The 238,534-nt window shown below is 38.0% G+C and overlaps 1 protein-coding gene across 1 annotated transcript; it reads right to left on the reverse strand.

Moving 5' to 3' along the window:
* Positions 1–622: 622 nt before the first annotated feature.
* On the reverse strand, positions 623–211,838 carry eIF3j (eukaryotic translation initiation factor 3 subunit j). The gene is made up of 9 exons (XM_090368455.1): positions 211,772–211,838; positions 211,553–211,638; positions 178,492–178,552; positions 164,971–165,062; positions 138,402–138,519; positions 77,220–77,329; positions 55,677–55,734; positions 39,599–39,672; positions 623–794 (listed from the first exon to the last, which is right to left on the reverse strand). The coding sequence occupies exons 1-9, from the start codon at positions 211,788–211,790 to the stop codon at positions 687–689; spliced, it is 726 nt and encodes a 241-aa protein (XP_090224581.1). The 5' UTR covers positions 211,791–211,838; the 3' UTR covers positions 623–686.
* Between the last annotated feature and the right edge of the window lie 26,696 nt (positions 211,839–238,534).

Genomic DNA, 238,534 nt, shown 5'->3' on the forward strand with positions numbered 1-238,534 from the left:
GCCAAGTATAAAAATTAAACACATTCTACTTAACAGGTAATTAGGCCACATATTAAATCAGAAAATATTCATGTGAGTTATTTTTGGTATTGTCATTATAAATTTATGTATATTGTTTGGTGCATATAAAAATATATATTTTTTATTTTTTGAGAAATATACTAATGATAATAACATTGATTTTTATGTTCATATGCAATTACAGCTCCCCTAAATGACACCTTTTACTCTATTCAAAATATTTCATTAATTCAAATATTATCAATTATAAAAATTAAGGGAGGGGGGGGGGACATCCATGTATATGTTGAGAAATATGGTCTTTTTTTAAATGAGAATGTTAGAGCAAAATATATACTAAAAATGACGCACACGTCTAATAATTTCAATAATAGTTATATTTAGAGACAAAACGGTAATCTGTAATGTAATGGAAGACAGCATTTCAGAATGTTGGAGAAGTGGTGTGTGTGACAGACAGAGAGAGAGACTTACACTAAGGTAAAAAGGTATTGATATTTTCGATTTACTATGTTATATAAATCCATTTTGAATTATCTGCTGAAATCTGAGGAGTCATTTCTTATTAACCTATAAAGCTTTTATTAACCATTTTATATAACAAGTGAATGTACAAGCCCAAATTGTTTAGCAAGCTGCAGATACTGCAGCCTCTGACAGCTATGTTAAATGAAGTCTTCATATTCATCTCCATAATTTGATAATTCATAATCTCCTTCTCTTCCTACATTCAAAGTAACTCTTCCTTTGGTCTTCTTTTTATGTTTACTGGACTAAAAAAAAATTAAAACATTAATACATTATTAAATTGCTCAAAAAACAAATTTAAAACAGTTAAAAATATTATACTGCTTAAGTATTCTAATGATAATTTTACCGTAAAATATTAACCTGTTAGCAGTCACATGAAATCATATTCAGGATATTTCCAACCTTGTGGCACATTTTCACTCTATTTGATAAAGGATTCTTAAATATTTAATAGAAAATCAGTGGCAAAATTACTGCTGTAATTTTTGCCCACATTATGGAGTACCACTTCTATTAAACTGGGAGTGGTACTCATAAAGCTTTTATATTGGGGAGGGGGGGGTAATATAAAAACACCACTGGATAAAATAATTATACATCCTTAATAACATAAGAGAAATATTTCAAGTGGATAGAGATAAAGGAAATCACTATACAATTTTAAACTTCATATAAACATTTTACAAGAATGCCAAAACACATCTGCATTAAAAAAAATTTTAAATTCTAATTAAAATTTAAAACTGTTGCCAATAAACAGCACCCCCAAATAATGGAACATTCGAGCTAATGGCACACTGAGATTGGATGGTTACGTACAATGCAGATGTCTTGCAGTGGCAAAACAAGAAAATGGCAAGTCACGTGATTACTGTATTTGTTTACGCCTGCCATTCTGAAAGTAAATTCTGTACTGATATCACGGATTATACCGCTGTTTTACATTTATTTTAAATTAAAACCCCTCACTATGGCTCCTAAAGTTAAACCTCATACAGAGAAGAAAAGAAAAACATTAAAGCTCAGTGACAAACTTGATATAATCCAAACTATTACATTAGGGTCACTCAGAAAGTTAATTCGTATATCCACAAATTCATATATCCACGTGTATTTTGTCTGTAAATTGTGTGTTCCTTGGTAGATTTGCTTGTTTTGCTGGACGAAAAACCACAATTTCTGGGGAAATAACCTTGCTATCTATGCCTGAGACCAAATAACTCAGCCATGGAGTGAAAAGAGCCCATAAAAATTTGTTGCGTCATTGACGAGATTCGAACTCAGGACTTTTCCACCCGGTGTGGGGAAGATTCGCTTCTTTTCCACCAAGTGTATTTACCGACTTTTTTTCCTTCACCCCCCCCCCCCACAATGCAGCAAAAGCCTGTTATTCCTTGTACTGTATGGCTGGTGGCCTCTGTAGCCGAGTGGTCAAGAGCAGGAGTGCAGTAGCACACATAAACCGGGGTTCAAGCCCCTAAATATGGTCGATCTGCCAACCCACACTGGAGCAGCATGGCAGATTATGGTCCATTTCCCTCAAAGTGAATTGTTGAGGAGGCTTCCATCCTGCAGTGGGTTGATAATGGCTGCAATTTACCTTTTTTACTGTATGGCTAATACTGATACTCTTTAGGACTGAAAGTTTTCTATAATAAACAATCATCTGGAATTTTGTAATTGCTAATTTCATATATCTCAGACTCACTTGCACTGCTTCTCCTCACCATAAAGAGTCTTTCATTAGTAAGTACCTATTCAATTCATTAGCAACATTAGTTAGGTTGTTTATGACTCTTTCCCACACCAATTATGCAAGGAATCTGATCTGATTTGTTTTCTTCTTCTTTGTATTTACATACATGAAAAATTCCTTGTCCTCATTCTTTGCTCTCTTAGATGTTTAATCATACTCTGCATTTACTGTGGTACTATTACAGATTTTCTGTTGTAGGCATCTTTATTTTTCATTGCACTGTAACTTTCTCATGCCATCTTTTTTGGCTCTTTTAGACTGATCAGCTCTGTATTCATCCATATTGATATCCTCCTCATACCATATTTTCTTACTGGTATATATGCATTCATTGCATCTGTGACTATTGCTTTAAAGACATTCTAATGTAGATACCAAGTAGCATCATAAACTGTCATAGCCCCCGTTTCCTGAAATTAAAATCCATGCCTTTAACAACTACAGTATCTTTCCTCATCCTCCAACTAACAACTTGCATGACCACTTCTTACTAATGGTTTCTCTACTGTTAGCCCTATAATGTTATCTGTTTCATGAGTGATGATCAGAGCTAGAATATTCTAAGCCCTAGTATTTTCTCTAACATGATGGTACAAATAATAATCATTTCATTTACTTAATTTTTTCCTTATGGTGAGTTTCCCACAATTTTTAAATTTACTATTTAAAATATGTTAAAAAACATATTTAACAATATGAGGGTTATTTGATAAAGAATGATCATATTTTTTCATGAAAAACTATTTCTAGCTGAGATGTAGTATTTAAAACCAAACCAAGCTACATCAACAAGCAGCTGTGCAGTTGACTCATGCACGTTGTGACTTTGGCAGTCAGTCAATTTATAAACAATGTCAATTTGTAAACAATGGATTACATCCATTGTTTACAAAACAATGGATGTAATACACAAGGCACAATATGCTGCTTTCAAATTCTGTTTATGTCTCAAGAAAACATCAGCTGAAGTGTATGAAATGTTAAAAGACTCACTATATATGGAAGCATAGGTAAATCTACGCTTCCATATAGCACAGCTCACAGGTGGTTTAGAATGTTTAAAGATGGAAGTGATTTAATCACAAAAATTGGCAATCCTGGAACTCCAACCACTGCTGTCACCACAGAAGTCATAAGCACTGCTTCTGTAATTGTGAGAGAAGATGTTATTTAATAGTTAGGCAACTAGCAGAGATGTTGAGAATATCAGTAGGAAGCACACAGTGTATTCTCCATTCCATTTGCATATGACATGTGTTTGTGCAAGCCGGATTCCATGACTACTCACACCTGAGCAACAGCAACTTCACATGGAGATTTGTCAGGAACTGTAACGAATGGTCAATGAAAATGGTGAGGTTCTGCACAAGGTGATAATGACGGATAAGACATGGTTTCATCATTTCGACCCAGAGAGTAAGCAATAAAGCTATCTTTGGAAATCTACATAATCACCAACACAAAAAAAAAGCAAAAGTTGTGGCTACTGCAGGAAAGGTTATGCTCATCTCTTTTGTTGTCATTCAAGGAATGGATTACCAGCTGCCACCTCATATGACTGTTCAGGAGCTTACTACAGAACTGTACTGCACACTGGGATCACATTCGTTATAAACAACTAAAATTGCATGCAGGTGGGCAGATGCTGCATCACGACAATGCAAGATCTCATACTCTCGAGTACTTAGCCAGCATTAATGTCAAATGTATTCTTCATCTGCCCTACAGCCCTGACCTTGCACCTGCAATTTTTTTTTATTTCCAAAGTTAGAGAAGCAGTTGAAAAAACATTTCCATTCATCAGAAAAAGCTGTAAAGAAATCAGGTGATTTTCAAATGCATGTCAAAAAATGCCTTACACCATGGTTCAAATTTTTGAAGAATGGCAGAAATGTTGGAGTAAGTGCATTTCTCATTAAATGGACACTAATTTGAGAAGCCCCATCAAAATATGGATGATTAACAAATGTATGCTGTGAAAAAAAAAATTATGAACATTCTTATTTATTTTACTTTCAAAAGGTGATGGTTTACGAAGTTGGAGAAAAATTCGCAAGCTCAAGATATGATTTTATATATTGAATGATGTTGCTCACAACAGTAACCAAAATTTCCTCAATTTCAATCTTTTCCTCTTCTTCATTCAATCTTTTCCTCTTCTTCATTCAATTTAGCAAATCATCAAAGTATTTACTCACACTTCTAAAATATCTCTTTTCTGTTTTAACTTATCGCCCTCACTTTTAGTCATGGTTTTCCTCCTCTCCTAAGATTTTTAAACTAAATAGAAACACATTTTTCTACCTTCCTGATTCAAAGTTCTCTATATCTTTTCCAAAAATTTTCTTTAGCCTTTCTCATACATATATTACCCCCAATATTTTATAACCTTATAATACAGGCAGTCAGAAACCTTGCATAACATATCTAACTGCATCTTTAACCTCTTGGGTCCACCATGGCCTGAATTAACTGTCTTTACCCTGCTGTACCTCTTTTGTAGGTTCTATTAAAGTTTCAAATTTCTGCCACTCTTCCTCTAAAGCAGCATTTCCCAAACTGTGTTCCGTGAGATGTGAACAAGTGTTCCGTGAAAAATCATAATTAATAATAATAAAAAAATAAAATAAAGTAAAATAAATTTTGCATATTTGTAGTGTACACCACTTTTGTATCATTATAATATTTAACAATTTTTTTTCAGTTATTAATATACTGGCATAGACTAATAATCAAATAGACCACAGAAAACTTTATTTTGGCAGGCTTTGCATAGAGAAGTATGCGTAGAGATAATGACACCTACAAAAAAGTAGCAATGTGGTGATCTAGTATGCTGTTCATATGCGATTTGCCTGGGTTGAAGGAAAGGAGGAAGCAAACCAATATCATAACTAAACTCACTTCCTTCTATAAATTTTTTTGATAATTATTAGTATTTCGAAATATTATTATTAAAATATGTGACCATGGAGTTGTGGTTGAAAAAAGGAACTTTAAAATGAGAAGCAAAGTACTTGTAGTAGTGGAACTGTGGTCGATGAAAATGAACACAATTTGTCACATTTCAAAGTGAAGATGAACAATCGCAGACTTTTGTTCCCCAAAAATCCGAAGTAAAAAAACAGGACACCAAAACAAAAGTATAATGACAGTTATTTGAATTTTGGCTTTACATGTGTTGGAAATAAAGATGCTCCTAATGCACAGTGCGTCACATGTAATAAAATATTGGCAAACAGTTCTTTGGCTAAACTTGTGTTTTGTAACTGTTCCGTGAATATGTTGTGAGATGAAAAGAGTTCCGTGACTAAAAAAGATTGGGAAACGCTGCTCTAAAGTCATATGAGCATCACAAATATCATTTACCTTTGAAGCAAGAAAATTTTCTGTAATTAATGGTTGTTGGCATACAATAATTAAGTTGTTTATGAGCTACTTTTGTTAATTTTTTAAAAAAACGAACAAAAGTGTAAAAATGAAGTTTTGTTCACTTTTACACTCTCTTATATTTGGCACTAATTACATTTTTACTTAATGTTTAATTACCGTTTTCAATTTAATTTTTAATTTGCTCTAAACAAGATATATTCCATTTAACTATTATTTACCATCCTATTCTATGATATAGTCAATCTTGTTTTCCTTATTTATCTTTCTGCTGAAATACCTGTGTTTGTAATTATGAGTACAGGCTTGCAGAAGTTTCTGGTAGTCTTTCACCATTATTGCTATGTTTATCTTTTTCTTCAAAGTTTCCTAAAATATCTCTGTATATGTAATTGTCATTTCCTACCCTGGGGTTCCAGGTTACCTTTCTAGGTTAGCTATAACTAACCCAGAAAGGTAACCCTGAACACATCCTCTTTGTTTCTGTAATACCTGCTATTCCGATATCACATCAACCTAGATCTAATGCATGGTGGTGTTCCAGTGGCATATTTATTACTATGCATTGCAGTTCCCAAACAAGCACACTAAGACAGCCTTGTTGACCTATGCAACTTCTCAGCCAGTATGAAGGCTTGAGAAAACATAAGATGAAAATACTCTGGGACATTTTTGGATTAAGGGTACCATTTCTAAGATACAATGTCCAAAATTTTATGACATCATTTCCTATTCTTCAGCAGAGCTTTTTATTGGGTCTAAAATATCAACGATACCTATTTTTTTTTGCTCCACAATCTGCCATAACTATTGTGCATTTTCAAATTACTGTAAATGTTTTGTCTTACTACTTTTGTCTTACTAGATGCTACTTCAAACCTCATAATCCCTTTTGTTACAAAAAAGGTTTATGAGGGCAGTACATTGGATAAAAGGTAGGCAAGCAGAAGTGCATCTACAAATACTGACCCAGATGCATTCCAGCACATCTATCAAAGGTTAAATTCGCCACATGTAATCTTTACACAAAATTCTTCCAATTTAGTGGACAACAAAGCACACATTAGCTGCTTAAAATGTTCAGAAGATTAAATCAGGAGACCTTGGCCGTCATGGTACGATACAACCACATCCTACCCACCTTCTTGTTAATGCCTTATCCATAAATAAGTATACCTCTAAAATGAAGTTGCAAGTGCACCATCGTGTTTAGCCAGAGGCCTCAAAGAAACAACAGGAAGTCTTCCACCAGCAGTGGTAACACTTTATTCAGGAATAACGTCTAAGATTTAGAGGTCAGGTAGGAGATATAATACAGTAATGCATGCCGGCTCAAATATTAACCTTTCACAAATATACGAGGTGTGGCAATAAAATTCCTGGAGTAGTGCTGTTGCAATATGTTTAATGAGTTTGAAAATAAATGGAAATGGTATGTTGTAGTCCAAACTTACTCCAACAGAGTGTGGTACAGTGACTGTCCAGTAAGCTGACAAGTTGCAAGTAACAACCAGTTTTGTTAGAAACATTAATATTCTGTGTCACAATTTTGGAATGCAACAACGAACGAATATCAAATTTTACTTTAAACTGGGAAAATCTGCAACACAAACTTATGAAATGTTAAAAACATTAAGTTGTACCTCTGTGTTTGAATGGTATCAAAGATGGATATGTAGATTAGCATTAGTCATGGCCAATGATGCAATGTCCCAAGAAGAAGTTAGATTCCATCAAACTATGGAAATGAGGAGAGATTTGAAAAGAATCAGAAAATTGTGGCAAAAGATTGTTGTTTGACCTTCAGAATGATGGCTGATGGGCTGGATATGAATAAGGAGATTTGTCAAATTACGCATGAAGATTTAGGAAAAAGGAAGGTACGTGCAAAATTTATGCCATACAGCCTCATGGATGAGCAGAAGCAACGAAGAGTGTCATCGTGCAAAGACCTCATCCAGACTTATCAAAACAATCTTAATTTCCTCAACTGTGTTATCACTTGATACGAGTGTTGGGTGTTTCAGTATGACCCAGAGATGAAGCATCAGAGCAAGCAGGGGACTTCAGAAATCATCGCCAAAACCTATAAAGTTTCTTTTACAGAAGTCCAAGATCAAGATGATGATAATCATGTTTTTGACAAACAGGTTAGGATTCATAAGGAATTTGTACTGGAAGGGTGGGGGGGGGAAGATAGAAAGTCAATATTGTATTCTACCTACAGGTGCTTCAAAGACTACTGAAGTTCATTTTCAAGGTGAGGCTACAATTTTGAGAAAAATGCAGCTGGGTCTTGTTGCATGACATTCTGCATTTGTAAGGACATTTCTAATGAAACATGGCAGTGTATAGATCAACTATCCACCCTACTCTCCAAATCTAACACCAGCAGACTGGTAAAAACTGCCCTCAAAAGGAAAGAGATTTCGGGATGTTGAGGACATAATGAAAAACGTAATTACCAAAAATGAGCATCATCTACTTGGATGATGCTCATTTTGACTCTTTTCAAAACCTTTCAGAATGGTGTAATAAGAACCATTCAAACAGTTGATTACATTGAAGTAATAAAATCTTTTTTTTTTTTTTTTTTTTTTTTTGAGATCTTCACACTGCGTTCTTTTTATTGCACCAGTAAGGGAACTTTATTCCCACGCCTCGTATACGTAGTTGTTTTCAAGTATATTTCAAATAAAGTGTCCATTAATAAATGAAAGTCTTGAAATTTGTCCAGTATGTGCTGTCATCTCATACCTCTGTTTCCAACTAATGGTAGGCACAGTTTTAACAGATGTCTGCATGAAAACAACTTTGAATAGTGGAGGACACTACACCTGCTGACTATTGTTGTCCAATTTCAGCTTACAAAGCTAAAGCTGAAGCTGAATTACACAATAAATGAATAGATGTGTAAGGGATATTACTCTTCAAAAAAAAAAAAAAAGTTCTTTTTTCAAGCTATATTTTACTATGAATTTTAATATATATATATATATATATATATATATATATATATTTTTTTTTTTTTTTTTGCTTAAATTCTGGTTTGGAGATCAAGTCAGAATAAGAAGAAACTAATGAAACATTCAAAAAAAGATTTATTTTCACCAAACATCAAAGTATCATGAAGAAACTCACTGAATGCAGAGTGAACCCCATATAGAAAGACTATAAGAGGCCCATATAAAGTATAACGGTTTGCCTCAGTTACAACTCTGCAGTACAGTTCAGATAATATTTGAATACAGCCAATTCCCTACCAGCTTGCTGGTAGGGAATTCTCAGAATATAGCAATCAACTTCTTAAATTCAATAGGTGGAACAGGACCAGGGTATGTCTGCCAGGGTCAAAAGTTGATGACGTTGTAGGGCAGATATTATCTTTTAAGGGCACAAAAGGTGGTATTGTTGTACATGTCGGCACTAATGACCTAAGAGTAAGAGATCTGCAGATTTACTTAACGAGTACAGGTCAATGCTGAAAACAAGTTGCAAGTTAGGGTTAAATTTGAAAGTATCTGCAATTCTGCCCAGACACAACAGGAGGGAGTTTATGACAAGAGTCTTGTCAATCAATTTGGCCCTGGAGAGATTGTGCAAGGGCTCATGTGGTAGAATTTTTTTCAGCATGGTCTGTGCTTGCCAACAGGCAAGACTGCTTCTACAGGGATGGGATAAACTTAAATAGAAAGGGTGCAAGAATATTTGCTGATGCTATTGAGGCAGTGTTAGGTGGATCAGAAAACTGCTATATTGGGCGGGGATACACAGTCTAAAAGATTAACGGTAGCCACAGGCAGAGGCGAAAGTGATTCTTGCACTGCTTCTATTGTAATGAGCAGCAGCCTAGAGAGCAAGTTGATGGGGACTTCAAGAGATGCTGGGAGTCATCATGGAAAAGTAAATACATGGGCTGTGTTAGGGTAACTAAGAGTTGAAACAGGTATATGTATACTTGCATGTACACCAATGCTAGGAGTATAGTTAATAAATTTGATGAACTTGAAGTGCTAGTCAAGACATCAAAGGCAGATATTATTGGGATATCATAGACATGGTGTCACACAGATATAAGCAGTGCAGAATACTGTAATTTGGTGAGTACAATGTGTACAGAAAGGATAGACGAGACATGAAGGGAGGAGGGGTTATGCTGTTAGTTAAGAAACACATAAAATCTAAGGAAGGGCATCAATTGATGTTGGTGGACAATGCAATGATGAGTCTGTTTGGGGTGACATAAACACTGGGAAAGAGAAAATGAGAGTAGGAGTGTGTTATAGGCCTGACAACTCTGATGAGTACAACAAACAGTTATGCAGAGAAATAGAGTGGGCCAGAAAATCAGAATGTATTGTAATGGGGGGATTTTAACTTTCCAGATATTGACTGGAATTTGTGAGTTGGTCACTCGCACACTAGTAAAACTTTTGTGGATTTATTGGAGGATTGTTTTCTACAGCAACATATTCGAGAGGCAACCAGGGGGAGTAATACCCTTGATCTGATTATCAGCAGTGATTATTCATGCATTAAGAATTTGCAGATAAAGGAACCACTAGGTGAAAGTGATCAACAGTGTACTGATGTCGGATTTACTTAAAGATGTAACTACCATCAAGGGTATATGGAAGGGTTTTTGTTTTTGTAAAGGTGTCTACAGCGGTCTCAGACAATTTTTAAATTCTATACAGTGGGATCAACTGATGACGTTATCAATGGTGAATTGGATAAATGGGAAGCCTTCAGGGACTTAATCTTGTAGGCTACTAGGCTTTTCATACCAACTAAGAAATACTGTTCAAGGTTCAGACCTAAATGGATTTCGGATGAATTAATGAGGCTCGTGACAAAAAAGAAAAATGCATGGGATGCATATAAATTATCAAGCGACACAGAAGCCTACAGCAGATATAAGCTAGTCTGTAATCAAGTCACAAAGGAGGTTAGGCAGGCGAAGGCAGATTACGAGAAATCTTTGGCAAAGAAAGCAAAGAAAAACAGCAAAGTGTTCTTTACTTATGTAAACTCTAGAAGGAAGGGGATGAATCAGATTGGTCCACTTAACATAGATGGTTTGACTATTGATGATCCTGCTCAAGAAGCTGATAAACTGAATGAGTATTTTGCATCTACATTCACACATGGAGTTATTCAAGGAGGGGAATGCCAGAAGTTTATCAAACTCTAACAGTTTGATAAACTTCTGGTTTATCAAAATTATTACAAAATCACTTAAATAAGTGATTTTGTAATAATTGAGAGCAAAGTGGAGGAGAAATTGTTGAAGTTAAACATAAAAAAGGCACCTGGGGCAGATGGAATCTATCCAGTTATAATGAAGGAGGCAAGCAAGGGAAGTAAGCAAACCCTTAGCCATAATTATGAGAGGATTCTTAGAGTCAGGGGAGGTCCCCATAGACTGAAGATGTGCAAATGTATCCCCAATTCACAAAAGGGGTTTCAAAGGGTGACACAAATAATTATAGACCTGTTAGTTTAACTTCTGGGGAAAATAATGGAGTTGCTGGTTATGGAGGTGGTACAGGATCACCTAGACAAGACAGCAGTAATAGTTCAGACACAGCATGGGTTTGTAAAGGGAAGTCTTGTCTGACCAATCTGATTGGATACTAACGATGTGGTCACAAAGCAACTGGATGCAAAAAATAATTTTGATATCATATACAAATTGGAGTGGTACGGCATTAAGGGAAAGTTACTGCAATGGATAAAGGGATGGTTAAGTGGGAGATGGCAGAGAGTGGTAATAAATGGACACTGCTCTATGTGGAGTAATGTTGTGTTATTAGGAGTCCCCCAGGGTTCAGTGCTGGGCTCATCACTGTTTTGTGTATTTATCAATGATATCGATGAAGGTATATCAGGCTTAATGTCCAAGTTTGCAGGGTTGTTAATGACAGTAAAGACAGTATGCTACTGCAACAGGATCTAGAAAAGTTAGGCAGATGGGCTGAGAAGTGGCAACTGAAGTTTAACATTGACAAATGCAAAGTACTCCATATGGGTAGCAGTAACCCAAGAGAAATGTACCAACTGTGTGATACTACACTCAGGGAGGTAGAAAATGAAAAAGACTTGGAGGTAATGGTGCAGTCAGATATGAAGTTCTCTGAGCAGTGCAGATGGGCTGCCAGAGCAAGTCATGGAGTTTTGTCAATGATATATAGGAATTTTGCTAGCAGAGACAACGAGGTGATTATCCCTTTGTATAAGGCAATGGTCAGGCCACACCTTGAGTACTATATAGAGGTCTGGAGGCCTCAGTTTAGGAAGGATATAAAGTTGCTAGAACAAGTACAGAGAAGGGCAACAAGATTAGTGAGAGGAACAAAAAGGTTTGCTTACCAAGAGAGGCTTAAATTCTGAAAGTTGCAGCATCTGGAAACTAGGCACCTGTAAAGTGATCTGATTGAGGTGTATAAGGTCTTGAATGGTTTGAGAAGGCTCAATGGTGACAGGATACTTCCACTTGCTCAGATTAAGAACCTGAGAGGGGAACAGATTCAAATTGAGGAAAGACAGTTGTAGAATAGATGTGCGAAATTTTGCCTTTAGCCAGCGGGTAGTTGATTGTTGGAACAGACTTCCATCTGTTGTTGTGGAAGCTGACAGCTTAAATAAATTTAAGGCTGAACTAGTCAAACATTTGGAGTGACGGGATGGGTGAAATGGGAAGGGGTTTTTTTTTGTTTTTTTTTTTTGGCTGATGCTGTGTTAGTTTGCTTTTTTGCAACATATGCCTCAACTAATGCTAATGCTAAATGCATATATGCGTCTGAAATACAGTAAAGATGTCTTGTGTGAATTCAACTCAATGCTCTTAGAGTGAAACTGCTTTCACTTGCACTTAATGTCAAGTATATGTCAAGTGTCCTTCCAAACAGTAGGCTAGACATTGTTCGCATGTTGCATCACATATGCTCACTCTCCCCAAGTGTCCTCAGCTAACTGAAGAGATTTCACAATTGCTTAGCTCCTTAAATATGTCCTTAATCCAAAATGTTGAGTAGTTTTGATTTTTTTTTTTTCTCAAGTATATTACCCATTATGTTTTTTACGTAGCAAAAACAGGTGAAAATGCCAAAATGAATAATTAAAATAATTCCACATGCAAAACAAAGATTTCAATTAAAATAAAAATCTTCATAGTTAAAAATAAATAAATAAATAAATAAAAGGTTAATGCATTATACATTAAACTCTTGTTATAAGTGTGAGTGTTACAATGGAAAGTTACTGTTTTCATTATATAGTAAATGACATTAATAACACTCTTACTAATAGTGTTATGTGAAGTGCACTTCCTCCATAAAGCTTTCAGCTTAATGATCTCTGGATCACTAAGCTGAAAGGGAGTTTCCTGTATATAATTTTCTGTCTTGCTATTTTGGAGAAGTTATGCTCCTTTCAGAGAAAAGAAGCATCAGATTTTTCTCACTTCAGATATGGCTTCATTGTCCACTAAGTCAACTTATTTCCTACCTGTGTGTCCAACTAATGATGGGCACCATTTTAAAAGAGGGTAGAATAATAATAATAAAAAAAACAGGTTTGAATATCAAAGGAGACGTTGCACTTGCTGTCCACTGTTGTCCAATTTTGGTTTACAAAAGAAGATCAAAGAAATTCTCTATAATTTAAGTAAAACTAAAACTATTAATATTATTTTAATTAAATAACATCAGACAGAAGACAAGCACACATTCCTGTGATAAAACAGGATTTAGTTTTGTTGGGAGGCTACATTGTCAAGGAAACAGATAACATTTTTTGTAATAGGAACAGATGAACTAGAATGAGGGCATGTCTGCTGAGAGAGCAACAACTGATTATGTTATCAACAGATTGTCAAATTTTAAGGGGATAAAAGGAGTATTATATTTGTGGGGCTAATGACATTAAAAGCAAACAAAATGATTTATTAGATAAATATAGGATCATGCTAAAAAATGCCAAAAGTTAGGTCAGAAGTGTACATGCCTGCAAATTTGCCCAGGCATGATAGGAAAAACTATATGCCGAAAGCCCTAAGCCATCGGAAATCCACAAGATGCATGGCAGCAGAAGCCAGTATTTCTCAACACGGCATACATCATATTTGGAGAAGGAACAACATGTGAGTATATCATACAAAAATTTTGTATGAGCTAATTGAAGATGAACACCCTGAGGAGGATACAGGTTTGCAAATTAGCCCATAACTTGGCTAATGAGGATCCTACCTACCCAGAATGTATCCTTTTAGTGAAGAGGTAATGTTTCCTACTAATCTATTATGGATTAGTAGCAGAAAATGAGAACATGGCTCACCAAAAATCATGATATAGTGTGGGAACTGGGAAGGCAAGTAGGGCCTTACTTTTTTTTGAGTTGATTGTCAATGGTGAAATGTACTTCACCATGCTTTGGGACTTTTTGAAGCCTAAGAATCAATCTCCAACATAACTTATGGCATTGAATATTGATCTTAAGGCTATATGGTTCCAACAAGATGGTGTGCCACTGCACTATGGCCCTTGCATTTGCTGCTAACTCAATAAGTATTTCCCTCATTGCATTGATCATACAGTGGCCAGCAATGGACCCCGAATTTTTCTTTTCTTTTTTTTCACCCCTTTCCCAATCTCACAATTTCAAGAAGCTTGATGTCTCTTTTTAGATGTGGTCTCCACACTTGAATACAGTATTCCAAGTGTGGTCTTACAATTGTCATATATATACAGTGGGATTATGACCTCCCTATCTCTACAAGCAAATGTTCCAGAAATTGCCAATAGGACCACGAGGCTTCCTTGCCACCAGTCTACACTATTTGGAGTACTTCAGGTCCAACTGTATTGCAACTCTCAAATCCCTTACTTTCTCTACTGTTTTAGTACAACCCTGCCAAGTGTATAGGTTATTTTGAGTTTGCTATTCCACATTTTTCTAAATAAAAACATAGCTGTCACTTTTCTGACCATTCCCGAAGTCTATAAGTTATCCTGAAAGTAGCACTGCCTTGGTATTGGCCATTAATTACATTTTGACATGTCCTCTTTCCTTTTGTTGATGTCATTTAAGAATATCAAAAACAATGGTGGTGCCAACTGGTCCTTGGGGAACCCACTTCTTACATTAGTCCAATCACAACACACTGCTCCTACCTTGCAATCGCTCTGAAATCCAACTAGTTTTTCTCCAATTCGAATATGTTCTGGTTTATACATAATCTCTCATGTGGGACTGAGTTAAATGTTCTGCTGAAATCTAAGTAAAAATATTGAAATTATACCTAATTCCTTGACCCCAGAGATTCCATTCCACAATTCCACATATTATATTCTGTACATAATGATTCGTCATTCAAACAATTCTAAATAGAAGTTTCATACTGTGTGTGTGTGTGTGTGTGTGTGTGTGTGTGTGTGTGTGTGTGTGTGTGTGTCAAATGTAAAGAGTGTGAGAATATTAGGTGTCAACTCAATGTTCTGATGGACATTTATTAGTATTAGTAATGGCCGCATGGTGCAAGAAAGCCTATGGCTTATGCTGCACTAGCCAAAAAAAAAAAAAAAAAAAACTGAATAAAACAATGATAAAAAACAAAAAAATAAATAATAATAATTAATAAAAGAAAAGGAAATTAAACCTATCATCCTATGCGCTTCCCTGACCCGAAGGTACTATCCAGATGACCTTTGAATTTCCTCAAACTGTCAGCCTCTACTACCCATGTAGGCAACTTATTCCAGTAATTTATAACTCACTGGCTAAAATAAAACTTCCTGCAGTCCAATCTAAACACTTCCCCCTGTAACTTGAATTTATGTCCCCTAGTTCTAGCATCATTTATAATCTTGAAAATTTCGTCCTCATTCATTTTACTGATGCCTCTCAGAGCCTTAAACACCTCAATCAAATCTCCTCTAAGGTGTCTGTCTAGTTTCCAAACTCTGCAACCCACATATTCGAAGTCTTTCTTCATAAGGATGCCCTTTTGCCGATCTCACCAGGCGAGTGACCCGTCTTTGCACCCTTTCAAGAAGCTCGATATCTTTCTTTAGTTGCGGTCTCCATGCTTGAACACAGTATTCCAAGTGTGGTCTAACAAAAGCCTTATATAATGGGATTATCACGTCCCTATCTCTACTTGCAAAAGTTCAATAGATCATCGATAGGACACCATGGGCCTTCCTTGCAACCTGTTTACAATGCTCAGAGAATTTCAGGTCTGACAGTATCGTAACACCCAAGTCCCTTTTCTCCAGTACTGGGTTTAGTTGAACTCCACCAAGTGAATAAGTTATTTTGGGATTACTGTTTCCCAGGTGTAATACCTTACACTTTGTTGGATTAAAGCATTGCTGCCATTTTTCTGACCATTCCTGAAGTCTATCTAGGTCTCTCTGAAGAAGCTCAGCTTGACAGTGATCATTAACTACTCTACCAATTTTAACATCATCTGCAAATTTAGACATCATGCCCTCCATCCCTTCATCGATGTCGTTTATGAAAATTAAAAACAACAGTGGTCCTAATACTGATCCTTGGGGAACCCCAACTTCTTACATCAACCCAATCTGAGGAATAGCCATTTATCACAACCCTCTGCCTCCTGCCCTGAAGCCATCCTGCTATCCATCTAAGGATTTTTCCCGTGATTCCAACATGCTCCAGTTTATAAAGGAACCGCTCATGTGGGACTGAGTCAAAAGCTTTGCTGAAATCTAAATAAACAATGTCGAAATTATTCCCTAAATCCAGCTCGTAAGTGACCCTTTCAAAATAGCGAACCAGATTTGTTAAACATGATTTTCCCTTTACAAAACCATGCTGAGTATCCTTGAGAATTTCAATTCGATCCAAATGATCCTGAATTCCACCCTTGATCATTGCCTCCATGATTTTCCCTACCACTGAATTCAGACTGACAGGTCGATAATTTCCCATTCTTCAAACAGGCCTCTGAGGTTGGATATATTCATATTGTAGTTTTAAATGTTTTTCACCAACCTTATGTAGAAATAAAAAACAACGAAAACTGGAATCTTGATAACTTTGTATTTATAATAAATTATATTTGCCTGTATTTACAATAAATTATATTTAACTTTAAACCGTTCATCCCTTCTGAGGATAATAGCCTCAAAGAGGGGATGGATCTGCTTTCCTCTATCTCTATTGATGTTCACTGTAGAACAGATCCGCAAACTCTCGAGCCACTTGCGGTCCCAGAACTTATGCGCCCGATCGGTGATGATAGCATCATCCGGGGAGATCTGGTGCTGCTTCTCCCAAAAATGCTCGGCCACGGCAGACTTACCATACTCCGCATTTCTTATTGCCTTAGTGTGCTCCCCCAGGTAATCTTTGAGACGGCATTTTGTTTCCCCTACATAACACTCCCCACAATCCGGGCATCTAATACTATATACGACCCCACTTGCATTCTCTTTTTGAATGAGGTCCTTTACTTGTGACACGATTGTGTGCAGCCTCCGCCCTGGAAGCTGCACACAACGCGTCTGATAATTTCTTAGTATTCTAGTTATATGATCGGTTAGACCCGGATAGTAGGGAATATATGCAGTGGATACTGGCAGAGGATAGGAAGGTAGAGTATGAACGCGTCACGATGGATCTTACAAAATGTGGCTACCACCAGAGGATTATAGAAAAATATATTAAAGGAAATCAGAGGAGAGGCGAATCTTTTACGCCAGTATCCACTGCATATATTCTCTACTATCCGGGTCTAACCGATCATATAACTAGAATACTAAGAAATTATCAGACGCGTTGTGTGCAGCTTCCAGGGTGGAGGCTGCACACAATCGTGTCACAAGTAAAGGACCCCATTCAAAAAGAGAATGCAAATGGGGTCGTATATAGTATTAGATGCCCGGATTGTGGGGAGTGTTATGTAGGGGAAACAAAACGCCATCTCAAAGATTGTCTGGGGGAGCACACTAAGGCAATAAGAAATGCGGAGTATGGTAAGTCCGCCGTGGCCGAGCATTTTTGGGAGAAGCAGCACCAGATTTCCCCGGACGATGCTATCATCACCGATCGGGCGCATAAGTTCTGGGACTGCAAGTGGCTCGAGAGTTTGCGGATCTGTTCCACAGTGAACATTAATAGAGATAGAGGAACACGGATCCATCCCCTCTTTGGGGCTACTATCCTCAGAAGGGATGAATGGTTCCATATGACCCACTCCCGAGCCACTTCCGGTTCCATACCACAAGAGAACGGAACACGTGATGAGTACCATGAACCTGCTGGTATTTAAAGACGCACAGCAGAACAAAGAAAATACCGCTGATGAAGAAGGCAGGAAGCTTCGAAAGCTATGGTTTTACTGCTTTTAATTTAGTATATTTTAATGTGTTTTATTGTTCTTAACCTAGTATATTTTATATATATATTTCATATATTTTAGTTGTAAAGTTAAATATAATTTATTGTAAATACAGGCAAATATAATTTATTATAAATACATAGTTATCAAGATTCCAGTTTTCGTTTTCGTTGTGTTTTATTTCTACATAAGGTTGGTGAAAAACATTTAAAACTACAATATGATAATTTCCCACTTCACTCTTAGAGCCACCCTTATGTATGGGAGATACATAAGGTATGTTCATGTCAGACGGCACCTGGGATTTCTCCCATCTCCGCGTGTATTTCGCTGTATCGAGGACAGTACACTGTCAAGCCAGAGACTTGAAAGTGTGTGGGCCGTGTCTGTACAGTGTGATACGTTGTGCCCATTGTTTATCCGGCTTATTGGCCGCCAGGCCCCTAGTGGGGCCCAACGTTGCCCATACCCTGACACGTGGAGGCTAGCCGGGTGTATCCAGTATCACAACAAATTGCTCTGGCAGGTCCTGCCACCTAGTTTCCTGGGACTTCAGTGGCTAGGAGCTATTTAAAAAAAAAAAAAAAAAAAAAATTAATAATTGTAATCTAAGATCAGCTCAGGATCAAAGTTTAGTGTTTGCACAGGAAACTTTTGTCTGTGGATTTCATTCTATTACACAACAATAGAAGTCTTTGTCTAGTCTGGTCTTGGCCAAATGTAATAAAATTAATCTATGTATTATCTGTAATCACACTGTTTATGCACACACTTCACGTTTCATGCAGTGAGAGCTGCTGTTAGTGGCATGCTCTCCTTACAGGAGATACAAAGTATTCAAAGTATTTTTGTTTACTGCAGCCTCCAGGGTTTCCCCTATTGCCGCAATGATTCTTGTAGGTTTTTTAAGCCGGCGAGTGTGTGTATGGGGAGGTTTTTGTTTGAGTGTTTGTTTTGTTGAGTGTTGTATGCCGGCACCTGGAGACTTTGCAGCCAGGAGGCAAGAACAGATATATCTTGCGTCCCGACTCCCGTCCCTAGCCACGTGGAGGCGCTCCAGGGAGTCTGGTTATCACAAAAGGAGGTTCTTGAACCTCTATATGTTTATACAATAATATTAAAATAGAGATAAATATAGCAATAAAAGAGTAAATCATCAAGTGTGGATAGAGTTGGTTTAGTTGAGTGGGGATCAATTAATGGAGTGAATGTTTCTAGTGTGTTTTACATACAATATGGTAATAATTTAAAATAAGTTAAGTTTCGTCAGGAGATTAAAGCATAGCGTGTGGATGAATTTAGATTTAGTTAAGGGGAGCAGTAAAGTAGTGGGTGTTTCTAGTGAGTTTAGCATGTTCAATGTTTAGGTTGTCCAATGATCTATACCAAATATTGGCCCTTGTAGGGGCCCATCCTGCCAGAAGAGGGCACGGCGTAACAATCAATTCCATGCACCTGCGGCAGCCACGACGGAGCCGCGGCGACAGACACAAACCAGTGCACCACAACCGCGGCACCCCCGGAGCCACAGCAAACCTGAACAAAAGTGAACACTTCTAAGTTAGTAATTACTACAATTTTACAGTTGACAATATAAATACTTGGCAAAACAGCCACTGTCGCAACAACACTACGGCCGAAGATACAACCAGTGTCCTTAACCACAGCACTACCGCAACAGCAACTTAACAGTTCTAAGGTAGTTAAGAATATCTTATAATTATCATAGCTATACAGTTCACAGTTATCTTTGCTCGTCCTACAGGGTTTAATTTCATCTTGAGGGGAAGCACCGCATTCAAGAGACACATTCTTGCAGGGCTCAATCCTGTCCTAGAGTGTGTGGAGATGAGTTCATTGTGTGTTTTGCGAGTAGAAGGACGGACAAGCCAGTGTGGCAGGGTAGTTAACGGGAAACATGATTATTGCCAGTGGCTTCGACCCAGTCCTGTAGGGCTATAACCAAGTGAAATTCTCGATTGCTCAGCTTCTCGTAGATCTCGGTCCTGTCCTATGAAGGTAGGGTCCTCACTAATAAATAAAAAAAAAAAAAAAAAAAAAACGCACATACTGAAGACACTATGTGGCCTATGACATCGACCCAGTTCTTTAGGGCATGTTCAGTGTTAGTCACGGGAGATACAGTGGCACTTTTCCAATCCAAGGGAATCTCCCCAGTCTAGTGATGCTCGCATAATTAGCCTCAATGGTTCAATGCACTCACTTGCCGCCTCCCTTAAGATTATAGGGTATGTTCCATCAACTCCAGGAGCCTTACTGGCCTGTAGGCTCGAAAGTTTTTTCATTAAATAATCTTGCGAAATTTCAATATCATTAATTACGTATTTTTCAACTTCGCTCCCACAACCTCCCATTGCCACAAAAGGTTTTTCATTTGTAAATATTGATGCAAAATAACTGTTGAGTTCATCTGCAATGGCAGCTGGTGTATCTAATACTATCCCCTTTCCCGTACGTAAAGGTCCGATCTGGTTTGTCCTGCTCTTCTTGGCATGTATATATGTGAAGAATTCCTTATCCCCCCTCTTTGCTCTGTTTGCTAGTGATTTCTCATAAACTGCCTTTGCCTGTCAAACCTTTTCTGTGGCTCTATTACAGATCATCTTGTAGCTTTTATAGGCGTCAGTACTTTTTATTGCTCTGTAACCTTTCCATGCCACCTTTTTCTGCTCAAGTAATGTGGCAACTTCACTATTCATCCAACTTGGAACCGTCCTCGTGGAGTATTTTTTTAATGGTAAATACGCATTCAAGGCATCTGTGATTAATGTTTTAAAAGCATACCACAGTTCAATTGTATTCATTCTCTGTGCGATATCTACCCAGTTAATAGAGGCCATGTAGCACCTTAAGGCATCGTAATTTCCTTTTCTGAAATTAAAACCCATTCTTTTGCCTTTTACTACTATCTCTCTATCTCTCTCTCTCTCTCTCTCTCTCTCTCTCATCATCATCCACCGTAGAACTCTGTGATCACTTCCTGCTACTGGTTCCTCTACTGTCAGCCCTGTTATGTCATCTGATTCATGGGTGATGATGAGGTCTAGGATATTCTTTTCTCTAGTACTTTCCCTGACATGTTGATACAAATAACAGTCATCTAGTTGATTTAAAAATTTTGTTCCCCATGTCGAGTTTCCTTCCCATTTACTCCAATCAATTAGAGGCAAATTGAAATCACCCATAATAAGACATTGACGCTTGCCCATTCCATTTGCATGTAGAGGCTTTTGTCATAATCTTCACAATCACCTGGTCTGTAGATTATTCCTACTCGCATTATACCTTTGTTTCCAACTATTTCACACCATCCAGATTCTATATTAGCATGTGAACCATCCGAATCCGGGAAAGCTATCGTCGCACTCAGACTGCTTCTGATAAGAAGCATTACCCCACCACCACTTCTATCTACCCTATCCTTCCTAAATACATTATACAAGCCATACTGAAACTCATCATCCCCAATTTCTGGGTGGCACCACGTCTCCGTAAGCCCCATTATGTCCGTGTTACTTGTTTTAACCAGCAGTTCAAATTCGCTCATTTAATTGACGACACTTCTAACATTACTATATAAACAATTAAGACTTACTGTTCTTGTATATTTAACAATCCTAACACAACCCTTGAAGTTTTTTAGGCTCGCTTCCCTGGCATTAGCTACCCGCTCACTTGAAACGTTTCTGCCACCAGAACATCTAGATAATATGTCCAGTTGGGATAACAGATAAGAACTCTTGAGATATGTGCAAGAGTTACTTTGACCAATATTATCAGATAAACGCATGTCATATTACCCAAATCCCTCCTAACTAGCAGTTTCCCTGAATCTTTAAGGTATCCTCAATAATACTGGCAAAAACTTTTGCACCACCTTTGTTTAAGTGTATCCCGTCTCTACAAAACAAATTCCTTCTACCTACAAGTGTGGGCCATGCTGATAGAAATTTCCCCCCTAAAGCTTTGCAGAGTCCTTCAAGTCTTGAGTTAATCCACAAGGCTTTTAACATATAATCCCTCCTATCGTGTCTGGGCAGAATTGCAGACACATAGACATTGTGGCCTAGCTCGCGGCATTTCCTCAGCATGGTTTTGTATTTTTCCAACAAATCTTTAGATCGTGTACGTTTGATGTCATTTGTCCCCACATGAATAATAATATTCTCTTTACTCCCCTTAAAATCTGACAATCTGTTGGTGACATCATAAATAGTTGCTCCCAGCAGACATATCCTGGTTCTACTCCACCTATCCTTATTACAAAAAATATTTCTCGTTTCCCTGACAATGGAGTCTCCTAATAAAACAACCTTTTTAACCAGATTAGTTTGCACTTGGTTTTTCTGTTTTGAGGCCCGAATCGGGTGTGCATCACTTGGTAGATTGCTGGAGTCTTGAGTCCCTGACGAGCTCCCAGATGCATTATTCTCGAGGGCAAGTACCCGTTTTTTCAGGGACTCAAATTGTTCCATCAGTGTACCAAATTGTAATTTAAGATCGGTGCACTCCTTACATCGATCACAAAGAAAAGAATCCCCAGGTGAACTATGATTAGTCACCAGGTCGACCTTGGAAAACATTCCACAGGTTCCGCAACGGATTAAATCATGACTCGCCCGTAAATTGCCATCGGCTATTTCCGTGTGAGTCACAATACCCTGTGACGTGTTTAAGGCAGATCTCATAACTACCATTATAAAATTAGCCAAATATCAATGAAAATTAACTTTAAAAAATTATATCTATAATATTATTAAAATCAAACTGTTACAGGAAAACCTATAACAAAATAATCCAACAATATCTAAATCAATAAAATATTTAAAAGCACTAATCAACAGTAATCCAATCCACTTAACTGAGGAGCCCTGACGAAGCACGTCCACTCACCTCGACTGCCAACACTCGAATTTATGAGAGTTTGAGGAACAGGGTAGATGCCCACGAAGGAATTAAGTTGGAGGGGCCCACCTCCACACCAGAACTTATGCACTGGGCAACACAGCAGCAACTCTCAAGGCAAAATGTGCTGTTCCCATGGGAGGTAGCTTGTCAGTAACCATATTGTCGGGGAAATGGCAAATATATTGTGCAAAAAGGATAAGTGGAATAGGACCAGGATATTCTGCCAGGGGCAAAGGTTGATGTCGTTGTAGACCAGCTGTCATCTTTTCAGGGACACAAAAGGTGATATTGTTTTATATATTGGCACTAATGACATTTGAGAGTATGAGATCTGAGGACTAACTTAACAAGCACAGGATGACATTGAGAAAAAGTCACGAATTAGGATTAAATTTGAAATTTTGACCAGACACAAGAGAAGGGAGTACATGATGAGAGCCTTATCAATCAATTTGGCCCTGGAGAGATTGTGCAAGGCTCATGAGTAGAATTTTTCTAGGTTGCCCTGTACATGTTAACAAGGAGAAAATGTTTCTACAGAGATGGGATACACTTAAATAGAAAGGATACATGAATATTTGCTGATGCTATTGAGGCAGTGTAAGGAGGGTCAGAAAACTGCTAGCTTGGAGGGATACACACACTTATAGATGAAAAAGAGAGTAGGCAGAAGTGAAAATGATTCTTGCACTACTTCTATTGTAACATGCAGCAGCCTGGTAAGCAAGAAACCAGGGGTTTCGAGGCCTGCTGTGAGTCACCATGGAACAAGGAAATACATGGGCTGCGTTAAGGTAACTAAGAATAAGAACAGGTACAAGTATATTTACACAAACAAGTACATTAATGCTAGGAGCATAGTTAATGAATTTGAAGTGCTGGTCAAGTCGTCAAATGCAGACATTGTACATATCAGAGAGTTGGTGTCACTCAAATATAAGGTATGAAGAACTTGAATATGGAGAGTACAATGGATACATAAAGGACAGACAGCATGGATAGTGGGGGGGAGTTACGCTCTTAATTAAGAAGCATATAAAATCTAAGGCAGTACATCCAGTTGACATGGATGGCCAGTGCAATGTTGGATGTCAATTTTGTGTGACAAGCATTGGGAAACAAAAATGAGATTAGGAGTATTTCATAGGCCAAATGACTGTGATGAGTACCATAAACAACTATATAGAGAAACAAAGTGGACCAGTGAATCAGAATGTCTTATAATGGAGGATTTTAAATTACAGATATTTGCCGGAAATGTGGTTGGTCATTCACACAATAGCAAGATTTTGTGGATTTATTGAATGACTGTTTTCTACAGTAGCATGTTAGAGAAAAAGAGAGAGAGAGAGAGCGAGCAATACTCTTGATCTGATTATCAGCAGTGATTCTTTGTGCATTAAGAATCTGCATATAAAAGAACCATTAGGTGACTGTTCACAGTGTTTTGATATGGGATTTAGTTAAAAATGTAACTACCATAATGGGCAAAAGGGAAAGGTTTTGCTTTCGTAAAGGAGACTATGGGGGGGGGGGTCTCTGTGCAGTGGGACCAACTAATGATGTTCTGTACCTTCCTCACTGTTCCAACCTAGGGTTGGGTCAGGTGAATCTTTTTCTATTTTCTATCTTCCATCCATCCATCCAGCCTTCCATCTTTTTCTATCTTCCCAAATTTTATCTTCTGTCCCACTCAATTCCCTTTGTTTCCACATCTTCCATAATCTGATCTCTCCATTTTTTCCTGGGTCTTCCTCTCGGCCTCTTCTTGTCCATTTTCTTGGTATTCTATTCAAGTTCATTCTCTTCATGTGTCCAAACCATTGCAAACGTGATGCAGTCATCCTCTCCCTCAAACTTTCTATATCCAAGTTCATTCTAATATCAATATTTCCAATTGTAACAGTGGTGGTAACACTGCATTTATGTACTGGCTAACAGGGCTCAGGAGAAGCTGTGACCGGCCCAGCAAGCCGACAGTGGATAAAAAGTGCTACAAAAACAAAAAAAAAAAAAAAAAATATATGTTACCAACAACAATTATAAATGGGAAGCCACTAGGCTTTTCATACACTAAGAAATCTGTTGCAAGCTTAAATGTAAATAGATGTCAAATGAACTGATGAGAACAAAAATGCATGGAATGCATATAAATTATCATGTGTGAAACAGAACCCTATGGTATATATAAACTAGTCTGCAATCAAGTCACAAAGAAAGTTAGGGAAGCCAAGGCAGATTACAAAAAATCACTACCAGAAAAGGCAAAAAAAAAAAAAAAGGCAGCAAAGACTCTTCACTTATATTAACAGTAGAAGAAAGGGGGTTGTATCACATTGGTCCACTTGATGATGACGGTGTTTAACTCTTGATGTTTGTTTGTTTGTTATTTGGTTTTTAGGAGCAAAAGGCCAAAAGGCCCCATTAGCAACTAAGGCCATATTGCTCCGGGGATATGCGGTGGTCATTCCCTGACCTTTCCGCATCCTCCGTATTTGGTGTAACTGTTGACGAACCTGCTCAGGCTGCTGAGAGGCTGATTAGGTAATTTGCAGCTCCATTCACACATGAGGATTTCTTTAGGGTAAGGGGATGCCAGATGTTTATCAAACTTGAACTGGGAGCTGAAAGATTTTGTGATAACTGAAAGGAAGGTGGAAGAGAAATTGCTGCAGTTAAACATAAGAAAGGCAACTGGGGTGGATGGGTTCTCGGCAATCATATCGAGGGAGGCATCAAAATAGGTAAGCATTTGCTATTCCCTGTTGACTGGAGTGTTCCCTGTGGACTGGAGATCTGTGAATGTATCCTCAATTTGTAAAGGAGAATCAAAGGGTGATATGAATAATTACAGAACTGTTAGCTTAACTTCTGTTCCAGGGAAAATAATGGAGTCACTGATTAAAGAAGTAATGCAGGGCATCTAGACAGGAGTGCAGTTATACTTCAGTAACAGCATGGATTTGTTAAGGGGAGATCTTGTATGACTAATTGGATACTATGATGGAGTAACAAATGAACTGGATGCAAAAAAATAATCAAAATATACTTTGATTTCAGACAAGCTGTTGTGACTTACATATAAAATAATACTGTACAAATTGGAGCAGTATTGCATTAAGGAAAAGTTACTGCTATAGATAGAGGGATGGTTGAGTGGGAGAAGACACAGTGGTTATCAATGGGCACTGCTCTGCTTTATCTTTTAGAAAATTTTATTATAGTATATAATAAAAATTTTATTATATCCTATATGTAATTTCTTAGTGTTCTTTTATAGTATACAGGGTGTCTCAAAAATATTGGTACAAACGTTTAGGGGAGGTAGGTAACATCTAAAGGAATGTGAATCGCATAGGAACCCATAACCGGAAACGTCACCGTAAGTCAGTACAGGGCGCTGTTCATCAGTTTGCGAGAGGGAAAATTTCTGGTTTACTCATTCAAGCAGTAGTCGCCGTACGAAGAGCTGGTTGGTTTTTGGTTTTTTTTTTAGGAGCATTAGCAACTAAGGCCATACTGCTCCGGGGATATGCGGTGGTCATTCCCTGACCTTTCCGCATTCTCCATATTTGGTGGTCACGGGTTCGAACCCCAGTCTAATCAAGAAGCGTGTGCTACGCACTGCTGCTCCTGTCCACCTGGCTACGGAGGCGCCCCGTACGAAGAGCATGCATCGATATACGAACTGTGAGCCAGCAGACATGCACCTAGTGTATGGATTAGCAGAGGGCAATGGACGAGCTGCTCAACGAATTTAGGGAGAACGCTTCCCAGACAGACATGTACTGGACACCATTTGCTTGCGAGTGTGCATCAAAATTTGTGCGATTATGAGTCATTTAGAGGTAACAGGAGTGGTGCAGGCAAATCACGTTCGATGCGAACTCCCACCATGGGAAAAAGTGTGTTGAATGCCGTCCAGAATAATCCTACTACCAGCACACGTGCTGTTGCCTCTGCCTTAGGAGTGTCTCGTTTCATCTCCAAAGGGTTCAGTTACTGCTCCTCGAAGATGAGTGCATATGTGTGGCTTTTGCGCAGTGGTTTCTCCAAGAAAGTGTTCAATAGTTGAATTTTCCAGCCTATGTTTTGTTCACGGATGAGGCTTATTTCACTCAGGAAGGCTTATTCAATCAGCACAATGCTCATGTGTTGGCTCACGGCAACCCACACAGTGTGCACCCCCATGCGACACAACATCACTTCGCAATAAATGTGTGGGCAGGTATGGTCGGTGACTGCTTAGTCGGCTCTTACATGTTACTATCCCATATGAACTCCGCTAAATATCGGATCTTTCTTGAACAAGTTCTACCAGGGTTACTTGATGATGTTCCAGCAAATGTGAGATGCAACATTTGGTTTCAACATGACGGGGTGCCTGCCCGTTATGGAAGGTGTGTTCGTGACCATTTGAACAGACATTTTGGGCGTCGATGGATTGGCCGTGGTGAATCCGTTGCCCGGCCCCCCACGCTCACCTGATTTATCAAGCCTTGATTTCTTTCTGTGGGGGGTCCTCAAATCTATCGTATATGAATCGCCTGTGGAGATGGGAATGGATCTTGTGGCGAGACTTGTCTGTGCTGCTGCTACTGTCAAAGAAACTCCAGGTGTGTTCGACCATGTCCGCCAATCCATGCTGTGTTGTTGTCATGTATGCATCGCGTCTCATGGTGGAACTTTCGAACATCTGTTGTAACATCATGAAATGCATCCATCTCGTACTCTATTGTTAATATTATGTCAAATAAATGTTTGCCACTAATTACTGTCTTGTGTCATTTCTGCTTCTTGTGCCTCTGCTACTACTTTCCCGTAACGTTTCTGGTTATGGGTTCCTATTCGATTCACATTCCTTTAGATGTTACTTACTTCCCCTAAACGTTTGTACCAATATTTTTGAGATGCCCTGTATATATCACTAAGTAAAGTGACACAAATTTAACAGGTGCTGCCCTGGACTAGACAGAGTTATGGTAACGGCACTGTATAGCATTAGCATTAGTGGAGGCATACGATGCAAGAAAGCAAGCTTATGCAGCATCAGCCAAAAAAAAAAAAAAAAAAACTGCTCCCATTTCACCCCTCCGTTCGTTCCAACTACCTGTCCAGCTCAGCCTTAAATTTATTTAGGCTATCAACTTCCATATACAAGACATAATTTTAATTACTAAAATTTAAATTGCTAAGCACACTAATTAATGAATGAAGTACTGTTTCTTTATACTCTTTGTCTTATTTTGGATCTGAGGTTGTTTAAAGCTTTACCACCTTAAATTTATAATTCATCAATTAAAAATTTGACTGTTACTGCTTTATTGCATACTGTACTATTGAATAATTGCCCGCTCTCTGCTGAGACAACAACACTGTTAAAATAACTGCTGCACATATGAGATCAATGTCCTTTTAGGGGGGGGGAAAAAAATTCTACCATCAAACATTAAGAGTTCTGTTACCTATAAGAAAAAAAATATATCTAACATAAAAATAAACCTGGTACAAAATAATTTGCAATTACATGAAGTATATAATTTAAATCAAAATGAGAAAATAACATTATGAACATTTGGGGTGGGGAAAGCTAATTAAAATAAGAAGAAAAGGTGTAGTTTATACTAAGCTTGTCTGAGCTTTCTTTGATTCTTTTCGTTCTACCATATTTTAACCTTTCCATCCTCATATATGGAAGAGAAGAAAAAAGTTAGTTACGAGGAGCAGTATGAAAGTAATGCCTCCTATTTTTTTTCCTCAGAAAAAAAATTTAATTCCCACAATTATTTACATTAATTAATCCTCTTACATCAATTTACATCAATTAATCCTCGATCATTAATAAACGCATTGTTATTTTTCTCCAAAGTCACCATCATTTTCTATGCACTTCTGCCATCTCTGAGTCATATGCCATATTCCAATGCTGTAAAAGTCTTCACTCTTGCTCCAGAGGATTTCGCGAACACTGTGTTTGAACTGGTCATTGTCCGCAAAATGGGTTCCACGAAGTGTATCCTACAGTGAGAGGAGATAGTCGGAATGTGCAAGGTCTGGCTATGAGAGAGGTGAGGAAGAACAGTGCCCCCCCACCCCCACTTCTGCAATGGCCTCCATCGTGTGCAGAGACTAATGTGAATCCTTGAGGTTGTCTGAGACATTCTCTCAGATATGCCAGACAAGCTGTACTTGCTACCTGGGAGTCTAAAAGGTTGATGGAACTGATATTCAGGTGACACTCAAGTCAAATGGACCTAATTCTGGACCTAAGTTCAGATGGTCTGTGACAGCCAAATCCTCTGCCTGCACCTTCACGATGGTGAGACTGTTAGTCATCCAGTATAACCCCCATGCACATGAACACTGTGGGTGACCACCCGGGTGTGAAACAACGTAAACAGTGGTCGAGGTGAGGCACTCAAACCACATGGAGGAATGCCACCCTTCTGTGTTACCAAGCAATACTAGGTGGTAGAGGACTCTCATCAACCGGTGCAATATCACCACTTTGCTTATTGGAGGCTTGAAGTGGCGAAATCCATGTTTAGTCTCCAGAGCTAAGTTCTGATCAACCCTTCCTCCCCATCTCTTCCATCATGCAGTATGACTGATGACTTTTGAGGTTATGATAGACATCGTAGTGAGATCCAATCTTCCTTACATTTCGAGGGTACAGCTCTAAAACGGCCGCTAGTTATGTCACGGGACCGAACCTATCGGTAACTCTTTGGGAGGCTTCCGGATCAGCTGTATAATCCTGCTACCTCTACTCTGCCAGATAGTGACTGGAGGGAGTCCAAGTAGAGTGTATGCGGGGGGGGAGTTATGTAAAGGATCTGGTACCACGTGTACGCCATATCCAAAAATTTCTCTACTTCATACAGCATGTCCCCACCCCCACTTTTTCTTACTATTGAATACATCACGAATTGCCAAACTAATAGAGTAAGCTTATCTGTGAAAAGATCTAAACCTCCCAAACACTTCATAATTCATTTCACAAATATACGTGGCTTCAATTCTAATCTCAACAATGTCCATTTCCACTTGCAGTCTGCAAATTCCATGTACTTTTTCTGACAGAATCCCACATCAGTTGATTCAACTACTGCTCATATCAGTTGACCAAATTATTCACTGTACGAGTCCTTTTGCCTCAAAGGTGGTACTTGTGCATATGTCCGTTCCGATATTCCCTGTCAGAGACTTGGTAATTTGGAATCTCCTCTTTTCGATCTTCTATGGCTTAAAATCTCTCTACCTCATTGTGTCAAATTCATCTGTTGTCTCAACCGTTCTCCAAACAACACGAGGGTACAGGGTAATCACTTGGAGCTCTTGGCAACTTGACTTTCTCCAGTCCAACTTTCCTAACAGTGAGGTAATTTTCCTTGGTGATTTTAATGTTCACAACTCCAGCTGGCTTTTGTTTTCTAGTCACACTGACCCAGCTGGTCGAGATACTGAGGCTTTTACAATTACTAATGACCTTCCACAATTGTTCATTTACCTACAAGAATAACAGTCAATCCTAACCATAGAGTCAACATGCTTGATCTTTTTCTCACAAACAACCCTTCTAAGTACACGGTCAAAGTGAGTGGTCCTTCAGGCATCTCAGATCATAACTTGGAGATTATCTGTTCTCCAAAGGACCCTTTATCTCATGGCTATTCCCAACCTCGTGTTGTTTGGCATTACAAGAATGCAAAATGGGATGACCTGTTAGATTTCTTTTCTTCTTTTCCTTGGTAATGACACGTTTGCTCAGATCGTGTCAGTAAAATTATTCTTGTAGGAATGGAATCCTTCGTCCTACACTCCACTTTAAGATCTCGTCCTTTATCTAAACATTGGTTTTCCAATAAATGTGCTAAGGCTGTTCAAGAGAAGAATGTTGCATATCGTAATTGGCTTGTTTCCAATTCTTCAGTTTCATTTTCTGCCTATACCAAAGTTTGCAACAATTGTAAAGCAGTTATCAATCAGTCCAAACTAGAGTTTGAACAGGCTAAGAGTAGAAAACTTGCTTCTTGCCCTAATTTTAGTTGAGCATTCTGGTCTCTTGTCAAAGCTATTGGTCACAACTTTTGCCCTTCTCTACTCCTACCTCTGTCTAAACCAGATAGTTCTGTTGTCACTTCAGCCAAGGATTATGCTGACCTGCTGGCATCCCATTGTTCTTCCAACTCTTTTATTAATGATCTTGGTAAAACACCTCCCACCATTCCCAATACGTTCCATTCAATGCCTCCTGTGGTCTTCCTTCAAAAGGATATCAGAAGAATTTTGACGTATCTTGATGCTAAGAAAGTTCCAGGTCCTGATGGGATTTCTCCACTTGTTCTCAAAACCTGTGCTCCTAAACTTACTCCTGTTCTTGTCACCTTTTTTCACTTTCTTATTCCAAAAGTGTTTTTCCTTCTGCTTGGAAATTTGCTCGTATCCAGCTGGTTCCTAAAAAGGGTAATAAATCCCTCCCATCCAATTATCGTCCTATTGCAATCATTTCTACTCTTTCTAAAGTAATAGAGAAATCAATTAACCACCAACTCTTAAACTACCTAGAAACCTTCCGTCTGATCAATGATCGCCAGTATGGATTCAGTCAGTGTCGATCCACTGGTGATATTCTGGCTTATGTTACCCATTTATGGACAAATTCAATGGAAAAGTTCGGTGAAACATAAGCAGTTGCTCTTGACATCTCAAAGGCTTTCGATCGTGTTTGGCCTAAAGGTCTTCTAAACAAGCTTCCATCTTATGGTTGGCAACTGTTTTTTGTAATTGGTTATCCAGTTTTCTCTCTGATCGCTCACTGAGGGTGATGGTAGATGGCACTCTGTCTTCTAACTTCTCCTCTAATGATGGTGTCCCCCAAGATTCAGTTCTTTCCCCCACTCTTTTCCTCTTGTATATTAATGATCTTCTTCCATCGACTGGAAATCCTATCCATAGTTTTGCCGATGATAGCACATTGCATTCCACTTTTCAATTTGAGAAACCTTGCCCTGCTCAATCAGCTTCAACTTCTCGAATATCTGCTACCAATTCCTTAAATGCCGATCTCCAGGTAATTCTCCAGTGGGGCAAAGACAACTTAGTTGATTTCAACCCTTCTAAAACTCAGTCTTGTCTTATATCTCACAAAAAGGATTCTTCTGCTCCTATGCTTATCTTTAGTGACACTCCGATTTCTAGGCAAAATGATATATCTCTTTTGGGGATTACCCTGACTTCTAATCTCTCTTGGCACAAGCACATTACAAATATTGCTTCCTCTGCATCTAAAAAACTCTGTTTTCTCTTTTACTCTTGGCATTACTTTTCTTCTAAACAGCTGTTCACTCTGTACAAATCGCAAATCCGGCCTTCCAGGGAATACTGTTCCCACATCTGGGATGGTGTCCCCAAAACCTCTCTCTCAGGCTTCTAGATTCCATTCAGAAGAGGGCAGTTAGGTTAATTAATGATTCATCTCTAACAGAGTCTCTCCACTTGCTGCCTCATAGACATACTGTTTCTGCTGCATGCCTTTTCTACAGATACTTCCATGGGCACTGTTCTTCTGAATTGGCTTCTATAATTCCTGATCTCTCTTTCAAAACAGTCTGAACACGTGCCGCCGCCATCCGACATCCATTTACTGTCCAACCTCAAACTCACAGAACCAACTTTTCATCTTCCTCGTTTATTCATTCAACTGCTGTATTCTGGGAAAAATGTTCCTCTATATGTATTTCGTGAAAATTACAGTTCAAGTCTAATGTCAACAAATATCTTCTCTCGTTTTCTCAACCTCCAACCCAAGCACGATACTAAGTACTATAGGTTCTAATACCTCTCGTGTTTGGGGTTTTCATAAAAAAAAAAAATCATGGAGAAGAAGAACTTCATTAAGGTTTTTGTCTTTTCGAACTATACGGATGTGGACTTTCAACCTTTTCAACATTTTCCACATATTGATCTGAGTTGATTGTGGTGCCACACTCCAAGAAGTCCACAAGCAAGACCCCATCTTTGTACCATAACACTGTCGCCATGACTTTACAGACAAAAGGCAGTCTTTTGAACTACTTGCAAGGTGAATTTTGGTGGTGCCACTCCATCGACTGTATCTTCGTTTAAGAGTCAAGATAGTAGTCTCAGGTTTCGTCACCTGTGACTATACATGAAAGTAAAAACCCCTCTTTCACTTTTGTAGCACTGGAAAAGTTCCACACAGATGACTTTCTGTGCTTCTTTGTGCTCAAGCATCAGCATTTTTAGGACCTGCTGGGCACAAACCTTGTTGTAGCCTAGTCCCTTAATGATTTCCCTATACCTACTGCATCCCACAATTTTCAGATTGTGATGCAGCGGTCCTCTTTGATCAGTGCGTCGATCTGGGGATTATCAACAGCGTTAATCTAGTCAGATTGTCAATATGACCGCCATTGTTACTGCCACACTATTTGATCGTTCCATGATTTTAGATAAAATTGTGTTTTAAGTGTTTTCTGTTTCAGGAAAAGTGCATCCAGTGAATTTCTAACGTGAATAAAGTGAATTTCTCTTGGTGAGAAACTTTTTAATATTTCATTGGGTTTCAGCTTGTTAGGAGCGTTAGTATCCGTATTCTTTGTTGTCAAACCGCATGATGATAGGAATATAGAGAGGCGACCGATATAATGCAGCGACATTGATAACTCTAAAATTTCACTTTAAATCTAGGACAGGAGACCATAGAAATTGGGTAGTGGAACTCCCACCAGAGGCATGGAGAATGATTAGCCAAAAGACCAGAATTTTCATACACTGGGACAGCCACCGCTTTAAAAAGCATGTGTCTGTCCCCAAATGCTACTGGTGTTGTTGATTTGGACACACAACACACATCTGTGCCCAGCCAGAGGATACCTGCAGCCACTGCGCAGAGAACGGCCACAAGTTCGGCACCTGCCCCCAAAAAGATGAACCACCTTCCTGTACATTACAGAAGCTGCCAGCGGACAACTCACTCAGGGACAACAAGTGCCCTGTCTACATCAAAGCCAAGGGTGCATACCAAATGAAATCGACTATGGACGCATGCCTTAAATCCTTTCAACCTAAACAGGGTTAACTTTATGAAGCGATCAAAGGCCATAGCTGGTCAACTCACCAAAATAGTGACTGAAGGAAACCTAGACATTCTACTAATCCAAGAATCTTGTCCACAGCTGGGAGGTGAAAGGTTATCCTCTAGCTTATACAAAAGCTCAGGATGATAGGAAGACCCCTGGGCATGCATCCTGGTCAGGAAACCCAAATATCACAGTCACCAAAATTACCAGCTTGCACATCCTGGGCACCTGTGCCCATATCATAACCTTATTCGGTGAATTCTACGCCATTTTGCTGTATTGCTGCCTGGGGGGGGGGGAATTATCCTCCCAGTTATCAGGTATACCTGCAGAGCCTACTCAGAGAATTCCAAAATGCCAGGATCGTCATGGGTGCAGATACGAACTGTTGATCTCCAGTGTGGTTCAGCTAAACCTCAGAGCAGCGCCACAAACGGACAACGCCTTGAGGAGTTTCTGGCAAATAGTCTTTCGCCATTCTCAACCAGCCAAATAATCCAACCACCTATTCCAGCACAAATTGGGAATCTACAATTGACGTTTTACATTAGTCTCAAGATCTCTGGCCAGACACCTCTCTACGTGGATGGTCATGGAAAGATGGACCACATCAGATCACAGGGTCATAATCTTCAAGCTTCGACGCATCATAGACAACAACCAACCCGACGAACCCAACATAGATATGTCATACAGAAGGCAGACTGGCCACTCTTCCAGACAACACTAAGCAAATCAGCCCAGGCCCTCCAAATAGAAGGATTAAGCCTGGAGCAGCATCAGATTGCTGTTGTGGACCTCATCTCTGCTGCCGCAAACTGCACAATTAAAAGGGGGAACTAAACTCCAGGGACCATCCCCTGGTGGTCCCTGGAGTGGGGTCACGATGAATAAACTCGCCAGGGGAGAAGTCATCCCCACGACACTGCTGGGGACCTATACCAAGATGTGGCAGGAGAACATGAGCAAAATCTTGGACAGTATGTTCCTGGAACATTTGACTCCCTCTACACTAGAATAGCTACAACTATGTCATGATAACGATACCTACACCACCACCAATAAGGAATATCTGCTGACCTGAACAGAGCTTGACACAGCTGCATAATAAGAAATCACCGGGTGCTGACCTTCTGGAGTCCGAAATTGTCAAGAAGGCTGTCGAGACCATTCCGGAGGTGATACTCACCCTCTTTAACCATTGTCTCAATGAGGGATACTTTCCACAAGCCTAGAGAATTGCCAAACTGTGTTTTGGCTTAAAAAACCCGAAGCAACAGGACCTTCCAGAGTCATACCGACCAATAGCACTTCTTTCTGTATTAAGCAAACTCTTTGAACACCTCCTCAGAGATAGAATTGGAACCTGCTACACCACCGCAGGCCTGCAGTCACAAAATCAGTTCAGCTTCAAGAGGGGCTGCTACACCCAGGATGTCCTGTAAAACATCAGCAGAGCTGCCGAAACAACCAACGACAAATACCTACTGGTAATCACGACAGATTTTGCCGGGGCATTTTACACCCTATGGTGGGCAAGTGTCCTCGACTGACTCCGGAAGGGAACATCCCAGTCAACCTTTATAAATGCAAGACATACCTCACCAACAGATCGGTTGTCATCAAGTCCCCCCTACCACTCCATCTCCAGACAGATTTTCAGAAGTTGCCCACAGGGATCAGTCTTGGGTCTGCTTCTCTGGAATATGGTCCTCAACAGCTTTCTAAACTTAGACCTGGGCCGTATTGCATCTCAGGCATATGCGAACAACCTGATCCTAGTACCGCGGAGGACAGCAGAGCTGTGCTGGAAGCTTCAGTCACCTGAGCCATCAACACCCTACAGGAGTGGGCTGATGACAACAACCTCCACATATCCTCAACCAAGACCAGCTCAATATTGCTAAAAGGTACCCTGTACATTAGGAGACCAGCCCAAATTCGAATACAAGAAACCACCATAAAGCTCATGCAGGAATTAAAACACCTTGGAGTCATTCTAGACGACAACAACCTTTCATTCACACCCCACCTGACCTATATACAGAAGATCAGAGGACACTTCGCCCTGTTTGCAAGGATCTCGTGCAGGGACTGCGACGAACCTCAAACTATTTTACAAAACAGTATGCCACCAGTGTGTGGTACAGCAAGGCCAGACAGCTGTCAACAGAAGGAAATTAGAGACCACACAGTGGTATACACTGCTCACAATTTCAAGAGCCTGTAATACAGTAAGTACGCATGCCCTCCAGGCCCTAATGGGGGCTCTACCCCTTGACCTGGAGATTCTTTGCCGTGGCTTAACATATCAACTCTCCACAGAATGAGGAGTCAACCAACTGGACTTCAACATAGACCCCAGAAATGACTCCAAAAAAAAATTCACTTGGTCAAGAAAGCAGCCGAATTCATTACAGAAACAATCCTGGAGTTATTTAACAACTGCCTTAGTAAAGGATGCTTTCCAATAGACTGGAAGACTGCGAGTGCCAGACTCGTATTGAAAAATCCCACAAAAACCACAGGACTTTCCGTAGTCCTTTCAACCAACTGCTCTTTTATCTGTTCTTAGCAAGCTCTATGAACACCTCCTCTTCCAACGAATAGTAAAGCACTACAATAATGGGGACTCTACTCTGATAACCAGTTTGGCTTCAGAAAGGGCTGCTCAACTGTTGATGCCCTAAAGAATATACTCAATATGGCTAATAACACCAACCAGAAATACTTCCTCATCATTTCCATAGATTTTTCTGGGGCTTTTGACATGCTCTGGTAACCAAGCATCCTGGACTGACTCTGGACGACAAACCTGCCGAAGAATGTCTACAGCTGCATCAAGACATATCTCTTAGATAGGCATATTGTGGTGAGAGCCCCTTACTCTAGCCCACCACATCCACAGAGGGTGTCTCCAGGGATGTCTTGGGGACTCTGCTGTGGAATGTTGTCATGGATGAATTCCCCAACCTTGACCTTGGAACTGTACACAGCCAAGCATATGCAGATGACTTGATCCTGATGCTAGCTACTAATCTGAGGGCCAAACTAGAATCAGTTTGGCCCTCAGATTAGTAGAAACCATTCAGAAGTGGGCTTCACAAAACCATCTGTGCATTTCCCCAAAAAAAACCTAATCGGTCCTACTTAACAATACCCTGAATCTCACCAGACCTCTACAACTAAAGATTGAAGGAAAGACAGTAAAGCTCACAAACCAACTAAAACACCTCGGAGCACACCTTGCCAGGAACCTAACTTATCTGCCACATTTTAATTATCTGCACACCAAAATTAAAAATTATACTGCACAGGTAACTAGAGTGACCAGAAGGGACTGGGCCTGAAAAGGTGCACCCTCTCACTATTTTATAAAGCCATCTTCGTTCCTGCAATTACCTATGCTTCAGCAATTTGGTTTCACAAGGCAACAAGCTGTTGTTGTCAAACGTAAACTAGAAACAATCCAAAGGTCCTTCCTGCTAAGCATCACTCGAGCTTGCTGTACAGCTAGTATGCATGCCTTCAAGTCCTTGCTGGAATCCTCCCACTAGATCTGGAGATCAGACACTGCTGCATGTTATACTACTTATCCAAAGGACAATCTTCCACTTTTGTGGATTTTGCAACTGAGCCTAATACCAGTCACAAAATTGAAAAAAAAAAAGCCTGTCAACTTACCTGCAGCAAGCTTGGCAAACAAGATGATCCACCTCTAACCAAAGAGCAGATAATAAAAAAATTCTTCCCATATATCAGCAGGACTTACCCCAAAATTTTACCTCCTATGCCTAAGACTTATTTCAGCAGCACAGAACCTTCTTGGAACTGCAGTAGGCACCATCCAACTACCAAACAACGGAAAACATGGCATTCCAGGACAATTACCTCCAAAAAGCCTCCTTTTCCCAATGAAGGGGACCCCCACGATAAACAACAATCAACCATGCAAAACTGACTGGACCACATGTCCCACAGACCAACACAGGCTTCTTCAACAAACAGGAACAAAACTGGTCTCCAACCTAATGACTATCCTTGGCACTACTGCCAAATTGGACAATTATCTTGGACACTGATACTGACATAGACTACTCGGACTAGAAAACTTATGACCTTTCATGACTTATCCTCTCATTACCTTTGAGCCAACACAGACGGAGAGGCCACATACCCCTTTGTCTAAAAAGGCAACTTAGGTTAGATGATGTGGATATACCTGACTTGACTCTCGCCGGACATGACTAAACTGGATTTGATGCAATTACAGAATGACAAAGATCCAAATGGACTCAACTAGAATTGCCCTGAATGCTGGTTGAACCAAAATAGCCACATGGCAACCTGTCCATGCGCTCTTGCATGGACCCTTTTTCCACACATCCCCTTCCCTCCTTTCACATGATGGAGCCCTGTCTCCATTGCTTCTTGGGGATTCCTTCTCTTTCATCTCCACACTTCTACCTTTCCCTCCCACTCTTCAATCTTGAACCCCTCACTCTACCTACACATTTTTTTTTTTTTTTTTTTAAAGTTCCTCGCCACTGAAAGTGCAGGCAATTAGGCGGCAGAACCAATCAGAGATTTGGGATTACCTGGCTACCTCCCAGAAGTTAGTGGCGGACAATGTGGGGACCCACCAAGGGCCCTGTGGCAAAAAACCAGACATACAACACAACCCAACACTAAACTTCACAAACAATGCACAACTCATATCTCGGGCAACAGTGGGCCCCAACAGGGGTCCAATGGCTAAATGACCAGATGAACAACGGTACATGACACTACACTTAACAATATCCACACACTTTTAAATCTCTGGCACCAACAGTGTTCTGTTCCGCACAACAATGTATATTATGTGGAGATGGGGGAAACCACTGGTGCCGCTAGGCACAAAAACACTTTACACTTATAACTCATATCTCTGGCTTTTACAGAGTACTGTAGCACCACACAGAGTAAACGGTGCATATGCGGGAAACCACTGAAGGCACCCCCACCCAAACACCATGCCACTATGATGTCACTTCCCTACTCAAAGTGTCTTACTCAATGTCTAACTGTACTCACATATACAGTATTGTCACCATAAACATTTTTGAGATACGTATAATTTTGATAGGTGTCACTTCTTCCTTGGTAAGAAATTCAATCACCACTCTTTACTTGATACTGATATCTGTAACATCCAACATTTTGAACTATCCACGTGCTGCACTTACAAAACCAATCACAGCACCACTCAGTATGGTGAAACTAGACCTCTAGTGACAAGTCAGTGACACAGAATAATGTATGGTGCCACATTTCAAAGCAGAAAATTAGGAGGCATTACTTTTGTTCCAGTCCTCGTACTATGGAAACAGATTCTTGCCTGATATGATGAACATGCAAAGAAAGCCTAGAAAATAGCATATTTAAAATTACTTTTCAAATTAAACTCTGACTATATTTTTTGGCTGCTAATTAAATGCTTGCTCTACTACTTACTTTCTGGGCTTTCACTTTTTCATTTGCTAAGGCATTAAGGGTACTAGTAAGTTTTTTAATATCATCACTTTCCACTAAAAAAAAAAAAAAAATTATTTTCACATTCTATATCATAGAAATCCTGAAATTTCTTCATAACAAATTTCAAACACGAAATTGTAGCAAAATCTTTCTCCAATTTAGCATAAAAAATAAATACAATGAATGCCACTTATTATGATCACTTTGCGACACAGCTTAATTGATAGCAATAACCCATGAAACAAGAATGCAGTCAGCACTATTTATTGAGGCAGAGCAGAAATGTGTCCATAAAAACATGGAAAGAAAACACAAAAATCAAGCAATACAAAATTCAATAAAAACGAAATAAATAATGTTTCTGAAAAACCATACGAAACATTAAAAACAAATAAAGAAAAATGTTACAATTGGGATGTGGTAAATGCTCTACTGTAAAACGGTCAGATTGATAAGAATATAGATACAGTACTGACAACAACCATATGAACTGTACAAAGCAACTGCAGTAACTGGATATGCAAACTGTCAAAGTTCAATAAGAAATTAGGATGTTAAATAATCATTTCCACTGCACTTGTGCAAACCATTATAAGGCTAAAAAGTGATAACAAACTGAAGCACTGATTGCAATAGACAATGTTTTCTACTTATCAGTATATGTCTGACCGGGACTTCGTAAAACTGATAACGTTACATGAAGATGAATGATAATATTATCTGTGATCATGATAAGTGGCATACACTGTATGTAAAAAGAAAATCACACCATATATATAGTAAAACATCAATCCCAAGTACTAAACTTTAGCAGAGTACTTAGGAGTAAATTCATAAGTGTACTTTGTAAAGGAAAATTTCACAATTCTTGGAGAAAAAATGTCCCTGAAATGCATTATGTTATCAAAAGTATGAGACAACATAGGAGTATAAATTAAAGGGCAACAAACACCCCATTCAGTTTTAAGTGTAATGTAATAGGAAGTGCAGCTTACAGAGTTCAAACATGGACAAGTAATGGGTGCCACACTGGACAAGCAAATTCTGTGAAAAGTGAAGTTAACATCAAGCAGGGAATGTCTTACAAGGATGTGTATTCTACTGACTATACTGACAACCACAAAAATTGTACAAAGCAACTGCTGTGGTTTTTCTCTTAATTTATCTCTCTGGTAATTCATGTTACCAGAGAAAAATTTCTTGAATAATTTACGATGGATTTAATTTGATAAATTTTATGTAGGATATTTTGATGGATTCAATTTAAGATTAACTGTAATTTAAGATGGATCAACTTGTTCACCATCTCCAGATTCATATAAATAGTTGACGTGGGCATGAATTCTTGGAGACAAATATGTTCACAAGAAACCAGCAGATATTCTCAGCCATTCTTTCAACTTCGACCAATGTCACACTCAACTATACACATCTAGTCTTCACAAATATAAAAGCACACTTTTTTTAATATCAAAACAACACTACTGATGTCATTTGTATATCATTAAGCTTAGTAATTTGGCAAATTACTAAGCCACCGTGCAAGTGTTTTTATTTATTTGTAATTAATTTTTGATTTTTTTTTATATGGTTTCGCATACCATCTGGCAAATTTAAGTGTACCACCAGTACTACACTTACCAAAGTACAGATCACAGGTACTATTATCAAATACATAATAGGTAAATAATATGTGAAACCATATGGAGTGAAATATAGGGAAAGATTTCAGCTGACTTAAAAAAAATCTAAGGAATTGTGCCCTTAGTTCTGTTTCTATTTTCTGATAAAGTAGAAACAACAAACTTCATTTCTGTATACAGAATGTGAATTCATTTTTCCAAGGCAAAAATTCATATGTGTTAGTAAGAAGAGTGTTTTGGTAATATCATTTAGTAACTACATCAGAAGTTATTTTTATTCTGGAAATTAATATATTTTAAATAGATAAATCAAATTTTTTATTAAAAACTGCTAATAAATCAGCAAGTATACCTTGAGCATAGGTTTTTACAGAAGCTATCCATAGAGAGGATTTAAGGCCCACTGGAGATGCTCACAAGACAAGCACATACACTCTCGCTGATAAGTTTAAAATCATAGTGTATGACAAAGAGCTTTTGTTAATTTTTTTGCAATTACCTATGACAATATAGAAATGATTAATATTAACAACTATACTGATTTTTCATCAAAATATCCTCCACGAGATTTTATCACTGTCTTACACAGATGTGAAACTCTGATGACTCATTTTATAAAAATGTCTTGACTAACATTATTCCAAGCGATCTGCAAGGTCCACCACAAATTTTGTGAAGATTGGCAGACTTCACAGTCCAGATGATCCCATTGATTTAAATCAGTTGACTGGAGGTGTCCACCATAATTTTCAATACCCCCCCCCCCCATGTTGTTTAGTTGTTAGAAAGTCCCTACACAGCTTACAGCTGTGTGGCTATGCTTCCAGTCCTTGTCTTTTTATAAAATAAAATTTCTTCCATAAAGAGGCAAAGTCCAGAGGATAATGCATCTGTTCAAGAATGTTTTTATAGCATTCTTTTCTTAAAATTCCTTCAATCCTGACAATGTCACCCACTCCAGAGAAACAGATGCAATGCAGATCATGATTGGACCACTATCATGGTTTGCTTTAGGCACTAAACAATGTGACACCATTTTTAATTAGCATTAGTAGAGGCATATGATGCAAGAAAGCAAGCTTATATAGCATCAGCCAAAAAAAAACAAAAAAAAAAACCCATTCTCATTTCCCCCATCCATTCACTCCAAAAGTTTGTCTAGGTGAATTTATTTAAGCTGCAAACTTCCACAATAGATGAAAGTTTGTTCCGGCAATCAACCACCTGCTGACTAAATATAAATTTTTGCACATCTATTCTACAACTGTCTTTCCTCAATTTGAATTTATGCCCCCTCAAATGCAGAATGTGAGCAAGAGGAAGAATCCCATCAGCATTGAGCATTCTCAAACCATTCATGGCCTTATATACCTCAATCAGATCACCTCGCAGGTGCCTAGTCTCCAGACTGCAATTTGCAGAATTTAAACCTTTCTTGGTAACAGCAACTCTTTGTTCCACTTAACTCGTTCCAGCAGCTCTACATCTTTACTAAAATGAGGCCTCCAGACCTGTAGGCAGTACTCAAGATGTAGCATGACCATGCCTTACACAAGGGGATAATCACAACCTTATCCCTGCTAGCAAAATTCCTTTATAACACTGACAAGACCCCATGAGCTACTCTTCCAAACTGTTTGAACTGTTTTTAGAAAACTTCATATCCGACTCCACAATTATTCCCCAGCCTTTTTCATTCTCCACTACCCTGAGTGTACTACCACACAGCTGGTAATTTACTCTGGGGTTACTGCTTCCCACACATCGCTTTGCATTTCTCAATGTTAAACTTCAGTTGCCACCTTTTAGCCCATCTGCTCAACTTTTCCAGATCCTGTTGCAGTAGCATATTGTCCTTAACAACCCTACCAACCTTTGTATCTTCTGCAAACTTGGACATAAAGCGTCATATACCTTCATCAATATCTTTGATAAATACTGAAAATAACAATGGGCCTAACATAGACCCCTGAGGTTTGTTATTTGATTTTTAGGAGCATTAGCAACTAAGGCCATATTGCTCCGGGATATGCGGTGGTCATTCCCTGACCTTTCCGCATCCTCCGTATTTGGTGGTGATGGGCTCGAGGACCCCCGAGGGACATCACTAATAACATTAGTCCACAAGGAGCAGCGTACACTGATTACCACTCTGCCTTCTCCCACTCAACCATCCCTTTATCCATAGGTCAGTGCTTGTTATATAACAGACTGCTTCTACAGGGATGGTATACACTTAAATAGAAGGGGTGCAAGAATATTTGCTGATGGTATCAAGGCAGTGTTATGTGGGTTGGAAAACTGCTAGCAGGCATAGGTGAGAGTGATTCTTGCACTGCTTCCATTAGAATGGAGGGTGGGTGCTGGGGTTTTCAGGGAATGGTGGGTCATCACAGAACATATAAACACATGAGCTGTGTTAGGTTAACTAAGATTAAGAATAGGTGCATGTATACTTGCATGTACACCAATTCTAGGAGTATAGAAAATAAATTTGATGAACTTGAAGCGCTGGTCAAAGGTGGATGTTGGTGGGATAATAGAGACGTGGCGTCATACAGAAATAAGCAATGCAGAATTGGAATTTGGGGAGTAAAATGTGTACAGGAAGGACAGAGGGGTTCTGCTGTTAGTAAAGAAACACACAAAATCTAAGGAAGTGCATCCAGTTGACACAGATGGTCAGTGCAATGTTAAGTCAGTTTGGTGTGCGTGAACACTGGGAAAGCAAAAATGGGAGGAGGAGTGTGTTATAGGCCTAATGACTGTGATGAGTACAATGAAAAGTACAGAAAGCCAGTAAATCAGAATGTCTAAGAATGGGGGATTTTAACTTCCCAGATATTGGCAGCAAGAACTTCTTTAGTTATAAAAACTCTAAAACAGGGGGTGATGAACCTTTTTAGTACCAGGGGCAAATTGCAAGCACATAAGAACCTGTGGGGGATGCATCTTTCTTATGAAACATAATGAATCTTAAATTTTACAAATTCATAGGTAAGCATGCTATCACACTAAGCAATATTAATTAAAATGCTATAATGCAGTAATTAGCCACACAACTTAAAACAACTTATATTAAAAGACTTTTGCCCTTAAGGCTTAGGCAATTTTTTACACATAGCATTTAAGAGGACTTCGTCAGCAGGCTGTTTCAAATTTGACTGGGGCAAAATTTTGCCTGTGGGCAAGAGGTTCCCCACCCCTGCTCTAGAAGGGGATGAATCAGATTGATCAACTTGATATTGATGTTTCGAGTGTAGATGATCCTGCTAAGCCAGCTGACAATCTGAATAAGTATTTTGCATCTACATTCACACATGAGGAGTTATTCAGGAGTTGAATGTCAGAAGTTTATCAAACTGTAACAGGTTGCTTAATGATTTTTTAATCTTCCCAGACAACTGAAAGCAAAGTGGAGGTGGAATTGTTGAAGTTAAACATAAGAAAGGCACTAGGGGTGGATGAGATCTATCCAGTTATATTAAAGGAGGCGGCAAAGGTAGTAAGCAAACCCTTAACTATAATTATGAGAGCATCCTTGGACTCAGGGGAAGTCCCTACAGACTGGAGATGTGCAAATATATTGCCAATTCACAAAGGGAGATCTAAGGGTGACCGAAGGAATTACAGACTAGTTAAAGATGCATTGCAGGATCATCTCAACAAGACTGCAGTAATAATTCAGACACAGCATGGGTTTGTTGAGGGAAAGCCTTGTCTCACAAATTTAATTGGATACTATGATGTGGTTACAAAGGAACTGGATGCAAAAAATAATTTTGATATTATATGCTTGAATTTCAGGAAAGCTTTTGACACTGTTGTGCATGGAATACTACTGTACAAATTGCAGTAGTATGGTATTAAGGGCAAGTTGTTACAATGGATAAAAGGGTGGCTGAGTGGGAGAAGACAGAGTGGTAATCAATAGATGCTGCTCCTCATTGACTAATGATATTAGTAGAGTTCCCCCAGGTTTTGGTGTTGGGCCCACTGCTGTTAGCAGAGGCATATGATGCAAGGAAGCAAGCTTATACAGCATCAGCAAAAAAAAAAACACCACTTCCCATTTCACCAATCCATTCACTCCAAATGTTTGTATAGTTCTGCCTTGAAGTAATTTAAGCTTCAACTTCTACAACAACAGATGGAAGTTTGTTCTGCAATCAACCACTCGCTGTCTAAACACAAATTTTTGCACATCTATTCTACAACCGTCTTTCCTTAATTTGAAATTATGTCCACTCAGGTGATTAATCTAGGCAAGAGGAAGAATCCTATCATATGATTTTTTTTGTATATTTATCAATGATATCGATGAATATATATCAGGCTTAATGTCGAAGTTTGCAGATGATACAAAGATTTGCAGGGTTGTTAAAGACACTAATGGCAGTGTGCTACTGCAACAGGATCTAGAAAAGTTGGGCAGATGGGCTGAGAAGAGGCAATGTTAAACTGAAGTTTAACATAGAAAAATGAAAACTACTGCATATGGGTAGAAGTAACCTCAGAGTAACATACCAACTGTGTGGTACTACACTTAGAGTTGTAGAAAATGAAAAAGACCTGGGAGTAATTGTGCAGTCAACTATGAAGTTTTCTAAGCAGTGCAGACAGGCAGCAGAGCTGGTCATGGGGGTATTGTCAATGATATACAAGAACTTTGCTAGCAGGGAAAAGGTGGTGATTTTACCTTTGTGTAACGCAATGGTCAGGCCACACCTTGAGTACTGCATACAGGTCTGGAGGCTTCATTTTAGGATGGATGTAGGGTTGCTTGAGCAAGTGCAGTTGGTGAGGAGAATGAACGGGTGGTGTTATGAAGAAAGGCTTAAGGTCTGCAAACTGCAGTGTCTGGAAACTAGGCACCTATGAGGTGATCTGATTGAGGTGTATAGATGGTGTCAGGCATTGAATGGGTTGAGCAGGCTCAATTCTGATGGGATTCTTCCGCTTGATCAGATTACGAACCTGAGGGGGCATAAATTCAAATTGAGGAAAGACAGTTATAATATAGATGAGCAGAATTTTGCCTTTAGCCAGCAGGTTGTTGATTGAAGGAACAAACTTTCCATCTGTTGTTCTGGAAGTTGATAGTTTAAATAAATTCAAGGAGGAATTGGACAAGCGTTTAGAGGGAATGGATGTGTGAAATGGTTTTTTCTTTGACTGATGCCTATGTAGCAACTTGCCCTTAATGCCATACTGCTCCAACTTGTACAGATCTTCCATGGGCAGATCAAAAGCTATCCTAAAATCCAAGCATATGATATCAAAATTATTTTTTGCATACAGTTTCTTTGTGAGTGTGACCACATTGTAATATCCAATTAAATTGGTCAGACAAGACTTCCCCTTAACAAACCCATACTGTGTCTGAACTATAACTGTAGTCTTGTCTAGATGCTTCTTTCCCCAGTGACTCCATTATTTTCCATGGAACAGAAGTTAATCTAACAGGTCTATAATTATTCATATCACCTTTCGATTCCCCTCTATGAAGTGGGGAAAAAATTAGGACATCCCAAGTCCATGGGTGCCCTCATAATCATGGCTAAGGGTCTACTTACGTCCTTTGCTGCCATCCACCTCAGGTGCCTTTCTTATGCTCTTGTTTACACTCCGGCACAACCACCAAGTCAGTGGAGTTTACATTTTTTTAATTTAAAAAATTTAAAAATATAAACCTACTGAACAATAGAACAATGTTAAATACATCAAAATTTGAAGATGACAAAATAAAAGAAATTTATGGGAAAACACCACAAGAAAAATTAAAAGATATAAACTATTCATCATCTGTGGAAAATATATGGGAGAAAACTAAACAGATGACTAAAGATGCAGCTTTAGAAACCTTGGGAACTAAACCAAAACCAAATAATCCTTGGATTACAGCAGAAATTTTAGATGTATGAACAGAAAAAAGACAAATGAAAAACCTCCTAAACAAAGAAAATAGTCAAGAAAAAAGGGAAAAATATAAAACCATAAAAAACAAAATAGACAACCTATGTAAAGCTGCTAAAAGGAAATGGTTGGAAGATAAAGCAAAGCTGTGTGAAGAGGCAAATAAATGCCACGACTCTAAAATAACTTACTAGGTTATAAATGAACTCTCTAAAACATACATCCCGAAAACACTGACAATGAAAAATAAAAACAAGAAACATGCAAGAAATTAAAAAAATATGGAAAGAATATTACAAACCCTGTTCAAAGGGGAAAGAAAAAATGCTCTTGCCTTAGATAATAGAAGAGATAAAGCACCCTCAATAATAAAAGAAGAAGTTCAGGAAGCAGTTAGCCATATAAAGAATGACAAAGCACCCAGAAATTATGGTATCCAAGCAGAACTATGGAAATTCGGAGGCGATGCAATGTTAAAACAGCTCACACAGTTCTTTAATCTAATTTTATTTACAGGTAATATACCAGCAGACTGGAAAAGTGGAATAGTACCTATATACAAAAAAGGAGATAAAGAAAATTGCCAGAATTAATCACAGACTGAACGTCAGATGGACAAACATGAACAAACTCAAAAACTTATGGAAGAGCAATAAAATCTCAAATAGACTAAAAATTAAACTATATGAAACTGTCATCATACCCACAGCAACTTATGGATCAGAGAGACATGGTGAATAAATAAGAAAGAAAGGCAAAAAATAATGGCATTTGAAATGTCTAAGGAAAATCAATAAAACAAATTGGAGAGAACATAAAACTAATGAACAATTAAGAAAAGATCTAAATTTTGAACACAGTGTAATAAAACAGATCTACAAAAAAACAACTTCAGTGGTTTGGACATGTGAACCGGATGAAACAACACAGGCTGCCTAATGTAGTACTGACAGGAAGAATTGGAGATAAGAGACCACCAGGAAGATGCAAAAGAGAATGGCTCATATGCCTAAAGAAAAACACAGGCTTTCAGAGCTATCAACAAATGATAAAAGATTCAAGAGACAGACAATAATGGAGGTCAATATCTAAATAGGGACTCAACCCGTGCCAAACGGAAGAGTAGAATGATGAATCTAAATCAAAGTAAAACACAAAAGTCAAAAAGACAAGGAAATACAATTCAACTTTTGATCACTGATTGCTGCAGATTACTGCTAACCAAATGATTTGTTGTCTAAACTACTTCCAGACAGAATATCTCATAAAAAAATTTTGACCAAAAGATCTGGGAGACATCCGAGGCAGTCCATGTAATATGTGCACAAACAGCTTCTATACTATCAAGCATGTTCAGTGACAAATCTAACCAAGAACTTTATAAACAATATGGTCCTATGTCAGGTATATTTGTAACTTTTGCATTCCCACTGAAGTAAATGATATAACGGTTTTGTAAGTTCTTGCGTTTTCTCTGAAATTGATATACAGGTGACCCCCGCTTAACCCCGATAATTTGTTCCGGAAAAACAGAGCGCTAAGCGAGCGCCGCTTTCCCATAAGGTAACATATGTATTTGTGAGTTGCAGTTGGTGCCATTGGATATTGCCTAATCAATAACAAACGGTAGTGAAAAGATGCACAAATGTCGGTCAAAATATTTAATATTCAAATATTTGTACATATAAAATATTCTGCATTACGTAAGTATATAATTATGTGGTAACTACTTATGTATCAAAATTAAACTTAAAATTCCAATTAAAATCATGAATTTAATTGATCTAAATTGATTTCAGTTGATGAATTTAATTATGAAAAATGTGTCGATTTTGGGTTGTACTTTGGTCCTCTTCTTGGTAGACTAAAAGGGATTTTAATTTTAAATCCCCCGCAGCATTATCACCCAACAAAAAAAGTCAACCGATCCTTTGCCACTTTGAAACCTGGCATGTTTTTTTTTTCTTCTTTCAATATGAAACTTCTTTTAGGCATTCTTTCCAAAAAAAGTCCTGCTTCATCTATGTTAAAAACTTGCTGAGAAGAATAACACATAATACCAGTCTTCAATAATTTTAACAAGTTCTTTTTTGAAAGTTTTGGCTCCTTGATCTGCACTTGCGGCTTCTCCCTAGATTTTAAATCTATTCAACCAGCCCTTACCATTTTAAATGGTTCCACATTTTTTTTTTTTTTTTAGGTGAGTTTTCTTCAGATCATCATATTGACTAATCTCTCTCTCTCTTAATAACATTTAACTTAACTAAATTCTGCATTGGATATTATCTTCAATAAAATTAGTTAGTCTTCCCATTTCAATCCTAATAGCCGGCCTAGCCCTAGTTGCTTGCAGAGGAATAGCTATCTTTCCCGCTGCTAAAATTAATTCTTTATTTTTTTTATAATAGTTCTTACAGTTAAACTTGCAAGTCCAAAATTATGGCACACATCTGCTGGTCGTTGACCGGAATCGATTCGCTTCAAAACGTTCAATTTTTAATTTTCAAATTCAGTCTTTTTCTTACATTTATAAGGCTTTCCCTGGATTTTAAATCTATCCAACCAGCCCTTACTAGTTTTGAATGGTTCCTTTTTTTTTTTTTTTTTTTTTGGTGAGTTTTCTTCAGATAGGGCGCTAGTTACTACACTGGACCAAACCTACTGGTAACTCTCTAGGAGGCTTCCGGATCAGCTAGTGTATAACCTTGCTACCTCTACTCTGCCAGACAGTGAGTGGAGGGAGTCAGAGTAGTGTGTATGCGGGGAGCATTGTCGAGGCCACATTATGTCAAGGATCTGGGTATATTCTTACCACGTGTACGCCATATCCAAAAATTTCATTACTTCATACAGCATGTCCCACCCACTTTTTCTTACTATTGAATACACCATGAATTGTCAAACTAATAGAGCAAGCTTATCTGCAAAAAGATCTAAACCTCTCAAGCACTTCCTAATTCATTTCACAAATATATGTGGCTTCAATTCTAATCTCAACAATGTCCATTTCCACTTGCAGTCTGCAAATTCCATGTACTTTTTCTGACAGAATCCCACTTATCAGTTGATTCAACTACTGCTCATCTCAGATGCCCAAATTATTCGCTGTATGATTCCTTTCGCCTTAAAGGTGGTACTTGTGCATATGTCCTTTCTGATATTCCCTGTCAGAGACTTGACAATTTGGAATCTCCTCTCTTTGATCTTCTCTGGCTTAAAATCTCTCTACCTCATTGTGTCAAATTCATCTGTTGTCTCTCCCATTCTCCCAACTCCACTAATCACTTGGAGCTCTTTGACTTCCTCTCTTTGCAACTTGACTTTCTCCAGTCCAACTTTCCTAACAGTGAGGTAATTTTCCTTGGTGATTTTAATGTTCACAACTCCAGCTGGCTTCCGTTTTCCAGTCACACCGACCCAGCAGGTCGAGGTGCTGAGGCTTTTGCAATTACTAATGACCTAGCACAGATTGTTCATTTACCTACAAGAATACCGGACGATCCTAATCATACAGCCAATATGCTTGATTTTTTTCTCACAAACAACCCTTCTAAGTATACGGTCGAAGTGAGAGGTCCTTTAGGCACTTCAGATCACAACTTGGTGATTGTCTCTTCTCCAATGGAACCTTTATCTCATGGCTATTCCCAACCTCATGTTGTTTGGCATTACAAGAATGCAAAATGGGATGACCTGCGAGACTTCTTTTCTTCTTTTCCTTGGTCGGATTACTGTTTCAAAACTTCTGATGTCAACGTTTGCTCAGATCATGTCAGTGAAATTATTCTTGCAGGAATGGAATCCTTTATTCCCACACTCCACTTTAAAATCTCGTCCTTTATCTAAACCTTGGTTTTCCAATAAATGTGCTAAGGCTGTTCAAGAGAAGAATGTTGCATATCGTAATTGGCCTCTTTCTAATTCTTCGGTTTCATTTTCTGCCTACACCAAAGCTCGCAACAATTGTAAAGCAGTTATTAACCAGTCCAAACTAGAGTTTGAACAGGCTAAGAGTAGAAAACTTGCTTCTTGCCCTAATGGTAGCCGAGCATTCTGGTCTCTTGCCAAAGTTATTGGCCGCAACTTTTGCCCATCTCTGCTCCCACCTCTGTCCAAACCAGATGGTTCTGTTGTCACTTCAGCCAAGGATAAAGCTGACCTGCTAGCATCCCATTTTTCTTTCAACTCATGCATTAACGATCTTGGTAAAACACCTCCCACTATTCCCAACACGCTCCATTCAATGACTCCTGTGGTCTTCCGTCAAAAGGATGTCAGAAGGATTTTGAAGAATCTTGATGCTAAGAAAGCTCCAGGTCCCGATGGTATTTCTCCAGTTATTCTCAAACATGTGCTCCTGAACTTACTCCTTATTCTTTGTCCCCTTTTTTCACTTTCTTATTCCAAAGGTGTTTTTCCTTCTGCTTGGAAATTTGCTCATATCCAGCCAGTTCCTAAAAAGGGTTACAAATCCCTCCCATCCAATTATCGTCCCATTGCAATTACTTCTACTCTTTCTAAAGTAATGGAGAAATCAATTAACCGCCAACTCTTAAACTACCTAGAAACCTTCCGTCTGGCCAATGATCGCCAGTATGGATTCCGTCAGTGTTGATCCACTGGTGATATTCTAGCTTATGTTACCCATTTATGGTCTAATTCAATGGAAAGGTTCGGTGAAACACAAGTAGTTGCTCTTGACATCTCAAAGGCTTTTGATCATGTTTGGTATAAAGGTATTCTAAAGAAGCTTCCATCTGGTTTGCCAACTGTTTTTAGTAATTGGTTATCCAGTTTTCTCTCTAATCGCTCACTGAGGGTGATGGTAAATGGCTCTCTGTCATCTAACTTCTCCACTAATGCCGGTGTCCCCCAAGGTTCAGTTCTTTCCCCCCACTCTTTTCCTCTTGTACATTAATGACCTTCTTCCATTGACTGGAAATCCTATCCATAGTTTTGCCGATGATAGCACATTGCATTCCACTTTCCATTTTGAGAAATCAATCAGCTTCAACTTCTTGAAAATCTGCTACCAATTCCTTAAATGCCGATCTTCAGGTAATTCTCCAGTGGGGCAAAGACAACTTAGTTGATTTCAACCCTTCTAAAACTCAGTCTTGTCTTATATCTTGCAAAAAGGATTCTTCTGCTCCTATGCTTATCTTTAGTGACACTCCGATTTCTAGACAAAATAATATATCTCTTTTGGGGATTACCCTGACTTCTAATCTCTCTTGGCACAAGCACATTACAAATATTGCTTCCTCTGCATCTAAAAAACTTGGTTTTCTCTTTCGCTCTCGCCTTTACTTTTCTTCCAAACAGCTGCTCACTCTGTATAAATCGCAAATCCGCCCTGCCATGGAATATTGTTCCAACATCTGGGGTGGTGCCCCCAAAACCTCTCTCAGGCTTCTTGATTCCATTCAGAAGAGGGCAGTTAGGTTAATTAATGACTCATCTCTAACAGAGTCTCTGCACTCGCTTTCTCATAGACGTACTGTTTCTGCTGCATGCCTCTTCTACAGATACTTCCATGGGCACTGTTCTTCTGAATTGGCTTCTATAATTCCCGCTCTCTCTTTCAAAACAGTCCGAACACGTGCCGCCACCAGCCAATATCCATTTACTGTCCAACTTCAAACCACACATCTTCCTCATTTATTCATTCAACTGCCGTTTTCTGGAACAACCTTCCTTCATACGTATTTCCTGAAAATTACAATCTACAGAAGTTCAAGTCCAATGTCAACAAATATCTTATTTCGTCTTCTCAATCTCTAACCCAAGCATGGTACTAAGTACTATAGGTTCTAATACCTCTCATGTTTGGGGTTCACATAAAAAAAAAAAAAAGATCCTCATTTGGCTAATCTCTCTCTCTCTCTCTCTCTCTCTTTTTAATATAATTTAACTTAACTGAATTCTGCATTGGATATTATCTTCAATAAAATTAGTTAAAGGCTCTCCATTTCAATCCTAATAGCCGGCCTAGCCCTAGTTGCTTGCAGTGGAACAGCTGTCTTTCCTGCTGCTAAAATTAATTCTTTATTTTTTATAATTGTTAAATTATGGCACACATCCAGTCCTAAATTATGGCACACATCCACTTGTCGTTGACCGGAATCAATTCGCTTCAAAACGTCTAATTTAATTTTCAAATTCAGTCTTTTTCATACATTTGTAGTCTTCATACTGCATCCAGACATTGCTTTTTCATTCTTATCCGCCATTATTAACTCTACGAAAATGTAACTCCATTGGTTACATTAATTATGATACAACGTTTGAGTAAACTGTCCGTTAAGCATGATGTCTTATACTGTACTGAGTGATGACTAGACTCCGAATAAATACATATAATGCAAATATTGCAAGCAATATACTTGATCATTTTTTAAAATGTTGATCTTAGAATTACGTAACAAGTCACTGTACTGCAATTATATTAGCGTGGAAGAAAATTTTACTGAGCGTGGGAAAAGTTTTAATGCTGTTTTGCTATTCATTTTCAAGCTATTGACTCCATCAAATAGTAGTAGTAGTAGCAGTAGTGGCATGTGATGCAAGAAAGCATGTGTATGAGCTTATGCAGCATCAGCCAAAAAAAAAAAAAAAAATCACACCATTCCCTCCAAATGCCTGTCCAGTTCCTCCTTAAATATATTCAACCTATCAACTTCCACGACAGATACAAGTTTGTTCTGGCAATTAACCACCCGCTGGCTAAAGGCAAATTTCCGCACATCTATTCTACATGTCCTTTCTTAATTTGAATTTATGCCCCCTTAGGTTCGTAATCTGAACAAGTGGAAGGATCCTATCAGAATTAAGTGTGCTCAACCCATTCAAGGCCTTATACACCTCAATCAGATCACCGCGCAGGTGCCTAGTCTCCAGCCACTGCAATTTTCAGGACTTAAGCCTCTCTTGGTAAGAGGATCCCTTCATTCCACTCACCAATCTTGTTGCCCTTCTCTGTACACGCTCAAGTAAATTTACATCCTTCCTAAGGCCTCCAGACCTGTACACAGTACTCAAGGCGTGGCCTGACCATTGCCTTATACAGAGGGATAATCACCTCCTTTTCCCTGCTAGCAAAATTCCTATATATCATTGACAAAACCCCATGACCTGTCCTGGCAGCCTGTCAGCATTGCTCAGAAAACTTCATATCTGCCTGCACAATTACTCCCAGGTCTTTTCATTTTCTACCACCTTAAGTGTAGTACCACACAGTTGGTACGTTTTATATTTAACAAAATGAAATGATTTTGTTAAATATAAAATGCAATCTGTAAAAAAGCGTTATAGTGATTTGTGACAGTGTTATAGTTACGGGTTATGATATAAGAACAGCGTTATAGCTAATAAGCGTAAAGCGAACTGCGTTATAACGAGGGCCTGCTGTTATGTAAAGAAACCGGATTTAATATCAATTCATAAAAGAAATGCTCATCCGAATTGCAATTTTAATTTGCCTTTGCTGCAAAAACTGTTGAATTTTATGTCCCAGGTTCTTTCATTGAGAGTTGCAAAACTCACAAATAGCTGTCATCATGTAATTCAACATTTGAGTCTCCTCCAGAATGTTGGGATTGTTTCAATTTCTGTTTACTTATGTGATTAGAATTTTTGGCTGCATTTGCTTTTCTTCTGCTAGATTATTTAAGTCTCATTCTGGATTGTGGTTATATTGCTGGTAGTTGTTTGTCTGACTTTAATTGACTCAAAGGTTTCATTTGCTCTTAGAGTAGCCACGCATTCTACATTTAAAGTTCTTATCTGATCTATTTTAAATATTTTAAAATAACAGCCACCTTATCAAACTTTTCAATGATTGATATCTCAACTTAAAAATAAATTATACTTAAAAGTAGACAAAAAAATTTTCATAAATAAGTAGAAATATGCCGAAGAATATGAACAATCAAATCATAATATAATATATAGAACAAATCCTTCAAATAATTAAAAAAAAAAAAAAAAGAAAAAAAAAGAATATGCCAATAAAATATATGAAGGGGTAAAAAATATATTTTTGTACATTCTTTGAAACTAAGGTATCCGTAATAAAAGATTAAAAATGCACAATGCTAAAGCTAAATTTTGATTACTGACAACTTAATCATATATCATTTAAATCATATGAATACCCACATTATTATTAATATTCTTATACTGGACAACCCTGTGCTTCTTTTCCCTCCTCATTTATAAGGTAGTTTAGCCTAGTTGCTATGGCAGATATTCTGCCATAGCAACTAAGGCTAAACTACCACAGAAAGATCACACATAAAACACGGTATATGTGATTACAGTTATAACACAGATGAAAGTCTAATACACATTTCAGCTCTTTCATGGTCAAAAGTTGACCAGACATGGTCTAGAGAATGATGACAGTGATTATATTCATAAATAACTCTTGAAAAAAAAAAGTACATATGGAATAGAATATAAATAATAACTTTAACCAATGAAACAATAATACTTACTGTTTACACATAACTCTCTGAAGAGATCATCCAAAAATGGATTATAGTGTACTGATTTCTGAAAAATAAAAATAATTATTTTGATTGTAGAGTACAGCTACAATTTCATTTTAGTGATTACTGTTTTATTTCTTATTTTTAAGTTTGATATTATAAAATTTTATACAGGTAGCCCTTGATTTACGTCAGCGTTAGGTTCCTGGGGGAACAGGCACAAACGGAACCCTTTATATAATGAAGTCAATCGAAAATCACATGTTTAGGTTCTGGGCAAAAAAATTTTACCTACCACTTTGCATCAACTGTTTTATTTTATTAGCATTCTTCATAGTTGTAGTAATAGTTGATGGAGGCATATTCATAGCCCTATACACATTAGAGCGGCTTTCACCAGATTCCATCCTCAGAATATTGCACTAGGATTCAATGAACTTCTTTTACCAGACATGGCATCTCTTTATTCTATTAAATTAAAAACTTTATAACACGATTGGCAAAAACTGCACACGGATATCACTATTATTATTGTTTAATTTATTAATAGCACAATTAATAAAAAATGTTAGCGTAATAAATTTCCAACACGTGTAAATAGCGTAAACAACAACCAACGCAGTGAATGCTTCACTGCATGGACCTTTACTACCCACATACACGAGTGGTTACTTTGAGGGCGGGAATCTTTCTCATCTCTGATACAGATGCGCTGATTGTCCTAAATCACGCAAACAGTGCACGATACATAGTACAGTATAATGCTGATAAATTTTGTCTAACAATTTTAAACTTTCAATTTATAAAAAATTTGTGAGAAAAAAAAAAAGAAAAATTTGTAAAAATAAATAAAAATGGTGCTGTGGCTAGTTGTCGGTGCTATTTGCGATTCGGCACAAATTGGACAAGCACAAAACAAGGGGTACCTGTATTATAATTTAAAAAAATTTCTAATATTTAATGCTATTCCAAAAAGTGAAATTACAAATGCACATTTTATATATTTCTCCTCCAAGGGGTCAAGATTATGTTGATGGTTTAATAACAATTAAATATCACCAATTTACATTATTTAAATATATATTACTTATCCATCTGTCCACTATCTGACAAGTATCAGTCCTTGTCTACTATTTTTAAACTTTGCACATGAGGGATATAACCAGGATTACTAACATTCCCACCAGCATTAAGGTAGAACCAGAAGATTTATTGTTGCAGAACTGGATTTTGCCAAAATTAGATGCACTTCACTAACAACTGGGTCCTGATTATTAGTTCCATCAGTGTCTTAGAATGCCAAGTGGAAGCTTTAGCTATTATTACTGAAAGAATGTACATGGCAAGCCTGCAACACTGCGGCTTGCCATGTACATTGACTGCCATCATTTATAATAATTCCTATTTTATAAATTGATTCTTTTCTCTTTTTTTTTTAATGAAAACCCCAAACATGAGAAGCATTATAATCTATAGTACTTAGTACCGTGCATGCTTTGAAAGCCGAGAAGATGAAAGAAAGATTCTGCTTCCTTATTTGAAATCTACTCAAATTAGATCACAATTTAAACAAAAAAGGTCAGTTTACAATGAAATCTCACAATCTTATATGACGAGAACATTATTCTCTACACATTTATTCAGACTTATTAGTGAGAGGAAACTAAATGTTGAAAAAAATTCTTAAAAAAAAAATGAAATAAAGGGACTTCTTTTAAATGGAGATCCAAACAAGGAAGCTACTGAAATCTATAACATTAGTACCATCAGCGAGTTCAATGTTGAAATGGCAAGAAGCCACTTGTTAACACTGACATTTTGACCTTGAATGTCTATAGATAATTTTCAGGAAATACACGAGAAAAAAGACTGTCCCAAGGAACAAAACTAAAATGGTTAAATGAAGCAGAGAAAAATTTAGTTTTGTGAGTTTTTATTATGGATGTGGCAAGAATAAGCAAATTGAGAAAAGGTGCCCCAGTAAATATCAGTGGAATAGATGTGCCACAAAAACTGAAAAACTGACAATGAATAATCATTAACCTTATATAGCACTCATGTGCTAAATGAACAATGAATACAAATTCAGCACTGCCATGCTGAACACTCACAGTTAGGTCGGGCCAAATAAATTTTCTGTTTATACTACTCTGGTATGACCACATATGATCAGGGAAATTTACAAAACAGAGAATATAAGAATACTACTGTATTTAGCAGTTACAAGGACTCAAACCACATAACTTACACATACTATTCAAATGCACACACCCCACATTAGCCAGGTAATCATCTATGTGATAGGGAGTGAAGTGAATCTGTAATCATTAATTAACCTGACTGTTGCCTGCTGGAAAGTCTAGAGTTTAAGAGTGATAAGAACACTGGAAATAGCAAAAACAGTATTGGATTCAGAAGCACAAAAGAAGCTTCAAGTGCAGTAAAGTCACGATACTTTACTGCACTTATAGAAAATACCAAAGCTAGTCTGCTTAAAATGGGTATTCAGCTAGATGAGTCCACCACTGTTGATAGTTGCAGTCAGCTGTTGGTGTTTGTATAGTACGTAAAGGAGAAAGAAATTTTAGAAGAATTCTTGTTTTGTGAGCCACTGCAATTAACTACAAAAGGAATCAATATATTTAATCATATAAATGACTTTTTATGAAGCACAAGATATCGATCAATGTGATAGACTCAATTTGCACTGATGGCACCCCTGCCATGTTAAGCAAAAATTCAGGGTTTGCACATATTAAAAAAAAAAGCACCTTGTGTTACGATTATCCATCATATGTTGTACTTGCAGAAAAGAGATTTCCAACAAAATTAAGGAAATTTTGTCTACTATAGTGACTACAGTAAACTTTATCAGAGGGCATGTGCCAAATCTTCATCTCTCCCATGCTTTTTGTGAAGAAATTAGTGCTCAGCATAATGTACTTCTTTCCCATACAGAGGTGAGATGGCTTTCTCGAAGACAAATCCTAAGAAGTGTTTATGGAATGCACGAAGGAATAATTCGGTTGCTTTATAACAAAAGCAGTAATTTAGTTGACTTAAAAAATAGAACCTATCATTCACCTGGTATACATGGCCAGGCGAGCAAATGATAAATTTCAATGCAAGGATTTGGGTTGAACATGGAAACAGCAACCAGAGAGAAATTGATTGCTTTTATTTTAACTTCCAATTTGAATAAAGCATGTTGAGAAGAGAAATTTTGCTAACTTTTCTTTGCTCAAAGAATCTTTTGTATCAGAAAGTGGGGGGGGGGGAATCATCACCACACCTGAAGTTACAGAGCAGAAGTTACAATTAAGTGATTCTTTCTAAGGTTATTTTTCCACAGAAGATAATGATATTGAACAGGATTGGATACTGGATCCATTTCTTTTTAACTCTGATTCCAATAATGACAGTGATTTAATGAAAGATGATCTCATAAAATTATGAGCCAATGGGCAAATTCAAATGGAATTTGAAACAATGAAGCTGGAAAATTTATTGTGTGCTCAACTAACACCATTTCTACGACTGGCCGGCGATTCTTGTCCCATTTGCAACAACTTACTTATGTGAGATGGGATTTTCATATAAAAACCAAAGGCACAAAAGCCAAAAACTGCTCAAATGTGAATGATGACATGTGAGTGGCCATTTAAAAAAAAAAAAAAAGTGCCTCATTTCATACATATTATAGAACAGAAGCAACAGCAGAAGAGTTGCACTTGTAATTTAATTTTAATATGAAATTAAAATAGGTATATATTTCCCCTGTCATTCCAGTTTTTTGTCCTAAACTTTAAAGAGAACTGATCTGGTTTGTACACCCCCCCAATTCTATCTATAATGTTTGTTTATATCATAGGTTTAAAAAAGTTACCTAACTGATTTTTTGTAAGGGATGCGAGAACATATTTTGAGGACAAAAAGGATGCCATCTGCTGCAAAGGTAAACCACTGCTCTAGGGCCAGCATCTGCTTCTTCAGTGACTCCAATTGTTATAGTAATGCATTTAGTAGCCACTGATAAGAATGTTGCACAAAGATGAAAATAAAAAAGCCATTGTCATAAACCCGAAGAGTGGGCAGCTAAGAAATACTATATTCTGCTTATTTGTTGTTTATGTATAAACAATAAATAAGCAATGTACACAGATATAGTGAGCAAGCCCTATTTTCAACATAAATTCAATAGTTTATTAATTATAAAATTGTACAGAACAAAAGCCCAGAGCTTAAAAGCCTAACTGGAATTAAATCTCATATACTTGTCTTATACATAACAACACACTGGAATATCTCGAATCTGGAGACCTTTGTACACGATTATTGCCAGGTCTTGGAAATTTTCCAGATTTCAGAAGATCGTATATTCATAATAATAATAAAAAAAAAAAAAAAAAAAATGCATTTCTATAATGTAACTATAGGTATAACTATTAAATAACAAGACCGCACACACAGCCACTACACACCAAGCACCATCTGTGGAACAAAAGACACAGAAAATGACCTCGAACCTTTTTCCAGTTGTCAGCCAAGTCAGATTCCAACATGCTCATTCACTCTGCAGGTTTTCATTGCCTTGTGTTTTTGTAATATTCCAGAAAAATGAGAGACAAAAGAATCAAACAACGAATCTACCTCAAACTTTTAAGAAAATTAAAGAAACACCAACTGAAAGTTATGAGTTATTACATCAAGTTTATGGGAAAGATATATCAAGAGCTCACATGTCTGAACGGCATAAAAGATTTTTGGAAGGAAGAGAGAACGTAGAAGACGTAGAATGAACAGGCTGTCCAAGTATACATGAAAACTATACATTACATGAAAATTTACAGAAATTATTTTACTTTAATAGTGGAAGGCAAAAAATGGACTAGATAAGTACACTGATTAGAAGTGATCATCATTTAAGCATTAGAATGCTCAATATGAACAAATTTTAACTTAAAATTTAGGCATGAGAAAAGTGTGAGCCAAGATGGTGCCAAAAATTTTGAATGAAGGCCAAAGAACAAGAAGACTCCAAGTTTATAAAGATGTTTTGAAAAAAAACTGAAGATCCAGACTTGTGTAATTACTTGCAATGAAAGTTCAGTACAACCCAGAAACTAAAAGACAGTCAATGCAATGGAAGACAAAATAACCACCCAGACCAAAAAAAAAAGCAATGTCAAAATCAAAAATGAAAACCAGGCTTCATGTTTTCTTCAATATCAAAGGAATTATTATGGCTGAATATGTCCCACCAAATCAGATTGTCAATCAACCATACTATATTGAAATTCTAACAAGGCTGTGTAAAAAAATTAGAAGGAAGAGACCTGAATTGTCGAAGGATGGTTGGATGCTCCATCAAAGCACCGCTCCAGAACACAATGCACTCTCTGCGCACCCATTTCTGGCCAAAAACAAATCCCCATGTGAGTGTAACATGCACCCTGCTCACCAGACCTAGACCCCCCCCCGGTGACTTTTTTCTGTTCCCTAAACTGAAATGTGTACTTTGGGGAACCCATTTTCTGTCCACTGAAGGCATTCAGAAAAATAGACCAAAGTGTAAAAGGGCTTATAACAGATGACTTTCAGAAATGTTTCTGTGCTTGGAATAAACATGCGGAACAGTTGTGCAAGCCAAAGGCAATTATTTTGATGGGGATACCTTTTAAGGTACGAAATATATTTCATCATATTTATTTTATTGCACCAGTCGTTATTTAATAGCCACACTTTGTATACATGTACAGCACCTTGTTTCCTTGTACAGAAAATATACATTACATGAAAATTTACAGAAATTATTTTACTTTAATAGTGGAAGGCATAAAAAAAAAAAATAATAATAAAAAAATGCTACACAGTAGTTTCCGCTGGAATCCCAGTGTTGAGATAGTTCAAAATACAACCTTCTCCAAATGCCAACTATCAAAAAGCTGAGGATCAGACAACAATGAGCAGGAGGAAAATGGGAGATTTTTCAGAAAGAGCAGGGGATTTTAGGCAAATTTGTATATATATGTACCAACTATGTGGCACTACACTCAGGATAATGGAAAATGAAAATAGCCTGGGGTAATGTGCAGTCTGATATAAAGTTCTCTGAGCTGTGCAGATAGGCTGCCAGAACAGCTCATGACATTTTGTCAATGATATAGAAGATTTTGCTTGCAGGGATAAAGGAGGTAATTATCCCATTGTACAAGGCAATTGTTAGGCAGCATCTTGAGTACTGCATTCAGGTCTGGAGGCCTCATTTTAGGAAGGATATAATTTTCACAGAAGAGCAACGAGATTGGGGAAGAAAACAAAAGGGTATTCTAACCCTTTTGTTTTCTTACTATGTGTACATTTTAAAAAATCATAATCCTATGAGCAAATACATAGGAATGAAAGTTTACCAAGAAAGGCTTCAGTTCTGCAAACTGGTGTCTGGAGACTGCACTAGGCTTTTTTGTTTGTTTGGTTTTTAGGAGCATTAGCAACTAAGGCCATATTACTCCGGGGATATGCGGTGGTCATTCCCTGACCTTTCCGCATCCTCCGTATTTGGTGGTCACGGGCTCGAACCCCGGTCTAATCAAGAAACGTGTGCTACACACTGCTGCTCCTGCCCACCTGGCTATGGAGGTGCCTACTGCACTAGGCACTACGGGGTGATCTGATTGAGGTGTTTCAGGCTTTGAATGGATTGAACAAGCTCAATGCTGATGGAATTCTTCCTCTTGCTTAGACTTTATGCCAGAAAAGGAGGACCTCATATTGTCATTTTTTTCATACAATAGTGATTGACAGAGACGGCACAGTTCACCGGCGACAGTGCCATCCTTCCTCAATTTGAATATAGGCATATATTCAAATTGAGGAAGGATGGTTGCAGGACGGATGTGATGAAGTTTGCCTTCAGCCAGCAAGGTGGTTGATTGAACAGACTTTCATCTGTTGTTGTGAAAGTGGGTAGTTTGAATAAATTCAAGAACTAGACAAACAACTGAAGGAGATGGTACAGGTGATGTGGAAAGGGGTGTTTTTTTTTTTTTTTTTTTTTTTGTTGCTGCTTTCTTGCATCATTTCGTGCCACTATTAATACTACAAATGTGCGCGCGCGCGCGCACACACACACACACACACACACACACACACACACACACACACACACACACACACACACACACACACACGTGCCTATTGTCTTCACCATGTCTATCTGTCCATCCATCCATCCACCCAAAAATAACAACTCCCAACAGACAGATTTTCATGAAATTTTATATTTGCTAGGCCATTCCAAATTTCGTTAAAAATCTGACAAAGAGAAATACAGCAATTATTAATTCCTTTTTTCTATACAATTTTCATATAAAAAAGAAATTCAAAGATTAAATGTAATTTTAATACCATATTATTAGCTTTAGACAGTCTGTGCACACTTCACATGCATTGACTCGTTAAAGTGGTGTTGCTTATGAAGAAAGACATACACAGATGAGCCAAAACATTATGACCAGCGAGTTGTTATACAAATCGAAGCAACTGTAGGTGAACTATGGCTTGTGCGCGGGTCGGGACATGGTATAAAAAACACCTGATACTGAGCTCCATCAATCAGTGTTACTCTTGTTCTTCAGGTGGGAAAGGCAGTGAACTTCAGTGAGTTTGACCAAGGCCAAATTGTAATGGCCAGATGACTAGGTCAGAGCATATCCGAAATGGCATGGCTGGTAGGATGCTCATGGTCAGCCATGGTTACCGAAAGTGGTCCAAGGAGGGAAAACCCACGAACAGGCGGCGAGGTGTTGGACGACCATGGCTCATCGATGCTCGAATTGAGCGAAGGCTCTCCCAGATGGTATGTGGCAACAGAAGGGCGACTGTGGTTCAACTCGCTTGTAATTGGAATGCTGGTTGTTGTTGTTATTTGGTTTTTAGGAGCATTAGCAACTAAGGCCATATTGCTCCGGGGATATGCGGTGGTCATTCCCTGACCTTTCCGCATCCTCCGTATTTGGTGGTCACGGGCTCGAACCCCGGTCTAATCAAGAAGCGTGTGCTACGCACTGCTGCTCCTGCCCACCTGGTTACGGAGGCGCCTTAGAATGCTGGTGACGGGAGTAATGTATCACAACACACAGTACATCAAACCTGGTGAAAATGGGTCTGCATAGCCACAGGCCGCCCTGAGCACCCATGCTAACCACAGTTCACTGGCAACAGTGCCTACAATGGGCAAGTGAGCATCAAAACTGCACCTTCAGTGATTGGAAGATGGTCATCTGGTCCGATGCATCACGTTTCCTGTTGCACCATGTGGACGGCTGGGTACATGTGCGAGTACTAGGTACCTGGGGAAGTAATGGCGCATGGATGCACCGTGGGACGAAAACAAGCCAGTGGCGGGGGTGTCATGCTTTGGGCAATGTTCTGCTCGGATACCCTGGTTCAGTCATCCATGTGCCAGGACTCTGACGTCTACCACCTACCTAAACATCATTACTAACCAGGTACACCCCCCCCCCCCTATCATGGCAACGGTCTTCCCCTGTGGCATCTTTCAGCAGGATAATGCGGTATGCCAAACTGCCCAAATTGTTCGAGACTGATTTGCAGAACATGAGGAAGACTTCCAGGTACTGCCCTGGCCTCCAAATTCCCCAGACATCAATCCCATCGGGCATCTGTGGTTTGTGTTGGAACAACAACATGTCCCGTGGTTGAGACGCAGATGTGTGGTGTTTCAACCACGGATCTTACAGGAGTTAAAGGATCTGCTGGTTATGAGTTTTTACCAGATACCACAAGACACATTTAGAAACCTTGTAGTGTTCATGCCTCGCCAGGTACAAGCTGTTTTGGCTGCATTTGGAGGACCAACATCATATTAAGTAGGTGGTCATAACGTTCTGGCTCATCAGTGTATATACAGAGAGCAAAGAGTCTTAAAAAAAATGAGTATATAGAAGAATAATAATGACAAAAATATTAAAATACAGCCATTGGATTGTTTACCTTGTCTTATATCTTGCAAAAAGGATTCTTCTTCTTCTTCTTCTTCTTCTTCTTCTTCTTCTGCTCCTATGCGTGTCTTTGGTGACACTCCGATTTCTAGGCAAAATGATATATTTCTTTTGGGGATTACCCTGACTTCTAATCTCTCTTGGCACAAGCACATTACAAATATTGCTTCCTGTGCATCTAAAAAACTTGGTTTTCTCTTCCATTCTAGGCATTACTTTTCTTTCAAACTCTGTACAAATCGCAAATCTGCCCTACCATGAATATTGTTTCCACATCTGGGGTGGTGCCCCCCAAAACCTCTCTCAGGCTTCTAGATTCCATTCAGAAGAGGGCAGTTAGGTTAATTAATGACTCCTCTCTAACAGAGTCTCTTCACTCACTGTCTCACAGACGTACTGTTTCTAAGGCATGCCTTTTCTACAGATAAAAAAATTTTCTGTTTATACTCCGGGACGACCAAACGGTCAGAGGAGTTCACAAGATAGACAGAATACAATAAACAGCACCATATTCAGCAGTCATGGGCTTGAACCCCAGTCACTCAAGGCACGTGTACTTATGCACCCGCACGCCTGACCACTAGGCTACGGCAGCCTATACTTCCATGGGCACTGTTCTTCTGAATTGGCTTCTATAATTCCTGCTCTCTCTTTCAAAACAGTCTGAACACGTGTCGCCACCAGCCAACATCCATTTACTGTCCAACTCGGACTCAATTCAAACTCAGAGAACCAACTTTTCATCTTCCTCGTTTATTCATTCAACTGCCGTTTTCTGGAACAACCTTCCTTCATATGTATTTTTTGAAAATTACAGTCTACAGAAATTCAAGTCTAATATCAACAAATATCTTCTTTCATCTTTTTCAACTTCCAACCCAAGCACGGTACTAAGCACTATAGGTTCTAATACCTGTCATGTTTGGGGTTTTCATTAAAAAAAAATAGTTCTGTTATAAGTGTATTATTTGAAAATGTAACACCTCCTCGGATTGTATAATCACATAAACCACCTTGACGGCACAACACTGGTAAAAATGCACCAACACTTTTCTATATATATAACACCTAGATATTGCCACAAATGCTGTGGCATACTACTGATCAGTTCATCATCCCTCAAGCCAGTTTTAACATTAGAGGGCATATTGCCTGTATACTCTTCTCTCATTAATCTTTTATAATTGTGAGTAACAAGGAATGCAGCTTTTGCTAATTTATTGAGAGGAGAGTGGTGTTTTGACTCATATTCCTAAACTCTAATGGCAACATGAGTTAGAGGAGCCATCTGGAACATTTATTTTCTTTTAAAATAAATCTTCAATGATATTATATTTTATTAAATATTTATTGCTTTCTAAATTCAGAGAGTATATCATTTCTGGGTTCCAGTTTCGATGTACAGGCAGCCCTCAATTTACGCCAGGGTTAGGTTCCTGGGGGGATGGGCGCAAATGCAATCCTTTATATCACGAAGTCAATGGGAAATCACGGGATCGGGTTCTGGGCACCAAAAATTTTACCTACCCTTTTCAATACTGGTATATTTAACGCAAAGAAAGAAACTTTTTTTTAACTACAAAAGTGTTTTATTTTTAACCTTCATATATATAATAAGTACATACTTTTACATACATGTAAATCAAAAATAAATTAATACATACATAAAACATTTTGACACTGGCATAATGTCAAAAGATTTAGTTGGCTCTTAATGGTCCTGGTTGAGGATTTGCTGTTGACGGCCCTTTTTGAGAAGATTGCTTTTTTTGAAGAAAGGATCAAGTGTTGATTGCCTAGAGGGGCTAGAGGGGTAATCGAACTATCAACCAGAGCATGGCAAATTCTGGGAGCTCAAAACAGAATATTCATTGGATGGGGCAGCCATAGATTCAAAGAATATATTCCTGTCCGCAGATGTTACAGGTGTCTCCGCTTTGGCCATACCTCACATACTTGCAATCAGCGTGAATCCACATGTGGCCACTGTGCCCAAAAGGGACACGGCTATAAGGATTGTCCTGTCAGAGATCAGCCGCCAAGCTGCGCAAATTGCAAGGCTGCAAAGGCTCCACACCAACATTCCATCCGAGATACCAACTGCCCTGTCTATCTAAAAGTAAAGAGTCTTTACCAAATGCGAATAAATTATGGATAGAATTCTTTCTCCCAATTACCAACTAGAGATAAGAATTGTACAATTAAATGCACAGAGAGCAAGAGTTGTTGCAGACCAGCTGAAGATAAAGGCTGAGGAAAAACAAATAGATCTAATCCTGCTACAGGAGCCCTATGTTCGCTCTGGGGTGGTTATGGGCTACCCCTCATCATATAAAATTATCCACTGTACAAATGACCAACCATGGGCTGCGATTGTCATCAGAAACCCTGATATCACAGCAACCAAGATCACACCACTATGCACTTCTATCAGTGCCTGTGCCCAAATCATGACATCTCTTGGATCACTGTTCATCCTCTCTCTCTACAGCCATCCAGGTGAAGACATCACTGCTGCTATCTCTCTGATTGAAATGGCACTCCAGCTCCTCCCGGGTGGGCATCTACTGATAGGCATGGACTCAAACTGTCGCTCGCCACTCTGGCACAGTCAGGCACCAGATAGGAATGCCCTAGGAAATGGCTCAAGACTGGAGGACCTTATCCTCACATCAGGCTTACAAATCTTAAACCGCCCAGGACATCTACCCACTTACAGTGGCCCACTCTGGGAGAGCGAAATTGATATCACAATGGCTACGCCTGACTTAGCCAACAAACTTTCCGGCTGGACGGTCCAGGAGTCCTGGACCACTTCAGACCACAGAGCGATCACATTCTCCCTTGTTCGCTCGGTGGAACGCGTCGCATCGATTCCAAAGGACATTGTGCGTTATAACACCAAAAAAGCGGATTGGCAACGCTTCTTTGTGGAACTGTCCAGAAGGCTACCGGATGATGTTCCTCTACCGGCTTCACTCTCCCCAGATCACTGTGTACGCAATATTACTGCCATCATCAAAAGTGCCTGTGATCTGTCCATTCCGCGTAGGAGGCCATACCGCTATGCTGTCCCCTGGTGGAATACAGACCTTCGGGACTTAAGAAAGAGGGCACAACAAGCCAGGAAAACTTACCAACGTGCACGTGCCCATCTTCCCCCACATGAGGTTGAAGCTGCCCGGGAGGCATATCGGGTAGTTAGAAACATGTACACCAAGGAAATTCGTAAGTGTAAGAAGGAATCATGGCACACCCTGGTCTCTACTATTGGCAATGAAGACCCATGGGGCATCGTGTTCCGTATCGTCACCAATAGGCTGCCTAGAGGTGAGGTTCTTAGTACAACTCTCAAACCGGATGGCTCTTCAACCTTTACCTGGTCTGACTCAATAAACAATATTCTTGATTCCATTTACCCTACTGAATTTACAGCGATGTCACTGGAGCAACAGCAGTTCATCGACAGTAATCAAGCTTATCAGCCAGTGGCTACGGAACCGCCCTTCACTATGTTAGAGATGAATATGGCTCTGGCTAAAATGAAAGATGGCAAAACGCCAGGTGCTGACTTACTCGAAGTCGACGTAGTTAAGAAATTCGCTGAAGTCTATCCCACCACACTCTTGAGCCTCCTCAACAGGTGCCTTGCTGAAGGAACTTTCCCTGTACCCTGGAAGACTGCTACTCTCAAGCTGATCCTGAAAAATCCAGATAAACCGCCCCAACTTCCTGCTTCCTACCGACCAATTGCACTGCTCTCCGTTTTGGCCAAGCTTCTAGAACGACTTCTGCTGTATCGCCTTTCCATCTGCTATACCAATAAGCAACTCACCTCACCATGTCAGTTTGGATTCAAGACAGGCTCCAGCACTGAAGACGCTATACATAACTTGATTACCCAGGCCACACATACAACTTCAAAGTATACTCTAGCCATCATGGTGGACTTTGCTGGTGCCTTCGATCGACTGTGGTGGCCCAGTGTCCTTCGGAGGCTTCGGCAGGCAAACACGTCCAAAAACCTATACAATAGTCTAAAATCCTATCTCAGCAATAGAAAATTACAAATTGTAAACAAATACCAGACTATGACAAGATGCGTTCACCGGGGTTGCCCCCAGGGCTCTGTGCTTGGGCCATTCCTCTGGTCCATTGTTCTGGACGAGTTCCTGGGGTTTGACCTGGGTGGAGCCAGACCCTTAGCCTTCGCTGATGATCTTGTTCTGGTGGTGCAAGGTGACACAAGAGCGGCACTGGAAGCAAAAGCAAATACAGCTCTAGAAAAGCTCCAAAACTGGGCAGCACTCCACAACCTCTCAATTTCTGGTGAGAAAACAAAATCGATTCTCCTCAAAGGAAAGCTACAAATACGCAGGCCTCCAACAATGAAGTTAAATAACATCCCTATACGTCTCTACACAGAAGTCAAATACCTGGGAATCTACATTGACACCGGTCTTACCTTTCACTCTCATCTGAAGTACTTATCCACAAAAATCCGAAAGTATACGGCTATGATAAGAAGAGTCAGCAGAGCGGACTGGGGTTTGAAGCATAAAGCTTTGTCTCTCATCTATAAAGTGGCGTTTCTCCCAATTGTGTGTTATGGAGCCTCAGTTTGGTGTACAAAGGCTATCCTGGAAAAGAACAAGCGTAAACTTGACTCAATACAAAGATTCATGATGTTATCTATCTGCAGGGCATGTCGCACTGTCAGCACCCCTGCCCTACAGGTTATTACTGGATGCTTGCCACTCTATCTTGAGGTGATTAAAAGGGGACTTTACCATCGATTAAAGAAGGGAATTCCGACACAGTTGTTAAATCTTCAACTGCAGCTTACCAATGACCTGAAACAAGAAAGAAAACGTATCTTCACACACCTTCAAGGAATTTGGCAGCATTCATGGGAAACCACGCCCAAAGGAGAAATTACCAGAAGATTCCTCCCATCCATTGACATGACTTTCCCGAAGTCTCCTTCCTGGTTTTCACCTGGTCTGCAAGTTACATTCCTGATCACAGGACATGGGCCCTTTCAACAAAAATTGACAGCAATGGGAATTGAAAGCAATCCATTCTGCCACTGTGGCGAAGAGGAGTCATGGGGGCATCTCATGTATGAGTGCCCTGCTTACGATGATTGTAGGCTCAAATTTTTTACTGAAATCCAGGAGAACCCTCGTAACCATGAAACATACCTGCTTCAGAATGAAACAACATACAAAGCCTTAACGAGTTACGCACAAGCTGTCTTTACCATCAGACGGGCAAAGTTTGCTGAACTTAGAGCTGCTCAGAACAACGACCCTCATGTACAAACACAAACTGGGGTCGGATAGCATTTTCCCAACTGATAAAAGAGTAAGACTGAAGATTAAAATACTATGCTGGCATCATCATGGTTGGCACTACTTGAAAAGCTGACTCCCAGAGAGTGCTTGGCCTTTGGCACTCGCACAGTGGCGCCTGCCCCTGTGACTTTTGATCCCTCTACCCATCCCCTATTTCTCCTTACTCGGGTGGACTGCCTTCTCTATCTGTCCACTTTAGCTTGTTCCTCACATTCAGACCCCCCTTCCTCTTGTTCCCCAGGCCTTCTCTTCTCTTCTCTTTCTCTCTTTTTTTTTTTTTTTTTTTTTAACTTGGTCTTCGTCCAGGACGCTCAGGCGACCCTGGCGGAGACTAGCCAGAGAATAATGGGCAGCCTGGCTACCTCCTAGCGGTGTGTGCGGGCAACGTGAGGTCCCACCAGGGGCCCTGCGGCCAAATGCCAGGACACCCAACAGAACCTAACGCAATATGTCATATACAACAGACAACACTTTTCTGGCATTTACAGTAGTTCTGTATTCTTCACAGTGTACATATGGCGCAGATGTGAGAAATCACAGGTGGCGCCTGACCCTAACACTATGCACTATGCACTATGCCTAGAGGGGCTTAGAGGGGAACAGATATCCTGTGTGTTATCAGACACTCAGCCTAAAACACTGATGGATCCAATTTCTCTCTATTACAGAAGATTTAGGAGAAGTCCAGTTGTCCTGCCACCCTAAAATCCACTCATGCACACCTTCTCGATGGTAAGCCCTGTTACATCACTTAGGTGGCAACGAACGTGCAGAGTGGTTCTCTTCAAGACGCCCGGTCAGCGTGAAGAGGAAAACACCAAACCCTCCAGCATATGAGAGCACGACAAAACAAATGGCTCCCAGTCCCCAGCAGCTTTCACTCCCCCTCTTATGGCAGCGAGAGGATCAGAGTAGAAGTAGAGGGTGCTAAGAATCTCTGGGTACGACCAGGCTGCCATGCACGGAAACTGAACTTGGCCTGTTATAACGTAAGATCACTCGTCGGTGAAGACAGGATATTAGAGCTGGAAAAGGAATTAGAAAATGTGAATTGGAATATCATCGGTTTGGCTGAAACAAGAAGAAGAAATGAATCACTTATAAGTTTATCAAGTGGAAATCTGCTGTACACCAATGGAAACAGTGAAAGGAATGAAGGTGGAGTTGGGTTTCTGGTCCATAAAGATTTTAAAAACAACATTTTGGAATTCAAAAGTACATCACCAAGGGTGTCAACACTAATACTCAAGATTTCTAAGAGATACAAGCTAAAGGTTATAATGATTTATGCACCAACATCGAGCCATGATGATGAAGAGGTTGAAGAAATGTACACTGAAATTGAGTCTTCTAGATGAGCAGAAAACCCACTACACTATTATTATGGGGGACTTCAATGCTAAGGTTGGAAAAAGGCAAAACAGCGCAGAAAGAGGAACTATAGGAAATTTTGGAATTGGTGAAAGAAATAAAAGAGGTGAAAGACTTGTGGAATTTGCAGAATCTCAAGGACTGTCAGTAATGAACACTTTTTCAAGAAAAGGGTGAACAGAAAGTGGACATGGAAGAGTCCAAATGGATTAACAACTAATGAAATCGACTTCATCCTCACTAACAGAAGATATATTGTGAATGATGTTACGTCCTGAATAAGGTAAATGTTGGAAGTGATCACAGAATGGTAAGATGTACACTTGATATAGATGTAGGAAAGGAAAAAACTGACTCGAGTAAATAATACAAAGGTCTTTGAGATAACAGAGGAGGAGAAAAAGCAGTATGTACTGGAACTTAAGAACAAGTTTGAGCTTCTACAGACTGCTCCGGACCATGATATCGACGAGGAATGTTACACCTTTCTGAAAGTGATAAAGCCCAAGAAACCTATAGGGAAAATGAAATCCAAAGAAGAAAAAATTAGTCAAGAAACACTTGTCATGATGAACCGAAGATGTGAAATGGAGAGAAAGAAAAACACTGACAGAGAGAAAATTGAGTATACTGAGTTATGCAAAGCCATTAGAAAGAGACTCAGAGAGGACATAAGAAGATTTAACACAAGAAAAGTAGAACAAGCATTAAGGGAAAACAAAGGATTTAAATCAGCAGCCATGAGCAGTAATACAGAAAGACAAATGATACTGAAACTGAAGAATAGCGATGGTGTACTTATAAACAGCAGAGAAGGCATAATTCAAATAGCAGAAGACTACTATAGAGAATTATACAAGGAGCGAGGGAATAATGCCAGCAGTGAGGAAGATGGATTGTAAATTAGCAACACAAAAGACATACCCAATATTCTTCCTGATGAGGTAGAATATGCACTGAAGAAAATGAAGAATCAGAAAGCCCCGGGGGAAGATGAAGTTACTGTAGAGATGTTAAAATTGGCAAAAACTGGCAAGGCTCTTCACAAAGTGCATTAGAAAAGGTGTGATGCCTAAGCAGTGGAATAATGCAATCATAGTTTTGCTGCATAAGAAAGGAGAAAGGAGAAGAATCAGAAATTGGAAATTATAAACCAATTAGCTTGTTATCCCACATCTACAAGTTGTTCCCAAGGGTCATTACTAACAGATTAGAAAGAATACTTGATGAGAATCAACCGAAAGAGTAAGCTGGCTTTAGGACAGGATTCTCAACTATGGATCACCTTCACGTAATATCACAGCTAATGGACAAAGCAAATGAATATAAAACCATTATGCCTGGCATTTGTGGATTATGAAAAGGCATTTGACTCCATACAGCATAAGACAATGTTTTGGGCACTAGAAAGACAAGGCATAGATACCCCATATATTATGATTTTGAAGAAAATATATGAGAGTGCTACCTCCTTTATTAGACTAGACAAAGACAGTAGGAAATTTAAAATCGAGAAAGGAGTTCGACCAATATCTCCGAAGCTGTTTACTGCTGCCCTTGAGGAAGCTTTCAGAAGATTAGACTGGTCGCAGAAAGGAGTCAATGTGAATGGAGAGTACCTAAACCATTTACGATTTGCAGATGACATTGTGGTCATAAGCCACGATCCCAAAGAATTAGAGGAAAATCTTAATCAGTTATGCACAGTTAGTAAGGATTTAGGACTAAAGATGAATATGGCTAAAACAAAAGTAATGAAGAACAAGTATGCCACAGAAAGGGAAATAATGATTGAAGGAGCAGTAATTGAAAAGGTGGAGTCATATACTTATCTGGGACAAGTTATTAATGTAATAATGCTGTAATAATGATAAATGGCTGGAAGTCAGAGAAGAATAAATTTTGGATGGATAGCATTTAGGAAATATAGTCACATACTGAAGAGCAATATCCCAGTTTGTCTGAAACGTAAAATAATGAACCAATGTATACTCCCTACCATGACTTATGGAAGTGAAACTTGGGCACTCACCAAAAGAATGGAAGAGAAGCTGAGAACTACACAGCGAAGAATGGAACGAATTATATTGGGAATCAGACTGTTAGATAAGAAGAGAAACTAATGGATTAGGCAGCAAACTCAAGTAAAGGACATTCTTATCAAATCTAAAGAACTAAAATGGTCTTGGGCAGGACACATAGCTCGAAGACATGATGACAGATGGACCAAAAAAATAACAGAATGGTACCCAAGAGGAGCTGGAAGAAATCCTGGAAGATAAAGGCGGAGATGGATAGATGAGTTTGTGGGTAGTAAATGGATGGCCATTGCACAAAACAGAAGGAACTGGAAAGTTGCTGGAGAGGCCTTCATCCTGCAGTGGATTGAAAATGGCTGATGATGATGTTGATTGCCTGGATTTCTTCCTCCTTTCTTTAAGAATTTCAAAATACGGGCTCAGGGTTGATATGACACCCCCTTTTAACTGTGGCACTCCTCTCCTAGTCATGATCAATGTCACAGAGCTCATTAGTGAGAGACTCTACACTTGCAAGGATCTGTTGTAGATCACTGGTCTTCATAATTTTTAGAGGAGAGTATTCTTCTGTCTTTTCCTCCTGCTGTTGGCTAAATTTTGCAGCTAACTCTTCAAGGTCTTCATTTGAAAGAGTCTCTGCATGACTGTTCAAGAGCTCAGTTACATCTTCAGCTGTAACTTCTTCTAACCCTGCCTCTTGTGCCAGCCTGCTTATGTCTTCTACAACATTCTGTTGTGGCTTGAATCCTTCGAAGTCATGCATGAGATCTGGGAGAAGTTTACGCCACACTCCATTAAGACAATTGACAGTTACTTCTTGCCAGGCTGTGTTAATGTGATTGATGCCTTTTAAGACATCAAACAACCACCAATATTCTCTAATAGTAATGTTGGACACGTCCAAAGCTTTCACCATTTTTGTAAATGTTTGCCGCAGGTAATAAGCTTTAAAGGCAGCTATTACCCCCTGGTGCATGTTGCAAAACTGATGTTGTATTAGGGAGCATGTAGACAACATTAACTTTAAGAGGTGTTCTGAATTCACCCAGATTTGTAGGATGTCCAGGGGCATTGTCCAAAAGAAGAATAGCCTTGGTTGGTAAATTTTTGTCATTGCAGAATTTTAGAACAGTAGGGCAAAAATAGTTGGTGTACCAATTCAAGAAGACATCCTGTGTTACCCAAACCTTCTTGTTTTACTTCCAGTATACAGGCAACATGGCTTTGTTTAAATCTTTCATAACACATGGTGTTTCTGAATGGTACACCAACATTGGCTTCAATTTTAAATTGCCTGACACATTTGTCCCCAACAAAAGTGTCAGCCTGTCTTTTGATGCTTTAAATCCAGGAGTCGACTTTTCTTCATGGGCAATGAAGGTTCTTGAGGGCAACTTTTTTCAATAAAGGCCCATTTCATCAACACTGAAGATGAGATCTGAAGGGTAATCACCTTCTTGTACTATGGCCTGAAACTCTGCAGAGAATGAGGCAGCCACCTCAACATCTGCACTTGCTGCTTCGCCAGTAATTTTCACACTTCTGCATTTGGTTCTTGCTTTAAATCTCATGAACCATCCCTTGCTAGCCAAAAATATTTCATTACACTGACCTTCTTTCTTCTTTAAGTCTTAGAAAATTGACTTAGCCTTTTCAGTTATTACAGCTTGGGTCAAGGGAATGTTTTTTTGGTTCCAATCATCGGCCCAAAGTGTCAGCAATTGCTCCATTTTTTCCAAAAGCTTATTTCTGCTGTAACTAACTTGTGTAGCACTTTGAATCGATTGTTTTATTTTATCAGTATTCTTCATAATTGTAGTAACAGTCGATGAAGGCATATTCATAGCCCTACACACATTAGGGTGGCTTCCATCCTCCGAATAACCTCCATCTTATTTTCCAATGTGATAGATCGATGTGCTCTTTTCACTTTTTCATTTTCACTAGTATTCATTGAACTTCTTTACCAGACATGGCATCTCTTTATTCTAATTAAATTAAAAACTTAATAACACGACTGGCAAAAACTGCATACGGCTATCACGATTGGCAAAAGCTGCACACTGCTATCCTACTATTAATGATTATTTAACTTATTAATAGCACAATTAGTAATAAATTTCCAATACGTGTAGTTAAACAACAACCAACTGAATGCTTTATCTCCCACTTCCACAAGTGGCTACTTTGAGGGCGGGAAGTTTTCTCGTCTCTGATACGGACGCGCTAATTGCTGATGAGCTCAACTGTTTTTGATCACGTGCATGATACATAGTACAGTACGATGCCCATAAATTTTGCCTGACGATTTTAAACTTTCAATTTATAAAAAAAATTGCAAAAATAAATAAATAAGAATAGCCTTGTGGTTAGTGACCGGCACTATTGCAAATCGGCGCAAAATGAGGACTACCTGTAGTTTTATAATTTTCCACAAAAAAAAAAAAAAAAAAAAACGGATTCTTCACCTTTACATCAGAGCACTAGAAGCTATATAAATAGCTGCCAATTACCATGTGTGTGCATTTTAAAAAGTCACAATCTGTAAGTTCTAAAAATATTCACTACACAGTAAACAAGTTCACTGAATCATTACCCCACCATAATTTCGATTATACTGGATTTAGGTAGTCTGACATCCTTGTGCACATTTTTAGACTTCTTGGACCAAAAAGTAATTGCAATGTTCTACAGCTGCCCACAACTTCAGGCCCTCAAGTTACTGTTCTACTGTACCTCCATAAACCTGGTCTTGCTAATGCTTCATGAATCGTTAAATTCACAAAATGAGTAACCATCTCTTTTCTAGCAAACTGTTAATGCAATTTAGACACCTAACAAATTTCTAAATGTCATAGGAGCATGGCAAAGACTAATTCAACATGAAACCTCCACTGCATGTGATCAGCATAAATGCAGTGCTTTAACCAACACAGGAACCAAATTTTTCAATTTTCAGGCGGTTCACTGACTTACTAATTTTCCTAAACATAGTCAGAAAATGGACAGTGCCAGATAATGGACTGCCGGATTTGGGAGGTTCTGTACATAAAACCCATATAATTTGTTTTCGGTCAAATTACATAAAATAGGAAAAATAATAAATTAACAAGCTGATACCGACACACTAAATATTAATCATCAGTCACATGTAATTAAGGCTAATTAATAGCTATACTAACATTTGCTGCTCACTGACATGTATACACTTCAAAAGATACCCAAATGATCTGCCACTGACACATACTGTAATGCAGCCTTCTTAAGCAGTCAATAAATACAAGTGTTGTAAAAGCATATGAAATTAAAAACTACCTGATATTAGAGCCCTGAATACAAGTTTGCACTATTTGCAGCAATGCTTAGTTTTTTGTTTATCTTCAGTTGCACAGTCGGGGGGGGGGTGCACTATAAAGCAGGTACACAGTTTTGTTCTTTGCTAGTGTTGAGACTTAATTTTTGAAACATTTTTTTTTTTTTTTTTGAGGTTGGCCCAAAAGTAAGTGTTTATTTTTAATTATGAACTGCAAATTTTACTTTTCAACCATTATTTATTTTTAGGCAGATATTAAAATTTACACTCAACACTTAAAATTACGGCAGATGGAATTTTCTCAAATATAGATGGCAGTGCAGCTAACAACATGATTGATAAGGCAACAGCCCAAAAAAAAAAAAAAAAAATTTTTTTTTTAAACTTTACTACAATTATATTCAGAATTATAAGTAGAATGTACCATTGTATTTTCCAATCCTTACCTCAAACTGAGAAATTTTATCCACTAGTCCTTTCCTAAAACTATCAAAGTCTTCTTTTGTAGAGGGATTCATCATATCTATTGTTCCCTCACTTTTTACTTCATTTGTCCCTGCACAATTAAAACATTAAATGCTACAACCGTGCATGACCTTTTCTTTAGTTTCTAATTCACATTATTTAAATATAGAATTTTCAATATGAAAGAGTTGAGCAATATCTTTCAAATGTATGAAGTGGTTTATTGTAAAATTAAACAAACAAAAGCTATATATAAGCTGTAAGTTTTTAATTTTAATATAACCTATGACATACTACATAATTATCAAATATACAGTAGAATCCAGGTAAGGAATTTCCACATAAGAAGTTTTCTCCTGTTTTACGTCTGGTTTCTTAATTCTCATTATCAACTCCATATATTGTAATGTATTATTTTCACAAGTAAGAAGTTTCCTGGGTAAAAAGCTTTCCCGCATAAAAAGTATGCGATAAAGAATATACAGTATTATTATGATGATGTTTTCCCACTTAATACATTTTTTAAATATAGAAATTCTTTATTTTTATATTAAAAAATATTAAACAATATAAACATTTTGGTAATTGAACAAGTTAGTGCATAGCATCATTTTAGTTCATAGTAAATCACGGAAGTAGGTGAAATGGCATCGTGTTTGTTACATCTCATATTGTGAATGCCTTCACAAGTTGCCCTGATATTGTACTATCTCGAATAAGCAACACTTTTCCAGTGCAGAATACTATTGTTACTTATTCTCGGCGGATACCATCACCCAGGGGTGGTGGTATCCGCTGAGAATTGTGAATGCCTTCATAACAAGTTGCCTGATATTGCACTACATGCTTCGCCAATGGAGAAGACTAATGTTCTCGGAGGATACCATCACCCACTGCCGCCAAGAACATTAGTCTTCTCCATTGACGAGGCGTTTTTTATTTGAGGTAGTGCAATATCAGGCAACTTGTTATGAAGCATTCGCAATTCTTCGCCACTTGTTATGGAGGAATTCACAACATTTCAGCAGTGGAGAAGACTCTCCACTGAATTCTTGGCGGATACCACCACCCAGGGATGGTGCTGGTGGTATCTGCTGAGAATAAGTAACATTAGTCTTCTTCACTGGCAAAGTATTGCTTATTCAAGGTAGTGAAATATCAGGGGAAACTCAGTTATAAAGGCATTCAAAATATGAGATGTAACAAAAACAATGCCATTTCACCTGCTTTGGTGAGTAACTACAAACTTTGTAAAATAATAAGAAGAGTTTACCTCAATATAGTACGTAGAACACTTCCATATGATATTCTCCAGAAATTAAAACGAAAAAAATCGAAAAACTTACATTAGAGTAACAAATAATTAAAAACCAATTTAACAATTAAAAATATTAAAAAGAATAATGAAAATATTCAAAACAATTTTCCTAAGGAAGGAAAATCGTTTTGAATATTTTCGTTAGGTTTCTTTTTACTATGTACTATATTGAGGTAAACTCCTCTTATCATTTTACAAATATTAATATCAACATAGAATGTATTGAGCATCACAGCTCTGATTCATACTATGTAACTACAAACTAAAATGATGCTATGCACTAACTTGTTCAATTAGTGAATTTTCTGTAGTCCGAGGCTTTCAGCTCTCTAAAACCTTTTTAGTATAAACATTTTGATATAATGGAGATGACATTTGCAATTTTTTTCATCAATATCCATAACTGGATAGCGTCAACCATGTGAAGCATTGCCATTGCATTCTAACAGGTCTGAACAGTTCTGAATTACTTAGTGGATTGTTGCTGTGTTTTATTGTCATTGTGACCTTTTAAGGTATGTTGAAAGCTGAATTTATAATACTTTATTTCTATAGATTACTATTAAGTAAAATACAGTAATTATTTAAAGAATTACTGTATTTTTGTCTATCTACCATATTGGCCCTAATTATTCATCAGTTTAGCCTAATTACTGGCAGTTTTATTTTAACTGCTACTACAAATACTATTAATTATACTGATTACATTATATTATATTGATTATATGAGTATAATAATTATTAATTATACTAATTATATTATATTTTTCTAATTTAAAGGGTTATAGTTGGAAGGATGAACTCCTTTGGAGTTCATCCTTCCAACTTAGTAATGAATTTAATGAACAGAATGTTAAGCAATTAGAAATCCTCAGTTTAAAAATGTTTCCCATAGGCAGAGTAAAATATTTATAAATTCTGAAATAGTACTTAAAAATGATCTTTAAATTATGTATGTGTATCTTTTAATTTTTATTTGTGTTAATATTTCATACTCTTAGGTCATTTTTCTTTCTAAGTTTTTTCCCCTCGTAAGAAGTTCTAAACCTTCACTCCCTTGGAAAACTTCTTATCCAGGTTCTACTGTATATATTGGGAAATTGATATATATATATCAGAAATAATAAAAATTTTCAAACAGCAAAAAAATGTGACACCATAACAAAGTCAATGAAAAATATGACTATTTTTTGGATTTTTCATGCAATCGATATACAGGGTGTATCATAACACATGGAACCCACTTCAGAGATGGATTGAGGACCTAAAAACAATAAAAAAATAAATAAAAATCGGACCTAAATATACATTGGTCCGATTTCACCTTGTTTCTAAGTTACAGCCATTTTTGTGTTCCAGCAATTATCTGCTTATATTTACAGGAAATATTCAAAATGATCACCATGTGCCTGAATATAACCCTGCAAACACTTCATCACAGACCTGCTCACCTGCTCAAAAGTTCCAGGTGCTTTTCAGATTTGCTGTTCTGGTGCTGATGGGTCTACCATCATCTGAATCTTGTTTTCTAAATGAACCAGTTTCTGCAAAGCATTCATGTATTCTCTGAAAGGTCTTCTTATTTGGCACAGGACGATTAGGGAAGTTTTCTGCATAGAAACATCTTGCTTTGGCTGCATTGCATCTAGCAAGTCCATACATGAGATGCATATCTGCCATCTCACAATTAGAATAAGCCTCCATTATCACAGCAAATGCACAGTATCAAAATGTTAATAACAAGCTCCAAATTTAGTGGTGTCCTTGTCAATAGAACTAACTAAAATCACTCAAAAGAACACTGTGGAAGCATTGTTTGTAAACAGTTGAATGGAGCCAACTATGCTAACTCTGTTTGCTGGAACACAAAAATGGCTGCAACCTGGAAAGAAGGCAAAATGAGACCTATTTTTAAATGAACTTTTTTTGATTGTTTTTAGGTCCTAGATCCATCCCTGAAGTGGGTTACACATATTATGATATACTCTGTACGTACATCAATACCAGTCAAAAAATTCCTCATATTGAAATGGAGGGTATATTACAGAGGACACCACTGTCATTTTATTTTATTTTTTATCTAGACAGTTTTTCCCTATCTTCTTTAAAACATATAATTTACCTGTCATTTTAGCACCTAAGAATAAAATTCACAATGTGCCGATGTTTCATGAACTTCATAAACATAAGTTCAACTCTAGGGCATAAGCCTCAAGCTTGAGACTTGCTAATAAATACAGGAACACTAAATCAAGCTGGTTATTAAGAGGCAACTATGGTCCACTTATGGGAAATTTTTGCCATTCCCCAAACAGGGTCTTCAGTGCCAATGATTTGAGAGATAAGCATAAAACAATGAGCCCAAGAATAAAAACTTCCTTAATTTATAACAAACTGGAAAAACCATTTAATTATGGGCGAAATATAAATTTCACTGAACGTGTGCTGAAGTGGAGAACACAATACATCTATCTTAAATTTATATAAAGTGAAGCAAAATGCTAAATCAAATTTACAGTAGGCTCATTTTGTATCCAACCCTTACTTTCTGGTTACTTTTATTGAAATATACAGTTCACCTGGAGTCAAACAGTTTTACTCAGTTCTTGAACTCAACTGTTCTATACTTAGCTTCCCACTGATGAAAAGTAACTATCAGCACTGAAATGGCTATCTGGGTAAATGGTGAAATTGATTGGTGGTGACAGTCATCGATAACAGCCTGGTTGACTTGGTGTTACTATGTATTTATTAGTTTCAAAATTGAGGCATTATTAATAATAATTTCAGATAACTTTTAATTAATTTTTATTTTTGACTTATTTGCTTTTTTTATTTATTTTACTCAAAGTATTGATTAAATTTAAAATTTTAATGCATTTCTCAAGATATTTGGAAATGAGGGTGCTATGAAATACTCGTATTCTTGTTATCTTGCTTTTTGGTTCACCTGGAATAAATTTAATTCAGGTTTATTTTGGCTCCTCCTCCATCCCATCCCCTACCATTGCACAATTTCTTCATTCATTTTATTACAGTTCACTCAAATAGTTTTGCACAGTTTAATAATAAATGAGGAAGTTTTTCAATTATTGGACTCAATTTTTCTGTGCTTAGCACCCCAGTAATGAATTAACAATCAGTACTGAAAAAAAAAAAAAAAAAAAAAAAACAATGTCTACGGAGCGGCAAGTTTCCTATAAGTTGGATAATAGTCATCATTCACTACCCCCACCCCCTTCTTCAGCTTATTTTGAAAACTCATCCTAACATAATCTCTCATGCCAATGCTATAAAAATTTTGGCTAATTCTAACTCCTTTGAATCCTCCCATCCCTCAGAAAATTCTCTCCAAAAATGGTCCTTGAGGTTGTCAAAGACATTCTCTCAGATATGCCAGATAAGCTGTACTTGCTATCTGGGAGTCTAAAACGCTGATGGAACTGATATTCAAGTGACATTCAAGTCGAGTAGACCCAATTTCGGCAAAGACCAGACAGTCTGTGACAGCCAAATCCTCTGCTTGCACCTTCACGATGGTGGGACTGTTAGTAATCCTGGGTATAACCTCCATTCACAAGCACACTGTGGATGACCACATAGGTGTGAACCAACGTAAGTAGGGGTCAGGGTGTGGCACCCACACCATATGGAGGAATGCTGCCCCTTTTGGTTGGTTCACACCTATGTTGGTTCACACCTATGTAATGTTGGTTCACACCACATAGGTGTGAACCAACGTAAGTAGGGGTCAGGGTGTGGCACCCACACCATATGGAGGAATGCTGCCCCTCTGTGTTACACGGCAATACTAGGTGGTAGATGACTCTCATCAACCGGTGAAATACCACCACTTTGCTTATTGGAGGCTTGAAGTGGTGGAACCCATGTTTAGTCTCCAGAGCTAAGTTCCAGCCAACCCTTCCCCACCTCTTCCATCATGCAGTATGACTGATGACTTTTGAAGTTATGATGAACATTATGGCAAGATCCAATCTTCCTTACATTTCGAGGGTATGGCTCTAAAACGGTGTTCGCAGGCCGGCCGCTAGTTAGTACACCGGACCGAACCTATTGGTAACTCTCTAGGAGGCTTCCGGATCAGCTAGTGTATAATCTTGCTACCTCTACTCTGCCAGATAGTGACTGGAGGGAGTCCGAGTAGTGTGTATGCGGGGAGCATTGACGAGGCCACGTTATTAGCATTAGTAGAGGCATTTGATGCAAGAAAGCAAGCTTATGCAGCATCAGCCAAAAAAAAAAAAAAAACCCACTTCCACTTCACCCCTCTGTTCATTCAAAATACCTGTCCAGCTGAGCCTTAAACTTATTTAGGCTATCAACTTCCACGACAATGGATGGAAGTCTCTTCCACCAACCAACCACCCGCTGGCTAAAGGCAAATTTCCGCACGTCTATCCTACATCTGTCTTTCCTCAATTTGAATTTATGCCCTCTCAGGTGATTATTCTGAGCGAGAGGAAGAATCCCATCAGCATTGAGCATGCTCAAACCATTCAAGGCTTTATACACCTCTATCAGATCACCTCGCTGGTGCCTAGTCTCCAGACACTGTAATTTGCAAAACTTAAGCCTTTCATCGTAAGAGCACCCCTTTGTTCCATTCCCTATCTTGTTGCCCTTCTCTGTACTCGTTCCAGCAGCTCTACATCCTTCTTCAAATGAGGCCTCCAGACCTGTATACAGTACTCTAGGTGTAACCTGACCATTGCCTTATACAAGGGAATAATCACCTCCTTATCCCTGCTAGAAAAATTCCTATATATCATTGATAATACACCATGAGCTACTCTTGCAGCCCGTCTGCACTGCTCGGAGAACTTCATATCTGCCTGCATAACCATCCCCAGGTCCCTTTCATTCTCTACCACTGTCAGTGTAGTACCACAGAGTTGATACGTTGCTCTGGGGTTGCTGTTTCCCATGTGTAGTACTTTACATTTGTCAATGTTAAACTTCATTTGCCACCTCTCAGCCCATCTGCTCAACCTTTCCAGATCCTGTTGCAGCAGCATAGTGTCAGTAGTGTCTTTGACAACCCTGCCTACCTTTGTATCGTCTGCAAACTTTGACATTAAGCTTGATATACCCTCATCAATATCATTTATGAATACAGAAAACAATAATGGACCCAACACTGAGCCCTGAGGGACTCCACTAATAACATTAGTCCACGACGAGCAGTGTCCATTGATTACCACTCTCTGTCTTCTCCCCCTCAGCCACCCCTTTATCCACAGCAGCAATTTGCCTCCAATGCCACACTGCTCCAATTTGTACAGCAGTCTTCCATGTGCAACAGTATCAAAAGCCTTTCTAAGATCCAAGTATATAATATCAAAGTTATTCCCTGCATCCATGTTCCTTTGTGACTGCATCATAGTATCCAATCCAATTGGTCAGGCAAGACTTCCTCTTAACAAAACCATGCTGTGTCCGAGCTATAGCTGAAGTCTTGTCTAAAAGATCCTGCAGTGCTTCTTTAACTAGTGCCTCCATTAATTTTCCTGGAACAGAAGTTAAACTCACAGGTCTATAATTACTTGTGTCAGCCTTTGATCCTCCTTTGTGAATTGGGGTGACATTTCCACATCTCCAGTCTGTGGGTACCTCCCCTGAGTCATTAGCATTAGCATTAGTAGAGGCATTTGATGCAAGAAAGCAAGCTTATGCAGCATCAGCCAAAAAAAAAAAAAAAAAACCCCACTTCCACTTCACCCCTCTGTTGCCAAGTCCCCTCTGTTATGTCAAGGATCTGGGTATATTCTTACCACATGTATGCCATATCCAAAAATTTCATTACTTCATACAGCATGTCCCACCCACTTTTTCTTACTATTGAATACACCATGATTTGTCAAACTAATAGAGCAAGCTTATCTGCGAAAAGATCTAAACCTACCAAGGACTTCCTAATTCATTTCACAAATATACGTGGTCTCAATTCTAATCTCAACGATGTTCATTTCTGCATGCAGTCTGCCAAACCCATGTACTTTTTCTGACAGAATCTCAGTTATCGGTTGATTCATCTACTGCTCATCTCAAATGCCCAAATTATTCACTGTATGATTCCTTTCGCCTCAAAAGTGGTATTTGTGCATATGTCCGTTCTGATATTCCCTGTCAGAGACTTGGCAATTTGGAATCTCCTCTCTTTGATCTTCTCTGGCTTAAAATCTCTCTACCTCATTGTGTCAAATTCATCTGTTGTCTCTACCATTCTCACAACTCCACTAATCACTTGGAGCTCTTTGACTTCCTCTCTTTGCAACTTGACTTTCTCCAGTCCAACTTTCCTAACAGTGAGGTAATTTTCCTTGGTGATTTTAATGTTCACAACTCCAGCTGGCTTCCGTTTTCTAGTCACACCGACCCAGCAGGTCGAGATGCTGAGGCTTTTGCAATTACTAATGACCTAGCACAGATTGTTCATTTACCTACAAGAATACCGGACAATCCTAATCATACAGCCAATACGCTTGATCTTTTTCTCACAAACAACCCTTCTAAGTACACAGTCGAAATGAGAGGTCCTTTAGGCACTTCAGATCACAACTTGGTGATTGTCTCTTCTCCAATGGAACCATTATCTCATGGCTATCCCCAACCTCATGTTGTTTGGCATTACAAGAATGCAAAATGGGATGACCTGCGAGACTTCTTTTCTTCTTTTCCTTCGTCGGATTACTGTTTCAAAACTCCTGATGTCAACGTTTGCTCAGTTCGTGTCAGCGAAATTATTCTTGCAGGAATGGAATCCTTTATCCCACACTCCACTTTAAAATCTCGTCCTCTATCTAAACCTTGGTTTTCCAATAAATGTGCTAAGGCTGTCCAAGAGAAGAATGTTGCATATCGTAATTGGCCTGTTTCTAATTCTTCAGTTTCATTTTCTGCCTACACCAAAGCTCGCAACAATTGTAAAGCAGTTATTAATCAGTCCAAACTAGAGTTTGTACAGGCTAAGTGTAGAAAACTTGCTTCTTGCCCTAATGATACACGAGCATTCTGGTCTCTTGCCAAAGCTATTGGCCGCAACTTTTGCCCATCTTTGCTCCCACCTCTGTCCAAACCAGATGGTTCTGTTGCCACTTCAGCCAAGGATAAAGCTGACCTGCTAGCATCCCATTTTTCTTCCAGCTCATGTATTAATGATCTTGGTAAAACACCTACCACTATTCCCAACACGGTCCATTCAATGCCTCCTGTGGTCTTCCGTCAAAAGGATATCAGAAGGATTTTGATGAATCTTGATGCTAAGAAAGCTCCAGGTCCTGATGGTATTTCTCCACTTGTTCTCAAAACCTGTGCTCCTGAACTTACTCCTATTCTTTGCCGCCTTTTTTCACTTTCTTATTCCAAAGGTGTTTTTCCTTCTGCTTGGAAATTTGCTCATATCCAGCCAGTTCCTAAAAAGGTTACAAATCCCTCCCATCCAATTATCGTCCCATTGCAATTACTTCTACTCTTTCTAAAGTAATGGAGAAATCAATTAACCGCCAACTCTTAAACTACCTAGAAACCTTCCGTCTGATCAACGATCACCAGTATGGATTCCGTCAGTGTCGATCCACTGGTGATATTCTGGCAATTATGGACTAATTCAATGGAAAGGTTCGGTGAAACACAAGTAGTTGCTCTTGACATCTCAAAGGCTTTTGATCGTGTTTGGCATAAAGGTCTTCTAAACAAAGCTTCCATCTTATGGTTTGCCAACTGTTTTTAGTAATTGGTTATCCAGTTTTCTCTCTTATCGCTCACTTAGGGTGATGGTAGATGGCTCTCTGTCTTCTAACTTCTCCACTAATGCCGGTGTCCCCCAAGGTTCAGTTCTTTCCCCCACTCTTTTCCTCTTGTATATCAATGACCTTCTTCCATTGACTGGAAATCCTATCCATAGTTTTGCCGATGATAGCACATGGCATTCAACTTTCCATTTTGAGAAAACTTGTCCTGCTCTATCAGCTTCAACTTCTCGAAAATCTGCTACCAATTCCTTAAATGCCGATCTTCAGGTAATTCTCCAGTGGGGAAAAGACAACTTAGTTGATTTCAACCCTTCTAAAACTCAGTCTTGTCTTATATCTCGCAAAAAGGATTCTTCTGCTCCTATGCTTATCTTTAGTGACACTCCAATTTCTAGGCAAAATGATATATCTCTTTTGGGGATTACCCTGACTTCTAATCTCTCTTGGCACAAGCACATTACAAATATTGCTTCCTCTGCATCTAAAAAACTTGGTTTTCTCTTTCGCTCTCGGCATTACTTTTCTTCAAAACAGCTGCTCACTCTGTATAAATCGCAAGTCTGCCCTGCCATGGAATATTGTTCCCACATCTGGGGTGGTGCCCCCAAAACCTCCCTCAGGCTTCTTGATTCCATTCAGAAGAGGGCAGTTAGGTTAATTAATGATTCATCTCTAAAAGAGTCTCTCCACTCGCTTTCTCATAGACGCACTGTTTCTGCTGCATGCCTCTTCTACAGATACTTCCATGGGCACTGTTCTTCTGAATTGGCTTCTATAATTTTCGCTCTCTCTTTCAAAACAATCTGAACACGTGCTGCCACCAGCCAACATCCATTTACTGTCCAAAGTCAAACTCACAGAACCAACTTTTCATCTTCCTCGTTTATTCATTCAACTGCCATTTCCCAGAACAGCCTTCCTTCATACGTATTTCCTGAAAATTACAGTCTACAGAAGTTCAATGTCAACAAGTATCTTCTTTCATCTTCTCAACCTCCAACCCAAGCATGGTACTAAGTACTATAGGTTCTAATACCTCTCGTGTTTGGGGTTTTCATTAAAAAAAAAAAAAAAAAAAAAATTAAAGAACCTACCAATTATCTTGATCTAATTTATCTTCAAATAAATAAATCCTTCTACTTGAACATCTGCAAATTTCTTTCAAAAGGAAGCCTTTTGATATCGTTGTCACCACACTTGATATCTTCATTACTAAAGTTGACACAAATAACTACAACTCTAGGCTCAATTTTGCTCTTCAATAACAATATTCATTTTTGCAGATAGCAATCACAGAGAGCAGGCATCTCTCTCTCTCTCTCTCTACTCATAAACAGGTGGATTAAAAGCTAAAGAAACAGCAGTTCAGATAAAGAATTCAGTAGATTAATTTATGCTTTTGCTTAATTTCTTCAATATAATGTAAATTTAATTTTATAATATTAAAAATTTAATTCTGATAAAAGTTAATGTATGATATTTTGAAAACTTAACAATGCCATATCAAGTTCTGCACTGAATACTTCATCCGAGGGTATCGTGACACACATAAATGGCCTTATGTGATTCCCATACAAGTCAAAAGTTCATCACTCACATAGCTTGTGGAATGTATTCAAAGGTTGATTTAGATGATAATCATAGCTCAACTGACAATTCTTTTCTTTGTTCCCAATTTAAGGACTGTACCAATCTCAAATTAAAAATTGGTGCATTATCAGAAAAATCTGAGTCACTGAAGAATGCTCTAGAAACAAATGTAACTAGAAGCTCATCAGCGATTCAAGATTGCACCAATCTGCTAGGTGATGCTCTTACCCTCCAATTCAGGGCACCAGAACAGAATAATCAAATGCATACTGCTCTGCTTCAAGAGGATTTAATTTTATTATAAAATTCAATTGTCAGGAAAATGAGTAATATTTTTTGTAGTAAAGATAACTGAGCCAGAAGCATTGGTCAGGAGCAACAATTAATAGTCACCAAAAGATTTTCAGATTTTAAGTGGGGTAAAGAGAGTATTATTATTATTCATGTGGGAATATTACACATTATTAATGACATGAACTGGTGATTTGTTAGATAAATATAAAATACCAAAAAATGCCAAGAGGGTGAGAATGTTCATTCATGTCTGCAATTCTACCTAGACATGATAAGAGGGACTATATGCCTGAAATATGCTGAAAGCCTTGTGGATTAACTCAAGACTTGAGGAACCCAGCAAGGAGTTTTATTATTATTATTTATTTTTTTTTTTTAATCAGTGTGGCCTGCACTTGCAGTTAGTAAAAATTTATTTTGTAAAGACATGATACATTTGAAAAAAGGTGTCTGCTATTATTATACAACAGACTGTCGAAATAACCGAACATTCGAGCTAATGCCACACTGAGATCAGATGTTTATATACAGTGCAGATGTCTTGCAGTGCCCGAAAAAAAAGAAAGAAAAGTCTAGTCACGTGATCACTATTTGTTTACGCTCGTCATTTTGAAAATGAATTCTGTACTGATATCACGGATTATACCGGTTTTAAATTTATTTTAAATTAAAAACCCCTCACTATGGCTCCTAAAGTTAATAAACTTCATATAGAGAACAAAAGAAGAACAACATTAAAGATTAGTGACAAACTTGATAATCCAAACTATTAAATTAAGGCCACTCAACTCAGAAAGTTAATTCATATACTCATGTGTATTATTGGGTCTGTAAATTGCATTTTTCTGGCAGAAAAACCCCAATTTCTGGAGGGGAAACCTTGCTATCTACGCCTGAGACCAACTAACTCAGCCATGGAGTGAAAAAAGTCCATAAAAATTCCTCACGTCATTGACGGGATTCGAAGCCAGGCCTTTTCCACTTGGTGTGGAGAGGACGGTGATGATACCATTGTGCTACCTGTGCAGACTAAACTTGATATAATAAAGAAAATAGAATGGGGCATAAGTAGGAGTGTATTAATGGCAGAATATAACACTGGATCATCAACATATTTATGTTTTTTATGTGCAATTAATAAAATTGCATTCTTAAGCACTCTATTTCTTATTTAGCCTCATTATTTCTGCATTAAATATATTAAAAACAAAACTTTCTAGATAATGGAAAAATCAAAATGATGGCACCTTGAATCCCCGAAAGTGCTGTTATTCTGAAAGTCTACTGTAGATCAGGGGTTCTCAATGGGAGTTATATTGGCCCCAAGGGGGCAAAAAATCATGGGTATTACAATGGTTTGTGCCCTCCAAAGTTCAACCTTACCTGACAACATATTTATTATTATTTAATTTCTCTCATTGGGTTTTCCTTTCCCCGAGACAACTGATTTTTAACATATATGTAGTGTATATTGTATTAGGAGCGAATGAGAAATTTTGATAAAAGGAAGACAGCAGGGGTGATTTAATTCAACCACCTTTGCTTTTCATAGGCATTAAATGCCTAAGTGCTTTCAGAGGTAATGTCTCTACAATGCTTGACTTTTGTGCCTTTCCAACCTTTCAGAGGTAATGTCTCTACAATCCTTGGCTTTTGTGCCTTTCCAACAGCTGCGACCTTGGCTGCAGTGGCATTTTTTTTTTTTTTAAATTTGGATAAAGTAAAAGTTACATTCATCCCTACACAGCAATCAAATGCTAGGAGGGTAAATAAAACCATAACATAGCAATACAAAATCTATACTGGGTAACATAAAAGATACATAGATAAAGATACAAGGCAAAGACAGATTATGTTCGACATAAATGCTCAATATATACAGTCAGCGTCTGTCCAAGCAGAGTGCAGGGATGCTGTAGGCTGATTTGAACAGGAGAAGGAGCACAGATCATGCTAATTACATGGCATGGTGAGTGTGGTTTATTTATTTGCTCTTTTGTTTCTATGGTCAATATATAAGGCATGGATGGGATGAAGAAATGTTTCAGTCTATTGTTCCTACTTTCTAAGCGACAATTAGTATTGATTTATTGTTTCCTTGTGGAAGTTGGACACTTGATACTGTTGCATACGGAAGACTACGGAACAAACTGGAGCAGTATGGCAATAAGGGCAAGTTGCTAAAGTGGATAAAGGGATGGTTGAGTGGAAGAAGACAGAGAATGATAATCAATGGATACTGCTCTTCGGGGACTAATGTTATTAGTGGAATCCCCAGGGTTCAGTCTAGAAAAGTTGAGCAGATGGGCTGAGAGGTGGCAACTGAAGTTTAATATTGACAAATGAAAAGTACTGCATATGGGTAGCAGTAACCCCAGAACAATGTACCAACTAGGTGGATCTACACTTGGGTAGTGGAGAATGAAAAGGAGATGGGGGTAATTGTGCAGTCAGCTATGAAATTTTCTGTGCAGTGCAGACAAGCTGCAAGAGTAGCTCAGGGTGTCTTGTCAATGATACACAGAAATTTTGTTAGCAGGGATAAGGATATGATTGTTCCCTTGTATAAGGCAATGGTCAGACCAAAAATTGAGTAGGGCATACAGGTCAGGAGGCCTCATTTTAGGAAGGATGTAGAGCTGCTGGAACGAATACAGAGGAGGACAATGAGATTGGTGAGTGGAACAAAGGGTTGCTGTTACCATGGAAGGCTTAAGTTCTGCAAATTGCAGCATCTGGAGATTAGGTGCAAGGTGATCTAATTGAGGTGTATAAGGCCTTGAAAGGTTTGAGCAAGCTTTTCTGGGCAGACAAAGTCATTTGACTTAGACAGTGCTGGAGTGGTGTTGTTCTTAAGTGTTCATCATCATCAGCCATTTTCAATCCACTGCAGGATGAAGGCCTCTCCAGCAACTTTCCAGTTCCTTCCGTTTTGAGCACTGGCCATCCATTTACTACCCAAAAACTCATGAATTTCATCTATCCATCTCCGCCTTTGTATTCCAGGTTTTCTTCTAGCTCTTCTAGAAAATGGCTGATGATGATGATCACTTAAGAACAACACCACTCCAGCACTGTCTAAGTCAAATGACTTTGTCTGCCCAGAAAAGCTTGCTCAAACCTTTCAAGGCCTTATACACCTCAAATAGATCACCCTGCACCTAATCTCCAGATGCTGCAATTTGCAGAACTTAAGCATTCCATGGTAACAGCAACCCTTTGTTCCACTCACCAATCTCATTGTCCTCCTCTGTATTCGTTCCAGCAGCTCTACATCCTTCCTAAAATGAGGCCTCCTGACCTGTATGCCCTACTCAATTTTTGGTCTGACCATTGCCTTATACAAGGGAACAATCATATTCTTATCCCTGCTAACAAAATTTCTGTGTATCATTGACAAGACAACCTGAGCTACTCTTGCAGCTTGTCTGCACTGCACAGAAAATTTCATAGCTGACAGCACAATTACCCCCGTCTCCTTTTCATTCTCCACTACCCAAGTGTAGATCCACCTAGTTGGTACATTGCTCTGGAGTTACTGCTACCCATATGCAGTACTTTATATTTGTCAATATTAAACTTCAGTTGCCACCTCTCAGCTCCTCTTGGGTACAATTCTGTTATTTTCTTAGTCCATCTGTCATCATGTCTTCGAGCTAGATGTCCTGCCCAAGACCATTTTAGTTCTTTAGTTTTGATAAGAATGTCCTTTACTTGAGTTTGCTGCCTAATCCATGTGTTTCTCTTCTTATCTAACAGTCTGATTCCCAGTATAATTCGTTCCATTCTTCGCTGTGTAGTTCTCAGCTTCTCTTCCATTCTTTTGGTGAGTGCCCAAGTTTCACTTCCATAAGTCATGGTGGGGAGTATACATTGATTCATTATTTTACATTTCAGACAAACTGGGATATTGCTCTTCAGTATGTGACTATATTTCCTGAATGCTATACATCCAAAATTTATTCTTCTCTTGACTTCCAGCCATTTACGATTATTACAGCTAATAACTTGTCCCAGATAAGTATATGACTCCACCTTTTCAATTACTGCTCCTTCAATCATTATTTCCCTTTCCGTGGCATACTTGTTCATCATTACTTTTGTTTTAGCCATATTCATCTTTATTCCAAAATCCTTACTAACTGTGCATAACTGGTTAAGATTTTCCTCTAATTCTTTGGGATCGTGGCTTATGACCACAATGTCATCTGCAAATCGTAAATGGTTTAGGTACTTTCCGTTCACATTGACTCCTTTCTGCGACCAGTCTAATCTTCTGAAAGCTTCCTCAAGGGCAGCAGTAAACAGCTTCAGAGATATTGTGTCTCCTTGTCGAACTCCTTTCTCGATTTTAAATTTCCTACTGTCTTTGTCTAGTCTAATAGAGGAGGTAGCACTCTCATAAATTTTCTTCAAAATCATAATATATGGGGTATCTATGCCTTGTCTTTCCAGTGCCCGAAACATTGCCTTATGCTGAATGGAGTCAAATGCCTTTTCATAATCCACAAATGCCAGGCATAATGGTGTTTTATATTCATTTGCTTTCTCCATTAGCTGTGATATTACGTGAAGGTGATCCATAGTTGAGAATCCTGTCCTAAAGCCAGCTGGCTCTTTCGGTTGATTCTCATCAAGTATTCTTTCTAATCTGTTAGTAATGACCCTTGTAAACAACTTGTAGATGTGGGATAACAACCTAATTGGTCTATAATTTCCAATTTCTGATTTATCTCTTTTCTTATGCAGCAAAACTATGATTGCATTATTACACTGCTAAGGCGTCACACCTTTTCTAATGCACTTTGTGAGGAGCCTTGCCAGTTTTTGTGTTATGTCTCTTCCTCCCAATTTTAACAACTCTACAGTAACTTCATCTTCCCGCGGGGCTTTCTGATTCTTCATTTTCTTCAATGCATGTTCTACCTTATCAGGAAGAATATCGGGTATGTCGTATGTGTTGCTAATTTGCAATCCATCTTCCCCACTGCTGGCATTATTCCCTCGCTCCTTGTATAATTCTCTATAGTAGTCTTCTGCTATTTGAATTATGCCTTCTCTGCTGTTTATAAGTACACCATCGCTATTCTTCAGTTTCAGTATCATTTGTCTTTCTGTATTACTGCTCATGGCTGCTGATTTAAATCCTTTGTTTTCCCTTAATGCTTGTTCTACTTTTCTTGTGTTAAATCTTCTTATGTCCTCTCTGAGTCTCTTTCTAATGGCTTTGCATAACTCAGTATACTCAATTTTCTCTCTGTCAGTGTTTTTCTTTCTCTTCATTTCACGTCTTCGGTTCATCATGACATGTGTTTCTTGACTAATTTTTTCTTCTTTGGATTTCATTTTCCCTATAGGTTTCTTGGGCTTTATCACTTTCAGAAAGTTGTAATATTCCTCGTCGATATCATGGTCCGTAGCAGTCTGCAGAAGCTCAAACTTGTTCTTAAGTTCCAGTACATACTGCTTTTTCTCCTCCTCTGTTATCTCAAAGACCTTTGTATTATTTACTCGAGTCAGTTTTTTCCTTTCCTACATCTATATCAAGTGTACATCTTACCATTCTGTGATCACTTCCAACATTTACCTTATTCAGGACGGTAACATCATTCACAATATATCTTCTGTTAGTGAGGATAAAGTCGATTTCATTAGTTGTTTATCCATTTGGACTCTTCCATTTCCACTTTCTGTTCACCCTTTTCTTGAAAAAAGTGTTCATTACTGACAGTCCTTGAGATTCTGCAAATTCCACAAGTCTTTCACCTCTTTTATTTCTTTCACCAATTCCAAAATTTCCTATAATTCTTCTTTCTGTGCTGTTTTGCCTTTTTCCAACCTTAGCATTGAAGTCCCCCATAATAATAGTGTAGTGGGTTTTCTGCTCATCTAGAAGACTCTCAATTTCGGTGTACATTTCTTCAACCTCTTCATCATCATGGCTCAATTCTGGCGCATAAATCATTATAATCTTTAGCTTGTACCTCTTAGAAATCTTGAGTATTAGTGTTGACACCCTTGGTGATGTACTTTTGAATTCCAAAATGTTGTTTTTAAAATCTTTATGGACCAGAAACCCAACTCCACCTTCACTCCTTTCACTGTTTCCATTGGTGTACAGCAGATTTCCACTTGATAAACTTATAAGTGATTCATTTCTTCTTCTTGTTTCAGCCAAACCGATGATATTCCAATTCACATTTTCTAATTCCTTTTCCAGCTCTAATATCGTGTCTTCACCGATGAGGGATCGTACGTTATAACAGGCCAAGTTCAGTTTCCGTGCATGGCAGCCTGGTCGTACCCAGAGATTCTTAGCACCCTCTGCTTCCACTCTGATCCTCTCGCTGCCGTAAGAGGGAGAGTGAAAGCTGCTGGGGACTGAGGGCCATTTGTATTGTTGTGCTGTCTTAAGTGTTAAACTGTAGCTATTACAAGGATCCAGTTGATGTCAACATTGAGAAATGCAGTGCGCATCAATGGTGCATCTTTAGCAAGTGATTTATTTGTGCAGTTTTCGAACCATAGACAACCGCAAATGTAGCATACAGAACAGAAATCATTTTTCATAAATATCCTTTCAAACTCTCGATGCGTGCTCTTATGTAAATAGTAGTCGGTGTAAAGAAAAGGAGCTTGATCATTTAAATTCATCTGCTCTGCAATTGCAGAAATGTTCCATTGTACATAACTAATACTCTCTTTGGGTGCTTTATTGTTAGACGGGGAGGTATTGCTGGTTGAAGGCACAACTAAATCCAACGGTTGATTTTCTGTTTGTCTTTTACGCAATCTCAATAGTCTGTCGTTCTCGCACACTCATTGTTATCTCCATCTTTATTTTGTTAGGTTGGCTTGATCGATACTCTGAATACAAATATACAAATTGTATTGACAGCAATACAAATACTTGTATTGTTGCAATCATACTATTCAATAAATGGCTATAATCAAATAGGTAATTAGGCTACTGGCTTGAATTTCGCTAAACTCTTCCAAATTTTGATTCAGTAGTGTAAGCAGCGGGCTTGTGCACAAAACATTACATCATTCATACTAAATATTTCAGACAGAACTATGATGCTGATGATACTAATGTTGATTTGGTAGAGTAAATAGCAGGCGTGAGAATAAAACATTACACTGTTCATGACTTTGGTTCTAGCTGCTCGATTTTCAAATGGTTCTGATTTTCGTCAAAGATGTTTTCACATAAATCATCTTTCGTGAGTACAGGGTACACATGCAGTTTTGTTTTTTTTGTAAATTTAGGTGATAGTACAGTATTTCTTGCTGATCCAACGAATTTCTTGTTACATTATTTTCACAACATTTAATGTAAAATACAGTATGTCATCATTACAACCAAGAAATTTCAGAAAAGAAATTCTTAAAATAAACAATATACAAAAAAATGGGCCAAAATTCCAAATTTACTAACCTTGGGGCCAAACCAATACCATATTTCAGAATGAAAGCATGTCAATGGGTGTCACCTTTTCTATGGTTACATAAAGTAATACTACACATTATTTTTACCATAGTAACATAAATTAATGCTACACATTATTTTTACCATAGTACATACTGTATAAACATATACAAAACAATGTGTACACTAAAGAAAATATAAAAATTAATTTCATATTTATTTATGTCTTACTTCAAATTTCTAGCTGGAAAGAAATGGGGGAAAAAAAAAAAAAAAAACTATTTTAAGCAAAAGGTATATCATAATTAGCCAACATATTAGTCCTCAGCACTAATCTTGGGCCATGCTACAATGCGAAAGACAACAACGCTTATTTATAAAACAAAGGGATTTAATCACACATACCTGTTGTGTCGAAAAAAAAAAAACAAAAAAAAACACTGTTCTATATTTACTATAACAAAGAAGAGCCAACTAACTAGTTGGCTCTTCTTTATAATATCCGCAAAAAATTGAACCAAGTGCATACATTGTAAGAGAGCTTCACAAGAATCAAAACTAAAATGGCTTCCAATCAAAGCAGATAGATGCTAATGCATGTGAATAGAAACAACGTACACCACTTCCACATTACATAAGATTTTAAAGAGAATATCAATCACCTGGTAGCAGAGAGTTTAGAAGAATACTCAAGATGACTTGCTCATACGTTTTTGACCAGAAAAATTAGTTATGTAGTCCAGTGCACGGAGGTAGGTTTGTTTGTTTTTTTTGTACCCACAATGGAATTGACAGATTGCTGTCTTGTCAAATCACTACCCTCAAAACTATTCCAGTCAGAAAAGCATGTACCTCACACACACACAAAATAAAAATAACAATAAATAAAAAATAAAATGCATTTACGCATAAAACATAAACTACACCAAATGTTTTTGTATAATAATTCTCTTACAAGAAACATGCCTTGCCTCTGAATCATATGGAATATCTCGAAGAGATGTTCCATATGATTCAGAGGTAAGGTATGTTTCTTGTAAGAAAATTCTTGAAATGCACTAAAGGAGGGCATATCCTTAAGGTATGCTACTGGGAAGTTTTTGAGGATCATACAGAGAGATGACTACACTCTGACAGCAAGCTCGACATCACTCATCAGCATATTTCCTTGGCCAGCTCCATTGATAGTGCAACTTCAAAACTACATTAAGCAATGCTCATTTTAAGAAAAAATAGTGCCTATTATCTTCATTATTTATTTTGTTTATTCATTACTATTTTATTATAATTATATATAAATATAATTAATATACTTACCTTCACTAAATGGGAGATTCTGAAAGTGGTGTTCACTGGTTCTGACATACTACATACATCTAATGAAAAGATTCTGATAAACATCCAACATTTAATGAAAGATTTTCACACACTACAGTTGTTTTCTGGATATGTTGGACATCAAATTTAAAGATTTCCAAGTTTTCTTCTGTGTGAGGAGTTGTTTTGTATGTGCTTTGCTTTAAATAAACCCACAAGAAAAAAATCACAGAGGGCAATATCAAGGGGTACTACAACTTACTATCCTTTCACTGAATACACTTTTCAGCATCTGCAATGAGTTATTGGAGGTATAGACGGTAGCAGAATCTTGCTGGAAATGTCCACAGAATTTTTTTTTCTCTTTTTTTTTATTCGTTCCTTAAGACATGGTTACTATAAGTGCCTCATATATTTCTGAGTTAACTGTCTCCAAAAAGTACACAGGTATACTAATATATAAACAGTATATTTCACTGAATGTAAATAGTATTAATATTATAATCTCACATAAATTAGCTTACTTTTGTATTCAACTATATATTTAAAAGTTACAGCTTAATATCCACACAGCCTTTGTTATCTTTGTTTTATATATATTCTGAATTTACAGTTAGATATTTTGAAATTTATAAAATTTTATTTATTAAGAGATTATGGATTCACCTAGAAAGGTTAATCGTAATATGCCAAATGATATGAGTGATGACACAATTTCCAGCAGTGATTCTCCTGTAATGTCCTTTTCTTGCACTGATTGTTGTATGTATGTATACCAAGCTTTCACTAACTGATGGCCAGTTATTTATATATGAACAATGCTGGGAGGCAATAAACTTATTTCTAAACTTGACATACTGTTAGGTATGCTAAGTCTCTGAGGAAGCATGTTAATGCCCTACAACAGCATTTCCCAAAATAAAGTGTGGTCCATTGTTGGCATTCGTACTTGAATGGAAGTTGGGGGGGGGGGGGGGGAACACTGGTCCTTAGGAAGTATACAAATAATCACAAGATCCTATTATTATGTTGTAAAATCATGAATGTGGTAAGTCACAATGTGTGAACTAGTTTTGGTTTTCTTCAAAAATAAGTATAAAAACAAAGAATTTTGAACCAGAGTTAAGGTTAAAATTGTCTTCTTTTACTCTTGATATAAAGTTACTTTTTGTGATGTTAACAACATCACTGTTCACATTACTTCTCTTCTAAGCGATTTGAAAGCTATAAAGGAAATATATAATGAATTACTGTTGTAAGATTAAATAAAGAGTGAAATTTTATTATTATTATTTTTTTTATCATTTTGGGCCACAAAAAAAAAAAAAAAAAAAAACCCTACTTCCCAGCCAGCTATACATAGTTTGGGAAACACCGCCGTAGAGAAAATTCATCCTGGGGATGCATAGGGAGACAAGTGTCTGATATTATGTCAGGCTACATGTACATCCAAATCTGACCCCCAGAAGAGAACAAGGTGGTGCAGAATGCTTTAGTTCCACAGGAGGCAGTCTTAATTGGAGACCCAAACAGTAAGACAGGAAACTTCTTTATGAAAGACAGATGACATAACTAAAGCATGTCTACTAGGTGTAAAAATTGATGATATGGCAAAATTTACCAGCTGTTATTAGTATTAGTGGATGCATGGGAATATACATAGGTTAATGATTTGAAGAAGTGGTTCTCAAAGTGGGCAACACCACCCCCCCCTGGGGGCCAGTGATGTTGGAGATTACTTATGGGAGATGTGTGAGGCAAGGGGTGCAGTGAAGGAGGTGGGCTCCTCTAAGGGCATTGATTGCTTACTTACAATTGACCAGGCTAGAGTGTAGGCTAAACACCTTCCTCAATTTGTCTTTAACGTTTTACTGCTCATCACTTTCAAAGCCATTTCTTTTGATCACGTAGTTTGTATTTATGATTCGGAATTATCACAAGATAGCCAATTATTGGTAACAGCTATTGATTTTCTTATAAATTAGTTACCCTACATCTGAGTAGGTGAAGGTTTGTGCACGTTTGGTTAAATATATAAATATTTTATGTTAACAATTTCCTTCACCCGTATGTTTTCGTTAGTCAGAATGTGTAAAAATATTTTTCATGCAATATTCTTTGCTCTATATTATTATTATTTTTTTGGCTAAAACGTTAGATCAGAGCATATATTATATTTTGTGTACATCAATGTCACATGCTTGTGCCTGCAAGTTAGTTTTTCTAGAACCTATAATTATAAGTATAATTTTTTTGCTTTTGAAACGAATCTGGAGATAGCAAATTTATTGTATATTTGTCATATACAGTGCACTCCCGCTAATCCGAACCCCGGTAATCCGAACGTCCGCCTAATCCGAACACGTTTCGGTCAGCGGAGAGGAAATTTTTTAGTTCGCAAAATATATGTTAAATACGTTCAATTTAAATGGTATTAATGGTACAAAGATATTTAGAATTCCACAAAAAAAATTGTATTTTATTGTAGTACTGTACTAATACAAAATTAATAAATCAGTGTTTGACATGGCCTATTAAAACTACAGATCAATATTTATACACCAAAACAGGAACAAAAGCCATTTTTCAGAAGTAACAAACTCTGTTAATTTCTTTTGACGTAACGATGAAAATCGATTAGAAGATGCTATGTTTTGCCACCGGTTACACTCTCCCACAGCTCAGCAACCCAATATACAACATCTTTTAAGTTCACTTGTTTCATTTTCTCATGTAAAGAAAGTGAATTGGTGTTATCTTCTATCAAGGACCTAAGATATTTCTTTCTGTATGCAAACTTGATAGACTGTAACACCCCCTGGTCCATGGGCCGTAATAACGGTGTTACATTAGGCGGTAAGAAAGCTGCCTTTATATCCCCTGATGTAAACTCGGAAACGTCTGGGTGGGATGGCGCATTGTCTATGAGGAGAATGGCGCGAGGTGGCAAATCATTTTCATTGCTGAAACGTTTCACTGCTGAGACAAATTGATTATGAAACCACTCAATGAAAAGCTGTCCGTTCATCCAAGCTTTTTTTTGACTTTTGTAATGAACTGGAAGATTGTTAATGTTCATATTTTTAAAAGCGCTCTCGGCTTCGCTGATTTAATGATCATCATCAAAGGTAGCTTGTGATTTCCTGAAGCATTACTTCAAGCTATCAACGTCATTCACTCCTTATTCATTTTAAAATCTGGGGTACGTTATTCGGCTAATCCGAAATTCTGCTAATCCGAACAGGGCTCGGTCCCAATTAGTTCGGACTAGCGGGAGTCCAGTGTACCTACAATACCATGCATTCCAAAAAAAAAGCAATAGGAAATCCATCCGTAGTAACTAATTCTGTTTGTAGAGACGCATGTTTTTCTAAAATAGCATATGTTAAAGCTAAGATCTTCAACTTTTTTTATGGATTTAGCTGCAATTTATTGGTAATTAGTTATGCCATGTAAATGTTAAATTAAAAAAATAACATAATATAAATGTATTAATTTAAATGGACATTTAATTGGTCATTTATGATTCACTATTACCATCCTATACCAATGTCTTTTCTCATTTGTCTGTATTTATACATTTTATGTGCCGATTATCATAAGCACGTATTTACTTTTTAAGTTTTAGTGCTTATTTTGGGATTATTTCATTAAAATTTAATCATCAAATTATTTTTTTCAGAATAGAAATGGCAGAAGCAGAAATATCAAAGAAATATAGACAATTTAGGTTAGAATATCTGAATATAAATTTATACACAAGCACCAATAAACCAGAAGCTACCAATGTGCCTAACATGTGAAAAGGTCTTTTCTAATGAGGCAATGAAGCTTTCCAAACTGATTGAACATTTGAAGGGACATCCTGACAAGGCAAGCAAAACCTTAAAACCTGCATAAGTCACCACAGGATGTAATTAAGATGATTCCTCTCAGCAACAATTCAGTACAAAGATGCACAGGTGAACTGGCTGGAACACAGAAGCTACACTGTGCATCATAGTAAGGACAACAGAATTTGCATTACGGCTGGATAAGTCAACTTTGCCAGGCAACAGATCTTTGATTCTCACTTACGTGCACTTCATAAAAGATGAAAGTTTGCCTCAAGTGTTGTTATTTGCAAGGCAACTAAAAACAGATACTAAAAAAGAGTCAACAGCATTAGCATTAGTAGAGGCATATGATGCAAGAAAGCAAGCTTATGCAGCATCAGCCAAAAAAAAAACCTTCCACTTCACCCCTCCGTTCGTTCGAAATACCTGTCCAGCTGAGCCTTAAATTTATTTACGCCATCAACTTCCACAACAAGGGTTGGGAGTCTGTTCCACCATCCAACTACCCGCTGGCTAAAGGCAAATTTCTGCACATCTATCCTACGTCTGTCTTTCCTCAATTTGAATTTATGCCCTCTCAGGTGATTATTCTGAGCAAGAGGCAGTATCCCATCAGCATTGAGCATGCTCAACCCATTCAAGGCTTTGTACACCTCTATCAGATCACCTCGCCGGTGCCTAGTCTCCAGACACTGTAATTTGCAAAACTTAAGCCTTTCTTCGTAAGAGCAACCCTTCGTTCCGTTCACTAACCTTGTTGCCCTTCTCTGTACTCGTTCCAGCAGCTCTACATCCTTCTTGAAATGAGGCCTCCAGACCTACAGTACTCAAGGTGCAGCCTGACCATTGCCTTATACAAGGGAATAATCACCTCCCTATCCCTGCTAGAAAAATTCCTGTATATCATTGACAAGACACCATGAGCTACTCTTGCAGCCCGTCTGCACTGCTCAGAGAACTTCATATCTGCCTGCACAATTACCCCCAGATCCTCTTCATTCTCTACCACTGTCAGTGTAGTACCACAGAGTTGATACATTGCTCTGGGGTTGCTGTTTCCCATATGTAGTACTTTACATTTGTCAATGTTAAACTTCATTTGCCACCTCTCAGCCCATCTGCTCAACTTTTCCAGATCCTGTTGCAGCAGCATTGCGTCAGTAGCGTCCTTAACAACCCTGCCAACCTTTGTATCGTCTGCAAACTTGGACATTAAGCTTGATATACCATTATCAATATTATTTATAAATACAGAAAACAACAATGGACCCAACACTGAACCCTGAGGGACTCTACTAATAACATTAGTCCACGATGAGCAGTGTTCATTAATTACCACTCTCTGTCTTCTGCCACTCAACCATCCCTTTATCCATAGCAATAATTTTCCACACTGCTCCAATTTGTGCAGCAGTCTTCCGTGTGCAACAGTATCAAAAGCCTTTCTAAGATCCAAATATATAATATCAAAGTTATTCCCTGCATCCAATTCTTTTGTGACTACATCATAGTATCCAATCAAATTGGTCAGGCAAGACCTTCCCTTAACAAAACCATGCTGTGTCTGAGCTATAACTGAATTCTTGTCAAGATGATCCTGCAGTGCTTCTTTATCCAGTGCTTCCATTAATTTTCCTGGAACAGAAGTTAAACTCACAGTCTATAATTACTTGTGTCAGCCTTTGATCCTCCTTTGTGAATTGGGGTTACATTTGCACATCTCCAGTCTGTGGGTACCTCCCCTGAGGCCAAGGGAGCTCTCATAATTATGGCTAACGGATTGCTTACTTCCTTTACTGCCTCCTTTAATATAACTGGATAGATCCCATCCACCCCAGGTGCCTTTCTTGTATTTATCTTCAACGATTTCTCCTCCACTTTACTCTCAATTATTACAATATCATCTAGCTCACTGCCAGTGTTTACTTCATCTATGGCATTCCCCTTCCTGAATAACTCCTCATGTGTGAATGTAGATGCAAAATATTGATTTAGTTTGTTAGCTACCTGAGCAGGATCATCAACAGTTGAACCATAAATATCAAGTGGACCAATCTGGTTCATCCCCTTCCTTCTAGAGTTTACATAAGTAAAGAACTCCTTGCTATTTTTCTTTGCATCCCTTGCCAAAGATTTCTCGTAATCTGCCTTCGCCTGCCTAACCTCCTTTGTAACTTGGTTACAGATCAACTTATATCTATCATAGGCTTCTGTGTCACATGTTAATTTATAGGTATCCCATGCATTTTTCTTCTCTGCCATATGCCTCATTAGTTCATCTGACATCCATTTAGGCCTGAACCTTGAACAATATTTCTTAGTTGGTATGTAAAGCCTAGTAGCTTCCAAGATAAGTTCTTTGAATGCTTCCCATTTTGAGTTTGCTATTGGTAACATCATCAGTTGGTCCGACTGTATAGAATTTAAATACTGTCTCAGACCATTATAGTCGTCTTTACGAAAGCAATAACCCTTCCCTTACCCCTGATGGTAGTTACCTCCTTGAGTAAATCCCACTTCAACACACTGAGATCACTGCCACCTAGTGGTTCCTGTATCTGCAGATTCTTAATGCATGAAGAATCACTACTGATAATCAAATCAAGAGTATTGCTCCCTCTAGTTGCCTCCCGAACTTGCTGTTTTTGAAAACAACCATCCAATAAATCCACAAAAGCCTTGCTAGTGTGTGAGTGACCAACCCACAAATTCCAGTCAATATCTGGGAAATTAAAATCCCCCATTATAAGACTCTCTGATTTACTGGCCCACTCTATTTCCAAGTACAGTTTCTTATTATACTCATCAGAGTCATTAGGCCTATAGCCCACTCCTACTCTCAATTTTGATTTCCCAATGCTTATGTCACACCAAACTGACTCAACACTGCACTGTCCAGCGATGTCAACTGGTTTTACTTCCTTGGATTTTGTGTGTTTCTTAACTAATAGCATAACCCCTCCACCCTTCCTATCCTGTCTATCCTTTCTGTAGACGTTGTACTCACCAAATTCCAGTTCTGCATTACTTATATCTGTGTGACACCACGTCTCTGATATCCCAACAATATCCTCCTTTGATGCTTTGAGCAATACATCAAATTCATCAAATTTATTTACCAAACTCCTAGCATTGGTGTACACGCAAGTATACATGCACCTGTTCTTTTTCTTAGCTATCCTAACACAACCCATGTGTTTACTTGTACCTCAATGACTCCCAGCAGACTCTGAAATGTCCTGCATCTTATTTTCGAAGCTGCTGCTCATTCCAATAGAAGCAGTGCAAGAATCACTTTCACCTCTGCCAGTAGCTACTGTTAATCTATTAGTCCTTTTATCCCCCTAATCTAGCAGTTTTCCGACCCACCTAACACTGCCTCGATAGCATCAGCAAACATTCTTGCATCCTTTCTATTTAAGTGTATCCCCATCCCTGTAGAAGCAGTCCTCTCCTGTTAACAGAGAATATTTTGTGTTGTTGGGCATTCTTCATTCGGCTAGGACATTCTGTTTACTAAACATACTTGTGCAAGTGATAGAGCATCATCAATGACTAATTGCTACCGTGGGCATGTTTCTTACTTGGAAAAAAGTAGTGCCAAACGTCTTTGCCATTCGGTGTATCATTGCCAACATCTGGTTATAAAAAATCACAAAAACTGATTGCCTGCACAAGTCAATAATGCAGTGAATAAAATTAAAGTCCATGATCTCAATGATTGACTCTTGTGGGAATTCTATGTTGAGAATAATGCAGCTTTTGAATTTGCTACTTCATACGGAGGTAGCAAATTCAAAATTGAAGTACAGAAGTACTTCATTGACAATCAAAAGGCAACTGTGTGATATGCTTTTACGGTTCTTTTTGACATTGTTGTTGAGTTTTTGAAGGCATGAATGTGCTTTGCTCAGTGATGAATTCAAAGATATCAGGCATGACACTGCTTATTTATCAGAACTATTTGCAAAGTTCAATGAAATCATTTACAGTTGCAAAGAAATGAAGTCAATCTTATTAAAGCCAAATCTGACATCACTACATTTATTTCAAAGTTAACTCTATTCAAGTGCAATATAGGCCATCGTGAGCTATACCAATTTCCAAGCCTGTCTGAGCTAGAAGAGAAAGGTGGGATACAAGCTGTTGATCTGCAAGTTTTTGTGACCATTTGGATATGCTGTAAAAAGATATGTCTAAGCAATTTGGTCCTGGAGATTGTCACAGACATTCTCTCAGATATGCCAGACAAGCTGTACTTGCCACCTGGGAGTCTAAAACGCTGATGGAACTGATATTCGGGTGACACTCAAGTCAAGTGGACCCAATTTCGGCGAAGTCCGGACGGTCTGTGACAGCCAAATCCTCTGCTTGCACCTTCACGATGGTGGGACCATTAGTAATCCTGGGTATAACCTCCATGCACAAGTACATGATGGGTGACCACGACCACCCAGGTGTGAACCAACGTAAGCTGGGGTCGAGGTGTGGCGCCCACACCACATGAAGGAATGCCACCCCTCTATGTTACCAGGCAGTACTAGGTGGTAGATGACTCTCATCAACCGGTGAAATACCACCACTTTGCTTATTGGAGGCTTGAAGTGGTGGAACCCATGTTTAGTCTATAGAGCTAAGTTCCGGTCAAGCCTTCCCTATCTCTTCCATCATGCAGTATGATTGATGACTTTTGAGGTTTTGATGAACGTCGTGGCGGGATCCAATATTTCTTACATTTCGAGGGTACAGCTCTAAAACGGTGTTCACAGGCCGGCCGCTAGTTAGTACACCGGACCGAACCTATTGGTAACTCTCCAGGAGACTTCCGGATCAGCTAGTGTATAATCTTGCTACCTCTACTCTGCCAGATTGTAACTGGAGGGAGTCCGAGTAGTGTGTATGAGGGGAGCACTGTCGAGGCCACATTATGTCAAGGATCTGGGTATATTCTTACCACGTGTACGCCATATACAAAAATTTCATTACTTCATACAGCATGACCCACCCACTTTTTCTTACTATTGAATACACCATGCATTGTAAAACTAATAGAGCAAGCTTATCTGCGAAAAGATCTAAACCTACCAAGCACTTCCTAATTCATTTCACAAATATACTTGGTCTCAATTCTAATCTCAACGATGTCAATTTCCACATGCAGTCTGCCAAACCACATGTACTTTTTCTGACAGAATCTCAGTTATCGGTTGATTCAACTACTGCTCATCTCAGATGCCCAAATTATTTATTCGCTGTATGATTCCTTTCTCCTCAAAGGTGGTACTTGTGCATATGTCCGTTCTGATATTCCCTGTCAGAGACTTGGCAATTTGGAATCTCCTCTCTTTGATCTTCTCTGGCTTAAAATCTTTCTACCTTATTGTGTCAAATTCATCTGTTGTCTCTACCGTTCTCCCAACTCCACTAATCACTTGGAGCTCTTTGACTTCCTCTCTTTGCAACTTGACTTTCTCAAGTCCAACTTTACTAATGGTGAGGTAATTTTCCTTGGTGATTTTAATGTTCACAACTCCAGCTGGCTTCCGTTTTCTAGTCACACCGACCCAGCAGGTCGAGATGCTGAGGCTTTCCAATTACTAATGACCTAGCACAGATTGTTCACTTACCTACAAGAATACCGGACAATCCTAATCATACAGCCAATACACTTGATCTTTTTATCACAAACAACCCTTCTAAGTACACGGTCGAAGTGAGAGGTCCTTTAGGCACTTCAGATCACAACTTGGTGATTGTCTCTTCTCCAATGGAACCATTATCTCATGGTATTCCCAACTTCGTGTTGTTTGGCATTACAAGAATGCAAAATGGGATGACCTGCGAAACTTCTTTTCTTCTTTTCCTTGGTCGGATTACTGTTTCAAAACTTCTGATGTCAACGTTTGCTCAGATCGTGTCAGTGAAATTATTCTTGCAGGAATGGAATCCTTTATCCCACACTCCACTTTAAAATCTCGTCCTTTATCTAGACCTTGGTTTTCCAATAAATGTGCTAAGGCTCTTCAAGAGAAGAATGTTGCATATCGTAATTGGCTTGTTTCTAATTCTTCAGTTTCATTTTATGCCTACACCAAAGCTCGCAACAATTGTAAAGCAGTTATTATTCAGTCCAAACTAGAGTTTGAACAGGCTAAGTGTAGAAAACTTGCTTCTTGCCCTAATGATACACGAGCATTCTGGTCTCTTGCCAAAGCTATTGGCCGCAACTTTTGCCCATCTCTGCTCCCACCTCTGTCCAAACCAGATGGTTCTGTTGTCACTTCAGCCAAGGATAAAGCTGACCTGCTAGCATCCCATTTTTCTTCCAACTCATGTATTAATGATCTTGGTAAAACACCTCCCACCATTCCCAACACGCTCCATTCAATGCCCCTTGTGGTCTTCCGTCAAAAGGATGTCAGAAGGATTTGATGGATCTTGATTCTAATATAGCTCCAGGTCCCGATGGTATTTCTCCACTTGTTCTCAAAACCTGTGCTCCTGAACTTAGTCCTATTCTTTGCCGCCTTTTTTCACTTTCTTATTTCAAAGGTGTTTTTCCTTCTGCTTGGAAATTTGCTCATATCCAGCCAGTTCCTAAAAAGGGTGACAAATCCCTCCCATCCAATTATCGTCCCATTGCAATTACTTCTACTCTTTCTAAATAATGGAGAAATCAATTAACCGCCAACTCTTAAACTACCTAGAAACCTTCCGTCTGGCCAATGATCGCCAGTATGGATTCCGTCAGTGTTGATCCACTGGTGATATTCTAGCTTATGTTACCCATTTATGGTCTAATTCAATGGAAAGGTTCGGTGAAACACAAGTAGTTGCTCTTGACATCTCAAAGGCTTTTGATCGTGTTTGGCATAAAGGTCTTCTAAACAAACTTCCATCTTATGGTTTGCCAACTGTTTTTGGTAATTGGTTATCCAGTTTTCTCTCTGATTGCTCACTGAGGGTGATGGTAGATGGCTCTGTCTTCTAACTTCTCCACTAATGCCGGTGTCCCCCAAGGTTCAGTTCTTTCCCCCACTCTTTCCCTCTTGTATATTAATGACCTTCTTCCGTTGACTGGAAATCCTATCCATAGTTTTGCCGATGATAGCACATTGCATTCCACTTTCCATTTTGAGAAACCTTGTCCTGCTCAATGAGCTTCAACTTCTCGAAAATCTGCTATTAATTCCTTAAATGCCGATCTTCAGGTAATTCTCCAGTGGGGCAAAGACAACGTAGTTGATTTCAACCCTTCTAAAACTCAGTCTTGTCTTATATCTCGCAAAAAGGATTCTTCTGCTCCTATGCTTACCTTTAGTGACACTCCGATTTCTAGGCAAAATGATATATCTCTTTTGGGGATTACCCTGACTTCTAATCTCTCTTGGCACAAGCACATTACAAATATTGCTTCCTCTGCATCTAAAAAACTTTGTTTTCTCTTTCGCTCTCGGCGTTACTTTTCTTTCAAACAGCTGCTCACTCTGTATAAATCACAAATCCGCCCTGCCATGGAACATTGTTCCCACATCTGGGGTGGTGCCCCCAAAACCTCTCTCAGGCTTCTCGATTCCACTCAGAAGAGGGCAGTTAGGTTAATTAATAATTCATTTTTAACAAAGTCTTTCCACTCGCTGTCTCATAGACGTACTGTTTCTTCTGCATGCTTCTTCTACAGATACTTTCATGGGCACTGTTCTTCTGAATTGGCTTCTATAATTCCCGCTCTCTCTTTCAAAACAGTCCGAACACGTGCCGCCACCAGCCAACGTCCATTTACTGTCCAACTTCAAACCCACAGAACCAACTTTTCATCTTCCTCATTTATTCTTTCAACTGCCGTTTTTCTGGAACAACCTTCCTTCATACGTATTTCCTGAAAGTTACAGTCTACAGAAGTTCAAGTCCAATGTCAACAAATATCTTCTTTCGTCTTCTCAACCTCCAACCCAAGCACAGTACTAAGTACTTTAGGTTCTAATACGTCACGTGTTTGGGGTTCACATAAAAAAAAAAAAAAAAATTTGAGGATCTTACATGGATATTCTGTATTGGGTGATAAATTCATTTTCAGATACTGAGGAAGATGGAATAGTGGAAGAAGAACTAACTGAACTACAAAATGACACTGAGCTGAAGCCAAAGTTTAAGAAATTGTATCAAGAGTTTTGGTTATAGAAGTAAATTTCTGATCACCATCACACACTATATTATATAGTGGTTAAGAAGCTCATTGTTACATTTCCAACATAATATTTCAGGAAACATTTGTGATGGAGTTTATTTATGCATTGGTAATGTGCGCGCACGCACGCACGCGCACACACACACACGCACGCACACACGCACACACACACACACACACTTAGTCTAGGGGAACCAAAAAGTCTTGAAATGGTGCCATCTGGGTGGTGGTCTTTTCAATATGTGAAGCATTACTTATTCAAAGTAGTGAAATAACATGGCAACTTGTTGTGACAATATGAGATATAATTAAAATGATGCATTAAAACTATCTTGGTAGTAGAAATGTGTGCATTACCCATGCATAAATAAACTCATTCATACTCTTAGGCTTTTATCTGTTAATCTGTAAGTTTTTTTGTGACCATTTGGATATTCTATATATAGATATGTCTGAGCAATTTGAGGATCTTTTAGATCAGTGGTTCCCAAACTACTGAGATCTACAGACCCTTTCAAAAATCAAAAAAAGGTTTGCAGACCTATATATAATATATGGATGGGTTATATGCATGAGTGTGTGTGTGTGTGTGTGTGTGTGTGTGTGTGTGTGTGTGTGTGTGTGTGTGTGTGTGTGTGTGTGTGTGTAAGAAATTTGTTTTTTCATTTTTGATAATATAGCCTAAGATATATGGGTGTAACCATAACCAACAAGGCCCCTAATAGTCACTTTAATTAGCAAAGTCATACTAAATCTAATATTAACAAAATAACAAATCAAAAGTATCATAATATCATTAATGCACAAGGCTTACATTGAAAGGCATGTCAACGGGAGCTAGCGTCTCTCAAATATGCTATCAATAACAACATCAGCCATTTGTTTCTGCCAAACAAATAGTTATATGCCAGCCTCACCTTATTAATATATACTAAGTATACATAATAGCTTTAAGATCAAATATAAGATTAAAATTTAAGTTGAGATTAGCATAATATGTTAAAGGTGCAGAATATGAAACTCTGCAATAAAAATACGAACGGCCGACTGGCAAAATATAACTGCTAGCCCTACAGATAGCTTTATTCTTACATTAAAAGAAAAGCAAGGGCATAAGCCCAAGAAATAGGCAAAAGGAAAAGGCAACAGGAATAGTAGTAGCACCTCAATTTCCTTCAAATTACTCTAATAAATTTTGAGGCATAAGATACGAGAGTTAGATAGCAAATAGATAAAAGTAGAGGCAAAGACGGAAAACTACTTCGGAATATTACTGGGGGTGTAAATCCCCGTACCTTATTTTTTCTGTTTATACTCCGGCACGACAACCAAGTCAGTGGAGTTTACAATAAATCGTCAATACAAATATTTATCGTATTTAGTAGTCAGGGGCTTGAACCCCGGTCCACTCAAGGAACGCGTGCTATGCACTCTCGCTCCTGACCACTGGGCTACATCTTAGTTGGGTTCCTGGTAATTAGTTGTGTAAAAAAACTTGTACCATTCCAACTAAGATTAAGACTTAAATGCATAAATGAATGCCATAGTAAAAGCTAGTATCAAGCACCGCAAGACAATCTTACAAGAAAATGCAAAATTTTTACCGATACATCAGAGCTTACAAAACGTGGACTGACCTGAGCTACAACGAGAAATGAAAGAAAGTTCAAAGCTCCCCCTACTGACATATGCGATTAAAGAAATAGCATCCACCAATTAGAAGCGATATGAACAAAGGCAACCACCGGACAAGATCAAATGAAAAAAAAATAATAAATAATTTATTCCTTCCCATACAACAACTATGGGTAGAACTTTTTCCGAGTGCAATACACAGATAAACAGTTTTATGAGAAATGGCTAATATATATATACACACAAGCTCAACATAAGACATCTTTTTAGTGAAACCTCAAATTCTTAACTATATCTTGTGGGCAAATATTGACATGCCATAATTTTATAGCAATAAAAATAGCTCTACTTAGATACTTAAATATAAATTTAAGAGGGAAACCATTTTTACATAGCTTGTTGATAAATTCGGTCAGTGAAGCTAAAATATTAACTCGACTATTACATATTCTTATTATTCTTAATCCTTGCGATATAATTATATTGCTATGAATTCTATGTGAGATGTTTGAACGCCAATATGTGAAATTTATTGTATCAAATTTAAAATCTGTATGTTTGTCGTAAACATTCGTATCAACCTTCCCAGCCGTAATTTTAATATTAATATCTAGAAATGTGGCAGCTATAAAACTATCATTGTTGGTACGTTCAAGCTCCAGATCTGAAGGATAAAAAATAGCCATATCTTGCAGAAAATTTGGCTCATTAATAGCAACAAGGTCATCAATATATCTATAAAGTATGGCACTGTTATTAAACTTACTTTCAAAGTGGTGCAAATATAGATTGGCCACAATACATGAACTACACGCATCCATAGCTATACTCGGATGTTGCCTATAAACCGCACTTCCATTGACAATGAAACAATTAAATAAACATAAGTCTATTCAATTATCCCAGTAATATTTATCGCAAGGGATAACCCTATAATAGGCATTATAATATTAATTCAAAACCTCTCTTAAATTATCGTGCGATATACTAGTAAACAGATTTTTGAAGTCATAAGTACCGATATGGCTAATGTCTGCAGTATTGGTATTAAGGTAATCCAAAACCTTTCCATTATTTAATATAATCTGTGTCTCCTATCTTACCCAATACAATTTTTAACAAAGATTCTAGCTTTTTATGTGGTACTTCTATGTAACTATCTCTACAATTAGTTATAAACCTAAATGCAACGTGGGACTTATGAAATTTAGGGATCCAATGCACGTATGGAAATTTAGTGTTATAGCAGTTAAGTTTTAACCTTTTTCTCATAGCAATCAGTCTTTTGCTGGTAATATTACTGTTAGTATCCACTATCTTATACGTGGTACTGTTGTTAAGCTCATCAGTCAAAGATGCAGTATAAAACCTTTTTACAAATAATCCCATAGTTGTTGGCTGTTTTGTCAACCATGATTATAATAAATCTTGATTGCAAATCTAATAACTGCTCTTTAATTAACTTTAAATCGTGGTGAACTTATAATGAACCTGTTTAAACAATGCCTCGTATGCAAGGCAAGTCCACACAGGAAAGCCTCCACTGGTATGAAGTATTTGTATGCTAATTTTAGACCAAATTGTACTAGATCCATATGGACTTGCTTACAAATTTGCTAAACACTAACCCTGAAACAGGGCCTAAATTTAAAATCATAGGATAACAACCTCCTAAGTTCTATTTGCTTGACAATGCTCAGGTCTCCTGTTATTATATGTTTATCGACATAAGATTGATCTGCGGCAAATGGAATAAGCGAAGTCCATCATTCTCTGTAATATTCAGCTTTATAGCCTCTTGCTTATAATTACAGACTTTTAGTCCAATAGGCTTAACATAGCTGAATCTAGTTCCAATACTAGAATTAGATAACAGCAGTGCATAGTTAAAATGGTTTAGAATCTGATCTAGATTTATGCTGTCTAAAACCTTATTTAAAAATTTTAAAACTTATGAAATCCTTTGAGCCTACTTTTACATTTCTCAGTTTAAACTTAAAAATATCCAATAATAAATGCCCAGATCTGATGGCATTAATTCGTCCTAACAATTTTACTTTTCTATTGTTTATATCATTTAGATATTAGAGATTTTAGTTCTTTTGTATTAATATTGGTCGCTATGTGTTCTGCCTGTGTCTTGACATCTACCAGGAGATGCACATTGCTAACAATGATTATGATAATTGTACTTTCCTTCGGCTTATAATAAGCACAATTTTGTCTTTTCCATAGGGTCACTATTAGTTCTTCTATAAAGTGGAGTTTTGTTATAGGTATTTTAATTTGCAATTTTACGGCCAATAGTTAATATGAGTTTTTACACTGCTAAAGGTAATAAGATACTACGTCGGTCGCATAGGTTAAACTGTACTGCAGTTTCCATTGAGGCTCTGCATGAACCGATAAGTGACTTTACTGGCAAGTAGCATTAGATGCTCTAAATTCTAATGAGGCATCCGACTTAGTGTTGCCCGGAAGAGTTGATTGTAACAATAACATGCAGAAATGTTCAGTAATGTGCAAAGGACATATTAATGATCTTAAGTTTAGAAGTTTTGGTAAAGAGCTCTGTCTAACCTGTCCAGTTATGAACCCATTGCAGTTGGATACTGCAGTGGGTTCATAACTGGTTTAGAATAGCAGTTCAGAACAGTGGGTTCAGAATAACTTCCCTGATTTTTGCCATGCTAGTGGGGTTGTCTATCTAATCAAATGTGGTGAATGCGGGGCATAATATGTAGGACACATAGGAGGGACGTTGCATCTGAGAATCAATGTTTGTAGATCTCATGTCAGGTCTTTCAGAAATAAAAATGATATTGAGCTGCAACACTTTCAAATTCATAACTTTAATAACAATTCTATCTCAATCTTTGCTATTGAAGGTAAATATAATGATAGGCTGAGTTTAGAAAAACTTGCACATTCTTAAGCAAAAATCAATTTATCCATATGGATTGAATAGCATGTTTAATGGACATTGCTCTGCTAATTACAAGCATGAACAATGTATATAAAGTACTTTCCAATTGGTAAAAACAGTGGCGGTTAGACATAATAGTCATAAGGGTTTTCAAGATAGTAGCAATAAGGATTTATGTAAAGCAGATATGGTAGGTAATTTTTCAGATTTGATAAACACTTGGGATCAACCTGTTATCAGTATTGAGACTATTCGTGATATGGTGTTTGGAATGAAAGTTAGCTGATTGAAGGCATTGCTTAAAGTAAGCAGAGATCATAAATTTATAAATGCACACCTGGAGCATTTATATTTTTAAAATAAATATATTTTTTTAAAATATTTTTTAAAAATATATTTTTAAGTTTAAACTGGGAAATGTAAAAGTAGGCTCAAAGGATTTCATAAGTTTTAAATAAGGTTTTAGACAGCATAAATCTAGATCAGATTCTAAACCATTTTAACTATGCACTGCTGTTATCTAATTCTAGTATTGGAACTAGATTCAGCTTTAAGCCTATTGGACTAAAAGTCTGTAATTATAAGCAAGAGGCTATAAAGCTGAATATTACAGAGAATGATACCCTTTGCTTATGCCATTTTCCCGGAGTATCAATCTTATGTCAATAAACGGCATAAACATATAATAACAGGAGACCTCAGCATTGTCAAGCAGGTAGAACTTAGGAGGTTGTTATCCTATGGTTTTAAATTTAGGCCCTATTTCAGGGTAAGTGTTAAGCAAATTTGTAAGCAAATCCATATGGATCTAGTACAATTTGGTCTAAAATTAGCATTCAAATACCTGTGGAGGCTTTCCGTATGTAGACTTGTCTTGCATACGAGGCATTGGTTAAAAGGGTTCATTGTAAGTTCAAATGACATGATAAGGACAAGATGTTTGATTTAAAGTTAATTAAACAGCAGTTATTAGATTTGCAATCAAGATTTATTATAACCACGGTTGACAAAGCAGCCAACAACTATAGGATTATTTGTAAAAAGTTTTATATTGCCTCTTTGGCTAATGAGCTTAACAACAGTACCATGTATAAGATGGTGGATACTAACAGTAATATTACCAGCAAAAGACTGATTGCTATGAGAAAAAGGTTAAACTTATCTGCTATAACACTAAATTTCCATACGTGCATTGTATCCCTAAATTTCATTAGTCCCCTGTTGCATTTAGGTTTATCACATCTTGTAGAGATAGTTACGTAGAAGTATCACAAAAAAAGCTAGAATCTTTGTTAAAAATTGTATTGGGTAAGGTAGGAGACACTAAGATTATATTAAATAATGGAAAGGTTTTGGATTACCTCAATACCAATACTGCAGACATTAGGCATATAGGTATGTATGACTTCAAAAATCTGTTTACAAGTATACCACACAATAATTTAAGAGAGGTTTTGAATGAATATTATAATGCATATTATAGGGCAGGGGTGTCCAACTTAATTTGTGATGCAATCTACTTTTTTTTATTCAAAATGTGCCGCTATCTACCACTCAAGAATTTCATTGCACATGATTAAAAGAGTTAATCAACACATACTGAAAATTGTTGTTTATAAATTTTAAAATTAAATATAATTCAGAATTCTTATTTTAAATTAACATATATTTATATTTTTAATTTATGTGAAGTTTGTGTCTTCATGTCATCTGCCAAGCTTTCAAAATCAGGGATATACTGTGATAAGGCCACCTGTAAAGAATCTTCTGTATGCAAGTCCGTAAGATTAGAACTATTCTTCGTCTTTGTTTGTTTCAAATATGAAAAGGCCAATTCACATAGATATGTGGAACCAAAACAGGAATTTAAAAGTTCACTGCATTTTTTTACATTTGGGTACTTCTCTCGGCAAACATATTTCCAAGTCTTTTTCTGATGATCTAGCTTTTAGGAAGACATTGTTTCTCAATGTAATTTTATATAATTTCATTATCAAGCAATATTTTCTCCATGTGAAAAATCTCAGCGATTTTTTCTGCAATTTGTTTCGTATCTAAGTCGATATTAAATGGATAAAAATGTATTGAACAATGTCTTCAATGGTTTTAAAATCATCCACAACTTTCTCAATTTCAGAAACATATTTCTCACTATTAAATTCAAAAACAGGATTTCACATCTGGTAAGTATTTGCTTGGCACACTCACGGTCCTGAGCTGGATATCATCATTCTTCTCTTTCTTGGTGATTTCCTTCTACTCTCTCTCTCTCTCTCATGGTAACTCAGAAATTTTTTTTGGCTGGTTTTTGGCATAAACCTCAGGCTTCCTTGCACCATATGGCTAATAATAATAACAATAATGATAAATTATATTTTTGCAAATGATCTTGCATACTTGCAAAATGTTAGAATTTTTTCTTTGTGATCCTTAGCCGTTGCCAAATATTGATATTTATATGCAGAAATACTACTAATCATGTCACCCACATTTTTATTTTTTCCAAATTCAGATCACTTTAATTTTCTGGTAAAATCTGACAAAAAAGCCAGATCACACAACCACTTTGTATCTTGTAGCTGCTGATAATCATCTCCCCTTTGATCAGCAATTTGTTTAAAATTTCATTCAGCAAATTTCTAAATCTCTGTAGAAACTTACTCCGACTCAGCCGCTTCACATCTGTGTGTAATATCAGATCTGGTTCATTTTCATCAAATTGTATTTTGAAATGTCTCCTTTGAAGAGATTGTCCTCTGATGGAATTCACAATTTCGAAAGCTATGTCCATAACATTTTTAGTATTTAATCTTTTTCTGGCTAACACTTGTTGGTGGATGATACAGTGGTAACTCAATAAATGTGGGAATTTGCCATCCTTTTGGCACAGTGTGATGAATCCATTAAGATGACCGGTCATTGCTTTAGCTCCATCTGTTGTTATTGACACGAGCTTAAATAGTGGTAATTTAATTTTTTTAAATAAAATTTTTGAATGCGTTAAATATATCAAGACCTCTAGTTCTTTCTTTTAACGAAACCACATCCAGCAGTTCTCTAGTGGCAGAATCATCGAAAACCATACGAATAAAACGAGCAATTGAGCTGTATCACTGACATCTGTAGATTCAGCCAGTTATAAAGAAAAGGACACGCAATTAGCCAATTGAGCACCCAATTGTTCACTCACATTTTTACTCATTTTTTCGATGCACTGCATCGCAGTATTTTGAGATAATTGCAGATCTTATCTCGAAATTCGACACATACATTGCTCTCCACCACGTAACTGTGTGAATTTTCACTAGCCAACCCTAGCGGCTGCGTGGCGACAAGAGTAGTCACGTGCTTCAACGGATTTGTAAGAAGCGTATGCAGTGGGGTGCATAATAATAATAAACATTTCGATTTTGACTAATCTATTTTTTATATATATTTAAAATTTGTTGTGACGTGATCAACCGAAATTAAAGCCGCGATCGACTGGTAGATCGGGATCGACTTGTTGGCCACTCCTGTTATAGGGTTATCCCTTGCGATAAATATTTACTGGGATAATTTAATAGACTTATGTTTATTTAATTGTTTCATTGTCAATGGAAGTGCGGTTTATAGGCAACATATGGGTGCATAGCTATGGGTGCATGTAGTTCATGTATTGTGGCCAATCTTGCACCACTTTGAAACTAAGTTTAACAACAGTGCCATACCTTATAGATATATTGATGACCTTATTGCTATTAATGAGCCAAATATGGCTATTTTTTATCCTTCAGATCTGGAGCTTGAATGTACCAACAATGTTAGTTTTATAGCTGCCATATTTCTAGATATTGATATTAAAATTACAGCTGGGAAGGTTGATACGAATGTTTACGACAAATGTACAGATTTTAAATTTGAGACAATAAATCTCACACATTGGCATTCGAACATCTCACGTAGAATTCATAGCAATATAATTATATTGCAAGGATTAAGAATAATAAGAATATGTAATAGTCGAGTTAATGTTTTAGTTTCACTGACTGATTTTATCAACAAGCTATGCAAAAATGATTTCCCTCTTAAATTTATATTTAAGTATCTAAGTAGAGCTATTTTTATTGCTATAAAATTATGTTTTTATATAAAATTATGTAAAATTTCATATAAAATTATGTTTTTGCCCACAAGATATAGTTAGGAATTTGCAGTTTCACTAAAAAGAAGTCTTATGTTGAGCTTATGTATATAAATATATATCAGGCACTTCTCAAAGAACTGTTGATGTGTGTATTACACTCTGAAAAAGTTGTACCCATAGTTGTTCTATGAGAAGGAATAAATAAATTATTTTTTTTTTTTTTTCATTTGATCTTGTCCAGAGGTCGCCTTTGTTCATATCGCTTCTAATTGGTGGATGCTATTTCTGTAATCGCATGTAGAGGGAGCTCTGAACTTTCTTTCGTTTCTCGCTGTAGCTTGGGTCAGTCCACGTTTTGTAAGCTCTGACGTATCAGTAAAATTTTTGCACTTTCTTGTAAGATTGTCTTGCGGTACTTGATATTAGCTCGAGGGAAACTGAGGCGCTATTACTATTCCTGTTGCCTTTTCCTTTCATCTATTTCTTGGGCTTATGCCCTTGCTTTGCTTTTTCCTGCCCATTATGCTACAGAAACACTCGTATAAATATTCTAATAATGTAAGAGTAAAGCTATCTGTAGGGCTAGCAGTTATATTTTGCCACTCAGCCGTTCATATTTTTATAGTGAGTTTCATATTCTGCACCTTCTGCATCTCAACTTAAATTTAATCTTAAATTTTATCTTAAAGCTATTATGTATATTATATTTAGTATATATTAATAAGGTGAGGCTAGCATATAACTCGAGAAACAGATGACTCATGTTGTTACTGATAGCATATATTGAGGCGCTAGCCCCAGTTGACGTGCCTTTCAATGTAAGCCTTATGCAGTAATGACATTTTGATCCTTTTGATCTGTTATTTTGTTAATATCAGATTCAGAATGACTTCCCTAATTACAGTGACTATTAGGGGCCTTGTAGGTTATGGTTACACGCATATATCTTAGGCTATATTGTTAAAAATGAAAAAACAAATTTCTTATATTTTCGCAGGCGTATGTAATGTTAAATCAAATCTAATGGCATTAATTCGTCCTGACAACTTTACTTTTCTGTTGTTTATATCATTTAGATATTAGAGATTTTCTCTCTTTTGTATTAATATATACAGTAATACCCCGACTTACGCAAACTCGGAGTTACGCGGTTCTTGATTTTTTCGTTTGGTGTATATCTAAAATTAGCTTACCAGTGATTTGGAAGTCAAATCATAAAGCTTGGGTGACAGCTTCCGTTTTTGAGGACTGGTTTGGTCACCACTTCATACCCGAAGTCGAACAAATTATTGCAAATCTAAACAGATTCCATTTAAAGTGATGCTTCTTATAGACGATGCACCCGGTCACCCTCCTGCCACCCTAATTAATTTCGACCAATGTGTGAAAGTTGTGTTTTTGCCTCCAAACACAACCAGCTTGCTTCAACCGATGGACCAGGGAGTCATCAAAACATTCAAGGCTTACTACACGAGACGTTCGTTTTCACGTCTGAATGAAGCTATGAGACAAAATAGTGAGATATTTGTTAAAGACTTTTGGAAACAATTCAATGTTTTAGATGCCATAAGAATCATTGAAGAATCTTGGGATGAAATTCACAAAAAAAACATTGAATGGTGTCTGGAAGAAACTTTGTCCATTTTTTTTCAAAAACGAGACGAAAACAATGCCAGAAACTGATCATGTCGCTCATGTGATAAAAGAAGTTATTAATCTTGCCAGGCAATTAGATTTGGAAGTCAATGGTGATGATGTCAACGAGCTGTTGGATTCACATAGTCAGGAGCTGACAATGAATGAGCTCATAGAGATGCGTGAGCAAAACGTCACTGAAGTATCTGACACTTCAGACCCAGTTCCACCAGAAAAGCACATGACAATTGCAACCTTGACAGAAGGTCTCAGCTCAATTGAAAAGGGCTTAAAAATTTTAGAAAACATAAGACTCTAACAAAGAACGCGTTATAGCTACAAAGCAAGGAATAAAAAAATTATTAGCTTGCTATGAAGAAATTCTGCGTGAAAAAAAGAAAGGTGCTGTGTCGTCAGACGAATTTGTTAGAGTTTATGAAGCCATCAACATCAAAATAACTTTTTTACTTAACTCATTTATTTTTTTAATACATATTTTGTATTAATATGTATAAAGGGGCTTAGAGGGGAACAGGTATCCTGTGTGTTATCAGACACTCAGCCTAAAACACTGATGGATCCAATCTCTCTCTATTACAGAAGATTTAGGAGAAGTCCGGTTGGCCTGCCTCCCTAAAATCCACTCATGCACACCTTCTCGATGGTAAGCCCTGTTACGTCACTTAGGTGGCAACGAACGTGTAGAGTGGTTCTCTTCAAGACGACTGGTCAGCGTGAAGAGGAAAAGACCAAACCCTCCAGCAATGAGAGCACAACAATACAAATGGCCCTCAGTCCCCAGCAGCTTTCACTCTCCCTCTTACGGCAGCGAGAGGATCAGAGTGGAAGCAGAGGGTGCTAAAAATCTCTGGGTACGACAAGGCTGCCATGCACGGAAATTGAACTTGGCCTGTTATAACGTACGATCACTCATCGGTGAAGACAGGATATTAGAGCTGGAAAAGGAATTAGAAAATGTGAATTGGAATATCATCGGTTTGGCTGAAACAAGAAGAAGAAATGAATCACTTATAAGTTTATCAAGTGGAAATCTGCTGTACACCAATGGAAACAGTGAAAGGAGTGAAGGTGGAGTTGGGTTTCTGGTCCATAAAGATTTTAAAAACAACATTTTGGAATTCAAAAGTACATCACCAAGGGTGTCAAGACTAATATTCAAGATTTCTAAGAGGTACAAGCTAAAGATTATAATGATTTATGCACCAACATCGAGTCATGATGATGAAGAGGTTGAAGAAATGTACACTGAAATTGAGAGTCTTCTAGATGAGCAGAAAACCCACTACACTATTATTATGGGGGACTTCAATGCTAAGGTTGGAAAAAGGCAAAACAGCACAGAAAGAGGAACTATAGGAAATTTTGGAATTGGTGAAAGAAATAAAAGAGGTGAAAGACTTCTGGAATTTGCAGAATCTCAAGGACTGTCAGTACAGTAATACCCCGACTTACGCTACCCCGACTTACGCGAACTCGGAGTTACGCGGTTCTTGATTTTTTTCGTTTGGCAACGCTGCCGCCCACTATCTTCAAGGTCGTTTTTCATATGTTATCGATATACGGTGCGACGGCGGAGAATGAGAGCGAAAGATGAACAAAATTCAACTTTGTTGCTTTTATGTTTTTTATATCAGTGAAGGGGAAACACATTTCACCATAATAACGTAAAAACCAACACAGTTCCAGCTATCGGTATAATCGCAAATGCAATTAGATCGAGTTTACTACCAGTTTATAACAGATTTCACTAGCAGAAACGCAAGTGGATTTTTATTGTTTTATGGTAGTAACCCTTAGAAATGTGAGGTGTTAATAGTGTATCTCTGCTTTTATGGTGTTGTTTATTCAGTTGCTACATGCACGCAGCTTTGTTTATGCGTATCAAGCGTGCCTCCTCGTTTTGTAATTGTGCTTTACTCCCTAAAAATGAGTAAAATACTTAATTAAAAGGTGTGAAAAGGAAGCGTCCTGGTAAAGACACTGCAGATTCAGAGAGAAAAAGAAAAGCAATTATCGATAAACAGAGGCGGACTGGGTCAAAAATTCTTACCCGGGAAAATTTATAGTGGCCTCATACTATGGTTTATGGCCAAAACCACACTGGCCCACCGGGGTTTCCCCGGTAAGGCTTATGGCCAGTCCACCTCTGTCGATAGAGAAAAAATATGAAATTGTGAAACGCTTTGAGCGAAATGAAAGACCATGTGATATTGCACGTGCTACAGGCCTAAATGAAGCAACGGCGAAAAGCACATGACAATTGCAAACTTGACAGGTTGAAATTTGAAAAGGGCTCAATTGTAAAGGGCTTAAAAATTTTAGAAAACTTTGACTCCAACGAAGAACGCGTTATAGCTACAAAGCAAGGAATAAAAAAAATTATTAGCTTGCTACGAAGAAATTCTGCGTGAAAAAAAAGAACGCGCTGTGTCGTCAGACGAATTTGTTAGATTTTATGAAGCCATCGACATCGAAATAACTTTTTTACGTGTCATTTGTTTTTTTTAATACATATTTTGTATTAATATGTATAAAGAACTGCAATTTGATTAATATTTTTCTTCTAACCTAGTGTTTTTGTTAGTCCTTGGTCCCAATTAAGCAAAATTTATATGTATTTATATGCAAAGTTGTACCCCGACTTACGCGAATTCGACTTACGCGATTTTCGTCAGACCCACCTATCGCGTAACTTCGGGGTATTACTGTAATGAACACTTTTTTCAAGAAAAGGGTGAACAGAAAGTGGACATGGAAGAGTCCAAATGGATTAACAACCAATGAAATCGACTTCATCCTCACTAACAGAAGATATATTGTGAATGATGTTACCGTCCTGAATAAGGTTAATGTTGGAAGTGATCACAGAATGGTAAGATGTACACTTGATATAGATGTAGGAAAGGAAAAAACTGACTCGAGTAAATAATACAAAGGTCTTTGAAATAACAGAGGAGGAGAAAAAGCAGTATGTACTGGAACTTAAGAACAAGTTTGAGCTTCTGCAGACTGCTACGGACCATGATATCGACGAGGAATATTACAACTTTCTGAAAGTGATAAAGCCCAAGAAACCTATAGGGAAAATGAAATCCAAAGAAGAAAAAATTAGTCAAGAAACACATGTCATGATGAACCGAAGACGTGAAATGAAGAGAAAGAAAAACACTGACAGAGAGAAAATTGAGTATACTGAGTTATGCAAAGCCATTAGAAAGAGACTCAGAGAGGACATAAGAAGATTTAACACAAGAAAAGTAGAACAAGCATTAAGGGAAAACAAAGGATTTAAATCAGCAGCCATGAGCAGTAATACAGAAAGACAAATGATACTGAAACTGAAGAATAGCGATGGTGTACTTATAAACAGCAGAGAAGGCATAATTCAAATAGCAGAAGACTACTACAGAGAAATATACAAGGAGCAAGGGAATGATACCAGCAGTGGGGAACATGGATTGCAAAGTAGCAACACATACGACATACCCGATATTCTTCCTGATGAGGTAGAACATGCATTGAAGAAAATGAAGAATCGGAAAGCCCCGGGGGAAGATGAAGTTACTGTAGAGTTGTTAAAATTGGGAGGAAGAGACATAACACAAAAACTGGCAAGGCTCTTCACAAAGTGCATTAGAAAAGGTGTGATGCCTAAGCAGTGGAATAATGCAATCATAGTTTTGCTGCATAAGAAAGGAGATAAATCAGAAATTGGAAATTATAGACCAATTAGCTTGTTATCCCATATCTACAAGTTGTTCACAAGGGTCATTACTAACAGATTAGAAAGAATACTTGATGAGAATCAACCGAAAGAGCAAGCTAGCTTTAGGACAGGATTCTCAACTATGGATCACCTTCACGTAATATCAGAGCTAATGGAGAAAGCAAATGAATATAAAACACCATTATGCCTGGCATTTGTGGATTATGAAAAGGCATTTGACTCCATACAGCATAAGGCAATGTTTCGGGCACTGGAAAGACAAGGCATAGATACTCCATATATTATGATTTTGAAGAAAATATATGAGAGTGCTACATCCTTTATTAGACTAGACAAAGACAGTAGCAAATTTAAAATCGAGAAAGGAGTTCGACAAGGAGACACAATATCTCCGAAGCTGTTTACTGCTGCCCTTGAGGAAGCTTTCAGAAGATTAGACTGGTCGCAGAAAGGAGTCAATCTGAACGGAGAGTACCTAAACAATTTACGATTTGCAGATGACATTGTGGTCATAAGCCACGATCCCAAAGAATTAGAGGAAAATCTTAATCAGTTATGCACAGTTAGTAAGGATTTTGGACTAAAGATGAATATGGCTAAAACAAAAGTAATGATGAACAAGTATGCCATGGAAAGGGAAATAATGATTGAAGGAGCAGTAATTGAAAAGGTGGAGTCATATACTTATCTGGGACAAGTTATTAGCTGTAATAATGATAAATGGCTGGAAGTCAAGAGAAGAATAAATTTTGGATGGATAGCATTCAGGAAATATAGTCACATACTGAAGAGCAATATCCCAGTTTGTCTGAAACGTAAAATAATGAACCAATGTATACTCCCCACTTATGGAAGTGAAATTGGGCACTCACCAAAAGAATGGAAGAGAAGCTGAGAACTACACAGCGAAGAATGGAACAAATTATATTGGGAATCAGACTGTTAGATAAGAAGAGAAACACATGGATTAGGCAGCAAACTCAAGTAAAGGACATTCTTATCAAAACTAAAGAACTAAAATGGTCTTGGGCAGGACACATAGCTCGAAGACATGATGACAGATGGACTAAGAAAATAACAGAATGGTACCCAAGAGGAGCTAGAAGAAAACCTGGAAGACAAAGGCGGAGATGGATAGATGAAATTCATGAGTTTTTGAGTAGTAAATGGATGGCCAGTGCTCAAAACAGAAGGAACTGGAAAGTTGCTGGAGAGGCCTTCATCCTGCAGTGGATTGAAAATGGCTGATGATGATGATGATGTATAAAGAACTGCAATTTTATTAAATATTTTTCTTCTAAACTAGTGTTTTTGTTAGTCCTTGGTCCCAATTAAACAAAATTTATATGTATTTATATGCAAAGTTGTACCCCGACTTACACGAATTCGACTTTTTAAGCGATTTTCGTCGGACCCACCTATCGAGTAACTTTGGGGTATTACTGTATGTATTTATGTATGTATGTATGTATGTATATATATATATATATATAGTAAAGAATAATTGTATTAAGAAGCTAATTAATGCAGTGTCCCTGATCCATAAGCTATGTTATCTTCTTTTCTGTACAGGCACATTCCACCCCCATATTAATTACTTTATATATACAGGGTGATTCACTACCAGTGCGACAAACTTGCAGGAGGTGTAGGGGGCACAAAGACGAATCGGAACTACATAGCATTGCAGGGTCCGAAATGCCTTTGTCATGCGGTAGAGGACGTTGAACAGGAGGTCGCTGGAAGTCAGCATTTGGGAACTGTTTCTGTTGAAGAAACCAAGTAGCAAAAGTCCTTCGGAGTGGATAATCCGCAGGCTCCAATGATTGGACGCGTTGCAGATGGTATGAACTCATTTGGTTTGTTAGTATCCTCCATACAGTGGATTGGGAAATACCCAATCGTTGGCCTATCGCTCGAGTACTCGTACTCAGATTGCCTTCTGCAAGAAGTAGGGCATTCTCCTCATTGTCTGGCGTCCTCGTCGTTCGCTCTCGATTCATGGTAAACAACCAGTCTCACATAGCCTTCTGTGCACACGTGCAAAAATCGTGCAAAGAGCGCGCCTGTGCGGGAAACGTTACTGGTACAAGCGCAGAGCGGCGCGCCCATTACAGTCCACAGCTCCATACGCGAGGTGCATGTCGGCCAGTTCAACATTTGAATACTTGTCCATCCTACTGCCTCGGGAACCGGTTCGCAAATGCTGACTTCCAGCGGGATCGCTGTTCACGCGACCTCCTGTTCAACGTCCTCTACCGCATGACGAAGGCATTTCGGACCCTGCAATGCTATGTGATTCCGATTCGTCTTTGTGCCCCCTACACCTCCTGCAAGTTTGTCGCACTGGTAGTGAATCACCAGTTTCTATCTTCTTTTTCGTACAGGCACATTCCCCACCATATTGATTCGTTCAAGGTCCTAACTATAGGAACGGGTTTGCAACCCCGAACTACCCGAGCCCAACTACTTACCTCTACGTCATTCATCTTTCTGCTTTACTAGCCACTACTTCCTATGTCCTGTGAGCTGTTGTTGTTGTTCTTATTTGGTTTTTAGGAGCATTGGCAACTAAGGCCATATTGCTCCGGGAATATGTGGTGGTCATTCCTGACCTTCAGCATCCTCCGTAGCCCATTTGGTGGTAACGGGCTCAAACCCCGGTCTAATCAAGAAGCGTGTGCTATGCACTGCTGCTCCTTCCCACCTGGCTACGGAGGCGCTGTCCTGTGAGCCATTAAACTACAGAACGCAATGTGCGGGACACTGCTTTCTTACTTTACCCAATCTATTTTCTGCCTTAACAAAATTTAGCTGCTTTTCACTGCTATTTTGTAAGCTATTATATTTCTCAACTATCCTGGGCAGTTTGGACATCATGTATTTAACTGCATTCATCACCACTTATTTCATTTCAATCTATACAGACACCATACCATAATTATTATTATTATTTTTTTTCTTCACACCTAACGTTAGGAGCCGCTAGCGTACCCACACATAAATATACCGGCACGCCGTCATCTCGGTCATTTGGTCAGTTTTACATAGTAACGGTAAGTCCCTTTCTTCCTGCCCATTCCGATATTCATTACTTTAGTTTTTTCAATTCTTTTCATTTGCTTTTGCAAGGTCATCCATGATTTGTATGCACCATGTAACATAACCACTTTTATTGGCACAATCTATTAGACTCTTACAGCAAAAAAATTTAAAAATTTTTAATATTTCTTTCGCAACATGGCAACCGCTCACGTGCACCACAGCATACAGAACATGTCGGAAACAGAAGCAAGAACATTGCTGTCTTTTTCATAATTTCTGTGGATGACCTCTGATGATGACACTGAGATTGTGAAAGACACCGCAATGTTATCTTATTTTGATTGCCTTTTCACTTCTTATCTTTATTTTTAATTTCCTGTCTATTTCTTCTTCTTTTTCATCCATATATCGTTCACAATGTATACCGTATATTCAATAGGTTTAAATCAAAATCTTCTTCACACTTTCTACACACAATATACTTTATATATATATATGTATATAATATATAATTCTAATTAAATTCAAATGAATCAAAAATTAGACCACAGAAATAAGTTGAAAATTAAGTGAAAATAAAAAATAAGGATAGTAGAGCACCTTCTTTGCTCTACCGGTCTGCCACGCTACTGACATACTTTCATTTCTTTTTACTGAAACATAAAATTACAATTATATATATATAGTAGAAGTAAATTGCAATACCTGAATTATATGTAAAAACTACTGAAAAAAAAAAAAAAAAAAAATGACTGAAAGTAAAAAGTAAAAATGTCAGGACGAATTAATGGCATCATGTTAGATTAAACATTACATACGCCTGCGAATATAAGTTTCTATATTTACATTTTTAAACTATATAACCCAATATTAGTGCACGACCATGGCCAAAAAGGGAACCAAAAATCCACCATAACTAGCAAAGTCATACTTAATCTAAAATTAACATAATAACAAATCAAGGTTATTTGATTATGATGCTAATTATGATGCTAAGCACTTTATATACATAACAAATCAAGGGTATTATGATGCAATTACTGCATAAAGCTTACTTTGAAAGGCATGTCAACTTGGGGCTAGTGCCTCTCAATATATGCTATCAGTAACAACATGATTACAACTAAGATTAAGCGACTTAGATGCAAAAGTGAAAGCCATAGTAAAAGCTAGCATTAAGTATCACAAGACAATTTTCTATAAAAATGCAAAAAGGCAAAGATTTTACCTATTTATTGTTGGCTCCAACGTATCAGTAAAATCTTTGCCTTCTTGCATTTTTCTAGAAAATTGTCTTGTGATACTTAATGCTAGCTATTAGTATGGCTTTCACTTTTGCATCTAAGTTGGTTATGCACGGAGGAATGCTTTAGAAATCCTAAAGTGATGTATAAGCTAGAGGTTAGGTGTTAAGAATCAATCTGACATGGAATTTTCCATGTAGTATAAACAGGTTGTATGTGCTAGCAAGGCAACACAGTTCCTGTCCACGAAACTTTGAGCCTTTTATAGGACCTCTGCTAAATTATCAATCTTATTTCCACTTAGAACATGGATACCGAGAACTTTTTGCTCAATTCCTCCTTCATATATGAACAATCACTAATCTACACGAAGAAATTCAAGACTAACACTTCAAAAAGCCTGTGCAGAATGGGTCAAAAGCAGTGGATTCAAGATGGCATCATATTTTGCACCTGCAGCACCTCTCTGCAGCCTCTTATTGCTGAAGCTTATAAGCAAAAATGCCAACAAGCAACATGCCACTTGCTGTCAGTGCATAGTTCTCTTTTCACACAATCCTCAAAACTTTCCTGTACAATTCTGAAATATAATTTTTACCAACATTTGCTAACCTAATTACGAACTAGGTGAGCAGCAGATGTTTTAGTAATTATAGAGAAGTGTCAGGTACAAGATTAGGTTCTTGATGTATATTGGTCATATATGCCGTGAAGGTTAATATACCTTATGCAATGCTTGGCTCACTGGCTTGTAGAATATATAATTATTAGAAAGTGTTTAGTGCCAGTTTAGCATTCTATGTATATATTTATTGTTGTCTTATATTCTAATTAAATATAAGTTTTGCTATCTAGTTCTTAGAATCAAATTTTTTACTAGTGTCTACTTTCCTTGTCACATTACACCAATGAGATAACCTTTGGAACCTGACAAAAAACATGGAAGCACTTGGTAATGTAAATCTTCTTTAATTGTTGTGCATACATACACAAAAGGTGTACAAAACCAATACATTACATTAACACTACCCTTTTTTTTTCTATTATAACATTGTATGTATGGGAAAACTGCACCCAATTTATAAGCAAACAAACAAAGGAGATAGCGTGCTTTCTCCTCCCACTGCAGGGTTGGGGGGGGGGGTCTCAATAGGCCAACTTTCCATCAGCATAAAAAACACCAGTTACTAAAGAGTTTAATGAAATTACAGCCAGACAGAGATCTCTTTAAAAAGATATTTCTGGCATCTTGGAAGGTGATTTTTCTAAGATCTCTTGGAAAACAGAAAATGCTTTAGAAACAGCATACATAGTATCTTCAACAAAAAGGAAGTGGTTAATGAGATAGGGTAACATAGTAGAAAAGATACAAGGAAGAAATTGTAACAAGTGTCTTATGAGTTTGGTTTAAAAATCTTTTTGCACAAAGATAAAACAAAGTATACATATCAGCATGCACAATAACTGAAATCAATTATTCACTACAGATAAAAAGACAGAAATCCTATCTGAAAATTGAAGATGTAAAAATGAGGATCAGACTACCATTCTGTTCAGGCTAAAATCATTTTTCCCACAGTTTAAAAGAACCCAGGAGCGATTCACCATCTTGGAAGATGGTGAAGAAGCATTTTCCCCCAGATACAAACTATACCTATTAGACCAGAAGAGTATTAGAATGCTGTATACACACACAGGAAAGTAAACTAAATTGAAAGGAAAAGAGATCGATGAAAGATACCTATCTCTAAAGAAAAGCATCCATTAAGTGGCTAAGTGAAGTGCTGGGATTGAAAGAAAGCAGACAAAGGGGAACCTTTTGCTGGGCCAAGGAGAAAGGCAATAGTAAAAAGAAAAAAAGAATATCAAAAATAAATATCCACTAAGAATTTAATTTAAAATTTCATAAGAGTTATCTCTATCTTCCTCCATAGGATTGCTTCTCTTCTAAACTCTCCAAATTTGACCCCTTTTTTCTTGTTAAACACAGTTCAAAATTTAAAATGATTAAGACACACTGGAAAACGTTTAACATGAAAAAATATTCTGATCCCGACAAAATGCTATGTGATTTCATACATTTATTTTCTATTAACATGAAACAAAAAACGCTTAACATGAAACGATTTTGCATCTCAGAACAAAAAACTATAACGGCTGCCGCATTGTCACTAAATTTTTACTGTCTGACTTTATTACTCAACTTTCTATTGACTAGGCCGACATCTAATCATAAACAATATGTAGATAGTACAAGGATTTTGCTTGCCACACACCACCCTTATCATTTTAAACAAATGATTACCTGTTGGCAGGTAAAACATTTCATTTACAGTCTTGAAATGAGTGACACGTACACTATAAAGTGGTGAATTTAGTGTTTAGTAAAAAATCTGTAAATTTATCATCCTCAATTGTGCAATGGAAAAATCAGGGTGCAAACAAATCGCTATTTTGCTTAAAGTTAAAATGGAGTTGCTTAAAGTAGATGTAGAGGATTCTTCAAAAACAGACATTTGTAAAAAGTTCGGAATCGATAACTCTACGTCTTCGGCAATCATAAAGAATAGAGACCAACTTACCGCAATGCAATATGTGCAATATGTTTGAGCCCGGATAGGAAATGGATGAGAACAACCAAACACGAAGATCTGGAGGCTGCACTGCTTGTTTGGTTCAAACAAGCTAGGTCTCAGAATGCTCCAATATCGGGACCTCTGGTAAATAAATTTGATGAATTTGAGGTATTGCTCAAAACATCAAAGGCAGATATTGTTGGGATATCAGAGACGTGGTGTCACACAGATATAAGTAATGCGGAACTGGAATTTGGGGAATACAATGTGTATAGAAAGGATAGACAGGACAGGAGGGGAGGAGGGGTTATGCTATTAGTTAAGAAACACATAAAGTCCAAGGAAGTGAAGCCAGTCGACATCGATGGACAGGGCAGTGTCGAGTCAGTTTGGTGTGATATAAGCATAGGGAAATCAAAATTGAGAGTAGGAGTGTGCTATAGGCCTAATGACTCTGATGAGTATAATAAGATATTGTACAGGGAAATAGAGTGGGCCAGTAAATCAGAGAGTCTTATAATGGGGGATTTTAATTTCCCAGATATTGACTGGAATTTGTGGGTTGGTCACTCGCACACTAGCAAGGCTTTTGTGGATTTATTGGATGATTGTTTTCTACATCAGCATGTTCGTGAGGCAACAAGAGGGAGTAATACTCTTGATCTGATTATCAGTAGTGATTCTTCATGCATTAAGAATCTGCAGATAAATGAACCACTAGGTGGCAGTGATCACAGTGTGTTGAAGTGGGATTTACTCAAGGAGGTAACTACCATCAGAGGTAGAGGGAAGGGTTTTTGTTTTCGTAAAGGCAACTATGATGGTCTGAGACAGTATTTAAATTCTATACAGTGGGACCAACTGACGATGTTACCAACAGCAAACTCAAAATGGGAAGCATTCAAGGAACTAATCTTGGAGGCTACCAGGCTTTACATACCAACTAAGAAATATTGTTCAAGGTTTAGGCCTAAATGGTTGTCAGATGAACTAATGAGACATGTGGCAGAGAAGAAAGATGCATGGGATACATACAAATTAATGGGTGACATGGAAGCCTATGATAGATATAAGTTGGTCTGTAACCAAGTCACAAAGGAGATTAGGCAGGCAAAGGCAGACTACGAAAAATCCTTGGCAAAGGATGCAAAGAAAAACAGAAAAGAGTTCTTTACATATTTAAACTCAAGAAGGAAAGGGATGAATCAGATTGGTCCACTGGATATTGATGGTTCAACAGTTGAGGATCCTGCTCAGGTGGCTAACAATCTAAACGAGTATTTTGCATCTACATTCACGCATGAGGAGTTATTCAGGAAGGAGAATGATCTAGGTAAAGTAAACATTGGCAGGGAGCTGGATGATTTTGTAATAACTGAGAGGAAAGTGGAGGAGAGATTGTTGAGGATAAACATAAAAAAGGCACCTGGGGTGGATGGGATCTATCCAGTTATATTAAAGGAGGCAGCAAAGGAAGTAAGCAAACCCCTAGCCATAATTATGAGAGCTTCTTTGGACTCAGGGGAGGTACCCATAGACTGGAGATGTGCAAATGTAACCCCAATTCACAAAGGAGGATCAAAGGCTGACACAAGTAATTATAGACCTGTTAGTTTAACTTCTGTTCCGGGTAAATTAATGGAGGCACTGGTTAAAGAAGCACTGCAGGATCATCTAGACAAGAATTCAGTTATAGCTCAGACGCAGCATGGTTTTGTTAAGGGCAGGTCTTGCCTGACCAATTTGATTGGATACTATGATGTAGTCACAAAAGAACTGGATGCAGGGAATAACTTTGATATTATATATTTGGATCTTAGAAAGGCTTTTGATACTGTTGCACATGGAAGACTGCTGCACAAATTGGAGCAGTGTGGCATTGGAGGCAAATTGCTGCTATGGATAAGGGGATGGTTGAGTGGCAGAAGACAGAGAGTGGTAATCAATGGACACTGCTCAACGTGGACTAATGTTATTAGTGGAGTCCCTCAGGGTTCAGTGTTGGGTCCGTTGTTGTTTTCGGTGTTTATGAATGATATTGATGATGGGATATCAAGTTTAATGTCCAAGTTTGCAGATGATACAAAGGTTGGCAGGGTTGTTAAGGACACTACTGACGCTATGCTGCTGCAACAGGATCTGGAAAGGTTGAACAGATGGGCTGAGAGGTGGCAAATGAAGTTTAACATTGACAAATGTAAAGTACTACATATGGGAAACAGTAACCCCAGAGCAACGTATCAACTCTGCGGTACTATACTGACAGTGGTGGAGAATGAAAAGGACCTGGGGGTAATTGTGCAGGCAGATATGAAGTTCTCTGAGCAGTGCAGACGAGCTGCAAGAGTAGCTCATGGTGTCTTGTCAATGATATACAGGAATTTTTCTAGCAGGGATAAGGAGGTGATTATTCCCTTGTATAAGGCAATGGTTAGGCCACATCTTGAGTACTGTATACAGGTCTGGAGGCCTCATTTCAAGAAGGATGTAGAGCTGCTGGAACGGGTACAGAGAAGGGCAACAAGATTAGTGAATGGAACAAAGGGTTACTCTTACGAAGAAAGGCTTAAGTTTTGCAAATTACAGAGTCTGGAGACTAGGCACCGGCGAGGTGATCTGATAGAGGTGTATAAGGCTTTGAATGGGTTGAGCATGCTCAATGCCAATGGGATTCTTCATCTTGCTGAGAATAATCACCTCAGAGGGCATAAATTCAAATTGAGGAAGGACGGATGTCGGATAGATGTGCGGAAATTTGCCTTTGGCCAGCGGGTGGTTGGTTGGTGGAACCGACTTCCATCACTTGTTGTTGAAGTTGATAGCCTAAACAAATTTAAAGCTCAACTGGACAGGTATTTCGAACGAACGGAGGGGTGAAATGGGAGTGGTGTGTGTTTTTTTTTTTTTTTTTTTTTTTTTTTTGGCTGATGCTGAATAAGCTTGCTTTCTTGCATCATATGCCTCTACTAATGCTAATGCTAATGCTAATGCTCTATTAATGGAAAAAAACGGATGGTTTGCAATTCAAATGAGGATTGAATTCACTGGGAATCCACCAGACTGGTTGGAACGTTTCAAGAAAAAAAAAAAAAGGCATCTTTTTTAAAATGTTTGCGGTGAAGCAAATCAAGTTCACCGACTATGACATCAGATTAGCTGCAGTCTTTCCCACAGTGCTTGAAGAATATAGCGCAAGAGACTTTAATGCAGACGAAACAGGGTTGTTCTATCGCTGCTTACCTGATAAAACTTCATCATTTAAGGAACAGCAGCATTCTGGCAGCAAAAAAGTCCAAAGAGAGGATAACAGTAATGGTGGCTTGCAATTTGGACGGATCTGAAAAGCTGCCCTTATTCGTTATCAGAAAGAGCATGAATCTGCGCTGTTTTAAAAATGTAAAAAAAAAAATAATAAAATACAAGATGAGTACATGGCAAACAAGAAGGCATGGATGACCATGACAACATTTACTGATTGGCTTTTGAATTTAGATAAGCTTTTATGCAAAAAGTTGCCATGGTTGTTGATAATTGTCCAGCTCACTCTGAAGTGAGATTAAAAGCTATAAAGCTTATATTTTTGCCTCCAAACACTACAAGCATTTTACAGCCTTGTGATCAAGGCATAATACAGAATTTAAAATTTTATTACCAAAAACAATTGCTAAGAAAATATTTGGCCGCAATTGAAGCAAAAGAAGATTTCTTTGTCAACTTGTCAACTTATTGGATGCATTGCATATGCTGCTTGGAATCTTGTAACACCAAAGACTATCGAAAATTGCTTTCGTCATGCAAGATTTTCCAAAATGACGGATTTAATACCTGCTCAAGAGTCTCAAGACAATCAAGAAGCTGAACCGATATTCAGTGAAATGTTTGCATGTGTTTCATCTCATTCGGTATCTTTGGATGAATTTGTCATAGTTGATACTAATTTGTGTACAGTGCCTATTTTAACAGATAGTGATATTTTGGACGTTGTACGGCCTACAGAAGTGGATCTGAAGATAGTGATGATAATGTAGATAACGATTTGTTACAACATCAAAAGTGCAAAAATTGATAAAAAGTATGCGCAGATATTTAGATGTACATACGAGTGGTGAAATGAACCAAATGATGGACGATATTGAACAATTTGTAGATAATAAGATAAATAACACGGTGCAGAAAAAGATATCAGATTTTTTTACAAAAAATTATTAACATTTTTTTTAATTTTTACATATTATATGTGTTTTTTTATCTGATAAAGTCAATGAAAATGTTAAGTGTTAAAAAATTGTGTTTGTAAAATGCCCCTTGTGTAGTGTTATATAGTGCATAAAATGTTAAATTGTTTAAACATATTTTTGTTACTTCCAAATAAAATGCATGGAAAAAAATACAGGCAGTTCCTGGTTGGCGAGTTTTTGCTTTACTAGTTCCCGGGTACTTTTGATTATTACGACATCAAAAATATTGATGAGTTTTTTTTTTAGTTTACTTCTTTTAACATGAAAAAATATTTCTGTCATCATAGTTTTGTGTTAAACAATTTCTACTGTATATAGGGTGCCTCCGTAGCCAGGTGGGAAAGAGCAGAAGTGCATAGCACACGCTTCTTGATTAGACCAGGGTTCGAGCCCGTGACCACCAAATACAGAGGATGCAGAAAGGTCAGGGAATGACCACCGCATATCCCCGGAGCAATATGGCCTTAGTTGCTAATGCTCCTAAAAACCAAATAACAAAAAAACACCACTGTATATACTACATTAAAATCAATTAAATGGCTTAAATTCTCTAAGCCCGTGAATGCTTAGACATCCCTTGGGTCATAGCTGAAAATCCCAACCCGATCCCAGACCTATCCAATACACCACACAACCTCGAGAAATTGAAAACATTGTGTCAAAGTTTTTAAAATAAACGCCATTAAAAATCGCCGTTATATACGATAATAAAATTCTTTAAAATTACTTTCCTTCCTTTGTCTAATGGGAAATCCCTCCTTATGCAATTTTATTTGTCCAAATAATGTAGGTATTTTGTTTGTACGGCTTTTAGATTTTTTTAATTGGGCCATGGAAATAGTCTTTTTTCCTGTAGTCAGTGAGAGATGTGTTGTATCATTTAACTAGATCTTCAAATACTGAGATATCAACTTCTTGATAAGTTGTATTGTCTGATATTACATTGTTCAGTTTTTTCATGTAATCTGTTTTATTCAACACAGCTATTGTGTCCCCCTTGTCCACTTTCTGAATTATTAAGTCATTATTTTCCCTTAATTTCCTTAACCCCAAACTTTCGTTCTCAGTTAATCTTGGTAAACGTGGATCCCTTGTATCGTTTACAACCATGTTTATCTATTGTATTTTAAAAGGTCCTTATTCGGTATATCTTTAAAGCAATATTCTAACTCAACTACTACTGCGTGTTTTTTGGGGAGTACCCATGGAGGTAAATTGTAATTTAATCCTTTATTCAACAGCTTTATTTGATGTTCTGATAATTTGTACGATGATAAATTTATCATGATGCTTACCCCCCCCCCCCAATATTCACCATATTCTTCAGAGGAGACTGTAAAACTCTTGTCCCTTGTTTGTGTGCATGCACGTTTTGCTGTATGGGTAATTGTTCATAAGCAAGCAAGCACGTTGCATTGTGAAGTTGAAGGTAGGTGGATAGTTCCATCTGTCGTCTCCTCTTGACACATTCTAATTCCACTATTAAAAAGAGATAAGATCTGATTCCCCATAACAATAACGTTTTAACCTTAATAGTGTTTGTAACTTGTTTGAATGACTAGTTTTTATTTCCATAGATACCGCTACTTTCTTAATTCTATAAATGATTTCAACTACGTCCAGTCATTAACATGTAAACATTTTCTTATCCTATCACGTAATTGTAGTATCTGTCTGAAATCAGTGATAAAGATCCGAGATTCGAGACGCTAGTCTAATAAATTTTGTGACATAGTCGACGCTAGTCTTCTTATACCTGAGATTTTCTGCTTAAGGTTAACTTTAGTGAATTTTGGTGTTATTCCTTCTGCCAAACAATGTTTCAAAAAAGAAATATGTTTCTGAGCTTCATATCTTAAAACTCTGTAAGCGTGAACTAAGTTATGCAAGCAATCTCCCATATTCACTATGTCTTAACACGGTCAACTCTAAATTTAATCAACAGTGAGAGAGAGAAGCAGATGAATTAGTCAATGTAATATTAAATCAAGTAAACTTTCTATTAACCAAGAGCAATCAATGCTCAATATATCCTATGTAGAATTTTATTATTGTATATTAATATATTCATGAATTTTAAAGCCATTTATTTTAAAAACTTTGACACAATGTTTTCAATTTCTCAAGGTTGTGTGGTGTATTGGATAGATCTGGGATTGGGTTGGAGGTCTTTGGCTACGATCCTGGGGATGTCTAAGCATTTATGGGCTTAGAGAACTGATTGATTAATTGATTAATTGATATTAATGTAGTATAATATCTTAATTATTTTAAATTTTGAACCGTGTGTAACAAGAAAAAAAGGGGTCAAATTTGGACAGTTTAGAAGAGAAGTTACAGTAACTCTTATGAAATTTTAAATCAGATTTAGACATAGGACATATCGAGCATTGATTGCTCTTGGTTTATAGAAACTAAGAATTTAAATGAAGAAGAAGGATATAAGAGGATAAATAAGGAAACCAAACAGAAAGTATTAGATAAGAAAAACGAAGGAAGGGGATTAGCATGCAAGAGGACTGATAGTAAAATAGGACATAGTAAATAAGCATAGAATATATTGAAAGCAATGTGAAAAATACCTAAAGAAAATATAAACATAGAGGTGGGCTACATATCATGAAGGTCAGTTAAAGAACAGAAGGAAAATTAGAGTTCCTTAATCCAGAAGACAATGCTCCTCACCAGATGGGACAGGAAGTCCTGATCAGTGTCTAAAAGCCATTACACGTGTTGAAGGTGCCAAAAACATGTAAAAGCTACCAGACCAGGAAGAACGCATGCAAAAAACTACTTACTAATCTGATACAAGGGATCAGTTCAGTAAGCAGTATTCCAAGAAAAATTAAGTTTATACAACATTGATCTTTAATAATAAAAAAAAAAAAAAAAAAATGCAGAAATTACAGGGAAATTTTAAAACTCAGTGATGAGAATATGGGAAGAATTTTAAAAAACAGACTGGGGGATGAATAGAAAGCATGAGGGGAAAAAAGAAGAAGAAGGAAAAAAAAAAAAAAAACAGTGGAGGAACAACATGGCTGTATAGTTGTAAAGTCATGCATGGATAATATCTTTGTCATTTATCAGATTATACTGAAAAGTAGGAAAAGTGGCAGAAGCCAATCCACTCTGCCTTTGTTGACCTTGAAAAAGCATACATCTCCCATACTGAACTGTTTAAAGCACTGGAACAAACAAAGATTAACAGAAATCTTATGCTCATCAATCACTTTTACAGTAAAAACAGATTCAAAGTAAAAGTTGGTAACAAGATATCTAGAGCCTTTGACGACTCACAAGGACTCAAATGGCACTTCTGTTCATCACCTATTCTATTTAAAATATTTGTTGAAAATGTAATGAAAGAATAAAATGCAACAAAATGGAAATTAAGATAGGGAAAACTAATCTAATCACTTTTTTTTTAAAGATGACCAAGTTGTTATTTCAAGTGATAAAGATCTAAAGTAACAATGAAAAATTTACAAGAATGCTACAAAAGAAACAGTATGAGAATTAATTTAGAGAAAACAGGATATACCAGTAAGGAAGAACAATTAAATAGAAATCTTGAAACTGATTCAAAAATAATATTAAGGACAAAAAATATAAGTATCTAGGATCAATAATCCAAGAAGAATTTATTAAATCCTCAGTGCATCTGCACTGAGGATTTAATAAAAAATAAAAAAACAGAACTAATAAAACTAAGATAAAAAGAAGCATTTTAAATTCAGTGGTTTGGACCACAGGGATTGCTAATGAAAATGAAAGAAAAATATCAACAGTGAAGAGTGTAATCATATATGAATGTGAAGCATGGACAGTAACTAAAAAATTTTGGAGAAGAATAAATTCTGTTTAAATGGATTATTAGAGGAAATGCTATCAGATAACAAAAACTGTTAAGGCGAGAAATGAAGAGTCATTTTGTCATAAGCAGATCTTCAGGATAGAGATGATGGAAGAAAGGAATCTCTGAATTTAAGCAATTTCAGATTCTTGTTATTTTCCTATTCCTTAAATGGAAAGAATAGGAAGTATAACAGGGATTTGGAATTAATCTTGTTGTTATGACCAGCACCATGCAAGCTACTATAGCTACGAAAAGCTAATACTGGCCAAACATTACATGAAATTCTTGTAAGAACATCAAAAAGGAATACATCATTTATAAACACAATGCATAACTTCAATTATATATATATATATGACTAATCATCAAAGATTACTTACTTACCAAAGGCTTCTTTAGCAAGTTCTAAATCTGCATCTTCTTGTAATTGCTGTTGTTTTAATTTTTCTGCATAGATCTCTTCTGGTGTACTCATTTTATCAGTCTGTTTGTCAGCACTTTCCTTGAAAAAAAAAAAAAAAAAAAAAACTCTTAATATTTTCAATGTTTTTATAACTATAGACAAGTTTAATCATGTATTATTTGGTACTTTATAAATTTTATTCTTAACATAATTTTCATAATAAAACATGTATAAGCCAACAAAATTATTACTACAGACAATCTCAAAATTATTTCTCAAAAATTAAAAATTATTCATTTTCTGGAATGTAGCTTAAATAGGGCAGTAAAAGTTGGTAGTAAGTTGGTCTGTCTCTATGCTTTTAACTGATCATATGAGGTATCCACAAAGAAAGTAAGATAATAACTGCAACACAACAAAAGACAAAGCATATGACAGTATATACAGAAAACTGAACTGCAGTTTTAGTGGAAAGAATTTCTTGTTATTCTGAATTTATTAATATTAATGCTGTTAACTCTCTTTGAAATTTTAATTTTGATGAAGTGAGAACTTTTCTAATCAAAGTTATACTACTGTACATACAAACAAAAGTATGCTTTGAACAACTGCATTGTTTCATCACACTGCTACTAGAAACAAGTTTTTCATCACTTACTGTATTTCACAAAGAAGAGAGGAAGAGTTCTAAAAATAGAAATAAAAAAAATAATAATAATAAATGAAATAAATAAATAATAAAAAAAATCCACTTACCTGTGTTGAACTGCTAGATATTTTGTACATTTAAACTTATTAAATTAACTTTTGTGAAGCTCACTCAGCACTTCGCATAGATTATTAAAAAAAAGATAGCAAATGAGAGAAATGCATATAGCTTGTATGTAATCAGGTGATGCACTGACATATGGTATTATGAATAAAGCAGCTGCCCAAGCAGCTGTTTTTAATTTGTTTTTAAATCAGCAGCAGTAGTAGCGGTAGAAGTCACCTGACAGGTGACTCAAAAATAATGATCACATGTTAACTGGTGATTAAAAATCTGAATATGTTTCTACCTTCCTAAATATAAACAAACTTTCACTGCAGTCATCTCTAAAATGATTTTTTACAGTTTTGCAGAATAATTGAGTGTGAGAACTGTCAGGTGACCCACCCACAACATTTATAATTTTGTTTGTAGTTTCATGTTATTTGTTTTTTTATTGAACTTGCTTACATGTTCAATAAATATCTAGTCTTATCCTAGTTGTTTTTGAAAATTTTGTTATCTTTATGTATTAAAGATGAGAACATTCCATTCCATTTTCCATTTATTTGTACACACAATTATTACATATATATATATATATATATATATATGTGTGTAACCATATAAATTAGAATAAGGATTAAAAGTAATGCCAGCAGTACGGCAAGACAAGAGCGAAAAGGCAAAATTAAAACTAAATTAAAATCAAGCAGGGAGGGAAGAGATGGGTAACAAGAGTAAAAATATTGCGATAGAAACTCTACAATAAAACCACTACAATAAAACAAAACAAAAATAGACTGACCATTATGACCCATCTCGACAGAGGACCACAAGGCCAATAATGGTCAGGGAATCGCTGCATTTCAAACGCTAAACAAATCGCTGCAAAGGAGAATCGATAGTAAGATCAGTCCGCCACACCGATCCCCAGATCGAACCGCCCATGCAGGGAATTGAACAGCGGTGGTCCTGATGCTGATCTTACGATCGATTCTCCTTTGCAGCGATTTGTTTAGCGTTCGAAATGCAGCGATTCCCTGATTATTATTGGCCTTGTGGTCCTCTGTTGAGATGGGGCATAATGGTCAGTCTATTTTTGTCTATTTTTGTTTTGTTTTATTGTAGTGGTTTAAATCTCTGTTTGGTGATATTTCACATAATTTGGACCTGGTGCCCGTCAGAGGAGGCACCGTTAAATTTCTATTTAATTGGCTTTTAAATTTCAAAGAATTATTATTCGTATATTTAAATTTTCTAAATTAATTTAAGAGTTTCTGCTGCAATATTTTTACTCTTGTTACCCACCTCTTCCCTCCCTGCTTGATTTGAATTTAGTTTTAATTTTGCCTTTTCACTCTTGTCTTGCCGTACTGCTGGCATTACTTTATTTTATTTTTATTTTAATCCTTATTCTAATTTATATGGTTATATTTCAAGCATCATGTAGAGGAATATGCTTTTTGCTGCCGCTGATGTATGCTGTACCCTCCTTTTTATATTTTTTATTATGAAATATTCCGTTTTCCAAGTATTTCAACATTATTTAAATATATGTATAATTATATATATATATACAAGAAGATATTCTTGTGTATATATATATATATACAAGATATTCTTAACATTCTCGTTACACATATATAAGACATTATATTATATATGACCTCCTGGTGCACTGCATACGTGCATCCCAGAGTAAAGGGTGGCTCCTAGGCAAAAGCCTATCTCCAATTAGTTCATCTGTTTTGGCATAGAACCACAAAAAATCTAGCCTAAAAACATGTGTGGGGTATTTTACCACTGCCAATATAAGACAGCTGCTGCCCGGTGCCCTTCTCTAGGCCCAACTTTATGTTATGCATTTGTGCCAAATGCACAAGTCCCGCACCCACCGGATGTAGTGCAATACATCCGGTGGGTGTCAACAAATGAATTACTAGTGGAGAACTTCCACATATTATTATCACTACCACCGAGAAACAGTAATTATTATGTTAAACAGATACAAAGGGTACTAGGAAAGTTTTGCAATATGACGCAACAATGAATCACAGGAAGCTGCTTGTTGCTGCATGTTGAGACATGTTCATACGTGCATAGTAGCCGCCGCGCCAAGTCGATGAGCTCAGTTATTCATTAGTAGTGAGAGTGTAAAGTGCTTGCGATGGCATCGTGGTCTCGAAATGAGATAAGGACAGTTTTGCGGTATAATTTCGTGCGTGGTTTAACCATAGACCAGTGCTTAGAAGAAATGACTCTTGCACTAGATGATGATTGTCCACATCGTACAACGATATTCAGGTGGTATAGAGAATTCCAAAGGGGAAATTTCACTCTGGAGGATTCTGAGAGGCCGGGAAGGCCACGAACGTCAGTTACGGAGGAAAACGTTACTGCTGTGAGGAAAATGCTTGACGAAAACAGGCGAGTGACCTACCAACAGATAGAGGATACTTTGGGCCTAAATGCACCAGCAATTCGTTCGATTCTGCAAGATCATTTGCACGTGAAGAAACTTTGTTCTCTCTGGGTGCCGCATCAACTGACTGAAGAGCAGATGACACGACGTGTGGCTTGGTGCCGGGAGATGTTAAAGTTTGATAAGGGACAATCTCGGTATGTGAACAACATCGTGACAGGTGACGAGACTTGGCTGTACTATTACGATCTGCCGACCAAGGCTCAAAACAAGGTTTGAGTCTTTGATGATGACGACACACCCGTAATTGTCAGAAAATCCCGATCTGTAAAGAAGAAAATGATAGCTGTATTTTTCAAATCGAGTGGAATTGTGGAACGTGTCGTTTTGGACACGCAGAAGACAGTCACAGCTAAGTGGTATACTGAACAATGCCTGCCTAAAGTCATTAGATCTATGAAGAACCTGTGGCCAAAGTCAAGAATGGACACCTGGTACCTCCATCATGATAATGCTCCAGCTCACCGCGCCAAAGCCTGCACCGAATATTTGACCACGACAGGACTGAAACTTCTCGAGCACCCTCCCTACAGTCCAGACCTTGCTCCCTGCGACTTTGCACTGTTCCCGCATGTGAAAATGAAGCTAAAAGGGAGGTGGTTTTCCAGTGATGAGGACCTTCTACGGGCTTGGGACAACGAGTGTGCTTTACTCCCTAGTGAAACTTGGCAGAACTGGTTTAAAGATTGGTTTCGGAGGATGGAGAGGTGTATTGAATGTAGAGGAAATTACTTTGAAAAAATTAAATAAACAAAGCTGTATTGCAAAACTTTCCTAGTACCCTTTGTATATACAATACTTTTTTTAAATATGCTCAGCGTCTCTGAATTCCTGAGAACCAAGAAAACAATATATAACATACAATGGACAATTAACAACACTGTCTGTCTGCTGGAACTTTCAAATCTGTCAACAAGCACAATGAGATAGCTACTAAATGATTCTCATAAACTGTTTCACAGAAACCAATCTTTACTATAACAATTGGCATAAATCTTGTAAATAACAATTGACAAAAATCAACGCAACATTAATCAACATAAATCAACACAATAACAATCCATATAAGTCAACACAATAACAAGTAACTTAAATCTTCTGTTTACACATAAACCTTTTGTCTTTTGGTCATTTGTGAAGTCGATTCACAGAATAAGCTGAGTCCTCAATATGAAAACTGATCTTGAGAAGGTTTTCAGAGCAGTAAAGTTATTATGGTCTTCAACTAAGATATTTACATTGTTCTCCAATAAGTTTGGAACCACAGACATTAAATCCACTCTAGGTTGAGAGTATAATGGACAGTTCAGAAGTACATGATCCACGCTCAAATAACTTAGCCCGGAGGGACCCATGCCCTGTTAGCAGATAAGTTGTTATCAAAAAGGCCTAAACCACAAAATAACTCAAGGGGTTGTTGAGAATTCCACTTGTGCAACATACTTTCTTGTTACAAGCCCAAATTCGCTCTCATCCCATCTTTTTTGCCAGACAACAGTAAATTCCTTCCAAAGCCTTTTCTTCTCCCTTTTAAAGTTGCTGCCTGGGTCAGTCGTAATTCCAAGCATTGTCTTAGACTATCCTTTTTTTAGGTAGTAAATCAAACCCCGAAAAGCAATATATGAATCTACAGAAATCGTACCGCCAAGTATTTGGAGTGCGTAAAGATGAGAACAGGAAACCAGACATTATATCCAGATGTCATTACACTGCAGGAAGCAAGATAATATGTAGTTTAAAATTTTGTACCCTGTGAAGCATGCCAAATTTGAAATATACTTTGAAAAAAATTTAAAATGGAAACAAATAATGATCTAAAATATATATATATATTTAATTTTTAAAAGTATCTGTACACACAATAAGCAGAAATGCATGTGTTTAATTTGTGAGTGAAAAATGGAAAAGTTTAACAGATTCATGTTTACATTTTGTCTAAAAAATTTGTTTCTTAACTTTCACCGAAGTTAATATTTCTTTTGTTTTTTTAAATAAAAATTGTAAGAAACAGCATTTTTAAATCATTAATTTTGTTTTTTAATTCAAATGTTATATAAAATAAGAAATAAGAATTGCAATCCATTAAGAAAAGATGAAATAATGGAATTCTCCAAGCTGAATACAAAAAACCCAAATTTTTTTCCAGAAATTAAAAAGAAAGTTGGTCACCTATCAGATGACAGCCACTGCTTTTGCAACATTTGGTCGCCGCCACCATCAGGCTTAAAATATAAAGATTTGGTAGGGTCTAATTGAAGGGATGGATTGTAAATGAAACAGTGTCATTGAGAAGATTCTAACATTTGTAACATAGTTTAAGACCTGAGAAAATTTTTATTTAAAATAATAAACTTCCAAATAACCAAAAAAAAAAAAAAAAAAAAAAATCATCACCAGATAGTTATATTTTTCAATGGCATCAAATAAAGTTAAATAATTTTATTTGAACTCATGTAAAGATAATTATTTGAAAAAAAAAAAAAAAAAGAAAAAAAAGAAAAAAAAATGTTATCTGAAATAATGTGGCTCTCAAATAACTTCTACAATTGTTAAAATAAAATAAAATTTATTCTTCACTTAACTTCAACCCAAATAATCTACAACAAACACTTTTGAATATTTATATATGTATGCAAGCAGTTTCTTTACTCAAACACAGGACAAAAATTAAACTGAAACTTGCCTAAGAATGATAAGGAAGGCAGTGTAAATATGGGTGGATACACGGACTAATAGATTAACAGTAGCCGCTGGCAGAGGTAAAAGTGATTCTTGCACTACTTCTATTGAAATGCAATTGAGCAGCAGCCTGGAAAGCAAGGCAATGGGAATTTCCAGGACTGTTGGGAGTCATAATGGAACAAGTAAATACATGGCTGTGTTAGGGTAACTAAGAGTAGAAACAGATGCATGTATACTTGCATTTACACCAATGCTAGGAGTATAGTTAATAAATTCAATGAGCTTGAAGTGCTAGTCAAAGCATCAAAGGCAGATATTGTTGGGATATCAGAGACATGGTGTCACACAGACATAAGCAGTGCAGAAATGGAATTTGGGGAGTACAATGTGTACAGAAAGGATAGACAGGACAGGAAGGGAGGAAGGGTTATGCTGTTAGTGAAGAAACACACAAAATCTAAGGAAGTTCATCCAGTTGATGTGGGTGGACAAATACAATGTAGAGTCTGTTTGGTGTGACATAAGCACTGGGAAAGGAAAAATGAGAGTAGGTGTGTGTTATAGGCCTAATGAATCTGATGAGTATAATGAGTAATTGTGCAGAGAAATAGAGTGGGCCAGTAAATTAGAGGTGTCGTATAATGGGGGATTTTAATTGACTGGAATTTGTGGGCTGGTCACTCACACACTAGCAAAGCTTTTGTGAATTTATTAAATGATTGTTTTCTACAGCAGCATGTTCGGGAGGCAACTAGAGGGAGTAATACTCTTGATCTGATTATCAGTAGTGATTCTTCATGCATCAAGAATCTGCAGATAAAGGAACCACTAAGTGGCAGTGATCACAGTGTGCTGAAGCGGAATTTACTCAAAGAGGTAACTACCATCAAATGTAAAGGGAAGGGTTTTTGCTTTCGTAAAGGTGACTACGGTGGTCTGAGACAGTATTTAAATTCTATACAGTGGGGCCAACTGATGATGTTACCAACAGCAAATTCAAAATGGGAAGCATTCAAAGAATTAATCTTTAAAGCTACCAGGCTTTTCATACCAACAAAGAAATATTGTTCAAGATTTAGGCCTAAATGGATGTCAGATGAACTAATTAGACATGTGACAGAAAAGAAAAATGCATGGGATACATATAAATTAACATGTGACACAGAAGCCTATGATAGATATAAGCTGGTCTGTAACCAAGTTACAAAGGAGGTTAGGCAGGCGAAGGCAGATTATGAGAAATCTTTGGCAAAGCATGCAAAGAAAAACAGCAAAGAGTTTTTTACTTATGTAAACTCTAGAAGGAAGGAGATGAATCAGATTGGTCCACTTGATATCGATGGTTCAGCTGTTGATGATCCTGCTAAGGTAGCTAACAAACTAAATGAATATTTTGCTCGACATTCACACATGAGGAGTTATTCAGGGAGGGGAATGCCAGAGGTGTATTCAACTCTGGCAGTAAGCTAGATAATCTTGTAATAACTGAGAGTAAAGTGGAGGAGAAATTGTTGAAGATAAACACAAGAAAGGCACCTCGGGTGGATGGAATCTATCCAGTTATATTAAAGGAGGCGGCAAAGGAAGTAAGCAAACCCTTAGCCATAATTATGAGAGCTTTCCTGGACTCGGGGAGTCCAGGGAAGTACAGTACCCATGGACTGGAGACGTGCAAATGTGACCCCAATCCACAAAGGAGGATCAAAGGGAGACACAGGTAATTACAGACCTGTTAGTTTAACTTCTGTTCCAGGGAAATTAATGGCACTGGTTAAAGAAGCACTGCAGGATCAACTAGACAAGACTTCAGTTATAGGTCGGACACAGCATGGGTTTGTTAAGGAGAAGTCTTGTCTGACTAATTTGATTGGATACTATGATGTAGTCACAAAGGAACTGGATGCAAAGAATAACTTTGATATCATATATTTGGATCTGAGAAAAGCCTTTGATACTGTTGCACATGGAAGACTGCTGCACAAATTGGAGCAGTGTGGCATTGGAGGCAAATTGCTGCTATGGATAAAGGGATGGTTGAGTGGGAGAAGACAGAGAGTGGTAATCAATGGACACTGCTCTTCGTAGACTAATGTTATTAGTGGAGTCCCTCAGGGTTCAGTGTTGGGTCCATTGTTGTTTTCTGTAATTATAAATGATATTGATGATGGTATATCAGGCTTAATGTCCAAGTTTGCAGACGATACGAAGGTTGGCAGAGTTGTTAATGACACTAATGACAGTACACTGCTGCAACAGGATCTAGAAAACTTGAGCAGATGGGCTGAGAGGTGGCAAATAAAGTTTAACATTGACAAATGTAAAGTACTACATATGGGAAGCAGTAATCCCAGAGTAATGTATCAACTCTGTGGTACCACACTGACAGTGGTAGAGAATGAAAAGGACTTGGGGGAAATTGTGCAGGCAGATATGAAGTTTTTCTGACAGTGCGGACGGTCTGCAAGAGTAGCTCATGGTGTCTTGTCAATGATATACAGGATTTTTTCTAGCAGGGATAAGGAGGTGATTATCCCTTTGTATAAAGCAATGGTCAGACTACACCTTGAGTATTATATACAGGTCTGGAGGCCTCATTTTAAGAAGGATGTAGAGCTGTTGGAATGAGTACAGAGAAGGGCAACAAGATTAGGGAATGGAACAAAGGGTTGCTCTTACGAAGAAAGGCTTAAGTCTTGCAAATTACAGTGTCTGAAGACTAGGCACCTGCAAGGTGATCTGGTTGAGGTGTATATATAGCCTTGAATGGTTTGAGCATGCTCAATGCGGAAGGGATTCTTCCTCTTGCTCAGAATAATTGCCTGAGAGGGCATAAATTCAAATTGAGGAAAGACGGTTGTAGGATAGATGTGTAGAAGTTTGTCTTTAGCCAGCAGGTGGTTGATTGCTGGAACAAACTTCCATCTGTCGTTGTAGAAGTTGATAAATTAAATAGATTCAAGGCAGAACTTGAAAAACATTTGGAGCGAGTGGATGGGTGAAATAGGGTTTTTTTTTTTAATTTTTTTTTTTTTTTGGCTGATGCTATATAAGCTTGCTTTCTTGCATCATGTGCCTTTGCTAATGCTAAATGAGGAAGTGATGAAATATGTACAGGTAACCCTCGTATAACATGGTAGTTTGGTTCCTACAAAATCTCGTGTAATGCAAAACTGTGTTATACGGGAATAAGAACCAGACAAAAGAGGGGGGGGTTACATTCCAAAAGCTAAAAATACACTATTATTTAAAAAAAAAAACAGCTCTGATTCAATTTGTAACATTAAATTTTAAAGAAGTGTAGCGTTTGGTGTCTTTGAGGACCAAAGTATTACAGAGACAAAAAGGAAATCACTGATACTACAGGTGTGAACCACGAGAAAATTATGTACCAAGTGTACATAATGAGTTGCTGCCACTCTACTCTGAGACTAATAGCGTCACTGATAATGTCACAGCGGCAGCCATTAAAAATGTCTTTACCACAGAAACTCATTATGAAACTGGTACATTAAAATAAATAAAAAAAGTATTGCTGCATTATTTTTATTGAAAAAATAATTTCAATGAATGGAATTTTTCATTGTACTAGTGTACAATGAAATAATTTGTATAAAATATATTATAATAACATTAAAATTATTGTTCTATGGTAACTGAAATAAGATATATAATTTTGACACTCAAATGATTTTAATTCTCGAGTGAATATTCCATCGATTGTCATTCCATTACATGTAGTATTTACAAAAGTATTTGATTTTATATCTAAATTGAAGACATCTTTCATAAATTTAAAAAACTTCTTTCCAGCCTCAGAATTTAATTCTAGATTGAAATCACCAGCAAGAACTATAGGTATACGATCCAGTGGCTCTTCCAATAATTTTGCCCTTCAATGGAATACGGCATCAAATTCTTGTTTATGAATTTTTGAATTATATCTAATGACATCCCTGGAGTGATGTATATGGCAAAGATGAAAATAGATTCACTATCGAATTTGCACAAAGATCCAGAAATATCTCCTATTTCATCTGATACTGCTGTCGCATTGCCACTATTATGCTGTGCAAAGATATGTGGTGTATTGATGATAGTTGAACCTTCACATTGATATATCGCAACACCACCACTAAGAACATCCAACCTTTTAAATTGAGTCACACACTGGAATGGTTTAAGTAATATAGGTTCATCATTATCCAACCATGTTTCACTTAATATTTTGGATTGCTGTAAGATTGTGTCCATTTCGATATCTCGAACATGGGCCCGTAAACTTTATACATTCATTGACAATATAGATATAACACTTTGTATGAAATCTTGCAGTTCATCCTGTAGCGACAGTAGCTTATTATTTTTCAAGCAATCTAGATTAGCATGAAGTTCTATATTAGCTTTGCCTCGGTGAAATGTGAAATCGTCGTGGGGATTTGTAATATATAAACCTTGCAATGAGGTCGCTTGAGATAATGCCGCGTATACAAGTTGCTGTTGTTGATCTTTCTCATAATTATATACAACTTTGTCGAAGGTCCCTCCTTGAGATTTACGTATAGTCAAAGCACAAGCACATACTAAAGGAAATTGTATACGTCTACATATTAATTAACTATTGTTCAATGGAATCGTAGTTGATTGTTTATCTTTCACATATTGTTTATAACGAGATTGAAGGTTGTCCAACCAACCTTTTAAATTGTCCTATTTTTGACTCAGGAAATTTCATCCATACTCGTCATTCTCAAATTCAAAATATACTAAAGTACCGATTGCACCGTTTACCAATCCATCGACCACATCTATATTTGTAGTAATCATGTATGGTTTTCCTTTCAATAATGGTAGAATGTATGGAAGTCCTGCAGTTTCGGTTACTGACATTTTACGAATTTTATTTCGAATCCCTTGCGGACATAAATTAGTAGCATCTTCTTTGGTAACAAATCTCGATTCTATAATTTTAAGTTCATCTGGTAATAACGCTTCTCCATTGCCTATTTTTGTAAGAATTTTAGAAAATGTCATATTAGATCGTCAAACAACTTGTACTAATTCATGAAATTGTAGTGAATGCCATAATTCTGGAGCAATCTCTAATGACTTGTTTATAAATTCTTTCAATTCCAATGTAGAACAAGTAATGTTAGCTGTTATTCCTGATTTAAATGCAATTTGCAAATTTTCTGCGGTACGCATTTGCATAATTTTCATTGCCATATATAGCGGGGAGTTACTCCATGATGATCAGATCTACGAATTTCACTCGATGCCAACATAAAGGGAGTAATTTTCAATCCATTTTTAAATTTTCGTGCATGTCCCAAATATATAGCTGGTAAAGAACGTTATTCTGCATGTATATCAAATATGAAACTTGTTGGAGATGATTTTTGATCCGGTGCTATACATAAATATTTATCTTCAGACCATAATAATGTTTGTTGTTGAATTAACAATAGTTCATCATCATTGTTGACAGGTTCCACAATTTCATCTGAATTGTGCACTATCATCATTTGTCCCCAAGAAATCGTCACTCACTTTTATGCCGTAGAATTTATACAAAGGTGAATTTATCAAATACTGTAACCATACTTTCACTATTCTCTTCTGCACTCATCCTTGTAGATATGATGATTTATGTATGAGTCTTCATTTTATATGTAGACTTAATGGCATAATCGTCATCTAATTCTCTAGGTAATTGATGAACCATCGTATTTACGTTAACTGGTAGATTTATTACTTGTCCAATGATCCCACATTGTCCATGTTCATAATGTAAATGACAAATTTGTATAAAGGTAATATCAAATGCTCAGTTACAACATCCAGTGGAGGCAAATGAGTAGTATATGTTGGATATATAAATCCATTTCACGTGGTTATAGTTGGTATCCATCCCTCTTTTAATGAAGTACGACACTTATTACACATCATGAAAGTACTCACTTCTTGTAAATGAAATTCATTTTGAAGTAATTCATATGAAGTTGTTGGAAATGGTTTCAAATCTAATTGAAACCATAAATTATCACAAACATTACAACTAAATCCAAATGGATTTTTGTATACTAGTTTTTCAAACCCACTGTCAGCTCATGTAGACACTATAGGGATGTAATCAGGAATCTCATTATTAGCCATTTCTAATTTTGCTTTTTTTTGTGCATGATATTCATTCATTCTGCTGGAGTTTTAGATTCCTGTTAAATATTAGGCATAATAGAACTCTGTGGTTGACAAGTATTGGGCATAGTTGGTATCTCTGTGGTTGAATTTCATTATTATTCAGAATAGTTTGAATTTCTAATTTTCTTTTCTTCCGTTCACGATATTCCTTCATTATTTCAGCTTGAGTTTTTTTGGGTGCAGTTTGAGAATTCCCAGGCATAACGAAACACTCTCGTTGAATTTCATATGGATTCACAATTCTGTCCAACTTCTCTTTCTTTCACAATATTCCTTTGAACGCTGGGCTGTAGATTTTGGCACAGTCACTCCCATATTAATCATTATGCTAATATAATGATATAACATAGTGTGTCACTGTCCAATTGTACTTGTTGTGTCACTGCAACTTGTTGCATACAATTGAGTTTTCTTGGGAGCACATGTTGTACTTGTTGCATCACTGCAGCAACAAGTACAACGCATGTGCACTGAATTTCATGATGATTTCTAGGTAATGTAACGCTTTTTTCCAAATGAAAATGCCAGTAAAAATGATTTTAATGTCAAAATAACTATCGGAAACTTAATTTTTATGGTAGCAATAACTTAATATTTTAACTTTATTTTTATAGTAGTAATAACTTAATATTTTAACTTTATTTTTATAATATTAGTAACTTAAATAGTAATAATTGAACAAACATCTTACCTTACAAACTATGATACTTATATGTTAGATAACGTACGTTCATTTAATTTTCTTCCTCTTCACTGCTGCTAAGCACAATCTCTTCTGCGGCATTTAGATTTAATGTACCTTCTGCTTTCTGTCACAATTTGAGTCACAATATTTTATGGTCTCAAACAAGCACAAGTTCAATAGCACAGAACCCAGGGATCTCCCAACAAAATACAGTGGACCCCCACTTAGATATAAAGCACAAATTTAACTTTATTACCTTACCAATTAACAAAGTTAAATGATATGTGAAAATCGTAAGACTATTTTCCAGTTAGCAAAATAAAAATAAATTTATGCTTATGTACATAGCTTAATTAATACGTACTGTAACATGTACATACTAACTAATTGATGTAAAATTTAAAACAGTAAAAATGATAGCAATTAATCACAAAGGACACGACGCACACAAGTGAGATATGGAGTAATGAGTTCTGAAAATTTATTTATGCTTTTTATATGATAGGACCAACATTTCCTCAAAGACTAAAATCCGACTCTTCCGGACTTTGATCCTGCCCATTCTCCTTTACGGATCGGAAACATGGATTTGTCTCAAGCTAGATTTAAACAAACTTGAGGTATTCCAAATGCGATGCCTGCGGCAGATCCTGGGCATCACTTCGCGACCACATCGCTAATCATACCATCCGTGCCAGATGCCAACAGCAACCAAATCCAGAAGCAAAGGCTTAGATGGTTTGGCCACGTATGTAGAATGGGCGCGAATAGAATACCATCCACACTCCTTTGGAGACAACGACCCACCCAATGGAGCATTCAACGGACCGCGCCTAGGAAAACATGGGCCAAGCAAGTGGAAAATGACCTGAAGAGCCGACGTCTCGTAACGCATGGTTTGTTTGTTAGTTTGTTATTTGGTTTTTAGGAGCATTAGCAACTAAGGCCATATTGCTCCGGGATATGCGGTGGTCATTCCCTGACCTTTCCGCATCCTCCGTATTTGGTGGTGACGGGTTCGAACCCCGGTCTAATCAAGAAGCGTGTACTACGCACTGCTGCTCCTTCCCACCTGGCTACGGAGGCGCCTCGTAACGCATGGAAGAACATCACAGAGCAAGTCCGAAACCCTGCGGCACCTACAGCAGCGTACTGGTTGCGTGGCCAATCGCCTCCTCCAGCCGCCAGCTAAGGACCAAAGAAGAAGAAGAAGAATTATGATCACATTTTTGTAAAAAAAAAAAAAAAAACTGATTAAACATGCTGTTCAATGATTTTTTTATGCCTAGATTTTGAAAATAATTCTTAAAACTTCACATACACAGCTTCTACAAATACAAGTTTTTGTGTTTACGTATAATAATACTATATCTTACTACAATTTAGGGAAGGTAATAAATAACACTGATCTGTTGAATTACAAATTATAATGTTTGCATGTGTTCACAGATGGTATTTAATGTTGAGGGTTAACAGGTTCAACCTTGTCTGTCTATCTGTTTGATTCCCATCTCTCTCTCAGTAGGACATTGAAAGTTGTAGTGCGAGTGCAGTTATCAGCATATTATTTGTTTCTTCTGTGTTTTGCTTAACATTGCATTGTTAAAATGTTTAAGCAGGAGCAAAAGAAGTCTGAAACACTGTAACAGTTTCTGCTATGTGTGTGGACTGTTAACAACAAAATCTCATATTAAGAAAATTTACAGTATTACTAAATGTGCACATCCTTTGCACTTTGGTTGCAAGATTGGTAATCAGAACAAACTTTGGTTTCCTATATATCTTACCACACCCCATACACCATCCATCCAGACACCTACATATTTACAAATAACCTTTATTTACAGGAAATCTAATAATGTGTGCTGAAACCTTTAGCCTTTATAAACAGCCTCTAGCCTCCGTAGAATACTCTCTAACAATTTTTTTACAAATGTCCTCCAATATTTTCCATTATTTGGCCTTCAAAGTGGCGACCAGTTCAGCTCTTGTTTTTTGAGCAGTCTTTCCTCACACACACCCGATGATCCAATTCATCCAAGGGGTTCTTTATAAGATTGAGGGGAGGGCTCTGGGCTGGCCAGTCCAACTTTGATGCCTATAAAACTTATTTTATAGGGATCAATTACAATGTGGGTAATATGACATGGAACATTGTCCTGTTAATACAGGTATGATCATTCACTGACATACTACCAGAACATAGGTGTCACATTATTCTTCAGGATGTCTAGAAAGACCTCAGCATTCATGGTTTTGTCCAAACAACCAAGGTTCCACACCAAACCTTGACAAACAACCCCAGACCATCATGCTCCCTCTGCAAAACTTCATTGTCAGGACAATGTAGTCCGGCAGATAGCTTTCTCCATGCATTCACCACACTCTGGCACAACTGTCACACTGGTAGACCATGTACTGTGAATAGTCACTCCAAAGCACAGTTTTCCACTGGCCTATGGCTCAAGAACAGTGGGCATTACAACAAACCTGTTGACATCTGACATTAGTTAAGTGATTAGTGGCACAAGTGTGGTAACCCATATTATGTGACATCTTGTACACTGTACTAGTGCTAACATGTCCTAATCATCTCATTGGGTGCCTGTGTATGTGCTGCAGAAATGTCAACTTGCATTCTGAGCAGACTATTGTTTTCGGGAGCCTCCTGTCCCATCCCATCAGCTTCAGAAGGTTTCTGGAATCATTCCTTGACTATTTCAGCACTAGTCTGCTTCCGTTTGGAGATCACATCAATTGTCAACCTTGGGATCTTTGGTGCTGTTGAAAATGTCACATACAAACCAACTGCTTATGTGGCATCCTATTAACATTCTGTGCTGAAAGCCTGTTACTCCGCTGATTGCGGCACCTTGCATTCACAATCAGACTACTGCCTCCTGGAAGGGAGGATATTTATAGTTGTGCCTGACATGTAGTGTAGTGCTTTGTTAGGACATGAACAACTATCAATGGGGGTAAGGTCCAGATATTAATTGTAAGGAAGCAGATGTGCTGTATTACCAGCACCACAAATCTGCAACATCTGAGGTTGTGGCTAACTGGGAAAATTAAAACTATTCCTTTTGCTCTTCATATGGTGTAACAAGTATCATGCAACTACACTGATGATTGCTATTCTGCACTGCAAAAATATCAGAGATGTCCAGAAAAAACAAGCACAGCATCAAATATGCTAACATATCTGAATTAGGCCTGTTTCCCCATAATGAAAACCTGTTGACACTATATCTCCCAAAATCAATGGAAAAAGAAAGCAGTGATGAAATTGGAAAAATTCTTAAGTTACAGACTAATCTACTCTGCTGAACCATCTACTTCAAGAGATTTGGGAAAACCAGCCAGAAAATTACAACATGCCACACTTAATTAAGCAGGAAGAGCTGAATGACTTAAATCACTTTGTGATTTAAACTTATCTGAAGAACAAGCAGAACTCATTGGTTCTAGGTTACAACTGTGAAAGTTACTTGAAGCAGAACTAAAATTATAGTATATTAAAAACACAGTGTTTTCAAAATATTTTGTTATGAAACACAGTATGTGTTTCTGTAAAGATACTGCCTTCTGAATGAACTAAGCATTAAACACAATCCAAATGAATTTATTGATGCCTTAAAGTTAAGTTTAAAGCAGTTTTGCCGCACAACAGAAATGCATTCCCATTAGTTCCTTTTATTCATGCTGTTGACTTGGACCACTTAAAAGCAATCATAAAAGACTTCCAAAAATGTTTTGATCAGCAGCAGGTACAATATGGTTGCAGCTTACATGAAGAATTTTAACAATGTAAACATTCATCAATGAATAAAATTAATTTTTGCACATTCATCAAACTTTCTGATCAGAGTTTGTAAAGATATTATTGTTAAAAAACGGATTCAAACAATTTTTATGTCAGGACATATCTCACATAAATCTTCTGGTTATCTCTGTTGTCATGCATTTTTGGAATATACCTTCTCATTATACCATTATATTATGGGAAAATCCCTTCCCATTTGTGCACTTTCACCTTAAAACTACATTTGAAGAATGCATGATGTTTGAAAATTGGGAGGTTATTTTGTGTATGCATGTGCGAGTTGAATTGTGAGATGTGTGTGTGTGCGCGCATGGGTGCGTGTGCACCCACATGCACCAACACATCAATGCATGATTTTGTATTCCTGAATACAAAATCATGCATTAATGTGTGTACCTTTTGTACCTTTTTTGTTAATAAGCCCTGTAAACATAATAGCATTAGTAGTAGCAAATGATGCAAGAAAGCAAGCTTATTAAGCATCAGCAAAAAAAAAAAAACCCCTTCCCACATCGCCTATCCATCCCCCTCCAATAGTGTCTAATTCTTCCTTGAATTTATTCAAACTACCCATTTCTACAACGTCAGATGGAAGTTTGTTCCAACAATCAATCACCCACTCGCTGAAGACAAAAGTCACACATCTGTCAAGTTTGCCTTCATCCTTCCTCAATTTGAATTTATGCTCTCCCCACATGTGTAGTCTCAGCAATGAGCTTGATCAAGCCATTCAAAGCCTTAAACATCTCAATCAGGTCACCTCAGAGGTGTCTAGTCCCCAGACACTGCAAACAACATAGAGGAATACCTCTCTTTGTAAGACTACCGTTTTGTTCCCTTCCAATCATTTTGCCCTTCTCTGCAAACGATCCAGCAGATCTACATTCTTTCTAAAATAAAGCCTCTGGACCTGTATTCAGCACTCAAGATGCAGCCTAACTATTGCCTTGGACATTGGGATAATCCTGCATTTCATTGACAAAAACCTTATGAGCTGTGCTAGCAGCATATCTGTACTCTTAGAATTTCATATCTGAATGCACAATTATCTCCTTTTACTGTGGTATTTAGTACCACACAGTTGGTAGTACATTAATCTCAGATTACTGCTACCCATATGCAGTGCCTTGCATTTGCCAATGTTAAACTTCAATAGCTATTTCTCTGCCTAATAAATAACGCATTATGTACAGTCGGTCCTTGTATAACACGTGTTTGCATTACACGAATTCGATCATACACGATTTATAAATAGGGGAACGTTATCTTATATAACACGAACCGAATTCGCTTATACACGATTCGCCTTTGTGTTTACAAGAAATGGCAGTCGAATGCGGAATCACCCCAACTGAACGCAACACGATAGGAACAAAGATTCTGAAAATGTATTTATGTGTTTTATATCAGTGAAGGGGAAACACATTTCACCATAATAACGTAAAAACCAACACAATTCCAGCTATCGATATAATCGCAAATGCAATTAGATGGAGTTTACTACCAGTTTATAACAGATTCCACTAGCAGAAACGCAACTGGAAATTGTTTTTATTGTCTTATGGTAGTAACCCCCAGAAATGTGCTTTAGTAAAATGTGAGGTGTTAATAGTGTATCTCGGCCTTTACGGTGTTGTTTATTCAGTTGCTACACACGTGCAGCTTTGTTTCTGTGTATCAAGCGTGCCACCTCGTTTTGTAATTGTGCTTTATTCCCTAAAAATGAGTAAAATACTTAAAAGGTGTGAAAAGGAAGCGTCCTGGCTAAGACACTGCAGATTCAGAGAAAAAAAAAAAAGAAGCAATATCGATAAACAGAGGCGGACTGGGTCAAAAATTCTTACCCGGGAAAATTTGTAGTGGCCTCATACTACGGTTTATGGCCAAAATCACACCGGCCTCCGGCCCACCGTGGTTTCCCCCGTAAGGCTTATGGCCAGTCCGCTTCTGTCAATAGAGAAAAAATATGAAATTGTGAAACGCTTTGAGTGAAATGAAAGACCATGTGATATTGCACGTGCTACAGACCTAAATGAGGCAACGCGGAGAATTACAAAGAATGCAGAGAAAATAAAAACAACTTTCATAGCGGGAACAACTCAAAGTGTAATTAAAATCCATTAGATTAAGACACAAAGAATTGGAAGAGATGGAACGGCTGTCATCTCTTTGGATAGAAAATCAAACAAAAAGCAAGTTTGCTTACGATAGAAGCAAAAGCATTAGCAATATTTTATTACGACTTACGTATTATAATTTATACTTACGTATTATAAAATACGTAAGTATTTTATTACGACTATTTTATTTAATATAATAAATTTTTTACGAATAAAATACGTATTTTATCCGTAAAAAATACTTTTTTAGTATTAAAAAATACTAAAAATACTTTATTATAATATAATATTATTTTTATTACGTATTTTAATCGTTATAAAATACGTAAGTATTTTATAACGATTAAACGATAGAAGCAAAAGCACTAGCAATATTTTTTTACGTAATAGTCATAATAAAATACGTAAATATTTTATTACGATTATTTATTGTGTTTGGTAATGTTTTGGTTCCAAATGTGTGTTCAATCTTGAGTGGTCGGCACCTAACCCTACTTTTCCCATAGGGCCTGTTGTTTATATTGCACGATTTTGCATTGCACGAGGTTTTCTAGGAACGCAACTATCGTGCTATACGAGGACAGACTGTATTACTTAATTATGTTTTGCCACTGTATATAACACTAGTTGGCAAAAAAAAAAAAAAAAAAAAAAAAAAATTCATTCCCTGTTAAAATTCGGGATGATTCTTGTAGATTTGATGTTGCTGAATTCAAATATGGCAACCATGTTGCTGCAATACCCACCAATTTTAAGGGAGAAAGGATTAAAGTCAAAAACTAAGTTTCTATAAAAATAACATTTCATATATTTTAAGAAAATGTTACATACAATACAAAATATTGAACAATGGCTCTATTAACCTTATTCTATTTACAAAAAATGTTTATCTGATAAAAAAAAAAACAAACAAACTTATTTTGTCATTTTTTGCCTTTTATAATTGTCCATTACTGTCCCACGTATGAGATTCCAACAGTGTGACAAAATATTTGGACTCCATTTTCCATTGTATCTTTTTTTCCATTTGAGAATCTTGGTGAAAACTTTTATCGTGTTCTTTGGACACAGCTCTCAAGTTTTCAGAAAAAAAGTCTAAATCGGACTTTAAGAAATAAAGCTTTAATGGGCATGTTGCATCCCAACTCTTTGTACACTAAAATTAGCTTATCCACAATTTCACTGTAATTTTGTGATTTCCCATTAACGTTCCGGCAGACAATTTCCAATGCCTTCCAGGCTCTCACTTCTATATCATTTAATTTTTTCATGAATTCCTCATCTTGGAATAGCAGTTTGATTTGAGGCCCCACAAAAATTCTCTCTTTCATCTTGGCCTCACTGACTTGAGGAAACTTTTGCCTCAAACAGGAAAGTCCTTTTTTGTCCATCGCTTTCACAAATATTTTTATCAAACCTAGCTTGATGTGCAATTCAGGTAAACAGATTTTTTACTTATCCACCAAAGCAGGATGTGCTACATTTTCTGGCCTGGTGTACTTTATAAACGGTTTGGCCATTTTTTTTATCATGTAGTGGCATTCCTTCAATCGGCTGAAGGAATGCCACCACAAGAGAGTTTATATAAATACAAACTCTTATTTTATCATCAAAAGCAAAGGGGTTCCAGTTGGCTGTATACAACCCGTGTGCTTTCAAATGGTAAATTATTCTACAGAGGCATATTGCTAATCCTCTTGTTTTGTGGTTGTTTGTTAGGTACATTGTCAACAATGTACCTAACCACTTTTTCCCAAAGCATTTAATGTGCACTCTTAGACTGTTGTTGTTGTTGTTGTCAGTCATTTTAAGAAAGGCAAGCTGGAAAATATCACCAGGCAAGCTGGAAAATATAGAAACACAATTTTTAAAAAATAAAAATAGGTAAAATTAGTTATGTAAATTATACATTTAAAAATAAATGTATTTTTATATGTAAAATATATTTACGAGATCATACATCAACACCAGGCAAGATGGAAAATGCAGAACACAATTTTTAAACAAAAATAGGAAAAATTAATCATGTAAATTATACATATAAACATAAGTAAGTGTTTAACATACTTTTTGCTGGAAGAGTTAGGTGAGGTAAAAATTGGCATCAAAAAACGTTGTGATTGAAAGTTTAACTTTATTTTTAATTTATAGTATAGTCAATTAATCAATTAAATTTATTAACCTTATTAATTTTCATTGTATTTAAAAGGAAATCATGCCCCAGAGTTGAGCAGCAAAGCAACGTGCAAAAAGTAGCAGTAGTGCTGTGGCTCAGGGGAGAACCGAAGGAGGCAATTCTCCAACACATCACAGCCTAAAAAAATGTACAACTTGTGAAACGTTTGTGGACTTTCAGGAACAGGATATGATCTAGCTAAGGAGGATATCTTTGTGTGTGCTAGGTGCAGAGTGTCAAGAAATTAGGCATCAATTCAGTGTTCTGATGGGCGTCTATGAGAGTTTGAACAGTAGGGTAGATGCAACCGAAGGAATTACTCTTATGCATTAGGCAACACAGAAACAATCTTCAAAGCAGATAGTTATTGTTGGTGACTCTATCATCATGGAGTCAGGAAATATATTGTGCAAAAAGGATAGGTGTAATAGGACCAGGGTATGTCTGACAGGGGAAAAACATGATTTTGTAGAGCAGATATCATCTTTAAAAGACACAAAGGGTGATATTGTTGTACACGTTGGCACTAATGAATTTAAAAATAGGAGATCTGAAGACTTACTTAACAAAGTACAGGTCAATGTTGAAAAAAAAGTCGTAGGTTAAATTTGAAGGTAGGGGTCATGCTGTTAGTTAAGAAACACAAAATCTAAGGAAATGCATCCAGTTGACATGGATAGGCATTGCAGTATTGAGTCAGTTTGGTGAGACATAAGCACTGGAAAAGCAAGCAAAATTGAGAGTAGGAGTGTGTTATAGGCCTAATAACTCTGATAAGTATAATGAACAACAGTACAGAGAAATAGAGTGGGCCAGTAAATCAGATTGTCTTATAATGGTGAATTTTAACATCCCAGATATAGACTGGAACTTGTGGGTCACTTGATCACTTGCACAGTAGCAAGGCTTTTGTGGATTTATTGGATGTTTTCTACAGCAGCATGTTTGAGAGGCAACCAGAGGGAGTGATACTCTTGATCTGATATTCAGCAGTATTTATTCGTGCATTAAGGATCTGCAGATAAAGGAACCACTAGATGGCAGTGATCACAGCGTACTGATGTGGAATTTACTCAAAGATATAACTACCATCGGGGGTAAAGGGAAGGGTGTTATCTTTGGCAAAGGATGCAAAGAAAAATATTAAAGGCGTCTTTACTTATGTAAGCTCTAGAAGGAAGGGGATGAATCATATTGGTCGACTTGATATCGATGGTTCAATTGTTGATGATCCTGCTGAGGTAATTGACAAACTTAATGAGTATTTTGCATCTACATTCACATATGAGAAGTTATTAGGGTAGGAGAATGCCAGAAGTTTATCAAACTGTAACAGGGAACTAAGGCGCCTCCATAGCCAGGTGGGCAGGAGCAGCAGTGCGTAGCACAAGCTTCTTGATTAGACCAGGGTTTGAGCCCGTGACCACCAAATACGGAGGATGAGGAAAGGTCAGGGAATGCCCACCACATATCCTCAGAGCAATATGGCCTTAGTTACTAATGCTCCTAAAAAAACAAATAACAACAACAGGGAACTAAAAGATTTTGTAATAACTGAGAGCAAAGAGATCTATCCAGTTATTAAAGGAAGCAGTAAAGGAGGTAAGCAGGCCCGTAGCAATGATTATGAGGGCATCCTTGGACCCAGAGCAAGTCCCCACAGACTGGAGATGTGCAAATGTATCACCAATTCACAAAGGGGGATCGAAAGGTGACACAAGCAATTACAAACCTTTAGTAATTGTGCCGGGGAAAATAATGGAGTTATTGGTTAAAGAAGCACTGCAGTATCATCTAGACAAGACTGCAATTATAGTTCAGACTACTACCATCACTGAGAGCATGGGTTTGTTAAGGGGAAGTCTTTTCTGACCAATTTGATTGGATACTACGATGTGGTCACAAAGGAACTAGATGCAAAAAATAATTTTGATATCATATACTTGGATTTTAGGAATGCTTTTGATACTCTTGCACAGGGAAGACTACTGTACAAGTTGGAGCAGTATGGCATTAACGGCAAGTTGCTGCTGTGGATAAAGGGATGGTTGAGTGGGAGAAGACAGAGACTGGGCATCAATAGACACTGCTCTTCGTGGACTAATGTTATTAGTAGTGTCCCCTAGGATCCATGTTGGACTCTGTTATTTTCTGTATTTATCAATGATACTGATGAAGGTATATCAGACTTAATGTCCAAATTTGCACATGATACGAAGGTTGGTAGGGTTGTTAATAGCAATAAGGACAGTATGCTACTGCAACAGGAGCTGGAAAAGTGCAGATGGGCTGAAACGTGACAAATGAAGTTTAACATTTACAAATGCAAAGTGCTGCATATGGATAGCAGTAAACCCAGAATAACATACCAACTGTGCAGCACTACACTCAGAGTAGTGGAGAATGAAAAAGACCTGGGGGAAATTGTGCAGTCAGATATGAAGTTTTCTGAGCAGTGCAGACAGGCTGCAAGAGCAGCTCATGGGCTCTTGTCAATGATATACAGGAATTTTGCTAGCAGAGATAAGGAGGTGATTACCCTTTGTACAAGGCACTGTTCAGGCCACACCTTAAGTACTGCATACAGGTCTGGAGGCCTCACTTTAGGAAGGATGTAGAGCTGCTGGAACAGAGAAGAGCAACAAGATTGGTGAGGGGAACAAAGGGTTGCTCTTACCAGGAGAGGCTTAAGTTCTGCAAATTGCAGCATCTGGAGACTAGGCACCTGCAGAGGTGCCTAGTCTCCACTATTGCTGAGAGTGATCTGATTGAAGTGTATAAGGCCTTGAATGGTTTGAGCAAGCTCAATGCTGATGAGATTCTTCCTCTTGCTCAATTCTACACCTGAGGGGGCATAAATTCAAATTGAGGAAAGATAGTTGTAGAACAGACGTGCAGACATTTGCCTTTAGCCACTGGGTGGTTGATTGCTTGAATAAACTTCCATCTGTCATTTTGGAAGTTGACAGCTTAAATAAATTCAAGGCTGAACTAGATAAACTTTTAGAGTGAATTGATGGGTGAAACGGAAAGTTTTTTTCTTGGCTGACGCTATATAAGCTTGCTTTCTTGCATCATATGTCTCTACTAATGCTAATGCCTTTTTAGTGTTCTTTAAATAGAAATACAGCAGCTTTGCATTTTATAATCCGTACAACATGCAAATAATTTTCCATATACAAACATAACACATGATAAACCATTTAAACAGCACACTATTGCCAGAAACGGTCACTGCAAAAATTCTCAAAATAAGAACCAAAGATATAATTTGCCTTTATACTGGCATTTTTCCATAAACTTAAGAATAATGGCATTTTTCCATAAACTTAAGAATAACAGAAAAATAAGAAGTTTAAATTTTCTACCATTATATATTCACCAAGTCTTGCTGCTCGCAACCCACAGGGAAATTTCCCAGTCATCTGATCACCCCTAGTACAGAGAAGATTATTGAAATGAGGTTTTCATTTCAATTCACCATCTTGAGACAAAATTACCACTCAAATTATAATTATCACATTTACAGTTCATTCAAAACACTTTTCAGCATGTATAAGAGTGTCTATGATTTTCTAGATAAAGTGTTTACTTTGAAAATCAGATTTCAGTCAACAAATTTTGACAGTATCAATAGTATAACCATATACATTAAGAATGTAAATATCACCACTCTCACTACAAATTGGATATTTTAAATAATGATTATTTCACTGCTGACCAGAAGGAAAAAATCCAAAACATTCATATGCAAAGGATTATTTTGAATGGTTCTAACCATTCAACATATCCTTTGCAACTACCGTATTTCCCCATGTATAAGACGCACCCTTTTTCGAAAAATTTGGGGTATAAAAACTGGGTCGTCTTATACAGTGGGGTTGTAGATTTTTTTTTACTTGCATTTCCCGCTTTTTCGCGCTTGTTGCCTTTGCGCTCAATGTTTCACACTTGTTACCGCTATATTAGGTTACGTTTTGCCACGTTCTGCCCAGAAATGGCTCAGAAAAGATTTTCATACAGTGCTGAATTCAAGTTAAAAGTGATCCAGTTTGCAAAAGTGAATGGAAATCGTGCTGCTGAACAAAAGTTTGGTCCTCCTCCAACTGAGAAAACAATCCGAGACTGGCTAAGGGAAGAAGAAACCCTACTGAAAACGCCACAGCAGAAGAAGGCCATGAGAGGCAAGTCAGCAAAATGGCCTGATTTAGAGAGGGAATTGAAGATATGGATTGAAGAGCAAAGGGCAATTGGAATTCCTGTGTCCACAAAGATGGTTCAGCATGAGGCAAGAAGAATTGCTGATGAAAAAGAAGTTACTGATTTAAAAGGAGGACACAATTGGTGCTTCAGGTTCATGAAACGAAATGGACTAAGCATGCGTACATGCACCAGACTCGCCCAAAAGATGCCTGAAAGCTATGAGCAGAAGGTCCTTGAATTTCATCGTTTTGTCATTCACTGTCGGAAGACACATCAGTTTGAGTTGGGACAGATTGCAAATATGGACGAAGTCCCCCTTCAATTTGATGTCCCAAGTAACAGAACTGTTGATAAGAAGGGGGTAAAAGCTGTAACTGTGAAGACAAGTGGACATGAAAAGAGTCATTATACAGTTGTTCTAGCTTGTTGTGCCGACGGAACCAAGCTGCCTCCTATGCTGATTTTCAAAAGCAAAACAATGCCAAAAGAAGACATTCCTCGAGAAGTGATTGTCCACGTTCATGACAAGGGTTGGATGGATCAGGATGGGATGAAGATCTGGTTTGAGAAAGTTTGGAGCAGGAGACCAGGTGGGCTCTTACGCAAACCTGCCCTATTGGTGCTTGATCAGTTCAGGGCACACATAACAAAAAACACAAAGAAGATTGCTGCAGAGCAAAAAACAAAACTTGCCGTCATACCTGGAGACTTGACATCCCAGCTCCAACCACTTGATGTCAGCATTAACAAACCCTTCAAAGCTGCCATGAGAGACGAGTGGAACCAATGGATGAAGTCTTCTGTGGACAATTTGACACCCGCAGGAAGAGTGAAGAAACCAACTATAGGAAAAGTTTGTACCTGGGTGAAAAGATCCAGGGATAATATCAAGATTGAGATCATTGTCAAGTCATTTAAGAAGTGTGGCATTTCAAATGCCATAGATGGAACTGAGGATGGGGCAATATATGAAGACAGTGATTCGTCATCAGACACAGATGAGGACAAGCTAATGGATGGGAGTTTTGACAGTGATGAGCAGTTGTATGAATTTTATGATGAATAAAACTTGAGTTCAATAACTTTATGTAATACATTTTTTTTCAAATTTTGGGCCCTAAAAATTAAGGTGCGTCTTATACATGGGGATATACGGTACTTAAAATATCAAAGTAATTTTTTTTTACTAACTACTATGCTTTTTTCTTATGTGGAAAGAAACACACAAAACCAAGTAAATTATGCTTAGCTATATTGCAAAGTTACACCAAGGCACATTCCTCAAATTAAAAATTCAATCAGACAATAGGCAACATTTCAAAGATAATTAAGCTGTAAAATAATGAGGTTCTTGAACAATGATTTTTTTATTTATAATTTGTCATTTAACAAAAGTATTTAAAAAATAATAATTAAAAATTACATACTCTGGCTTTCTTTTCTTCTAATTCTCTCCTCTTCTTTTCTTCCTTTTCTACTATTATCTGACTTAAACTTTTTTTCTTTTTGACTTGTGTTGCTATCAGTAAAATTAAATTTATACTGATCACAATTGATAATAACATTTTATTATTCATTAAACTAATTATTTTTCTCCTTTAACATAAAAGACAATTTCTTTTAAAATCCAACATTTTATAAGGATTACGCAAATAGGTTTATTCTTTGTCAGATTAGTTTTAACAAATGCAAAATATGTTGCTAGTGCAGCTCATGGAGTTCTGTCAATGATATGCAGAGAAACCTCTCTAAACCAGACACCACTAGATCAGAAGAAAAGTGTCCAATATATGGCAAGGACTGATTTATAAAGGTCTGTGTAGTAAGTTCCAATATTCTAAAAACTGAAATTAACTGTAACTGGTTACAGGCACAGAATTTTTTTTTATTATCATTGTAATATGAGTTTCATTTAATTAACTTTTACACAACCTACAGTAAACAAATAATTAACTTTTAGTAAAAATGATGGCTTTGTTTAGAACATTTCATTTTCATTATGGATAACACTGGTTGGCAAAAAAAAAAAAAAAAAACAACATTTTTTTGCTCCCTGCTAAAATTTGGGGTGATTCTTGTAAATTTTATGTTACTGAATTCAAATATGGCAACCATATTGCTCTAAATAACACCCATAAATTTTAAGAGAGAAGATATTAAAGCCAAAAACTAGTAAAAAAAAAAATTTCACACATTTTAAGAAAATGTGTGAAATGTTACATACAACACAAAATATTGAACAATGTGTCTATTACTGCAATAATTAAAGACCAACACCAGCCAGGAATTAAAAATTTTACTATAAAAATAAAATATACAGAATATAATGAAATACTGTGATACACTATCGGAAGACTAAAATATTACAATAAAATAAACTACGATAAAACGTTAAAAATGTAGTTAGCAATAAAATTATCTAAAATAAACTGGATTAAAAGCGATAAAAGCTGAAGCTTTCGGAGACTGCTGTCTCCTTCTTCAACAGATTTTTGCTCCCTGCTAAAATTTGGGGTGATTCCTGTAGATTTTATGTTGCTGAATTCAAATATGGCAACCATATTGCTCTAAATAACACCCATCAATTTTAAGAGAAGGAGACATCACTGTTGAAGAAGGAGACGGCAGTCTCCGAAAGCTTCAGGTTTTATCGCTTTTAATCCAGTTTATTTTAGATAATTTTTATTGCTAACTACATTTTTTAACGTTTTATCGTAGTTTATTTTATTGTAATATTTTAGTTTTCCGATAGTGTATCACAGAATTTCATTATATTCTGTATATTTTTTTTTATAGTAAAATTTTAATTCCTGGCTGGTGTTGGTCTTTAATTATTGCAGTATGGAATTTCCCGGCCCCATAGGCCTGTTTGAAGAAATGGGTCTATTAACCTTATTCTATTTACAAAAATGTTTACCTGATGAAAAAAAACTTATTTTGTAATTTTTTTACCTTTTATAATTGTTCATTGATGTCTCACGTACAAGATTCTAACGTAGTCTGCCAAAATATTTTGACTCCATTTTCCATGGTATCTTTTATTCCCTTTGAAAATCTTGGTGAAAACTTGCACCATTTTCATCGGACACCACTCTCAAGTTTTCAAGAAAGAAGCCTAAATCGGAATTTAAGAAATGAAGTTTTAATGAGACGTTGCATCCCAACTTGTTAACGACAGTAATCACAGTATGCTACTCCAACTGGATCTAGATAAGTTGGGAAAATAGGCTGAGAAGTGGAAACTGGAGTTTAACATTGACAAATGCAAAGTACTCCATATGGGTAGCAATAACCAAAGAGAAACATACCAACTGGGTGGTACTACACTCAGGGAAGTCAGATGTTTGTTATTTGGAGCATTAGCAACTAAGGCCATATTGCTCCGGGATATGTGGTGGTCATTCCCTGACCTTTCCGCATCCTCCGTATTTGGTGGTGACGGGCTCGAACCCCGGTCTAATCAAGAAGCGTGTGCTAAGGACTGCTGCTCCTTCCCACCTGGCTACGGAGGCCCCACTCAGGGAAGTGGAAAGTGAAAAAGACCTGGGGGTAACTGTGCAGCCAAATATGAAGTTCGCTGAGCAGTGCAGATGGGTTGCCAGGGCAGGTCATGGAGTCTTGTCAATGATATATAGGAATTTTGCTAGCAGGGACAGGGAGCTGATAATCCTGTTATACAAGGCAATGGTCAGGCCACACCTAGAGTACTGTGTACAGGTCTGGAGGCCTCATTTTAGGAAGGATGTAGAGTTGCTAGAACGAGTACAAAGAAGGGCAAGATTGGCGAGGGGAACAAAAGGGTGCTCCTACCAAGAAAGGCTTAAGTTCTGCAAATTGCAGCACCTGAAGAGTAGGCACCTGTGAGGTGATCTGATTGAGGTGTATAAGGCCTTGAATGGGTTGAGCAAGCTGAATGCTGATGGGATTCTTTGTCTTGCTCAGACTAAAAACCTGAGGGGGTCACAGTTTCAAATTGAGGAAAGATAGTTGTGGAATAGATGTGCGGAAATTTGCCTTTAGCCAGCGGGTAGTTGATTGGTGGAACAGGCTTCCATCTTTTGCTGCGGAAGCTAATAACCTAAATAAATTTAAGGCTGATCTGGACAGGCATTTGGAACGAATGGAGGGATGAAATGGAAGGGTTTTTTTTTTTGGCTGATGCTGCATAAGCTTGCTTTCTTGCATCGTATGCCTCTACTAACTCTTTGTGCACTAAAATTGGCTTATCTGCAATTTCACTGTAATTTTGTGATTCCTCATTGCTTAAAAAGTTCAGGCAGACATTTTCCAATGCCTTCCAGGCTCTCATTTCTGTAGCATTTAATTTTTTTTTGTGAATTCCTCATCTTGGAATAGCAGTTTGATTTGAGGACCCACAAAAATTCTGTCTTTTATCTTGGCCTCACTGACTTGAGGAATCTTTTGTCTCAAACAGGAAAATCCTTTTTTGTCCATCGTTTTCACAAATATTTTTATCAAACCTAGCTTGATGTGCAATGGAGGTAAACAGATTTTTTACTTATCCACCAAAGCAGAATGTGCTACATTTTTCTGGCCTGGTGTAGTTTCTGAATGGTTTGGCCATTTTTTTTTTTTTTTTTTATCCTGTAGTGGCACTCCTTCACTCAGCTGTCCCACTCACATAAAAAGCAGCAGTATTTAGTGTATCCACCTTTCAACCCAGTCAGCAAAGCCACCACTTATAGGTTGCCACATATATTCCATTTGCATTCTTGATAGCATATTTTTTGCAAAAAAAAAAAAAAAACTTATAGGTTCTCGTACGGTTCCTTTCTGTGAATTGCATGGGCTAATGGTATCAATGGATACTTATTTCTATCTATTATGGAGTAAAACTGCTTTCAAACTGACCTTGGATGAATCAATGAAAAGCCTCTACTGCTCGGGGATGTGGTCCAGAATGTAACTCTTTCATTAATTACTGTTGGACATTGCTGCAATAAACCAAAGCATCATCCAGGGAGTAACAGGTCATTATGTTAGATTGCCTCTTCCTATAAAAAGACACCTTGACACACTTTTTCAAGAAGATTCCACTGCTGAAGTGGTGATACTACAGGGTGGGTCTCGGTAAATATTAGAACAAAAGAAAAAGGCGATAGTCAGAACTGATGCATGGCTACACAATTTATTTATGGCTGTAAAATTTACACAAATTGCAATTATTAATACACCATAAACCATGTCTATGTCTTGAATATAACATCTAGCAAATGACCTCCATCGGCGTCGATGCATTTCTGCAAGTGCTCCTGGATGCTCTTCATGATATCCTGAATCATTTCCTGGGGAATGACCTCAATCTCTTCTCGGATTGACGTCTTCAAATCCCCAATACTGTGTACCCACCGGGAGAAAACTTTGTCTTTGAGACAAAGAAAAAAGTCTGGGCTGTAAGGTCTGGAGACCTAGCCAACCACGGGACATCCCAAAATCGCGAGATCAGTCGATGTGGAAAGAACTGCTTCAGCTTAGCCATCGGGGTATGGGCTGTGTGGACTGTAGCCCCATCTTGCTGGAACCATGTCGTGTGGAGAATACCTTTTCTCCATACTTCTGGAACGAAAAAGTTATCAATCATGTTCCCATACCACTCGGCGTTGACAGTCACTGTGTGTTCTTCATAGTCTTCGGAGTTTCCACCGGCCCCACAATGTCGGTGGAAACTCTGATAGCACACACCACACGACGACCTTTGGGCTACTGTGTGGTTTTCATGAAGAAGGTGCAGGTTGCTATCTGCCCAATAATGGAAGTTTTGCTTATTCACAAACCCGTTAAGATGAAAGTTCGCTTCATCAGACATACAGTGGTACCTCGACATACGAGTTTAATTCGTTCCGTAACCTTGCTCGTATGTCAAATTGCTCGTATCTCAAAGCAATTTTCCCCATTGAAATTAATTGAAATGCCATTAATCCGTTCCAGCTCCCAAAAAACCACCTCAGTTGTTTTTGTTAAGTGTTTTTGAATAAGAAAAATGTACTGTATTTACAAGAAGAAACATTTATTTATAAATAACAAATACATATTCTATAGAAACATAATAAAAGAAAAGGTGAAGTGCTTACGGAAGCGTATAATTTTCGTCATTGGTCTTCGCTTTTTTTGTCACGCTTTGCTCATTTTCACCTGCAGATCGTTTAAAAAAACTGTCCAAGGAGGTTTGTTTCTTCCTCCCTTTCAGGATATTGCGGAAATGTGTTAGGCAAGTTTCGTTGAACAACTCCGATGCACGACCAGTTGCAACTTTTTCGGGGTGATTTTTATCCATGAACTCTACAACTTTCTCCCACATTCCCAAGATCTCCTTTATATTTCTTGTAGAGATAACCTTCTCCATCTCTGGCTCCTCTTCAAAACTAATTTTTCGTTGAACCACCATATGCTGCTGCGAATGTAGATCGTGTAACTCCTCGGTTGTCAACTCCTGAGTCTGTTCCTCGACAAGTTCGTTCACATCTCTCTCATCCACCTCCAGACCCATGGATTTTCCCAGAGAAACAATCTCCTCTACCACTGACACTTCGGGTTCCAATCCTTCGAAAGCCCTTTCAGCTACAGCCTCAGGCCACAGCTTCTTCCATGCAGATATTAAGGTCCTCGTTGTAACACCCAGCCAGGCCTGATCAATAATTCTTAGGCATATCACGATGTTGATTTTTTTTTTTTTTTTTTTGATTTGGTAGTTGTTGGCGCATCGGCTTCTGTGGCCATATTGCACCTCCAAAGGTTTTTGCAGTACAGTGATCCAAGCCCGAGGCGGGAATCGAACCCGCGACCTTTGGGTTGCCGGGCAGGTACTTTACCCACTCGGCTAGCCCGGTCGGCATCACGATGTTAAAGTGGTCCTTCCAGAACTCTCGAAGGGTAAGGTTTGTGTTCTCCGTCACTTCAAAGCAGCGCCGAAAAATGTGCTTGGTGTACAACTTCTTAAAATTAGAAATCACCTGCTGATCCATGGGCTGCAGGATAGGAGTGGTGTTGGGTGGTAGGTAGAGAACCTTTATAAACTTGAACTCTTCGAGTAAATCATCTTCGAGATTTGTTGGGTGAGCAGGGGCATTGTCGAGGACGAGAAGGACTTGCATGGGTAGGTTGTTTTCCTGTAGATATTTTTTAACAGAAGGGCCAAACACCAGGTTTATCCACTCCACAAAGAATTTCCTGGTGACTCCGGATTTGCCCTCCACATAACTTGTAGTTTTTCTTTTAAAATCTTATGTGACTTAAAGGCTCTGGGATTTTCCGAATGGTATACTAGCAGAGGCTTGATTTTGCAGTCGCCACTCGCATTGGCGCAAAGTGCTAGAGTTAATCTATCCTTCATGGGTTTGTGACCTGGCATCGTCTTCTCCTCTGCCGTTATGTAAGTCCTATTCGGCATCCTTTTCCAGAAAAGCCCTGTCTCGTCACAGTTGAAGACTTGCTGAGGGATGTATCCTTTGGCTTCTATCAGTTCGGAAAACGTTTTGATGTAAACCTCAGCTGCCTTCACATCCGAACTTGCTGCCTCACCATGCCTGACGACGGAGTGAATGCCGGTCCTTTTCCTAAAGTTGTCAAACCAGCCCCGACTGGCTTTAAACGAGTCTTCCGATTCCTCGTTTGTGGAAGTGTGTGGGATCTTCTTCAGAAAATCACCGTAAATCGCTCGTGCCTTCTCACATATGATACTTTGAGTTAAGAATCCTCCTTGAAGCTGCTTCTCTGTCACCCACACCATCAGTAGTTTCTCCATTTTCTCATGGAGAGAGAGGTCCGGAGCTTAGAAATTATTGTAACGCCCTTGGCTGGCGTTATACCCTTTATCAACTTCTTCTGTTTAAGCACAGTACATATCATTGATGTGCTACGCCCGTACATCCTCGCCAAGTCAATTACTCGCACACCTTGCTCATGTTTTTCTATGATTTCACGCTTTAATTCAATAGACATCATCTTCTTCTTCGGATCCATGGTTATAAAAATAAATTTGATAATGTTTTGTAAATGTACAAAAAGCAAAAAACGCGAACCCAACTTATCAAAAATGCTACGAAAACGAGGGAAACAAGCACACAGACTGAGGTCTAGTCTGAGGTGGGAGAAACTGTTAGACGCTGCACACGACCCCAACATGCGCCCCGCATGTTGGGGTCGTGTGCAGCAGTGTAGTGTGCGATTCCTCGTATCTCAAATCTTGCTCTCATCTCAAAGCAAAATATCGGTCGCTCGGCGGCTCGTATCTCAAAACACTCGTATATTAGGGCACTCGTATATCGAGGTACCACTGTAACCAGAGAAGTGAAAATTAACTTGTCTTGCTCCAATATCTCAAGGAATTTTGTGCAGAAGTCTCGCCTGCTCACTTTATCTGCCAGCCGTAGCTCTTGAAGTTCCAACTGTACAACTTGCAATTTGTACAGTTGGAACTTTAAATCAAATTTCACAATCCGATGCAGGGAACAGCGACACGTGTGCAGTTTTCTTGCATGGCGATGAACTAATTACCGGGGACTTTGCTGAAAAGCCTCACGGACTCATTGGACATTGTCAGGCATATGCACTGTCTTTTGGGGCCCCTCATGCTTCTTATCGGTGACTGAACCCATTTGTCACCACTGTTTCACTAACTTTATATCATCCTTCTGTTAGGAACATGGAAATGGCAGTCGTTTCCAAAGCACAACTCACGCTGCATGGCTATAACACTCTTCTCACGCACATAGGCCTCAACAGTCTGAATACGCACCTGCACCAGCCGATGACTCGTGGTGAACTAAATGGCATACTTTTGTGTTCTTCTGTGATTGGGCAAGACAGGTGGCACCACCACACTTTCCTATCTGCAGGGTTGCCACTTGTTATTTACTATTTACTGAGACCCACCCTGTAGTAATTGAGCCTTGGTTTTTTGGAGAGGTCCAAATCTCTGACCAAATTGTTCAATTAGATTTGAAAAGTCTAGATCCATACTCGTTCCAGGTTCTTCATCTTCTGGAGACTCCTTTTCCGAGCCTGAATCAGAGTCAAGTCCATAAGTTTCTGGTGTAACTTTTGCTTGACCAATCAGAAATATTGGTCAAGCAAAAATAACAATCATTTATGTGGTCTCAAGGTTCCCCCACCATATCACCAGAACAGCAAAAGGCATTGATTTATAGCTAACTCTAAGGCATCCTGTCAAAATCCTGTTGATACAGTCAGAATGAAATTCTCCTTTTTTTCGTCTAACAGTCTGCTGGCTATCCAAACCAAGCAAGGTGGATTTTCATTCATCAGAAAATAAAAAAAATTTTACCTGTTCCTTAGACCAACTAGCATGCTCTTTTGCTCACTAAAAATGCTGGGCTTTCAATTTTTGCATCAAAAGTGGCTTTTTTCTTGAGTGACATGCTACTAATCCCGATGAGAAAAAGCATTACTTGCCCAGTAGTACTTGACTTTACTATTGTATCCTCCTCCACCCTTGCTTTTTTGAGATCTGTCGATGAGGATCTTATATTTCGAACACACAGATAGACCAGAAATCTGTCTTGCACTGCAGAAGATATTCGTGGAATTCCACTTCCTTTCTTTCTGTTTAGACTGCAAATTTCTGATAATTTTCATAATAAATGTGCCACTGTTGACTAATTACAGTGAATCCTTTTAGCTATTTCATGCATAGGAATGTCCCTCTGCATTCAACATAGCAGCAACACTTTTTCTAAGTGGTATTAATTGTGAAACTTAGCCATTGTAATACACACAATATTGGGCTCATGGTGTATGCACTGTATTTATACTGCCACTGGGGTGACGAAATCATGCATGGCACATGACACAATATAGGAGAGCTTGCTAGAAATGGATGATGTAATAAGGTAATACTGTCACAAAACATATATGATGTATTGCCAAATTTCACAGAAATTCAATGAATTTTACAAGTAATGCAAATTTTTTTTTTTTTTTTGGATCACCACTGTAAAAGTGATAGTTCTCAATTTATGTTAGTTATTTCAACTCAGTCTGTGCTCCTAAGTATTAAAAGTACATTTCTCTTGAGAACTCACTGAACCTAGCATTTTCTTTTTCTCTGATAATGGACAAATTTGACCTTCATACTGTCATAGGTGGGGTGACCAAGCAACCCGAATTTTGCGGGACGCCATTTATTCCGATTTATCACATAACCTAAAATAAACAATAGAGAATATAATAATAGATCATACTAAATATCATTAACTAGCATAACGTGATTGTGTATAGAAAGTTTAAATAAAATAGATCTCTATTTACATCTTTGATGTTTATTTCTATTAGATTTCTGGACACAAACAAAATCCAAGGTTCTAATTGGCACGTGCGCTTGTGCTGCCACATCGCAATATATATGAAACACATTAGTTGACATGTATAGATAACGTGGGGGTCTGCCATAAAATATAAGGTATTTTATAATCTGATGTACCAATGAAAAAATCCTGGTTTTTTTTTGTTGTCTCTCGATTTTTTAAGGTCGATATCCCGAAATTGGCTGATCAAGAGTTGGTCACCCTAGTCATAGGATACCTATAGGTGAAGGGTTGGTATGGCTCCATCTACCATGGCAAAAAAGGTCCTGCAGTATTCAAATGGGGGATCAAAGATGACATCTGAAACAGGAATGAATACCAGCTAATTGCTAAGAAAATACAGATGCAATACACAATGATGGAAAATTGGCAATTATCAATCTATGAAATGTTGGGTTTTAGGTGCATCAGCACAATTATCAATCTAATGAACGTTGGATTTCAGCACTGTCAGTTATTGACTGCAGACCAATTATTAATCTACAAAATGTTAGGTTTTTAGGTACTTCAGAGTAATTATCAATCCAATGAACAATGGATTTCAGCATCTTGGACCATATTTCACCACTGTGAGTTATTGACTGTAGACTTGTGTGTTCACAGGCTGATTTACATGTTGTGTGGACTAAACCCAGAATAATTCATTGGGGAGGGGAATACTCCTCCACCTGAGATCAGCAAACTACAACCTTGACTGAAGAGTCCTTTAAACTCCTCCAGCCATAGATGGGAGGCGAATCCATACTTCTACAAAAATTTATACATCTTGCCCATATTGCTCCGGGGATATGCAGTGGTCATTCCCTGACTTTTTCGCATCCTCCGTATTTGGTGATCACAGGCTCGAACCCCAGTCTAATCAAGAAGTATGTGCTATGCACTGCTGCTCCTACCCACCTGACTACAGAGGTGCCATTCATTATTGAAATTACATCAATTCACAAATGTCATCAATTTCATCTGTCACAGCTGTCACGTGTTGTGCGAAGATATGCAATGTACCGATAATAGTTGAATCTTCATGCTGGTATATAGCTACATCACCATTATAAACATCGGGTTTCTTTGTATTAAGTCATACAATGAAATGACTATAATAGTACACAATCATTATTATCTACCCAAGTTTCACTCAAATCTTATATTCTATTCTGTTGTAGGACGAAGTCAGTTTTGATTTCTCATGCATGACAACATAAATTGTACACTCGGTGATGTTACTGAAAAAATCTCTCTTATGAAGGAAATCTTGTAATTCACTTTGAAGAAAAGTTAAGTTATTCCTTTTTAAATGATTTATTTCCATAGAGAGTTTAACATTACTCGATCCCTTTCTGTGGTAGAATGTAAAATCATTACGAGGATTGGTTATATATAAAATCTCCAATGAGGTCACACGAGATAATGCTACATTGGTGCTGGCAATCTTTCTCATAACTGTATACCACTTCATCAAAGGTTCTGCCTAGAGATTTGTTTTTGATTTATATTCATAATTTATGATTTTTATTTTTGAAGATTGCCCTCTATTTTTTTCTCCGGAAATTTCATCCATACTTGTTTGACAGTTTCATCTTCTTTATACTCTATATACTGTAATGTACCAATAACATTACAGGATATAGAGTATACAATGTCTATATTTGTGGTAAACATATACGGTTTTCCCTTTAACGAGAGAGTATATATAGATCTACTGTTTCGGTCTGCCATTTTATGAATTTTATTTCTCATACTCCTCAACTGTTCTTCAGAATTATATCTTGGTACACATCCTGGTTAACAACTTTGCACATTCCTTCCTGAGTTAAAACATAATTACTATAGTTATTAAAAATGTTATTCTTTGAAAACAACCGAATACCATGAGGATATAAACGGCACGCATCTTCTTTAGGAATAAATCTTGATTCGATAATTTTGAGTTCTTTGAAAATTAATGCTTCTCCACTACCCATTTTCTTAAGTAATGCTGAGAATGTACTATCAGATTGTCATACACAACTGTACAAGTTCATGAAACTGTAATGAGTGCCATAATATCAGAAAACAAATCAACAAATTCTTTAAAGTTTATACACAGCTGTTGCATGCACAGGAAGTAATTGGTGTAAATCTCCTATAAAACATATGTTCACCTCTGAATGAGAGTTCATGAATTCTTGTTATCTGCTTTGGATGCATTTCTATAATCAATAACAATTATGCCCTTATCATACTATCATCAATTACAATAGCATGTACATGTCAAAACTTCCTTTTGAGATGTACATGCTATTGTTGGAGTATTTCATTAGCAAGTGGCTGATTATTTGACCCCCTGGATCGTTTACTATTGTTTTCACACAGGGTGTTTCAGTTAAACGTTTCAGAACTTCTAAGAGGGGTAGGGTACATCCTGACAACTCGAAATCATATACCAATGGGCAGAATCGAATATTCCGAGCTTTAGTGCAGGGAATCTTAATTTTGCACAAGAACGCCAAGTTAGTAGGATGGATGATTACACGAATGCAGAGTTAGCCGATATGCATTTGGCGTACGGGGCTGCAAATTGTAGTGGGCCAGCCGCACAGCGTTTGTACGCGGAACGATATCCGACGAGGCGTATTCCCAGTCATAATTTCTTTGCAAGACTGCACCAGAGGTTAGCTGAGAGAGGTTCATTTGAAAGAGCTGACAGGGACAGGGTAAGAACAGCACGGACTCCAGCCGTCGAACAGAATGTGCTGCAGCATGTACAGGGGAATCCAAGAACGAGTACACGAAGTCTAGCAAACGCAGTCGGGGTTTCCCATTGCAGCATCTGGAGGATTCTCCGAGAACAAGACATGCATCCGTTTCACGTGCAGCATGTCCAGACACAGCAACCGGAGGATTATGCACCTCGTATTGCTTTCGCACAGTGGTACCTTGGAAAATGTGCTACAAATCCCCTTTTTCCTGCTGAAGTGTTGTTTTCCGATGAGGCATCCTTCACAAGGGAAGGAATTTTCAACACGCATAACGACCATATCTGGGCGGTCGAGAACCCGCATGCAATACAACGTCGTGCAGCACAGATTCGATTTTCGGTCAATGTATGGGCCGGTATTATGGGAGATCACCTCATCGGACCTTACCTGTTACCGTGTCGTCTAACCGGACCTATCTACTTGATCTTTCTGCAGCAAGTATTGCCACAACTTTTGAGAGATGAACAGATTTCTGCATTGACGCAACAGACAATGTGGTTCCAACACGATGGAGCCCCTGCCCATTATAGCGGAGATGTTCGTAACTACCTGGATGTCACATTTGGTCAACAGTGGATCGGACGTGGTGGTCCCGTGCGTTGGCCTGCTCGGTCACCCGACCTATCATGTCTTGATTTTTATTTCTGGGGTCATATGAAATCGCTAGTTTATGACACCCCTGTTGACGATGCTGAGGAGCTGGTTGCAAGAATCGCAGTAGCTGCCGAAGAAATTCGAAATTCGCCTGGAGTATTCCAGAATGTTCGGATGTCCATGCGTCGGAGATGTGAGGCGTGCATTGTAGCCCGTGGAAGAAACTTCGAACACTTACTTTAATCCATGTACCTTTTGCTTCTTTTCATGTATTATTAAAACGATTTCTCACTTACGGTCTCTTTTCTTTATGGTGCTTCTGTGTACAACACCGCTTCAGGAAAGCATTTCCGACCCCACATTGCTATATGATTTCGAGTTGTCAGGATGTACCCTACCCCTCTTAGAAGTTCTGAAACGTTTAACTGAAACACCCTGTATATACTTTCAACAAGAAATTTTTTTTCAATAATGATGGAACTCACACTATATTTGTCTCTTATATTATACACTTTAATATCATTACATAATATTCTCCAAAGGGACTATAATTTTTTTGATTTTAAAAATTGAGAGTATATTTTCAACAACATATGGTGGTCATAATTTCTCTAGTATATCAAAATCTAGATAATATAAATAGCTTACATTTATCATTTTCATATATATTCTCAACAGGAAAATTTTTTTCCATAACAATGGAACTCTCACACCTAGTAGTAATAATAAAATATTTCTAATGCTAACCAAATAAGTTTACAAAATCTCTCTCTCTCTCTCTCTTATATTAAAAACTTTTATACCATGTATTGTATCTCTAATCTTGTTACTGTATCACAGCTGTTACAAACTGAATTCATTCTACCATCCCCCTAACATGAATGATAAATCATTCCATCTTTTCTTTGTAACATTTTTTCAAACACACAAAAATTCAACTAACCCTGCTAAATACATTATCAATATCAAAAACAAAACAAACAAAAAAAAAAAGCCTTAAATATGTTGTTCAATGATTAATTCAAATCAAAATTTTCTTATTTATTCTTTGCATACCTAAGTCCTATTTAGTCTGATATTATCAAAAATTGAATGGTGACAACTTTATCAGAGACCAGTTCATCTATCCAAACACTGATCATATAACATTTCACAAAAAAAGGACAGTGTGTGATGAACATTAAGAGAAGAAACTGCAACCTAGTAGTAAGAAGCAATAGTAATAATAATAAAATATTTCTAATGCTAACCAAATAAGTTTACAAAATTTCCTAACCTTTCTGTTCTGTAAATTCCTCTTCTGCATTCTCTGATGCCTCATCATCATCCCAATTATCCTAAGAGTGAAAATAAAGTAAATCTCATAATTAAGGGAGTTGAGGGGGGGCGGACTTTCTTATCATTAAGAAGCTGATATATTACTCAATCTCAGAGCTTTCCAAAGTGAATGTCAACACACCAAGGTTGTCCTTGGTGTGTTGACACACATCATGTCCTAAATGGTGCTGTAAAATTGTGGCATCATATCAGCATAGTTTTCACTATAATTTCCTTTCACTGAATGCAATAATATAACTGACAGATTAAAATACAAATACAGTTGAACTCATGGTTATAATGATTACCTCAATATAGTGCGTAGAACATTGTTCTACACACTATATTGAGGTAAACTCCTCTTATTATTTTACTAATGTTACTATATCTATATAATATCGATGTAGATACCATAGACAACTCTCAATCATTGTGTGAAAGGCATCATTTCATCTGTATTTCATATTGTGCTCATCCTTCACAATGAGTTACCAAGTATTGCACTACCCCGAATAAGTAACACTTCACTAATAGAGAAGACTATTGTTATTTATTCTCGGTGGGTGCCACCACCCACACAGACTGTTTCAAAACCAGTTGGCTTTTCATCGGTGGGTGCCTTTCACGCTATGATCGTAGCTTTTCTTTAAGAGTTATCTATGGTGTATCTACACCGATATTATATAGATATAGAATCTTAAAATATTATGCATTGTTGCATTTAGTTCATTTAAATAAATATGTTACATATGGAAATCAGGAATGGTACCGCGTGACCACGCTTAAAGAGAAGCTTGTCTTACCCCAGTAAAATAAGCTTCTGTTACATATTTTTGTATTTGTTATGTATTACCACATAACCAGCATCTCTCTTCTCCCAATGGCTGAATAAATATCATTAGCAGGAAAATTATTTTTATGTATAGAAAGATAATAAGCATGGTTATAACAAGATTTTGGCTACTGCAAGCAAACAGAGATGATTAAAAATTATGTATTTCATGAGTAATATTTCAGTTAAAGCAATCATAGTAGTTAAGAGTTTCACAAGTATAACGAGCAAGTCTTTAAGCCATTAACATGAGCAGTGACTGAACTGCTATACAAGAGACTAAAATCTATTATTGCTTTGCCCATTTATGACATTATCCCTTATCTCTTTTGCCCGTTTATGACATTATCTCTTATCTCTTTCCACATCCCTGCCGACAGAAATTAATAACCCTTTCAATGATTCTCAGAATCTCTTTTAGTGCAGAACGCTACCTCAAACAGCATACTGTAGTCCTCATTCCAGTGCCATAGTAGAAATTCCTGAGAAGACCTCATGTGATGGAGGTGTTGAAAGCCTACAGAGGCTCTAAGGGTTACCAGTAGCAGGGGGAGATACAGAACACACTGTCTCGTCTGAATAGAGAAATGTCCCACATTGCAGTTCATGTCCTTTGTCTTTTTGTTTTCTTTCCCTATCTCTTAATCCTCTTTTGTATCTCTTCCTTATTGATAGGGAGAGAAATTACCCGGCAAACTAACCAATGAAATTTTTTTGTATCAGTATAAAACATTCAGCTTTCAAATTGAGTGCAATTTCAAATCTTTATGTGTGAACATATCTTTTTAAAACTTGAAACGAACACTTGGAACTTTTAAAAACAATTTTGATTCTGTAGTTTTGGTTTTTGTTGTGCTACAATTCAGTATTTTTTTAATTTTTTTTTTAACCTTAAAATGGCAGAAGAGAAAAGAAAAATTTTGACAATCAGCAAGGAAGTGAAAATTCTTCGTGACTTAAAGAATGGAACAAGCAACGCAGGCAAAAAGTTAAGACTGAAGTCATTAACTGTCAACCATTTAGAAAAAAATCTGGAAAGAATTACTAGTGTTTTTGAAAAAAACATCATTACGATAAAGATGTGTAAGTGTGATAAAAGAGAACTGGACAAGGCTTTTTTGTGTTGTTTTACAATGCAAAGAAATTGCATTCCTATCAGTGACCATCTACTGAAACTACAAGCTGAAAAATTGGCTCATCAACTTGGATATGCAGATTTTGTTTGCAATAACAGATGGCATGAGATTCAACAAAAGAAATAATATTGTCTATTATTATTATTAGCCATATGGGACACGGAAGCCTGAGGCGTATGCTGCACCAGCCAAAAAAAAAAAAAAAAAAAATTCCCGAGTTACACTGAGAGAGAGTCTAAAGTAGAAAGGAATCACCAAGAAAGAGAAGCATGATGATATCCAGCTCAGGACCCTGAGTGTGCCAAGCCCACACTCACCAGATGTGAGCCCCTAGGGTGATTATGAGAAGATACGTGGCAAATCTGGTGATGTTAACGACAAAGTGAGTAATGACTGGATTAAAAATGTATAACCAGATACAAGAAAAGGTTTCTGTGAAAGTGACATTTTTAATGTTGATGAAGCCGATATGTTTTATAGATTGCCCCTCTACATGACCCACAAGTTTAAACGCAAAAAGTGCACAGGTGGAAAATTTATCCAAAGAGCAACTGACTGTTCTGATTTCTTCAAATATGAGTAGAATTGAAAAAAGAAAACCCTTAGTAACACGCAAATCAAAGAATCAAATTGTTTTAAAAACATTAAAAATCTTCCAGTAATATACCAAGCTAACAAAAAAAAGCCTGGATGACACCATCCAATTTTGAAGAAATGCATAACTGGGAAAACAGCATAAAAAAAAAGTTTTATGATTTTAGACAATTTCCCATCACATTTCATTCTTCTCAATCTAACCAACATCAAACTTGTTTTTTTACCACCACACTCAATTTCTGCTCTCCAACCTATGGATCAAGGTGTTAGATGCTTTAAATGCCATTTTAGAAAACTTTTGGTATTGAAAACTATAGAATCCATTGAAAGAAAGGAAAAAATTCAAATTTTAGCTCTTGATGCCATCTGATCATGAGCAAGGCATGGGAGAAGGTAAAATCACAGACAATCAAAAACTTTTAATAGGGCAGGACCGTGGCCCATGGAAGTTGATGAAGACACTGAAGAAAATGATGACAATATTCCGTTAACAATGTGGTTGCAGAAACATAAATTGGATACTGGGTAAGCACATATGGACAAAAACCTTGTGAGTGCCAACACAACAACAGATGAGGATATTCTTGAAGTTATAAGAAAAAAAGATAGGAAAAAGGTGGTGGTGACAGTCAATGTATTGTTGAGAACAGAGGCACAAACTGCTTCAAAAACTCTTTTTTTGTTTTATGAAACCAATAACATAGATTCCGAATATCTCAGTAAAATGAAAGACATTGCTCATAAATTTCACCTTAAAAGAAATTTGAAACAAACAACACTGGAAGACTTATTTAAAAAATAAAAGACTTTTTAATAATGAAATTATTTTTATTGTGAATTTATAGTGCATAAAAATATCAAATAAATTGTTAATCAGGTAATCATGAGCTAGATTATTCATTGTTGTTTTATTCCCTTTTTCACAAGTAAAATTTATATAAATGTGAGTGTGTATGTGATAAATGTAGTTGAGTAACAGCAAAAGCAACATATAACCACAAAAAAGGATACAAGTAACGGTAATAACAATCAATAATCTTTCGTCCCTTGAATCTCATTATAACCAAGATTGACTGTATTGATTAATATATTAAAAATTTACAAGTAAGAACTAAATGCACAAGGCATAATATACTACGAACGTGCAATTTACTACAGAACTATCAGTGTAAATAAACAATTTATTCGTAATAGCAAACTGCAGTAGTAGTGTGAATGGCATCAATTTAATTGTATCTCATATTGTGACTACCTTCACAACGGGTTCCATGTATTGCACTACCTATGGGGAAGACTATTGTTACTTATTCTCAGTGGATACCACCACCCACACAGCACCGCTTCGAGGCATGTTGGCCTATCATCGGGGGAAGGGTAGGTACCCTGGTGTTGCAATCATGCCAACCCAGTTATGAAGTATAACTCCACAATATGAGAGATGTCAAAAGGTGTACATAGTAATATTACCAGTGCCTTGTGCATTTATTTCTTACTAGTAATATTACTATATACACCTTTTGGCAACTCTCATATTGTGGAGTTGGTTTCAAGCTTATGCTCCTACAAGTAGGAGCATAAGCTTGAATAATTTGAAGGGAATAGCCACTTAATAGCACAGAAAACAATTCTTTCAGTAATATTTTCTACTTTTATGGTTGAATCTGTTAGTCTTTTGTTGGTTAGGAACCCAATTCACCACGCTGTCCATTATTTGTTCCGAAGTACAGACAAAGCCCATCTCCTAGTTTGGCCAATCTTCACCTTTTCTTCAAATCTCACATAAACCGATGATGTCCTAAATGATGTTTTTCACCTTTTGTAATAGTTCTTCTAGGTGTGAGTCTACATTCATGGGCCAAATGTTAAGTGTTCCAATGTCTAAAGTCCAAAGGCAGCATGATTGAGCTCAGTGATTCTTAAACATCCTTTGCCATTGAGCTGGTCTTCCCATCACCATAGGTAGTAGCTTGGAGAATGAGGGAAGGGACCGTAATCTGCCATGCTGATTAGGTACAGGTTGGCAGATTTTGGAACAATTTAGTCTGTCTTAGCTTTGATCAATCCATCATGGCTGACCCTGCTAGGAGTATTACACTTCCAATGGCACAGTTTTCAGATTCACCAGCATGTGCAAACACTCCTGCCATAATAAGGCATCGATCCATTGGAGTGAGTTGAGGATTATACACTGAGAGAGATACGTTGAATAAAGTTTATACCCTGCACTAAAAAATGGATGACAAAAAAGTGAGTGGTACAAATAAATTAAAGGCAGAAGTAGACAAATTGGAGGAGATGGAAGGCAATATGGAAATGTTCTTTTTTTTTTTTTTCGCTAATGTTGTTAAGGTTGCTTTCTTGAATCATTTGGTACTACTAATGGTAATAGACTTTAAGGTTTGGAGGGGGGAAATTTTAATATCCCCTCAAACTTTAAAGAACCAAATCGAGTCAGCATAACAATGGGGGATCAGATTCATGGTATGCCACAAATTCTTGAATGGAAAGTGCCGAGAGCATAGAAGCATTGTCACGACACAAGCAACATGATTCCCTATGTTCCACTTTTCCAATTGTTGTCTCCAAACAGCAATTGCTGTATAAATGCTTATAGTAATCTAATTCACTGTTTGACCATACGGGACAAATTCATAATGAACAATTAACCACAAGTCAAAAACATCTGCAACAGTGTTTGTGGAGGGAAGTTTTGCAAACTCCAGAGTAAATATCACCTGGCAGATGCCGCTGGAAGATAAATGGTGGCAGACAAAAATCTACATCACCTTAAAAAAAAGTAACATTTGTAGTGAAACGTATAAGATATTGTTTGATTACAGTCATTTTGTTTGTTGCAAAGCAGCGTCAGATACCACTTCTATTGCGTCAGACAATAATTTCAAGGTATTGTATCAACTGTTTCTATAAATACGCACATTTCTGCAGCCCACAACACACTATTTGCAAAAATTCACAAGTGATGCAGATTTTTTGTCGACACCAAGCAAAAGTAAACGACACCGGCACCAGGTAAGGTGCTGGTTTACTTGGAACCATTGCTTCATTTGATAACTCTTCTAGGCAAATAAGACAATATGGGGCAAGGAAGAGAAGAATTATCGGAGAATACAAATCCATATTTGATATATTCCTCGTTACATTGGCTAAATTCCCAACCAGTCTGGTTGGGAATTTAGCCAATGTAACGAGTGTGACACACTAGTGTGTCACAAGCAGACTGGTTGGGAAGGTCTAACCTTTGTATTGGTAATTAAGCGTTATATTGTGTTTGGTAACTTGTACTGCAGTATGTAGTAAAGAAATTCTAGTGTTTTAATTTTATTAAATAGATATCACAAAAGTTAAAATAGTAAAAAAAGTTAAAATTATCTATTATAATTAACTTAACTTTCCAAGAATAACAGTATGGTATAAACTCGATATCGTAATATGTACATATTTAATAACATAAATTTGATGCTGTAATATGTATTATTACTGCATAACTTTGCAATAACATTATTGCATAGTGTTATTATTGCATTTAAGTATATTAGTTTAGTCGAGTATTCTCAACTAACTTGAATTTGAATGGAAATCATGTCTCAGACAGCAAAGCAAAGGGCTCAAAGTAGTTATGCTGCAACTTGGGGGAGAACTGGAGGGGGACAATTATACTCTGAATCATGGCCTTATAAAATTTACTACTTGTCTGATGCCTTTCTTTGTGTTCAACACAAAGAGTGAGGATACTAGGTGTCAACTCAGCATTCTGAATGAAGTTTATGAGATCTTGAAGAACAGGATGAATGCCCTCAAAAGGACTGAAGTGGATGCCCATCGAGCTCTCAGCTGCCCACCTCAATGCCAGAGCTTGCATTTGAGTATCAGGAACCACAGCAGAATGCACTGGCTCCACAGGAGGTAGTTATTGTCAGTAAACTGGGAAATGTACTGTACAAAAAGTATAGATGAAATAGGACCAAGTATGTCTGCCAAGGAAGAAAAGTTGATGATGTTGTAGAGCAGATATCTTTTAAGAGCACAAAAGGTGATATTGTTGTACACATTCACACTAATGACATTAAGAAAAGATCTGAGGACTTAACAAGTACGGGGCAAACTAACAAAAAGTTGTAAGTCAGGTTTACATTTGAAAGTATATGCAATTCTGCCCAGACACAACAGGAAGGAGTACATGATGAGAGCCCTGTCAATTAATTCAGCCCCAGAAAGATTTTGCAAGGCTCATAGAGTAGAATTTTTCTCAGCATGGTCTCTGCTTATTAACAGGAGAGACTGCTTCTAGAGGGATGGGACATACTTAATTAGAAAGGGTGCAAGAATATTAATACTATTAAGGCAGGGCTAGGTACATCAGAAAACTGCTAGCTTGGAGGGAATACACAAAGTAATAGTTTAATCTAGCCGTAGGCAGAGGTGAAAGTGATTCTTGCACTGCTTCTATAGGAACATGCAGTAGCCCGGAAAGCAAAGTCCACTGTGAATCGCCATGGAACAAGTAAATATATGGGCTGTGTTATGGAAACCAAGAGTAAGAACAGGTGCATGAATACTTGCATATAACACCACCAATGCTACAAGTAAAAAAATTTTATGAATAAAAATTAGTAAAATATAATGAAAAATTTATGAATTTGAAGTGTTAGTCAAGTCATCAAATGCAGACTCTGTGAGGATATCAGAGACAAGGGATGCAGAATTTGAATATAGGGAGTACAATATGTACAGAAAGGGCAGACAGGATGGGGGAGGAATTAGGCTCTTAGTTAAGAAACATAAAATCTAAGGCAGTGCATCCAGTTGACATGGGTGGCCAGTGCAATATTGAGTCAGTTTGGTGTGACACTGGAAAAGCAAAAATGAGAGCAGGAGTGTGTTACACATCTAATGACTAATTAGTATAACTAACAACCGTACAGAGAAATAGAGTGGACCAGTAAATCAGGTATTATGAGGAGGGGATTTTAACTTTCCAGGTATTGAGTGGGACTTCGGTTGCTCACTCACATACTATCAAGATTTTTGTGGATTTATTGGATTGTTGTTTTTTACAGGCAGCATATTAGATCTGATCTGATTATCAGCAATGGTTATTCATACATTAAGAATTTGCATATAAAAGAACCACTAGGAGGCAGTGATCACATGTACTGATGTGGGATTTACTTAAAAAATGTGACTGCTATCAAGGGTAAAGGGAAGGGTTTCAGGAGACTACAGTGGTGTCAGATAGTTTTTAAATTCTATACAATGGGAATAACTAATGATGTTACCAACAGCAAATTCTAAATGGCGAGCAATAAGGGAAATAATTATGGAAGCTCTTAGGCTTTTCATAGTAACTAAGAAATACTGTTCAACGTTCAAGGCAAGACCTAAATGGATGTCAGCTTAACTAATGAGTCACACAGCAGAGAAGAAACACACATGGGGCGCATATAAATTATCAGGGGATACAGAAGCCTATGGTATCTGCCTTGATTGCAGACTATAAAATAGTCTGCAATCAAGTCACAAAGGAGGTTAGGCAAGCCAACACAGATAATAACAAACCTTTGGCAAATCTTTGGAAGTAGAGGGATGAATCACACTGATCCACTTAATACTGATGGTTTAACTGTTGATGATGCTACTCAGGTTGATAATAAACTGAATAGGTATTCTGCATCCACATTCACACATGAGGAATTCTTTAGGGAAGTGGATCCCAGAAGTTTATCAAACTAACAGGGAGCTAAATGATTTAATAATAATGGAGAGAAAAGTGAAAAAGAAATTGTTCGATTTAAACACAAAAAAAAAGTACCTGGGGCAGATGACATTTATCCAATTATATTAAAGGAGGAACACCAAATTCTTAGCCATAATTATGAAACCATCTTTGGATTCAGGGGTGTTACTGTGGACTGGAGATCTGCGAATGTATCCTCAATTAAAAAATGGAGATCAAAGGCTTATGTAACACCAGCCAAAAAAAAAACACAAAGAATAAAATAATAATAGAAAGAAAATTTAAAAAAATAAATAATTAATAAAAGAAAAGGAAAGGAAAGGAAATAGACAATCTATGCGTTTCACTCCTCTCTAGGTAACTATCCAGCTGACTTCGAATTTCCCCAAACTGTTAGCCTCTGCCACCCATGTAAGTAACTTATTCCAGTAATTTATAACTTGCTGGCTAAAATAAAACTCCCTCTGCAATCCAGTCTAAACATCTCCCCCGTAACTTGAATTTATAGGCACTAGTTCTAGAATCATTTATAACCGTGAAAATTTCATCCTCATTCATTTTACTTATGCCTCTCAGAGCCTTAAACACCTCAATCAAGTCTCCTCACAGGTGCCTAGTTTCCAAGCTCTGCAACCCACATAAAGTCTTTCGTCATATGGATGCCCTTTTGTCGACCTCACCAGGCAAGTTACCCATCATTGGCCCTTACAAGAAGCTCAATGTCTTTCTTTAGGTGCAGTCTCCATACTTGAACACACTATTCCAAGTGTGGTCTAGCAACAGCCTTATATAACAAGATTATGACATTCTTATCTCTACTAGCAAATGTTCAATAAATTAACGATAGGACACCATGGGCCTTCCTTGCAACCTGTCTACAATGCTTGGAGAACTTAGTGTCCAACCATATCATAACGCCCAAGTCCCTTTCCTCCACTACTGGCTTTCATTCAACTCTACCAAATGTATAAGTTATTTTGGGGTTACTGTTCCCCAGATGTAATATCTTAAACTTTGCTTGATAAAAGCATAGCTGCCATTTTTCTAATCATCCCTGAAGTCTATCTAGGTCACTCTGAAGAAGCTCTGCTTGGCGGTGATCATTAACTACTCTACCAACCTTCACATCATCTGCAAAATTTAGACATCATGCCCTCTATACCTTCATCAATGTCATTTATGAAAATCAAAAACAATAGTGTTCCTAAAACTGATCCATGGGGAACCCCACTTCTTACATCAACCCAATCTGACTGAAGTTTAACACTAACAAATGTAATATACTGCATATGGGTAGCAGTAATCCCAGAATAACGTACCAACTGTGTGGTACTACACTCAGGGTTTTTTTTTTTTTTTTGTTAGTTATTGGCGCATCAGCTTCTGTGGCCATAATGCACCTCCCAAAGTTTTTGCATTTACTCTGATCCAAGCCCGAGGCGGGATTCGAACCCGCGACCTTTGGGTTGCTAGGCAGGCACTTTATCCACCCAGCTAGCCCAGTGGGCACACACAGGGTAGTATAGAATGAAAAGGACCTGGGGGTAATTGTGTAGTCAGATATAAATTTTTTTGAGCAGTGCAGACAGGCTGCAAGTGTAGCTCATGATGTTTTGTCAATGATATACAGAAATATTGCTAGAGGGATGAGGTGATCATCCCCTGGTATAAGGCAATGGTCAGGCCACACCTTGAGTACTGCATACAAGTCTGGAGGCCTCATTTTAGGAAAGATGTAAAGCTGCTGGAATGAGTACAGGGAAGGCCAATGAGATTGGTGAGTGGAACAAAGGGTTGCTTTTACAAAGATAGGCTCAAGTTCTGCAAACTGTAGCATCTGGATACTAGACACCTTTGATATGATCTAATTGAGGTGTATAAGGCCTTCAATGGTTTGAACAAGCTCAATGCTGATGGGATTCTTCCTCTTGCACAGATTACTAACCTGAGGGGACATAAATTCAAATTGAGGAAAGACAGTTGTAGAACAGATGTGCAGAAATTTGCCTTTAGCCAGCGGGTGGGTGATAGTTGGAACAAACCTCCATCTGTTGTAGTGGAGGTCAACAACTTAAATAAGTTCAAGGCAGAACTAGACAACATTTGGAGTGAATGAATGATGGAAATGGGAAGGGGTTTTTTTTTTTTTTTTTTTTTTGGCTGATGCTATATAAGCTTTCTTTCTTGCATCGTCTGCCTCTTATAATGCTAATAACTATTCATTACAACCCTCTGCCTGTCCTGCTATTCATCTAAGGATTTTCCCTGTGATTCCAACCTGTTACAGTTTATAAAGAAAAGCAAAGACATGAGTAATTACATACCTGTTAGCTTAACTTCTGTTCATTGGTTAGATGCTGGATCACGTACACAAGACTGCAGTTGTACTTCAGTCACAGCATGGGTCGTTAAGGTCGATGTTGTCTGACCAATCTGATTGGATACTATGATGCAGTGACAAAAGAACTGGATGTAAAAAATCCCTGCTGAAAATCAGGTTAAGATTATTACTTCGTCTAGTTACTTCTCTAACATTCTGCTGTAGAAAGCAGTCATCAAATAAATCTCCAAAACTCTTACTAGTGCATAGACCAACCCTCAAGTTCCAGTCAATACCTGGAAAGCTAAAATCCCTCATAACATATTCTGATTTACTGGTCCATTCTATTTCTTTGTATAGTTGTTTGTTATACTCATCACCATCATTAGACATAACATATTTGCTTTCCCAATATGTCACACCATTGACTCAACACGGCTCTGGTGTACACCCATTTCGTTTGGTGCACTAATTTAGATTTAATGTGATTCTTAACTAAGGAAATGAACTCCCCTCCCCCATCCTCTGTCTTTCTTTATGGAGTTCGCCTATGGACGTCATGGAGTGAAGAAGTGTATCCATTCACTCCTCTTGATTGTAGATGGTTGAAAGATGATCCTCTGTCCAGACAGAGGATCACTGTTGGAAGTTCAGAAGTTAATAGCAGCTTCTAGCTTTTATTTTGATTATTATTATGGTTCCTGTAGCATTATCAGATGTTAGCCGATAAGCAGAACAAGGTGAGTGGAGTTCTTTTTATTTCTATACAGTTTTTATTAAGACATGGATATTCCAAATCGCTAAGTGGTAGCAATCGAGAGATCAGTTTCAGCCAACAATGCTGCCATATAGGGAGCTGCCTGCTTCATTGCAAATCACAATTGCCGTGCCCACACCTTGCTAAAAGCTGAATTCAGCATAGAAGTAAGACTTTTTTGTAATAGGTGTAGCGAGCTTAGATTTCTTTTTTTTTTTGCAGTATTTCATAGAGCTACTTATGCGACAGAATCGGCAGGAATTTCCCTCCCACGTGTGAACTTAGGTTGTTGAGAATTTGTCGTCCACGAATTGCCCTTAGATTCCTTTCAAAACACTGACCCTGATATATCAAAACCCAAATAAGTCAAAATTGAAGCATCAAAAGTGCAAATTGTGACAAAAATCAGTCGATACTGAAATTGACAGATTCTGCGGCTGAGCCTCAGGTAGGCTCATCAGCAGCCTGCTTAAAACAAACTACTATTTAAAACAATGATTCCATTAATAACTCGGATGATGAAGATAGCAAACCTAGACCAGCCTTCAGCAAGGAAAACAGAATGAAGATTAGATCTAAACCCCAAATTATGACTACACAACAAAAGAGAGAGAAAGAATATTGTAATAATAAGGCCAACAGAAGAAAGCACACTGGACTCCAGTGAAGCTATTAAGTGAAGCAAAAACCCTGGAATCTCAACTCTAGATTATAAAAATCAAAGTAATAAGGAAAACAAGAATCGCAGGGTTGTTGATTGAAACAGCAATCAAGGAAGATGCAGGAAGGATAAGAAACAACCCAGAGGTCACAAATTTGGGTCTCAAAACTGAGAAACCAAAAACCAGAGGACCCAATATTCTGATTTTTGATCAGAAAAGGGAAAAAAGTAAGAAAGAAATGACTGATGTTTATACCAAAAACTACCAAGATTATATACCCACAAACCAGTTTAATTCACTTTAAAATATCTCACTAAATTCAAATCTGCACAAACTTGCAACTAGATACTAGAACTGCTCCCCAAAATGTGGCAGATGGTAACAAAACATGAAAGAACACATATAGAATGGGGCAGCCACAGGTATAGGGAACATTTCCCTATACCAGTGGAAGTTTGAGCACACTTCCCATGCTTGCTCTCAAAAGGAGAGCCCTTGTGGCCATTATGCAGTACAAGGACATGATTACAACCAATGTAGAAAGGGCCAACAAGCAAAATGTGCAAATTGCAAATCTGTTGGGCTGGCATTCAACCATTCACTGAGGTACTCTAAGTGCCCGATCTATATGAAAACAGTAAAACAGCTCAAACAGAAAATTAAGGATACTCTTCATAATCATACCAATTGCCAGGCTTTGAAGTTCCTAAAGTTAAATGCCCAGTGTGCAAGCAAAATGGTACTAGTGATCCAGGAGTCCTACATCCATAGTGGCAGGGTGCAGGGATACCCCCAGAAACTACAGAATCATTGAGGCCACCATGGATATGGCATGGGCAGCTTGTTTGTTTGTTTGTTTTAGAGTTTTATGGTGCATTAGCATCTAAGGCCATAATGCGGCAAGTCAAGCATGGGCAGCAACAGTTATCTGAAACACAAATATCACAGTTACTAAGATCAATAGTTTATGTACCCCATTGGCAGTATATGCACAGATCACCTTCTGGGATCCTTCCACATTAATCAATGTATTGTAAACCGAATCAAAACATAGTCCGTTCTATCCAATACCGTGAAACAGCTCTAAGTGTGTGTTCTTGAATCTGGGTGACTCACAGGCATAAGCCCATCTCTACATAGTGAGGAAACTCTACATAGCGTGCCTGAAAAAGTATATAAAAGAAAAATGGAAGATTAAGCGTGTGTTCTGTTGTGTTGTGTGTCAGGCCACTTCCCCACCAGGAAGCAGCCAACATCTGGTGAGCTGCTGCCTGGTGCCCATCCCTAGGCACAAGGAGCCAGGCCCGGATCTACTTTCACTGTATGTGCATATAGCACAAATCTTGCATCCACAGGAAGTAGTGCAATACCGGTAGGTTCCTGCAATCTCCTTCTCAGGTTGTCCAAACCTGAGAGCCTGGGGGGAAAAAAAAAGTGGTAGAACCCATTTTAATTAATCAATTTTAACCACTCATACAAACCCTTCAAATGAAAAGCCTGTAGGAGGTAAACAATTTTGAATAGAATTATACTGAACATTAAAATATTTCCATAATACTAATTTTGAAAACCCAAGTAACGGTCGTTAAGATTAATAAAAGAACAGTGCAACCAGGAAAATCTGGCAACACGAGATGTTAACATAATTCACAGTTCACAACCTAGCCAAGTGTCAAACTCAGCCCAGTTCAAACATTCACAAAAGCTCCACTGTAATAATCTTCTTGGAAATACTCTGGAAGTTAGCATCCATCAACTATCCAGTTAAGTCCATAAGCAGTTGAGGATATGCAGGCCCTAGGCAAAAGTTATTTTGGGGCCCCTGTAAAAATGTTTATTATAAAACTTCCTACTTTAACAGTAAAAAAGATGGGCATAGGGCCCTCAGAAAATTAGGATTACACAATCAATATAAAAATGTAAAGCAAATAAATCTGCATATATTTCTAAGGAAATATATACAAATCTGAACATATCGGCGGCATGTGCATTTTGACTAGAAGCTATATTACAATTTGAAAGTATATTTTATTTGCAAATTTTATAAGGAACATGAGCACTCATGCTCGTCATTACACTACTGGATATAACTAATTTTGGCTATGTCCATTGCAATTTACGGGCCCCCTCAAAGTATGGGCCTTAGGCTTATTTATGATAGGCCCAGATTGTCTGATATTCTCGTTGGTAAATGAACAATCTGTGCGAGGTCATTAGTAATTGCAAAAGCCTCAGCATCTCAACCAGCCGGGACCATGTGACTAGAAAAAGGAAGCCAGCTGGAGTTGTGAACATTAAAATCACCAAGGAAAATTACCCCACTGTTAGGAAAGTTTGACTGGAGAAAGTCAAGTTTCAAGGAGAGGAAGTCAAAGAGTTCTAAGTGATTAGTGGAGTTGGAAGAACAAGAAAGGCAACAGGTGAATGTGACAGTATGTGATAAAGAGATTTTAAGCCAGAGAAGATCGAAAAGAGGAGATTCCAAATTACTAAGTCCCTTACAGGGAATACCAAAACAGACATATAAAGGAATCAACCAGCGAATAATTTGGACAACTGAGATGAGCAGTAGTTGAATCAACCAATAAGTGGAAATGGACATCATTAAGATTAGAACTGCAACCACATATATTTGTGAAATGAACATCATTAAGATTAGAACTGCAACCACATATATTTGTGAAATGAATGAGGAAGTGTTTGGGAGGTTTAGATCTTTTCGCAGATAAGTTTGCTCTGTTAGTTTGACAATTAATGGTGCATTCAATAGTAAGAAAAGTTAGGGGTACATGCTGAATGAAATAATGAAATTTTTAGTTATGACGTACACATGGCAAAAATATACCCAGCTCTTTGCCATAATGTGGCCAAGTGTATAATCTCGCTGCCACGAGATTATACACTAGCTGATCTGGAAGCCTCCTAGAGTTACCAATAGGTTTGGTCCGGCGTACTAACAAGCAGCCGGCCTGTGGATACCGTTTTAGAGCTGTACCTTCAAAATGTAAGGAAGATTGAATCACACCTGTCCATCATAACCTCAAAAGACATCAATCATACAGCACGATGGAAGAGAAGGGGGAGGAGTTACCAGAGCTGTGCTCTGGAGACTAAACATGGGCCCCACCACTTCAAGCCTCCAATAAGCAAAGTGGTGGTATTGCACCGGTTGATGAGAGTCATCTACCACCTAGTATTGCCTCGTAATACAGAGGGGTGGCATTCCTAAGTAAGGTGTGGGGCTCTACATTGAGTGATAGTGTGTATGACAGTCTATGCTCTTTTGCAGCACTCTGTCACATCTGAGTTGGCAGTTGTAATTGACAGCTCCTGTTTGTGCATTTGGTACTTTATACATATATATGTATAAAGTACTTTATACATATATATGTGTGCTGTCCTATTCAGAATACCATATTGAATGGGATAAGTGCCTGAAAATAGAGAATGAACGAGAATGTCCTATAAGCGTTAACTGTTGTATCTTGAACATGTATATATATAAAAAAAAAATTTAATTAGCTATTCTTGCAGATTAAGTTGTATAAACATGAGTGAATGTTAGGTCACTTGTGTAAACCAATGCAATGACCAAATGAATGTTTATGATTTGTATAAAAAAAAAAAACAGTAATGTATTTAGGTGGCACTTGTGTCCTCTCTGTCTGTATGATGAAAATAGATGATAAATGTGTGAGAGAATGTTGTTATATACTGTTTTTCAGTCTGCCTCTAAACATGTATATTAAAATAAAAAATAAAAAAAGCATAATTGTGTAAATGTAAGTAAGACAGGCATGCAACTGGGCTGAGTGCACATAAAGTGTGTGCTCTGTTCTAATAGGTCCCCCAAATTAGACTTCAGTGGAGGCAACCTACCAGGAAATCCCCTGTGCCCTGCTAACCTCATGTTTCCCTCTTCTGAGACATGACGTGGGATTTGCTGACAGGAGCTTCAGCTGGCCTGGCCAGTATGGAATTAATAACAGAAGCACTGCATGTCCACAATGCGATCTCCTTCTCCTCTCCTCTCTCCTTCTCCAGTCTCCCTTCACCGCCTCCCATCCCAACCTTTTCGCCTGGTGGACTCTAACATCACAAATCTTTTCCTGCTCTCTTAACAGTACCCCCAGTAGAGAATGGGCTTCTTCAAAAGTGGTGCCCCTCTATCTCTAACTTCCTATTTCCAGGTAGAAAATCTTCCTATCATCCTTCTTTATCTTCATCTGTTCCTCTCCCCCTCATCTGTCTCTCCCACTCCCTTTATCACTTTCCAGAGTGGGTTTTTTTTTTTCCCTTTTCCGGGGCCCTTCTCAGGCACTGTCCAGGTTTTATCCCTGCCAGAGACCTTTCTATTCCCTACTATACCCAGCCTGCCTCCCTGGGGCAGAGGACAGGCAACACAGAATCCCACTAGGTTTTTTTTTTTTTTTTTTCTTAGTTGTTGCCACATCAGCTTCTGTGGCCATAATGCACCTCCCAAAGTTTTTGCATTTTTACTCTGATCCAAGCTCGAGGCGGGATTCAAACCCACGACCTTTGGGTTGCCAGGCAGGTACTTTACCCACCTGGCTGGCCCAGTCGGCATCCCACTAGGTGCCATGCGGCTAAATCAGTGGAGGAACAACACAACACAAGCCAACATGTCTCTGGCCTTTACAGAGTTTGTACTGCAACACAGAATATACAAACATGGAGTTTGGGGGGCCTCCTCCCATTGCCGCTTAACAATTAACACAAAACACTATGTCCTTTCTGTATACACATTGTACTTCTCATACTCAAATTCTGCATATCTTATGTCTGAGTGACACCATGTCTCTGATATCTCCACAGTCTGCATTTGATGACTTAATCAGTATTTCATTATGTTCACCATCCACAAGAATAACTCAGAATTTTTATTTTAACATTTATTATAAGCTGTATTTTTATATTCTAGGGGAGTCACAAGGAAAGTCTTTTACAACTTCACATTGTTAAACCATTTACTGAATTCAAACACAACTTGATTACCATTAAGTTTTTTTTTTTTTTTTTTTATGTAAACCGCAAACACGAGAGGTATTAGAACCTATAGTACTTAGTACCGTGCTTGGGTTGGAGGTTGAGAAGACAAAAGAAGGTATTTGTTCACATTGGACTTCAACTTCTGTAGACTGTAACTTTCAGGAAATACATATGAAGGAAGGTTGTTCCAGAAAACAGCAGTTGAATGAATAAACGAGGAAGATGAAAAGTTGGACAGTAAATGGATGTTGGCTGGTGGTGGCACGTGTTCGGACTGTTTTGAAAGAGAGAGCGGGAATTATAGAAGCCAATTCAGAAGAACAGTGCCCATGGAAGTATCTGTAGAAGAGGCATCAAGAAACAGTACGTCTGTGAGACAGCGAGTGGAGAGAGACTGTTAGAGATGAATCATTAATTAACCTAACTGCCCTCTTCTGAATGGTATCAAGAAGCCTGAGAGAGGTTTTGGGGGCACCACCCCAGATGTGGGAACAATATTCCATGGCAGGGCGGATTTGTGATTTATACAGAGTGAGCAGCTGTTTGGAAGAAAAGAAGGTGAGAGCGAAAGAGAAAACCACGTTTTTTAGATGCAGAGGCAGCAATATTTGTAATGTGCTTGTGCCAAGAGAGATTAGAAGTCAGGGTAATCCTCAAAAGAGATATATCATTTTGCCTAGAAATCAGAGTGTCAATAAAGATAAGCATAGGAGCAGAAGAATCCAATCTGGGAGATATAAGACAAGACTGAGTTTTAGAAGGGTTGAAATCAACTAAGTTGTCTTTGCCCCAATGGAGAATTACCTGAAGATCGACATTTAAGGAATTGGTAGCAGATTTTCGAAAAGTTGAAGCTGATTGAGGACAAGGTTTCTCAAAATGGAAAGTGAAATGCAATGTGCATCATCGGCAAAACTATGAATAGGATTTCCAGTCAATGGAAGAAGGTCATTAATATACAAGAGGAAAAGAGTGGGGGAAAGAACTGAAACTTGGGGGACACCTACATTAGTGGAGAAGTTAGAAGGCAGAGAGCCATCTACCATCACCCTCAGTGAGCGATCAGAGAGAAAAATGGATAACCAATTACCAAAAACAGTTGGCAAACCATAAGATGGAAGCTTGTTTAGAAGACCTTTATGCCAAACACGATCAAACTCCTTTGAGATGTCAAGAGCAACTACTTGTGTTTCACCGAACCTTTCCATTGAATTAGTCCATAAATGGGTAACATAAGCCAGATTATCACCAGTGGATCAACACTGACGGAATCCATACTGGCGATCACTGATCTGATGGAAGGTTTCTAGGCAGTTTAAGAGTTGGCGGTTAATTGATTTCTCCATTACTTTAGAAAGAGTAGAAGTAATTCCAATGGGACGATAATTAGATGGGAGGGATTTGTCACCCTTTTTAGGAACTGGCTGGATATGAGCAAATTTCCAAGCAGAAGGAAAAACACCTTTGGAATAAGAAAGTGAAAAAAGGCGGCAAAGAATAGGAGTAAGTTCAGGAGCACAGATTTTGAGAACAAGTGGAGAAATACTATCGGGACCTGGAGTTTCTTAGCATCAAGATTCGTCAAAATCCTGACATCCTTTTGACAGAAGACCACAGGAGGCATTGAATGAAGCGTGTTGGGAATGGTGGGAGGTGTTTTACGAAGATCATTAATACATGAGTTGGAAGAAAAATGGGATGCTAGCAGGTCAGCTTTATCCTTGGCTGAAGTGACAACAGAACCATCTGGTTTGGACAAAGGTGGGAGCAGAGATGGGCAAAAGTTGTGGCCAACAGCTTTGGCAAGAGACCAGAATGATCGGCTACCATTAGGGCAAGAAGCAAGTTTTCTACTCTTAGCCTGTTCAAACTCTAGTTTTGCCTGGTTAATAACTGCTTTACAATTGTTGCGAGCTTTGGTGTAGGCAGAAAATGAAACTGAAGAATTAGAAACAAGCCAATTACGATATGCAACATTCTTCTCTTGAACAGCCTTAGCACATTTATTGGAAAACCAAGGTTTAGATAAAGGACGAGATTTTAAAGTGCAATGTGGGATAAAGGATTCCATTCCTGCAAGAATAATTTCACTGACACGATCTGAGCAAATGTTGACATCAGAAGTTTTGAAACAGTAATCCGACCAAGGAAAAGAAGAAAAGAAGTCTCAGGTCATCCCATTTTGCATTCTTGTAATGCCAAACAACACGAGGTTGGGAATAGCCATGAGATAAAGGTTCCATTGGAGAAGAGACAATCACCAAGTTGTGATCTGAAGTGCCTAACGAACCTCTCACTTCAACTGTATACTTAGAAGGGTTGTTTGTGAGAAAAAGATCAAGCGTATTGGCTGTATGATTAGGATTGTCCGGTATTCTTGTAAGTAAATGAACAATCTGTGCTAGGTCATTAGTAATTGCAAAAGCCTCAGCATCTCGACCAGCTGGGTAGGTGTGACTAGAAAACCGAAGCCAGCTGGAGTTGTGAACATTAAAATCACCAAGGAAGATTACCTCGCTGTTAGGAAGGTTGGACTGGAGAAAGTCAAGTTGCAAAGAGAGGAAGTCAAAGAGCTCCAAGTGATTAGTGGAGTTGGGAGAACGGTAGAGACAACAGATGAATTTGACACAATGAGGTAGAGAGATTTTAAGCCAGAGAAGATCAAAGAGAGGAGATTCCAAATTTCCAAGTCTCTGACAAGGAATATTAGAACAGACATATGCTCAAGTACCACCTTTGAGGCAAAAGGAATTATACAGTGAATAATTTGGGCATTTGAGATGAGCAGTAGTTGAATCAACCGATAACTGAGATTCTGTCAGAAAAAGTATATGGGGTTTGGCAGACTGCAAGTGGAAATGGACATCTTTGAGATTATAATTGAGACCAAGTATATTTGTGAAATGAATTAGGAAGTGCTTGGGAGGTTTAGATCTTTTCGCAGATAAGCTTGCTCTATTAGTTTTACAATTCATGGTGTATTCAATAGTAAGAAAAAGTGGGTGGGTCATGCTGTATGAAGTAATGAAATTTTTGGATATGGCATACACATGGTAAGAATATACCCAGATCCTTGACATAATGTGGCCTCGCCAATGCTCCCCGCATACACACTACTCGGATTCCTTCCAGTCACTATCTGGCAGAGTAGAGGTAGCAAGATTATACACTAGCTGATCCGGAAGCCTCCTAGAGAGTTACCAATAGGTTCAGTCCGGTGTACTAACTAGCGGCTGGCCTGCGAACACCGTTTTAGAGCTGTACCCTCAAAATGTAAGGAATATTGGATCTCACCACGATGTTCATCATAACCTCAAAAGTCATCAATCATACTGCACGATGGAATAGATAGGGAAGGGTTGAGCGGAACTGAGCTCTAGAGACTAAAGATGGGTTCCACCACTTCAAGCCTCCGATAAGCAAAGTGGTGGTATTGTACCGGTTGATGAGAGTCATCTACCACCTAGTACTGCCTGGTAACATAGAGGGGCGGCGTTCCTCCATGTGGTGTGGGCGCCACACCTCGACCTCTGCTTACGTTGGTTCACACCTGGGTGGTCACCCACCATCTATTTGTGCATGGAGGTTATACCCAGTCCCACCATCGTGAAGGTGCAAGCAGAGGATTTGGCTGTCACAGACCGTACGGACTTTGACGAAATTGAGTCCACTTGACTTGAGTGTCACCCAAATATCAGTTCCATCAGCGTTTTAGACTCCCAAGTAGCAAGTACAGCTTGTCTGGCATATCTGAGAGAATGTCTGTGACAACCTCAAGGACCAAGTATCACAAATACAGATTTCAGAGGCCATAATAATTTTGCCCACCCCAATCCCAGTCAGAAGTACGTAAAGGCCATCTCCAATATTTGGAGTCTATAGTAATCTATAGTCTTCACATACTGCGTGGTGAACAGTGATGCTCTCTGTTTCATAACCACTGCCATATGAAATTGATATTTTGAGATAAATGAGTTTTACACAATAATTTCACATAATGATGGTCATAATTAGACCTGTTTCTATGCCTAGCTACACTAAAAATTTGTGAACATTTCTTCGGATACTTAGCCATTCATGATGCTTCAGGAAAAGGACTAACGGAATCTATATTAAAAATGTTAGAAACAAACAACATCAACCTAAGTAACTGCCGTGAGCAAGGGTATGATCGTAATGTGAAAGGTAAATGTAATGGTGTACAAGCAAGAATTTTACAAGAAAATAGAAGAGTTTTTATGTTCTGCGTGTCACGCATAATTTAAATTTAGTTGCATCTGATGCAGCACATTCTTCAACAACAGCAGAATTATTTTTTGGAGCATTGCAAAGATTATACACGATTTTCACTGCTTTACCATGTAGGTGGGATATTTTAAAAAGGCACATAAAAATTACTGTAAAATCTCTAAAAGAAACAAGATGGGAAGGAAAGATAAAAGCTAAGGCAATATTATATTATATTACCTGTTAAGGCAATATGATATCAGTTACGGGATATTACAGCTGCATTAAATGAAATCAAGGAACAGGCCAAAAGAAAAGATGCAAAATTGCAGTCTGAAATACAAAGTTTGTTAACGGAAATTACTTCTTTTAAATTTATTATGTGTAGTTGTTTGGTAAGAAATATTGACTATTAAAAATAAAGCCATGCAAAGTAGTAAAATTGATATGAACACTGCAATTATATTGATAGAAGGTGCTCTTAGTCAGCTACATAAATTTAGATCAGGATTTAAATTGTGCATGAATAAAGCTATAGACCCGGGGGGGGGGGGACCTGCATCCTTAAGCCCACATGTGGCCTTTTGGAGTACCAGTTGCGGCCTTTTGTCTATTTCTCTCAAATGCAAAATTCTTGCATTTGGTGACATAACACCAAACTCTAAATATTTTTAAGGTAAATTTTATCTAGTCTCTTTTTTTTTATATATCATTATTCTCTTTATATAATTTAGTTTACAGTTACGCCATACATTACCAAAAGAAACAAAATGCATAAAAATATTGGATAGATCGATAGAGGACAAAACAAAGTAAAGAGGTAAAATTATTTATATCAATAACTGTGTAGTTAGCGAGAGGCCTGTCAGTGGCAACTCGGTAATTGGCAAACTGGCAACCACCCAGTGATTCGTATCACAGGCCTGAGAGCTTCTTAAGAAAGAACTGTAACATGTTAAAGAAAATGTATGTTGCATGCCTTAAATAAAATGTATGCATTGCCTTTTCTAGTTAAGGAAAATAATAATTAATTATATATTAAAGTAAATACAAAATAAAGCATTCACAAACTTTACAGAATATTATTGTTTTCCATGTAGATGATATGGCATTACTTCCACTTGAAACTGAACTTCATCTGGCAATTGCCTTACTTATTAGTGATGACTCATCTCGCTGACTGCTATCAATATCAGTTGACATTCCACTCATTCTCCCCGGTGCCATCGGTTTCCAGTGCTTGTTTTCTTTAAAACTGAATCTTCAATCAATCTGTGTATTTCATTTTTAATTTTTACTGGTAACCCAATTATGTCAAAAAATAAGAAAAGAGCATTAAAGGAAGAAATGAGAGTATTCGATGAAGAACGGGAATTTCAGTATTACGTTGTTGCAGTGAAAGATAAAATTGTTTGCTCTGCAATGCCATATTGGCAACAGTGAAGAAATACAATGCATATCAACATTATGTGACTCATAAGGACAACAAATATACTAAACTATACGGAGAACCTTGAAAGTCTGCACTTAAGAAAATGAAAGATGGAAAGCAACAAGTATTCAAAACTACGTCAGGACAAGGAACTGACATCACTGAAGAGACATATAAAGTACCATATATACTTGGAAGAAGAGGCAAGCCATTTAGCGATGTGGAAATCATAAAAGAATGCATTGTTGAAGTTGTGGGATGTTTAGATTCAGCTAAGGTTAAGAAGTACAAACAACTACCTCTTTCAAGGAGGACCATAACTAATTGGCAACAAGTAGCCTGTAATATAACAGAACAGCTTCATGCAATATGTCAAAGCAAAGACATTTATTATTTGATTGCCTTGGATGAATCCACCGACATTACTGGCTTTGGGTGATGTTACTGCCAAGACACGTGGAATTGACATCTTCACCATGTTCAAAAAAAATGCTGTGAAGCAAAACTGATTTTATATAATTTAGTAAGTGTATGCACAGATGACATACCTTCCATGAGAGGAAAACATGAAGGATTTGTTGATTACTTTGATTTCCTTTCACTATATTCTTCATCAGCAGAATCTGTGCACCAAATCTACTGTTTTAATTGACACATTAAATAAAGTTATAGGTATTGTAAACTACATTCGAGCAGCAAATACATCATGACATCGCTAATTTCGCAACATGCTTCAGCTTGATGATGAAACATTCAGCGTGGATCTGCCATATTATTTTAAAGTTCGCTGGTTGTCCCAAGGACAAATACTTGTCAAACTTTTATATTTGCAAAAAAAATCACAAGCTTTTTTTGATGAACTGAATCAACAGTGTGAATGTCAAAAGCGGAATTCTGCAGAGATATTGTATTTTTGTATGATATAATGTCAAAGCAAAATGATCTGAATATTTTTTTGCAAGCTAAATTTATATATGATATGTGGCTTAAAATACAGGTATTTAGGAAAAAGCTGACCTTTTTCAAAACCTTGCTTACCCAATCAGAACTTTCAGCTGAACACTTTATTTTTATCAGCTGAACTGATAAAAGTAATTAATGAAGGGGGATACACACAAATCATTAAGAAATGCAACATGAAGAAATACACAACTGTTCTAGACTCCCTGATTGAAGAATACAATTAAAGGCTTGTGATTTTAAGAAAAATAATCTCATACTGAAACTAGCTTTTCAACTATACCTGATTGATGTCTCCAAAGCACCTGATGAATTAATTACAGATGGAATTAATTGAGCTCTCAGAAGATAATATTCTGAAGTCTCTATTTGATGTGAAGAAGGATCCTCTTCAAATATGAAAAAATGCTGTTGAATACCAACATTGATTGAGCTCTCAGAAGATAAGTCAACATGCTCGTCGGATGCTATCTCGTTTTGGCACAACCTACTGTGGTGAATCAACATTTTCATATATGACACAAATAAAAAGAAGCTTGAAATCTCAGATGACAGATATTCACTTGGAGGACCAATTAAAATTATGCTCAATGATGTTGGAACCAAATATCAGACTATTGTCTGGCATTAAGCTGTCGCAAAAAAGTCATTAAATGGTTTGTTGTCTAAGTTCATCCATTCCTAGTTTTGTTATCATCTTTGCTAAACAAATAAATAAATGTCTTTGCTAATTTTTTTTGTTTAAATTCCTCATATAATAACAGGCTGTAATTAAAATTGTAAGTATGTCTACAAAAATATATATATTTTTTATTTTTTTGGATACAGTAGAACCCCTGTAATCCGGACTTGACAGAACCACACTCAGAACGGATTAGTGAAAGTCCAGATTAACCGGAAGCTATCTTTAACGTAACAGTTTTTATTTAAAGTTCCTAAATAACAAAATTTTAACTAAATTGGTTTTTATATTAATTAATAAAACAATATTTTACAGTAAAAATTATAAAAAGTAAAAGAATATGGTAAGTAAACAAAATACAGTAAACCCTCAATTTAATGGACCACGATATAACGGATTTTGGATTTAAGGATCAGACAAATAATAATACAGTAATGTACATATTAATCTCGACCATATTAATTTTTTTTAGGTTATACAAAACTTCAGTGTTATTATTAATTAAAAATTAATAATAATTACCTATTTCTATTATTGTTTTGATAATTACCTACTTTTATTTTTATAATCAAATTCAGTATTGTAGTTGCAGAAATTGTAGTCATAAAATTGTTTTTTTATTCTTTCTCAAAACGTGTTCAAACAGCTGTTTTCCCAGATTGCAGATAAGAGCAGGCAGTGACTTGCAAGCTGAACATGACTCGGGACACTAAACTCCAGGTGTACCGACTTGCTTTGTTTCGGTTTCAGTCTGCCTCAAGCTATTGTGCGGTCAGGTAGTATATGGAGTGTTTCTGTGATTTCTGAATTGTGACTTTATTTATTAAATAATTTTGTAATCCTTACAATTTAAACTGGCATCAAGTGATAGAGGAGTTAAAAGAAAGCGTGTGAACTTAAATATAGCACAGAAATTAGAGCTAATTGAGAAATTAGAACAAGGCATCTGGTATTATTGTATCAAGAGATATTTCGTGTAGTTCCAAATAACTTTTACGGCATAAAAATTACGGCGTAAAAAAACAAACTTTCTGATATTCGTAAATCAAAGGCCAAATTGCAACTTTCCTTTGTATAAAACATGCTTTTGCCCTTAACTTCTTATAATTAATGAGGTTGGTTGTGGTTGGACATTTCCGAAATAAATTCCGGCTTTAATTTTTGCTTTCTTTGCTTTTGTGCATTCCTCATTCCACCAGTAATTATAATGCTTGCGACCAGGGGGATTTGATACCTCTACTGTGTCCTTGGCCACTTTTAGATGTGACGTGATGTAATCTGTTATATTATCAGTATTCTGGAGCTAGATTTTTTCCTTATCAAGAAAGATTGATGATCGAAATTTTTCCCAGTTTGCACGAACAAATTTCCATTTCCTGCAGAGTTTGTTTGAAGGAGTCTTTTATATTAAAAAATTGCATATGATTGGAAAGTGGTCACTGCCTATAGGATCATTTAAAACGTACCACTCTATGGTCAGAACCAGTATTGGAGAACAAATTGAGAAATCTATTGCTGAGGTGTGTCCAGTTGGGAGTTGTATGTGAGTGTGTGCACCAGTATTGAGTATGGTGAGGTTTTGTGCCTCTAGAAAGCGTTCAACAAATCGACCACGTGTGTCTGGTTTAGGATCGCCCCATAAGGAGTGGTGCCATTAAAATACCCTAATATACAGAGAGGCAGAGGTATCTGTATGAAGAGATCTTTAAGATCTTTTAAACAGTAAGTATGGTTTGGTGGTAGGTATATTGAGATAAGTGTTATTGAATTATGGAGAGTTATATGAACAGCAACAGCTTCTATTTCAGTTTGAAGTGGAATATGTTTAGTTGGGATCTTTGAATTTATCAGGATTGCTACACCACCATGGGCAGCAATTGCTGTATTACGATCTCTTCAATAAAGGCAATAGTTCTTTATCGAAGGAGAAATTTGCGAGGTTAGGTAAGTTTCCTGAAAACAAAGGGCAACTGCAGAATATTGGTTAATTAGATCATGGATATCATCTGTGTTGGACAAAAGCCTCTACAGTTCCATTGTAAAATACAAGGCATTATTTGTGTTTAATTGATGGAGCTGTATCTGACTGCTTTTTGAAGGTTACTGGCTTATGACATTCCAATTTAGGTTTATCTTTTTTGGAGAAAACTGGCCGACCTGTGTCCATTTCTTCTTCTGCAAGGATTTCTAGAAGGGGATCTTCCTGTATGGTGTGCCATCTGTGTCCATGGTTGTGTCCTGAATATTTTTCACTACATTTGCATTTGAACTATGAGATATGGTATCTATGACTGGAATAGGAGATGCCGGTGGTATTGTCAAAGGAGTATTATTTGCCTGGTCAGAGAATTTGGATTGTTGCTTAGAAAGAACATTTCTAGCCCAATCAGAAATTGATTTGTTAGTGGGAACTGTTACATTAGTTTGAGTGGAGACTGTTTGATACTTTTTTACAGCATTGGCATAGGTCATATTTTTGGTTATAATAGGTGCAACTACTTTTCTCACTTCTTGGTAACTGACTTTGTTCTCAACCTTGTATTTTACTATTTTTTTCTCGGTTTTCCACTTTTCACATGTCTTAGAATATGCAGGATGGTCACTTTTGCAATTTGGGCAGGTCATTTTTGTAACTGTAAATTCACTTTGTATGTGATCTGAGGACCCACAGTTGGAGCAGACAGGAACTCCTCTGCATACAGTTCAGTTTGTGAGTGGCCATACTTTTGGCATTTATAACATCTTAAAGGGTTTGGAATATAGGGGTGGATTCGGCAAAGTAAATAACCTGCCTTTACAGAGGAGGGTAAGTTGGGTGTATTGAAGGTGAGAATATTTCTGGTAGGTGTAAGTTGATTATCTCTTTTAACCATTATTCGTCTTGCTTCAATTACGTGTTGTCTCTGCAGCTCTTGAGTTATTTCTTCATCGATGACATTTATCAGATCCCAACTGGAAATCACACCCTTAGATGAATTTAGGGTTGCTATTTTTGGTTTTGGTTTGTTTTTTTTTAGGAGCATTAGCAACTGAGGCCATATTGCTAAGGGGATATGCGGTGATCATTTCCTGACTTTTCCGCATCCTCCGTATTTGGTGGTCACGGGCTCGAACTCCGGTCTAATCAAGAAGCGTGTGCTATGCACTGCTGCTCCTGCCCACCTGGCTACGGAGGTGCCCATTTAGGGTTGCATGAGGAGATATTTTTACTGGAATGCCAGCAAAGCTTGTGAGTTGTAACAGCTTCTCGGAATCTGTGGCTTGTGGTTTCTACTAGTAAGTCTCCTGATTGCAGTCTCTTCACCGTCTTGGGAGATCCTGCAGTAACCTCCAGATGTTTCTGAATGACAAAAGGAGACAATTTGCTAGTAAGTAAGTGGATGATTAAGAACGATGGGCAAGGTTGCTCCATCCAATCAGTCTTTTGTCTCTTTGGATTATCATTCTCAATATCCTGATGGTCTGTGTTTGCCATGTTTGCTCTTTTTAGCCCTTGACAAGAGGACTTATCTACCAAAGTTTCCGGCCCTGCAACGGGGAGGCAGGAGCAGTGCCGATTGGAGGCCAAGCGGTTAAAGTGTTAGTTGGTTAGTGACCTAGAAATATGGATAAAGAAATAAAGGTGGGTTTCCTTTCTGTGTTCTTTGGACTTTTCAAGTATAGAACAGTTTTAAAAATAGGACTCTAGAGAAATGTAAGAACTTAAAAATAACTTTATTCGCCTTTGAAGAGCACTTTGTAAATCGCACAAATATCGCTTGGCCTCGAAATATGCTTGGCTCCTGGGGCCTTAAAGGTTGTTGATAGTGTTATTTCATTAAAGAAGGTACTACAACAGTATGAAGCAAAATCAATAACTAGATGCTCAAAGCATTGGAGTGCAAACAGTTGACAAAAATACGGACATTCACAATGCATCTGCCAACAAAGGCAATGTAAGCATCTGTGTTAATTTACGCAATTAGCAAGTTTGAAATTTCTAAGAAATACAATAAAAACATTTTTTATTATTATTGGTTACTCATTTACTTTTGTTCAATATTTTGTAAATGAGTTCAGCAAATCATAATTAATAAACTGTTGTTTTCAATTAAGCTACCTACCTCTTTTTTTCCTTAAGTACAGTAAACCCTCGATTTAACGGACTAATATAGGGGAAAAGGGATGTCCATTAATGCTGAAAGTCCGTTAAATCGAATGTAACCTGGGGGGGGCATATTTTATTGTTCTTAATGTAAAAAAAAAGCTTTAATACAATATACGGTATGTACAATATAAAATTATGTTGCAATTTGGCCTTTGATTTATAGATATCAGAAACAGTTTGTTTTTTACGCCATAAATTTCACAAACACGTGCTGCGAGATGCCTTGTTCTAATTTCTCAATTAGCTCTAATTTCTGTGCCACATTTAAGTTCACACGCTTTCTTTTAACTCCTCTATCACTTGATGCCATTTTAAATTGTAAGGACTGCAAAATTATTTAATAAATAAAGTCACAATTCAGAAATCACAGAAATGCTCTGTATACAACCTGACCATACGATAGCTTGAGTCAGACTGAGACTGAAAACAAAGCGAGTCGGTAGACCTGAGTGTCCGAGCCATGTTCAGCTCGCAAGTCAACGCCTGCTCTTACCTGTTATCTGGGAAAACAGCTATTTGAACACGTTTTCAGAAACAATAAAAAACAATTTCCTGAATTTGATTATAAAAATAAAAGTAGGTAATTATCAAAACAATAATAGAAATAGGTATTATTATTAATTTTCAATTAATAATAACACTCAAGTTTTGTATAACCTGAAAAAAAAATAATATGGTCAAGATTAATATGTACATTACTGTATTATTATTTGTCCGGTCCATTAAATCGAGGGTTTACTGTACTGCTAAAAATGTAATACACATAGTTAAAAATCTTATGATACTATGAATTTCAATGCTCCTAAAAGCATCACATCCTACACCTCTAGTTTAAAAAAACGAAAGGGCACTCTTTCACTGTGAAACACAGGAATAAGAAATACAACACAAAATCAAATATAGCCACCAAGAGACAAATCAATAATTTAAAATCTACCATTTATTTAAAATTGGACCTAACTTTTTAATAATGCTAACTATCAAAAAGGCATTACCAAAAAAGTCGGGTCTGGCTATGAGCTATGGTTGTAAATTTTAAATTATTGACTTGTCTTTCTGTGGGTATATATATATATATATATAAAAAAAATATATATATATATATATATATAAAAAAAAATATATATATATATATATATATATATATATAAAAAAAAAAATATATATATATATATATATATATATATATTTTTTTTTTTTTTTTTTTTTTTGTTAGTGCATTGGCTTCTGTGGCCATAATGCACCTCCCAAAGTTTTTGCATTTTACTCTGATCCAAGCCCGAGGCGGGATTCGAATCCGCGACCTTTGGGTTGCTGGGCAGGCACTTTACCCACCTGGCTAGCCTGGTCAGCAGGCTATATATGAACTGACTTTGAGCATCTAGTTACATTTCTTATTGTCATGTTTATAGTGATGGGGGTGCCCATTTGTTTTTATTACATCCTGCACCCCAACTAGGAGTGCAAGATGTTTCTCAGAGTATTAAAATTCGTAACATTGTAATATTTTTAACTCTGTGCAAGTGCTGATTTTAACAGTAAATGGGGGGAGGGAAGCAATACGTAAGTCCTTTCATTTATATAAAAGCATTCTTAATTTCTAAGTATAGTGGATTATATCGTCTTTTCATCAACTGTTTATATTAAAAAAAAAAAAAAAAATGCCCCACCCTCATACCACAGAAGCACACCTGTTCAATTCAGGGTATGGGCAATACAGAATAACACAATTTTAGTTATTCACAAAGCATTTTACCCCAAAACATTTCACTATGAAAACTAGTCAATAATGATTACAAAATTAAATACTACTATGGCATATTAAAGGGAACTGTTGGCAAACTGCACCAATTGCAAAGTGGAGGAGAAATTGTTGAAGATAAACACAAGAAAGGCACCTGGGGTGGATGGGATCTATCCAGTTATATTAAAGGAGGCAGCAAAGGAGGTAAGCAAACCCTTAGCCATAATTATGAGAGCTTCCTTGGACTCAGGGGAGGTACCCATTGACTGGAGATGTGCAAATGTGACCCCAATTCACAAAGGGGGATCAAAGGCTGACACAAGTAATTATAGACCTGTGAGTTTAACTTCTGTTCCCGGAAAATTAATGGAGGCACTGGTGAAAGAAGCACTGCAGGATCATCTAGACAAGACTTCAGTTATAGCTAGGACACAGCATGGTTTTGTTAAGGGGAAGTCTTGCCTGACCAATTTGATTGGATACTATGATGCAGTCACAAAAGAACTGGATGCAGGGAATAACTTTGATATTATATACTTGGATCTTAGAAAGGCTTTTGATACTGTTGCACATGGAAGACTGCTGCACAAATTGGAGCAGTGTGGCATTGGAGGCAAGTTGCTGCTATGGATAAAGGGGTGGTTGAGGGGGAGAAGACAGAGAGTGGTAATCAATGGACACTGCTCATCGTGGACTAATGTTATTAGTGGAGTCCCTCAGGGTTCAGTATTGGGGCCTTTATTGTTTTCTGTATTTATAAATGATATTGATGATGGTATATCAGGCTTAATGTCCAAGTTTGCAGACGATACGAAGGTTGGCAGGGTTGTCAAGGACACTACTGACACTATGCTGCTGCAACAGGATTTGGAAAGGTTGAGCAGATGGGCTTCGAGGTGGCAAATGAAGTTTAACATTGACAAATGTAAAGTACTACATATGGGAAACAGCAACCCCAGAGCAACGTATCAACTCTGTGGTACTACACTGACAGTGGTAGAGAATGAAAGGGACCTGGGGGTGGTGGTGCAGGCAGATATGAAGTTCTCTGAGCAGTGCAGACGAGCTGCAAGAGTAGCTCATGGTGTATTGTCAATGATATATAGGAATTTTTCTAGCAGGGATAAGGAGGTGATTATTCCCTTGTATAAGGCAATGGTCAGGCCACACCTAGAGTACTGTATACAGGCCTGGAGGCCTCATTTCAGGAAGGATGTAGAGCTGCTGGAACGAGTACAGAGAAGGGCAACTAGATTGGTGAATGGGACAAAGGGGTTCTCTTACGAAGAAAGGCTTAAGTTTTGCAAATTACAGTGTCTGGAAACTAGGCACCAGCGGGGTGATCTGATAGAGGTGTACAAAGCCTTGCATGGTTTGAGCATGCTCAATGCTGATGGGATTCTTCCTCTAGCTCAGAAAAATCACCTGAGAGGGCATAAATTCAAATTGAGGAAAGACAGATGTAGGATAGATGCGCGGAAATTTGCCTTTAGCCAGCGGGTGGTTGGTGGGTGGAACAGACTTCCATCCCTTGTCGTGGAAGTTGATAGCCTAAATAAGTTTAAGGCTCAGCTGGACAGGTATTTCGAACGAACAGAGGGGTGAAGTGGAAGTGGTTATTTTTATTTATTTATGTTACTTTTTTTTTTTTTTTTTTTTGGCTGATGCTGCATAAGCTTGCTTTCTTGCATCAAATGCCTCTACTAATGCTAATGCTAATGCTAATGCTAATGCTAAAGTAATGTTGAATGCCAAGTGCCAGCAAAATTTAAATATAAATATCAAACAAAAAAATAAAATAAAATAAAAAATACAAAAAGATATAAGGCAGGTGAAAGCCCAAACCCAATGATTGAATTTATAAAGAAAAACAAAAGGTTCATAGGGAACCACAATGATCACTTCTCCACAGAGGCATCAGCCATGTACCAATTCCCTAAAACTTGCATTTCTATCATAGCCTACTAACAGCAAAAGGTCCATGCCCCTACATGAACAAAAATAGATATGAGGGATGTCTTAGATATGGTTAACCAAATGACTAGGAAGAAAATATAAATTCCCATATCAACCAAAGCCAACAGATAGGCCAACAAACATGCAAATATGCAATGTAACTAACTAAAGTTACACAGAAAAACACAGATTAAAAAGTTTTTAAATTAAAAAAATCCAAATTCAAAAACAGAAAACAAACTTATCAACACACCAAAATGGGATAATCTGGTCAAGCAACCCACTGGGTTTGGTGGAGGGGTTCCTGGTTGGTTTCTGCTTGTTTCTGGTAACATCTGCACCATTCTTTAAGCAGGCTTCTGTGCTTGCCTGGATGAGTGCAGTCGCCTACTCATGTATTTTGTATTTTAAATTTTATTTTCATTTGGTTGTTTCATTTTTAATTTTTTTCTGGCACGAAAGTGGCTGTTGGCATTTCTTAAGCATTACTTATTCCATTTTGCAACCCTTTAATGTAGTATAATAGCATTAAATTTTATGAATCATTATTTGAATACACCACGTTTAAATAAATATAGAAATTCATTCATCAAGAAATTAGCAATTATGAAATAAATATAAATCGTGTATTTGGTTCATATCCTAAAGATCGAATAGAGAGTTTACTCCCAATTAAATTTGCTTCAAACGTCCAGATTAATAAATTGAAAGTCTGATCTTCAGTATTCGTGTGTATTCCATCAGCGTGTATGTGTGTGCCAATAGTAGTACTGACAAAAAAAAGTTCCAGAAGTTAAAATTACCTTAACATCATCTTCCTCGTCCTCTCCTTCCCATCTGTCACCCAAAACGGGTTTTGTGAAAGATGGTGGCTGGAAGTCTTCACTTTCTGGGAAAAAATAAAGAAATAAATAAACAAAAACATTCGATAAATTGATAGATATAATATACTGAACAGAAAGAACGAAGTAAACAATGCAAGAAGAAAATTAATTTCATTTTAAGTTCAGAAAACTATTAACCCCAATCTCCGGCAGACATTTTGAAGTTCACGTCGTTAGAAAATAACGCAACAATCACGTGTATTCCAGAAACGTGAACTAGTTTTGGAGAAATCGAAGAATGATATTTAATACCGGTAGATGGCAGAGTAGATGCAAAAATATTTAACAGGAAAACATTGTTAAATGGCATGACGAAGCCTCACTTGGAATTTTAAACGAGAGAAAAACTAAACAGAGTAATCACATTGTGAAAAATTTCATTTGTCAATACGAACAGCAAACGACAAAAACAAAGAAAGAAATTAAAGATTGCAATAGCATTAGCATTAGCAAAGGCACATACTGCAAGAAAGTAAGCTTATATAGCATAAGCCAAAAAAAAAACGCTTATTTCACCCATCCACTCGCTCCAAATGTTTGTCAAGTTCTGCCTTGAATCTATTTAAGCTATCAACTTCTACGACAGATGGAAGTTTGTTCCAGCAATCAACCACCAGCTGGCAAAATGCAAACTTCCACACATCTATCCTACAACCGTCTATCCTCAATTTGAATTTATGCCCTCTCAGGTGATTATTCTGAGCAAGAGGAAGAATCTCATAAGCATTGAGCATGCTCAAACCATTCAAGGCTTTATACACCTCTATCAGATCACCTCGCAGGTGCCTAGTCTCCAGACACAGCAATTTCCAAAACTTAAGCCTTTCTTCGTAAGTGCAACCCTTTGTTCTAGTAGTAGTAGTAGTAGTAGTAGTAGTGGCACTTGATGCAAGAAAGCAGTGTAGGAGCTTATGCAGCATCACCCAAAAAAAAAAAAAAATCACACCATACCCTCCAATTGCCTGTCCAGTTCCTCCTTAAATTTATTTAACCTATCAACTTCCACAACGACAGATGGAAGTTTGTTCCAGCAATTAACCACCCGCTGGCTAAAGGCAAATTTCCGCACATCTATTCTACATCTATCCTTTCTTAATTTGAACTTATGTCCCCGTAGGTTCGTATTCTGAACAAGTGGGAGGATCCCATCAGAATTCAGCGTGCTCAACCCATTCAAGGCCTTATAGACCTCAATCAGATCACCGCGCAGGTGCCTAGTCTCCAGCCACTGCAATTTGCAGAACTTAAGCCTCTCTTGGTAAGAGGATCCCTTCATTCCCCTCACCAATCGTGTTGCTCTTCTCTGTACACGCTCAAGCAAATCTACATCCTTCCTAAAATGAGGCCTCCAGACCTGTACGCAGTACTCAAGGCGTGGCCTGACCATTGCCTTATACAGAGGGACAATCACCTCCTTTTCCCTGCTAGCAAAATTCCTATATATCATTGACAAAACCCCATGACCTGCCCTAGCAGCCTGTCTACATTGCTCAGAAAACTTCATATCTGACTGCACAATTACTCCCAGGTCTTTTTCATTTTCTACCACCTTAAGTGTAGTACCACACAGTTGGTACGTTTCTCTGGGGTTACTTCTACCCATATGCAGTACTTTGCATTTGTCAAGGTTAAACTTCAGTTGCCACTTCTTAGCCCATCTGCCCAAATTATCTAGATCCTGTTGCAGTAGCACACTGCCATTACTGTCATTAACAACCCTGCCAACCTTCGTGTCATCTGCAAACTTCGACATTAAGCTTGATATACCTTCATCAATATCATTGATAAATATACAAAACAACAGTGGCCCCAACACCGAACCCTGTGGGACTCCACTAATAACATTAGTCCACGAAGAGCAGCACCCATTGATTACCACCCTCTGTCTTCTCCCACTTAACCATCCTTTTATCCATTGTAGCAACTTACCCTTAATACCATTCTGCTCCAATTTGTACAGTAGTCTTCCATGCGCAACAGTGTCAAAAGCTTTCCTGAAATCCAAGTATATGATATCAAAATTATTTTTTGCATCCAGTTCCTTTGTGACCACATCATAATAACCAATCAAATTTGTCAGACAAGACTTTCCCTTAACAAACCCATGCTGTGTCTGAATTATTGCTGCAGTCTTGTCTAGATGATCCTGCAATGCATCTTTAACCAGTGACTCCATTATTTTACCCGGAACAGAAGTTAAACTAACTGGTCTGTAATTATTCGTGTCACCCTTCGAACCTCCTTTGTGAATTGGGGATACATTTGCACATCTCCAGTCCGTGGGAACCTCCCCTGAATCCAAGGATGCTCTCATAATTATGGCTAAGGGTTTGCTTAGTTGCTTTGCCGCCTCCTTTAATATAACTGGATAGATCCCATCCGCCCCAGGTGCCCTTCTTATGTTTAACTTCAACAATTTCTCCTCCACTTTGCTCTCAGTTATTACAAAATCATTAAGCACACTGCTACAATTTGATAACCTTCTTCCATTTTCAAACTGTAATGATTCCTCACGTGTGAATGTAGATGCAAAATACTCATTCAGTTTGTTTGCTATCTGAGCAGGATCATCAACAGTCGAACCATCGATGTCAAGTGGACCAATCATATTCAGCCCCTTCCTTTTAGAGTTTATATAAGTAAAGAAATCCTTGCTGTTTTTCTTAGCATCTTTTGCCAAAGATTTCTCGTAATCCGCCTTTGCCTGCCGAACCTCCTTTGTGACCTGATTACAGACTAGCTTATATCTGCTACAGGCTTCTGCGTCGCCTGATAATTTATATGCATCCCATGCATTTTTCTTCTCTGTCACGAGTCTCATTAGTTCATTTGATAACCATTTAGGCCTAAACCTTGAACAATATTTCTTCATCGGTATGAAAAGTCTAGTAGCTTCCACGATTAATTCCTTGAATGCTTCCCACTTAGAATTTACTGTTTGTAACATCGTCAGTCGATCCCACTGTACAGAATTTAAAAACTGTCGGAGACCACTGTACTCGCCTTTACGGAAGCAAAAACCCTTTCCTTTACCCCTGATGGTAATTAAATCTTTAAGTAAATCCCACGTCAGTACACTGTGATCACTGCCACCTAGTGGTTCCTTTATCTGCAAATTCTTAATACACGAATGATCACTGCTGATAACCAGATCAAGAGTATTTCTTTCTCTGGTTGCCTCTCGAACATGCTGCTGCAGAAAACAATCATCCAATAAATCCACAAAAGTCTGACTAGTGTGTGAGTGACCAACCCACAAGTTCCAGTCAATATCTGGGAAGTTAAAATCCCCCATTATAAGACATTCTGATTTCCTGGCCCACTCTATTTCTCCGTACAATTGTTCATTGTACTCATTCGAGTCATTAGGCCTATAACACACTCCTACTCTTATTTTTGCTTTTGCAGTGCTTATGTCACACCAAACTGACTCAACAGTGCACTGTCCATCTATATCAACTGGATGCACTTCTTTTGATTTTATGTTTTTCTTAATTAACAGCATAACACCTCCTCCCTTTCTGTCCTGTCTATCCTTTCTGTACACATTGTACTCCCCAAATTCCAGTTCTGCATTCCTTATATCTTTGTGACACCACGTCTCTGCTATCCCAACAATATCCGCCTTTGATGTCTTGACCAACACTTCAAATTCATCAAATTTATTTACTATACTTCTAGCATTGGTATACATGCAAGCATACATGCTCCTATGCCTATTCCTTATTACCCTAACACATCCCATATACCCAACTATTCCAGGATGACTGCCATCTGTCCCTGAAACCCCCAACACCCCTCGCTCCAGGTCGCTTCTTATTCTAATAGAAGTTGTGCAAGAATCACCTTTACCTCTGCCTGCGGTTACTGTTAAACTATTAGTCTTTGTATCCCCCCAAGCTAGCAGTTTTCCGACCCACCTAACACTGCCTCGATAGCATCAGCAAATATTCTTGCACCCTTTCTATTTAAGTGTATCCCATCCCTGTAGAAGCAATCTCTCCTGTTAACAAGTACAGTCCAGGCTGAAAAAAATTCTACCCCTTGAGCCTTGCACAATCTTTCCAGGGCCGAATTGATCGACAAGGCTCTCATCATATACTCCCTCCTATCGTGTCTGGGCAGAATTGCAGACACTTTTAAATTCAACCCTAATTCTCGGCTTTTTTTCAACAGTGACCTGTACTTGTTGAGTAATTCTGCCGGTCTCCTACTCTTAATATCATTAGTGCCAACGTGTACAACTATATCACCTTTTGTGCCCTTGAAAGATGATATCCGCTCTACAACGTCATCAACCTTTGCCCCTGGCAGACATACCCTGGTCCTGTTCCACCTATCCTTTTTACATAGCATGTTCCCCGTTTCCCTGACAATAGAGTCACCAACAACTAATAGTTCCTGTGGGACCAGCGCATTCTGCCTTGGGGGTTGCCGCTGTGTTGCGTGATGACCAAGTGCAAGCTCTGGCGTTGATGTGGGCAGCTGAGAGCTTGATGAGCCCCTCAATTTATTTCCTTCGAGGGCATCCACCCTGTCCTTCAAACTCTCATAGGCCCATAACAACGCTGAGTTGTCGCCTGATTTCCTTACACTCCTTACATCGCGCACACACAAAGACATCCCCCATGGCAATATCATGTTCCGTTCCAGAGAGTTCGGCAAACATTTCACAAGTTGCACATTTTTTTAGGCTGTGACGCGTTGGAGAATCGCCCCCCTCAGTTCTCCCCCGAGTCACAACACTCCTGCCACTTTGTGCCCGTTGCTTTGCTGCTCTAGTTCGGGGCATGGTAGTTTAAATTAATAAAATCAATAAATTAAATGTCAGTAGTATTTGAATAGAAACTATGAAATAGAAACAGTGAAACGTATTACTATATAATTATAAGTTAGAGCTACCGCAATTAAAAAATTTGAATTCCCTACAAAAACTTTGAATTCCCTATATACAAAAACAATGGCTACAAAAATCGAACAAAAATAACGGTTTTACTTATCGTAAGTAAAATCCACAAAAACTCTTTATCTAAATTAAAATAAAAAATAACCAGCGTAACTATAACTATATGACTACGTATTAAGTACAATATAAAACAACAATCATGTAAATAAAAGGCAAACACTTATCGTTTTTGCGGAGCCTGTTCTGTTCACTAATCTTGTTGCCCTTCTCTCTACTCGTTCCAACAGCTCTACATCCTTCTTAAACTGAGGCCTTCACACCTGTATATAGTACTCAAGGTGTGGCCTGACCATTGCCTTACACAAGGGGATAATGTATATCATTGACAACACACCATGAGCTACTCTTACAGACCGTCTGCATTCCTCAGAAACTTCATATCTGCCTGCAAAATTTCCGGAAGGTCCTTTCTTTTCATTCTCTACCACTGTCAGTGTGGTACCACAGAGTTGATACGTTACTCTGGGATTACTACTTCCCATATGTAGTACTTTACATTTGTCAATGTTAAACTTCATTTGCCACCTCTCAGCCCATCTGCTCAACTTCTCTAGATTCTGTTGCAGCAGTGTTCTGTCATTAGTGTCATTAACAACCCTGTCAACCTTCATATCGTCTGCAAACACGGACATTTAGCCTTATATACCATCATCAATATCATTTATAAATACAGAAAACAACAATGTACACAACACTGAACCCTGAGGGACTCCACTAATAACATTAGTCCACGAAGAGCAGTGTCCGTTGATTACCACGCTCTGCCTTCTCCCACTCAACCATTCCCTTTACCTATAGCAGCAATTTGCCTCCAATGCCACACTGCTCCAATTTGTGCAGCAGTCTTCCTTATGCAACAGTATCAAAGGCTTTTCTAAGATTCAAATACATGATATCAGATTTATTCTTTGTATCCAGTTCCTTTGTGACTACATCATAGTATTCAATCAAATTATTATTATTATTATTATTATTATTATTATTATTATTATTATTATTATTATTATTATTATTAATGGCCATATGATACAAGGAAGCCTGAGGCTTATGCTACACCAGCCAAAAAAAAAAAAAAAAAAAAAAAATTCCCAAGTTACCCCCTGAGAGAGAGAGAGAGAGAGAAGTAGAAAGGAATCACCAAGAAAGAGAAGAATGATGATATCCAGCTCAGGACCCTGGGTTTGCCAAGCCCATACTCACTAGATGTGAGCCCCCGGGGTTAAATTAGTTAGTTAGACAAGACTTCCCCTTAACAAACCCATGCTGTGTCCGAGCTATAACCTGGTCTTGGATGGCGAGCATGAATCCTTCAGTCTCGGGAAAGAGCGTCACGCTCGTGAGCCATACATTGGAACCAATTTTATCTATGTGATCTTAACATTAGCATTAGCATTAGTAGCGGCTTTTGATGCAAGAAAGCAAGCTTATGCAGCATCAGCCAAAAAAAAAAACACTTCAACTTCACCCCTCTGTTCGTTCGAAATACCTGTCCAGCTGAGATTTAAACTTATTTAGGCTATCAACTTCCACGTCAAGGGATTGAAGTCTGTTCCACCAACCAACCACCCGCTGGCTAAAGGCAAATTTCCGCACCTATCCTACATCTGTCTTTCCTCAATTTGAATTTATGCCCTCTCCTGTGATTATTCTGAGCAAGAGGAAGAATCCCATCAGCATTGAGCATGCCCAATCCATTCAAGACTTTATACACCTCTATCAGATCACCTAACTGGTGCCTTGTCTCCAGACACTGTAATTTGCAAAACTTAAGCCTTTCTTCGTAAGAGCACCCCATCTTGACGGAGATCATTGTAATGTCTGCCATGGAGTGTCTTCTCTGCCCATCATTCTTTCTTTGTTTGTACCTCATGGTTGGGGGAACTCCTCGCTTAGGTTGAGTGGGGTATACCGCTTGTCTATCTTCCTTATGGCTTGGTGGTGTGCTCCTGTGTGTTTCTAGAAGCAATCCTTCAGGTTAACTATCGCTGTCCTCTGTTGGTCAATGAGGTATATCAGGCCCATTCCTCAGTTTAAGTGCAGCATAAGCCTCAGGCTTCCTTGCACTATATGGCTAGTAATAATAATAATAATAATAATAATCTATGCTGTCTCATTGCTAACATACTCCTTCAGGGTCATAGATTGGACTAACACCGAGCTGGAGAATACCATGAAAAAAACAAGGACAATGATGACCAAGAGCCTTCAACACCATCCGATATCTGCCGTAGAGACTAAGAATTGGCCGGAAAGAAGGAGGAAGGGGCCTGATGGACTTCATTTAGCAACAGAAGACAGCGATAGTTAACCTGAAGGATTGCTTCCAGAAACACACAGCAGCACTCTACCAGGCCATAAGGAAGAGAGACAAACGGTATACCCCCACTCAACCTAAGCGAGGAGTTTCCGCCCAACCCTGAGGTACAAAGCAAGAAAGAAAGAAAGATGGGCAGAGAAGACACTACAATGATCTCCGTCAAGATCACATAGATAAAATTGCTTCCAATGGAAAGCAATTTTCCAATTACTCACGAACGGGACGCTCTTCCCCGAGACTGAAGGATTCATGCTCGCCATCCAAGACCAGGTAATCAACACCCGGAAATATAGAAAATACATCGGCGAAGAGCCCGGAGTGTTCGAAGACACATGTCGACGATGTCACCTTGCCTCAGAAACGATCCAACACATCACTGCCGGATGAAAGGTGATCACCCAGACTGAGTACACTTATAGACACGACCAGGTAGCCAGGATAATACATTAGAAGCTAGCAAGGAAATACCAATTGGTCGAAGAAAGTGTACCGTACTACAAGTAGGAACCCCAGGCAGTACTAGAGATCCCAACCCACAAGCTGTCCTGGGTCCGCACCATAATAACGGATAGGAAAATCCTGCACAGCAGACCGGACATAATCCTTGTGGCCAAGAAGGAAAAAGCTACCTATCTGATTGACATAGCGGTATCCAATACAGGCAACCTGCAGAAACCCCATGGGGAAAAAATTAGGAAGTACACTAACCTAAGAGAGGAGATCAAAGAGATATGGCATATGCAACAAGTAACGACCACAGGTATGGTGCCAAAGACCCTTCATAACAGCCTAGCAGCAATAGGCCTCCCAGCGAACACCTACAAGGAACTCCAGAAAGTCGCAATCCTGAACACTTGTAGGATAGTCAGAGATTTCCTCGACCAACAGTAACACCAGACATAACAACAACCACTTTGTGTACTTGGTAGCAATACCCGTCACGAGGTGGAACCCCTAATCAGGGAGATAAAATATAAGAGAAATAATAATAATAATACTAGTTGACCAAAGAAAGTACGAACCCCAGGCAGTGATGTGGAACATGCAAGAAGTATCAACCGTCCCATTCATCGTGTCAACCACCGGTATGGTACCAAAGACTCTATATAGCAGCCTAGCAGCAATAGGTCTCCCAGAGTACACCTACAAGGAACTCCAGAAAGTCGCAATCCTGAACACCTGTAGGACAGTCAGAGATTTCCTCGACCGACAGTAACACCAGACATTACAACCACCCTGTGTACTTGGTAGCAGTACCCGTCACTGAGTGGAATACCCCAATCTTGGTAGCAGTAGCCATCACGGAGTGGAATCCCCCAATTCTCCGAGATTGGGGGTTCCACCTCGTGACAGGTATTGCTACCAAGTACACAAGGTCGTTGTTGTTTTGTCTGGTGCATTAACCCTTTTATTATTATTATGGCTATTCTCATGATAATATTAATAATAATAATAATAATAATAATAATAATAATAATAACGAAAGACAAGGACAATGAGGACCAAGAGTCGCCAACACCACCCGAAGTCAGCAGTAGAGAGACTAACAATAGCTCGGAAAGAGGAAGGAAGGGGCCTGATAGACCTGACAGAATAACAGAAAACAGCAATTGTTAACCTGAAGGATTAATTCGAGAACAACACAGCATTACTCCACCAGGCCATAAGGAAGATAGATAAATGGTATATCCCACTCAACCTAAGCGAGGAAACCCCTCCCGCCCAGACAGTACAAGAAACGAAGTTAGAAAGATGAGCAAAGAAGACACTCCATGAAAAGACACTACAATGACCTCCATCAAAATCACATCGACACCACTGCTTCCAATGCATGGCTCACAAGCGAGGCGCTCTTCCTCAAGATTGAAGGAGTCATGCTGGCCATCCAAGACCAGGTAATCAACACCAGAAACTATAGAAAATACATTGCAAAGGAGCCCGGAATGTCAGATGACACAGGTCGATGATGCCACCTGGCCTCAGAAACGATTCAACACATCACCGTGGTGTGCAAGGTGATCACTCATACTCAGTACTCTCATAGACACGACCAGGTAGCCAGGATAATACATCAGAAGCTAGCGAGGAAATACACTTACATGAATTGCATTAACACTTATCCCTTATTTGTTATCACTACTTATGATTGTCCTATTGCGACTGACAATCTTTTTTTTTTGTAACATATGAAAAAATCTCCAAAGCTTTTAATCTCTCAACCACTATACATCTCAATGTCTCCAAATCATCTACACCCGATGAGCCAAAACATTATCGGCATGTTCGAGAAGCAACTAGGGGGAGTAATACTCTTGATCTGATTATCAGAAGTGATTCTTCATGCATTAAGAATCTGCAGATAAAGGAACCATTAGGTGGCAGTGATCACACTGTGCTGAAGTGGGATTTACTCACAGAGTTAACTACCACCAGCAGGGGTAAAGGGAAGGGTTTTTGCTTTCGAAAAGGCGACTACGATGGTCTGAGACAGTATTTAAATTCTATACAAATTTTGATAGAACCTAAACCTTCATAGAACTTAGATGAACTAATGAGACATATGGCAGAGAAGAAAAATGCATGGGATACATATAAACTATGATAGATATAAGCTGGTCTGTAACCAAGTCGCAAAGGAGATTAGGCAGGCAAAGGCATATTATGAGAAATCCTTGGCAAAGGATGCAAATAAAAACCGAAAAGAGTTCTTTACCTATGTAAACTCTAGAAGGAAAGGGATGAATCAGATTGGTCCACTGGATATTGATGGTTCAACAGTTGAGGACCCTGCTCAGGTGGCTAACAAACTAAACGAGTATTTTGCATCTACATTCACACATGAAGAGTTATTCAGCAAGGGAAATGCCAGAGGTAAAGTAAACACTGGCAGTGAGCTAGATGATTTTGCAATAACTGAGAGGAAAGTGGAGGAGAAATTGTTGAGGATGAACATAAAAAAGGCACCCGGAGTGGATGGATCTATCCAGTTATATTAAAGGAGGCAGCAAAGGCAGTAAGCGAACCCTTAGCCATAATTATGAGAGCTTCTTTGGACTCAGGGAAAGTACCCATAGACTGGAGTTGTGCAAATGTGACCCCAATTCACAAAGGAGGATCAAAGGCTGACACAAGTAATTATAGACCTGTGAGTTTAACTTCTGTTCCAGGAAAATTAATGGAGGCACTGGTTAAACAATTCAGGATCATCTAGACAAGATTCAGTTATAGCTCGGACACAGCATTGTTTTGTTAAGGGAAAGTCTTGCCTGACCAATTTGATTGGATACTATGATGCAGTCACAAAAGAACTGGATCCAGGGAATAACTTGGGTATTATATATTTGGATCTTAGAAAGGCTTTTGATACTGTTGCACATGGAAGACTGCTGCACAAATTGGAGCAGTGTGGCATTGGAGGCAAATTGCTGCTATGGATAAAGGGATGGTTGAGGGGGGTGAACACAGAGAGTGGTAATCAATGGATACTGCTCATCGTGGACTAATGTTATTAGTGAAGTCCCTCAGGGTTCAGTGTAGGGTCCATTGTTGTTTTCTGTATTTATAAATGATATTGATGATGGTATATCAAGCTTAATCCCAAGTTTGCACACGATACAAAGGTTGGCAAGGTTGTTGAGAACGCTACTGACGCTATGCTGCTGCAACAGGATCTGGAAAGGTTGAGCAGATGGGCTGAGAGGTGGCAAATGAAGTTTAACATTGACAAATGTAAAGTATTACATATGGGAAACAGCAACCCCAGAGCAACGTATCAACTCTGTGGTACTGCACTGAGAGGGGTAGAGAATGAAAAGGATCTGGGGGGTAATTGTGCAGGCAGATATGAAGTTTTTTGAGCAGTGCAGACGGGCTGCAAGAGTAGCTCATTGTGTCTTGTCAATGATATACAGGAATTTTTCTAGCAGAGATAAGGAGGTGATTATTCCCTTGTATAAGGCAATGGTAAGGCCAGACTGAATACTGTACACTGGTCTGAATGCCTCATTTCAAGAACGATGTAGAGATGCTGGAACGTAGTACAGAGACGGGCAACAAGATTAGTGAATGAACAAAGGGTTGCTCTTACTAAGAAAGGCTTAAATTTTGCAAATTACAGTGTCTGACGACTAGGCACCGGCGAGGTGAGCTGATAGAGGTGTATAAAGCCGTGAATGATTTGAGCATGCTGAATGTCGATGGGATTCTTCCCCTTGCTCAGAATAATCACCTGAGAGGGCATAAATTCAAATTGAGGAAAGACTGATGTAGGATAGATGTGCAGAAATTTGCCTTTAGCCAGCGGGTAATTGGTTGGTGGAACAGACTTCCATCCCTTGTTGTGGAAGTTGACAGCCTAAATAAATATAAGGCTCAGCTGGACAGGTATTTCGAACGAACGGAGGGGTAAAGTGCAGTTTTTTTTTTTTTTTTTTGGCTGATGCTACATAAGCTTGCTTTCTTGCATCATATGCCTGTACTAATGCTAATGCTAATTATGACCAGCCAGTCATTATAGAAATCGAAGCAACTGCAGATGAACTACGGCGCGGGTCGGGACACGGCATAAAAATCACCTCATACTGAGCTCCGTTAATCAGTGTGTTAAGCTAGTTTGACAAAGGCCAAATTGTAATGGCCAGACGACTGGGTCACAGCATATCGGAATCGGCACGGCTGGTGGGGTGCACACGGTTAGCCTTGGTTAGTACCTACCGAAAGTGCTCCGAGGAGGGGAAAACCCACGTACCGCCAGCTAGGTGTTAGACGACCACAGCTCATCGATGCTCGAGTGAGCGAAGGCCCTCCCGGATGGTACGTGGCTACGGAAGAGCGACTGTGGCGAATCTCGCCGGTAATTAGAATGCCGGTGACGGGAGTAATGTGTCACAACACACATAGTGACATAGTATTTTTTGAGAGGCAGCACCGGTGGTTTCGCACAACGCCGCATTTGAATCTCTTGTGAAGTAAGACAGTACTGTCAAGGCCAGATAGCATATTATTATTATTATTATTATTATTATTATTATTAGCCATATGGTACAAGGAAGCCTGAGGCTTATGCTGCACCAGCCAAAAAAAAAAAAAAAAAAAAAATTCCCGAGTTACCCCCTGAGAAAGAAAGAAGGGACAGGAGGAGAGAGAGAGAGAGAAAGGGAGAGAGAAGTACAAAGGAATCACCAAGAAAGAGAAGAATGGTGATATCCAGCTCAGGACCCTGGGTTTGCCAAGCCCATACTCACCAGATGTGAGCCCCCGGGGTTATGTTCATGTTTGCTTAGTGCGGGTTATGTTGTTCATCTGGTCGCTTAGCCTAGGGTCTTTGGAACACCACAGACCGCTAGTTACCGTCACTGGCACTGGGAGCCTGACCAGGTAAGTGGGAAGAGAACTCTGGCTGGTCGACCCCGAGGTTAGCCTGAGCTTCCCAGGGAGGGCCAAAAAATATAAATAAATAAATAAATAAAAAAATAATAATAAATAAATAAAAAAATAAAATAAAATTAAAAAAAAAATAAATAAATAAAAAAAAATAAAGAAAAAAAATAAAAATAATAAAAAATAATAATAAAAAAAATAATAAATAAATAAATAAAATAAAAATAAATAAAAAATAAATAATAATAATAATATATATATATATATATATATATATTAAAGAAAAATAAAAAAAATAAAAAATAAATAATAATAATTTTTTTTTTCTTTTTTTTTCCTTCCTTTTTTTTGAAATAGGAGAGGGGGTGAGAGATTGAGAAGAAAGAAGGTAAGCAAAAGAAAGAGGGCTACCTCAGGAAGAAGAGAAAAGATTGTGAGGTCAAGTGACCCACAAAGTCAGGTTGCCTAATAGCATGACCCTGCATTTGATAAGTCAAATGCCAGTCCCACTCCCAGAGGAGTATTTATGTGAGTTCCTACACAAGTAGGAAAATCAGTATTGTCCTACACCTCGAAGAGAAGAGGTGCCAGCAAGTGAGTGGGTCCCACACTGGGCAAGAGCCCAGTGTCAGCAATTTAATCTTCTTCAGCCAAGGATGACTTGTAGACAATGAGCAGTGTCCCACACTGGGTAGAGGACTTGGATAATCTTCTCTTAGGGGATGAGAGGAGGCACATGGATCCATGAAGCTCAAGGATTGTTTGGGGTTCTTGTGTCTACTGTAGAAAAGTCCTTTTTTGGGTTGGTGGGTTTGTCAGATAGCTTCCTTTGTGAACGTCGAGCGATTCCTGTTAGGTCAGGATAAAGATTAATATCCTGTTGGTGTTATCTTTGATTCCATTCAGGATATGTTCTGTGAATCGAGTTTTGGGTTCATTATAAGATGGGGGTGCGCTGAACAGTTTGCTGTAGTTGAATTTGACGCATTTCAAATACAGTCTGGGCAAAGGTAGTGAAGGCTTTGTAGTTGGTTTCGTCAATTATGTAGAGATGTTCCTGCCCACTGGGTATATTTCCAGTTCTGGTAATTAGGAGACTTCTGGGTAAATCATAAAGAGGGCAATTATACATGAGGTGAATCCAGTCTTCATTGTCACCACATGTGCAGAGAGGAGAATCGGTGAAACCCAGGTCATGCAGCTTGGCCCGAAACGATCCATGACCAGTGAAGAAGAACGAGACGTGAAGGCCTGGTGAGTACCACGGAGGAGGTTTTGGTGCAGTTATCATAATTTGTGGAAGAAATCTTTTAGTTGTTTCACCTTTGGCTGTTTGCTCCCAAGATCTTTGCCAATGCTGGAAGAGCTTAGAGTAAATCTGTTTCATTTCGTTTTTTGGATCATTAGCTAGATCGAGTGTTATATCCAGAATGGTGGTGGGAATTCCTCTCTTTATGCGGTATGCAAGGCCGCGACGAATAACCTCCAGGTCCAGAGGAAGAGTACCTGCATGGCAGGATTACTGACTGTGCAGCAAGCTCTAGTCACGGTGAGTAGGATATTGCGTTGAATTGAATGTAGCTTTGCTTTATTACGTGCAATGATGGCACGACGGAACCATACGGCTGCACCATAGCACACAGCTGGTAAGAAGATGGTTTTGTAAAGTAGCATGAGAGTCCTGCTCTTCAAACCCCAGTCTGCTCTGCTAATTCTTAAGATCATGGCAGTATAACGACGTATTTTGTTGGAGAGGTAATTAAGATGAGGTAAGAATGTTAATCGGGAGTCGAAGGTTACTCCTAGATATTTTAGTTCTGTTTTGAGTTGCAATGTCTGCCCAGAGATTTTAATTTGGGGCGGTCTTCTTATGTCCAAGGATCCTTTGAGGAGGATAGTCTTCGTTTTTTCCCCAAAGATGACTAACTTGTGGTTGTTTGCCTAATTTTGGAGGATCGTTAAGGCAGGGGAGGCAATTTGCTCAAGCTGAGTTCTAGAATCAGCTTTGATAAGGAGAATGACATCATCAGCATAAGCCACGCAGTCCACCGGACCTAGATCCATAAGAAGAAATTCATCTAGTATTAAGTTCCAGAAGTAGGGCCCAAGAACTGAGCCCTGTGGACCCCCTCTAACAACTGGTCTGGAGGTTTTCTGAAAATTTGTTTGAACGGTTACTGAGCGGTTGAAGAGGTAGTTCTGGAGACAGCGGTAGAGGTTGAGTGTCACAACACACAATACATCGAATCCTGCTGAAAATTGGGCTGCGTAGCTGCAGGCCGCTCCGAGTGTCTATGCTAACCACCGTTCACCGGCTACAGCGCTTACAATGGGCAGAGTGTATTTAGTGTCAAACAGTACCAGGGGTTTCCCGCATCTCCGCGTAGTATACATTATGGGGAGCGCAATATGGCTGCTACCTACGTCGGACACGTTGTTCATCGCTCCGCCATTTTAGTTAATAACATGGGGATTAAATATGTTTCCTCTCAGGAAAAGTACATTAATTAAATTTTAAACGCCAGTGGATTCTCCAGGTGAGAAACTTTTGTGTTTGTTTGGGCTTATTAGTTGAATACAAGCGTTTTCATCTGTTACTTTTGTTTGCCAGACGGTACTGGTCACCAAGATCACGTTAGATCACTCATTGGTGAAGACAGGATATTAGAGCTGGAAAAGGAATTAGAAAATGTGAATTGGAATATCATCGGCTTAGCTGAAACAAGAAGAAGAAATGAATCACTTATAAGTTTATCAAGTGGAAATCTGCTGTACACCAATGGAAACAGTGAAAGGAGTGAAGGTAGAGTCGGGTTTCTGGTCCATAAAGATTTTAAAAACAACATTTTGGAATTCAAAAGTACATCACCAAGGGTGTCAACACTAATACTCAAGATTTCTAAGAGGTACAAGCTAAAGATTATAATGATTTATGCACCAACATCGAGCCATGATGATGAAGAGGTTGAAGAAATGTACACCGAAATTGAGAGTCTTCTAGATGAGCAGAAAACCCACTACACTATTATTATGGGGGACTTCAATGCTAAGGTTGGAAAAAGACAAAACAGTGCAGAAAGGAGAACTATAGGAAATTTTGGAATTGGTGAAAGAAATGAAAGGGGTGAACGACTTGTGGAATTTGCAGAATCTCAAGGATTGTCAGTAATGAACACTTTTTTCAAGAAAAGGGTGAACAGAAAGTGGACATAGAAGAGTCCAAATGGATTAACAACTAATGAAATCGATTTCATCCTCATGAAGATATATTGTGAATGATGTTACCGTCCAGAGAAAGGAAAGGAAAAAACTGACTCGAGTAAATAATACAAAGGTCTTTGAGATAACAGAAGAGGAGAAAAAGCAGTATGTACTGGAACTTAAGAACAAGTTTGAGCTTCTGCAGACTGCTCAGGGCTAAGATATCGACGAGGAATATTGCAACTTGCTGAAAGTGATAAAGCCCAAGAAACCTATAGGGAAAAAGAAATCCAAAGAAAAAAAATTAGTCAAGAAACACTTGTCATGATGAACCGAAGACGACAAATGAAAAGCAAGAAAAACACTGACAGGGAGAAAATTGGGTATACTGAGTTATGCAAAGCAATTAAAAAGAGAATCAGAGAGGACATAAGAAGATTTAACACAAGAAAAGTAGAACAAGCATTAAGGGAAAACAAAGGATTTAAATCAGCAGCCATGAGCAGTAATACAGAAAGACAAATGATACTGAAACTGAAGAATAGCGATGGTGTACTTATAAACAGCAGAGAAGGCATAATTCAAATAGCAGAAGACTACTATAGAGAATTATACAAGGAGCAGGAGAATTATGCCAGCAGTGGGGAAGACGGATTGCAAAGTAGCAACACATACGACATACCCGATATTCTTCCTGATGAGGTAGAACATGCATTGAAGAAAATGAAGAATCAGAAAGCCCCGGGGGAAGATGAAGTTACTGTAGAGCTGTTAAAATTGGGAGGAAGAGACATAACACAAAAACTAGCAAGGCTCTTCACAAAGTGCATTAGAAAAGGTGTGATGCCTAAGAAGTCGAACAATGCAATCATAGTTTTGCTGCATAAGAAAGGAGTTAAATCAGAAATTGGAAATTATAGACCAATTAGCTTGTTATCCCACATCTACAAGTTGTTCACAAGGGTCATTACTAACAGATTAGAACGAATACTTGATGAGAATGAACCGAAAGAGCAAGCTGGCTTTAGGACAGGATTCTCAACTATGGATCACCTTCACGTAATATCACAGCTAATGGAGAAAGCAAATGAATATAAAACACCATTATGACTGGCATTTGTGGATTATGAAAAGGCATTTGACTCCATACAGCATAAGGCAATGTTTCGGGCACTGGAAAGACAAGGCATAGATACCCCATATATTATGATTTTGAAGAAAATATATGAGAGTGCTACCTCCTTTATTAGACTAGACAAAGACAGTAGTTAATTTAAAATCTAGAAAGGAGTTCGACATAGAGACACAATATCTCTGAAGCTGATTACTGCTGCCCTTGAGGAAGCTTTCAGAAGATTAGTCTGGTCGCAGAAAGGAGGCAATGTGAACGGAGAGTACCTAAACCATTTACGATTTGCAGATGACATTATGGTCATAAGCCACGATCCCAAAGAATTAGAGGAAAATCTTAATCAGTTATGCATAGTTAGTAAGGATTTTGGAATAGAGATGAATATCGCTAAAACAAAAGTAATGATGAACAAGTATGCCACAGAAAGGAAAATAATGATTGAAGGAGCAGTAATTGAAAAGGTGGAATCATATACTTATCTGGGACAAGTTATTAGCTGTAATAATGATAAATGGCTGGAAGTCAAGATCAGAATATATTTTGGATGGATAGCATTTAGGAAATATAGTCACATACTGAAGAGCAATATCCCAGTTTGTCTGTAACGTAAAATAATGAACCAACGTGTACTCCCCACCATGACTTATGGAAGTGAAACTTGGGCACTTACCAAAAGAATGGAAGAGAAGCTGAGAACTACACAGCAAAGAATGAAACGAATTATATTGGGAATCAGACTGTTAGATAAGAAGCGAAACACATGGATTAGGCAGCAAACTCAAGTAAAGGACATTCTTATCAAAACTAAAGAACTAAAATGGTCTTGGGAAGGACACATAGCTCGAAGACATGATGACAGATGGACTAAGAAAATCACAGAATGGTATCCAAGAGGAGCTAGAAGAAAACCTTCAAGACAAAGGCGGAGATGGATAGATGAAATTCATGAGTTTTTGGGTAGTAAATGGATGGCCAGTGCTCAAAACAGAAGGAACTGGAAAGCTGCTGGAGAGGCCTTCATCCTGCAGTGGATTGAAAATGGCTGATGATGATGATGACTTGTCACCATGCCGCTCTAAACAGTGAAATAGAGAATGCATCCAATTATTTCTTGCTGCCTCGCTTGGACCCAGCTCTTGACTGGGGAGCTGATCTGTAACAGTGTAATTTTGGGCAAAGATGCTCCAACAATTCCCAAAGATTTCCGTGTGGATACAACGAAGAGAACATGACTTGGTTCCCCCCTTCCATAAACATTCTATGATGGAAGGCGATCTCCACAATTACTGCTCCTACGGAAAAACAAATCTCATCTTCGTGCTCACAACCCCTGAAAACGAAGGAGAAAGTTGCCCTTGTCCTCTATGGGTGTTTTCGTGAATAGTTGTTCCCCCTCCCACATGACTGTGGGGAACAGCCTAAATCTTCTTTAGTGCACAAAAATTCACCAAATTGGGTTACGAACTTGTAGCGGGTGTCTTTCAACACCAATAACAAAGCCCTATCGTACCAACATCCGTTAATTAGTGTGTTAATCAGCGGCTTAAGCTAGTTTGACAAAGGCCAAAACGTAATGGCCAGACGATTGGATCATACAGTCTCGGAAATCCGAATTTACCTGGATTATCTGAAATTATCCCAACATGCAGAGAAAAACTGAAAAAGCCCAAACAACGACGCAGGAGACCAGCAAGGATGACGTTACAGTCATAGAGCATCACGAAGGGCTGGCGGATCGCGGCATGGGAATTTCTCTGCCATAAGAAAAAATTATAAATCCACTATTCTCAAGTTGGAGCGGGAAACCCGCTCACAAACCGACATGAGAGAATTACAAGAGACCCACGCGTCGCAACGGGATTCCACCGAGGAGAAACAAGAAGATTCGCCATTAGACCCAACGCTGCCTGAGGGCACTGTCCATCAACAAAAATTGATCCTGCGAACCGCCCTTGAAAACCTATTGAAGAAGCAGTGTAGCAAAGTTATCACAGGATTAAGAGCTGAAATAGTTTCTCTGTGGACTAAACTGGAAACAATATTGGACCAAACCTACCTGGAAAATGAAAAAATAACGGCCAGGCTCAATGCCTATCTGGAAAGTGGGGTAAACAAAATGCCACAGCGCCCTCCCACTTTTTCTGAAGCGCTGAAGACAAACACTGCCAAAGCAACAAACAATACAAAGCCAGAGAGCATGTAGCAACGACAGCACTGCTTCCGTTGCTGTCGCTTCGGACACTCAACCCACACATGTGCCCAAACCTTGACCTGCGGCCATTGTGCAGAGAAGGGGCACAACTTTTTAAACTGCCCCAACATGGAACAAGAGCCAACGTGCGCAAACTGCAAAAGCCTGAAACTCCCACACACCCATTCCATTCGTGACAGTAAATGCCTAGTATACCTTAAAGCCAAGAGTACCACCAGCAGTGAATTGAATATGGGGTCGTTGCCTAAACAATATAACCACAAGTGCATCAAGTTCAAGCAGATCAATGCGCAGTGGGCCAAAGCTGTGGCAGGCCAGATACGAAAAAAAAAGGCAGATGAAGAAAACTGCGATATCATACTGATACAAGAACCCTATGCGGTAGCTAACGAAGTGCGGGTATACCCGACATCCTATAAAACTGTCCAGGCGGACGGCGAAACACCCTGGACAGCCATTCTAGTTAGCAACCTGAACCTAACGGTCATAAAGATCTCAAAGTTATGCTCGAGGTGGGCCTCCTGTGCGCACACCATCAAAATTGATAATAAAAAAGACTTGTCCCTCAAACCACATCAGTTTTCATCTTCTCTTGAGGACTTTCAAAGAACATAAAACAAAAACCAAACACCCCAGCCTGAAAAGTAAGCTCTGGGTCCAACCAATATTCAACTCTCGTCTGGAAACCACACCTACAACAAAAACAAAGTGGAACGCCCAAAGTTCAGGACCCCTGGCAAATAGGCCCACAGACAGTGCATCGTCAGATAAGGGAAGACCGGTGGTGCAGGTTGACAGGTTAGAACATCAGGAATTCCCAGAACTCTAGTTCTAAGGGAAATTATTAATCAAGAAAGAGAGGCAAACCATCCCCCACCAGCAAATGAAACACAAAAATGCTCCCAACTTCCAGAACAGCATCTGTGTGCTGTTTTGACTCCATCAGGTGCACACCTGCAGTAGCAAAGCAGAAGATACAATGACGAAAAATAACAATTACGTTAATAAAGAGGATATAACTGACTCCCTATCATCTATAAATGAAACCACATCACAAATTAAACGTGACGTGGTGGCCTATATCACCCATGAGGCAAATAACATAACAATGTCTGCCATAAACTTTATTATGGATAGATGGACTGAAATGGAAGCCATAACAACAACTCTCATCATAGAAAATGAGAAATTAAAAGTAAGAGCAGAAGAATTCAGAAAACAAGTTCTCTACCAAGAATGCCATATTCAAGTCCCATTGGACTCCGCTAAGAAGACATATGATACACAGTGCAACAGGGATTGAACACTGTGAAGTGTAAAAGGTACTCTAACTCTGTTGTTTCACCACAACTTGCAGTAGACAACTATATTCTAAGACAGCCTAGATCAAATGAACAGCATCAAACTTCCCAGACAACTCCAAAACAAAATGTATTGATCATACGTGCCACAAATAATTGCAAAATGGAAAACAAGTAATGAAATCAAAAACACAGAGAGAATAGTACAGAAATGTTAAAATTAGATCTTTAGGCACAATTAAGAATAAAGGCATTGTTCTGGAAACCACTAGCTCTGATGATCTAGAGAAGATTGCATCTTCTGAGACAATTATAAAACAAGGTCTCTCTACAGCCAAGCCGAAGATGAATGATTCCACGAAACTTGTGTATGATGTTCCCAAAGATGATATCATATCTGACATATACCATAAGAACCTATAGAATTTTGTCTTCAGATTTGATGAAGTCAAAGAATCCATCAATCTCAGGTTTAATACAGGATCTAAAGCCAACTTAACAAATTGAGTCATTGGCTTCCCTGCAAAATTTCTAAAATGTCTTTTTGAACAGGACAGACTTTATCTTGGGTATCAAGACCATAAATACCGTCGGTTTACAATAGTGAACAAGTGCTTTAGATGCCTGGCTTTCGGTCATTCACCCCACAACTGTAATCAAAAAGTTGTGTCGTGTGGTCATTGCGCCATGGGAGGACATGTATACGCAGACTGTCCTCAAAAACAGGATACACCAAAATGCATCAACTGCAAGAGGCGTCATAAGGATTACGATCACTCTGTAAAGGACACTTCATGTCCAGAATACATTAGAGCACTGGAACAGACTAAAACAAGAACCATTAATGAGTAACATCAACCAGACCTCTGCCCTTAATTCAACTTTCCCTATCCATCAGAATATTACCATACTGCAACTGAATGCTCCAAGAATGTCACACATGAAGTCCGAGTTGCCATCACTGAGTATTCCTATGATTTGCTCTGCTTACAAGAACCCTATTTTTCCAGAAGTCTCCATGGACACAAGTCAAAATTAATGGGTTTCCCAATTTCTGCCCTGATCATGCATGCTGACGCAGAACATCCAAAATCTGCAATAGTGGCATTTAACACCTCACTTGATGTAACAGCTATTTCTTCTCTGTGTAGACCAAATGCTACATGTGTACAAATCTCGTCACTTTCTCATACTTTCTATTTGGTGTCACTCTACTGTCCTCCATCTGAAGATATCCAAATCTCCATGAAATATCTAGATTCTGTCATTGAAAAACTATGCTCATTACCAATCATTATAGCTACAGACTCCAATTCCAAGTCTCCATTATGGTTTAGTACCTCCACTGACCACAGAGGACGACAACTGGAGAACTTCATACTGGCAAATAACCTGTACATCCTAAATAAATCCAATCAACCCAATACCTTCTTCACAATAAATGGTGACCTGACTCTCACATCGACCTGACACTCACAACTGCAAACATCACTAACAAAATATCAAACTGGGCTGTGATTGAGTATCTAACATGTAGCGACCACTGTGCAATTTCATTTAAACTAACCACAAATTTACAGAATCGGAGGTAACCTCCTCAGGACTTGAGAAGATTTGCTATAAAGCATATAAAATGGCGACTGTTTTCGGAATCAGTTAAACATGACTTCCGTGATGAAATTTTAGATTCATTTAATCAGCTTAATGCCGAAGAACAAGCCTTCTATATCCAAACTGCCCGACTACGAGAATTCTCGACTAGGAGAATAGCTCCAAAAAAATCGTCTGTTCCCGGGTGGAATCCCCCATCTACCGGTTTTAAGAAGACGTGTTCACAGGGCAGGGAAACTGTATCAACGACGACGCTCTTGGCTCCCAATGAAGTACAAAGACTCAGAAATGAATACAGAACCATAAAACATCAGTATAATCTCGAAATCTCAAAGCAAAAAATCGCTACCTGGCAGTCTTTCGTCTCCACTGATTTCTCTCCTACCAGATTTGGGAAAATTCTACGAACGACTACTCGCCCCAAGAATCTATGATCTTTTCCAAGCTCAAGATATCTTTTCACCTCACCAGTATTGATTCATTAAGGGCAAGTCTTGTGAAGATGCACTTCTTGCGTTAAAAAATTACATCCAGAATTCCACATCAAAATATGAAATGGCCATTTTCATAGATTTTGAAGGTGCTTTTGAATCCCTCTGGTGCGAGAGTGCCCTCGCAAGCCTTCGGAACATCTCATGCTCCGTTCAGTTGTACCAAGCTATCCGAGCCTACTTTGATCACAGATCTATACAGGTTACTTCAAAAACCTGCAGCATAGCACGAGCTGTCAATAGAGGATGTCCTCAGGGCTCTGTTCTGGGGCCGCTCTTCTGGAACATTACACTAAATACGTGGCTAACCAGACAGTTCGATTTTGTTACTCCATTCCCATATGCTGATGACCTTGTCATTGTCTTTTCAGGCAACTCCAGGCAACAAATTCAAGAAGAGCTTCTCCGGTCTTAAAGGATCTCATTAAATGGGCAACTGTCAACAAACTTAAAATATCTCCATCCAAAACCCGACTCATGATCTTTAAGGATCAACTAAATATCCATTGTCCTCCTATCTTGAAAATAGCTAACAAGCGAAAACCATATGTCAAGCATTTAAAACATCTTGGTGTTATCTTTGATGATAGACCCAATTTTGCTCTCCACATAAACCACCTAATAGATAAAATCAAGAAATTTACTATGGCTATTGTTCGGATTACGAGAACCGACTGGGGCTTGGACGCAGATTTCTTCTCTTATACAAGGCAGTATTCATACCTACTGCAAGCTATGCTGCTCCGGTTTGGTATGGCAGAATTAAGAACGTCAAACTGAAATCGAAACTACTCTCCTTGCAAAGATTCGTGATTCTTACAAGCTCTGTGCTTGGAGAACTGTCTCAACTGATGCTCTGCTGGTTATAGCTGGAGTATTACCTCTGGACTTGCACATTTTACATCGTACCTTCTGCTACTTTCAAAAACATCAGACCTCCATGGAATTCTATGGAATAAAGAATGATGTCCTTGTAGACACCAAAGCTGAAAAACCCCGGATTTGGTCTGCTTTAACAAAAATTTGGCAATTGGAATACAACCCCCTAAAGGCAGAACTACATATAAATTTATACCAGATATTTCCTTTACTGCAAGAAGAAAAATTCCCTATGGTTCTCTTCAAACCTCTACACATCATTTATCATAACTGATCCTTGAGGTTGTCACAAATATTCTCTCAGATATGCCAGACAAGCTGTACTTGCTACCTGGGAGTCTAAAACGCTGATGGAACTGATATTCGGCTGACACTCAAGTCAAGTGGACCCAATTTCGGCGACGTCCGGACGGTCTGTGACAGCCAAATCCTCTGCTTGCACCTTCACGATGGTGGGACTGTTAGTAATCCTGGGTATAACCTCCATGCACAAGTACATGGTGGGTGACAATCCAGTTGTGAACCAACGTAAGCAGGGGTCGAGGTGTGGCGCCCACACCACATGGAGGAACGCCGCCCCTCTATGTTACCAGGCAGTACTAGGTGGTAAATGACTCTCATCAACCGGTGAAATACCACCACTTTGCTTATTGGAGGCTTGAAGTGGTGGAACACATGTTTAGTCTCTAGAGCTAAGTTGCGGTCAAACCTTCCCTATCTCTTCCATCATGCAGTATGATTGATGACTTTTGAGATTATGATGAACTTCGTGGCGAGATCCAATATTCCTTACATTTCGAGGATACAGCTCTAAAACGGTGTTCGCAGGCTGGCCGCTAGTTAGTACACCGGACTGAACCTATTGGTAACTTTCTAGGAAGCTTCCGGATCAGCTAGTGTATAATCTTGCTACCTCTACTCTGCCAGATAGTGACTGGAGGGAGCCCGAGTAGTGTGTATGCGGGGAGCATTGTCGAGGCCACGTTATGTCAAGGATCTGGGTATATTCTTACAACATGTACGACATATCCAAAAATTTCATTACTTCATACAGCATGTCCCACCTGCTTTTTCTTACTATCGAATATACCATGAATTGTCAAACTAATAGAGCAAGCTTACCTGCGAAAAGATCTAAACCTCCCAAGGACTTCCTAATTCATTTCACAAATATACGTGGTCTCAATTCTAATCTCAACGATGTCCATTTCCACTTGCAGTCTGCCAAACCCCATGTACTTTTTCTGACAGAATCTCAGTTATCGGTTGATTCATCTACTGCTCATCTCCGATGCCCAAATTATTCGCTATATGATTCCTTTCGCCTTAAAGGTGGTACATCGCGTATGTCCGTTCTGATATTCCCTGTCAGAGACTTAGCAATTTGGAATCTCCTCTCTTTGATCTTCTCTGGCTTAAAATCTCTCTACCTCATTGTGTCAAATTCATCTGTTGTCTCTACCGTTCTCCCAACTCCACTAATCACTTGGAGCTCTTTGACTTCCTCTCTTTGCAACTTGACTTTCTCCAGTCCAACTTTCCTAACAGTGAAGTAATTTTCCTTGGTGATTTTAATGTTCACAACTCCAGCTGGCTTCCGTTTTCTAGTCACACCGACCCAGCAGGTCGAAATGCTGAGGCTTTTGCAATTACTAATGACCTAGCACAGATTGTTCATTTACTTACAAGGATACCGGACAATCATAATCATACATACAATACGCTTGATCTTTTTCTCACAAACAACCCTTCTAAGTACACGGTCGAAGTGAGAGGTACTTTAGGCACTTCAGATCACAACTTGGTGATTGTCTCTTCTCCAATGGAACCTTTATCTCATGGCTATTCCCAACCACACGTTGTTTGGCATTACAAGAATGCAAAATGGGATGACCTGCGAGACTTCTTTTCTTCTTTTCCTTGGTCGGATTACTGTTTCAAAACTTCTGATGTCAACGTTTGCTCAGATCGTGTCAGTGAAATTATTCTTGCAGGAATGGAATCCCTTATCCCACACTCCACTTTAAAATCTCATCCTTTATCTAAACCTTGGTTTTCCAATAAAGGCTGTCCAAGAGAAGAATGTTGCATATCGTAATTGGCTTGTTTCTAATTCTTCAGTTTCATTTTCTGCCTACACCAAAGCTCGCAACAATTGAAAGCAGTTATTAATCAGTCCAAACTAGAGTTTGAACAGGCTAAGAGTAGAAAACTTGCTTCTTGCCCTAATGGTAGCCGAGCATTCTGGTCTCTTGCCAAAGCTATTGGCCGCAACTTTTGCCCATCTTTACTCCCACCTCTGTCCAAACCAGATGGTTCTCTTGCCACTTCAGAAAAGGAAAAAGCTGACCAGCTAGCATCCCATTTTTCTTCCAGCTCATGTATTAATGATCTTGGTAAAACACCTCCCACCATTCCCTACATGCTCCATTCAATGCCTCCTGTGGTCTTCCGTCAAAAGGATATCAGAAGGATTTTGATGAATCTTGATGCTAAGAAAGCTCCAGGTCCTGATGGTATTTCTCCACTTGTTCTCAAAACCCGTGCTCCTGAACTTACTCCTATTCTTTGCCGCCTTTTTTCACTTTCTTATTCCAAAGGTGTTTTTCCTTCTGCTTGGAAATTTGCTTATATCCAGCCAGTTCCTAAAAAGGGTGACAAATCCCTCCCATCCAATTATCATCCCATTGCAATTACTTCTACTCTTTCTAAAGTAATGGAGAAATCAATTAACCGCCAAATCTTAAACTATCCAGAAACCTTCCGTCTGATCAATGATCGCCAGTATGGATTCCGTCAGTGTCGACCCACTGGTGATATTCTGGCTTATGTTACCCATTTATGGACTAATTCAATGGAAAGTTTCGGTGAAACACAAGTACAGTAGTTGCTCTTGACATCTCAAAGGCTTTTGATCGTGTTTGGCATAAAGGTCTTCTAAACAAGCTTCCATCTTATGGTTTGCCAACTGTTTTTAGTAATTGGGTATCCAGTTTTCTCTCTGATCGCTCACTGAGGGTGATGGTAGATGGCTCTCTGTCTTCTATCTTCTCCACTAATGCCGGTGTCCCCCAAGGTTCAGTTCTTTCCCCCACTCTTTTCCTCTTGTATATCAATGACCTTCTTGCATTGACTGGAAATCCTATCCATAGTTTTGCCGATGATAGCACATTGCCTTCGACTTTCCATTTTGAGAAACCTTGTCCTGCTCAATCAGCTTCAACTTCTCGAAATTCTGCTGCCAATTCCTTAAATGCTGATCTTCAGGTAATTCTCCAGTCGGGCAAAGACAACTTAGTCGATTTCACCCCTTCTAAAACTCAGTCTTGCCTTATATCTCGCAAAAGATTCTTCTGCTCCTATGTTTATCTTTAGTGGCACTCCGATTTCTAGGCAAAATGATATATCTCTT

This window comes from Mastigoproctus giganteus, chromosome 2 (genome assembly GCF_048544385.1).
Source record: "Mastigoproctus giganteus isolate SK-2022 chromosome 2, ASM4854438v1, whole genome shotgun sequence".
Lineage (NCBI taxonomy): Eukaryota > Metazoa > Arthropoda > Arachnida > Uropygi > Thelyphonidae > Mastigoproctus > Mastigoproctus giganteus.

Coding starts and splice junctions, on each gene's coding strand:
- eIF3j (XM_090368455.1), bottom strand. Junction 165,063..178,491: donor GGAATTTACAGAACAGAAAG/GTTAGGAAATTT, acceptor TTTTACTGATAG/CAACACAAGTCAAAAAGAAA. Junction 138,520..164,970: donor TAGAAGAAAAGAAAGCCAGA/GTATGTAATTTT, acceptor TTTTTTTTCAAG/GAAAGTGCTGACAAACAGAC.